The sequence below is a fragment of the Neovison vison genome, chromosome 5 (assembly GCF_020171115.1).
Source record: "Neovison vison isolate M4711 chromosome 5, ASM_NN_V1, whole genome shotgun sequence".
In the NCBI taxonomy this organism is placed as follows: Eukaryota; Metazoa; Chordata; class Mammalia; order Carnivora; family Mustelidae; genus Neogale; species Neogale vison.
In genome coordinates this window covers 10,957,728-11,246,085 of record NC_058095.1, presented here as the reverse complement: position 1 = coordinate 11,246,085, position 288,358 = coordinate 10,957,728, and the positions used below count along the sequence as shown (strand labels likewise).

The 288,358-nt window shown below is 39.7% G+C and overlaps 4 protein-coding genes and 1 long non-coding RNA gene across 13 annotated transcripts; 2 read left to right on the top strand and 3 right to left on the bottom strand.

Annotated features, from left to right (window-relative positions):
• The first annotated feature begins 18,389 nt into the window (after positions 1–18,389).
• On the top strand, positions 18,390–23,663 carry LOC122906048. Its single transcript, XM_044247561.1, is given in 6 exon segments — positions 18,390–19,959; positions 19,961–20,332; positions 20,334–21,229; positions 21,232–22,641; positions 22,683–23,356; positions 23,358–23,663. Coding segments are annotated over 6 exon segments (5,142 nt in total). The 5' UTR covers positions 18,390–18,457; the 3' UTR covers positions 23,646–23,663.
• A 31,428-nt stretch (positions 23,664–55,091) lies between these two features.
• LOC122906046 (ABC-type organic anion transporter ABCA8-like) lies at positions 55,092–123,103 on the bottom strand. 5 transcript variants are annotated; one of them, XM_044247556.1, is made up of 39 exons: positions 122,927–123,102; positions 119,117–119,218; positions 117,816–118,020; positions 113,219–113,383; positions 110,013–110,116; positions 108,624–108,850; positions 106,949–107,090; positions 106,438–106,623; positions 103,887–104,034; positions 101,765–101,933; positions 99,900–99,958; positions 98,854–98,964; positions 97,619–97,794; positions 96,816–96,935; positions 96,435–96,573; positions 95,545–95,635; positions 92,948–93,087; positions 89,119–89,238; positions 85,555–85,753; positions 83,321–83,487; positions 80,285–80,418; positions 79,199–79,336; positions 76,910–77,020; positions 72,092–72,265; positions 71,783–71,896; positions 69,358–69,477; positions 68,324–68,392; positions 67,763–67,854; positions 65,757–65,877; positions 64,779–64,896; positions 63,791–63,882; positions 61,663–61,823; positions 60,947–61,022; positions 60,777–60,871; positions 59,718–59,837; positions 59,340–59,480; positions 57,911–57,990; positions 56,059–56,114; positions 55,092–55,927 (listed from the first exon to the last, which is right to left on the bottom strand). In XM_044247556.1, the coding sequence occupies exons 2-39, from the start codon at positions 119,210–119,212 to the stop codon at positions 55,829–55,831; spliced, it is 4,875 nt and encodes a 1,624-aa protein (XP_044103491.1). In that variant the 5' UTR covers positions 119,213–119,218; positions 122,927–123,102; the 3' UTR covers positions 55,092–55,828. The 5 variants fall into 5 exon arrangements, with proteins under 5 accessions (XP_044103491.1, XP_044103492.1, XP_044103493.1 ...); XM_044247557.1 differs by lacking the exon at positions 122,927–123,102 and adding an exon at positions 118,767–119,017 and having other exon boundaries at positions 119,117–119,205; XM_044247558.1 differs by lacking the exon at positions 117,816–118,020 and having other exon boundaries at positions 122,927–123,103.
• A 48-nt stretch (positions 123,104–123,151) lies between these two features.
• LOC122906047 lies at positions 123,152–128,645 on the top strand. Its single transcript, XR_006384513.1, has 5 exons — positions 123,152–123,289; positions 123,859–123,921; positions 125,903–125,997; positions 126,390–126,558; positions 127,299–128,645. It is a non-coding gene; the product is annotated as an uncharacterized LOC122906047 (long non-coding RNA).
• A 12,970-nt stretch (positions 128,646–141,615) lies between these two features.
• ABCA9 (ATP binding cassette subfamily A member 9) lies at positions 141,616–207,439 on the bottom strand. 4 transcript variants are annotated; one of them, XM_044247552.1, is made up of 40 exons: positions 207,227–207,439; positions 202,461–202,659; positions 202,086–202,187; positions 200,318–200,525; positions 197,958–198,122; positions 197,056–197,159; positions 196,233–196,459; positions 187,219–187,360; positions 186,788–186,973; positions 185,397–185,544; positions 184,824–184,992; positions 183,996–184,057; positions 182,870–182,980; positions 182,272–182,447; positions 181,917–182,036; positions 181,152–181,290; positions 180,402–180,492; positions 177,931–178,070; positions 174,862–174,981; positions 173,470–173,668; positions 171,157–171,323; positions 170,387–170,520; positions 167,790–167,927; positions 164,206–164,313; positions 161,254–161,427; positions 160,753–160,866; positions 157,760–157,879; positions 155,821–155,889; positions 155,282–155,373; positions 153,886–154,006; positions 153,194–153,311; positions 152,415–152,506; positions 149,968–150,128; positions 149,485–149,560; positions 149,318–149,412; positions 148,292–148,411; positions 147,948–148,088; positions 146,997–147,076; positions 143,980–144,035; positions 141,616–143,848 (listed from the first exon to the last, which is right to left on the bottom strand). In XM_044247552.1, exons 3-40 carry the CDS (start codon positions 202,179–202,181, stop codon positions 143,750–143,752), a joined length of 4,878 nt encoding a protein of 1,625 aa, XP_044103487.1. In that variant the 5' UTR covers positions 202,182–202,187; positions 202,461–202,659; positions 207,227–207,439; the 3' UTR covers positions 141,616–143,749. The 4 variants fall into 4 exon arrangements, with proteins under 4 accessions (XP_044103487.1, XP_044103486.1, XP_044103488.1 ...); XM_044247551.1 differs by lacking the exon at positions 202,461–202,659; XM_044247553.1 differs by lacking the exons at positions 155,821–155,889; positions 202,461–202,659.
• A 15,217-nt stretch (positions 207,440–222,656) lies between these two features.
• ABCA6 (ATP binding cassette subfamily A member 6) lies at positions 222,657–281,202 on the bottom strand. 2 transcript variants are annotated; one of them, XM_044247549.1, is made up of 39 exons: positions 281,031–281,202; positions 279,853–279,953; positions 278,125–278,323; positions 276,892–277,053; positions 275,316–275,422; positions 274,516–274,742; positions 270,799–270,940; positions 269,640–269,825; positions 265,388–265,535; positions 263,329–263,491; positions 261,179–261,237; positions 257,637–257,747; positions 257,075–257,250; positions 256,752–256,871; positions 256,373–256,511; positions 255,489–255,579; positions 254,257–254,396; positions 250,909–251,025; positions 249,531–249,711; positions 248,998–249,164; positions 246,442–246,575; positions 244,639–244,776; positions 240,990–241,097; positions 239,971–240,144; positions 239,419–239,532; positions 236,787–236,903; positions 235,063–235,140; positions 233,455–233,546; positions 232,410–232,530; positions 230,767–230,884; positions 229,670–229,761; positions 229,025–229,203; positions 228,485–228,560; positions 228,317–228,411; positions 226,928–227,047; positions 226,593–226,733; positions 225,138–225,217; positions 223,141–223,196; positions 222,657–223,009 (listed from the first exon to the last, which is right to left on the bottom strand). In XM_044247549.1, the coding sequence occupies exons 2-39, from the start codon at positions 279,946–279,948 to the stop codon at positions 222,908–222,910; spliced, it is 4,866 nt and encodes a 1,621-aa protein (XP_044103484.1). In that variant the 5' UTR covers positions 279,949–279,953; positions 281,031–281,202; the 3' UTR covers positions 222,657–222,907. The 2 variants fall into 2 exon arrangements, with proteins under 2 accessions (XP_044103484.1, XP_044103485.1); XM_044247550.1 differs by lacking the exons at positions 274,516–274,742; positions 278,125–278,323; positions 279,853–279,953; positions 281,031–281,202 and having other exon boundaries at positions 276,892–276,980.
• Positions 281,203–288,358: the final 7,156 nt, after the last annotated feature.

Below are 288,358 nucleotides of genomic sequence, written 5' to 3'. Positions count from 1 at the left end.
GCGAGTTCTGAAATGCCTTCCTAAAGATTTCCCTTCGGGAGCTCCTCGGTCGGCTTTCTGCAGGCCTGGCAGGTGTTTGCTACAGGGAAGGAGGAAGGAAGATAAGGAAGGAGTGAGAAAGAGGAGGACGTGTTGGAGAGGCTCGCCCATCTGATGGGGAGAGAATAATGAAAAGAAATCCAGCCTCTGGAAGCGGAGGCCAAAACCTGAGGAGCCCGGCTGTTTGTGAGTGTAGCGAAACGAGGGGTTATGGGCAGAGTCCCGGCTTCAACAGGCAGGCAGCTAAAGGAGAAACAGAGCCGGTGAAGGAGAACGTTCTGTTTGAAAAAACCCACTAATGACCAATCAGCGGATGCATCTTGATATGGACACGTGACCAGGTATCTCTCTCTGTCTCTTCTCCGAACAGAACTACAAACTCACGTTTCCCTGCTTAAAACTCAGAATTACAAACTCACGTTTCCCTGCTTAAAACTCAGAATTACAAACGCAGGTTTCCCTGCTTAAAAAAAAAAAAAAAAAAAGGAGAGATGAGATAGCTAGGTTGATAATGGAGCTCGGGGTTCCCATGCGTCCCCCATAATACCAGGGGACCCCAAACATCTTCATGAGCACTTGATCTGGGAAAATGGTTTGGATCTGCCCTCCCCACCAAAAAAAAGAAAGGAATTTCAAATATGTTTCTTAGCCTTGTCTCTCCTTTTCCACTGGAGCAATAAATGTGCGCAGAAGTCATTTGGTCAATAAGCTTGTCATTGGCTGTATTAGTTTTATTTTTGTTATTTTAAATTTTTTTAAAAAGATTTTACTTATTTATTTGACAGAGAGAGATCACAAGTAGGCAGAGAGGCAGGCAGGGAGAGAGGAGGAAACGGGCTCCCCGCTGAGCAGAGAGCCCGATGAGGGGCTTGATCCCAGGACCCTGAGACCGTGACCTGAGCCAAAGGCAGAGGCTTTAACCCACTGAGCCACCCAGGCGCCCCAGCTATATTAGTTTTAAAGTCAAAGAAGACAAGAGTGAACAATCCATAAAAGAGGAATGAATGTGCCACGCTCCCCAGTGGTAACCTAGGAGATGCTGAAGAGTCACAAACCCGGCAGAGGGCAGAATTTCTCCTTCCCTAAAACATCTATACTATTTCAAACACCTCGGTAAAGCCAAGTAGCTACATCCAAGGAAGTCAAGGAAATCATCTGGGTTCAGGAATGACCACAAACGCCCCCTGGAAGGGAGAAATCATTGATGACTCACTTGGTTATTGCTACAATTGGTTCCTTCAGCTTCCTTGGCCGGAGTTGAGGGTTGCATTAAGGAAGAAATGGGTAGAATGAAAGAATACGGGAGATGGGAGCATGAGAGACCCTAGATGCCCGGAAGGAAGAAGGTTTCATAGTGACAGCTGGGAATTCAGGCTCTCATAAGACCGAGCGACAACCACAATCTCTATTTTGGGTTAAGGATTGTGCTGTCCCGTTCCTGGACCAGAGTTCTCTTACCTTCGGCAGGAGGCCTGCCCCATACTCCATGCCTCAAAGGCTTAGATTTTAAATCTTGAGGAGAATGGATACCTTATTGAAAAGGAACTCTGGCTATCTCAATACTTCAAGCCCAGGAAGTGAGATAGAGCCTTCTGGAACTCTTGAAGAGTCAAAATTCTAGGGGGACGGAGTGGTTTACTTGGCGGAATCTTATCCCATAGCCTCCCCTCAGCTTTTGAATCCCGTTTTTTTGTTTTGTTTTGTTTTGTTTTGTTTTGTTTGTTTGTTTCAGAATCCTAAAAAGAAAAGCAAACAGTGCCTCCACACCCTGCAAATGATGGACATTCAACTCTTCCGAGGTTTTCACCTGAATCACAGCTAGATGAAGACATACTCTAGCAAGGGCATCATCCGTGAGATGAGCACATCTACTCTCTAGAATATTCCTAATTGCACAGGTCCTTGGAGACAGGTGGGAACTCAAAGAGACCGGCAGGAACTTCTTCGGAAAAGTCCAACAGTATCTTCAAGATATACAACAGTATAGGACTTAGTGACAGATGGCAGGACGTCTTCTTGGCAGAGAGTCCAAGATAGGTCTTTGAATTTTATCTTGGTCTCTTGACTTGACCCCCATCCCCGCCCCCATCTCGAATTTCTTACTTTGTCTTGCTTCATGGTGGTAGCAATTTATGATCAGGAATCACCTGTCAGTGTGGGCAGAAGTGACCATGGACGCCCCCTTGACTGTGTATAAATGTTCCCATAGCAGAGCGGAAAAGGACTGGAAAGATCAGGTCTCTCAACCTCACATGAAAAGAAAGTCTGTGTTCATGAAACCAGAAGTGTAGCTCCTTTCTGACCTTCACTGAAAAGAGCACCTCTTGGTCAGATGACCTTCCCTCTAGTAGATGACACACCAGTTTGTGCTTCTCAGTGGGAAAGAGATGAGATCTCCTTTCCCAACAGCATGTGAAAAGTCTCCTTGTAGGGTCATTTAGTACAATTTGTGTGTTTAAAGAAACCCAGAGTAGGTTTTCAGGGCATGGTGTTTATTCTTTTTTTCTTTTCTTTTTTGCTTAAAGTAGCAAAATACAAAGTACCAAGTCCAGAGGAAGCCTCTGTGGGAGATAAAGGTTAAGCGGAAGGGAGAAAGTGACCTAGTTAGGACTTCGTGCTCTCGAGAGGCAAAGCAGATTGCATTTCTCCGGGGAAATTTGCTTAACCTTCAACTGGTTCAGTCAGAGAAACCCATTTGCGAATCCCCAGACAATGATTATGGAACACACTTCATGCGCCCCCACCCACCCAGGAAACACCCAGAAATAAGAAGTACAAAAAGTTTCCATACAAATGTCAATTTCTAGGAAAGGCAGCAAAAAGTAGCACATGATGGAGTTCTTTTTTTACTGTTTTTTACTGTTCACGAGGTTATGAACTGAAGGCTGGAGGGGTCTTTGCAAGCCGCTCCCCAACCCACGTGTTGTCATTCGGCACAGAAGACATAGGGATCCAGTCGTTTTTGGAAGAGTGCCCTCTAGTGCGAGAATTCTCGGCGATTTCCTGGACGCAGAGCGTTCCTATACCCACGTTAGAATCCAGCTCTCTGCCTACCACTGGGTCGATTTGTGTCCTGAATTGTTTATAGGGAAGCTGATTTTGTGGTTGTCATAACGACACGCTATGTCATTTCCTGGAACGTGGAGAGTTGTGCTTTCATGGTCACATAGCAACGGCACAGCGGTCCCGATATTGAGGTCCATCCATCCGGCTTCTAGGAAATCATCATCACCATCAACAAATCCCTCGCATACCTGCTGGTTCTATGACCAAAGTTTCTTATGGTCCGTTCCTGAGGGCTCTGGGCCCTAGATATCTTATTGTATGTTCCTTATATGAGTATTTCTTGGCCCATGAAGGTTGAAAGTTTCGATGCAAAGCGAATTTAATGTTCGAAGTTTTTTAAAATAAAAAATCATCTGTTAAAAAAATTTTCCTTAACCTCCAGATTTCTCGTTCTTCAGGAGCTTATGCACATCGTGAGTCTCTTAAAGGCAGATAGAACACAATTTCTCCAACTCGTTCGATGCAGACACTGTTTTGGCCAACCTCTTCAGGGAAGGATGACGCCCCAAGGAACCAACTCTGGGAAATGCTGAATTACACCAACCAGTACCTTATATGTTCCTGAAAAAACACTTACAAACTGAAGTTTTCATATAAACTTTTTATTCAGCATTATACCGCTATAGTCCAAAGATCTACCTTATGACAAATCATGTACTTACCGAAGCCTACGTATAAATATGTTTTCATATTACACTTTTTTGGAAAGCATCTGTAGTGACATGTTTTGTGGAGAGTAACTCCTTCATACTGCTATTTTCAGAAATATTTGTTTTCCTCAAAAAACCATGCTGTCAGCTTTCTGCCCTAAAAGATGCCGACAGGTGGTCCCATGCCAGCTCTCTGAAAGACACCGTCTTCTGGCATCAGCCGTCAGTGCGCCTTACAAGAAGACCTATTTCAGTTTCAAAAAATGCTCTGACTTCTCTTCTGGTGAAAGCAGCCTATCCCAGGATGCTCATTCGAAGAGCATCCTTCTTCTCTTTGCTCTCTCATCAAGAGGGGCACTGAACAGGGAGTTTGGGGAATATCCCCGGGGTTCAGAGCTGGTTTGAAGGGGCTACTGAGACAAACCCAGGGATGGGAGCCCTTCGTGTTGTGTCTCGGGATGCCAAGTCTTGGGTTTGTCTCCTTAAGGTTCTGGTCTCCCATGAAGCGTAGTGTTGGTGGGTGTAGAGTTGTCTCCCTCCCAGGTGAAGTTGCCTTCCTTCTCTGCCGTGTCACTCTGGGAAGGCTGGAATGGATGATTTAATCTAGATTTTTTTTTTTTAAATCTTCATGAAGAAACTTTGTTTTTCGGGGACACTTTCACCGAGGTTCATTTTTCCCCTTGCCCTCTTTCCACAGACATGGGCTTAGATTAAGGTGCGAGTCCAAGGACATCACTCGATCTTCTGACTTTTGGGCTCAGGGCAGGGGCTCAAATGGAATCCTGGGGGTTTGGATGTAGAAAGGGTTTTGCATAAGGGTTCAGACCCAAAGCTCGTGGTGCTGAAATGATGGAGTTTCTCTAGAACGGCTCACGTGCCTGTATCCTGGGTCAACCTTCAGTCATAATAGTAATCACAATAAAGGGAGGCAGGTGAATATTTTGGTTTCTCAGTGCATAGAAAATTTATGTTCGTACCACACGGTGGCCTACAAAGGGTGCAACAGCATTATCTCTAAAAACACGTACATTTTGATTAAAAGGTGCTCTATTGCCCCCAAAATGCTGACCAGTTATCTGAGCTTGCAGTCAGCTCACCACACATAGGATAGTGGTGAGCAAGTTCAAGATACAGCGAGAATTACCAAGATGTGACACGGAGACGAGAAGTGAGCAAATGCTGTCAGAGAAATGTCACCTATAAATTTGCCCAACACACAGTTGCCACAAACCTTCCATTTGTAAAAAAAAAAAAAAAAATGCAGTATCTGCAAAACGCCATAAACTGAGGTAAAATGAACAAGGTATGCCCGTTAGTAGATAGGGGAATTTCAGATCCTGGATCCCGGTTTTCTCTCTTCATCTTTCCTACCAGAGACACAAAAGTCGTTTTGAGTGCGTTCAGACAACTAAAAACAAATGGCTTATGTATCTGATGACATTGGCAGCGGAGAGCACTTTGGAAAGGTCCCCAACCAATTTCCTTTCGGAGAGGCAGAACCTACCTCTGAGCATAATGGGTAATTATTCTTAAAAATGCACATGGACTTCCAAATAAATAAGCACTAAACTTTTGAAACTGTTTCCCGTGGCTTACTTTGAACGCAGTTCAAGCTGTCACCACCCAGGAGGCCTGGATGAAATTCTAGAGAAGAGAAGAAGCCCTTCCTGGCCAGCCTCCCTGACAGGTTAGGTTTGCTGTTGTGTGAGAAACAGGCAAGGCATCCGCCATGTTGGTTTCCATATTTGACCAGGAGGTGGCACAATTTGACATCTCGCTCAAAACAAGTTTCTCTTTTTTCACAGCGAGGTCAAAGATCCAAAGCAGACCTGGAAGAAGACCAAATACTATCAAAGACCATAATTCATATCTTGCAGATTCTTGCAGTCCCTGGGTGTATTTCTTGGGGAGGACCCCGAGGGTGGGGGGAATAAAACAGGCAATAAGAAATCTCCTGTGTACTTTCTGGGAATTGTAGAGAGGGCGCCCCATGTTCTTTTAGAGAAAGGTACGAAAACAAAGCGCTCTTCAGTTGCCGTCAATAATAAACAGGAGAAAGGAGTGGGAAAAGGACTTCTTGTTCCTTTTCTAGAAAGAAACCGCTTCATGATTCCAGTTCCATGACCTTTCCTATTGCCCTGGAGGAATAGAAACTTCCTGACTTCTATAATTAGACCACTTGACATGTCTTTTTCTCGTTGTATTTAAGAACTGGGAAGGATTTTAGAGAACATTTGGTCCAAGGATTATCCAGCACAGGAATCGATCTCGTGAGTAGACAGTAGACACGTTGTCTCTTTAGAAAGGTCTCAGGGGGAGTGCGAGCTTCACACATCTTTCTGTTCATCCTTGGACCTGCACGTGAGATGTTTGTTTTCCTCGAGCTCCTGATACTCCTAATGCTGCTTATTCAACACTTTTGTCCTTCATGATCCATTCATTAAATGGACTTCCACTTATGTAATCAGTACATGACCGTGGCGTCCCATGCTGGGCACTGAATGAAACAGGTTATGTGTCTTTCCCTCCTAAAGGCTAGAACCAGCCCCTGAGATAGGTACTATTACTTCCCATTTGCAGGTAAAGCAACTGACACTCAAAGATTAGGTAATTTGCCCACAGGGAGCCCAAGTCCAAGGGACCCCAGCTAGCAAGTGTTGATGGTCGTGGCCGGGAGCTTGCTTTGAGCCACCCGCCTAACCCAGAGCTCATACACTGAACTATACTGTTTCCGTGGACCCAAAGCATGTGGACAACCCCATAGGGATCCTATCTTCTCACCCTGTCACCCGAGCATTTTCATCTCAACCCTGATGGGCACATCTGCCTCATAGGGCATCTGGATCCATCTTCAGCATCTCACTCTAATGCCTCTTTGTCTGTCGGGGACTGCCTCCGGCTGGGAAAGTCCCCGCCATTACAAGATGGCGCTTGGCTCACTGCCAGCAAAATACGCTGGAAGTAAACAACAAACGTTCTGGTGAAGCCCGCCTAAAGGAGGACATAGTCATTGGCTGTTTCAAATTTAATCAGCATAGTAACAGGACTCTCATTGGCTCTCCCCATTGCTTGGCCCCTTATTGGTCACCCTGCTCGCTGATTGGTCATGTAAACGTATATAAGTGTGTAGACTTGCGGAAATAAAGAGAGAGATGATACATCTGAACTGGGGCTTCTTGTCGTCCTTGCCGGTCGAGGGCTACATTTGTCCACACGTTAACCCTTCAAATACTTGAGTGCTTTGAACGTATCTCGGCACTCATGCCCTTGATGTTTTTTAAGCCACGCAGACTCAATTTTCTAACTGTTCCCTTAAAGACATGGCGTGTACCTTTTTACTACCCTGTTTGCTCTCTCTGTAGCCAACTCACTTGTCAATGTCTCTCTCTCTCTCTCTCTCTCTTTTTTTTAAATGACCACATGAGAAACCAGTGGGTGTGATTGCTTTCCTTGATGGACATAGCTGTCCTGTCCAGAGTGGGAGGATACGGGTTCAGATGATACTGCTAAAACCAAACCATTTAGCACATGACCCTGGGTAAACCACTTAATCCCCTCGGGATTCTATTTCCTTATTGTAGGTCTCTTTGTCCCTGCTGCAACCTTCTGCAACTTGCCATTTTCTCGTTCTTGGGTTACCTTCCTCCCTGAGAGCCCCACATGGCTGTTTTGCTGGCAAAATAATGGATCAAATGCATGGGAGAAACTATATCTTCTCTTCCTCCTCCAAGGGATCCTGGTGCAAAACCAATGAGAAAATACAAGTCAATGCACTCTTCTAAAAATAAAGCTGATCCCATCACCGGCAGACTCCGTTGTTTACCCTTTAAAAAAAAAAAAGATTTATTATTGCTGCCCAGGGAATACAATCCTCCCTGGGTAGTTGATCCTTACTTTCTTCAGCTGTTCATTCATTCTTTATTTTTTTAAGAGTCTACTATGGGCTCAGAACACAATATTTTAGTTTAGAAGACTCTTGGTAAGCTCAGCAAATTCCTCTTGTCTACTCAAGTTGCACTATTTTCCTCATCTAATCCTGGCACTCTTTCTTTTATTCCATTTAATTCTATCACTTACATGTGTACAGTCTAAGCCCATTACTTTTACTGCATTGTGCAGTGACTGAGTTGGATTTCGACTGCATTCATTAGGCATAAAATCCACTTTTTTTTTTTTATTTGTTTGCTGGAAAAATCATATGGGGAGAATGAGTTGTAGGGGCTGTTTCAAATACAGGAAGGGGCTGATGTGTTTTAATCTATTTCTCCTGAATAAGAAAAAGAAAGCATGGCTTAAAGTGATTTCATTATACTAGGGGAAAATTTTTATCGTGATTAAAAGTTATCAGTCCCTACTGTAACTTGCCCATTTCAGGCTGAATGGAGTCTATAAAAGTAAAGACCTCAAGAGACATTGATAGTGGTGATGATGGTGTATTTTTCTTTTCCATTCAAAGTCTTTCAAAGTAAGTGAAATGCCTTTTTTACTTCCTAATGTTTCCTACGGATGCATTCCATGGAACTTTATGTAATTAGATTCCTTACCAAAGACTTGTCTATTATGTGCCCTTCTGGGAGATTTATCATGTACCCAGAAGAAACCAATATAACTTTGTTTAACCCAATGTGGTCCAATCTCAACTTTAGAATCCTTTGCTCATAGAACATCTGTTTATCATCTTGGGAAATGCATGCATGGAATAATTTGGGACAGATTCAGCTCTACAAGCCAAGAGGTCCCACTCAAACTCTGGTGGTCTCTGCCTGCTAGACAGTCTTCTTCATTCTTAGACATACGCCATTTGCAAAACCTTCCAGCAAACATGAAAGAGTCTGAAGAAGTCTTTCCTTCCTGTAATTTGAGTTTGAAGTGCAAATATCAGATGAGTTCTCAGAATTTTTGATTACCCTAATCCATAAAGGTCAGTATAAGCCCTGACAAGACTCCAAAGTCTTTTGGTGCCTCTAGATATTCCAAGCACATTTCATAGAGTTGTCTTCCAGCCATGGTAGGCTCTTTCCTCTAAGTTTGGCCAACACAGTCAATGAAGTTGCATCTTTGGGGAAAGCCAGGTGAGCAGAGGGAAGTGTTCCTTCCATGCCAGATGTTCTGCTTTGGTCCTCCTGCAGAAGATGGAGCTAGGTGCTACAACCTCCCAAGCCCTGGGACCCAGGGATCTCACTCTATCAAACACCCATGACGTTTTACCTAATGCATGTGGCCCAGAGTCATGCCAAAGGGAGAGTGGACTTGCCCTTACAGTCTGTACCATCTTTGCTATGGAGAATTCTGTTGTTCTACCCTACTTCTCCCTTGATGCATCTCAGTAGTGGGGCTTGTAGTCCTTTTATCTGTCTTACACAAAGAAGACCCTGCCACAGCACCAAGATTTTGAGACTCAGTCTACTTCAGGGATCTCTGCTTCCCAAAGCTTAATCCTTGCCTATTGTGTCATAGTCCCAAGACCACAGCCTCACTATAATCCCTCCAGGATCAGAACCCAAGTTTACCCAGCTGCCAATAAGACAGATTTTCTTCTTCTTGAGCATTTACACACTGGCAGCCCCTGACTCTTCCTGCCCCAAAGCCAGCCGGCAGCCCCCTTGGTCTGAGTATAACCTTGCACTTAACACTTCCCTTGATAGAGAGGTGTTTAATGGGGAATTGTTGGGTCATATGGTAACTCTATGTTAATATTCTGAGGACCCGCTGAACTTTTTTCTAACAGTGCTGAATCCTTTTACATTCTGAACAGGAAGGTCTGAGGGTTCCAATACCTCCACATCATCACCAACACTTGCTGGTTTCTGTCTGTTCACCTTTTTCACTAGAGACATGCTAGTGGGTGTAAAGTGCTGTCTCATTTGGGTTTTGGTTCGTATGTCCCTCACGCCTCAACATAGAGTGTCTTTTTTGTGCCTATTGGCTATTTGTAGATTTTGTTTAGAGAAAGGTCTATTCCAATCTTTGCCCTATTTAAAAATCAGGCATTTTATCTTTTTTGTTGAGTTGTGACGTTTTTGAAATCCATGTTTTGGATACTTGACCTTTGTCATTTTTGACTTGCAAAAATTTTCTCTCTTTCTTTGGGCTATCTTTTCACTCTCTTTATGGTGCCTTTTGACACATAAAAGTTTTAAATTTTGAATCCCAAATTATTAATTTTGTTTTGTGCTTTTTGCATAATATCTAAGAAATCATTGCCTCACCCAGGGTTGCTAAGATTTATACCTAGTGTACTTAATTTTATAGCTTTAGTTCTTGCATTTGGTTTTTGATCTATTTTGAGTTAATTTTTGTATATGGTATGAGGAATAGGTCCACTTTCATCCTTGTGCATGGGAATATCCTAGAACGTACTCTTGTCTTATACTTCTATGTTGGGAAAAGGCCTAGTAAAATCTTTGCTATTATGTACTTTTCAAATCAGGAAACTGACTACTTGATTCCAGCTATGAGCATGTGTGGCTGGAACTGGGATTAGGGGACAGAATCTCATTCTAGCAAACCCCAAGAGACTCTTAAATTTTCTTGCTGGCCTTTCTATGTAGAGTTACTGTATGGACTCAGGAGGCTTGAGATTATGTCCCAGTGAAGGGGACCATTTCCCAGGAAGGAGACATCTTTTAGGCAGATGGAGATTTTGGTGGGGATGGCAGTTGATTAATGGTATTTGGTTCATAGGGATTTTGCAACATTGAGTCCTGGGACTGAAGATAGATAATGTGATGATAGAATCAGTTCATGGCCCAATTTCAGGGAAGACAGTGGGATTTTTTTTCCCCCCTAGGGTCTCTCTCTTTTTTTCTGTACATCATTGGCTCTTAAAAATATGAGACATTACCAGACCCAGAAAAGTGCGAACAATCCATCCCTTTCCACAGAGGAGAGATTAGGAGACTAAAATGAGTGTCATCAAGAATTTTTATTCCTTCTCAGCAATGGGTGAGCTAGTTTTTTTTTTCACACTTGATGAAAAGTCAGGTTCTGTAGAGGTTTCATGGGCATGGGGGGCCCTCATTTTTTTGAATGATCTCTCTATTCTTCAATTTGATTAATACTCAGTGTTCAAAAATTTAATTAAGATCAATAGTTGTGACAAGGGTCCCTCCATCTCTCCCAACAAAAACTTGCCACTGGACCAAATTTAAAATGTAAGGTCGTCTTGAACTTGGGTTCAAGCGAAAAAGTTCCACATAAACAGATCCTTGGACTAGGTTAAGGGATTATTCATATCTCTGAGTTGTTGTGTTTCTTATGAAACAAGCATGAATTGTCCCCTTGGACTAGGTCAAGGGATGATTTGTAGCTCTGAGTTGTGTTTCTTATGAAATAAGCATGAATTGTCCTGGCCCCCATGGAGAGTCTGGAATGGAATTTGTATCGCCCCACAGGGTGATAGGAGTTGGGTTTCTTCATTATGAAGATTGCCCATCTTTGACCAAATGCCAATTCTAAGGATGTAAACTTCCTAGAGAAGGGACCAATTGTTCCCTTCGCATAAATCAAGGCATAAATCCAGCCTTGCACAGGGGACTAGACCATATTACCATCAGACAGTCTCTAAGACACCGATGGTCAGTGTCATGGGAACATTTCTGTGAATGCAATGACTTTAAACACTGGGTAGAAAGGGGATAACAGAATGAGGAGGGAGGATTTTTTTTTTTTCCATGTAAAGCAAAGGAAACCTCTCTTACTCTAAGAATTTGTCTCTTTGGTGGGAAAACTTTTTTCCACTCTATTTATCTCACTCACTTATTTGCTCCTTGCAAGTAGTTTAAGTACAGTAAACATCTGAGTGGAATTGATTCTGATTACATTCCTGGTAGAAAACACAGAATTATAGTCAAGAAACCCCTGCTATGAAATAGCTTTCAGTGTCCATGAATGGCCATGAACTACTCCTCAGATCTGAGGTGATGATGAGGATGATGGTGATGCTTCCGCTAACATTTAATAACTTCTTATCGAGATGCAGATATATGTTTGTAATAGGTTTTCTAGTCATCATCTCACTTAATCATTGTGATTCAGTTATAAGGTGGGTACTCTTACCAACCGTATATTCCAACGTGAGGAGACCAAGGCTGGACAGACACAAGAACTTGATCCAAACTGTGAGTCAGATCCTTCATCTATGAAGGACAAGCTCCCACCCTGCAGCTCAGTGGTGAAGTACAAAGGTCCGTGCTAACAGTCAGGGACAATTTGAGTTCAGTCTTGCATATGGGTTTCAAGATTGTGAAAGCAAAGGATAAGCGACTGGCAGAGTTCATATTCAAAGATGAGAATAAGTTTGAAGCAATACAGACTGGAAATGCGACTACAGTGTCAGATGCAACGAACCACCATATTGTACAGATGGGGCCACTCACTGTGGACTGAGTCAGGACAGACACGTCCATGTGCCTTTCATTATAAACTCCCTATGTCCTGGGAACCCTGTAGCTCTAAAGAGAACCCAATTTATAGAACACTGGCACACGGGTCATGGGACTCGCAAATGCTGCAGAGTGGATACGGAAGAAATGAGAAGAAATATTTTTTGGCTCTTTATCTCTAAGGTCTAAAAATGTATCAGCAGCTGCGTGAAATCAGCCACTGATACCAAACGTCACATTTACCTAAAATGTCCAAGCTACAAGAGCTAAGTGTCCAAACCATTAAATTCCAAGCTTGACGTGGAGATCCTTGTGACAAGATACAAAGAAAATGGACTCAGCTGTAGTTGCTGAGCTGTTTCTTGAGCTGGTCCTCAGATGATAAGTAAGGTATGTCATTTGTTATTTATGATTAATATTTCTGAGACTCAAATGAGAGACATTGAGCAATTCTAAATGTTCTGGGAAGCAAGAGGAAAGCCAACAGTTTTTGACTTTTTTCTATCCTTTCTCCCTTGTTTCGAAACAAATATGTTAATATTATGCCTAGATTCGTAGCAGATGATTGGAGAATGTGAGGCGGGTTGCGGGAAATAGAGTAATATCAGGGAGAAGAGCATTCATGATATGGTCATGCATTGAGGGGCAAAGTGAATGAGAGAACAAGTAATGGAACCCAGCCATACAGAGGGTTTTATAATTCACCAATATATTTTTCATATTTTTCTCACAATGTCAGATGGAGAAAAGGCAGAAAAGCAAGTGGAGTACAGGTCGAAGCAGAGAGAAAGAGACTCAGTAAAACATCTAGTGCTTCATCTACCTGAAACTTGCATACACAGCCGTTGGAACAGAGTCAGGATCCAAGTAAGACTAAGAAGCAAGAAAAATACTTTTCCCATATGCCAACGTAGTAAGTGGCTAATTCCGTATTGTTACTTTCGTGAACATTGTAGACAGAAGGCTTTTGTTGTGAGTAAGTGGCTTGGAGGATTCTGTATCTCCCTTTTATTTGGTGGTTCCATAGATCATGGGACAAATTAATCCTTAGGGTAGATCTTGACACATTTGAATGGAAATCAGAATTTCAGCCATCACCCTCTGCTTTCTTTCCTCTCATCAACCAGAGTTGACAAAATTTTGACAATGTACATGTTATGTCTTCTACATACTGATTCCTGGCCTTGGGGTCCAAGAATTTGTGCTGTAAACATGGGCTATGTATCCTGTTTCCCTTTCTGCCTAGACTTTCCCTACAACAGTCACAACTAGGAAAACATAATACATCAAAGTTATGAAAGACAATGACTCTTTGGATCTAGTGTCATGGTGGTCAGATCACACTTGCTGGAAAACCACCTATTGGTGTCTTTACCAATGTTCACCCAAACTGTAAACGTCAGGTGACTCCTGTAGGTCCCCAGAGCCGTGACTTAGGTAGAGTTAACCACATTCTGCCCAAGACAATATCCTACTGTCTTAATCTCTAGTAATTGACTAATGAATGCTAGATTCCAAGATGACTCAACTGGTATCAAAAGATTGGGATCATTCCCTGCATATTTTCAGACCACAATGCTCTGAAGCTAGAACTCAACCACAAGAAGAAGTTTGGAAAGAACCCAAATACATGGAGACTAAACAGCATCCTTCTAAAGAATGAATGGGTCAACTGGGAAATTAAAGAAGAATTGAAAAAAATAATGGAAACAAATGATAATGAAAATACAACGGTTCAAAATCTGTGGGACACAACAAAGGCAGTCCTGAGAGGAAAATATACAGCGGTACAAGCTTTTCTCAAGAAACAAGAAAGGTCTCAGGTATACAACCTAACCCTACACCTAAAGGAGCTGGAGAAAGAACAAGAAAGAAACCCTAAGCCCAGCAGGAGAAGAGAAATCATAAAGATCGGAGCAGAAATCAATGAAATAGAAACCAAAAAAACAATAGAACAAATCAACCAAACTAGGAGCTGGTTCTTTGAAAGAATTAATAAAATTGATAAACCCCTGGCCAGACTTATCAAAAAGAAAAGAGAAAGGACCCAAATAAATAAAATCATGAATGAAAGAGGAGAGATCACAACTAACACCAAAGAAATACAAACTATTATAAGAACATACTATGAGCAACTCTACACCAACAAATTTGACAATCTGGAAGAAATGGATGCATTCCTAGAAACATATAAACTACCAAAATTGAACCAGGAAGAAATAGAAAGCCTGAACAGACCCATAACCAGTAAGGAGATTGAAACAGTCATTAAAAATCTCCAAACAAACAAAAGCCCAGGGCCAGACGGCTTCCCCGGGGAATTCAACCAAACATTTAAAGAAGAACTAATTCCTATTCTCCTGAAACTGTTCCAAGATGAATTCAAAGCCGGCCTTCAAATTCCAGACCTAGGAAGAAATTTAATTCTGGGTTTATTTCTGGAAGTAAAGCTTCCTTTTGGTAATCTTAACTTATCTCAGGGTTTCTGAGAGTAATGATGGGAGTAGAGAGTGTATCAAAATAGTATTCCTCAATTTAAGAACAAATGATTGGATTAAGAGGTCATTTTTTTAAATCTAAAAGTTTTTAAAAGTAAGGCAAATAAGTAGCTTCCACAACTTTCTTTCCACAGTCAGACATGTTAAAATTTAGAGTGCTTTAAAAAAAATAAAACTTTTCTCCCTCTGAGCATGAAATTTAAGCACATTCATTACTGATTGATTTTTTAGAAGACAAGTATATGTCTGTGCCCAAGGGGATAGAATTTAGTGATTCTGAGACTTCTTCCTCCCTCAAATGGAAATTCTTTTTCTTCTGAGTATTTCTCGAGTGCAATGTGGGTCGTTATAGATTCTTGCTGCAAAATGGGTCAGAGCATCTCAGTGAGAATATGTTTAAAAAAAAAAATGTACCAACCACCATAATAATCCCTGTTCTTGTTCATAGATCACTCAGGTTGACCAGAAAGCCAGATCCTGGGGCACAACCTGACAAGTCATCTGACTTCCAGATGAGATCCTAATGTTAGAAGTTTGCAGTGTTTAACTAAAGAAGAAAGACCCCACCAGTGTGCTTGGAAATGTCTTGGAAGTAAAAATGCTGCTTGGCATTAAAGGAAAGAGGAGGAGGAGGAGGAGGAGAGAGAGGAGGAGGGGGGGAGGAGAAGGAGAAGAATTAAGAGAAGAAGAAAAAAGATTCAAGCGAAAAATGCAGCAGGAAGCAGAAACATGAACAGTTCATTCTCAGGCACTTGTCTTTGGGTAGATTTGGGTCCGGGTCACAGAGCCAGTGGGCTGGCCTTGGGCCATTTGAATGAGAAGTTCCAAGGCTTTGCAAACAAGCCATCAAAGAAGCATGACTCGACGCCCAAGGAATCACTTGAAACCATGAGAGCTGGCGCTTCACCACCAGGAAACTGGCTGTGTTTGCAAGCGGTGCCCGGGCCATCCAAATAGCACAGAACCATAGCCTCCATGGCCACCGGGGAATATTCCATTTAGTACAGGCGGTCACTGCCCCAGGAATGTTCCAGTACATTCCAGTATTCTTTCGTACGGCTTCCAAAATTCAAGCTTCCACGGGTGAAGAACTTTATTCTGTATCATTTTACTATTTAAACTGAGGACTTGTTCTTGGATGTGTGTGGGGGCCCAAAGAGAGCACAAAGGCTAAAGGCCGACAGAAGAGGGAGCACTTGTAACTTGAAAATAACAAAAACGATGGTTTCCCCTTTAAATAGTAGAGTTTTGTTTAATTATTTATTTATTTTTAAAAACATAAAAACAGCTCTTTCTACAGCTGCACACAGCACCAGATGTTCTCTCTGTGAGGTTTGGGCATAGAAAATCCCTGGAGGAGGCCCCACGCTCACGTTTGTTTTCAGAACGCCCACCTACCCTCTCCCTTCCCATATTGTTGATGGGAAAAATCCATTATTCTTACTTCCAGGCCCACTTGGAAGGCTGTGTAATCCCTTTAGTTTTAGAAAAAATAAACACGAGCAAGCCCGGAAGGAGATGTTGGAAAGTAAGAAGCTGGTAAATCCTAAGTCAGGAGAAGAAGCAAAACCGGGAAAGAATCTGGAAAACGAGGTGGAGGAAATGATTGCATTTTGTGTTGACAGTTGGCAGAAGAGTGACTACAACAAAACAGAAACCCTCCCCCCCAACTCTCCCAAACCCTAACTATCCTGCCTTTTGTTTCCGATCTGCAAAACAAGAAGTTTGATGGGCTTTGGCTTTCCATCAAGACAATTTGTTTTCATGCTACAGCTGCAAATGGAAAGGGGAAATAATAAGACAATGAGGAATCCAGGTGTCAGGTCACATGGCTTCACTGTTAGGTCCAGCCACATGCGATCGCCAATACTCAACTTCCTGATCTACTGAACTGGCAATCTCGTACAGTTCGTTGTTTTTTTTTAATGTTTATTTTAAATTCAATTTAGTTAACATATAGTGTATTATTAGTTTCCGGAGTAGGATTTAGTGATTCATTGGTTGCCCAGAACACACAGTGCTCATTCCAATCAAGTGCCCTCCTTTTTTTTTTTTTAAAGATTTTATTTATTTATTTGATAGAGATCACAAGTAGGCAGAGAGGAAGGCGGGGGGGTGGGGTGGGAAGCAGGCTTCCTGCTGAGCAGAGAGCCCCATGCGGGGCTCGATCCCAGGACGCTGGGATCATGACCTGAGCCGAAGGCAGAGGCTTTAATCCACTGAGCCACCCAAGTGCCCCTCAAGTGCCCCCTTAATGCCCATCACCCAGTCACCCCATCCCCCTACTCCTCTCCCCTCCAGCAACCCTATTCATATACTTGTGAGTGAGACGAGATTGGGTATATGGAGTGTGTACTGATGTAGGAAAAGACGATGTTAGGGTTAGAAGCTGACGGTCAAGAAAGAATTCTTGAGACCTCTTTCGTGCAAAATGGTGATTTTATTAAAGCACGGGAATAGGACCCTTGGGCAGAAAGAGTTGCACTGGGGTCATGAGGAGTGGTCTACTATATACTTTCAAGTGGGAGGGTGTTAGGGATAGCATAAGTCTCTAAAGAATTTTGGAAGCAAGGTCTCCAGTACCTTGAAGGGCTAGCTGTTGTTGGGAAAAGGTCATTTATTACTGTCTTTAAAAACTTGAGTTATGAGACCCTTCAGATGATTGGTGAGCCATATGCTTGGGGGATGATTGCCAACATGTATCTTGTGAAAGACCCTTTCCCCAGTTAACTAATTAACTGCTCTTTTGCCTTTCTGTAACCGCTTGGCTTTTAGGGGATGATACTGGTCTCCTGTTTGAACAAGATACCTTCTGCTAATAGTCACGTAGGCAGGAGGCAGGGGGCCGCATAGTCATGTTAGTCACGTAGGCAGGGGGTCGCATAATCACGTTAGTCACGTAGGCAGGGGGGCGCATAGTCACGTAGGCAGGATGCTTCTCTGCTGAGTAATAAGGCCCAACTCCCCCTCCCCACCTTTCTCTTCGCGCGGGGGTCCTCCAAAGCCAATCTACAAACACCGAGTATGCCTTTACATTCAAACCAGCCAATGAGAACCTTGTAACTATGCTTCTGCTTCTGTACGTATGCCTTCGCCTCCCCAAACCCCATAAAAAGGCCCTGAACAAAGGGCTGGCGCGCGAGTCCTCCCAAGGCTTGTTCGCCCGCAGGTATCTGTGTCTACTCAATAAACCTCGTGCTGTTTGCATCTGATCCGTGGCCTCGGCTCAGTCTTTGGGTCCTGGGGTCTCCTCCTGAGGAGAGGTCTGTTTCGGGGTCCTTCAGACCCAGAGGATCTTTCATTTGGGGGCTCGTCCAGGATACGAGACCCCCCACCCAGGGACCACCGACCCACTGTCAGGAGGTAAGCTGGCCAGCACTTTATTCGTTGTGTCTGTGGTTGTGTCTGAACCTGTAACTTGTGAATTTGCGCATGTGTTTGGTTTGGGGTTCGATCGGATCCATTTGTATTTGGCGAGGGCCAGAAGGAGCTGACGGGCTCGGACTTCTCCCTCGCAGCCCTGGAAGACGTTCCAGAGGCGTTTGTAGTCCCGCCGGGCGGGACATTTGGGTCCTTCGGGACATCTGGGCCCCGGTGCAGCGGGGCATCTAGAGCTCGCGTTTGGGGAAGCCCCTTTGGAGCTCAGCCTGTATCAGAGAGATACGTGGCCTTGGTTGGAGAGGGGGAATCTGGACCCCCGGGATCTCCGCTTGAGCTTTTGCTTTCGGTTTTGCGCCGAAACCGCACAGCGCGTTTATTCGTTCTGTGTCTGGGTCTAGTCTTTGTCTCTGTTCTACTAACCTTTCTTGGTCTTGAAATTATGGGACAGACGGTAACCACCCCCTTAAGTCTGACCCTAAGCCATTGGAGCAACGTCCAGGACGGGGCGAACAACCAGTCGATGGAAATAAGAAAAAAGAAATGGGTCACCTTCTGTTCCTCCGAATGGCCCACTTTCAATGTAGGATGGCCACGCGATGGTACCTTTAACCTCGATATTATTTCTCAGGTGGAAGCCAAAGTTTTCAGCCCCGGACCCCATGGACACCCCGATCAGGTGCCCTACATTGTCACCTGGAGGGCTCTGGCTTCAGACCCCCCACTTTGGGTCCAGCCCTTTGTTCCCCTTCCTAAACCATGCTCTTCCCCTATCACCCCCACCGCCCCGCCTCCCCTAGAAGAGCAATTGCCCCATCCCCAACCCACTCCTACTTCCTCTTCTCTTTACCCTGCCCTCACCCCGCTCCAGGACAAGTCCCCAAAACCCCCCAAGCCTGCTCCTGTTTTGCCTCCAGACACTGGGTCCCCTCTTATCGACCTGTTAACAGAAGAACCCCCTCCATACCCGGAGGCTGCAACAGAAGAGCAAGAGCCTGTTTCGCCGGCGTCACCCATTGCGGGGCGACTCAGGGACCGACGTGCGCAGCCACCAAGTCAAGCCTCCCAGGCTTTCCCTTTGAGGGAGGGTCCTAATGGTCGGCCACAGTACTGGCCCTTCACCGCTTCTGACCTCTATAACTGGAAGCAACATAACCCCCCCTTCTCTAAGGACCCCGCTGCCCTGACTAACTTAATTGAATCTATTCTAGTTACCCATCAACCCACTTGGGATGATTGTCAACAGCTGTTACAGACTCTGCTGACCTCGGAGGAAAAACAGAGAGTCCTCCTAGAAGCCCGAAAAAACGTACCGGGTGATGATGGGCAGCCAACCCAGTTGCCCAATGAGATCGACGCAGCTTTTCCCTTAACCCGCCCTAATTGGGACTTTGCCACCCCTGCAGGTAGGGAGCACCTTCGTCTCTATCGCCAGTTGCTCATAGCGGGTCTCCGAGCAGCCGCGAGACGGCCCACTAATTTGGCTCAGGTTAAGCAAGTAATACAGGGGAAGGAAGAGACACCTTCTGCCTTCCTAGAAAGACTTAAGGAGGCTTATAGAATGTACACCCCATATGACCCTGATGATGAAGGGCAAGCAACTAGTGTGTCGATGTCCTTTATCTGGCAGTCTAGCCCTGACATTAGGAGCAAACTACAGAGATTAGAAGGGCTACAGGGGTATACACTTTCTGACTTATTAAAAGAGGCAGAAAAGGTGTTCAATAAGAGAGAAACTCCAGAAGAGAAAGAAGAGAGAATGTGGCTAAGAATGAAAGAGGCACAGGACGAGAGAGACAAGAAGCGGAGCAAGGAATTGACTAAGGTATTGGCCACCGTAGTTACTCAGGGTCAGAACAGAGAGGGAGTCAGACTGGGAGAACGAGAACGAAGAGGGGCCAGACTAGACAAAGACCAGTGTGCCTATTGTAAGGAAAGAGGACACTGCACGAGAGTGTCCCAAAAATCCCAAGAATCTCAGAGGACCCCCAACGCCTAAACCACTGACTTCCCTACTGACGTTAGAAGACTAGGGAGGTCGGGGCCAGGAGCCCCCCCCTGAGCCCAGGATAACTTTGAACGTCGGGGGGCAGCCAGTCACCTTTCTAGTAGACACTGGGGCCCAGCATTCAGTCTTAACCCAGACTCTAGGACCACTCAGCAACCGGACTGCCTGGGTACAAGGAGCAACTGGAGGAAAGAATTATCGATGGACCACAGAACGCAGGGTCCAGTTGGCTACCGGTAAGGTGACTCATTCGATTTTACATGTACCTGATTGTCCCTACCCGTTACTGGGAAGAGACCTTCTAACCAAAGGCCCAAATCCACTTTGACTCGGAAGGGGCGGCGATAACAGGCCCCAACGGGGGACCCTTACAGGTCTTAACCCTCCATTTGGAAGAAGAATATAGACTATATGAACCTGAACGACCCCCAGAGGTCCAAATTGAGGCCTGGCTAAAAGAATTCCCTACGGCCTGGGCGGAAACGGGGGGCATGGGAATGGCTTATCAACAACCCCCCCTCTTAATCCAACTCAAGACAACAGCCACCCCAGTGTCAATAAAGCAATACCCAATATCTCATGAAGCCCGCCAAGGCATAAGGCCCCATATTAAGAGACTTCTCGATCAAGGGATCCTAATTCCCTGCCAGTCACCTTGGAATACACCCCTCTTGCCAGTAAAAAAACCCGGCACAGGAGATTACCGGCCAGTACAGGATCTGAGAGAAGTTAACAAAAGAGTTGAGGACATACATCCCTCCGTGCCCAATCCATATAATCTACTGAGCACTCTACCTCCTTCCCATGAATGGTATACGGTGCTAGATTTGAAAGATGCCTTTTTCTGTTTAAGACTACATCCAGAGAGCCAACCACTCTTCGCCTTTGAGTGGAGGGACCCAGATCTTGGGCTCTCAGGACAGCTAACTTGGACCCGGCTTCCCCAGGGTTTCAAGAACAGTCCCACTCTGTTTGACGAGGCGCTGCACAGAGACTTAGTTGATTTCCGGGTGCAGCATCCCTCCTTGGTACTTCTTCAATATGTCGACGATCTCCTCCTGGCTGCTAACACCGAGGAGAACTGCCTGAATGGCACCAAAGCTCTCTTACAGGTCCTGGGACAGTTAGGGTACCGGGCCTCAACAAAAAAGGCCCAAATATGCCAAAAGCAAGTCACCTACTTGGGATATCAGCTGAGGGAAGGACAGAATGGCTCACTGAGGCACGAAAGCAGGCTATCCTCCGCATTCCCACACCCACCGCCCCACGCCAGCTAAGGGAATTTTTGGGAACCGCTGGATTCTGCCACCTGTGGATCCCTGGGTTTGCGGAAATGGCAGCCCCCTTATACCCCCTCACTAAGCAAGGAGCCCGGTTCCACTGGGGCGAGGAGCAGCAACAGGCCTTTTTCAACATCAAAAAGGCTTTACTAGAATCCCCAGCCCTGGGACTCCCAGACGTGACTAAGGCCTTCGAACTGTTCATAGATGAAAAACAGGGCTATGCCAAGGGAGTACTAACCCAAAGGCTAGGGCCTTGGAAGCGCCCGGTGGCCTACCTGTCAAAGAAGTTAGACCCTGTGGCCGCTGGTTGGCCACCCTGTCTGCGAATGGTGGCTGCCATCGCCATCCTAGTCAAGGATGCGGGCAAGCTAACTTTGGGCCAATCACTGACCATCTTGGCCCCCCATGCGGTTGAAACCTTGGTCAAGCAGCCCCCAGACAGGTGGCTCTCCAATGCTCGCCTGACTCATTATCAGGCCATGCTCCTGGACACTGATCGTGTACAGTTCGGGCCTGTGGTGTCACTCAACCCTGCCACCCTACTCCCCTTACCCGGGGCAATGGAAACACATGATTGTCTCCAGATTCTGGCTGAAGTCCATGGCACCCGAAAGGATCTGACGGACCAGCCCCTCATGGGAGAGGACTACACCTGGTATACAGATGGCAGTAGCTTCCTGCACAATGGCGAGCGAAGAGCGGGAGCTGCAGTGACTAGTGAGACAGAGGTAATCTGGTCCAAGACGCTATCCCCTGGGACTTCAGCTCAGCGGGCGGAACTCATCGCCCTGACCCAGGCTCTGCAGATGGCAGAAGGTAAGAAACTAAACGTTTATACCGACAGCCGCTATGCCTTTGCTACGGCCCACGTGCATGGTGAAATCTATCGGAGGAGAGGGCTTCTCACCTCCGAGGGAAAAGAAATTAAAAATAAACCTGAAATACTGGCTCTGCTCAAAGCTCTGTTCCTGCCCCAAAGGTTGAGCATTATGCATTGCCCGGGCCACCAAAAGGATAATAGCCCGGTGGCAAGAGGAAACCAGCTGGCAGATCAAGCTGCCAAGAACGCTGCCCTGAGGGAGAGAGAGACTGGGCCCATCCTCACCCTGGACGCACGGCCCCCACAAGAAAAAGAACCTATGAAGTACAGTTCTGAGGATCAGGAGTTGCTAAAGAAAATGAGGGCTACTTGGGACCCGAAAGAAGGGGCATGGATCACGAACGGAAAAGTTGTTATGCCCACTTCATATTCTCACCACATAGTTCAGTCTTTGCACTCTCTGACACACCTAAGCAAAAAAAAAAAATGAAAACCCTTCTAGATAATGAAAATCAGTCTTGTGTATTATTAAACCAAGACAAAGCGTTGCGACAAGTAATTAAAAATTGCCTAGTCTGCGCACAGGTAAATGCAAGAAGAACCTATGCTGCCCCTGGAGTGCGCATTCGAGGACACCGCCCTGGCGTTCACTGGGGAATCGACTTCACAGAAGTAAAACCTGGACTCTATGGCTACAGGTATTTGTTAGTCTTTGTGGACACTTTTTCAGGATGGGTAGAAGCCTTCCCCACCAAGCATGAGACTTCGAATGTGGTTACCAAGAAACTACTTGAAGAGATCTTCCCCAGATATGGGATACCCCAGGTATTGGGTACCGACAATGGTCCAGCCTCCGTCTCCCAGGTAAGTCAAAAGGTGGCCAAGTTATTGGGGATTGATTGGAAATTACATTGTGCATATAGACCCCAAAGCTCAGGACAGGTAGAACGGATGAATAGAACAATCAAGGAGACTTTAACTAAATTAACGCTTCCAACTGGCTCTAGGGACTGGGTCCTCCTCCTGCCCCTGGCCCTATATAGGCCTGGGCCCCTAGGGTTGACTCCTTTTGAAATACTATATGGGGCCCCACCCCCTATTGTAAATTTCCTTAATCCTATTGATCCTAATATTTCCTCTTTTGCCGACCGTGCTACTTTACAAGCCCACCTCCAGGCACTCCAGATCGTCCAGAAAGAGGTCTGGAGACCACTGGCTGCGGCTTACCGGGAGCAGCTAAAAAAATCCAACTGTGCCACATCAGTTCCAGATCGGCGACTCTGTCTGGGTCCGCAGGCATCAGGCCAAAAGCCTTGAGCCCCGGTGGAAGGGACCCTACACCGTTCTCCTGACCACCCCGACGGCGCTAAAAGTCGACGGCATCGCGGCTTGGATCCACGCCTCCCATGTGAAACCAGCTCATCTGGGACCAGACGACTCGGCAAAACCCGATCTCAAGGAGGAATGGCGAGTTCAGCACACTCAAAATCCACTAAAGATAAGACTCATGCGATCCTAACATTGACTATTCTTGCTCTGGCTATATTGAGTTCCCAAGGGTCCCCCCACCAGATAAAACAGCTCTCTTGGCAGATCTTGTCGCAAACAGGGGAGGTGGTCTGGGAAACCTCCCAACAACATACCCCCTACACCTGGTGGCCATCCCTCACCCCTGACTTTTGCCAGCTAGCGGCAGGGCTTGATACCTGGGACATCCCAGATAAAAGCCACAACGACTTAAATGTTAGCAACTTACCCTGCCCAACAATGTGCGACTTCGGGTGTGCTTGTCCCAATGCTCACTGTGAATTAGCCCAACATGATTTCTATGTTTGTCCTAAGGACGGCAGGAGTCGGGCCCAGGCCTATAAATGTGGAGGGTATCAAGAATATTTTTGTGCCTCATGGGGTTGCGAAACCACTGGAGATGCCTACTGGAACCCTTCCTCATCATGGGATCTCATAACAGTTAAGCGCGGGTTCAAGAAAACATGGCAACGCCAGGGCAGAAATAAGGCCTTTAGTTCTGCTTGCCCTGCCGGGGACACCGGAGGGCCAATGGCAGCTGGATTATCATTACCTTTAAACATAAGCTTTACTGAACGGGGAAAAAGGTTTTTAGACTGGAGTTCTGGTCGCACTTGGGGTCTGCGGTGGAGTCTAAGTAGTACAGATAGGGGAGTTATCTTCAAAATTAAATTAAAAATTCAAAACCCACGGACCCGCCCGGTGGGTCCTAACTTAGTACTCCCCGACCTGAGGGCGCCCAGCTCTCCCCAGTCGAAAGTCCCCAGACCAGCAGCTAGCAGTACAAAAATTCCCAGGCCAACGGTCAAAGGTACCCTAGTCCCTGCAACTCCCACAGCTGTGCAAACCAGGGAGTCCCCAAAAATACCCGGGACAGGAGATAGGCTCATTAACCTAGTTAGAGGAGTCTATCAGGCTCTTAACTTCTCCAGCCCTGAGAGGGCAAGCAATTGCTTGCTATGTCTTAATCCGAGCCCTCCATACTATGAGGGCATAGCCCTCTCTGCTAATTACACTAACTCTACCGACCCCAGCCCTCTGTGTCTTGCCCAAGATCATAGCCTAACCCTCTCACAAGTTTCAGGAGCAGGACTATGTATAGGCACCCCACCTCACCATGTTCAGAAAACACTTTGCAATTCGACCCATAAAATATGGGCTAGCCCCTATTATTTGATCCCACCCAATGGAACCTATTGGGCGTGTAACACCGGCCTGACCCCTTGTGTGTCTGCTGCAGCCTTGAATCAGACCACTGACTATTGTGTGTTAGTACAACTGTGGCCTCGAATAACCTACCATGCAGATGAACTGGTCCTAAGTTATCATGGATGGAGTGATCTTAGCCGAGTAAAGCGTGAGCCCACCACCCTAATCACCCTAGCTATGTTGTTGGGGGTAGGAGGCATTGCAGCCGGGGTCGGTACTGGAGCAACCGCCCTGATCTGAACAGATCAATATCTACTTTTACACCATGCCATGAACGAAGACCTTAGGGCCCTAGAGCAATCAGTACGAGCCCTCAAGGAGTCCCTATCCTCCCTATCAGAGGTAGTGTTACAAAACAGAAGAGGCTTAGACTTACTATTCCTTAAAGAGGGCGGCCTTTGTGCTGCTCTCAAAGAAGAATGTTGTTTCTTTGCCGACCAAACCGGATTAGTAACAGAAACCCTAGACAAACTAAAAGAAAGACTAGATAAGCCTAAGAGAGACTTTGAATCTCAACAGTCTTGGTATGAAGGAATCTGGAATCGTTCACCCTGGTTTACTTCTTTAATATCCTCCTTAATGGGACCCTTAATACTCTTGGTGTTGATTCTGACTTTCGGGCCGTGCATCATTAACAGATTGACCCAATTTGTAAAAGACAGACTGTCACTTGTCCAGGCCATGGTATTAACCCAATATCATGCCATAGAGCAGCGGGACAATAGTTCCCCATAGAGTAAAAGGTTTTTACTCAGGCTAAAAGAAAAGGGGGGAATGAAAGACCCTTTCCCCAGTTAACTAATTAACTGCTCTTTTGCCTTTCTGTAACCGCTTGGCTTTTAGGGGATGATACTGGTCTCCTGTTTGAACAAGATACCTTCTGCTAATAGTCACGTAGGCAGGAGGCAGGGGGCCGCATAGTCATGTTAGTCACGTAGGCAGGGGGTCGCATAGTCACGTTAGTCACGTAGGCAGGGGGGCGCATAGTCACGTAGGCAGGATGCTTCTCTGCTGAGTAATAAGGCCCAACTCCCCCTCCCCACCTTTCTCTTCGCGCGGGGGGTCCTCCAAAGCCAATCTACAAACACCGAGTATGCCTTTACATTCAAACCAGCCAATGAGAACCTTGTAACTATGCTTCTGCTTCTGTACGTATGCCTTCGCCTCCCCAAACCCCATAAAAAGGCCCTGAACAAAGGGCTGGCGTGCGAGTCCTCCCAAGGCTTGTTCACCCGCAGGTATCTGTGTCTACTCAATAAACCTCGTGCTGTTTGCATCTGATCCGTGGCCTCGGCTCGGTCTTTGGGTCCTGGGGTCTCCTCCTGAGGAGAGGTCCGTTTCGGGGTCCTTCAGACCCAGAGGATCTTTCACTTGGGGGTTTAGAGATAAAGGAACTTTCCAAAGGAATTTTTGTATGTTAAAGTGAAAGGTCCCCCACTAATGGGTCTGTGATTAAAGGAGCGAGACTGATACAAAGTGAAGGTCAAGCAAAGCTTCATTCCACACCAAGCATCAAGAATCAAACCAACCATTCGGGGCCACGCCTCTTTCAGAGAGGGTGACCTCTCTCTGCCTTACAGACTAGCTTTGAAGGGCAAAGGCCATGTGGTTGGGCCTGGCCACACACAGGTGGCCCATGAAATTGTAACACACAGAGAAAGCTGCACAGTTATGCTAGGTCACACACAGGTGTCCAATTGAATTACAATTTACCCTCTAGTAGATATTTGAACTAGCCTATCACCTTGGTCAGAATTGGCAACCAAAACATGGGACCCACACTTCTTGGTAGCTAGGGAGACAGTCTGCGCCCCCACTGATTGGATGTCTCCACCTGGCCTGACCCACCCTTGTATTTGGGCTTTGTTACCTGGGACTGGTTTCCTGGGCTTGCTTTCAAGTAAGTCCCTGAGCGGGGGCAGGGTCAGTTTAAATTTTAAACAACAAAATCACTGTTTAACCCAAGATGGAATCCCTCTGGCTAAATAGGCCTTTACAAAAGTAGCCTTACAGGATCCTGGGGGTGGGGAGGTGGTCAAGCTAGGATTGCCTTGTACTCTTAGCAAAGTAATAACATCAGGGCAGCTGAGTCCCTAGATGAAGGTTACTCTCCCTGTTTCAAGGACTTGTCAATGGGCTGTAGGTAGTAAGGAAGTTTAATAGTTTTTCTTCTGCCTTTGTTTCTCACATCATGTATAGTGGCCACATATGTTACAAAGTGATCTTAACCAGTTTGACTATTACAGTGATTAACTTCCTTCTGGTAACTGTTGTAGTGAAGATGTTGTCATGGTCCCTGCTAGATCTGGCTTGTTTTTGTATAGCCCATGAGCTAAGCTTGATTTTTGTATTTTTAAAGAATTGTAGAGAAAAAAAAGAATATGCAGTGGAGACCATATGTAGCCTGCAAAACCTAGAATATGCAGTGGAGACCATATGTAGCCTGCAAAACCTAAAATATTTACGATCTGGCCCTTTCCAGAAAAAATGTGTGACCAACAGAATCCCCAGGAGCACCTAGTACCCACACTGTTTTTCTTGCCTTATCTGGCTTTTTACTCTTACTGTGATAATCACAACCTAGTATCTATTGAGAACTAATCATGTGTCAAGCACCGTTCGAAAAATGTGTATGTAATCTATGTTAATAAAACACTCTAAGTAGGTTCTATTATTATCTCCGTGTGTACAACTGGGAAGTGCTAGAACTGGGATTTGAGCCCAGGGACCTGACTTTGGCCAGGGTAAGGTGTAGTATGATTTCCTTCTGGTGTGATTTCAGACTTTTTGTCACTTATATTCTGACAAATTCCTGTAGGGGTCAAGGCAAGGGCAGACTGCCCAAGATGGGTCACTTTGGCATAAAATTCAAGTTAAAGGGGGAGACAAACCATGAGAGACTGTGGACTCTGAGAAACAAACTGAGGATGTTAGAGGGGGGTTGGGTGAGCCTGGTGGTGGGTATTAAGGAAGGCACGGATTGCATGGAGCACTGGGTATGGTGCATAAACAATCTGGAGCACTGAAAAAAAAAAAGGAACAAAAAAAGTAATCAAAACCCTAGGAGATGCAGGAAAAGCTCTTTGCTTCCCCCTCAACTGCCAAATTTGCATCAGAAAGGAGAGCTTGTCCCAGGAAGAGAGCTATTAACAGAGACTCCCCTTACCTAAGAAGCTTATCAACATAATAGGGCAAACCTTGTTTTTTCAAACATCTCCTTTCTCCTTCCTGTTAATGGCTTTCCCCCTCATTGTATCCTCAGACCCTAGCCTCTCCTTAGCTCCTAGAAGCTTCTTGTTGCCTCATTGTCTTTGGAACTTCCAGTCTGTGTGGATTCCCCATGGATATGCCCATTACGTCTGATTTTCTCCTGCTAGTCTGTCTCCTGTCTATTTGATTCTAAGTCCAGATAGAAGGACTGTCTCCTGTCTATTTGATTCTAAGTCCAGATAGAAGGACCACAGGGCAGAGGAAAGTCTTCCTCCCGGATAGTATGTATAATGGTTTGTAAAATGGGAGCTGAGGAAGGGAGAGAAATTAAATTTCTAAAGCAAATTAAGTATTTCTTTCATTTGCATCTCAGTTGTTACGCCAAAGTGTTTTACTTAATGTTTAATTCAGCAGTTAAACAAATATTCACCAGGTGATGATTTTTGATAGGTCCCCCAATAATGGGTCCATGATTAAAGGAGCAAGACTGATATAAAGTGAAGGTCAAGCAAAGCTTTATTTTGCGCCAAGCAATCAAGACCCACCGTTTGGGGCCGCACCTTTTACAAGAGAGGGTGACCTTTCTCTGTTTCACAGACTAGCTTTTAGGGGCAAAGGCCATGTGGTTGGGCCTGGCCACACACAGGTGACCAATGAAATTGTAACACACAGAGAAAGCTGCACAGTGATGCTAGATGACCAACTGAATTACAATTTACCCTATAGTAGACATTTGACCTAGCCTATCACCTTGGTCAGAATTGGCACCCAAAAGGCTCCCAAAGGGCAGGGCCCATACTCCTTGGTAGCTAGGGAGACAGTATGCAACCCCCCACTGATCGGATGTCTCCACCTGGCCTGACCCACCCCTGTATCTGGGCTTTGTTACCTGGGGCTGGTTTCCAGGACCTGTTTTTAATTAAGTCCCCTGGGGGAAGGAGGGCAGGGATAGTTTAAAGGTTAAACAACAAGGTAATTGTTTAACCTGGATAGAAGCCTCTGGCTAAATAGGTCCTTACAATTTTTTCTTCGGTCTTTGAGAGCTGTAGGGTGTTCTCACTGCAGAAAAAGGAAAGAATAAAATTAAATAATCAAGAAATCCAGAACCCAGCACAGTGGTTATCTTCTGGGGGTTGGCTCTGACCCCCAGAATATGATAGGTTGTCTTCTATTGTAAGGGCCTATTTGGCCAGAGCGATTTCATCTCGGTTGAATAGCCATTTTGTTGTTTATGCAGTAAAACTTAAACTGACCCTGCCGCAAAGCTTACTTAAAAGCATGTCCAGGAAAACAGTCTCAGGTAACAGAGCCCAAATACAAGGGCAGGTCAGGCCAGGTGGAGACATCTAATCAGTGAGGCATGCATACTCTCTCCCTAGCTACCAAGGAGTGTAGGCCCCACATTTGGGCGCCAATTCTGACCAAGGTGATAGGCTAGTCCAAATATCTACTATAGGGTAAACTGTAATTCAATTGGCCAGGCTCAACCACACGGCCTTTACCCTTTAAAAGTTAGTCTGTAAGGCAGGGAGGGGTCACCCTCTCTATAAGAGGCAGCCTCGAAGGGTCGGTTTGATTCTCGATGCTTGGCATGAAATAAAGCTTTGCTTGACTTTCGCTTTGTATCAGTCTTGTCCCTTTGATTACAGACCCATCACTCATCAATATGCTAGTGATTAATGGTGTACTTAATGCCTTTAGGTAGCACTGACCTGCATTTAGTCTCCTTTTTACGGAACCTGGACTGGCTCGCCCGCGGGATGAACCAAGTAACACTTGGAGATCTTGGAGGATAGGAGGTTTATGTGACACTGATGGGCTCCAAGGAGAGTGATCTCCAAAGGTCTGAAGCACAAGCAAGGGGGTTAATTTATGTACTTCTGCTTCCGTATTCATGGCGTACTTTTGGCGCACACGGCAAGCGGGGCAGGAAGAAAAACATGGAAGGGCCCTGGGGCAGGGACTGGGATGCCTTGATGGCTTGGTTGGCCATCTTAGAACAGATTTTCCTTATCATCATCTTCATGGCTTCCAAAAAAAAAAAAAAGAAAGAAAGAAAGAAAGAAAAAAGAAGTGTGGGATACACCTGAAGAACTACCAGATGAGATCAGAAGGGTTAAGCAATGACGATGGGGAGGCCTCTCCACCTTTTGCTGAAGCCATAGTCAGCCTGTATTGAGACTTTTAGGTAGAAGGAACAACTATGTTCTGAATATGACCACAATTCTCTTTTTTCTCTTAATAGGCTAATGGTTTGAAGGTTTTTGTTTTGTTTTGTTTTTTGGGTTTTTGTTTTGTTTTGTTTTTGTTTTTTTGATGTGTGTCTAGCTTTGTATAGCATCTGGGGTTTTATTCTTTTTTTGTTAAAGATTTTTATTTATTTATTTGAGAGAGACTGAGTGAGAGAGCAGAGTGAGGGTAGGTGCAGGAGCAGAGGGAGAGGAAGCAGATTCCCTGCTGAGCAGGGAGCCACATAGGGGGCTCTATCCCAGGACCTTGGGATCATGACCTGAGCTGAAGGCAGATGTTTAACCAACGGAGCCCCCCAGGAGCTCCATGAGGGTTTTATTCTGGAAAAATGGGAGGTAGAGATCTATGTTTACTTTCTCAACAATTTTTGAAATGAAACTCTGGTTCCAGGCAATTTCTCCGGCACTGTCTGCCAACGATTTTATCTTGTCCACACAAGGAAAAATACTCCTACTTGTGCAGAAATATGTGTGTAAGAGAAAGTTCCCAGTCACACTTCTAGTAATAAAATGAAGAACTTAATTCAGAAGTCTATCATGACTTAGATGTGTGTTAATGGTATCTGAGCTGCTTTGGCTTCATCTTCCTGAATCCACAGCCTAATACATGAGTTGGTTTGGGAAATTTCCTCTGTCTTCCTCCAAATACCGCTGCCACCCCATTCAACCTCCTTGGTTTCTGGGAATTCATGTTATATGTATGGTAAACAAGTTGACTACATCACACATACTTCTTGTGCTCTGTTCCCGTTTTCCTTTCTTCTCTTTTTGTGCTTTAGTTTGAATGTTTACTGATGACTTGTCTATGAGTCCGCTGATTCACTAAGAGAGGTGTTAACACACCTGTCTCTCTCGTCAGACTTTGCAAGGACAGCGTGCGTAGCTGCTAAAATCCGTTAGCAATTCAGTCTGCCCCTGCTGCTTCTCACCAGATTTCTTGAAGGGTCAGTCTGCACGCCCACTGAGGTATACACCAACTATTTTAGGACTATTTATGTGTAGAATTGGGGGCTCACACTTCGTGGTTCCTTCCTCTCCTGGATTAATTTCCAGCCACTTACGGAAGCCATGAATTCTGAACTCCATCCCCTAAATTCAGTACGACTGTTCACTTTCTGCTTAGGCTCTATTCCCAGAATTGGAATGCATTTCCCTTAGGGGGAAAGCTGGATAAATATGGAGCTTGTCTAACCTGCGCCCTTCTTTCAAGAGTCACAGCCTATCCTGCTTTTGTACGCTTTAGCTGTCCTCCACTGCCTTTGAATATCACCACCCTCCCCCCAAATTTCATAATTATTATCACCAAGAAGTTTCCTTTGACAAAACTATCTTGTCATGATCACAACTGGCCTATGTCGATAAGGATTTGTACATTGCACTCAGAGGAGTAAGATAGGACTTTTTTTTTTTTTTTAAATATTTTATTTATTTATTTGACAGAAAGAAATCACAAGTAGACGGAGAGGCGGGCAGAGAGAGAGAGAGGGAAGCAGGCTCCCTGCTGAGCAGAGAGCCCGATGCGGGACTCAATCCCAGGACCCTGAGATCATGACCTGAGCCAAAGGCAGTGGCTTAACCCACTGAGCCACCCAGGCGCCCTAAGATAGGACTTTAAAAGTTGACACAATCCGTGACGACTCAAATCAATAAATGGAATGACAGTATTTTGTGTTGGTACTAGCTTCAGATTTCAGGGTCGATGCCATTTTGAATATGTATGAGAGGCTGGGAAGCACGTGACTTGTGGACTTCTGGTACCTTTGGCAGGAAAGAGCACTAGGAGGCAGCAACCCGTCCCCAGTGCAGAGACTAAGTGCATTTAGAACATATGCTGATGCTTAAAAGTTGCCTCTAAATCTACAGGCATGACACTTTTGCAATCCTTCTCTGTTGGAATGCTTTTCCAGCTGGGGCCTGCCAAAAAGCTTGGGTCAGATTCTTGGAAGAAGGAGACATTTGATGCCACCCAGGTGGCTGGAAGTAGAATGGAAATAGAAAGCAAGTATTTATTCATGCAGCACCACTGAATAGTAGCTTCTAGAAGCATTCTGGAAGTGGGAGTTCATGGATATTTCGAAATCAGACCAAAAGATGGCACCCTTTGAAAATTTAGCTTACAAATGAAAAGAAAAAAAAAAAATACAGAAAGGTGTCCTCGATGTCAATTTCAGAAGTGTAAGGCAGAGAAAAGAACGGCACTGTATTAATGACCTTACAGAACATTTTCATGGTGGTTGGAGGGACTTTTGTTGTTAAACTGTTTTCAGTTTTGAAAAATTGGCAAAGGAATCACATGTATTTTTTTCTGGGAAAGATGGAGACTTTTTACAACGTTCTCGAGAAAGTTGTAAACAAAGCCCTTTTTGTTGACTTACATAACAGGATAGAGTCTGAGGTTTTTTTCTTTTTTTTACTCTTTCTCTCCTAGGTAGTAACAGCTACTGGCTAAAGAGGCGGGAAGTAAAATAAGGTTCTTGACCATGAGATTTTCTGCCCCAACGTTACATGTAGGTGTAGTGAATTGACTTTCTAATACCTAGCATTAAGGTTAACTATTTCTTCCAACCATGAGCCAAGAAGCCCCCGTAGGAATTCAATTAAAATCCTGCTATGGTTAGAAGTTGTAAAGCATGGGAATATTTTTTCCTCTGCATATTTTTTATGATGCTTTCCCCAAAAGGAGTGATGTTACTGTAAGTAGAAGTGGGGTTTAGTTTGTGGGATGGAAGAAGAGGGGAAAAAAAAGTAACTCTAGTTTTTTTAGCTTTTTGTTAGCAAGAAAGTACTATATGGAGTCTTCAAGCTCTGAGCACCTTATGGGAGACGTACAGGGGGAAATTCTCAGAGGCAGACGGGTAGTTGCCAAGAGATAATAATATTGCCTATCTTGCAACTTTTCTTAGGGCTGGTTGTGTTTCCTTAATTCTTAGAGTTGAGGCTTGTGCTACTCAGTTGTTAATTGGTGGAAATACTCTCAGTATTATTTGTTCTCTGTACAGTGTGTGTTCACCACAGAAGACGTTGATACTTTCTATCCCATGTTAAACAACGATCTACTGTTTATTCCATGTGATATTGGAACGTGCCTCTGCCCTCTAGGCAAACTACCCCTGATGTGTCAGACAACAGAAGGTCTTGAATTTGCCTTGTGAGTTTCTGCCTTGGCGTTTTCATTCCATGGACCCCCATGCAACCATTATTCTGCATGTGAATGTGGGTTCCCAGCCAGTGAGGATGTGCCAGGTTGATTTCATTATTACAACACCTTATCCTAGTCTTGCTTTATTCAATCATCTCTTCTGTAACCACCACAACAAAGAGGAAAATTTGGGTGTCGTGCTCCATGGGTCCCATTCAATGTTCGTATCTCTTCGGTAAGAGTTCTAGACAGGGGGGACCTGCAGCACCTGCCAATTAGTGCTAGTAAAATTTCCGATGATGTGCGTTCCCTGCATCTGAGCACCAAGACACAGTCTTAAGCCGCACACATCCTACACAACATATTAAGACTAGAATGGGTTCAAGTCCCAGCAGAGACACTAGGGTGATCCAATGTCCAAACAAGCAGCAACATTAATGAAAGAACAAATATAAATAAAATTCAAAAGAGTAACTTCTGATGCCTTAAGCTGTTGAACTAAAATGGGATTTTTTTTTTTAAGATTTTATTTATCTTTTTGACAGAGAGAGAGGCAGGGAGAGCAGGAACACAAACAGGGGGAGTGGGAGAGGGAGAAGCAGGCTTCCCTCTGAGCAGGGAGTCCAATGTGGGGTTTAATCCCAGGACCCTGGGATCATGACCTGACCCGAAGGTAAGATGCTTAACAACTGAGCCACCCAGGCACCTCAAACTAAAATGGAATCTTATTAAAAGTATGTTTTAGCTTACAGAACTTGATTGGGATTCTTGATTTGTTTTATCATCAAAAACCTGTTTATATTCGCGTTTTGATTCCGTTGGTTTTGAAAGTATTTTGTAGGGGCACCTGCGTGGCTCAGTTATTAAGTGTCTGCCTTCAGCTCGGGTCTTGATCCCGGGGTCCTGGGATTGAGCCCCACACAGGGCTCCCTGATTGGCGGGGAGTCTGCTTCTCCCTCTCCCACTCCTCCTGCTTGTGTTTGCTCTCTCGCTGTGTATCTTTCTGCCAAATAAATAAATAAAATTTTTTTTTTTTAAGTTCTTTGTATGAATGGTATTCTCATCTCAGTTGATAGACAATAGACATTGACCTTTGTAATAAGGCCTAGATAATTTTAGTGACGTTTTAATACTACTAAGCTTCATTTAAGCATTAGAAGGTTTACTGGCTATTACAGGTATGGAGAATAGTTAGGTCTATACATTGATTTTGATGTGTTACATGTTAATTACATGAGGATTGCAAACCCCGATATTTAACCACTACTTCAGTCCACAAACACTGACATACTTTCATTATTCAGGAATTTCAGATCATGCTTGGAAACTCTGAAGCAGTGCTGCATTGGAGGCGAGGGGTAGGGCCTTTCATAATTGTGTTTGAGGTGGGAGGCTCTCTAAGCAAGATTTCGTGATTGGAGGCGAGGGGTAGGGGCTTTCATAATTGTGTTTGAGGTGGGAGGCTCTCTAAGCAAGATTTCGTGATTCTAGATACCACTGGTAGCTGAATGCTCTCTCTGGGTTGGAGGTACACTGGGACTGCAGAGATCTGCAGAGGGAGATAAACAGATAAATTTCTACCTGTTGGCGGTCTCGAAATTCCGTGTCTTCCCCATCTCCTTCCCTCTATCAGCCAGTCCACCTGGAGTTAGGCAGAAACTTGAGGTCCATAAGCTGGAGAAGAGAGTTCCAAGTGTTTACAGTGGAGGGGGCTTATTAATTGAGACAGACTAAATATTATGATAAAGAGACCCAAATCACAATGATTTAATACTCAGGGATTAAAGCTCCTTGCATGTGATGCAGAGCGGTGTCATGGGAGGTCCACAGAAGTCAAGGGTTCAGGGCTACAATTCAGGGGTCCATGGACTTGGAGAGGGGGACACAACGACATCTTTATTTTCATGAATCCCAGCTAAAAATGAACACGATTTCCCCAAATGAATGTGGTTTGTTGTCAGCGAGCAGAGACATTTGCTCATGACCTCCAGTGTGTGTGGTTGAGATAGTGAGTTATCTTATGAAGAGACCAAAACGGTCTCACAGAGTCCTACCTGGCGATCGATCCCCAAAGACCAAGATGAGAAGGAAAAAGCAGGTGAGATAGAAGAGTTCCAAGGGTGAGAGGGGAAGGCACAGCTTGGAGGAATGCGCTGGGCTGTGAGAACGCTTTACAGTTTTTCTAACGTGCCTGGATCCTGGCACACAAGCAGGAAGGGCTTAGAGGTTCTTGTCTGGCTCACGGTGGGACAATTCCAGCATGACCACAAGGTCATTTCATGTCCATATTTCACCACAGGCATCTCGTGCAGACAGGATTGGGCGGGGAATACGTTCTTGTCTTTCCCGTGACTACCAGGTTATGTGCTGAGCCTCTGGTTATTGTCTAATGATTTCAACCTAATGTTGCTCAGATCTCAAAGGAATTCCACCATCCACGTCCCGAGACGGGTACGTAGGTCCACTCTAGAGCGAGAGTGCCTTTCCAGAATCTACCTCAGACTCCCGGGTGAGTTTGCTTCCCACTGGGGGCAGGTCGATGTGCGCACATAGACCTGCCTCCTGCTCTAATTGTCCTGGAGTTGTCTCCTCCCTCTGCCTCCACTTCTCCCTCCTTTCAGCCCCGCTACTCTCTTCTGTTCCTCGCACCTGCCAGGCAGCCTCCCACCCCAGCACCTTGCTCTGCCCTTGTTTCTTCTGCTGGAAGACTTTTATGTACTTGACTACCTCACCCTTCCCAAGTTTTGGCCCAGATCATACCTGATTAAACAGACTCGAACCTCTCTATTTGTGAAAGAGCAAGTTCTCTTGTTTGGCCCTTGATGTGCCCACGATTCTTTTTTTAAAGATTTTATTTATTTATTTGACAGACAGAGATCATAGGTAGGCAGAGAGGCAGGCAGAGAGAGAGGGGGAAAGCAGGCTCCCTGCTGAGCAGGGAGCCCGATGCAGGGCTCAATCCCAGGAGCCTGAGATCATGACCTGAGCTGAAGGCAGAGGCTTAACCCACTGAGCCACCCAGGCGCCCCTGAAGTTCATTCTTTTTGAATATTTACAAGGGTCTGAGTTGTTTCCCACGGCAGAGCAACTGAAGGGGCGGTTCCCAAGTGCCCAGAATCTGCTTGTCATGGAAAACAGAACCTAGGTGTGGGAGCTGCAGGGAACAGTGACTTTCAAGCTTAAACAAGAAGAGTGTGTTTTGGCCCCAGATCCAAAATCAGCACTAGTTTTGAACGGAAACTGAGCTTAGAGATAACGCTATGATATATTAATCTTTTAAAAATTAAGAGATCACCATGCTCTATCCTCTGTGATGTGTGGTCTGTCCAAACAGCAGGGACCCTGGGCCCCACCTGCCCAGGCTGGAATTCTGGCTCTGTTCTTCCAAACCGTGCGTAGTCGCTATTGTGAGGTCCCCCCTCATTCTTCTTCTCTGGGATGGGTTTTCATTTGCTGCCATCTCATAGCCACCCTTTCCTCCTACGAATTGCCATTGGCCATATGGCAGCCACTTCACTGGGTCCATGGCTGGTGTCCATGATGGTGTCCAGCCATCAACAGGCAGGGGCCACTCCCCTCGAATGCACCAAGTCTGGGGCAACTCATTCTCCAGAGGTCCTCATGGAAGAGGCTGGAACTATTCTCCAGTCAATCCCACTCCTTGCTGAATTTTCTCCTCTTCTCTCCCCCTCCTTTTTTTCTTTTTAAAGATTTTTTTATTGATTTATTTTTGCAAGAGAGAGAGAAAGAGTGAGCACATGAGTGGGTGGAGGGGCAGAGGGAGAAGTAGACACTCCCTGGCTCTGTTCTTCCAAACCATGCGTAGCCGCTGTTGTGAGGTCCCCCCTCTCTCACCTCTCCCCCCTGCCTAGCCAAGCAAGGAGCCTTCAGGACTCAATCCCAGGATCCTGGGATCATGATCAGAGCCAGCAGCAGATGCTTAACCGACTGAACCACCCAGGTACCCTGAGAGATAGCTCTTCGTATAAGGCCACCACCAGTCCTATCTGTTATGACCTCATTTAACCTTAATTACATCCTGGAAGGCCCATCTCTAAATACGGTTGCACTGGAGGTGAGAGCTTCCACATACAAATTTGGAGTGAAGGGTAGACACAGTTCAGCCCACAACACAGTCTTTTATAATGCGTACATTTGGATATAAGAGAGACAGCAAGTATCTTTAAAAAATAATACTATATTAATTTTGTTAACTTCTCTTAAACCAAGGTGTAGATCTACCAGTTGTCCTTAGTTTGAAATTTGTCCTATTTTGTACTGAACTGTGTTTATCCTCAAAGAGCATAACTTCAGTTGTTGTTGAGGTTGCTTAAAATTTATAACAGTGAAACTATGTCATTGGCAGAGAGAAGAATGCTTCTCTTTGTATTTGCTAGGGCAGAGGTCTTGGTTTACAAGTTGCAACATCTGTGCAACATCTCCAAATCCCAGGAAATGTGGAAGGATTTGAAATTAAACCATACACAAGTGTGGTTCTGTCGCTTAGCTTTGGAGCATGGGGGAAAAAAAAACTTGAGTGAAAACTTGTTGAGCCGAGTCTCAGTTTACTCATCTTTAAAGGATGGAAGATTACCCTTGTTTATTGTGTGACATTGGTAATCAAGTAATATAAGGATGTTCCTAATGTAATATAAAGTATTTTACCTACAGTTGGTAGGAGTAGGAATCATATTTTGCATATCAAGAGGAACTAAAGAAAGTCTTCTCCTTGTGTTGAATTCTTTCACCTTTTATAAGAATTTTGTCCCTCCCCAAATTCAAATACAGAGGCTCTTCTGTTCCTTGTTAAAGATTTGCCATTCAGAGGATTTAATGATCAAGTTTCTGGGAACCAGGCCAGTAGCCTAGGACAACCCTCTTGTATCATTCTCGCTTTTTCAGTATTCCTCAAAGTTTTAGAAATGAAGAAAGAGATCTTCTTAGGTAATGAATTTAAACCTATTTTTTATTTTTTTTCCAATTTATTTATTTTCAGAAAAACAGTAATCATTATTTTTTCACCACACCCAGTGCTCCATGCAAGCCGTGCCCTCTATAATACCCACCCCCTGGTAGCCCAACCTCCCACCCCCCCGCCACTTCAAACCCCTCAGACTGTTTTTCAGAGTCCATAGTCATATGGTTTCACTTATTTGTGGAGCATAACCAATAGCATGGAGGACAAGGGGCGTTAGAGAGGAGTAGGGAATTTGGGTAAATTGGAAGGGGAGGTGAACCATGAGAGACTAAACCTATTTTTTAAAAATAAAATAAAATATTTCTTCACTGAAGTTGGGTCTCACAGAATCTCAGCTCTATGCTAAATTCCGAGGAATGAGTATCCACAATGAGGAAAAAGACATAGCAAATACCTATCACAGAGCACAGAGTATGAGGGCATAAATGTTTAAATTGTGGCAAAATACACGTAGCATAAAATTTGCCATCTTAACCATTTTTACATATCCAGGTAGGTGACACCCGTGATGCTGTGTAGCCATCCTCCCTTTCCGTCCCCACAACTAACTTTTCATCGGGCAAAACTGAAACTCTGTACCCATTAAACGCTCACCTGCCATTCCTTCTCTGTCTTCTTGAAGCTGAAGGGATTTGCAGCACAGGCAATCTGAGAATGGCTTCTTTCTCGCTTTGTGACCCCGCAACCTTGCCAAACCTCGGTTTTTCTCTTCCATCCTGCTCACCTGCTGGGTTGCTGGGAACTCAAGAAGCGGTAGTAGGTTCTCTCCTGAATCCCAATATTCTTTACACGCAGAGTCTCTAGAAGCAGAAAGGCATATTCAGCTGTGTGCAATATTTGAAATGAACCAGAGTCAAGGTCCTGTCTCATAGCATCTAAACGTCACTGTCAGGCAGGTCACAGCTTACTGAGTATCTGTTCTAGCCCGTCTGATGCAGAGAATTCAGACATGGACAAATGATGGGTCAATTTAATGATTTCTTTTTTTCCAGGATAGTAAATCAATGTTCACAGAAGGTTAATACATTGACCACGACTGTACAACTACTGATGAGCCCTGCCGGGATTAAAACCCAGACTGGCCATCATCAAACTGGTGGTCTCCCCATGACCCTGAGTTGCCTGAGCAGTCACCAGACACTGAGCGAGGGGACAATGGACCTAGAAAACTCAGTCCTTCTCCTAGATTTCCTCACAATTTTATAAAGAAGTCAAATTATAGACAGTTAATGCAAACCCAGGAAGAGAGTAGAACCATCAGATGTTTCAGTGCCTGGTCTCAACAAGTGTGCCACCAGTGAGAATTTAAGGGAAAAAAAATACATTGTGCATTACGCAGAACTGACAAAGCCTTTTATAGGTAGTGAGACATTTGAGCTTGCCTTTGGAGAAAATGTACAATTTGGAGAAAAGGAAGATCAACTAGTTAAGGAAAAGTGAAGGAGCATAAGAGCTCATAATAATTCTGCTGCAATATTAAGGACTGTGTTCTGAGTCTACAACAAAGCTAGAGCAGAACTCCTGGTTCTTATGCTAATGAAGTTTTAATCCAGGTGAGGAAAGAAAAAAGGGTCTTTAAGAAACAATTCAAGACCCCATTACCTCACTGAATATAATTCTTGGACAAAAGAAGTTCATTACTGAGTTGCACCATTCTGAAGGAAAGGCAGTTCTGATCCTAGAACAACCTTCTAAATAAATGTAACTATGGCAATAATAAATCCTCTCCAAGACAGGTGACCCAATTCCCCCCTTTTCCTACCTCCATCCTTCCACCACAGCCACTTGGAAGACATTTCGAGTTTCAAATAAGGAAGGGCTTTGAAAATGTCTCTTTGGTTCTTGAGCTAAAAAGCCCATGTTCTGCATAAGAAAAGGATGGTCAGACCTTGAGTGTGGTCTGAGTTGGGACCTGTGGCAGTATGGGAGCCAGCAAGCTGCCATGCAACAATATGGCGGAATGGAAAGGATCATTTCCAGTGCCCATTTTAATCAGGTTTTGTTTTGTTTTGTTTTTCCATAGTCCTTTTACCTGTATGTCTTCCCAGGGTGGATCCTTCAAGTGAGTTGTGACAGTAGTGACTCCTCAATCAAGCGTCTTCTCCAGTACTATTTCATATTCAACAACATTTGCTCGAGACAAAGACAAAAAAGCCACGTCTACAACCTCAGTTGTGTTACATTCAGGCTGCACATATTTCAAGGAGTTGATGAATGAGGTTCATTACTGAAAAAGATTCACGATTGGCACATTTGGAAGAACATGGAACGGTTAAAGGTAGGTAGGTGGTTAAGTTCAGAGGATGCTGATACCAGGAATGTTGGTCATATGCATTTTAAAAGAAAGAGTAGCAAGCAGCAAATGAAATGCCTTTCTTTAAGGGATGCTCCAATGAGATTTGATCGCATCACCTGAAGGCTCAACTAAGATCTAATTATATTACTACCTTCACACCTTATAATATTGTTCTTATATTCCTTGATAAGAAAATGACCTGATAGGCCGTATTTTCTTGTTTGCAAAGCAAAACTCTCTTAACATTAATTTTGAAGCAAAATGGGATGATTGTTTTCTTCAGCTCCCTGTTTAATGAGAGTGACATAAATTTGGATTTGCAAACTTTCAAATTGCCCAAATCAGCTAGAGATGTGGATTTACTTATCAATTCTCTGCAACACTGTGAAGCAAGATATTAATAAGGAGAACAGACCTCTGATGTTTCCAGCTGATGTCAGTTAGAGATTTTTCAATAGCTGCAGGGAAGTCAACAACTTAATGAGAAACATCATAAATATTTCATCTTCCCGGGGTGGGTGCAACAGTAAATTCCCACATCAGCAGAGAGATGAACAAAATGTTCTCTGATTCGAGCAACAGGAATCATAGCAGAAGCCAGTTCCTTTCTTCCAAAGGGAGTTCAGAATGTTAGGGTTGCCTATCACTTTGGTCAGGCGTCAAAGGCCAAGTAGTTCACTTATTTCTTGTAAGATGGAGACAATATTAAACCACAATTGGCTTCTGAATCCAGCAAGACAGCCAGAGTCTTGTACTCTTCATGTTCCTTCAACTCCCGAGAGAGTGGTTGATCATTCTCCAAATCTCACCCTTAACTGGATCCAAATATATTTTTTAAAGTTTTTATTTATTTATTTGAGAGAGAGAGAGTGAGAGAGAGAGAGAGAGAGGTAGGCTCCCTGCTGAGCAGAGAGTGACATGGGGCTGGAAACCAGGACCTTGGGTTTATGACCTGAGTCCAAGGCAGATGCTTAACCCCCTGAGTAACCCAGGGGACCTTGGATTCAAATTTTACCAGGGGATCTGAACTTTGGATTGAGTTAGTGATAGGTATTTTCTGTGCAACAAAGTAGCAGGTAAGATTGGCTAAGAGATACAAAGGAGAAAGAATGTATTAATAAGAAAGAAAATTAATAAAACTGGTATTTAACTATCTCATAAAAATTGAAGAAACTATATTTTATGGATGCTGGCAGGTAACTTATCAGGCAAAAACTAAAGGTAAAGTTTAAGACAGATCATATCTGATAGTAAAATTATTTTACTTATCTGCCCCAAATGTTTGGGGCACTTTTAAAAAAAGTGATTAATTATTATTATTATTTTTAATGCAAGGCTATGAATCCTCAAACATGTTTGCATAAGTAAAAAATTTTTTAAATGCATTTTTCTTTTAATTTAGGTTGAGAATTCAAAAACTGTATTTAATAAGATAGCATGTAAGAGCTACACTCTCCTTCAATCTTATGGCCTGTGAGGGAAGAAAGATGGTGGAGGGCATAAGGAAGAGGCATCCTTAGAAAACCAGCCATTAAAATTATTTTTTGTCTAATTATAAAGTAGGACGGATTACACTTATTGGGAACTCCAGACTGAGGTAATTCCAATCTATGTTTAAAATATGATTATACAAATGCAGTGATCTGAAGGGGCACGTGCAGCCCAATGTTCACAGCAACAATGTCCCCAAAAGCCAAACTATGGAAAGAGCCTAGATGTCCAGCAACAGATGAATGGATAAAGAAGGCGTGGTATAACACACACACACACACACACACACACACAAACACACTGGAATACTGTGCAGCCATCAAAAACCTGAAATCTTGCCATTAGCAACAACGTCGATGGAACTAGAGGGCATTATGCTAAGCGAAATAAGTCAATCAGAGAAAGACAATTATCATATGATCTCCCTGATAGGAGGAATTTGAGAAACAAGACAGAGGATCAGAGGGGAAGGGAAGGAAAAACGAAACAAGATAAAGCCAGAGAGGGAGACAAACCATAAGAGACTCTTCACTTCAGGAAACAAACTGAAGGCTGCCGGAGGAGAGGAGCGTGAGAGGGAAGGGGTGTCTGGGTGATGGACACTGGGGAGGGTATGGGCTATGGAGAGTGCTGTGAATTGTGTAAGACTGATGATTCCCAGACCTGTACCCCTGAAACAAATAATCCATTCTAGGTTAATAAAAATAAAAATAAAAAAAGAAAGTTTATGCTGGAAGAAAGTAAAAAAAAAAAAAAATGAGATCATTGACATACTAACCAATGTGACTATATTGGATGGAATTGTTATGTCTCATATAAGATGTTTCTGTTTTGTTTTGTTTAGTACAAACAGCTTTCAAATCTATTGCCCCAGTTAACAGAAAATACCCATACTGGTCTTTCTGGATCATGTCTCTCCTGTCTGTCTATCCCATAGATGTTTTGTTTAAATCTTTGCCCTTGTATTAGTTGTGTCGATTAGGAAAGGAAGAATTCCAGCAATGGGGAATTCCCTGGAAATTTGTGTTTCTGGAGTAGAAGGCAGAGGTAGATACATGACAGACAGAGTGAGCCCCAGGGGACGACAAAGCCAGAGATATTTGGAGCAAAGATGGGTAACACACCATGTCGATAAGCCCAGGTCCGGAGGTGATGGGTCCCCAGATGCTCCTTCAGAGAAATCAAGGCTGGAACATCCCTCGCAACCCTCCCCAGAACAAGCCTGATTTTTCTAGAAGGAGAGAATCAAGTCAGGAGGAGAATTAAAGGACAAAGCTTAATGACTTCAGTGGGGAAAAATTTATGTTGAATGTAGCATAAACAACCCGCTCATAAGGAGAACAGATGTGGCTTCATCTAGTAAGTACCAAATGAGGAGAACAGCTTGCCGGCAGATGGGATCAGGACCGGTCTCTCAGAAAGGCAGTGTCGGTCCCAACACATGCCAGCACCTCAGTCTTGTTGGGTCACACACTGACCTCTTCTTTCTGACATTCAGCAGCCTTGAAGCATGACCTGTCCTGCCAAAACGGAGGGTGCTGTGCAGGGTCAGCTTTCCAAAAAATCATCTGCTTTTTGGCTTGGGTTACTCTTGGTATCACCTCCGAGGCTGAGGGCAGAGCACTGTGTCGCTCCCACTTTCTCTTCTAGCCCTCTCTGATCCACGTGTTGGGCAAAGTTTCCTTTTTTTCAATGTGCTTTTGATAGCTTTTAATTTTTTTTCCAGGATTCTTTCAACTTTCCCCGTTTACCAGTTGTTTCTGTTTTTTTTTTTTCTCATACTCCCTATTCATTTGTTTTTGCATCATTTTCATAATCTCAGAGGAGTCTGAGTGGGAGGGAGGGATGTAGTTATTCATCATTTAGATTGAGATAGCAAATAACAAGGACACCAAGCATCAGCCTCGTTCCGTTCTTCCCTCCCCCGACAAAGACTCCCCACCTTCTAGTAGTTTTGAGGAAGAATGGGCATATTGCTCGACATAAAGCCTCGACTGAACAATGGGAGTAGTCAAGGAAAGAAGTGTGAGGCCCCACTGTCCTCCTGTTTAAGCAAAACCTTGAGTCTGTGTGTGTAAGGAATGGGTTCTTCAAGTCATCGCAAGACGGGATATTGAAAACTGGATTTACTCTGCGGCGGTATCAAGAACAACTGGGGCAATAGATTTGAAAGCTGCTTGTACTAAACAAAACAAAACAGAAACATCTTATATGAGACATAACAATTCCATCCAATATAGTCACATTGGTTAGTATGTCAATGATCACATTTTTTTTTTACTTTCTCCCAAACAGGGGCACCTGGGTGGCTCAGAGGGTTAAGCCTCTGCCTTCAGGTCATGATCTCAGGGTCTTGGGATCGAGTCCCACATCGGGTTCTCTTGCTCAGTAGGGAGCCTGCTTCCCCCCCCAACCCCCTGCCTGTCTCTCTGCCTACTTGTGATCTCTTCTGTCATATAAATAAATAAAATATTTAAAAACAAAACAAGCCAAAGGATAAAATGCACTTGGTTTTAATTGATTTTTTTTAAAAGCTATGTTATGTAAGAGCCCCGTGGTTTGTTTTCCTTCCAGCATTTATCAACGATACAAAGGTTCAGATCTGAGCCTCTTTTTCTGATTGTAAAAGGCACAGAATCAGTCGACCCCATTTTTAATGACCCAGTGACAGTTTCTCGGTTAGTTTAAAGCAAAAACAGTATTGCAGAGATTTTCTTTTATTGATTTTATATAACCTAAAGTTTGTGAAATGTTGGATTTCCCTCTTAACCTCGAATAGCTCTCATTTGGCAAACTATCCAAATTGTAGAATATCCCTTGTTGAAGGAAGATCTCAATGTTTGGCTCGAAATGTACAGACATTGCAAATTTGGATTTCAGGAGAGAAGGAGGGTGGGGAAGGCCCCAGAGTATAATTTAAATAGGAAGTTGGAATCCAATAAAATTTTTAGTGATTCTGGAAGGTCTCAACAGTGTCATCACTGTGTCATTAAAGAGTAAATCAGAATTCGAAAAAAGTGGCCATCCACCTTCTCAACATGCAGGAAGCTATTTGAAATCCTGAGGAGGCTTCAAAAGCCATCAACATTGTGGTTTACAAGCACAACAAGGTAGATAGAAGCAGGTCTTCACAGAAGTCTGATTCATGTAGGGAATTATCACTCATTCACTTAGGGATTTATTAATTAATCTAAGGAATCAACCATCACACCATTTTGTCATTCTTTTCTCCACCATACAAAAAACATACCTAAAAGCACTAAACGAGAAAGTTTTCTGAGATGAAGAGCCTCTGTTTAGTGAATTTTGGGGGGTTCAGGATATTTTATTTAGGTATGGAAGAAAATCTCCTAGGAAGTCCAAATATTTAAAGTCTTTAAACTGAAGATAGCTAATACTTGATACGGATCCAGAAGAGTGTGAAGATGCCGGAGTAGCAAGAAACAACAGACCCCAAGAGAAAAAAACAGAACAGGAACGTCCTGTAATAAATCTGATTTTTTTCTGTGTGTCGAGGGATCTTTATCCTCTCCTACTTTCACAGTTGCGGATCTTCTAGAAGTCCTCTTCTGTGAAGCTTTGTCTTTTACGAGGCACATGCTCCTTCCATGATAAGTCTGCCTTTTCCATTCCCTGAAGCATTGCTTGCTCAAAGCCAGCCATTTTTCTCATCCTCATGCACACCTTCTTAAATTTAGTGATCTCTTCTTTTGCACATTACACTGAGAAAAACAGATGAAATTTAAGCCTTGGTGGAAGGCAGGGTTTGGCTGCCCACCATGGATGCCAAGTGGACCCATCTTCCTTCTCAATCCGTCCAGCAAAATGCTCCAGCTAGAGTCTTTGAACCCAGAGGAAATGAGGTAAAGAAGTAAGGGTAGTAGAGTCTTCTGTGGCGGCCATGTGGGGAGTCCAGCAGCAGTGACCTCGAGAATCCAGTAGCTGTGGCCATTGCAGCTGATGTCAAGAGTTTTGCATTGATGGTACTGGTAGTGTGACCTCAAATCAGATGGCTCCTGAGGAGTGACATTAGCTGTGATTTCCCTCTTGCCTAATCTCTGGTTCCTGACCATTTTCCAAGACAAAGTGTTTAGCTTTTCTAGAATTTCTGTGAGCTCCCAGTATCTTTACAAGTATCCCTGTATCTTTTACAGCTGCCAGATTTGATTTCTATTATTTCAACCAAGAGTGTTAGGTAATCTACAGAACAATTCCTTGACTAAAGCTTTGGCTTGTGAGTGGGACCCTTCTTGAGTTTCTGCGGGTGGCACAAAACTAGGAATGTCCTTATCCATGAGTCATTGTAAAGATTAGTTAGCTTCTCTGCAGAAAGATGACAGGGTGTCCATGGAATTCATTACCTTAATTCACGACTTTTTTTTCTATGAACTTCACTCTTTTAGTGCCTTTTAGGCTAAAAGGCATTCAAGAAGGCAGAGTGGTGCACGTCTGCTGACTCATGCTGGAGCCTGACTCCACCCAGGAAATCCTCAGGTGTAGACACTCCTATGCCTTTTCCTTCCCAAGGAGTCCGTTTCCACATCACACACACTCTCACAAAGTCCTTTCTGTCTTGCTCTGCAGGTCTATTGTGTATATTTCATACAGTGCACACCTGTCTCTACCTTATCCACAGCCCCTGCTGGCTAGGTAGTCATGATTTGTAAGGAAGGATCATATCCCTTTTCCCCCAGTTGCTCCAAAGCCACCTGAAAACCAGAATTGTGTGAGAAAAGAGGTAGCAGCGGGTCCCAGGATGGGGAAAGCATGCAGGTAGACCGCTGTTGGCTTTTTAGGGCTCTACCTAGCATCTGTGCACTTTGAAGGTCAGACAACGAACGATTTGAGCAGAAATTCTGCTCCAGGGCATCTGGAGCCTGTGAGGTGTCCTCCTTCTGCTGCCAGAGTTGTGTGTGAGTTAAGGGTTGCATTCAAAGTCCTAGGAAGCTCCCCACTTCCATCAGATTCACGTGTCCGCCAGGCTACCCTGGCCCTCATGGGTGTGCGGACAGTCACCCACACGTGGTGAGTTTATCTTCTCCCCTTCCTGTGGCTTGCTGACTTCAAGAATCTCTCTGTTATGTGGCGCCTGGGTGGCTCAGTGGGTTAAGCCGCTGCCTTCGGCTCAGGTCATGATCTCGGGGTCCTGGGATCAAGTCCCGCATTGGGCTCTCTGCTCAGCAGGGAGCCTGCTTCCCTCTCTCTCTCTCTGCCTGCCTCTCTGTCTACTTGTGATCTCTCTCTGCCAAATAAATAAATAAAAATCTTAAAAAAAAAAATCTCTCTGTTACAATTCTAGCTTCCCAGAGTCCAGCTCCCTTCTTCCAGCAGTAGAATGGTGGGTCCTTGTGGCCAGCTCCAAGCTGAGCTCCGGGCCCCCTCCATTCAAGGGCAATGCTGAAGGCTCTGCTGCCCGAGTGTATGCAGGAAGGATGACAATGTGTCTCACCTGGAGATGTTCAGGTAAGAATGCCACGCAGGTACCACTGTCCTGCCAGGTCCGGGGCACTTTTTTCAGGAGGGAAAGAAAGCATCACAGTTTGTTACCTTCCATCAATCATTTCCAATGGTACCTGCAAATGGTTGTTTCCAACAATTTTGTTCAGTTTTCTGCATGTTTTCTATAAAGGAAAATGATCTGCTCTATGATGCTTTTACTTGGCTTATGAAACCAGACAAATGAATTTCCACATGATGTCAAGTTCTCATATACCAACCAGTGTTTATGCTTTTTGCAGGAAAAAACAAAGTTTTTCTTAATAGAATGTCACCATTATGGACGTATTTTCTTACCTACCTACAAAGGCAGCTTATTTCCCTTTTGATTTGTGGAATGTTCCAGGCTGAGATGGATGGCTCATTCCCCCAGAGGTCTTGTGCAGCTGCAGTATTTCCAAGTATTTCATTTATTGTGAAACTTGGCTGGCCAGATTAGATGAATTCCTTTGAGATACAGCTGCTGCCATTTTTAATGGTGAAAAATTATTCCATTCCCTCTTAAGCCCATCTGCAGACATGGCGTATCATTCTACATGTGCCTAGATTTTTATCCACCCATTTTCTTCTTCCTCCTGTGTGTTTTCTTGATTGTTCTTTTAGTTCTTCTGTTCTGTTACCCTTCTCCTAATAGTTGGATTGTATTTTGTTCAGTGCAAGCTATCTCAATTCTTTCAATCAGTGTGACATGGTATGAATAATAAGTAAAAATAAACGAGATCATTTTCTTCTAAAATTCTTATACATTTAAGAGGTACAGTCACTATATGGACAACTACCGTCTGTGCTTTCTGCATCTAATACTTACAAACATCTCAAGAGCATAAATCACTGACCAGAAACAAGTAAGCCCCTCCATCTATGTTTCTGAGTCTTTTAAAAACAAGTTCCCTTTACTTCCCAAGTTCACTCTCACTGGGTTATTACTGTTATGTGAAATGCAAAACAAAGAAACCATAATCATCTTGCCTAATTTGAGGACCCCTCAACCCATCAGTTCAATCTCCTTGAGCCCTAATGGAGGAGGTAGAGTTCTAATATCCTGTTAGAACACTTCTCAACTTCGGTGGTAGTTCACAAATGGCATTAGAGGCTCTGAGAAAAGAATTGAGGTACTTGGCTTGGTAGCTTCAAAGACCTAAATGCAACATGGACCCACTGGGAAGGGCAGACAGCTTGGATCTCCATTTGCTCAAGGGGCCTGTGACATCACCACTAACTCTACAGTTGCCTGTTATTGCAACTGAAATCTGGGGAAGCAGTATTCCACCAAGCCCTTACAAAAGTCTTGCCCAGAAGTTTAGAGAGTTTAGAGAAGTGTAGAGCATACAGTTGGGTCTTGACCATCAGAGGCAAGTTGCATGGTGGTTTTGAGTGCAGAAACAATGCTAACATGGTTTTATCTTGAATTGGGGTATGTGCACCAATTACTCATTCTCATTAGTCTTAACAGCTTCATAGCTTCACAGACCTTCCCTGGTTCCTTGTATTCAAACCTTGAAAACATTCGTCCTTCCAGAACTACTGTATGCAAAGTCTTCCTTAGTGCACAAAATGGCAGATCAGCTCCCTCCCTCTCTAGTCTGGGGTCCCTTGGCACATCCTTCTGATCCCACAACTCATTTTCCTCCTTCTCTGTGTTCTTTACCAATGTCTTCTTTCTGTCCTACTGGAACTTCTTGAAGGAGCCAGGCTCTTTACCATTCTGAAGCACAGAACACAGGTTCTTCATGACATCCCATTTTTTTGAATAACAGATTTACAGCATAGAGGATCTGAAATCTGTGTTCACATAGAAATAACCATCTCCCTGCTTCTGTTTTGTAAGCCTCTCTGCTCTTTAAAATCCCTCTTCGGAGAAAACAAAGGAAATGGCCATTTATGAAGGGACCCACAGAGTGTCCAACAAGCACAAACTCAATGTATCACTGCTTAGACAGCTGCAGCTAAATGACCAGCTGCTGTGGTTTATGGAATGGCCACACACCATGGCCATGGCCATTATACCAAAAAAATGGGCAAATAATATTGAGTCCCAGGCTCAGGTCTGGAAAAATAAGCCCTGGGAACTTTTTTGGTCTCCCCTTCCCAATCCTCTTCCTGCAATTCTCTAGGCAGCAAAATAATGATCTCATAGTTTATTGGTTTTGGTCTTGTCCAGGTTGGAATGGGCACTAGGTTATTCAGTTTCATGACTCCCTACCACTCCACTTGCTTTTTCTTTCTCCACCTTGATGACTTGCCATATACCTCCTTCATCCCGTAGGACCTCACTTCAAGGACACCTTGAAGTTTTTTCTGCTAAACCTTTATGCTCTCCAGCTGCCAGCAAGAGCCAAGAGGCAATTATACTCCTCTGCTCCCACTGTGGTTTTAGGTAATTATATTTTCCAGGCATTTATCATATTCTATTTTCATTCTGGGTATATTGGAATCATTATGGGGGCTTTGGAACCAGACAAACTTGGGTTCAGATTCCAGCTCTGCCAAGTATGGGATTATAGGTGAGTTACTCCAACTGGCAATCAGTTTTCTTACTGTGAAGTGATAATAATTATCCTTTTAAGATTGTCGTCTGAATGTCTCTGTATAGAGATGATTAATTAACACAAGTCCTCTTCCCTCCGCTTCCTGATAGTGTTTGACTTATTTTGCCATTCCTGTGAGTGTGTTGGTGTTTGACACAGAAGGAGTTCCTAAGTACCTAGTTATTAAAGAAATGAATGAGAAGACCTCTAGGACAGTAGATTACATGTCATGTTATTTTTCATCTTGAAAGAAGCAAACCACCTTTCTCAACTTTGATCTATATTCCTAGCCATTAGTTTTGTGGTTTTCATTGGTAATTTTTTTCTATTTCAATTGAATTTTCAAGTGTTATTGGCAGGGGGTGGGGTCTCAGAAGCTCACAGATTGTAATCAGTCACTGTTGCTCAAATGCCCATTGTCCTTTGGTCCAGCAATGTTCATGTTATTTTCAGCCACATACCTTATGTTGAAGTAAGAACAATCTGTCTCAGATAATTTCCCCCTTAATCTTTCAGATATTCTCCACTTCTCAGGGTACTCACTTGACATTTCTGGAGTGTGTAGTATGTACTGGGATTGGGGGATACAAAGACAAATGAAACATGGCCCTTTCCTTTTGTTGGGGAGGAAAATAAACCATTCCACAACATGCTTCTTTGGCAGAGGGATTATTTTGAACTGCTTATTTTTAAGAAACAGCAGACATAGGAGAAGCTCTGAAAACCAAGTAGAAGTTACCCTTTTGGAAGGGAAATTTACATTTTCAAGGGCAATCTCCCTGTCTCTGTTTTCAGCTGGCACTTGGGGTGTTGGCTTCGACCATTTCGGGAGTTACTCAGTCTTCCTGGGTATCTCTTGCTCTCTCTCTCTCCCCCTCTTGTTTTTTTTTTTTTTTTTTTTTAAATCCACCACTGCACTAAAATAAAATCCAATCTCTCTGTTCAGGCTTACAGACCCTCATAAGATGTGACCTCTGTCCACCACTCTGAGACTCCAGAAACATGGAGTCTTTCTGTTCCTTAAACACATTAAGATTGTGAGCGGGCTTGGGAGAGGCTTACCCCCTTCCCCGAATGGGCCCCTTCGGCCTGTGTATTATTTGGAGCTGAAGGCACTTGAAATGCTGTGGGCACAAGAGAAACTTTTGTCTTCCCTTAACCATGCAGAAGAATCTAAATGGGCAGTGGGCATCTTTGCTAGAATAAGGGTTATAAACAGAAATAACTTTCATCTTAGTGACCCATCTGCCTGGTGGGCCAAACATTTAATTGTGAAACATCTGCTCTTCTTACCACCCTGTGAAGTGTGTTCTTGTCCTTTGAAATCCCAGATCCGTTCCCCTTTCTTCTTAGTTCAGAAGGATGTAAAGACCTCATTTTGCCTGTCTTTGGAATTTCCATGTCTCTGTGGATTCCCTATATGTATGCCTATTAAATTTGATTTTCTTCTGTGACTCTCTCTCATGTCAAGTTGATTCTTAGTCCAGCTAGAAGGACTTTTGAAGGGACATGAATTCTTAGCAGTTGTTCCTACCTCAGGACCTTTGCATCTACTTTTCCCTCTGCCAAAACTTCCTTCCCTCAGACATTCCCATGCTTGGCTCCTGACTGTCCTTAAGGCCTCAGCTCAAATGCCTCCTCTTCTAAACTATCACCCTGACCACCCAATCTAAAGTAGCTCCCAGTTACTCTCGCTCACTATTTGTCCTGCTTTCTTGGAGAGTCTCTTTGCATTTGATACATTAAACTCCAACATCTATTCCACCCTCCTTCCAGGGCACTTTCCAGTATTGTAGAGGCTGGAAATTTCTCCTCTCCTTCATTTCAGGGCAACCCCAACCAGTCCGGGGAGTCAGATTTCAACTCACCAGGATAATAAGAATTCTTGGTATTTTTCATGGTCTGTCCTCATGAGTGCTCTGACTGGTGGAAGCAGAGCAGCATCCGCCTCTCTAGAACCTGACTACAAGCTACCTCTCAATCCCCAAAGTGAGACTTAGATCACTCAGGCTTCCAGGGGTTAAGACCTCAACTCTAGAATCTCTACTTAATTTAGACGTGGTGAATTTTTCTTTTTCTTGGACATGAGGAGCAGGAAGAAAACACGAGTTTTAAATCACCAGAAGATCATAAGGCCATTTTGGAATTTATAGAGTATAGAGTACTAAGCCTCCCCCCTTCAAAATGTTGCATTTCCTCTATGTGACATTATTGGTACTTAATTAGCCCTTCAAGTCTTACACAGCTGTGCATGTTCTTCTTGGATGAAGCAGACAAAGGGTATCTCCTGAGACACTTGGTTCCCACCATCTTAAAGTCATTGCATAATTTTCCTGATGTCTTCAGCATTTGTTATTCAACATAATGTAATACTTGACCTCTCTGGGATCTTGGAAGACAGTGCATTTTTTTTTTTCAATTGTGGGAAAAACTCTTCCCCACAGTTTTACTTCAACATTTTATGAAAGGCTCTGAAAATGGTGTAGATCTGGATAAAAGGAGGGGAAACCAACAAGTGGGCTGGAAAGGAATCAAACACGGAAATCGGAATAAGACAAAGTTGGGGACAGGGGGACATAAGCCATGTCTTCAACATTTGGTTGAAAACTGAAGATATTGGTCCATTAGCTGGAGTATTGTTTCTACCAAGCCAATGAATTCACTTTAATTGAATGTTTCCCTTGAATAGTATTTTGCTGGATCTCTACACAACCAAAGGAAAGACAAAACGAACAAATAAAAAAAAATCAAAGGAAGTCAGAAGGATGTTATAGGCTACCAGTGAGATGAGAAGGAAAGGGATGGGTAGAATAAGATGGACCATAAGAAGCAGAATGATTTGTTTCTTGCTCCTTGTCTTCCATGGTCTGCACATATAATGGGCTGTTCCAGGTTGGGGGTAAAACCCACAGAGCTAGTCTGTGCTTATAGTTTCTGGTTTCCCCACCAGCCACAGAGGTGTCAACATCTGCCACAGGATCACCATCATTTCATGCTTCACCATGCTCTGAGTGGCATGTGAAACAGCAGATGTCCTCTGCAGGTGTGTCAGGTGAAGACAACCCCAGATGTTGGCCCCACACGAAGCCACATGAAGAGGAGAAAGTACAAATCTTAAGTTCTGGTTTGACAAGATTGTCCCTTTCATTGGTCCACAGCGCTGGTGGTCTGTAACGTCAAGGCTGGATGGATCCACAGGTTGAGTGAAAAGCTGCTTAGTCCCGAAATTCCTTCAGGAATTTCTCTCCATCTTTCAAGAAGTCTCTCCCACTGACCTCTCAGATAATAACTTCAAAGAAGAAAACAGAGCTACTTTGTATGATTTCTTTGGGTTGTGAAGTGAAGTCTTCTACAGCTTGTTTGTTTGTTTTGCCTTTCTTTTGGCTTTGTAGAGAGCCAACAAAATAGTATTCAAGGGAAACATTCAATTAAAGTAAATTGATTGACTTGGTAGAAACAACACCCCTGCTAATGGACCAATATCTTTATTTTTCAACCAGGTGTAGGATGTCAAGGAGACATGGCTTATGCCTGAAAATAAGTCTGTTTGGTGTTATTTACAGATACTTGGGCTGGCCCTTCGGAAATGAGGTGAAACAGGTCCATGCTGATGTGTCCTTGAGAACTGAGGGCCTATAGGAGCGAGAGGGAGTCATCAGGGCAGGTGAGAGCTTCTTGGAGTCACTGATGCTGTTTACAGCTGGACAGCAGCTGGTGCTGTTACTGCGTTTGTCGCTTTGGGTTGTCACAGTAACCCTTGGAGGTGGGTACTAGTAGCTCCATGCTGGGGACAGTAAACTAGGTGTGCACGGGTAGTAAATGGTAGACCCCAGACTCTGAACACTGTGTCACCCAGCAACAGTCGCTGAACTGAGTTTTGCTCATGTTTTTGTTCTTAGCTGTATCCCCCAACCACACAGACTCTAAGCCAAGCGGGGGTGATGGCCCAGAGAGAATGAAGAAATGACCCAAGACTTCGATGGAGATATGGGTTTATCCGTGGGAGCTTACGCACTGGGCATCCAGGAGCGGCAGCTGGACAGAGGATCCGCCAGGGGGATCTACTGGCAGCGACGCTGTGGAGCATAGAATCCGCTTCACAGCTGCGCTCCTGTAGCTTCTCCCCTTCTTGCATGGGCAGCGTTCCCAGGAGAGCAAAGCCTGCCATCTGGATAGTCTTCGTTGCAAAGGAGCCCCTCCAGGTTGGCCACCTCCAGAACCCCAGACCTCACTGAACGATGAACAGCATGTTCTTTTGCACACTCTGCTTGATGGGAATCCAGAAGGAAAATGGGATCCCTACCCTCTCAAGGTAGCGACTGAAGGGGCAGTCAGGGTTCGCTTGCACAAACCAGCCTGTGGGCACATACCACACGCCAGCCCAAGATGAGCAAAGGGACCTTGGGAAATGAGCATGGGAGGTGAGCTTTCCAGAACAGAATTTTCTGAACTGCTAAAAATTACTGGAGTCTGAGAGGGTCAGGGATTCCAAAGGGAGGAAAGGACAGGTAAAGTCAGAACTGGGGTGGGAGGGAATCTGCTCAAGGAATCATCTCCACCACTCAGAAAATCTTGTCTACATTTTATGTCTGGTAATCACACCCCGTATTTTTTTGGAAAACAAAAACAAAAACGAAACACAAAAAGGAACACTGTTCCAGGAAATGTCGGTTTGCCACCACCTTTAACTTCCTTAATCATCTGTGGTGTTTTTTTCTTTCTTTACATTTGGCAACATGTTGATGAAAGCCGTGAACTAGCTGTTATATCAGAACTTTTTCAATTTCATTTCAATGAATTTGTGAATAGGGAGGCCACTTTGTAGAAAAAGACATGTGAAAATACTTGAAATGGAAAATGTATTTCAAAACTGCACATATATTTCCCACCAAATTCATCATTTGACTCATTACTATGCGGATCAATATTCTTAGACCAAGTAGAAAATACCCACAAAAGATCAGTCAATAAAAACAGGCAACTCTAAAACCTTGATTTTAAAACACAATGAAAGCGGGACTTTACTGACTCACACAAATTTAAAAAGTACAATAAATTCCTAATGGCAAGTATCAGACTATGTCTATATTATTGATAGTGTTACCAGCAGATATGTTTTCAAATATATTGATATTAGATATTATGGTCAATGATGGCTTAATATTTTTAGCCATAAGAATATACATGGAAATCTATATTAAAAAGTATGATGTTTTTGACATGGTCCTTTAAAGTTCTTACTAAAATATTAGCTTCACTGAGCATCAAACTTGTAGAAGAATAAATGTATGGACTTCTGAGCCTAGGTTAGAAAAAAGTATTTTAAGGTTTTCATAAAAGTGGAATCAGGAAGGCCCGCAGAGACACAGATGCAGTGACTGGGAGGTGGGCTAAGTCACGTACCTCTGTCCACATGATGGCTGCAATTGCCCAGCCCTTGCTCCTACTGTCCACTACAGAAGAACCATGTCAGTGTTTATAACATAATATAATTCTGAAAATATGACATTAATGCTGTAAAAATAGATGTCTTCAAAAACAACCACAGGCTTGAATGGAAACATAGGCTATTTGGAGCTTCAAGGGTCTTCCTGTGGGAGAAGCTTCCACTTCACTGAAGGGTCAAGTTCTTCATCAAAGTCATCCAGCTCCTGCTCCTTCGAGAGCTCCAGGAAAACCTGAGAAGGACAAGAAATGAAGAGAGAGAGAGGTCACACTGCCTTCTGTCGCTCTGAGTGAGTGCAAGGCATATGCACACGGTGTCCCTTTATAGTGCCCAGATGAAACAGAATCACTCACACCGACCCACCTGCTCCAGGGTGGACTGGGAGAGGCTGTATTCCTCCAGGTCGAAGCTCTTTTTAACTGCAGAAGGACAGACAGACATTAGTAGTTCATCTATTTTTATACCCAGATGGACTTAGAAGTAAGCATACCATACAGCAATTTTTAAATATATCTTAAATAAAAAGTTTAGGTAAAAATGTTCCTGTTTTAAGTATGGCAATGCAGTTCGAAATACACCCATGCATTCACGTGGATTTGGGGAGGAAAGTACGTATGCTATGCTCATTTAGCACAGTATCAGAGAGTTCTTTTTTCCTTCTTTCTTTTTTCTTTTTTTAAGATTTTATTTATTCGACACAGAGAGAGGTCACAAGTAGGCAGAGAGGCAGGCAGATAGAGGGGAGGAAGCAGTCTCCCCACTGAGCAGAGAGCCCGACTCGGGGCTCGATTCCAGGACCCTGGGATCATGACCTGGGTCAAAGGAAGAGGCTTAACTCACTGAGCCACCCAGGCGCCCCTGCGTTAGAGATTTCTATTTAAGGAGAAGACAGTGCTAAAACATTTCCTTCCCCGTACATGTGATCCAGTTCTTCTGCACATTCAGGTATGGGGGGGGAGACATTTTGCAAAGGGAAGCCCCAGAAGATTATGGAGAAAGATGTCTGAGGTTTCCTGGGGAGCAGATATCCTTTGTGACCCTCTTGCCATGGTGACCGCTTGCTTTTAACTGAGTTGAAAACCTTTCTCCTTGACCAGAATAGACAGGAAGGGTAGTCACAACCCTGATAGGAGGCCACAGCCTGGATATGTCACCAACAGTACCAGGTCAGGACTGGTCACAGTGCCAATCTAGGGAGTGTTGGCATGATCACATGGTCCAGAAAGTTGGGGTGCTTGCCCCAGAGAATGGCAACAGGGTGTCACTGGGACCGTGAATGCTGTTGGCAGGAGTACAAAGAGTCTTCTAGAACCAGGAGACTTGAATCTCTTCCCCAGGGAAGGTGACAAGCAAGGAGAAAGATCATTGAGTCATGACAATGAAAAGAACATACAGGGAAAGAGTTCTGGCCAGCACAGTTCAGAGAGGCAGAGTTAATGGGCTCAGGTGGCAAGACAAACAGGAAGCCGTGATGACAGACGCAGTGTGGTCAGATGTGAGATGCAACAGACACAGGAAGATTGTTTTAATGACCAGACGGGAGGCCAGTTTCTTCATACACAGCCTAAAGCCATAAAGTAATATTCAAGACCCTCTAAAATTAAATTGTAAATACGCATCATGCATCAATGTTCCCAAAGAAAGTATCCTCTTTGAATGCTTACAGGACTTAATTTTGACTTAGGGTTTCCATATAGATATATGGAAATATATATATACATATATATATAGATAGATAATACAGAAAATATATAGATAATACATATATCTATATAGAAAACCCCCACCAAGCAAAAGTAAAATCATTCCCATTACCCCTCTGCCCATCAACACCCCAACATTGATTTTTGTGCCCCTAAAATTCAACTGGAGATTTTTAACTTTTAAAATTAACACCTTAGAGGTGCCTGGGTGCCTCAGTCAGTTAAGGATCTGACTCTTGAATTCAACTCGGGTCAGGATCTCAGGGTCGTGAGATGGAGCCCCATGTTGGCTCTGTGCTCTGGAGGGCGTCTGCTTAAGATTCTCTCCCTCTCCCTCTGCCCCTCTGCCCAGCCCTCGTTCTCTCTCTCTCTCTCTCTCAAAATAAATAAATAGACAAAATCTTTAAAATGAACACCTGAGCTCACATTCCATTTCTGGCAGGCTGATGGCTTAGTCTATGATCTGGAATTATCCACTTTCTGGGATTTATTTCCAAGTTTACGGCTCTTACCCTTCTCTAACGTGAAGAAAGCTTGTGCTAAAGGTCGTACGTCTTCCACTGGCAGTTTATAGACCATCACAGAGGAGTACCTATGGGGAAAGGACCAGGGCTGAGGCTGATGCCACCCCGTGCAGGGACAGGTCGGCTGCCATCCTGTCTCTGGTCGTTATCCTGGTAAAGAGGAGTCAGTGTGGGGCAGGCACAATGCCCAGGGTGAGGCGGTTCACAAGGAGATCCCAGGGATGGGAGAGGCTCCTGTCCTTGGCTCCTGGGATGGAGAGGGCAGATGCGATGCAGATGAAACATGGACCCTTGCCAAAGTTGTCTGCTACCTTCTCTTTTCAGCTGAACACTCGCTTCTCCAGCTTCATCTTCCACCAGGGACCGAAGCCCTGTCGTTTCTTAAAGTTATTCAGCTAGGTAGTGGTCTAAGTCTTTTCTCCAGAGAATCTTACCTCTCCAAACAGGTCCCATGCTACTCCACCTACTTTCCTAATCTAGGACGATATTGTTGAGTCTCCGATGAGGACTGGAAATCGCCAGGAATTCAGCACCAAATAATGTTCAGCAACAAGTTTTTAAAAATAATTTGTTTCCCAGATTAACAGTTGTCCTTTTATCATTTGAAAAATCAGGAAGATTTCAATTTCATTTCATCAAATACTATTTCCTCCATGTATGGGGTGATCATTCTCATCTGTTCTGCTACTCCCTGTGCCTTTATGACCTATTTCTGTTCAGTCGTGGGCTGTGCACTAAGGTATACTACGGCTTCGATAGTTATACTCCAAGTAGAAATATATTTTCCCATCATATCGTTATGACTTCTTATTACTCTTTTCAGTTTTCTCCCCTAACTCCTACATCATATGTCTTCTACAGTAAATTCTAGATGTTAAAAATGATCCTAAAATTGATCTTTGAGTTTTATTGTTTGATTTTCCTGAGAACTACCCCATGACCAGACTGTGTATAAAATTGGATGTGTTAATAGATTTGAAAGAAAATAATTAGCTTTCTGTCCTACCGATGCTCCTGGTTAGCTTTGTCATGTGATCTAACTTCTCAGTTTCCTATGCTTAAAGATAAGAGCCAATTCCATTTATTAAGGTCCTTGTAGGGTCCAGACTCCCATAATGCTTTTTTTGAAAAAATCTCATCTTTCACTGTTAAAACAGTATCTACCTTGGAAAGTCAGTGAGGATTAAACAAGATAGCATGAGACCAGGCAGCTAGTAGGACCTGGCAGCTAGTAGGACCACAACACATGTTACCCCTGATTTTCCATCAGCTCCCCTCTTTAATTTAGTTTCTGCAGTATCCATATCTTTTAGGTTTCCTTTTGGGCTAAATGTGCACTCTACTGAGGACAAATGCATGAAACCCACAAGGAAAAGTTGACATTAAGCATCAGATCAAACCCAGCATCCATCTTTACCTTTCCTGCCGGGAAGCCCGGGGAAAAACCCTCAGAATTTCCTGATGGAGGCTCTCCCTCTGTTCCAGGGTCTTCACCTTCATCTCCAGCAGGTAATTCTTGCCAAATTTACTCTTCAGGTGTTGGATGGAACCAATACATCTGAAGGTTGAGGAGGATGAGGTTGTCACGGAGAGGGGAAAGAGACGGGGCACACAGTGTTTGAGACTCTTGCCGTGAGGGTTGTCTCTGGGGCATCACTGTTAGACCCAGTACAGACACAGCTGCACTGGGCACAAACTCTTCCCGCCATGCACCTGTGCATGTGGGGTGGGGGAACTTGGGGGGATGGGAGGGTTAGGGGGGAGGAGGCAAGTGTAGGCGGGGATGGTCACCCACCTCAGCTTCCCGGAAACCATGATGGCCACGCGGTCACACACAGCTTCAGCCTCTGCCATGTAGTGGGTCGTCAGGAGGGCGCCCCTCTCTGTGTCTTTAACGGTGGCCCGGATCGCCTGCCTACATCGTCAAAAGACCATTTGCAATTAAGAAAGCCTTCTAATTAATCACAAATGGGTGGAGAAAAGAATTTTTAACCGGCATGCATTGTGAGTAATAAGCAAAAGGAGCTCAAGCAAAGGACGACCTTTGAGAGCGGGCCGGTGGATGAGGAAAGGTGAGCCAGGTGAGGGCCGGTGAAGGGGAGACAAGCACTGGGGAAGCCGTCACAGAACGCGGAGTTTCTCACGAGGTTGTGTTGAGAGAGAAATGCTGAGCAAGAGATTGGTAAGGAGAGGGCTATGCCAAGGAACAGAGAGACAGAATTCAACCACCGAGGTGTCACAACCCAGTAGGAGAAAATACATAGCCCTACCGACAGTGAGTGTGTCTCGGTCCTGCCAATACTTGCTTTTAGTTCAATGGTGAAATATTACCAGGGAGAGGGTTTGGGCTTGTTCTGCCACATATTGTACTATGTACAGTATTAATGATCCTGAGAGGTGGTCTCCCTGCCACTCCCCCATTAAGAAACAGTTTAAGGGTCACTTATGGTTTGTCTCCCTCCCTATCCCATCTTGTTTCATGCTGGGGGGAGGGGGGTTGGGAGAAGGGGGGTAGGGTTATGGACATTGGGGAGGGTATATGCTTTGGGGTAAATTGGAAGGGGAGATGAACCATGAGAGACTATGGACTCTGAAAAACAATCTGAGGGGTTTGAAGTGGCGGGGGGGGGGGCGGGTGGGAGGTTGGGGTACCAGGTGGTGGGTATTATAGAGGGCACAGCTTGCATGGAGCACTGGGTGTGGTGAAAAAATAATGAATACTGTTTTTCTGAAAATAAATAAATTGAAAAAAAAAAAAGGAAACAGTTTAAGGGACCATTTTTACACAAGTAAAACAGTTCACACATTTCCTGCAAGGCGTGGGGACCAGGCATGACTGAGTAGAGCCCCTCACCAAATTTGCTGCTGCCCCTCGGGGTCCATGCCGGTGGAGGGCTCGTCCAGAAGCACCACCAACGGGTTTCCCAGGATGCTCAGCGCGAAGCAGAGCTGCAAGGAGAGGGACACTGAGTCTGGCACCGACCTGGGGTGCGCAGAGTAACGCTGAGCCCCCCCCCCCCTTACCTTCCTCTTTATTCCCTCGGATAAAGCCTTCACAGGCTGCTTCAGCTGGTCCTGCAGCTTGAGCGCATCTGCCAACCTGGAGGAAACACAGCGGAGCTTTACAGCAAGGAAGCTGGCGGGAGGGCGGATCCCGCAGCACAGAGATGAGCTCAGAAATGCAGTTTGGAAAATAGATGCCAGGCAATTAAAAAAAAAAAAAAGGTTTTATTTATTTACTTGAGAGAGAGAGAGAGAGAGAGAGAGAGCATGGGACAGAGGGAGAGGGAGGAGCAGACTGCCCGCTGAGCAGGGAGCCCAATGTGGGGCTGGATCCCAGATCGTGACCACAGAGAAAGGCAGATGCTTAACTGACTGAGCCACCCAGGTGCCCCAATTCCAGGCAATCTTAAACAGGCTGGTCTGATCCCTCCAGATGGATAGCTTTTCCTTTTAAAAGACTCAAAGCTCATTTCATGATTTCTAAATAGTTCTTTGATAAATACTTTATACTTAAATTTTAGGATATTTGATAACTTTCACCAGTGGTTACTATTTTTATATTTACTATGAGAAGAAAATTAACACTCTGAAGTCTGGGAAACCAGTTTCTAGCGGGGAATCTACTCAGTGTGATCTGGGTCAGAATTCAGTCTCCTGTCCTGGACCAGCGGTGAAGCTCCTCACCTCCAACCATCGCCTGCCCCTGTAGGTAGAGAACAGGTGTGACTCCCACCCACCTCTCGATGGTGACTGCTGCATCCACTTTTCTCAGTCCTTTGATGGCAGCAAACACCTCCAGGTGCTCCTTCACAGTCAGATTGGGCCACAGCATGTTCTCCTGGGGACAGTACCCCAGGAAGCCTGGGGAGGCCTCCCCATTGCTGCCTTTTAGTAGCACCTGCACGGAAAAGTTCACTCTCAGTGCCTGCCCTCTGGGTTTGTTTGTCCTGCACTTCTCAGTGGCCTCTTTCTCTTTACAACCCCAGAAAAACTAGAGACTCTTTAAGTCCTCATTGGGCTGAGTAATCTATAATCATTCTTGCTGGAGAGAGGTTGTCAGAGAGTAAACACATGAAAACAAATGTGTGTGCACCCTCTAATCTAAGCTGAAAAATCAACTATCTTGCAAATATGTCTTGCTATCACAGTCAACAGATTATATCCATTTTTTTAAAAAATATTTATTTGTCGGGGGGGGTAGAGAGCGAGCACAGGCAGAGAGAATGGCAGGCAGAGGGAGAAGCAGGCTCCCTGCTGAGCAAGGAGCCCGATGTGGGACTCAATCCCAGGATGCTGGGATCATGACCTGAGCCGAAGGCAGCTGCTTAACCAACTGAGCCACCCAGGCATCCCTATATCCATTTAAAAAAAAAAAAATCACAGTCAGGAAACAAGTCTATGAATTTGTGAACATAATTCCTCACTGTTGAACGCATTCAGTGAGTACATGTTTTCTGAGCACGTAACAAATGTGCTGTTTTGGATGCAATGGGAATGGATTAGCCAGCACCCTTGTTCCTTGTGAGTTTTCATTCTGCTGAGCAAGCTGGACAATAAACAAGTAGGAAATGAGCGGCTGGAATACAGACAGCTCCTAAGTGATGCTGTAAGGGAAGTAGCCAGGATGCTGGGGGCGGGGACTAAGAGGATGCTGGGGGCGGGGACTAGCAGGATGCTGGGGGCGGGGACTAACTAACATCACTAGGTAGGATGATCAGAAAGGGCCCTTCTGCTGAGGGACCACTAGAACGACAGGGCACCTGCCATGGAAAAAGCCCAGATGAAAGGAATTTGGAGCAGAGCAAAGCCCTGTGTTGCAAAGAATCTCCTTCTGTTCTTAGACTCAAGGCAAAGCCGGAGGCCCGGCTCAGCATTGAGGAAGGGATGTGACAATCAGCCCCTTGGGATGAGCCAGGGGTTGCAGATGGTGACTGAATTAGAGCGTGGTCTCCATTGAGCTCAGTTAGGTCTGAGTGAGCCACCAACATCCCTGAGTGTCCCCGTTCACTGTCCTGTGCTCCCATCTTGGCTTCGGAGAGGTTGTGAAGATTTATTTTCCCCTCCCTCTTTGGTGGGATATTTGTCAATCACATTCCTGGAGGTATTTTCCCTTCCAGGCTTGAACACTACTGCATCTCCCCTGGTGTGTTTCCACAGACCTCTGCCTTATATTCTGAGTTCCAGAATCCCTGGACATCCTTTCTGAAGGAGCTCTTCAAGTTGTCTATTTTCTGCCACAGAGTTTGGGGGGGAAATAGGTTCTCTATACCTGATGTTGTTTCTCTCTTTACTAAATCTGAGCTCTTTTCCTGGTGACAATGAATACAATTGCTTAATAAAGGTTTTCTTTAAAAATTTTAATTAACTTATTTTTTAAAATTTTAATTAAATTAATTTTAATTTAAAATTAAAGCATTACCTACTGGGAAATCAATGCCCATTGAAAGTACAAATCCTATAGGTCAACTATACTCCCATTTAAAAAAAAAACAATCAAAACCAAAGATGTAATATGTTATACTGCACTCACTGTTAACACATGGAAACAGATAGTTTGCCAAGAAAAAAAAGTGCAAATCTGTGCGTTTTAAGGCACGATAACTAAAGCTTGTATAGAGTCTGATGTTGATTTCTGATCAGATATCGGACATTCTCTCTAGGCATCTTTGAAGGCATAAATAATTATTCCCAGTGATTAATTTTTCCATGTATGAATATGTTCATTTTGTGAATGTGTTATTCTGCGACTTTAACTACTTCTGTCATCTCATGATTAAATGAGATTTGCTTTTCACAAAGTTTTCCCATCTTACAGGTTTATTCTGAGCACCCCAAGCTAGCACATTCTCCACACAACTCACCCACCTGTCCAGCACTTGGTTTCGTGTCTGCAGTTATCATCTTAATGGATGTGCTTTTACCAGCGCCATTGTGCCCTAATAATCCTAAAACCTCACCTGAAAAAAAAATTGGTTACACTGAATATGAATTGACTTCAATAGTAAAATTAAGAATAAAACATCGTCTGAGGTCTTGCTACGAGGCAGGTGTTGTGCTCTGTGCTTTATATATGGAAATATGGTATCTCATTGACTCGTCAAGACTGGGAGGTTGTTATCATAACCCCTGCGTACATATCCAGGGACAGCTCTCAGAGACGAGGTTAGCTGCCCACGCACGTCACACTGATGGGAATGGGTAAGGCCACTCTTGGAAGCCAGTGTGTCAGACTCTGTCTCCTGTGACCCTAAACACCGTGGGATAATGACACAGAATGAGGTCATCTCACAGCTGCTGGTTAAGCCTTCCAACTGAGCTGGCATAACCCCAGCTCATTCTCTTATGAATCGAACAAAATAGGAATTCAGTCATGCCCGTGAAATAGAAACATCATGGCTTCAGTGGTTTGTTTTAATAGAGTGCTTGCGGTTTCCATGTCAATGTCACTCTGCCCCATCCATGCCCCCAAATTAAAATCTGGTTAATTTTACTTAGAAATGGGTCATGTAGGGGCATCTGGGTGGCTCAGTCGGTTAAGCATCTGCCTTTGGCTCAGGTTATGATCCCAGGGTCCTGGGGTCAAGCTCCACTTTGGGATCATTGTTCGGTGGGAAGCCTGCTTCTCCCTCTGCCTGCTGCTCATCCTGCTTGGGCCCATTCTCTCTCTCTGTCAAATAAATAAATAAATAAAAATTTTTTACAAATAAAAGAAATGGGACCTGTAAAGGGGGCTGCTGATGGTCATGTGCTGCTGGGTCCGTGTGTGAAACTAGGAGGTGATGAATGATTCTCATCAAGACATAAAGCTCATGAGGGCCCCAAGCCAACAGGGGAAGGGCCACGGGGGTCAAACCTTTTCTAACACAGAAAGAGACATTTCTTGTGGCGATTTTCCTCTTCCTCTTGGAAAGGCAAGATTTCCTCTTCCCTGCATACTCTTTGCGGAGGCAGCTGGCGATGATGACCGGTTTCTGTAAGGGATGAGAAAATCCTATCAGACTTTAATTCTCTCCATGAACTTTGAAGCTCTGTCTTCCCACTGGCATGGCCCCTCATGGCACAAGCCATGCCATCACAGAAGACCTTCCACAAGGGGACACATTTCCTAACCATTCTCCAGTCCTGGTCCTCAGTCTTGGAGAGAAGAGATGGTCATTTTCCCCTCCTACCAAGGCAGTCACTCAGAAGCACAGTATTTGGTACAGAACAGGAGGAAAGAGACTTGGAGAGGTACTGAGTCCTGCTCTAAGGACAAGGCAACTGGCTGCCAATTACACTTTGCTGTGCAGCCCATACAGTGCCATTCTCCAAGGAACAGTGCTATGTGTCACTTTGTTCCCGTTCTAAAATTCACAAGTTCTGGGGCGCCTGGCTGGCTCAGTCGGTGAAGCATCTGCCTTCAGCTCAGGATCCTGGGATCGAGCCCCGCCTCAGACTCCCAGCTCAGCAGAGAGTCTGCTTCTCCCTCTCCCTCTGCTCTGCCTCCCCTCCCCCCACCGCCCCCCCACAACTCTTGCCTGTGTGCTCTCTTTCTCTAAATAAATAAAATCTTTGAAAAAGAAAATAAAGTTCTTTCTTGGCTTTTGCAACTTCAGTGGTACTCCACATCTTGGCTTTTATTCCAAGAACGACAAACGGAGGTGACAAGGCCTTTCTTTAATCTGTTTGTTTTGATGTAAACAAGATGATGACTTCCTAAAAGGAACTCATGATCTGTGCTTGTATGGACTGGAGGAACTCAGAATTATTTGAGGATCAGACTCTCAGACCGACTATGTTCACTGACAAACGTTTGTGTTATTTGATATAATGAGGACTTCACAGGTGTTACCTCCTCAAAGTTTGTGGAATTCAAGGCATCTGCCGTTCTCATTCTTTCCATTTGAACATCTTCATCTTCCCCTTCTGGAGCTTCTGGATTTTGACAAACATCGGGGCTTCTTGGAGAAATTCTAGAGTCAAGAGCCACTCATGAATCATTGATAAGACATTTTCATCCTTGTATTAAGAAAGAATACTGCCTTCTTGGGGCACCTGTGTTAGACATACTGCATTCTTGGGGGCATCCTTGTATTAAGAACACTGCATTCTTGGGGGTGGCTCAGTCTGTTAAACATTTGCCTTCGGCTCAGGTCATGATCCCAGGGTCCTGGGGTGGAGCCCCACATTGGGATCCCAGTCAGTGAGGAGTCTGCTTCTCCTTCTCCTTCTGCCCCTTCCCCTGCTTGTACTCTTTCTCTCTCTCTCAATAAATAAATAAAATCTTTAAAAAAAAGATACTGCATTCTGTAAATCTTATGCTTTGAGAAGGTTGGGTAATCAATAAAAGATTATAATCTCCTTTCAGTGAGGTGACTCCTCCTCCCTTCCCGACCTAGTTCCTATCAAGGGCATCGCTATATTTAGTGACCTTTGCTTGCTTCACACACACCTTTTATCCTATTTATCTGTGGAACATTCTTTTTCCATGTTCACTGGGCACTTAGTATCTGTTATCTAACAGAGGATTTTTTTTTGCCTTTTCTTTCCAGAAACTTAATTTGTATCATTTTTCTATTATAATTTTTTGAATTTTTTAATAAACATATAATATATTATTAGACTCAGGGGTACAGGTCTGTGAATTACCAGATTTACACACTTCACAGTACTCACCATAGCACATACCTTCCCCAATGTCCATAACCCCACCACCCTCTCCCTACCCACCTCCCCCTGGCAACCCTTAGCTCATTTTGTGAGATTAAGAGTCACTTCTGGTTTGTCTCCCTCTTGATCCCATCTTGTTTCATTTATTCTTTTCCTATCCTCCCCAAGTCCCCCACGTTGCATCTCCACTTCTTCATATCAGGGAGATCATATGATCGTCATCTTTCTCCGATCTAACAGAAGATTTTCAGAGCATAGTTGAATGATGTGATTTTTCTGGAAACCTTAGCTTTAACACCACTGCTGTGTTGGTATGATTACCTTCCCATGGGGAAAATGAGTCAGAATTTTTGAAGTCAGGATGGTCTCAGAAAATACAAATCAGATGCTTGGTCTCTGTGAAACCTGGCCATTTCTTGGAAATATGTGTCAGATTCACTTTCTCCTCCTCTGGTCCTTCAGACCCATATTCTATTCTCTCTCACCTCAACCTAACCCCCCATACTGATCTTAGATTTCGCCTTGCCCATTCCCCCCATACTGATCTTAGATTTCGCCTTGCCCATTCAACTGCCTGTTAAATCTTTAACTGTTAGTTAAAGATGAATGATAAATAGTTAAAGGTCATCTTGGAAGTTGCCCACTCAACTGTCTCTAATAGGTAAAGATGAAACCAATGAGCGACCCAGAGGGAATAAGATGCTTATGGCCGTATCCTCGCACAGTGCAAAAAAGACAGTCTCAGCTTTTAAGTCCCATAAATACCTGGACCAGTGTGCGACCCACCAGTTGGGCTTCTTACTACACAGGCAAAGATCACAATTATTGCTGTCTTTGGTCCTTTGGTCACTCGTTCTTCCTTCCTGGATTGACAACATTCTTTCAACTGCCAATCTGCTTAAATGGGTTGCTATTTAATAGAAGTAGTGGCATGTAGCTTTTCCCACCCTTCTACTGCACATAGTGTCCAAGCCCTTAATACTCAATGTCTCGGGTCTGTTTCCCCCTGTACTTAAAATCTTCTTTGATTTAGATATTTAGACCTCTGTTTTTGGTATTGGTGCAAAGGGGCTACCTCGGTCTATCCCAGGACTTGGCAGTTCTTTACTGATTGGTTAAGCTCATGCACGAAAAATATTTTAAGTATTAATGATTGAAATAAAAGAAGTAAATTTGATTTCTCCCAACCGAAAGAAGGGATCCTTCTTCATTGATTTCTTTCCAAACTTCCATTCCAGACATCGAAGAATAAAAAGGAAGATGATAAAATGAAGGAAAGGCTGGGAAGAAAGAGAGAGAGAGATCCATGGTCAGGAACACTCAGAGAAAAATTCTTCACATCGGAAGTAAAATAGGAGAAGTCAGACTTCTCAAAAGACACGGTTGAAAAAGCCATTACGGATTTCCAATGATCTATTTGTCAAATTGTGAAACTATCAAATTCATTTTCAATCTTGTTTACAGAACAATGGAAACAAATTTAATTATAGAATGCCATTACTTTATGTCACTTCCTCCAAAACTGGTACAGTGTTTTCAAAAATTGAGAAGCATATTACTTGGTCAGTCAATCTTTGAGAAAAATTTGTTCCATATTTTACAAATACTTTAACTCCATGGTCTATCCATAGGTCTATCTTAATATCCATTGATCTATCTTAATAAAAAATGTTTCACTGTGTGTACAGGAATTAAAAAGATTCAGTAGAGTAAAAACACAAATACTGTTAAAGACAAGAGTGGTCTTACAATTAAGACTATCAGAAATGCCTCTATACTTTCTAATTCTTCTTCAGTCGAGAAATAAAATATGGCCACCTGCAAAAGGAAAAAGAATGGTGAAATTAGGAAGTTTTTTGGTTTCATGAGTTTTTTCTATATGAATGTGAACTGACCCACTGAACAGCTCTGCTAACACGTTGCCTGATTTCACCACAGGTATTGGTAGATGCCCATTCCAAAATGTGCAGTAAGTGGTGGTATTCCTTCCTCCCAAGGTCGGTGAGGCACTGTGCTTTTATTTGAAGCAACAGGATTAGCAATTATGCCTTACCTCGTAAGACAATCTTGGGCATCTCTGTTAGCCTCTTCAAATAATCAGAGAGAAACGGGGTTTCTCCTTGTCCCCCTCATGACCCTGAGATCATGACCTGAGCTGAAGACAGAAGCTCAACCCACTGAGCCACCCAGGTGCCCTTCTTGAGTGCGTCATTAAAGGCCAATGTGGTTCCAACCAATATTTTTACCAGAGCTTCATATAGCTCTGGTATGCTCCTATGCCTGTTGATCCTTTAGATGACCCCTTTCTTTTTTCCTCTCCCTTTCCCTATTGTCACTCATGTACTGTATCTTTGTTCCTCTTGTAAAAGTCTATAATTCTACTTCTCTATCTATATGTTTATAGAAGTTGATAGTTCTCTATCAATCAGTTAGAAAAAAAGGGGAGGGGGATTTTATTCCTATCAAAAGCCTCTCTAGAATCTTGAGATCCCAAAGATTAGTGATATTTCATTTGCCTCCTCCTGAAACTGAGCACCCAGGAGTGTAGAAAGGCTGCTGTATTGCCTACCACCCGTCGCCCTGTCTCCCCACACACGGACCAGGACCAGGTTTTCTAACTGGAACACACCGCCTATCTGGGAGGAATTCAACTGGCATCCATGAGGTAGACATCTTTAAAGGTCATGTATATTCAGCACGGGGAAGGGCCCCAAGGCCGAGCATAGCTTCCACAACTGGTTGAGCATTTCCACGACACTGGGGCAGACGGTGGCATTACCTACCTGATAATATAACAACATACAGCCAATTAACGTGGCGTGTGGTACCAGAAAGGTGATGCAGTACAGGCTGACATGTTCAAAGCTCTCAAACAACAATATAAACACAGAGATGCTGCAGATCTAAAGAAGATACCGACATGCATGTTAACCACTCTGCATTTCCACATATTCTCCAAATTGAGATGGTTCATCCTGAGGATATTCCTAATTTCAACTCCCACCTCAGAAACACAAGGGCAATCAGTGTATCTCCATTGACATGTTCTCTCGGTGACTTAGCTAGATTCCTTTCACCGGGAGCGTCATGAATGAGACGTGATGGGGTAAATCTAGGATCTAATAGATAGCTTACTTTCATTTCAGGAAAGGAAGAAAGTTGGCATTATATTTGTTTTGGAGGTAAAATTAGTAGATAAGCACTAATCCGAGGGAACACAAACGGACATCTCCTGGGAATGAGGTAATGGCGACAGTGAGAGGAGACTTCCATCAGGGACACCAGTGGGGAAACACATGGAACAGCCCGCAGTGGCTTCAGTAGAAGTACTCAAATTCAAAATTCAGGGATAAGAAATAGTTACAGGGATAACAGGAGCTCTCAGACTTTTTCTTCTAAAACACTGCAATGATAAAAGCTTCCTAAAAGTCTTTGTACTTCTTTGTGTAACAAATTACTATTTTTAAGGCATTCAGCATATTCTTCCTAAAAGTATAGTTCTTTCTTTTTAAGATTTATTTATTTATTTGAGAGAGAGAGAGAGAGACAGCGTGGGAGTGGGGTGTGGTGGGAGGGCATAGAGAGAGAGAAAGAGAGAGAGAGAGAGAATCTCAAACACACTCCCCACTGCATGTGGAATCTGATGCGGGGCTCGATCTCATGACCCTGAGATCATGACCCGAGCCGAAGGCAGAAGCTCAACCCACTGAGCCACCCAGGCGCCCCTCTTGAGTGCGTCATTAAAAGCCAATGTGCGACAACATGGATGGAACTAGAGTGTATCATGCTTAGCGAAATAAGTCAAGCGGAGAAAGACAACTATCATATGACCTCCCTGATATGAGGAAGTAGTGATGCAACATGGGGGCTTAAGTGGGTAGGAGAAGAATCCATGAAACAAGATGGGATAGGGAGGGAGACAAACCATAAGTGACTCTTAATCTCACGAAACAAACTGTGGGTTGCTGGGGAGAGGGGGGTTGGGAGAAGGGGGGTAGGGTTATGGACATTGGGGAGGGTATGTGCTTTTGGGTAAATTGGAAGGGGAGGTGAACCATGAGAGACTATGGACTCTGAAAAACAATCTGAGGGGTTTGAAGTGGCGGGGAGGTGGGAGGTTGGGGTACCAGGTGGTGGGTATTATAGAGGGCACGGCTTGCATGGAGCACTGGGTGTGGAGAAAAAACAATGAATACTGTTTTTCTGAAAATAAATAAATTGGGGAAAAAATAAAAAAAATTAAAAAATTGAGAAATAAACACAGACATAAGATGAGTGTAAAAAAAAAAAAATAAGCCAATGTGGTTCCAACCAATATTTTTACCATAACTAGGACCACGCCCATGCTGTACGTTTTCCTGTCCTTATCCATGCCAGATGATTACCAGTTCCCAGGACAAACCTGGACTTTCTCCCCTGAGTTTCTGTTCACACACAGAATCACCAGTTTTCTCTAGCTACTAAAATCTCACTCTTCAGGTTTCAACTCCTCAAGCAAATCTGTGCTCTCATTTTCCTAAGTTAATCTTTCCCGACTCTGGTTGTCATAGAAACAATCCCTGAAAAAGAGATAATCTTTTCCTTCCCACTTTGCTTTAGTAAGTGGCTGTTTACTTCTTTGTTTACCCTCTGAGTTCCCTCTCAGGGTTGAAACTATTTTTTCTGTGTTATTGGTCTTAGTTTGTGACACGTTGTTGGAAGCCAACTAATATTTGTTGAAATGATAATTTACTTTTTGGCCACTGGAATGACAGGAAATTAGAGTAGATACTAGGAGATGACACATATTTTTCCTTTCTAGTTTAGATAAAATAAGTGTTGCTTTTATGGAATTAATTCTAGTAGAGTATAGAGAAGTAGTTTTTAGTTTTAACTATGCTAGCAACCATATTTGTAATCCTCATGGCTTTGTGGAGGTCTTGGGGCTTATTTATTCTCAGTAGAAAGAAGATACAAGAAGATTCCAGGTTTCCTTCTAGCAAATACCTCATGGTTGTAGAAACAATTCAGTGACTTTTAAAAGAGACAATGGTAGAAATTAGGAAGAGGAAAAAGATGCAGATTTTGAAAAGGATCCCATATAAGGAAAACAAAATATTTTAGACTATAATACTAATTTTTCATTCTACTGAGGGCCCATTTTAAAGGAATGGCTCAGAATTGTTTATTTAAATACATAAAATGAATGTTCACAAGAAATACACTTACCATAAAGAAGCAAAAAGACCAAATGCCACTATTTCTTTTCCCCTTGCGAAAAATGAATGAAATCACATATGTCAAGAAGATAAGGGAGGCAGCATAGCCAAAAGAACACAGGATCTGAAATCAACAGGAATGTTTAGTTAAAGACAAATGCAATTTAAGAAAATGTTAGAGTCCAAAAGATTGTCAGAGCACCAGGTTCTACAGTGATTTGATTTGCAAGAATGTAAACATCAAGGCAAAGAGTTTGCCCCTTCAAATGCTTTCATTAAAGCATACAATGATATTTGTTCTATGAAGATGGTCACTTACTTGTATAATCTCACTTATAAGTGTGATCAGAGTGCCGTCGAAGTTTAAGCCGTAGTCTATCAAATACATAAGAAGGAAGCTCAAGGAGTACATTGGAACATCCACCAACGCCTGCCCACACCAGTACGCAGAAGGGAAGAGCCCCGAAATCCACAGCTGGGACTGAACTTTGCTCTGATTAAAACACGGCAAAGACACAAAGTGGTATTTCAACTCAAGGCTTCAGAAAATGTGGTTTATGGAAGGAAATATTCAAACAAAATTTTCATTTTTAATAATTCTGCATCATGCTATAAGCAACTGGACCAAAGGATACGGAGAGTCCCAAACATAAATGATCAGTTTGCTGCTTTGGTTAACAGCATGGATGTTCATCCCACACCCGGTAGAAATAGTGTGAAGGAAGGTCCAAGTGTAATGACAGTAAACTATAGAGAGATGAATGATGTACAGGAACGTAAATCAAATTACATCTCAGTTAGGAGCCTCATTTGGCTAATCAGAGACCATCAGCAAATTAACTATTTTTTAAAAGATTTTATTTGTTTATTTGAAAGACCAAGAGAAAGAAAGTGGTGGAGGGACAGAGGGAGAAGCAGACTCCACTGATCAGGGATCCCAGTGTGGGGCTTGATCCCAGGATCCCGTGATCATGACCTGAACCGAAGGCAAACCCTTAACTGACTGAGCCACCCAGGCTCCCTGAATTTAACTATTTTTAAAAGAAAAAGTATATTCAAAATTGTTTAATTGTTTATCATAATTGTTTAATTTGTGCCAAACCCCATATCACTTGATAAGTAATTTTAAAGTATGGGATTTGTTATGTTTATTCAGAGAATGACAAGGAATACAAAGTACGTGATATTTATTCATGTAATAATATTGATATACATATGCATAAATATTTGGATGGTTAATAAATCTTTGAATGCGTGTTATGCCATAACAACCCCAATGCATCATTTTTAATGCATCTTATATGCATCTTATAATTAAAAGAATAAAGCAATTTTATATTATATAAGAATACATACTATATTATATATTTATGTAGAATATAAAGTATAGCATTTTATACTTATAAACTATATCATCTTTGGGGAGAGACTTGTGCTCACTGTTTGTATATAATAAATATATATAAAATAGTATTACATTCATAAACATTATGTATTTTGTATTCCTTGTCTTTCTCTGAATAAACATCCTAAGTTACATTTTTTAAACTACTTATCAACTACTTAAAAATACTACTTAACTACTTATAAATAGTTAAATTCATTTGCTAGTGGTCTTTGATTAGCTAAATGAGGCTCCTGTCTTACATGTAATCGGACCTAAGGATACTTAATTCAAATTTCCCATCACAGCTCTGTTCAGTTCACACAATGTCTAACAAGGTTCTAATGCCAGACTGATCTGTGGGTGAAGCCATGAGAGGGATGAATTGTGATTTCACGTTCTGACAGAGCACCTGTGTGTCTGGGTCTGCCATCTACAGAGGCAGGAAATATGGAAGGGGGTCCACATTTAAGAATACCATAAATTCAGCTTTGGAGACATGAAGTTTGAGTGTGTGATGCTGCTCCCAGTGGGGACCCTGAGAAGGGAGTTCAGATCACCCTGGAGGGAATGTTAGAAATTAGAGATCTGGGGTGCAGTCAAATCTGTGAGTGATGGGTTAGGTAAAGGGAGTTTGAAGCCCTCAGGTTCAAAGAGCTTACTGAGGAGAAAATGACATGTAGCATGATGAGAGAGATAAGGGTTGGTGTCTGAGGAGTTCCAGAATTTAGAGACAATGGGGAAGAATGAGATGTTCACTAGAGGGAGACAGACAGTGGCAGGGTATTGGAAACATGATGGAATTGTGGCATCACATAGGCCAGAGAAAGAAAGTGTGTGTGTTTCTTATGGGAGACATTTTTTTTTCCTCTTAAAGATCTTACTTATTTATTTGCCAGAGAGAAAGTGAGGGTACTAGCAAGGGGAGTGGCAGGCAGAGAAGGAGAAGCAGGTTCCCCACCAAGCAAGTAGTCTGATGTGGGACTTGATCCCAGGACCTTGGGATCACAACCTGAGCTGAAGACAGACGCTTAACCAGCTGAGCCACCCAGGCGATCCCTGTGGGAGACATTTTAAAATTAGGACTGTGTTAACAGCAGGATGGCTGACAGTTACATCAGGCCAGCAAATAGAATTCCCCAAGATTCCTGGAGGTTCTACACTAGGAAGAGAAGAGGACATTATTCTGATAGCATTCCCTTCCTTTGGACAACAGAATTACTTTGAAGAGGGAGGAAGTTTCAAACAGATAAAGATGGTTAGACAAGGTCATTTTGTGTAGAAGTTACCAAAATGGAACCATTAAAGGATATTCTATTAAGATCTACAAATAAAGCTTATGCGAGTTGGCCTGGGTTGATTAGTCATAAGTTCACCACCCTGCCGCTCAAAATTTGTCTCCACCCAGAACTACTGAATCAAAATCTTCATCCTACAAAGTGCTCCAAATACTTGTAGATACATTGAAAATTCACTGGGATTATTGAAAGAGTACCTGTAAATGAAAATTATAAACAGATTTTCTGTTAAACATTGAAATTTATTTTTTAATCGGAGTCGTCCCATTTTCAAAATACTATTTTCTTTTATTTCAGTTATTTTTTTCATTAACTTTTTTAAAGAAGATTTTACTTTATTTATTTTTTTATTTGACAGACAGAGATCACAAGTAGGCAGAGAGGCAGAGAGGGAGGGGGAAGCAGACTCCCCCTTGAGCAGTGAGCCTGATGTGGGGCTCAATCCCAGTACCCTGGGATCATGACCTGAACTGAAGGCAGAGGCTTTAACCCACTGAGCCACCCAGGCGCCCCTCATTAACTTTTGAAATGTAATTTTGAAAAATATCCCTGTTAAGTATACAGTTGCAAGGGGTTTGACAAATGCATATATCCCTGTACCACACTCATAATCAAGTATAGAGCATTTTCATTCCCTGTCACCCCCAATTTCCCATGCTCCTTTACAGTCAATAGACTTTATCTTGGTCTGTTTTATCAGGTCTGCTTTCTGTCACTATGTATTTATTCTATCTTTCTGAGAATTCCCTATAAATGAAATCATTTAGGATTTACTCTTTTCTGTCTTAATTCCTTCAGTCTAAGTTGAGTCATACCCATGCCGACACATTTTTAGTTGTTCCTTCTTTTGTATTGTTCAGTAGTATTCCATGATGTGGAATCACACATGAAATCACATGACAATATGGCTACATTTATCAGTTCACAGCTTGATAGAAATTGGGATTGTTTCAGATTGTTGGCCATTACGAATAAAGCTACCAAGAATGGTAACGTACCAGTCTGTATGTGGAAAGATGTTTTCTTTTCTCCCAGGTAAATACTTAGGAGAGAAATTCTGGACCATATCATACATGTATTTTGAACTTTACAAGACAGAGCCAAATTGCTTAGCAAAGTGATTGTGCATTTTACATTCTTGCTGACAAAGCGTAAGCATTCGTGTCTCCAAATCCTCACAAACTTGGGATTTTTAGTCATGTTAATGTTATTCATTTTACTTAAATGAGTAGAGGACCTTCATTGGGGCTATTTTCCTGATTACTCTGATATTGGCCCTCTTTTTATGGGAGATTTTCCTTCTGTATATCTTCTTTGGTGAAGTGTTTGTTCAAATTTTTGCCCATCTTTAAAATAGGCTTTTATTACAGAGGCTATATTTTATTAAAATTAGGCTATCTTTCAATTTAGGCTGTCTTCTATTACTAAAAGTTCTTTATATTCTTGACATAATTTTTTTTTAAGATGGCACGCTTCACAGATTTTTGTTACATTGTGTAGGGTCCCTGTTACGCTTCTGCAAATCTTCCCAATCTAATCTCTGTGCTGCCAACACAAGCATGATATAAGGCTTTTGTTAAATATATGAGTGTTGTGAATATTTTTCTCCCGGCAAAGTTTTTTACTTTATTATTGGTGTTTTACAAAAAGTAAGGTTTTAACTTTGATGAGTTTCAAGCTCTCATTTTCTTTGAAGCATATGCTTATTCTGTCTTATTTAGGAAATAACTGCCCACCACAAAACCTATGATTTATTTCAAAATAATTTTGTATATGGCATAAGGTGAGTGTTGAGAGCATTTTTCTTTCCTCATATACCAGTATCAGGTTGTTCTGGTAAAATTTGCTGAATTCCCTGATTTTACTGAAAATCAACTGGTAATACCTAAGTGGTCTATTTCATTTCATATGCCCATATTACTTGCCTAAATAAATACAACACATTCTTCTTTCCTATAACTTTGTAGTAAGCCTTGAAGTCAGAAGCATAACTCACCCAACACTTTTTCTTTTTCAAAGTTATTTTGTCTGTTCTAGGCTCTGTCTATCCATGTAAATTTTAGAAACATTCTCTATCTGTAATCTATTTATTTATTCCTATATTTATAAAGACTTAAAAAATGTTGGACGCCTGGGTGGCTCAGTTGGTTAAGCGACTGCCTTGGGCTCAGGTCATGATCCTAGAGTCCCCGGGGTCGAGTCCCGCATCAGGCTTCCAGCTCCATGGGGAGTCTGCTTCTCCCTCTGACCTTCTCCCTTCTCATGCTCTCTCTCACTGTCTCTCTCTTTCAAATGGATAAATAACATCTTAAAAAAAAAAAACAACATTATATCTTAGGACTTATTGCTGAGTTGGCTGCTCTGTTAAACATGCATAAATAGCCCAAAGGAAAATCCTATAATTATATTACCTTCAGCTTCTATCTGTAAAAAATAATGAAGGTTTCATTATTACCTTATAGTCATCAATGCTGCTCATGGCAATATAAGGAGAACATGAGGATATCAAAATCAACCAGAATATGGTATATAGTTGGAATTCGTATGGAATACTACTCTCTCTGTCCTGAAAATGAAAAGAATACAATGAGCTGAATAACAGATTCAAAATTTGTTCTCTGGAATACATTTTTAAAAATATTAAACTAATGATATACACTCCTGCCTTGGGTCCCTGTGGAGGTTCCCAAACTCTTTCCTTATCCATTTTTTGTTCCAAATTTGAAGCTTAACTGTTGGCTTTCTATCCCAATTCATGGGTAAGGAAAATGACTCAAAGAAGGTGAATGAAATGATAATATGACAGAGTTGGAAGATAAAAAAGGAGTAAGATTTGTCATTTTCTTATGTTATGCATCTCTTACGGTAAACAATAAATAATGATCATTCACATTCCATTTTTAACTCCTATTTAATTATTTCAAATGTGATAGCTTGAGTCAAAAAATCCTATCAGATGTTTTATGGGCACAGTGATGATCAGTATCTGTCTAGGTATACCACGAAATCAGATAAACACTGCTCAAGGGTTCAAAAGGAGAGATAAAGTACAGTACGAGAAGGGGAAGTAAAATCTCCAAGAAAAAGCTTTGACCTTGGCTACACACATTTGTTGCTCCTGTTTGGAGAAATCTTTGAGGACTGAAGATTCACAGGCTCTCCTGAAAGCAGTTTCCATGTTACTTTCATGATCTACCTAGGTGGTGTTTGATTACACAGATTACTGAAAAAAGTTGTAAGCAGAGTCTGGTCCTCTTCAACCTGATCGTGAGAGAAACCCTTGCTAACTATGGGAAGGTGAAATCTGGGCTTATTGACAGGACCTTTTCAGAACACCTTACAGGCTGTGTGGGTTCAGCACTCAGTGGTAAGCCCGTGACTTTGAGCAGGACAGACACAAGGTCTAAAGCTACAGAAGACTATTACTTGAGCAGTGAATAGGTAAATTCAAATAGAACAGGAAATGAGTTGCTGGAGATATCAAAGTTCTGATGTCGGGCTCCTAAATACAAGGTTAATTAAAATGGCTGGTGTCAAACTTCTTATGGCTAAACAGAATGTTTTCCTAGATGGAAGCTCAAGGCACATTGCTCAGTTTGTATCCTCACTCAGAAACCAGAAAACTGATAGGAAGTTAATGAAATGAACTATAGCATAGGTTCTAAAATCAACTAATACTTGATGGAGAATTAGAATTTTTGCTTTAATGATTTTGCTTCTTACACCTTCTTAATGAAAGGGATTTTTATTTTCTGAACACACCATGACTTGACGTATGTTGTAAGAAACTAACTCAAGATTTTGCAGGAGTGTATAAAAATAATGGTGGGTTCATTTTATATACACATGGGTAGCTGGTCCTTAGCCATATATAAAACCCATATATAAAACCCTATAGTGGTATGGAATATAGATAATTTGCTGACCTCTGACATTCATTTATGCATTTAGCAAATAAATTACTTAGTGCTTATCATGTTCCAGACCTTATCTCAGGTACAAAATACTTTGTATGGTCTCTGTGTTCGAAGAACTCTCTAAGAGGAAGAAATATATTTAGGAAATAATAAAAAAGGAATAGTTACAAACTCTAATAGGTATTCTGGTTTCCAAACGTACAAGACTGTATATAATCTAATCACCTGAGCTTCACCCCCCCTGCCCCGCCCCTGCCTCCCCCAGGTATGAAAAAACTGGTTTGGTAGGTCTAGAGTTGGCTCAGATAATGAGTATTTATTACAAGAAATTGGAGTAATTCTAATGTAACCAGTCTGCAGTTATGGCCTGAACTTTGTCCTAAATTTTTTCCTTTTGTAGCATTTCTAAAAGTACTAATAAGACTTCAATTTCTTTTCCTCTCTCTCCCCCCCTCCCCTCTTCCCTCCTTCCTTCCATCTTTTGCTATTTTTGTGCTAGTTTCAGTGCTCCATAAGTTCATTTTTGTCACATTCTCTGAAAAATATTTTGTTAGTTCTGTTTTGCATTTAAAAATTTGAAGCTCTAGGGGAACTTGGCCAGGTTAGTTAGTAGGGCATGTGACTCTTGATCTTGTGGTTGAGAGTTCAAGCCCCACGTTGGGTGTAGAGATTATTTAAAAAATTGAAGCTCTAAAAGTGTATTGATTTTTCAAAACCAGGAGCTAGCATGAATCCAAGTGGTAATTTATTATGCAGTAATAATAGATCACAGCACTTAGAAGAGTGATCTTTACCAGATCCTGATGGAGGAGAGTCAATATACTTACCATTATAAAGGTACTTCTGTCAGTTTGGATATGTGCTGATGGTATAATCATTCCAAGTAGTGCATTACTAATGATATCCATAAGAACTGGGAAGCAATTTAGTCTTTTGGTATTACATGCTAATGAAAAACTGTAATTCTAAAATATAAAAAGAAAGGTTATAAATTATCAAAGATTTTTTTTTTTCTGAAGAGGTCAAAATTCAATTTATTTTCTTTAAGATTTTATTTATTTATTTGACAGACCGTGAGAGAGGGAACACAAGCAGGGGGAGTGGGAGAGGGAGAAACAGACTCCTGCCGAGCAGGGAGCCTGATGCGGGACTTGATCCCAGGACCCTGGAATACCGGCCTGAGCTGAAGGAAGATGCTTAAAAACTGAATCATCCAGGTGCCCCAAAATTCAATATTTTAACAAGAAGATCATGTTTTTAAAATGATGTCAAATAATCAAAGCAAAAAACACACACTGTGTAAGGAAAAAAAATATACATAGGCTGTATCTTATTTTCAAGACACCAGATGTCTGGCTTAAGGCTAGAATCAATTATTACTGTTAAAGAATAAAACAGGGGCACCTGGGTGGCTCAGTGGGTTAAAGCCTCTGCCTTCGGCTCAGGTCATGATCCCAGTGTCCTGGGATCGAGCCCCGCATCGGCCACTCTGCTTAGCAGGGAGACTGTTCTACCTGCACCCCTCCCCCACCGCCTGCCTCTCTGCCTACTTGTGATCTCTGTCTGTCAAATAAATAAATAAATAAATAACATCTTTTAAAAAAAGAATAAAACAGAGGTTTCACAATATATGTATAGTAAAATCGCTGAGAGGAAATCTGAGTTCTTTGGACTCAAATACGCACTTGACAGTGGGTATTATATAGTATTTATTTTGCTAATACAGGTCATTTTTATTGGTAGACAATGACTGAGGTATGAATTATTCATCATATTAATGACTGCCACTCATTAAGTAATAAAAGCTGTATTTGTTTTTCATTTTATTTCCTAAAGGGGAGAACTGAGTACACTGGTATTATATTAGCTTTTATACACCTTTGGGAAACATTATGGAACAGAAACCAGCATACCTCTGTATTACCAGATACAATGATGGCTCCATTATAAGACGGGTCATCCATGCCAGTTTTGGTTCCAGATACATCCACTTCCAAAGCTATGTTCTGATGCTCCACAGAATGTATAAAGTCATCAATGCTTGCCCCTGAGTTGTAGATAGGTATATCACAAAACTTAGAAAATCAATATCAGGTTGTATAGTAAAATTATAATTAATGTCATTATGTGATCCTTACTGTAATATGGTCAGGATATTTTTCCACATCAGAACATACTTGCTACTTTGAATTAAGTCTATTCACTTGTCATGCAATTTACTTTATATTTATTTGCTTCTGATTACTGCTAATGTGAAAGGTGAAAGTCTTTTTTACCACCATATGGCATTTGGAATAGATATTTTCCCCTAGAATATTGCATCAAGTGGCCATAACAATTAAGGTTTTAGTGATACAGATAATCTCCAGTAATTAACCACCAAAATTGCTAAATCTCACTTTACTACTGCTACCTTATTAACTGACTTTCAAAATGTGTCGTGAATTGGGAAGTCAACTTGTTGGACGAAGGCATGGAGAGGTTTGTGGACCTTCCCCTAAAAAGACAACCATAACTTGTGAAAATCACTAAAAATCCAATAAGTTAAAATCTCCTGACTGTCTTAAGGGCATATAGAAAATGAAAAAAGAAAAAAAAACTCCACATTTATTTAAGAAAATCTAATAAATCTAGGTAAGAGCACTAAGAAACTGGCATTTGAGTAAAAAATCTATCCCTTCATTCCCTGTCATTGATTAGTATGACAGGAAGATCCACTCTGATTGGATCTAGTCAAGAACTTGTGCCTAGGATAGAGCTTCCATCTTATGAGTAGGGGATGGATGGAAGAAGAGAAATCCAGACCTCTCACTGCCTGGGATGGAGTTTCTGCAACATGGGACTGGAAGGAATGAGAAAGGTTGGTGGCCAGACCCTCTCAGGAAGATAACTGGATAGCTATTGAAGTTGCATCCCTTCCTCACACCATACAAAAAAATTAACTCAAAATGGATCAGAGACCTACATATAAGAACTAAGAGTATAAAAACCTTAGAAGGAAATAGAGAAGTAAATCTTTGTGATCTTGGGTTAGGTAAAGCTTACTTAGATATGACACCAAAAGCACAATCAAGGGAAAAAAACAAGTTAGATCTCATAAAAATTAAAACATTATGTTTCAATGGACACCAATGAGAAAATGCAAAGGCAATCTACAGGGTGAGGTGAAATATTTGCAAAATTTTTGCCATTGATTCTTATTATTCATGGTACATATATGCTCTAACATCACCACAAACATGGAATTAGTGAATTCTCAATTATTGCTCTGAAGAGAAACACAAGGTTCGGTTCCTGTGAGCTTCTGGTCACAACAGTTTCTTTGATCAATCAATATATCACCATATTTTTATATGTTTTGGTGTATATATTGTTGATTCATTAATGTTGATCTCACAGCCAAGGGCACTATAACTCATGCCTGAACAAAGTTTATTTGACACACATATTTTCTCTGTAAGTTACCTCACAGCCTTCCCTACTTAGGGACACTGGAAAGCACCTCGACCCTATTCTTGGGGGTCATTTTCAACTGCAAAATCATCCAAAAAAGCAAGAAAATGTGAAAAGCATGGCCCTAAATGGACTACAGAAAGGATATTTATGTATAGTGTGAGACCTAAAACAAGGCAGACCATCATCTTGTTTACCTCAGCTAGAAATTGTGCATCAGGCGACTCCAATTTTTCATTTCTGTGGACATATCTGTGACTTACTATGAAAGAGCCATGAGTATTGGTTTTGGTGTCACAAATAAATTTTCCTGACTAGATAAGTTTGCAAATACAGAATCTGTGAATAGTGAGGATCTATTGCATCTAAGAAGAGACATGTATCTAGAATATATAAAGAACACTTAGGATTCAATAAAAAGGACATACAACCCATATTTTAAAAGACATTTCTCCAAAGATAGATATACAATGGTCAATAATGAAAAGATATACATGAAAAGATGCCTAAGGTCACTAGTTACTAGCAAAATGCAAATCTAACCACAAGATACTACTTGATTCACACTAAAAGGGGTATGACCAAAAAAGGAAATAACAAATTTGGATGAAAATGTGTAGAAACTGGAATCTTCACAAACTGCTAGCATAATAATAAATTGGGGTAGTCACTTTAAAAGAGTTTAGCTGTTCCTCAAAAGTTTAAATACTGTCACCATATGACCTCTGGGTTTTATACCCCAAAGAGATGAAAAAAAAAAAAGTATGTTTGTACAAAAACTTGGACTTTTATAGCAGCAATATTCATAATAGCCAGTTATTGGAGGCATATACCCATCAACTGATGAATAATAAATAAAATGTAGCACAGTCCCAGGAAGGAATATTATTCCACAATTAAAAAATTATTTAATTTTTTAAATATTGAAACATGTTTAATATTGAGTAATTCAATATTAAACAAAATGAAACATTTTGTTTAATGTTGAAACATGATACAACATAGATGAACCTTGAAAACATTATGCTACGTGAAAGAGGTCAGTCATAAAAGAACCTACATTGCATAATTCTACTTATATTAAATGTCCAGAGTAGTGGATCCATGGAAACAGAAAGAAAACTTGTGCTTTCTCTGAGCAGGGGACAGAGTGAATAGGAGTGAGCACTCAGTGAGTATGGGAATTCTTTTTTGAGATGAAAATGTCCTAAAATAAGTTGTAACGATGGTCACACAATTCTGTGAAATACATTGAAACCCACTGAATTGTAAGCATTTCATTTTGCGCACAGCCACCAAAAAATTTATTTCTCCTCAGCAAATCCTTTCCTAGTTCCTTTTCCACTGTGGGCTTGTACTCATCACCCTCAAGACTCATGAGTGGTTTTATGCTGAAGAAGCCCAAAGTTCATTTTTCTCTCACACATTTTATGTTTTCTAAGTAATGCTCGTAACAGGGAATGCATTCAGGAATGGAGTACACACCCCATCATTACCTGTTTTATTGATGATCAGTAATTGAGTGAGAGGATCGCGTGGTGGTTGTCCAGGAGCAAGAAAGTATAAATGAGGAGAAAGTTCCCAAGTGTAGCTCATTTCATATATTCTGTTGCGGATAGTCCTCAAAAGAAGAGGGCAAATTCCAACTCCTAGAATCAAGAGCCTACCCAGAAGAAAAGGGCCAGCGTGAATGCACAGTCATTTCTGAACCTTTCAGAACTATCTGAGTGGATGATGATGTGATGAGATCAAGAGATTATGAAAATTAAACATCGAGCTCTCGGATTCATTTCTTGAGTTTCTGCCCCTTTCCCACCTCTGGATTAAAGATGACAAAATGGACACTTATCCTTGGTTCCCTTCTCTTCTTACTCTTAGGTTATGGCTTATCCCACACAGTTTCAAGGGTCAGGTGTCCTTGAACTGTGCCTACAGATTCGTCTTCTCTCCTGAGACTCCAGTTCTTTGCTCTCCCTTCCTGCTAGTTAATCCATCAATGCTCTGGACTCCGTTTTCTTCACAGCTACTCCTCTTCAGATAGTCCCTATTGCTGTTAGTGACAGCAGGATTTCTTTAGTCACTGAGCTCAAATTTTCAGTTATTCTTTATTCTCTTGTAGTCACCATTTCAAGGAAGTTGAAAAAATTTTTTTTTAATTTGAGAGAGAGAGACAGAGAGAGGGCATGAGTCAGGTGGGGAGGAGTACAGGGAGAGAGAGAGAGAATCCCCAAGAAGACTCCCTGCTGAACACAGAGCCCAACACAGGATTTGATCTCTCGACCCTGAGAGCATGACCTGAGCCAAAACCAAGAGTCAGATGTTTTACCAAGTGAGCCACCCAGTTACCCCTCGGTTGAAAGTTTTTATCGTTCCATCCTTATACCTTGCTTCAAAACTTTTCTCTGTCCCTAATTTCTTGTTTTACAATGTTATAGCTTGTTTGAATTCTTGCTAAATGCCCAGCATCTCTCCAGACGTTGTTATACAAGGTTGCCAGATAAATAATAAAGGTTTTTCTTAAATCATGCTATCTCCTTGTCATAGACTCTCAATGAATTCCCATTACTTACTTATTTATGAGTAATTATGGAGACTCTATTATGTGCTAACAAGCCTCCTACCTTTTTGATACTTCATCAAAGTATTCATAGACGAGGTACTGATTGGTAGCCAAAGTGCCACAGACACAAGTGAGCCACTGAGAGGGGATGTGATTCGGAGGAGAGGGGATAGTGGCCAGTGTGCGCACAGGAAGTACGGGGGAATGAGGGACCGCCTGGATGGCTCAGTTAGTTAGGCATCTGTCTTCAGCTCAGGTCATGATCCCAGTGTCCTAGAATTGAGTCCCACATTGGGCTCCTTGCTCAGTGGGGAGCTTGCTTCTCCCTCTGGCTGACACTCCTCCTGCTCATGCTCTGTCACTCAGATATATAAATATCTAAATATTTATCTAAATAAATATCTAAATTTATTTATATATAAATAAATAAATAAATAAATAGAAATTTTTTTAAAAAAAGGAAGTATGGGGGGTGCTAGGGTGTGGCTCAGTGGGTTAAAGCCTCTGCCTTCAGCTCAGGCCATTAACCTAGAGTCCTGGGATCGAGCCCCACATCAGGCTCTCTGCTCAGCAGAAGCCTGCTTCCCCATCTCTCTCTGCCTGCCTCTCTGCCCACTTGTTATCTCTGTCTGTCAAATAAATAAATAAAATCTTTAAAAAAAAGAAAGGATGTATGGAGAGTGAACTAGCAACACGTAGGAGAGCTGGTGGGAAGTCATGACATTTAGGTAAGACCAAGTGGAACCCAGTGGGAGCGTCAGGACATCCAAGGAAGTGTCAGGAGCATTGCTGTACAATACTCAAAATAAGGCATGGGCATATGGATATGTTGGGGAGGGGGCAGGGTGTAAATCCGATTCTCATTGTTTCAGTCACCTACCCAGTGGAAAATTTGTAAGAGATGGAATAACACAGGAAAACTACATTACTTGAACTTTTTCCTGAAAATTCACCCCCAAAACGTTACAAATCTCCCCTGCTAGACTGCCAATAGATAACCACTAAAACCATTAACCAAACTGGGGTATTATTCTTTATCCAGTTTTGTAGGTGCATATATTTATTTTAATTTTTTCATTATCTTCTCTTGATTTTACATCTCAGATTTGTTTTTTAATGTATTGACTGGAAAAAAGAAAGAAAAACCACCTGTGGCCCTCTGACACTCACAGAGATAAGAGAGCTTTCTTTTCATGCTTTAAGTTCAAGAAGCGAACCCGTGCAATCATGCAGATTTGCTGTTTCCAGAGAGCTAGGCTCCCTATGGTCTTTGTCGTCTCATTGAATGAACTGAGAACTTGTTCCATCTCAACAAGCCTCTCTGTGTCTCCAGTTCTTTCTGCCTGTGCTTCTCCCGACGTGGCCATATCTCCAAAATACAAAAAAAAAAGCAATTCACAAAATCCCATTTCAGATGGACCTTCTGGAGCTTCCTGGAGGATATGTTTTAGCAATGATATCACAATCTTCTGTGAAACTGTAGTGTTATGTGGAGCTATTGGCTGCTGCTATGAGCTAGAAACATCAATGAAGTTTCATGTCTTGAACAAAAGGAGTAGAAAGGGGATCTTATATTATATGGATACAGACAGTGCATTAAAGAGGTTATGACAAATATGCATGATCACATCATGCCCCCCAGGCATCCCAGACACTGTCACTTCTCTTCCCAAGAGAATAATACCTGCTATTTTTAACCCATGAGATAAATGAAAGCACAAAGAAAGCAAAATAATAATAAAAATTTTCATAAAGGGAAGAGCCATCCCTAGAGGAGATGATACATGTGGGTGTTTTCATGTTAGGGGCATGGTAGAAGAAGGAAAGAACAACTTCAGACTTGATTGAGGAGAGAGCATTAAACAAACTCTTCTGGTCATATGTGGCCTGGTACCCAAGTCACAAACTGAGTTCACACCTTTTACCAATTCTTTCCCATGACAATTTCACCAAATACTTGGGAACAAAGGCAGAAGATTGTAAAGAAAAGCTAAGAAAGATACATATCAGGTCCATCGAGTCTTGGGCAAGATATCATCAAGGTACATGCGGCTTTCCTTTGTAAAGGAAATCGAGTAGGGGCTGGCTACCAGACAAATGAGTGGAGAAAGACAGACTAAAAGAGACTAGATCTTGGCTGGATGCAGGCATTGACAGACTAATTTAGAGTATGGGGTGGTGAGGAGGAGTGATCTCCCAAGACATGGTGAGTCATGGTCAAGACTGGAGAGTCAGGTTACCTCCCAGGAGTAGAAAAACTGAAACTCCCCCAAAATCCAAATAAACAAAAAAATGATAGTAAGCTGAAAATCAGGGAGATATCTGCTATTGTTGAGAAATTGGGCAGTGGGCTTGTATCCCATAGAGAGAGCTCCAGGATTTTGCCTGTGCTGGAATATGATTTTAATGTCAATAACAGTATCTTGGAAATCCACACATATTTGTACATTGAACGACACATTTAGAAATCACCAAGTATTACAATCAAATAGAGTGTATAACAAAAAGTGTAAACTTATTTAAAATAACCAACTGGGAATTTTTGAGTTGAAATATGTAATAAACGATTTTAAAAATTGACTGAAAAAATTAAAGCTCTTCAACAGATGAATGGATAAAAAAAGATGTGGTTCATATATACAATGGGATATTACTCAGCCTTCAGAAAGAATGAGTATCTACCATTTACATCAACATGGATGGAACTGGAGGGGATTATGCTAAGCCAAATAAGTCAAGCAGAGAAATAATTATATGGTTTCATTCATATATGAACTATAAGGAATGGCACAGAGAACCATAGGCAAAGGGACAGAAAATTGAAGGGGGAGAAATTGGAGAGGGAGATGAACCGTGAGAGACTATGGACTCTGGGAAACAAACTGAAGGTTTCAGAGGGGAAGAGAGGTGGGGGGAGGGAGTCACTGGGTGATGGGCACTAAGGAGGGCACATTTTGTGATGAACACTGGGTGTTACATGCAACTAGTGAATCATTGAACACTACATCAAAAACTAATGATGTACTCTACAGTGGCTAACTTAACATAATAAAAAAAAAAGTGAAAAAAAAATAAAAACTCAACAAATACCTCCTGGTGGAAGAAAGAAATCAGTGAACATGACAAAAGATAAATTGAGATTATTAAGTTTGAAGAACATAAGTTAAAAAGAATGAAAATAAAATGAAGTCCCAGACAAATGTGAGACATTATCAAGCATATTAACATACACTACCACGTACATTAATGGAAGTTCCAGAAAGAGAGTTGAGAGAGAAAGAGTCAGAAAGTATAGTTGAAAATTAATGGCTAAAAACTTCTCACATTTGATGAAAAACACAAACCACACATACAAAAAGCTCACCAAACTCCCAGCAGGATAAATGCAAGGAGATCAACAACTAAAGATATCAGGGTCAAGCTGTCAGACGCCAAGGACAAAAACAGAATCTGGAGAGCAGCAGGAGAAAAACAACGCATCATACACAAGAGATTTTCAATAAGATCTAAAGCTGACTTCTCATCAGAAATCAGGGAGGTCTAACAGACACAATGAAAAAGTGCCCCACATCACTCAGCATCAGGGAAATACAAATCAAAACCACAATGAGATACTACCACACACTAGTCAGAATGGCTAAAATCAACAAGTCAGGAAACAACAGATGTTGGTGAGGATGTGGAGAAAGGGGAACCCTCCTACACTGTCTGTGGAAATGCAAGCAGGTGCAGCCACTCGGGAAAACAGAATGGAGGTTCCTCAAAAACCTGAAAAATAGAGCTACCCTACAACCCAGCAATTGCACTACCGGGTATATACCCTAAAGATAAAAATGTAGTAATCCAAAGGGGCACATGCACCTGAATGTTTATAGCATCAATGTCCACAGTAGCCAAACTATGGAAAGAACCTAGATGTCAATAAACAGATGAATGGATAAAGAAGATGTGATACACACACACACACACACACACACACACACACACACTGGAATACTATGCAGCCATCAAAAGAAATGATATCTTGCCATTTGCAACAATGTGGATGGAACTAGAGGGTATTAAGCTGAGTGAATAAGTCCATCAGAGAAAGACAATTATCATATGGTATCACTGATATGAGGAGTTTGAGAGGCAGGGCGGGGTGTTGTGGGGGCTACGGAAGGAAAAAATGAAACAAGATGGGATGGGGAGGGAGACAAACCATAAGAGACTCTTAATCTCACAAAACAAGCTGAGGGTTTCTGGAGGGTGGGAGGAGTAGGGATAGGGTAGCTGGTTTATGGACATTGGGGAGGGTATGTGCTATGGTCAGTGCTGTGAAATATGTAATCCTGGTGATTCATAGACCTTTACTCCTGGGGCAAATAATACATTATATGTTAATAAAAAAATTAAATTAAATTAAATTAAATAATAATAATAAAAAAAAGAAACTGGGGAGACCAGCAGGCAATGAAAGGACGTATTCAGAACGCTGGAAGAGAGAGACTGAAAATCAATGTTTTGTCTGAAATTGCTCTTGGGAAGCAGGATGAAGGCAGTGAGCCCTGTTTAGAAGAAAATAAGTCACCTCTAATAACAAGGCAATACTGGAAGGAAAGGTAACAGAAGTCTCAGGGATGCATTTTGGCTTTACTCATCCCCGTCCAGGAAAGGACTTGTGTCTTATGGAAATCTATACTGCATTGTTATAAATTGTGTTATGTGATCACTCGCATGCAGTTTGCATACCCGATTCATCAATAGCTGATTTCCCTTCCAGTTTCAGGAACACTTCATTCAAGGTTGTCATGGAAACACCATAATTCTCAATTCCCAGGTCAGGACGTCTATCCAGGTCATTGTAAAGTGCTGCAGAACACAGACAATAGAAAATCAAAACAACAAAGATCACAAGTGAGCTGAGGACCACTTTTCAAACTAAAAAGCACAAATATATGAAAAGTATGAAGTCATACTTGTGATAGGTCAGACATTTTAAACTCACATTTCCTAATAAGGAACCTTGTTCTTCAAATTCCCTACATTATTTGTAATTGTATATTGTGTTATAGCCCATATACTAATTAACCCAAGTTAACTGAAGACTCTAACTTCCATCTGTGTGTGTGTGTGTGTGTGTTTAAAGATTTTATTTATTTATTTGACAGACAGAGATCACAAGTAGGCAGAGAGGCAGGCAGAGAGAGAAAGAGAGAGGAGGAAGCAGGGTCCCCACTGCGCAGAGAGCCCGATGCGGAACTCGATCCCAGGACCCTGGGATCATGACCTGAGTCGAAGGCAGTGGCTTTAACCCACTGAGCCACTCAGGCATCCCAAAGAACCATTTGTGTTTTAACCGGCCGAAGGGAAAGAACTAATTTTTTTGAGAATTAGTTGGATGGTGCAGGAGATTTTTTCAGTTCCAAAAATCTCTATTAAAGGAAGGACACAAATTATAAATCATATTTTTTAATTTTCCACAGCTTTTGACTGTGGAAGAGAAAGTTCACAAGACCTCACAGAGAAACACAGCTGATATAGGGCATCTTGGAATGGAAGGGAAGGGGCAATCAGTCTCCCACATGCAATTCTGTATCTACTCATTCCTCAGTTTGATCACCAAAAATACTTTGGATATTCTTACAACAATAAATAATGTCCCTGCCTACATAGATCGGAATAATAACAGCTAATTCAACAAAGCTTGAATAAAAAACTAATTTTAAATCTTAATTTGATTACACATGTCCTGAGAATTCCACCTGCAACTTCTTGTTGGGCAAAAGGATCAATTAAAGACTTTCCATCCTGGTGAGAGCAGCATAGACAGAAAAGCAGAAAAGAAGCAAGATTCAAAATGCTAGTGAACATTATGTGTCATTCTCCATTCCACCTAAAATCTTACAAGCCTCCTCTAAATTAGAACTAGTATGAGAACAGATTAATTAGGGTTCAATTAACATTTTCCCTATGGCTCTAAGGAATGCTTGTGCTGTCACCATAAAATGGACATTTGAATGATTTTGTGGGGTAATTTATGTGTCTGTTAACCACACTTATGGCCCAGCTAATTGCTTCAACCACCCAGTGCAGTCCTCCTTGTGCTCCATGACCAGGGAGTAAATCTTCTGAATAACATACATAATAAGTCAACTTTTTCTTTCTTTTTTAATTAAACTTTTTTAGGAGATTATTTTATTTTATTTTATTTTTAGAAAGAGAGAGAGAGAGTTCAAGCAGGGGGAAGGGCAGAGGGAGAGAGCGAGAGAATCCCAAGCAGACCCCCCCATCCAGCCCAGAGCCCAACATGGGTCTTGATCTCGTGACCTTGAGATCATGACCCGAGCCAAAATCAAGAGTTGGATGCTTACCCAACTACCACCCAGGTGTCCCTTGAGATAATTTTAGATTCACATGTAGTTATAAAAAATAATAGAGAGATCTATACACTTCACTCAGTTTCCCCCAATGGTAATATCTTAAAAAGCCACTGTAGGATATCACACCCATGCTACTGATATTAAAACAATCAAGATACAGAACATTTCCATCACCACAAAGATCATGCTACTCATAGACAGCATACCCATCACTCCTGATCCCATCTTCTCCCAACCTATGACTGCTATTAATCTGCCCTTCATTTCTAGAATTCTGTTATTTCAAGAATGTTATATAAATTGAGCCCTACAGTATACAATATTTTAGAATTGACTATTTCCACTGAGAATAGTTCCCTGACTATTCCTCAAGGTTGTTGCATATGGCAATCAGTAGCCTGTTCCTTTTTATTGTTGAGTGGTATTACATGTCATGAATGTACCACAATTTAACTATTTACTTGTTAAAGGGCATCTGGGTCCTTTCAGCTGTTGTCTACTCCAAATAAATCTGCTACAAACATTCATGTACCAGTTTTTGTGTGAATTTGTTTTCATCTCTCTAGGATAAATATCCAGTAGTGAAATGATTTGGCTGTTTGGGAGTTGAGGGTTTAGTGTTTCAAAAGAATGGCAAACTTTTCCCAGGGTAGCTGTGCCATTTTCCACTGCCATCATCAAGGTAGGAGTGATCCATTTTGTCCACATCTTAGCCAGCATTGGATATGATCACTGTGTAAAAAAAAAAGTTTTTAGCCATTCTGCTAAGTATGTAATGCAATCTCATAATGGTTTTAATTTGCAGTTCCCTGCTGACATATGATACTGGACACCTTTTCATGTGTGTCTGCCACCTGCACATCTTCAGTGAACTGTCTGTTCTTATCTTTTGCTCATTTTCCAGTTGGGTTGTCTGTTTTTTACAGTTGAGTTTTCAGAGTTCTCTATGTGTTCAGATACCAGTCTTCTGTGAGATACATACTTTGTGAATACTTTCTCCCAGTCTATAGCTCATTCTATCATCTCCTTAGCAGGATCTTTCACAAAGCAATTTTTAAATTTTGATGGAGGAAAACTTAAATATTTTTTTCCTTTCATAAACTGTGAATTTGGTGTCCAGTCTAAAAACTCTGCCTAGTAGTAGAACCTGCAGATTTTCTCTTATTCATTTAAAAAAAAATTATGGTTTTGCATTTTATATGTAAGTCCATGATTTATATTATGTTAATTTCTATATGAGGTGGGAGATTTAGATAAAGGCTTACCTTTATGCCTGTGGATCTACTTATTCCATTTGTTGGAAAGGTCATCCTTCATCTATTGAATTGCTTTTCTTCCTTTGTCAAAAATCAGTGAGGCATATCTGTGTAGGTTTATTTCTGGGTTCTCAGGTCTGTTCTATCTTTGTGTTGATCATTCTGCCAATAGCACATTATCCTGATTACTCTAGTTTACATAATGCTATAACTCACTCCCTTGACTCTTCACAGAGGGCCTGACCAAAAGCACAGCTTCCTGCTTCAAAAGAGTTGATGGGGGTGCTCAGAATCTCTGACAAGTCTGATCGCTAAAGTCTTCTCCTGCAGAAAGCCAGTCTCTAAAGACTGCAAGAGGTGTCTGCTTTATCTAGTGCCTAGGCATCAACAGAGTGTCAAGGAAAATGAAAAAGTGAAAGATGTTCCCAAGAAGGAAACAAGGTAAACTTGCAGAAGCAAACCCTCATAAAATGAAGCGACACAATCTGCCTGACAAAGAATTCAAAATAGCTCACACACACACACACACACACACACAAAGGTCATAAAAAAATCTTTTATGCATTGGCCTAAAAACCCCAACGTCATCACAATAGTCTTATGAAGAGAAGAATCACATTTGTAATGTGATGGTTTGTAATGGTTAAACTAAAGGTTTTCAACCATTTGTATTTATTCACATATATGAACACTAGAATATTTTGCTATGTACTACAAAGGGAATGAAAGACTTAAAAAGCTCCCTAAAATACCCAGACATTGTAATGCAACTATTAGAATATAATATTTCCCACGGTAGATAAAATCATTCACTTACTGTATTATTCTTTGCATCATGTTTCAAATAGCTGAACACATTGTGAGCTCTCAATATATAAGAATTATCATTATTTCTATGAATATTATTTATGTATCTCATTTCGTGGTGTTCTTGTACATTACCTGGAAATCTATTTGTTCTTTCTAAGGGGAACGTGTAGACAAGTTTTCCTTCACTTTCTGCTGATAATTTGGCATCAGGGATGTGTTGCTTAATAAGTGATGTTATATTCTCCTGAACATGCATTTCATTCAACTGCAAACTGGTATTTGAAAAAAAAAAAAAGAATCTATGTTATTTGACATAGTCTCCAGTGGCATGACAAAAATTACTAGCTTCTGGCAGATCAAAAAAAAATCAATTAAAATCTAATGCAAGAGTTAAGCCACTTAAACATGAAAAGAGGGGATAAAAAAATCAGATCATATAAATGTAATGGGAGAAAACAGAGGGAGCTAATCAGAACTATTGGTTAGGCATTCAGGTTCTAATGTCCAGACAAGATTGATAACCACTCAAGTCCTTAAAAGGTGAATAGTGTCAGAGTACAGATATCAAGGACACAAACAGCACTATATAAAATGGAATTTTTCAAAGGAGCTCAAGTTGGCTTAATAAGATTATTGTATTGGTCAAGAAGAAGGGATTTTTGACAGGCAAAGACATAAAACAGTTTCAGTTATTCAATTTACTTTTTCATACAGATTTATTAAGTTATTAGTCTGTGATAAAAATATCCCTAAACGCTAGGATGAGGGTACAATGGTGAATAAGAGAACACTGCCCTGTTCTTATGTAGTTCACTGTCCAGTGGGGAGACAGGGAGAAAAAAAATAAACAAACATAAAGAAATGATTAACAATAATGGTAAGTGCTGTGAAGGAAATGGGTTATAGATAGAAATTAATTGTGGATAAATGTGAGTATAGGTTGTTGAGACCACTAATTTTGCTTCTTTTGTATGCTAACCTCAGAACTATGACTAAGAAAAAATACACAGAAAACCAGTCTATCCACTTAAAAATACCGTGGATAACTCCCCAGTATAGGAGAACAAATAAAAATGTATTAATCAAGTTTATAAAGTATGCAATGGACAATATATTAGTAGTGGCTTGGCTTCTAACTTTGGTTTTACAATTTGAAATGTGTTACTTAACTTATCTGGGTAATTTGCTCATTAGCAAAAATTAACAGCTAAGGTTGTCCTAAGAACTGAATAATAGTGATGTTTGCACTTAGCAAGTCCTTTAAAAATGCCTATTTTATTTGATCAATTGCTCATATTGAAATTATGCTATTTATGCAAGTATTAAGAATATCTGAGCATACATGCTATTTTTAGAAGCTGTGAAACCCACTGAGGGAATAAAGCAAAAACCAAAAAAAGAATAGTTGTTCTCCACGAGGTTGCTGCCCCCTTTAACTGCATGAGCAGTTCACGCATCCTCTCTCGAAGAGTGTATGGCTTGGAAATGGAGGTCAGCCAACTTTTTCTGAAAATGACTATGTCATAAATATATTTTTTTATTTTTTATTGTTTTATTTTTCAGTAGAGATCTACTGGCTTTACACAACACTGCTGTTGCAAGCAACATCTAAATACATGGGTATGGCTGTGTTCCAATCAAACATTATTTACAGCAACAGGAAGTGGGCTGGATTTTGTCCATGGATCATAGTTGGCTGACCCTGATTTAGAAGAAGAAAGAAGGCAATTACACGAAGTATTGTCCAGGAGCCCATGAAGAGATTGTGAATTGGGCAGAGAGCCTAAGGAGCGTTTTTTATTTTGAGGACACATCTTGTTGCCATGCTAATGTGCTGACTCATGCCCTCTCTCTGTCTCTCTCTCTCAAATTAAAAAAAAATTTTTTCAACTTCCTTGAAATGGTGACTACAAGAGAATAAAGAATAACTGAAAATTTGAGCTCAGTGACTAAAGAAATCCTGCTGTCACTAACAGCAATAGGGACTATCTGAAGAGGAGTAGCTGTGAAGAAAACGGAGTCCAGAGCATTGATGGATTAACTAGCAGGAAGGGAGAGCAAAGAACTGGAGTCTCAGGAGAGAAGACAAATCTCCCATTAGCTGGGAGGAGAAGGAGAAGGAGGGAACCTACTTAAAAAATGATGTTAACAGATGGGGGAGAGAGGGTAGAGGTGTATGAAACAATGTGTCAGTTGTGAAAGTTCCAAAATACAAACCTTCCTTAACAAACAATGTGTTGTAGATATGTTTTCTACCACATTTATCTCAAATTTTTTTGTTGTTATCTTCTATTTTCTTTTATTTCCCTTTTTTTTTTTTTTTTTGAGAGAGAGAGAGAGAGAGGAAAGAGTGCACACACATGTGTTTGGGGAGTGGAGGGTGGCTGGAGGGGCAGAGGGAAAGGGAGGGAGAATCTTAAGGAGGATCCATGCTCTCACAACCCTGAGATCATGACCTGAGTGGTAATCAAGAGATGGACCTTAACCACCTGAGCCACCTAGGCGGGCACCCCAAGTTCTCTTATCTTTTCAATCTCTAACATCTGCCCATCAGTCTCTCATATACACACAGCAATTCCATATATGTGCATAAGTATCTCCACATATGGATATGTAAACATCTCTGTGCAACAAATCAACAGTTTCTTGTGTGCTCTCATGTACTGGGTCAAGCATTGTGTCTCCTCTAGCTCATTAATCATTTTCCCAGCCTCTTGACATGGTCCGACCTTAAGTGATATCCAATGCCCCATTTCTTCTTGAGGAACAGAGAAGAACCTGCACACTTCAGCTTCCCTTTGGAGAGAAACACTTTCCTATCTGAAATGGAAGAAGCAAAGAAGAAAGTTTGTTAGGAAGTTGTCCATTCTTTCCCAAGAAAAAGACAGGTAATCATGATCCAGCTGGAATTCAGGAGCTTCTGCATCTTTAAATCCAGCGCTTAATAAAGACTCATTGGAACAGGTACCCTTTAATCTTATTTGTGTATTTCAGGCTATTGTTTTGTCATCCATCCAGCTGGGGAGGTTATGCACATATGTCTTCTAATACAGACTACCATTATATTATTTATTTTAATTGACCAAACACCAAGATCATTTGAATATTTCAAGTTGATTCACCTTAATTTTGTGTAAGGGGATTAATGTAGTAGAATATAGATTCTCACTTCACAAGAATTGACTTTCCTGGCAGATCATGTCCTGGTGTAATCAAAAGATACGAAATTTGGGGAGACACATGGAAAGGGTTGGGAGTGACTCTTTGGTCCCAGTTCTTGTCATTGCCAGTGATCCAGATTGCCAGGTAAGGTTAGATGACCACATCATCATCATTATTATTATTATTATTTTATTTGAGAGATCATAAATAGGCAGAGAGGGAGGCAGAGACAGAGAGGGAAGCAGGCTCCCTGCTGAGCAGAGAGCCTGATGCAGCGCTCCATCCCAGGCTTGATCCCAGGACCCAGGGATCATGACCTGAGCCAAAGGCAGAGGTTTTAACCCACTGAGCCACCCAGGCGCCCCTAGATGACCACATTATTAAATACAATTGCTGAGAATACCAATCCAGTCTCCTAGAGACCTCATCAGGACACTTGAGGGGAGTCAACAGTTACCAGCCAGGATGTCAGCCTCGTCCATGAACTGGGTACTGAAGAGAATCACACGGTCTGCTTTCCGCTCCTTCAGGAGATTCCAAACATTGTGCCTTGAAAAGGGATCCAATCCAGCAGTTGGTTCATCCAACAGGAAAACCTACCAAGGATGGATGTATATAAAGGGCATTTCCAGGAAAGTACAGTTCTTCCAGAAAACATGCAGAAACTGTATTGCTTATATATTTAAAAGGATATTATAGTTAGGACCTGGTTATTATATTTAATGTTCTATCACAACTATTTCATCACAGATGTCCTTTGCAAATAAAAGATTTGAACTACTACTAGAAGTTTCATTTTTAAAAATTTGCTTTCATCTCTAAATTTAGTCTGACTTACCTGAGGATCTCCTAAAGTGGCAGTTGCAAAGCTGAGTTTTCTTTTCTGCCCACCACTTAAGTTTTGAGCCAGGACGTCTTGAATATTTTTCATCTCCAATTCCAGCAAGACTCTTTGTATCTAGCCAAATGACAACATTTATGTCACAAACCAAGATTTCTTTTCTTTTCTTTTTTTTTTAAAGATTTTATTTACTTATCTGACAGAGACACACACAGAGAGAGAGAGAGAAAGAGCACACAGCAGCAAGAGCAGGACAGTCATGCTCTCTACCAAGAAGGGAGCCCGATGCGTAGCCAGGACCCTGAGCCAAAGGCAGAGGCTTAACTGACTAAGCCACCCAAGCACCCTTTCCTTTCCCTTTCTTTTCCCTTTCCTTCTCCCTCCCCCCGCCACCCCTTCCTTTTCCTCTTAAATTTGGAAATATAAGGCTATGAAGTGTAATGATTAAAAACCTGGCTGGATTTGGAAACCACACCACGTTAACTAGCTGTGTAATCTAGCAAGTAAGTTGCTTTTGAACTTCAGCTTTCACATGTATAAAATGGGGATGATAATAGTACCTATTTCATAAAGTTGCTATAAGGAGTAAGTCAATCATTATATTTGAAATTAAGGATAATGCTTGACACATTATAAATCATACATAAATGTTAGCTGTTATCTAAGTTAAACTTTTTTTTTTGGTCCAACATTTAGACATGATCTGCACAAATATAATTTAATGAAAGCTTAAAGAATTCCATGCAAGTAGAGTCAACAATCTCATTTGAACCAGTACATTAGTTCTAACTATTTAGTACCTCTTTGTCGACTTCATGTGACTGAATGCCTTTTATTTTAGCAAAGAGTCTGAGATTTTCTTTCACAGTGAGGAAGTCAAACTGAACATTGGACTGTGGACAAATTCCAGTAAGCTTGATGATATTCTCTAGGTCACTCATTTCTGAAAGCTTATTATTATAAATGGTGACTGAACCTATAACAAAAGTTAAAAGCTAGTATTAGGGTAATGCTTGAATTAAGATTTTCTAGACAGACTTAACTTAAAAGAATACTAAGAATACAGTGATGGTTAACAGAGGGGAGGAGTCTGGGAGGATGGGGGAAATAGGTGACAGGGCTTAAGGAGTGTTCCTGTGATGAGCACTGGGTGTTGTATGAAGTGTTGAGTCACTATAGTATGCACCTGAACCTAATACTGCACTGTATGCTAACTAACAAGAATTGAAATAAACACTTACAAAAAGATCTTTCTAGTTAGAGAATCACTATAAGAAATTACACAAACTGTAATTTATTAATTACATTTTAGACACATGATTTTCTCTTCAAGGTTTTTATAATTCAGTCATTATGAGCTTCTCTTATAGTTGTGTGGTATACTGGAAAGAAAAAAAAAAGTCCCATCTTCAGATTTTCCCATCAAGGTGTCATCCATTTATCTATCCCTTCCTAGGTTTGGTTATGTAACAAACAGAATCATAGCAAATGGGACGCAAGCAGAGGCTATGAAACTGCCTCTGCGCTGAGATGAGCCTTCTCTTTTCTTCTGGGATCATGGACCCCTGGGTGAAGAATCCCAACCAGATTCTCAGAAGATGAAAGTCCATGTAAGCAGAGAGGAGCAGCAGTCCTAACTGAAGCCCTGTATACGTGAGTGAGGACACACCGAAACATTCAGCACCAGCCAATGAAGTCCAGAGAGAAACACTGCCAGTCAACTCACAGAATCATGAGAAACAATAAAACATTTTTTTATATTAAGCTAGTTAATTTGGAGGATGCTTGTTATGCAGCAAAAGCTAACAGGTAGAAGTTCAAATGTCAAATAGTAACTAATGACCATGACAATGGTTCTCATAAACAACTCAAATTTCATATATACCAATTAAATATCACATACCTCTATCGATGAATATTATAAGTTAACTTCCACTTTTCCATTGTTATCTGTGTTTGTAATTGATAATCAGAAGGACTTTATATTAACATCAGATTTATATGTTGACCTGATTTTGGGAAAATAAAGTCTTACCTTTGGTGGGAACAGATAGCCCACTAAGAATATTTAACAGTGTTGATTTTCCAGCTCCACTGTGACCAAGTATTGCAGTGATTTGACCTTCATATATGTCAAATACCAAATCTAGGAAGAAAAAGAGAGGGGAAAAAGGTGGGAGAGAGAAAGGAAGGGAAAATAGTAGGGAGACAGGAAGAAAAACAAAATCACAAATAAAACTGTATTATGGAGCTAATGGACTGCCTTTTTATATCATTGAATGGCCTTGTTCTCTAAATATGAATACAATGGGTTGTTAAATTCAAAATAAAATGTGCTTTTATCAGTTCATATGTCTATCCTGTTTTGAAATTTTGAAATTATGTGGTTTCTCAGCAGGTTACATATCTAATACTCCCAGGTTTATTGACATTGCCTGGAATATGGTAGGATGGATGTTACTATTTATGGACTAAATAACAGATTAATGGTAACAAACAAAACAAACTAAACAAACAAAAAAACAAAAAAATCCTTTGAAATAAATTTCTCTTTTTGCACAAAAGAAAAATATACAATATCTACAACAGCTTTGAAATGACAGAAGAAAAATTTGAATTTGTAGAAACCACCCCACCCCCCAAAATCCCAAGACTACCTCACTATTACACATCTTTCAAGTACATCAAAATCTAAAACATAATCATTTTTTCCTAACTTTAATTCCATCAAAACATGTGTTAGAAGGGAAATTTTACCATGTGGCTCAAATAACTCATTTCAAATCTGAAATGCCACCAGTAGCTGCTCACCAAGAGCAAAAAATATAGAATTAGGGGTGCCTGGGTGGCTCAATGGGTTAAAGCCTCTGCTTTCAGCTCAGGTCATGGTCCCAGGGTCCTGGGATCGAGCCCCACATTGGGCTCTCTGCTCAGCAGGAACCTGCTTCTCTTTCTACATGCCTCTCTGCCTACTTGTGATCTCTCTCTGTCAAAAAAAAAAAAAATCTTAAAAAAATATATAGAATTAAAATCACAAATCAGTATCAATATAATAACTAAATCTTCTTTTTCCCCCCTTACCTTTCAAAGCTTCTATTTTATCAGGCTTTCCTTTATATTCTTTTGTAACATTTCTGATTCTGAAAAAAAAAAGATAATTCAAGGTATGAAAGTTTTATTCAGTTTGTAATTCTAGGTTTGGTTGACAGGATTGAATAAATCTTATCCTCAGGGCATAGGAAGATCTGGGATTTCACTCTCACGAAGCCATGGTTGTGTGAGAGAATCAGCTAGAATATTACTTCCCAGTCCTGGTTGCACACTAACATCACCTGAGGAGTTTTGTAAATTAACCTATGCTTAGATCCCATCACCAGATCTTCTGATTCCAAAGATTAGGGTATAGCCTGGCATTAGTATTGAGGACAAGGATCTTCTCTAAATTGCAAAGCCAAGGAAGCTAGACCAACAGGTAACATAGCATCTGAAACTGAAAGGTTCATCATGAACTACTGTGTCAGGTTGGAGGTATCTTGGGTTATCTTGAGTCAAGGTCTCCAGAAGTAGGTTAAAGGGTACAAGGCTGGAGTAAGGAAGAGAGGCAAAGATGGTAACAGTGACAGCATGGGTTTTCCATCTTACCTAATTGAGCTTATACTATCTATACCATTTAGTAGCTATTACTTTAATCAATGTACATATCCCAGGTAAGTTTCAGCTTTTGAACCTGAAACTTTGGGGTATTTTAGGGTTGTGTTGAAGGACAAGTGAAATCTTTTATCTTCCATGCATAGTGCTTGGTACATGATAAATATTCAATAGACATAAAATGGTACCAGTTAGATTAAGTTGATTATGATAACAGAAAGGAACAGAATTAACATACGCCTGGTGCTATTGTAGATCTGGAATCCTAGGCACTTAATTGGTTTTATTCTATCAGGTAGATATGTAATCCATAAACTAAATCAAATTTATGTTTCTTATATTATCGTCTACTATTCATCAAAGGATTCAGGCTCCATTCATATCGGATTATTTGATTAGATTCTTTACTCTATTTTAATCCCATTTACTATCACTCCATAGCACTTATGGTTGGGTGAGATGCTAAAGAGATAGAAGAAATACAAAAGAAAGACAGAAACACTAAATAAAGCCATTTCTTTGCTTTCTCTCCACTGTTACACTGAAAGTTAAACCTAGCTTAGGTCACAGGACAAATGTAAGGATGGAGGAACAGGTTAAAATAAAATATGGAACAGGCTGAAATAAAAACTGACACAGGCTTTAGAAGCTTTGTAGGGTAGGGTAACCTGAGACCATTCGCAGCGGGCTGACAGTTGGGGAGTCATTGATGGGCAAAGAAGATGTGAAAAGCCTAGGATCTTGAGGACTTTCTTCCTATTTTCTTATCTGGAAAGAAAAGTTGCCTGCCTCCAACGAAATGTACATCTGGGAACCAGGATGTGCATGACACTCTAAGGCACATCTTCCTTAATTCCCTTTGTGTCTGTCTCCAGATCCTTTCTCCCTTCCTCTCTCCTACTCTTGGCAATCAATAGAAGAAAGAGAAAAAAACTGCAAGAAAAAAGTAGGGAGTATGATAAAGGAGGAGAGGCAAAGTGTGAATAAATGAGACCAGGTAAAGAAATGAGAGAAGCCAAGGATGGAGAAGAGAGACAGCAGATAAAAGATTGAGAATCCAGGCAACATTTTCTTTGGATTATCTTTGTTTGGTGAAATCTAAGTTTGCATTTAATGTAAATATCAATGATATGAGATAAAACAGGTTAAAGGAATTTTTCTCTAAACATGATGTGGGAATTGATGAAGGTAGTGTGGAGGGGGTTAGGTGGAAGCTGTCCTTAGGGCACAAAAGAGAACTGTGCTGGCCTCAGGGGTTGTTAGCTTCTCAGTCTTTGGTCTGCTCTCCATCTGCATACCTGATAGCTTCTTTTCCATGGAATTCTGGAGACACTGGTTCAAAGGAGTCATTAGATGAAGGATCAGAGTCAATTTCACCTTCAAGAACCACACGATCAGCTTTTTGCTGCCGTGACCAAAAGGAAGACTTCAGGAAAAAGAAGGGGGGATACCCATGTCCATATTCATCTACATGAACAGGAGACAAATACTGGGTCAATCACCAGTTTAAAAGAAAGAGTCACCCTAATAAAGAGAGCAAAGTCACCCCTTTGCCCAGACACCCGAATGCATCATCAACACAGGAAATGCACACGTTTTCCTTGATAAGTGTAGTCTGCATAAGGAAAAAAAAAATCACTAAGATGTCTCTGTTATAACAATTGTGCCTACAGGAAGAAAGGCAACTGGAATTTTAAAATATCCAAGAGGGATTTTAAATGTTAAGACTTTCCTTGACCCCGAGAAAGCCAACTATTGGAATATAAATGCAACACTTGCCACACATGCCAAATGCTATCTAGGAGTCCAGCTGTCATGTCACCCGCAAAGGGAGAACAAATTGAGAAGTCAAGAATTTGTATCCAGTGGTGACATTGGATACAAATATCCCAAGAGGAAACAGAACAGGATGTAATGAAAATGAGGGATACACTGTAAGAAAGGAGAGAAAGGGGTAAAATAATTTATCGAAATTTAACAGAGAGGAATGTTTTTCAAAAGCTCCTTTGTATTTATGTTTTATCCCATCCCCAAATAATAACTTCCCCCTGAAGCAAATTTACTCTACATGACCCCCTTTCTGGAAATTAATCCACAATGTATTTGCATTTAATTGGCATTTCTATTTCCCCACAAGTGGAGAGACATTATGACGCCAAAAAAAAAAATTACATTTCGCTAATATTCTGCAACGACCTCCAGTGTAATAATGATGCGTTTCAAACTTATGTGTACTTTTCCCATGTTTAGTCATTCCTTCATGCAGTATTGATCAAACACTCTCTAAACACCTGCCAATTGGTATGTTATTAGTTAGGACTTAATCTCTTTCCCTTCATGAGGAAATCTAGTGAATGAAACCATAGAGCTTGACTGGGTCCTTTCTACCACCAGATTCACCATTGCATGGTTCTGTTATTTTAGTCAGTTAATCTTCCTTTCTTCATTCATACTGCTTATCTTTCACAGAATTTTGAACATCACCTTGTTAGAAGTCAGGCTTAATGAATGGATGGTACAAATAATTCCAAATATATCACAAATGTTCTAGCCAAAATTGTAGATCCTGACATCTATTATTCTGGACTTTTCGGAAAGGCAGAGACAGTGACTGTTCTTAAGGGATTATCTGAAAACAACAACATGATCGATTCACTGTTTCTAGACATTTCTCGGCACCTTTGCCCTCACTCTTTCTCGTCTGATCTTTTGACCAAGTGTTGAGTCGTTGACTTATAAAGAAAAATGCTCAATGTGTTTATTTCATTAGTAATTTCCATAATTTTTACAGCTTGATTGAAGTATGACTAACAAATCAAAACTGTATATATGGAAGTTGTATAATGTGATGGTCTAATACAGGCATTTGCTGTGAAATATTACCACCATCCAGCTAATTAATGTATCATCACCTCACATGGTTATCATTTTTCTGTGTGTGCGGTGAAAACACCTGAAATCTATTATAGAAGTAAAAATATATGACCTATTGACTTTCCTAGTGTGGAACTCTGGGAGACTTTTAAAAATGTACATACCCTCATCCCACCACTGACAAAATGAATCATAATCTCAGGGTTGATGGAACCACTGAGCAAAATAGGCAAAAGCAACCGTAAATTTCCATGACTGAGTACCAAGGAAGTTGCATTTAGGAAATAGCTTTCTAAGCATCACTTTAAAAAAGAAACAAACTGCATTTAGAACACAGTGAAGTTCAAAGATCAGTGACCCAAAAAACAAAATTCAAGCTGTAGTTCTGAGCAGTCAAGTAACAAGAAATAAAGAACTAATGTGGCCATTGGCAATGACCTTGTTCATTGCCTTTGATGCACAAAGGAATTTTCAAAATATAAATAACACATGTGTTAGATGTGTCTTTAGGAAATGATAATCAGTTTTAATCATAACTGTACTTACTTGGCAAAATTTTCTCGAAATAAATCGTCAGTGCCATATAGAAGAGAAGATCAAAAGCCAACATGAAATTTGTTGCTATTATCAGATTTGAATAGTCCGATGGATTAGGAAATGTGTTAGAATTCAAATCATAGTCGAAGCGCAGAAGCTGAAAATTAAGAAGTTATTAATGAAAGGATATCAGGTTTGTGATAAATGGTTAACAATTGGGTTTAGCATAAACATGTAAGAGCTACTTTTTGCCTCCTATGAGGAACACAAAGTTGAGTGAAACTGCCTTCTTTACAATTCTCAAATCTTGTGGAAGGTGTGTAACCCAACTATAATGAAATTAAGTAATTGCTGTGGTTAAATTATGTTCCAAATGAAACTGGAGCATTAGGACTATTACAGGATTTTTGTTGCCTTCATGCCCACGGTTCTTGGTCACGCCACTTCACAGAATAAAGAGGTAGACCAGATGAAAAGTGGTGGGCAGCAAGGCAAAGTTTATTGAGTGAGCGTACAATGTTCCCGGAGAGGGAAGGGGCCTGAGAGAGTTGCCATTTTTGTGTTCAAGTCTAGGGTTTTTCTGAGGTTTTCGCAGATGTATCTTGAGCATCCTGAGTGTGGGTCCCTGTTCATTGGTCTCTAAGTTGTGCCAGTGAGGGCTTTGATCATGTACCTGTCTACCTATTGTGTTAACCACATGTTCATGGTCTTTTGGGCTGACATTTGGACATGAATTGCCTCAACTTGCGGTAGTGACCCCACATTTTATGGTTAATTGTTTTGTTTCAGGATGTTGCAAAAGTCACTTCTGCAGAGGCTGCCAGACGGGATGCCATTGGGGTCTTCTGCAGTCCATAAAACAGGATGCTAGTGTGGTTTCATCTTAGCTGTCCTGGCTTTCTGTTTTCTTGTTGGGGACCCTGGCCTGACCACCTAAGTGTTCACTGAACTCCTAATAGGAGGAGGCAGGGAAGTATAGGAGATTACATTTGAGCTTAACCTTAGATAAATTTTTACCAAATAAGATACAGGACAGGACAAAGGTGTGGTCCTCCTTGAAAATGGCTTCATGAGAAAGAACTCATGCTCTTAGAAAAACAAAACAAAACTGGTGTGTTTAAGGAAAACCTATGGGAAAAGTGGGGTATAATGCTCAAGTTAATGGGCCTTTTATAATGAATAATCCTTTCACTAAGAACCAAATAACAGATATGTATGCAAGGACCAACATTGCCATTTAATTGGAGGGACAGCAAAGTGAGTTCAGTGTGAGAATGAGATAAACAGAAATGACATTCGATGAGCAGAAATATAATTTGCTCATCAATTATTATGGTTTTAAATTTTATTTTTAAGGATTTAAAATAAATTTATTTATTTAACAGAGAGAGAGAGAGAGATCACAAGTAGGCAGAGCAGCAGGCAGAGAGAGAGTGGGAAGCAGGCTCCCTGCTGTGCAGAGAGCCAGATGCAGGGCTCAATCCCAGGACCTTGGGATCAGGACCCGAGCTGAAGGCAGAGGCTTTAACCCACTGAGCCACTCAGGCACACCTATGGTTTTAAGCTTTGATTTTCTTTTCTTTTATACAGTGGTCTATACATTCACTTGTTGTTCAGTTATAAAGTCAAAATAAGAGCTAGAATAATTAGAATTCAATCTGCAATATCAAATCCGTATTTAATCAGTAGCCAAAGAAAATGCTTTAGATCATCTCTGAAGAATGATATGCTGACCTTCTATTTTTTTTTTTTCACTCACCAAATGGCTTATTTTGCTGAGTTCAGTATGCCCAAGGCTTTTAAAAGTTCATCTTTGAGAATCATCTGGGTGGCTCTGTTGGTTAAGCCACTGACTCTTGGGTTTTGGCTCAGGTCATGATCTCAGGGTCCTGGGATTAAGCCCCACATTGAACTCTGCACTTAGCACAGAGCCCACTTGGAATTCTTTCTCCCTATCCTTCTGTCCCTCTCCCTTACTCGCTCTCTCTCAAATAAATAAATAATTTTTTTTTAAGTTTATCTTTGGGGCACCTGGGGGGCTCAGCTGGTTAAGTGACTGCCTTCGGCTCAGGTCATGATCCTAGAGTCCCAGGATCAAGTCCAACATTGGGCTCCCTGCTTAGCAGGGAGTCTGCTTCTCCCTCTGACCATCTTCCCTCTCTTGCTCTCTCTTTCTCTCTTAATAAATAAAATCTTTTTAAAAAAATATTTTATTTATTTATTTGACAGAGAGAGAGATCACAAGTAGGCAGAGAGGCAGGCGGGGGTAGGGGGTGGGAAGCAGGCTCCGTGCTGAGCAGAGAGCCCGATGCAGGGCTTGATCTCAGGACCCTGAGATCATGACCCAAGCTGAAAGCAGAGGCCCAAACCGCTGAGCCACCCAGGCGCCCAAAGCAAGTAAATAAAATCTTTTTAAAAAGTTCATCTTTACAATGTAACAGTAGTCTGCACTGAGGCTTTGAATCTGACAACGCTAATCATAGAAAAGACTATAAACAACAGGATTCCAGACAGGAAAAATGTTTCTGAAATGCCATCAAACAGTTGGGCTGTTTCTCACCTGAGCCATTCCAAGCGTGAAGGCAAAGGGGCTAAGAAAGCTTAAAATCCACTCCAAGGACGTAGGAAGCTGTCTGTACAATGCTGTAAATCCCAAACTTCCCCAAATGACCGTGAGAAGGAACACGACCAGACCAGTGAGAAAAGATTTCTTTACCAAGACGCTCATTAGAAAAGTCAATGCTATCTAAAATGAGAGAAGATCCAGTTGGATTATAGTTCCCTAAGGATTATATTTAGCATAACACAATAAGGAATTGTATATACAAAATTAGAGTTACATTTTTTGTCTATAATACAAAACTGTGCTCTATAAATTGCACTAGAAGTTGGCATTACAAAACATTACAAATCTTAAAAAAAAACACACTACAAATCAAATACATGGATGTTCTCAGGCAAACAGTGGATAGTGAAGAAAAGGGAGATGGGGAATAATTACCTGCTTAGAAACCAACGCTTGATCCTTAGGGTAAGAGTTGGATGGAAAACAACTTAATTCACCAACTCACCAAAGACAATCCATAGAGGAAGAAGAGGGTAAAGATTGCCGTGAAGCCAGTCAGAATGATAAACTGGACAGATTTTATAATGAGTGCCAAGGAAAGTGCCATAATGAAGATGAAAACACCATAGAGCAGACCCCAGGAGAGCCTAGGACAGAAACAAGATGTTATTTTAGAATTTCATGTTCCACTGAAAGGAGGATCTAGAATGGATTCTAACAGTATTCATTGATGCATTCATTCTTTTAGCAGATACTTACTGAGTTTCAGGATATGTAAATATAAGGTAATTGTTGTGGGAAAAACTCCTTAGAAATTAGGGATATTTTTTGTCCTAAAATTAATTACAGAAAAATACACACACATACATGTACACACACGCACACACACACACACACACACACACACATCACTGTGAGGAAAGGGAGAAAACAGTCTTCTAATCTATTTGATTTTGGTTCAAACATGTTTTTCTGCTGCATTCATACTCTGTGACCTTGAGCTAACTCTGTAATGCCTCATCTTTTTTTTTTTTTTTAAATTGTTCTTGACACTGGGAATAATACCACAGTATTGGCTCAATAAAGTTATGTCCAAGTGGGACATAGTCCAAGTACATCATGACTCAGTGAATCTCAGTCAGGTCTTTTCTCCTCTTTGGGGCCTCTCTAGGGGTGAGGAGCTTCATGGATTTCCTCAGAGATATAGGATAGTTCACCCTCCTTTGTTTAATTCTCTTATCATGTTGATGAACATTCTTTAAAGGGTATAATGAAATAATGAAAACAAAACACCAGCAAAACAACAGCCTACATGTACGGCAATTACTCTGCACTGGAAAGTGTTTTCATGAACTTAGCAAATATGAAATCATTCTGTTTTCACAAAGACTTTATGCAGAAGCATCATTATTTTCTTCATTTTCTAGACAAAGAACCTACTGAACAAAGATTTGAAGTACCTATGATTTTAAGTGCAGGCATTCTGGCTCTAGAGCTGTTAGAGTTCACGGCTCTGCCATATATCCCTCCAATATTAATTCAATAAGCAGTTCAATATTGACTTACACCATTTTCTTCCAGACTGCAAATTTACTGCCATTTGCATATTCCATGTGGCTTTCTAGCCTCTGTGTTATTTTACTTCCTTTTCACTACGAACACCACCTCCATGTTTTTAAGTCATTCTCAAGTTCTCTCTCACACAGGACCTTGTCCATGCTTGGAATTACACAGCTTCTGGCATTTTAAATTCAAATTACCCAGCCCCTATTCACAAGCCTGTTCTGCCAGCTAGTCCCTTCAAACCTTTAGTTTCAAAAGAGCTCCTTGTCTTTGACCTTTCTTTTCTCCTTTCAGTCTAATGCTGGCTTGAATTCTATTTCCAATCAGCTTTGACACCCAAATCTACCATTTCTACCACACTCTTACCAGTAGACTCAATGGCCAACCCTCATTATCCCTACCTCACAACCACTAACCAAACCCAAACGTGCTATTCTTTCTTCAGTCTGAGAAGCACACTAACTCACAGCCTTAACTTGGCAAGTGTTACATCAATGACAATTTGTCTCAGTCATAGGGAAGAGTTAGAAAATGATTAGGTTTGAATACTGATGCTCTGAAGAGGCCCACTATTCCTAAATCCCTACATTTATTTATTTGTGCTATGCTTTACTCACCAGAAGGCAGAATCCCGAAGACCCATCATCCTCATCAAGCCCTTCATCTTTTTCCTCTCTCTTGTAACATTAAGAGATGCATAATAAGTGAATGAGGAAAAGGAAATAATGCAGAAGAAAATGAAGAAATCAGCTTCAATGCCCCCCTGACTGACGAAGGGATGTATCTTCATATTTTTTCCAGTAACGGACATCAATTCCTCCATCACTGAATGGTTTGTTGCAGTCTGAGGAAATACATTAATAAACAAAATTTGTATATTCATGGATGGCATGCTCTGTTTTCTTTCAGCCGTCTGTTTTCCTCTGAACACAAAACTGTTAAGTCTGGATCTGATGCTCGTCTAAATTTTCACTTCTGTGTTCCACCACTGGACCACTGACTCCAGGCATTCTGAGCTTCTCACAGTTCTCAAAATTTTATCACCTCCCTGCCTAAACCTGCCTTCTAATGTGCCTGACATACATTAATGACCTTATATACTTGGCAACTCTTACCTCAAGCCTCATTTAAATTTAAATTTAAATTTAAGTGATGTAAATTAGGAATTCTCCCATGGCATTTTAGGCTGAGAAGTTAAGCCTGTTTACTTACAGACACTTTATACGCCCCTGCTACTCTACTTTTCCCTTTCCAATAACTTTTTTTTAAAGTTTTTATTTAAATTCTAGTTAGTTAACATGTGGTGTAATGTGGTTTCAGGAGTAGAATTTAGTGATTCATCACTTACATACAACGCCAATGCTCATCACAACAAGTGTCCTCCTTAATCCCCAACACCCATTTATCCCTCCCCTACCTCTCCTCCAGCAACCCTTAGTTTGTTCTCTATAGTTGAGTCTCTTATGGTTTGCCTTCCTCTTTTTTTTCATCCCTTACGTTCATCCATTTTGTTTCTTAAATTCCACATATGAATGAAATCGTATGTTATTTGTTTTTCTCTGGCTGACTTATTTTGCTTAACATAATACATTTTCGCTCCATCTAGGTCATTCCAAATGACAAGGTTTCATTCTTTTTGATGGCTGAGTAATAGTCCATTATATATCTATATCTATATCTATGTCTCTCTATATATCTATATCTATATATAAATATCACAACTTCCTTAAACATTCATCAGTTGATAGACATTTTGGCTCTAAAATGTTCCTACTATATGCCTGGCATCCTGACAAGGCTAAATTCTTGGGAGAGAAAACTTTTCTTTTATTTATGTCTGTAGCCCCCATGACATATAAAAACTTAAATAAACTTTGTTCTAAAGAAACCAGTGATTAAGTAAAAGAACAAACCTACCATTTATATTTAATTTCATGAACATTTTGAGGCCTCTAATAGCATTAATCTGGATGCAACATCAGTTAGCACGGAACATTTGTACTCACTTCTATGATAGCTGCATTGATAGCAGCTTGAAGAGCCACAAAACCTCTCGTCCAGTATTCTGAAACTTCGCAGCTAACATTTTCATTCGTTTCAGAACAATGAGCTTTAAGAGAAAAAATAAACCCATAGATATCATTATGGATTATTTCAGTCCTTATTATAGGAAACAGCGGACTTTATGATGGTTGCACATTATAAATGTTGTTATTTTGACTGAAGTCCTATGAAAGCATAAACCGGAGTAATGATTCTCAAAGTACGGCAGACAGAGCACATATAGAGGATGTTCTGCATTAAATTAGAATATACTATGCTCTCTCACACTACCTTCCCTGATTCTTCATCCATCAAAAATTTTGTAGAGTTCTTCTCTTCTATGATTTTGTATTGTCAAAATAATCTTTTTATATTTTTCAAAGATTAGTAGGTGTCATATGGATTGAGAAGCATATGGATTGAGAACTAGAATTTTGCCTAACATTACATACAACACAGGCAATAATGAACAGCTGGGAGTTCAGAGGAGATAACTTACTATGTTTAAATCATGTCAATCAGAACATTTTTTTTTTAAAGATTTTATTTATTTATTTGACAGAGAGAGATTACAAGTAGGCAGAGAGGCAGGCAGAGAGAGAGAGAGAGGAGGAAGCAGGCTCCCTGCAGAGCAGAGAGCCCGATGCGGGACTCGATCCCAGGACCCTGAGATCATGACCTGAGCCGAAGGCAGCGGCTTAACCCACTGAGCCACCCAGGCGCCCAATCAGAACATTTTTTGAAGGAAAAAACATCTTACCGAAAATAAGAAAAAAGTCTACCAGTCTAGTGAATATTAAATTGCATTAAAGAGATGGTGATATTTAATGTGAAAAATTAAAATTGAGTATTGGAATTAAATGCATGTTTCATTAACATTTTAAATATTTAAAAATCATTGGAAATCATTCAGGCCTACAAACAAAGATATAATCAACACATATGTACCCATGGCCAAATTTTATAAATGAAGAAATCATTACAAATCCAATTGGAATCCTCTGTATATTGTCTATGATCTTACTGTTTTTCCTAGCAGCAAGCTCCTAAGAGGCTAACTGCTTTCCTGAACTTTGTGTTTATATATGCCATTAAGCTTCTATAATGTATCCCCAAACCACACATGTAATTTTAAATTGTTAAACTTTTTATCATCTATCTTATTACAGTCATCATTCTCCATTTTGCTTCATTTGTTCTATAGTATGATTTTGAAATTTATATAAATGGCCCTATTTTTTCTTCTTTTTATGATTGTGTAGAACCACATTGCAGGAATACAATTCAATATATTTATCTGTACTCACACTGATAATAATTTGTTTAATTTCTTTTTTCTTTTTGCTGTTAAAAAAAAAGCCACTGCTATGAAAGTCCTTATATATGTTTTCTCATGAATATGGGTGTATCAGTCGATAGACAATAATATGCCTAGTAACAAGCGATCTTCCAGATATTAATGTCTTATTGCAGCAATAGTTTACTTCTCACTCACGCTACAGAGTCAGCAAAGGTCTTTGCAAGGAGGGGAGTGAGGTCCTCTGTTTCACATCTAAGGGTCCCAAGGTGATAGTTTCCATCTGGCTTGCAGAAGTAGGTGAGGAAAGGGTATAGAGAACTCACATCTGCTTTTCAACGCCTTGAATCTAGGTATCTAATTATAGCTTCAGAGCAATTATTCCCTGTCCTCAGAAGGAGAGGAGAATAGGCAGCAAATTTTTAACACAGGCATGAGACTTTCACTAATAAAATTTCCATGATGCTGGGTTACAGATTATGATATCTTCAACTTAAAAATAAAATTTCTCCATATTGGGTTTTCTTTGCTATGTATCCTTGTCAATACTTTGTATTGTTCTATTTACTGTTTTTGGCCATATATAAAATGATATCACATGTGGTTTTAAAATGCACTTCCTTGATTACTAATGCAGGTCCAACTGTTTATTCTTGGTCTGTGTTTCTCCTTCTATGAGGCTCCTATTTATATCTTTCACTTTTCTCCTATTTCTATGCTTTTTTCTCTTATTTATTTTATTTTTTCTTATTTATATATTCTGGTATTGACCTTTTGTTAGTTTTGCTTATATAAATATTCCATCACAAGTTTTGCCTTAACTTTTCATTATCTCTCTGATGTCTTTTGATAAAGACAATTCCTTAATTTTGATCTAGTTAGATTTAACAAACTTTTCTTTTAGAGTTTCCTTATTTTTTGTTGTTTAAGAATTCTATTCTATCCCATAGTTACAAACATATTCTCCTATATTGACTTCTAGAAAGGATTTTTCTACAGGATTTTCCCCCTACTGAGTTCTGTACCTGGAATTGGTTGTTTAGTATGAGATAATTTCACTTTCTTCTATATGGACAGATGATTTTCCCAGCACCAGTCACAGTATCTCCTCAGTCATATGTTAACTTTCAAATTTGTGTGAGAGCTTTCTAGGTTTTTTCCTATTTCATTGCTCTATCTGTGTTTTACTATGGTAATAGCATATTGTCTTAATTAGTTATAATTTCATTCTTTTTAAAAACCATCTTGGCATTTTTTCTTGTCTATGCATTCCCTGAGTATATAGTCTCTGCAAGTTCCGAATTAATCAGAAATTTTCATCTCATATAAACCCAAGATCTTCTCACCTGTTCTTATGTAGCTAAAACCCAAATCTCTTGGTTAGTGAGATTGGAAAAAATCATACAACATTAATAATAATAATCAATCACTCTGGATTTGGTGCCCTCTTCATTTTGGGTCCTCAAAAATAAGCTTACTCAGACATCTGAAGAGAATCTTCTTCTATTTTATCCATAAACCAATTTACTCTTCTTTAGCAATAATATATTACAACCACATATTCCATTTAATATATATGTATATGTACACATGCATATATGGAAATGTGTGTATGTATGTATCCATCTATGAAACCATATGTAACAACCATCTAATACAGCATGTTAATAAAACCAAATCCCAATGTACATTTCTTAGTGCTCGCTTCGGCAGCACATATACCAATGTACATTTCTTAAATGTGTCGGTTATCCTGTTGACATCACATTGCAGATAGGGATTTTTAAATCTGTTGTATTAACATCCATTCTTATGTACAATTTATGCCATAATTGTGGTGGAGAGCATTGGAGTTACATAGCTGGAACTTACCTTCATGGTCCCTGTGTTCCTTCTTTGTTGGAATTCTGTATCCCAGCAAGAATTTCAAATGATATGAGAATGTATTAGTAAAGATGACTTGTATAACTTCATCAGGATTATCTGACATTAATTCTTTAAGATTTTCTTCTTCAGACAGCCCCAAAACTTTTGCATCTGTCATTACAAGAAGGGAATATATTTGTTAGTAAATTACTAGGAGACCAACTTCAGGATGTCATGATAAATTATTTTTATTAGAGTTCTTTTTTTTTTTTTAAAGATTTTATTTATCTACCCAACAGAGAGAAAGATCACTAGTAGGCAGAGAGGCAGGTAGAGAGAGAGGAGGAAGCAGAAAGCCCAATGCAGGGCTCGATCCCAGCACCCTGAGATCATGACCTGAGCCGAAGGCAGAGGCTTAACCCACTGAGCCACCCAGATGCCCCACTAGAGTTCTTTTTTTTTTTTTTTAATTTCTTTTCAGCATAACAGAATTCATTGTTTCTGCACCACACCCAGTGCTCCATACAATGCGTGCCCTCCATAGTACCCACCACCAGGCTCCCCCAACCTTCCACCCACCGTCCCTTCAAAACCCTCAGGTTGTTTTTCAGAGGCCATAGTCTCTCATGGTTCATCTCTCCCTCCAATTTCCCCCAACTCCCTTCTCCTCTCCATCTCCCCATGTCCTCCATTTTATTTGTTATGCTCCACAAATAAGTGAAGCCATATGATAATTGACTCTCTCTGCTTGACTTATTTCACTCAGCATAATCTCTTCCAGTCCCGTTCATGTTGCTACAAAAGTTGGGTATTCGTCCTTTCTGATGGAGGCATAATACTCCATAGTGTATATGGACCACATTTTCCTTATCCATTCGTCCACTGAAGGGCCTCTTGGTTCTTTCCACAGTTTGGCGACTGTGGCCATTGCTGCTATAAACATTGGGATACAGGTGGCCCTTCTTTTCATTACATCTGTATCTTTGGTGTATATACCCAGTAGTACAATTGCAGGGTCATAGGGAAGCTCTATTTTTAATTTCTTGAGGAATCTCCACACTGTTCTCCAAAGTGGCTGCACCAACTTGCATTCCCACCAACAGTGTAAGAGGGTTCCCTTTTCTCCACATCCTCTCCAACACACGTTGTTTCCTGTCTTGCTATTTTTGGCCATTCTAACTGGTGTAAGGTGGTATCTCAATGTGGTTTTAATTTGAATCTCCCTGATGATGAACATTTTTTTCCACTAGATCTCTTTATAGAAATAAAACACAATCAAATACCAACTTTGAGTAGGTCAGGGAGAAAAAAGTTTGGAAAAAGACATAGCTCTTCAGAAGAACTACATGAAGATTAGTTATTTTCTTTTCTTTTCTTTTTAAAAAGATTTTTATTTATTTAGATCGCAAGTAGGCAGAGAGACAGGCAGAGAGAGAGAGGAGGAAGCAGGCTCCCCACTGAGCAGACAGCCCGATGCAGGGCTCAATCCCAGGACCCTGGGATCATGACCTGAGCTGAAGGCAGAGGCTTTAACCAACTGAGCCACCCAGGTGCCCCTTATTTTATTTTCATTTGTAGTTCTTGAACCAATTTTAATCACATATAATATCATTCCATACCAATTAAACTATTCACAGGAGAATTAATATTACAATAAATCTACAATGTTGGCAAAAAAATGATCATGAATGGTTGATGATTGTGTTTAAATCACAATTAGGCTTTGGTCCATAGCAGATGAAAATAATTATAAAAATTCATTTTCCTTTAGCAATCCTGGCAGTAGGGTAAGTACACTTAAAAAAAAAAAAAGAAAAAATTTAAAAAATATGTCCATTGAATATACTTATATCACTAAAATAATCCCTCTTTCAGCAGATATTGTGTACAATGCATTACAAATATCTCATTTAGTTTCAAAGAATGAGAAGGAAAGCAAAGAAAGGCGTGGATTGGGGTGGGAGTGTTGAAGACGCATGTGGAGGAAAAAGGAGAAAAAGTTCTATTTTGATAGAACTATTTTTTTTTTCCTGGAACCTCATCCTTAAATCCATGTGATCTTGAGTAAGTCATATAGGCTTTATCACTCAATTTCCATTATAAAATAAACAATAATATCTATATTAGTAGCACAGAATATTACTACAAAGTACAGAAAATATAATACTGAATAATATTCTATTACTACAGAATAAAGTCTATAAAATCTAGGTCATGAGAACATTAAAGAATATCATAATTGCAATTACATTATTTATTAAACAAAGATAACAATGCATTCATTGTAAGGATAAACTTAATGTAAAGACTTTGTACACAGTAGGCATTTAATGAATATTTGTTAGCCCAGTTGCATGGGACCTTGAACCAGGATATTGCTGAGAGGCACAAAGTTATGGCATTGTGAGCCCCCCTGCCCCAGGAGGACATCTGTGAGCCAGAGGATGAGGGAAAACACACCTTGAGCTAAACAGGGAGACCAGACCTTAAGTGGACAATGCAGATCAGAATACCATCTTGAATCAGAAGGGGAGTCAGTGTTTGTAGGAAAGACACACAGTGCAGGCATTAAAACTCAGGTGGAGGCAAGGGGGTGGTGGTTAGTGAGGCATGATGGGGAAGTAACTTTGGATGTAAACCATTCATCCACCTGTCCTGGCAGTGTGAAGTGAAGCATGGACAGGAAAGAAAAGTCCAACATAATTTGGGAACTGTGGCCATCAAGACTCCTAATAGTGGAAGACTAAATGCAGATTACACAGAGGTGGACTTCTGGTTACTGAATACAGGTAGGGGGTCAGGATCCAGGCACAAAATTAATGGTTACATAAACTGTAGTAGAATCATGAACATAGGAGAACAAAGAGGAGAGACTTTATAGAGATTGGACGGAGAAAGACCTAAAAGTTCCCCTTACAGTAATACCCATGGTGAGGAATTATGGTGTTTAAAATTGTTACTGAGTAATTCCTAAGTCACTTTATGTATGTATGTAGGTAGATAGGTAGGTAGGTAGGTAGGTAGGTATTTATTGAGTGTTGGGAGGGGCAAAGCAGGCTCCATGCTTAGTACAGAGCCCAATGCAGGGCTCAAGCCCATGGTCCTGAGATCATAACCTGAGCCAAAACCAAAAGTCAGACACTTAACTAACTGACTGAGCCACCTAGGTGCTCCCAAGTCACATTTTTATGTTCTTTTTTAAATCGACATATAATTCATATAACATAAAATTCATCCTTTTAAACTGTACAGTTTCATGATTTCTAGTCTATCCACAAAGTTCTGCAAGCTCGAAATTGTTTCTAAATTATAACTCAACTCACATTTATGGGCCAATCACTATAGATTTCCCTTTGAGGTATTCATTTATATTTGCAAAGAAGAATTGTTTTTATTTGCCTGACATGCACTCCTCCTTCTAGTAAACACTCTAAAATTCATTTGGGATACTGACACTCTTCCACTCACATACCATGTGGTTTGGATATGGTCTGCAACATGACTAGGAACCCAACCAATGGCAGTGATAATACTGTATTCTTCTATTCAGTGAGATTTGTTCTTGGTGGACCAAGACCAATACTCATCCAAAGTAGACCATCATTCCAATGGGTCTAATTTCTGAAAAAATTTTGAACAGTTTGGAAAGGTCTGTACACTTTTCAATGGAGTTGTTTGTGGTAGGGTTTACATATGGAGATTCTGCAGACTAAGTCTACTTCTATTTGGGGAGAGTCAATAAGAAAATGAGTCTAGCACACAATACTACAGACCCGACAATTGGAGACATATTTCTTCCTCTATTGTTGACCCATCTCTATCCATACTCATTTCCTTAAAGTTAGACAAAAAATGCACCCCCTTTCTTTGAGACAAGTTGAATTGGGATTCTCTCATTCTCAACTGAAGTATTCACAAAAAATATAGTACTATTGATCTTATTTTGAGTATGGCGATAATGTGGCTCAGAGAAGTTGATGACTTGAAAAATGCACTATGGACCCAGTCACAGAAGTATTTTTAGTCAAATTGTTCTTGGACTCTAATACTAGTTCTCTTGTCTATTCACCAGGCTGTTTTTCCTGATTTCAGAAAATTATTCTTCAGGAAAGCGACCTTGACAGTCATAATGCTCTTCTTATTTTTCATTGATAAGTATCTTAAAGATGAAGGGTAGAAATTTGAAACACAGAATGCTCATCAATAGAATCTTCAAATTAGTAAGACATTTTTTTGGTAGTAAAAACCTGGAGATAAAATTTCCATAATCAAATTCAAGAAAAGACTCCCTGTTTTTGTCTCTAATAATAAGCAAATGCTAGAGTGACAATCTTTCTCTAGTAATAATGCTTCCACAGCCAAAGGTCAACCATTAGACACTCCTGCTTTTCAAAATCTGCCAAACTCTATATTCCATGCTTCCCCAAACCATACGCAAGATCAAGATTTTTTTGTTGAGAGACTGTACCCAATTTCATGTAATCTATAAATTTTGGCAATTACCACAGTTTATCAACTGAAATACAAATTAAATGCATGCATCTGTAGTCAGATGAACCAAAAATTGACATCAGAAATTCCTCTTGGTTGCTAGAAAACTCACCTTTCATGAAGGAAGCTAAAGCTACTTTATTCATTATCTGTTGGGTTGTATTGGTGACAGGTGTGTATATAAGAGAAAATGTAGAATCTTTAAATGAGTCTACCCGTCCCAGGTCCATGGCAGGCAGTGAAGAAAAATCACTAAATTCATGACTAGTAGGATATACAGACAAGCAAAGTAGGAGGAGCAATGGGGTCAACCATTCCTATACAATCCAAGAGAAAGAATAAAGAAAATTGTGATTTTGTATTAGTTATCCACAATCATTTGGTCATACAGTTTATCTTGTACATTTTTCCTGCTTTCAATATATGCCACATTATGAACCCCTGAAAATATGCACAGTGCAAAATTCAGCAGTCTGAGTAATTCCAATGAGCTCTTAAAAGGATTGTATTGATCACAGCACCAGTCTAAAGCATGCACGGACCATGAAAGGATGAGAGGCAACAGTGGGAAGCTATTACAAAGTATTACCAGTTGGTATGACCTACTCATCCAGTTTCTGGTTCTACTGAGAGCTTAGTGTTACATGAGACCGTTCCAAGGCACTGCTAACTTAGTAGTAATATACTGGCTACATGCCAAGATCCTGGTATTAGAAACTCAGCACAATTCAGGCAACTGGAGAAATACTGTCTTTTTAGTTATTATTGGTCATCTGCAAACTTCCAATAAGACATCACTTTATTTCTAAATGGATGATGATAGAAGAAATTCACAATTAGATATATATCAAAGTTGTGATTTAGTTAGAAATGCTACTAATTTATATCTATCTGATTTTTGGAAGAGATCAAAGCTCAACCAGGATTTTTGTTATATGGTAAAAATGATAGGAGGCAATGCACATTTTCTTCTTGGCACTAATGACATCTCCAAGTTTTCTGCTCTTTTGAAGAGACTGATTTATTTTTTAAAAAAGAGAAAGTGATTCAAAAGAGAACATACCACTTCCCTACTTCAGTGTCTTGATTAACCATGCCTTCAGGATCTTAGTATCTAAACCTGACTGTCCATGAGTAGAAACATTAGCAAACATGTGATCACTGACTTTTAAAACATTTATTGGATTTTCTATTGCTGGGTAGAATCAGTGCCTTTAGACCTCGACTTGGAGTCTATGTCAACCGATATGTCTGCGGACAGGTTGAGGTTTGAGGAACAACTCCTTCTCTCATAAGAAAGTTTTCTGCTTCGGTCTGGTTTTTGGAAGGAGAGATAAACAAAGTATAGTTACTTCCCAGGGAATATATATTTCTACATTGTAAATAAGAAGCAACAGTGATACTGAATCATACCATAAAGGACTCTGTTTTCAGTCTCCATTTTTTCAGAAGATTCTTGTATAATAATGCCCAAGTCTGTTGACACACACTTATCTCTCTCTTCATCATTTTTCTCTGTTTAATAAGAAAGAAAAAAGGAGAAGATAACATTAATGTGACATCTTCATGAGAAGATATACCCTGCAAACAGGAAAGGGCCAACCTGATCATTGCAATCTGTGAGCTCCAAAGTTAGCTTGTTATGACTCCCCTGGTTTTCTTTTCTTCCCACGTCCAAACTCTTTATTCTCTTATTTTTTTGGTCAGTGATCAATGTATTGCCTCAAAATTCATTCTTTGCAGACTGCTCTCTGAAAATGTATCTGGGTTTTTTAAACAGTTTTCTTTGCCAGCTGGCATGATGGAAAGCTTTGTCAGTAGGGAGGACCGAATAGACATTGCAGGAAGAAGAGGTTCTCCCCTTTGGTCTCAGAGTGGTTCATTTTTCCTATTCCTAAAGACATCCCCCCCCAAACCCGCTCTGACTAAATGATTTTCTCCAATGCAAAATGCTGGGATGGTGAAAGTTTCCCTGTGTGTTTTCAATAGCTTTTTTTTTTTCCCAATTTATTTTTTCACCACACCCAGTGCTCCATGCAAGCCGTGCCCTCTATAATACCCACCACCTGGTACCCCAACCTCCAACCAAGATCAGGAATGTGACAGCTCTAGAGTTTTCCCCCCAGAGTTTTGTTGCCTTTAGAATCCCTGTTGCAAAGCCAGTGCCTTCCTTGTGCCCATGGCTAGACTGTCAGTGGGTTGCAATACCACCTACCCAAACACACCTTAGCTGACACAACATGACCTTGCATGAAGTAAAAAACAATTGCCATCTACCACCATGGCTGGGTGCGGAACCTCCCTGTCCCTAAGCAAAGGTGAGTTGCTGCTGAGATTTGCTTGGGAAGAAGCCAGCAATGACAAAGCAGAGAGAGGCTGTCACTCAGGGATGGGAGGAGCAGCTCTCACTTATCCAAGACTTCCCAACAGCTACAAGGATAGATTGTACGGCAGGCCACAACACAAGTCTTAGCAAACTGAGATTATACTAAGTTATCTTTTCTGATCATGAGGATAGGAAACTAGAAATCAGCAACAAAGAAAAGCTGAAAGAACATTGAATCAGTGATCAAACACCTCTCAACAAAGAAAAGCCCAGGACCAGATGGCTTCTCTGGTGAATTCTACTAAACATTTTAAAAAAGAATGAAAGATGCCTGGGTGGCTCAGTCAATTAAGCCTCTGCCTTTGGCTCAGGTCATGAATGAACCCAGAGTCCTGGGATCTAGCCCCACATCAGGGTGCCTGCTCAGACTCAGGGAAGTCTGTTTCTCCTTCTCCCTCTGCCCCTACCAACTACCCCCTCTTCATGTTCTCTTGCTCTCTCTCTCAAATAAATACATAAAATCTTTTTTAAAAAATAAAAAATAGATTTTTTTAATGTGCATGTGATTAAGAAAGTGTGGTCCATAAACAATGAATCTTGGAACACTGAAAAAATAAAATAAAATTTTAAAAAATAAAATATGGAGTTCTTCTGTATATAAAAAAAGAAAAAAAAAACAGAGAGTTTCACAATTTATTTTTAGAAATCCAAGCTGATAGATGCTATATTTTTAAGAAGTGAATTTAGTCATGTATAAATTTTCATTTTGGATGATCTTTCACTATGTTTTATTCTCACTTGAAGCCTACTTTTTTTAAAAAAGTAATTTTTTATATTTTTAATTTCTTTTCAGTGTACCAGAATTCATTGTTTATGCACCACACCCAATGCTCCATGCAATCTGTGCCCTCCATAATACCCACCACCAGGCTCACCCAACCTTCCACCCCCGCCCCTTCAAAAGCCTCAGATTGATTTTTAGAGTCCACAGTCTCTCATGGTTTTATTCTGCTTCTAGTTTTATTCATACTACCTTCTTTTGAAATTTATCAAGTTTCCCTCCATGTTTTCTTCCTGTCCCAAAGATAGGACAGATATTTATAAAAGCTACTCCTTTGATGATTTCTCTTTTTTAAAATATTTTATTTTTATTTATTTGACAGAGAGAGATCACAAGTAGGCAGAGAGGCAGGCAGAGAGAGAGAGAGAGGAGGAAGCAGGTTCCCTGCTGAGCAGAGAGCCCGATGTGGGACTCGATCCCAGGACCCTGAGATCACAACCTGAGCCGAAGGCAGCAGCTTAACCCACTGAGCCACCCAGGCGCCCCCCTTTGATGATTACTCTTAATTTAGGGGCTTTCCTGGAAAAATATCTTTCTTCTTGTAGTGTCCTCATCTGTCATTGGCCTCGCATGAGCACACCAGAGATGTGACTTGGGTGGATGAGTCAGGACTTCGGAGCACAGAGCTGGCTCTTAAGTCCTGAATTTGAGGCAAGTGTTCTCCTCCTCCCCCATATCTGTAATGTTGGCCTGGGATAGGAAACCACATGGTTGCCATGAACTTTCCCCATCGTGATGAGGAAGAGACGTGCCCTCGCCTGAAGCTGTCATCCCATTCATGCCTCAGGAGGACCCTGAGGGCTCTGCTACTATCTAGAGATAATGCTCAAGGAAGATGTCCAGAAGCCAGTTCTGATGGGAGCCACATGAGCCAAGACAACCTCAGAGAGCACTTCCGCTGGGAAAGATCAGACATGTCTGCTGAGGAGGCTGAGAGGCACGTGTAGGGGGAAGCAGGTTCTGTGAAGAGGTTAGAAAGTCCAGGCAACGGCAGTTGGTGAAAGGAAGATAGTTCCCAGAGGGCAACCCCCCCCCCCAAAAAGGCATTAGGTTAGGTATCCAGGGATATGGGATTGACGATCCCTATAGGCTGTTCCTAGTGCAGCGACTTCCGTGGGACATTTTTAAGGGGACTGTGCAGAACTGGCAGGAGAATCAGCTGGCCAAAGACCAAAGAGGTGATCTCTCTGTAGAATCTGCTCCAGCCCAATATAGCACAGAAACTTCAGTCTGGCTCCAGTCCCTTTGATTTTCCGTCGGAAATTAGTAATTATTTCCCCCCATCTCATAGATGTTCTGTAGTTTATCAAAAGACTAACAACAACCTGATCTTGCTATCATGTAGTAGACAGTTCCAAGTTGTGAGGGCTCTGAGTTTTCTCCTCCTAGACGGTTGTTAGATTCAGAGCAAAATGCTTGAACTCTCTGTTTACAGAAATAAAGTGCATTTGAAATAGTATTGTGATAAGGAAACATGGCATTTTTCAATTCTGATTCAGGACACTCTGTGCATAGAGTAAAAAATCCCGGATAGCATCTAATGTTTCCCAAATTCTCAGAGCCTAAGAATGAGAGCCAGAGACAAGACAAATATTTCTGTAAATGCTTCTGGTAAACAGTCTCTGAGTCATAGAACAGTTTATCCAAAATACCCTCACATTATTGTGCAATAAAAGTAAATAACTATCACTTTGAAAACAACTCAGGTTTACAAATCAATTCCCAAGATACTCAGTTCTTCCCCAATTCAGCAAATTTTGGCCTATTTCCACACTCAGTTTCTGGTTAAAGATCATTTAGCAGTTGCATACTGTTTCATAAAACACTATATTCTAACTCTGTGCTTTCACTTACATCATATTAAACACTCAGTATTCAAAAACATCAAAACAGTCCATTAGTTTTCAAAATGATTTTCCCATAGAGGGTCAGCATTCAGTTCCTAAAGGCCTATTTCTAATTTTGCAAGAGGAAAAAAAAAAAAAAAAAAAAAAAAGCAAAGAAGAAAAACGCCCAAACGCAAATCAGAACAGGGAAAAAATAACAGTGAACTTACTTTTGAGACCTTTGAAGCCAAGACTGGAGAAGCACAGTTTATCCACTGATCTCCTTATTCAGAAGAAAACAATTCACATTTTCCCCCTGGTTTCTACCACATCTCTAGACTCTGCTTGAACTGTTTGCCTTTTGTGAAAATTTCCTGCAAGGGCTGGCTTCAGAAATAACAGCCTGTGCTCTGGGAGCCCTGCCAAACACTGCATTCACGTGATCCCTCTTGAACTGCTGATGTCATTTGCATTCGGCCAGTTCCTGCAGAGCCCAGTGACATTTACACTTGGTGGCCTGGCATATCATATTATAAGGATCAATCTTACCAGGGAGAACCAGGATTCCTAAGCTTTTGTCTATTCTGTCCCAGGTAACTGTTGGCTAACATCAGCATTTGAAGCAGCGCCTTGAAAGAGAAAGTAAACCGTTGGATCCGAGAAAAGCTCCTCCCTACACAGAGCTCTCCCCAGCCTGAAGGACATCGCCACTTGGATAATCAGGGTTTTCATTTCTGTTTTTCATTTTTACTCAGCTCAGAATATGCCTCATCTCCTGCATGACTTCGTCTTTGACCCATGAATTACTGAAACGTGGGTTAATTTCCAAGCCTCTGGAGATGCTCTTGTTATCTTTTGGTTGTTGATTTCTAGTTTAATTGTAGGATGGTCAAAAAATTTATTTTGTGGGTCAGATTTGTTAGGGCTTGTTTTATGGACCCAGGATATGCTCTGTCTTGGTGAATATTCCGCACGCTCGTGAGGAGATGTGCGTTCAGCTGTTGAGTGTGTGGAGTGTTACATAGATACCCGTTACATCTAGTTGGTTGATGGTGTTCGGTTTTTCTATATTTTTGCTGGTTTTCTGTTTAGAGGAGTGTTACTGAGAGAGGAGTGTTGAAGGTTTCAACAAAAATTATGGCTTTTTCTGTTTCCCTTCCAGATCTCACTACTTGTCCAATCCACTCTGATGTTGCGGTGTTAGGTACATACGTAGTCGGAACCGGTATGTCTTCTTGGTGAATTGGCCTTTTTGTCATTATGTAATGATGCCCATCTCTATTCCTGGCGACTTTCTATGCTCTGAAGTTTACTTTGTCTGATTTTAATATAACCATTCCCATTTCCTTTTGATTGCTTCCCATCTTCTTATTTTCAATTATCCATATCATTCTCTATGAAGTGAGCTTCTTTTACACAGCCTACAGTGAGGTTATTTTTGTACATTTCTTTGTTTACTTTTTTTTTTCTTTTAAAAAAATTTTTTTTAGATTTTATTTATTTATTTGACAGACAGAGATCACCAGTAGGCAGAGAGGCAGGCAGAGAGAGAGGAGGGGGAAGCAGGCTCCGTGCTGAGCAGAGAGCCTGACGTGGGGATCGATCCCAGGACCCCAGGATCATGACCTGAGCCGAAGGCAGAGGCTTTTTTTTTTTTTTTTTTAGCATAACAGTATTCATTATTCATTATTTTTTCACCACACCCAGTGCTCCATGCAAGCCGTGCCCTCTATAATACCCATCATCTGGTACCCCAACCTCCCACCCCCCCACCACTTCAAACCCCAGATTGTTTTTCAGAGTCCATAGTATCTCATGGTTCACCTCCCCTTCCAATTTCCCCCAACTCCCTTCTCCTCTCTAACTCCCCATATCCTCCATGCTATTTGTTATGCTCCACAAATAAGTGAAACCGTATGATAATTGACTCTCTCTGCTTGACTTATTTCACCCAGCATAATCTCTTCCAGTCCCGTTCATGTTGCTACAAAAGTTGGGTATTCATCCTTTCTGATGGAGGCATAATACTCCATAGTGTATATGGACCACATCTTCCTTATCCATTCGTCCGTTGAAGGGCATCTTGGTTCTTTCCACAGTTTGGCGACCGTGACCATTGTTGCTATAAACATTGGGGTACAGATGGCCCTTCTTTTCACGACGTTTGTAACCTTGGGGTAAATACCAGGAGTGCAATTGCAGGGTCATAGGGAAGTTCTTTTTTTAATTTCTTGAGGAATCTCCACACTGTTCTCCAAAGAGGCTGCACCAACTTGCATTCCCACCAACAGTGTAACCCTTTTCTCCACATCCTCTCCAACACATGTTGTTTCCTGTCTTATTAATTTTGGCCATTCTAACTGGTGTAAGGTGGTATCTTAATGTGGTTTTAATTTGAATCTCCCTGATGGCTAGTGATGATGAACATTTTTTCACGTGTCTGATAGCCATTTGTATGTCTTCATTGGAGAAGGCAAAGGCTTTAACCCACTGAGCCACCCAGGTGCCCCGCCTTTTTTTTTCTTTTTTTTGGCAGAGTGAGAGAGCACAAGCAGGGCGGACAGTGGGAAGACAGTGAGAAGCAGAGTCCCTGATGAGCAGGGAGCCCGATGCAGGGCTCAATCCCTGGACCCTGGGATCATGACCTGAGCCGAAGGCAGACGCCTAACCATCTGAGCCACCCAGGCACCCCTGTTTGTTTAAATCCAATCTGATTACACATGTCTTTTTCACTGGTGTGTGTAGACCAGTTACATTTAACCTAAACTGATATTTCAGGATTCAGGTCTGCCATGTTGTTATGTGTTTTCTCTGCTTTTCATTCTTCTGTTTCTCATTTCCTGCCTTCTTTTGTCTTATCTGAAAGTTTTAAGCATTCCAATTAACCCACTGTGATATTAGACCATATATATTTGTGTAATAATTTTAGCGATTGCTCTAAGGATTACAAGATACACACTTAATGTTACACAGTCTACTTAGAAGCATGTTGGGTCCTGAGCTTGTTGGGTAAGAAGTCTCACATAATGGGGAAGGGAAAGTGGGCACTTCAGTTCAATTCCCTCAACCCACCCCGAGCCAAGAAACTAAATCAAGAACAATACTGCATCTTAAGGAGGGGAAAATTAGAGATAATTAATGACATACAGAACACAAGGAAGTGTATCTACCACATCTTCATTGATTTACCAGTCTTATCCTTCCAGAAACCAGATGGATCCTGAAGAGCAACCAGATCACTGGAAGCTTCAACAGGCAGCGACAGCTGCTTTGTCAGACATGGTATCTGTGCCTGGAACAGGTCTGTGATATTCCGCTAGTGATTCGTTTCTATTTCTGATTAGAAAAGAGTTCATATTCCAGTAAGCTACACAGTAATAGTCCTTGGCAGTTTTGCCTCAGGGTTATGTTAATTGCCTCTGTTAGAGTCTAAGAGATCTAGAGTGTCTCCCAGAACATCATATTGATACACCAATAACATCATGCTGATCTATCAGGATGAGGAGAGATGACTAGGCACCACTGGTGATATGGGGAAGACAAAAATGCTCCCGAGAGTAGGAGACAAATCCTCTGAGGATGAGGTCCCCAGGACATCATTGAAGGCGTTCTGGGTCCAGTGGTCAGGGGTGCTCAGCGTATCTCCTCCAAAGTAAAAGACGAATTGCCACATCTTTCATCCTCTACCAACAGAAGACCAGTACCGATATGGTTTTGTGGACTCCAGAGGCACCACATTCATCATCTAGCAATACCGTGGAACACTTCCACAGGGAAGGCTGACATCTTTGAGTGAGGCCTGCAGTAGGAATGGACTCCGCAAACACTTGCCACTTCTGTCCTGTGATCTACAGGCCCTAAGGTAAAGGAGAGGTCAACAGTGGGAAAGTTCTGTTAAAATGAGAATGTTTTGTTCTGTGGACTTCTTGTCCTTAGAGAACAGATCAGAGACTCACTAGTCTGTGACCTCTCTACCAGTGAAGATTTTAGGAATTAATGGAAATCACTTTGTGTCTCAAGGTCATACACTGATGAATGTGCATTCTGCTTCCATAGAAAATTTGCATAAAGGGTTTTGAGGTTTACAAAACTTCCACCTGAGGTTTCTCAAGTGAGTAAATAAGACTAAGGACACTAGACTCAGTAAGATTACCGGCTTTAGGGCTTTATTCTCAACCACGTAGCTAGAAAGAAGCCAGTGTCATTTCAGATGACATGGGATTCAAAATTCCAAATTAGATGTTTAATCTACATTAGCAAATAGATTGTTGAGGGCTATATTCAAACCATTCACCATGTATGGTTTTTTGGGGGGTTTTTGTTTTGTTTTGTCTTTACTTTTATCATAAACCTAAAGGTGTTCCAGGAGATAACTGGAATTAGTATTTAGTTTTTATATTTAGCACATAGGATAACCATCAAGTTAAGATCCAACAGTGACCTAAATGAGACCTGCATGTTTTAAAAGTTGAACCCTGTGCATTTGTCAGTTTGATCTATTATCAAAGATAACTATCTATTATCTAACTACCCTCCCTCTCTTTCTGCCCCCACCCGCCCATCTATCTCTATCCATCTACCTGCCTATCTTTGTTATGACAGGGCGATCTTCTCAGTGTCATCAATGACTTTATCCCAGCCCTTGCCCTTCTTTGAGCATGAGCATGTCAAATAAATACATAAAATCTTTGAAAAAAAATTTTTTTTAAAACCGTAACATGAGTTCCACAACAGTTGATACCAAATAATTGGTATAATCATTCAGCATTAGGGCATCATATTGAAGCTACAAAAATATCCTCCTACAAAACCACAGAGGCGTAACAAGAACTGTAAGGTATTTGGGCTTTACGGGTCTTTCTGCGGGAGCTTCCACTTCATCAAGGAATCCATTTTCTCATCAAAATCAGCCAAATCCTACTCCCTGCAGAGCTCTGGGACTGCTGTCCTCCTCCAGATGGAATTTCTAACTCCAAAACGATGGAACTATTGTGAAGAGTGCATACATTTTTCACCCTAAAGTAATGTAACATTATGTGTCAATTCAATTTCAATTAAAAAAAAAAAAGTACATACATCTTTGTATCCAGATGATCTGAAAAAGCAACAAAGTATCAGTGTTAAGGAACAAGATAAAGTAACAAAATTTCATGGACCAAGTCTGTCACAAAATTAAAATACATAATACATTTGCTTCTGTTTGAGAAAACAAAAATGCTTAGATAAGGCATCTGGACTTAAAGGTTCCTTCCTGCATGTGAGCCAGTGTTTTAACATTCAGCACAGTAGCAGGAAATGGTGGGTGGAAGGAACGTTTGAAAAAGGAAGCATCAGAAGATTATAGAGCTGGATATCTATGGTTTTTTAGAGCAGATATCCTTCCGTGTTTCTTTCCAGAAACCTCTGCAGCTGGCCCGTAATTGGGTTGAATGCCCTTGCTGTTGACCAAAGGGAAGGGAAGTGAGAACCCAAAGAAGAGCCCAGCAGATTGAAAATACACCACCAACAGTGGTGGGTCCATCCTGGCCACAGTGCCAATTGGAGGACAGTGACCAATAACCATGTCTCTGAGACAGTCGAGATGCTTAGCTTAATCAAAGAATGGATAGAAGATGTGTTCCTGTGACCACAGTTGCTCTGAAAAGCAGTTAGAAGTCTTCCAGAACCACATAAAACTACATGACTGCCTTGGACAAGGTGATAAGCAAAAAAAGATATCACTGAGCAATAACAAGGAAAATAGTAGAACCAGGAAATTCTGACTAGCAAAGCCCATGAGCTAGCATAGAAAGAAAAACAAAAAAACTACAAGACTGATCTGGAGGGAATGCTCAAGGTTGCTCAGTTGTAAAGTGCAACCAACCAAAGGAGAATGTGTGATTGGCATCTAGATGAGTGGCCTGTTTCTTAATCCATGGTATAAACCAATAAAAGAATATCGATTACAAAGGGATGTATCCTATATTTTGTGCTTGATGTGTGTGTCTCTACGCTCCACAAAAGTCTCCTTTTGATGAATACACATAACTGGGAATGCAGTTAATTAGGTTTTATCTTATCTTGTATCAACATACATGCAAAATGGCAAAACAAACAGAGCAAGAGATGAAACCATCCCCACAACAATACACATGACTATAAACAGAATACCATGGTGTCTTGGTTGCATGTTCTCGAATTTCATGTTGAGGTTTTTACATTTTCCATATGATGGTCAAATTCAATGGATCACATACATGGATTATTTTAATGTTTGAAATTATCTGCTCTTCGGAGTCTCATTTCAATCTTCTATCGATGGGTTAAATGTAGCCTGTTCTCCCCAGGAAATGGATAGACCACTGGGGAAGAACCCCTGGGAGACTAGGGGGAGGCTGGCCTCTGGGTTGCCAGGCTACCACCTATAACAAGTGCAAATCTGTGGAAAACTTCTTTCTAGTCTTTACATGGTAAATATGAATGACTCCGCTTGCTATGGTCACAAAGTCTAGAGTGAATTCATGGTAAAGAAAACGTTCTGGATCACTAGAAGGATTTAGGGGGCAAAAGGTAAATCCAGTCAGTTTAGCATCTCAGGGTCCTTGGAAGGAAGCAGGTAGCACTAAACCAACTTCCTTTTTGACATCCCTTACCTTACTTTCTAAGGTGCATACTGGCAACCTGGACATCACTAATCCAACTAACAGCTCAATGTCCTGATGATACCTACAGTTTCCTAAAAGTTCCAAGTATATGGAAATCTAGGTCTATTCTCTCTACCCTCCATCTTTGCCAGATCAAGCCATATTCCTAAGCACGGGGGCAACATGAATGATTTTCTGATTAGAAGACTGAAAATATTTAATAATTCAGCATGAAATTCTGTTCAGAAATGTTCAGTATTCCTAATCTGTTATTTAGATTAATAGACCACGTTTGAAAATCAGAAAGCATTATATTCCCTTTCATAAGATTCGATTCCATGTTTCTGTGGGGCAAGAAACCTCACTGACAATGCTCCTCTATGGCACCTTCATGATATTCTCGTATTAATGAGCTGTACCTTAATTGAGTTATAATGTTGCTTTCATATTACTGTGGTAGATGTGAAGCTCTTTCATCAAATCCTCCATTCAAGGAAGAAATCGCTGCCTAGCTCTGGGGTGCAGGATTGGTAGACTGCTGCCAGCTGTCTGTTCCTTCTGGATCCACCTTCCCTGTAGGAGTCCATCTGGCAGGTCACATTCTTCCCGGGGCCACTTATATCCAGTGACTGAATGAAGCTGGGATACAAAACCCAGCTGTTCCAACCTGATTTGGACAACTTTGCAGGCAGGATTCATCTGGAGCCCTCAGCCAGGTTGCCCGAGGTTTTCTTGCTCTGATATCACAATTCCATGTCCCTTTTTCTCCCTTTCTCTTTCTTTTAAAAGACACGAATCGTGGGGTGTCTGGCTGGCTCAGTGGGTTAAAGCCTCTGCCTTCAGCTCAGGTCATGATCTCAGGGTCCTGGGATCGGGCTCTTTGCTCAGCAGGGAGACTGCTTCCCTCTCTCTCTGTCTGCCTCTCTGCCTACTTGTGATCTCTCTCTCTGCCAAATAAATAAATAAAATCTTTAAAAAAAAAAGACATGAATCCCTAATTGATTATCTTGCACTCAAAATGCCAATTTAGTGTCGTCCACTAGAGAATCAAACATTTAAAATCTGAAATGGTCTCAGAAAGTGGGCAAGGAGATGAGATTTTGACACTGGATGGCTCACTTCCTCGCTGGAAATGGAAACCCCCCTTATTTAGGTAGTCTGGTGGTAGGAGAATGGAGACCCAGGCTTGGGGAGGTGGTGGACCAAGAGTTCAAAATTTCACGGTTGGAGAATGAGGAAATGGACTGGTGGAAAGGGATGCACTAGCACATACAAACCTCTAAGGCATTTGAGACCATGGTCTCAACAAGTAAATACAAGAGTGAAGATATTTGATGGCTACTGCTAAACACCATTAGCTCACTGTAGCTGAGACCCAATAATAGATAACTGGAAACCACATGTGCAAACCGCAAGGATGCTTCAATTGCACACAAAAGCCCATGCTGGCAATAAAGTTCCCTCTGCTCTCACATACAGAGAAGTTTCCTCCTTTTTTTTTCTTTTCTTTTTTTTCTTTTCTTTTCTTTTTTCCTTTTCTCTTTCTTTCTTTTTTTTTGAGAAGTTTCCTTATTTGTAAAGCACACAAAAGACAGTATGATCTCCATGGACAATTTCAGGTCTGTACTTTATGATTATACTCTACGGGCTAAAATGCACTATTAACCCTCAGGTGAGGAGTAGTATTTAGTCAGGCTACCAAAATAAGGTGTGCTATCTCACCACAATCACATGGTAACATTTTAGTTATTTTTCTGGCTGTGATATTGAAAGGGGAACCCTCTACATCTGTTCTGTGGAGTACCTTCTGCTGGCCAGATGACTCCTCTATCACTTCCACATTCTTTGCTCCAGTTAAAATTTCAGAGCTCTCATTAACCAGTATATGCCACAATTTACTGTCTTTGATTCTTTCTTTTCTCATGCATAAATGATTTACAGATGATTGAACCACACAGTTCTGAGCCCTGTGCCCTTTTGCAAATATTCACAGACCCATGAACTTCCAGCAGAAGTTTGCTGACGCTTCTGATTTTAGACAAGAGATAGCAGGTTGGGTCAATTCACTGTTTCTACTTCAACTCTACAAAAAGCCAGGTTCATTTCTCAGTAGAAACCATGCAAGTCAATAGCCAATGGAGGCACATTGTTGGAGTGGAGCAAAAAAATTAATCTGCTTAGATTTCTAATGAAGTAAGAATATCCACCAAAAAGGAAGACAGAATAAATACTTCTCAGAAAAACAAAAAATAGCAGATAGAACTGGGCACATGGCAAAAAACAAAAAACAAAAAACAAAAAACAAAAAAAAAGGAAAAAGAAAAAAGAAAAAAAGATACATAATGTCAGCTCCAGAGAAGCCACTGGAAGTAAATAAGAAAGAAAGGAAGCTAATAGGACAATAGTATACATAGAATACTAAAAGTATCAAATCAGTTTTTTAAAAAATAAATGAATATTTTTTAAAGATTATTTATTTATTTATTTGACAGAGAGAGATCATAAGTAGGCAGAGAGGCAGAGAGGAGGAAGCAGGGTCCTTTCTGAACAGAGAGCCCGATGTGGGACTCGATCCCAGGACCCTGAGATCATGACCCGAGCTGAAGGCAGAGGCCCAACCCACTGTGCCACCCAGGTGTCTCCAAATCAGTTTTTTTAAAAAAAGGAATAGTGACAAAAAGAAAGAGTAAACAGATGGGAAATAAAAAATATCATGATAGCTTTAATCCAACAGATTTCAACGACACTAAATACAAATGATTAAAACACTCCAATTAGAAGAGAGATTTCCAGACTTAACATTAAAAGTATGGCATAAGGGGTGCCTGGGTGGCTCAGTGGGTTAAAGCCTCTGCCTTCAGCTCAGGTCATGATCCCAGGGTCCTGGGATCAAGCCCTGCATCAGGCTCTCTGTTCAGTGGGGATCCTGCTTCCTCCTCTCTCTGCCTACCTCTCTGTCTGTCAAATAAATAAACGAGAAAAAAGGGGCATAAATATATGCTATCAACAAAAAATGAAAGCCCACTTTAAATTGAAAGACTCAAAGATGAGAACTGAAAACTAAATGGGGACTAAAACTTAAAAAACAAAAAAACTGAAACTAAAAAACTAAAATGGGAAAGCTACCCTGTGGACTTATTACAGGAAAACTGGAGTGGTTCCATTAATATGATACATATTGGACTTCAGGACAATAATTATTGCAGCCATGGAAGACTATTTCCGAATAATAGGGGGTTAATTCATTAAAATACATGAAAAACCTAAATGTACAGAGTCCTAAGAGCAGAGCTTGAAAACTCAGGAATGAAAAAATAGAACTTCTACCAGGCTTACTTGTTTAATGAAAATGAGCATAAAAAAGAAAAAAAAAAAAAAAAAAAGAAAAAACAGAACTGAAAAGGCCAATTAAAAGTCCCCAGTTATTGGTGGAGATTTCAATATCTATATCTGAGTAGCTGATAAATTAGCTTAAAAAGTCAGTAAGTATACAGGAAATTTGAACAACACAATCAAGCTACTTGAACTAATTAGCCTCTACTAAACATTCTAGGCAAAAAAAACAAAGAAAATAAAATAGATTAAAAAAAAAATGTGGAGTGCCAGGGTGGCTCAGTAGGTTAAGCATCTGCCTTCAGCGCAGATCATGATCTCCTGGTCCTAGGATCGAGCCCCACATCTAGCTCCCTGCTTAGTGGAGAGTCAGCTTCTCCCTCTCCCTCTTCCAGTCCTAACCCCCAGCCCCTGCCCCACCCATACTCACTCTCTCTCTCAAATAAATAAATAAAACCTTAAAATTTTTTTTTAAAAATGCACATGGAATATTCAGCATGATAGACCTATATTACTCACAAAACAAATCTCAATAGATTTAAAAAACTGAAAATATTTTAAAAGTGTGCTTGACCAAAAGGGAATTAATTTTAAATTAATCGTAGTAATATATCTGGAGACTTCCCAAACAGTTGGAAATTAAACAACATACTTAAAATATTTCAAAGAATATATTAAAAGCAGAAACAAAATATTTTGAAGTAATAAAATGCCACATATCAAAATTCCTGAGAAGCAGCTAACACAGCACTTCGAGGACAATTTTGGTTATATGTGCTGGTATAAGAAAAAAGAAAAATCTAGAATTAACCTGGAGGCTATAATAAATAGTGAAGGAAAATAATAGAGAAATTCAATGAAACTAGAAGCAGGGTCTTTGGAAGGAACTGATAATATTGATAACTGCTAGCTAACCTAATCATAAAACAAACCCATAAATTGTCAGCTGCAGGAATGAAAGAAGATTGGCAAAAAATACATTGGGTAATTGGTAAGAAATCCTATGTAGCAATACTGATATTAAGCTAAATATAACTCAAAGAAAAAAAATTAAACATGACCTTCAATTTATAATAACTATGATATTTATTCACCAAAAGCCCAGCAACCAATTGTATAAAACAATTACAATTGTATAAAAAATTATATATTGTATAAATTGTATAAAAATTATTATATATTGTATATATATACATCTCTATGTATATATACACAATTTATACAATATATAAGTATATAAAAATTATATAATTATATAAAAATTATATATTGTATAAATTGTATAAAAATTATTATATATTATATGTATACATCTCTATGTATATATATACAAAAATTATTATATATTATATATATACATCTCTATGTATATATATACAATTTATACAATATATAATTTTTATACAATATATATACATACATACTGCATATATATATACTGCATATATATGTATATATATAGTATAAAAGTTATGTATTGTATAGATTGTATAAAATTGTATTAAAAAACTACAAAGAGATGCTAGGGAGACACAAAGAGCAGCATCACAACAAGGGACTACTTTAGGGATGCCTGGGTGGCTCTGTCAGTTAAGCATCTGCTTTCAGCTCTGGTAATGATCCCAAGGTTCTGGGATCAAGTCCCACATTGGGTTCCTGGCTCAGTGGGGAGCCCGCTTCTCCCTCTGCCTGCTGCTCCCCCTGCTTGTGCTCTTTCTCTCTCTCTCTTTCTCCAACAAATAAATAAATGAAATCTTTAAAAACAAAACCAAACCAAACAGTGGACTACTTTAACACACCAGCTTTAGCATGAGACAGAGGAACCGGACAAAACACAGTGAGAATCCAGAAGATCTGAACAACATACTCAACAAAGGTACTACATAGAGATACAGATACACACAAAACTACATTTATATCTAAGTATCATTCTAGCTAGCTATTTTAAACTTCACAACAATGAGGTACTATGTGTATAGCTGGGTCTCTGTGTGTGCCTGTGTATTCTGCATGTGTGCAAATATTCTTGCAACTTCTTTTTTTAAAGATTTTATTCATTTATTTGAGAGAGAGAGAGTGTGAGAAAGAGAAAGCACAAGCCAGAGGAGAAAGGCAGAGGGAAAAGCAGGCTTCCTGATGTGGGGCTCAATCCCAGGACCCCAGGATCATGACCTGAGCCGAAGGCAGACCCTGAACCATCTGGGCCACTCAGACGCCCCCTCTTGCCACTTTTCTGAAGCCTAAATGTATCACTGATTCATACATCAATATAAATAACTTGACACCTTGACCACAGGGAACCTGCCTTCCTCTCCTGTGCACGGACCCTGTCAGAAATACTGACTGTATATCAGGTCACAAAATCAATCACTAAGTTCCACAGAAAATAGAAATATTATAAACAATATTTTGAGAAAACGATGTAGTAAGGTTAAGAGTTAGTAGTAGAACCTCAAAGGCGGTCTATCTGAAAACTGCACAACTTTCTACTAAACATCTCTTGAGTGGAAAGAGACACAAAATGGGAAGTTCCTGATTTTATAACAGGTAATGTTTGTAAGATGTAAGACGCTATAGGTTAGAATCCGTGGCATATATTTAGGTAAGTGATTGACGAAACTTTCGCAGCCTTAAATAGCGTTGGCCCACACCCTCAGGAGGTATCTGATGAAATCTGAAACTTGCCCCCTCCAATCCCCCACCCCATCCTGCACCTGCCAGCAAGGCCAGTAAGGCAGAGGGCCAGGAGACACAGAAGACATAGGCAGGCCACTCCATAGCAGGTGGCCAGTATAAAAGCAAGGGGACAGACTTACTTAGGAAACTTGTCTTGCACGCGGCCAGAAAAGGAGATCTCCACACGGGCAGCCAGAATCTTAATTGTTTACACAAAGGCCTTAACAAGGTCAGTCGTGTATACCCTCCATAGGGTCTCAACAGCACGTTGCTCTCTGAGGTCTGAGGCCTTCAAAATGGCTCTGGCGTGGGCGAGGCAGGTGGGTCACACATTCCAGGGACAGGGGAGGAGCAAGCAGCCTGGGATTGCTGGGGCCTGCCCTAGGGGCTTGGGGCAGTCCTGTCCTCCTCGTAACCTCCTCCAACATATACTCCCATTGGAAAGAAGAAAATAAAAGAAAGATTCAATTTCCAACAAAGAAAGCTAGTAAAACCACAACAAAATAAACTAGAAAGAAAGCCAAAGCAAAAAGACAGGGGGAAAAAAAGTGAAGATTAATAAGTGGTGAACAGAAAACCATAGATCTAACTAATTAACCAAAACTTTTTAATAAATGAACATTTAAAAATATGTAAACCGCTGGCTAACTTAATTATTTGGGGGCCCCAAAGGAAATATAGATTAAAATGAAATATTCTCTAGGGGCTCCCGGGTGGCTCAGTCAGTGAAGCGACTGCCTTTGGCTCAGGTCATGATCCCAGGGCCTGAAATCCAGGCCCACCACCAGCTTCCCACTCAGGAGGCATCTGCTTCTCTCTCTCCCTCTCCACTCCTTCCTGCTTATGCTCTCGCTCACGCGTGCTCTCTCTCTCTCAAACAAATAAGTAAAAAATCTTTAAAAAACAAAATATTTTCAAAAATTGAATAATAATATGTACAGATATATATACATACATACATACATACATGCGTTTTTTCACAGATGTATGGAAATTATGTAACGCAATTCTAAGTAAGAAATGGGACCCAGGAAAGATGACACAACGATATTTTTAAAAATATATCAAAATGAAAAATTAGAAAATGTGATTTCTTAATGATAAGAAAATACAATGTATTAACCTCAGATTATATCTAAAGTAATGATTAGAAGTCAATTGATAGCTCTAAAGGCGATTATTAGAAAAGAGGTTGAACATCAATGACCAAAGATTCCGTCTTAAGAAACTAGAAAAAGAATAGCAAATTTAACCCAAAAGAGAAATCTAGTTGCCCCAAAGAGAAAGACCAACACAGCCAGAATTTGATTCTTGAAAAATAGTGATAAAAAATTGTTAATCTACTAGGAGGGCTGAGTAAGAAAATAGAGAACAAATTACTTGTATCAGTAATGAAAAAGAAATCTTCTTTATAAATCCCACTACTATCCAAAAGTAATGAGGGTATTATAAACTACTGTATCTTAATAAATTTGAAAATTCAGATTAAATGAGAAATTCTTAAAAATGCAACCTACAAAAAGTAACACAAAAAGCAATAAAAAAAATCTGTATCTTTGGGGTAAATAATATATAATTCCATATCAATTTAAGTCATTGAATTCATCACCACAAACCTTTTCTGGGAGGGAAGGAGGGAAATATCCAGGTCTAGATGGAAAATGTTTCTAAATATTTAAGGAAGAACTGGTATGCTCTTACAGAAACGTTTCAAAAAATAAAAGGAATACATATGTCAAGACTTACCTTACTGCTAGACTGGATGGACTCATGTTATCTCCAGGGACGTTGGAAGTTGGCTATTGACTCTTGGACCTCTTGGACAAGAGAAGACTAGAAGGGCCAGCTAGTAATTTGCTTAAAATGTGAATTGCCCTTGCCAGCACCTGGGACTATCCTGTCTTCATCGTATGGAGATGTTGAGATGATAGTTTACATCTAATCTAACCAATTACACAGCTTGGTTTGGATAAATCACTTTATCCATTTATAGGGGATATATCCATTTATAGGGGATAAACATGTTCCTATAGACTTTCACCTGGGCTTTCCTGAAGCCAATATTCCTTACACGTATTTTGGTGACTGATAATTGAAATACAAAGAGTAACTGTGTGACTGAAAAAGGATGGTGAAGATTTACTTCTGGAATTCTCTCAGGCCCCAGATATTTTCCCTGCCCTCTGTTTCCCCTCTTGTACCTTACAGAAATACATCCAAAGAGTCTTGTGCATTCTTTCAATTATCTGCCTCTACATTTATGGAATTGTCAATGTGTACAAGATTTTTAACAATATCCTTGGCGCCAAAATTTTAATAATGGCTGTAGCTTTGTTTGGGAGAGAGACAAATGGGAATAGGTTGTTGAAGGAGAAGGTGTTCTAGAACCACCTGGGTTTCGTGGCCATCCCTTGGGTGAAGTTGCAAAATTATCGTAGTCATGAACACCAGGAAAAGCTTATCTGGGGTTTTGGGGTTGGTATATCTATGACCAAAGATGAGTGAAAAGTACATTGTCAAAGAAATTCAAGCCAAGGTCAGCCAAGAAAAGGATTCCTTGGCTGCTTTGGGATCTTTCACCAAGAATGAAAGTAGCTAAGAAACAGCCCGAGACCACTGGAACTGCTGAATTATGGCTGCTGATTCAGTCTGTAAGGGAGGGACATATCATCATAAAGGAGTTTGGGGAAAACTGTTTTCCCTGTCCAACCAATGACCACCAATAAGATGATATAGGTAGCAATGGGGGAGAATCAAGACTACCTAAACATGGGGAGATGGCAAAGGGTCAGGCTGCTTTGTGAGCAAGCTTATGGAGCTCCCTTCCTCTTGACCATCCATCCATTGAAGTGAATTTTACACACGAATATCAAAGAACACTTTTTCTTGCACCAGATACGCCCAAGTGGAAGGGAATGCTCAGTCTTACTCATACCATCAGGTGACACCAGCAAGGAATAGAGAGAGGGATGTCATCCTGCTTCCTGTAGCTCCAAGTGAGTGGAAAGTCTATGCACGCTTTGTACACTGATAGGCCACGGATGATATAAAATCACTCACAGTGACCCATCTGCTCTAGGCAGGGTGGCAAGAGGCTGTACTCCCCTGGTTGAATTTCTATTTAACTGCAGAAGGACGGTCATGTATTAGGAGTTCATCTATTTTCAGTCTGGATGGTTTACAACATCATGTTAGGGTACAAACAGAATATACAGGCAAATCTGAAGTGGAGAGTTGGACAGAGCCCTTCTTAGAGCTAATGCACAAATGTGTTTGCTTAGGCTCAGGTGGAAAAGAGAATGTGTTATGTTTGCATGTTGTCTACCTTATGAGACCTCTATTTAAGGGAGGAGAGGTCCTGAGAAGTTTTCCTTCCCTGAACATGAGCCAGTGCCTTATTAGAGTCAACAAAACAACAGTAAGCTGTGGGAAGAAGAAATATGTGGAAAGGGCAAACTTCAGGAAGTTAGAGGAAAAACAGTTCTGGTTGTCTAAGCAACAGATAGCCTCTTGGGTTTTTTGTTTTGTTTTGTTTTTTCTAAAAGTCATTACAACTCACCCCTAAAAGAGTTGAAAATCCTTCTGGTTCAATAAAATAGTCTGGGAGGCACAGTTAGGATCCTGATGGGAGCTTAGTGGATTGGAAATGTGCCACCACATGTCCCAGACCAATAGCAGCCACCGTACTGATCTGGAGCACACTGTGAATGACCACATGGGTCAGAAGTTTGGGATACTCAGGTGGGAGAAAAGAAAGAAGCATCACAGTGACCACAGATGGCTATCAACAGAGGGGAGAAGAATGTCTCTCTTCTTTCTAGATGAGATGATGTCCAAATCATCAGTTGCCTCATAAAGCCAGTTAGATCTTCAAATCTTCAAATTGACTTTATCCTGGTATTTTAGATTGCATATTATTCATCTCATCTACCTACCTGTCCTGCACTTGGTTGTGTGTCTCCCATTAATATCCTAATGGATTTGCTTCTACTGCTTCTGTTATGTCCTAACAACCCTAAAAGCTCACATGGAAAAAAATATATATATAAATGATAATAGAATGATTATCAGAAGTCTCAGTATGTGACTGGCGCAACTGGTTAAGAATCTGACTCTTGATTTTGGTTCAGGTCATGGTTTGGGTCATGAGATTGAGCCCCACGTCGGGCTCCACACTCTGTGTGGGATCTGCTTGAGATTCTCTCTGTCCTTCTCCCTCTCCCCCTCCCCCCCATTCACATGCTCTCTCTATCTCAAAAATAATTCATCTCTCTTGTTCCCATAAATACATATTAATACAAATGCAATCTAACAGATTCTCCATAATGTTTAGTCATGTTAATACACTGATAAGTACCAATCTTCAGAAACTGATTTATCTAACACAATTTAAGGGTATTTTGTTGATTCTATCTAACACAATTTAAGGGGTATTTTGTTGATTCTCTGGAGTTATTTTGTTGATACTACATTGATTTGGGGAAATTCTCAGATTCTCTTTTCCTTGTGATGAAAACATAATCCTCACTTTGTTTGAAAATACTGTAGTGTTAAAAAAGAAAACTTACCAGAATTTTGAGTTGGGAGGCTTCTGAGCCTCTTGACAATCAATGTAAGGATTATGTTTAGAATAACGCAGACCCTTAATGTATGTGAGAAAATGTCTAGGGGAAGGACCTAGAAGAGAAATTGTAGATTTGCTGGGTATGAATGTGTGTGTGTGTGTGTGTGTGTCCACATCCCCAATGTTCTCTCTTTTCCCACCTGAACTATGAGAACTTATTTTCTTATATCCACTGCAGTGCTGAGTATTGCCATTCTCTCTGCCCATCTGATATGAGTATACAGTATTTCGTTGCTCTCTGAGGCTCTCTTCCCTTGCTTTCCAAAGAAGTCAAGTATCTTCTCAGTCAACTTTCTTACTTTGTGAATTCTCCTTTTGTATCATCTGCCCACCTTCCTATTTGACTTTTAAAACTAACATATTTTGGTGGCACCTGGGTGGCTCAGTCAGTTAAGCTTCTGTCTTTGGCTCAGGTCATGATCTCAGTGTCCTGGGATCGAGTCCTGCATTGGGCTCCCTGCTTCTCCCTCTCCCTTTGCCTGCTACTCCCTCCACTTGTGTCCTCTCTTTCTCGAATGAATAAATACAATCTTTAAAAATAAATAAGGAAATAAAATGAATGTATTTTTAGGAGATCTTTATTCTGGATAATCTGTTTTCTTTTTTGTTTCAGACAACTTCTTTACACATTTTACAGCTCTTCAACTTTCTTAATCTTAATTTTGTTTATTATCTCTTTTGTCATACTGAAGTTTTAATTTGGTTGTGATTGAACATTATAATTTTTACTCTATGATTGTGTGTCTCTGTGTGTTCTTTCTTAGGAACACTTTCCTTTCTGGAAGTCAAAATATATTCTTCTATATTTCCTTCCAACCATTCTGTAGTTTCATTTGTCACATTTTCTCTTGAATCCACTTGCATATTTGTGTGTGTGTGTGTGTGTGTGTGTGTGTGGCACAAGGTGGGAATCTATCTTTTTCTTTTATATTTATCAAGCTGTCACAACACCATTTACTTAAGTTCTTTCCTTCTTCATGGATTTTTTTTTCTGTTTCCCTCTCATTTTCATGCTTTCTATTCGTATTATGAATTCCTTTGTATATTCCTTCCACACTTTTTTTTTTTTTTGACGATTTATTTATTTTGGGGGGGAGAGCATGTGAGTGGGGGGAAGGGCAGAGGGAGAAGGAGAGAGAGAATCTCAAGCAGACTCCACACAGAGTGTGGAACCTGATGTGGGACTCAATCTCATGACCCTGAGACCATGACCTGAACCAAAATCAAGAGTCAGATTCTTAACCAACTGAGCCAGTCACATACTGAGACTTCTAATAATCTTTCTATTCTCATTAATATATATTTTTTCCAGGCGCCTGGAAAAAAACCTGCCTCATTTAGCTTTCAATGCTCTTTGCCACACTTGCTTTTTCAGAGGTCCCACTGCTTTGGGACCCAACAGTTTGCTTGGTTCTTCATTTTCCCTCACGGAGATCATTCACAGACCCTCGTGCAACACGTTCCTGAGGCTTGTGCTCCCTTTAAAGAGTTCAAGGAGACATAAACTTCAAACAGAAGTTATTCCAGCACCTGCAAATTCTAAAATGTATTATTGGCCATTTTTATTGCAAGTTTTCAGATTTCTTCAAAATGAACACTTTTTCTAGTTTAGTCCAGAGAATTTAACACAACATGCCAATACCCCCAAAGGAACAAGACCCACTGTCTTTGATTCATTTTTTACTTTGCTCCAAGATCATAAAATTACCAAGCAGTCAATTTAAGGACGTATAATTTGATTTAGACAATATCTGGAGACGTTTTTGATTGTCACACTCACGTGGCGATTGCTACTGTCACCTCGTGGGTACAGATCAGAATTGCCATTGAATATTCTACAATACACAGGATAGCCTCTCCTTTCTCCCTCCCCCAACAAAGAATTATCTGGCACAAAACATTAACAGTGCCGTTGTTGAGAAAAGCACAGCTAGGATGAAAAAAATAAATCCACTCTCATTAAGATTACTTATTCATAATCACTGTGATGTTTTCATTTAATAATCCCTTGGAATAATTTATTCTTACTTTCAACTTCAAATACTCCAAACATTCACTCAGTATAACTTTGTATATCTCAGGTCATCCCTTCTTGGATTTTCACAATACAAAGAAGGGTAGACTCACCCAGAGGCATCCTGTCTTGGGTTGGAAGTTACTGTTGTTTGCCTATACTTGGATGCCACACCACACAGGATGGTGTGGCACAAGTGGGTTGAAAGTGAAGGAAGGGTCATGCTTGTAGAGTAGATTCAGGCAGGGACTGGGAACAGGCTGCTTAGAATAGTCTTTGGAAGTTCCATCAAGAAATACTCCAGGGTTTTGTCCCCACCCATTTCCTGGCATGATCTGAGTCAATGTAACATTGACTGTCTGTTGTAACAAACAACCCCACTGTCTCCTTAACCTCAGCAGCTCAAAACCACAGTGTTTTGTAGGGGTTTCATTTTTTTGGTTTTCTGTTGCACTCTGCATAGCTGTGTGTTTCATGACTCGGTCCTGCATGGTCCTGGAGCTCTGCAGACAACTCATCTCCAAATGGTGACTCCCAGGCCAGGTGTCAGAAAACTTGGTTTCTGGTGATGTCTCTCTTCCTGGCTTGTGGGTAGCCAGCTCGCTGTGTCCTCATGGGATCTTTACCGTGAGTGCACAGAGATAGGGGATCTCGTTCCCTTTTTGTAAAGATACCAGTGCTATTGGATTAAGGCCCCAATCTTCTGACCTCACTGAACTTCTGACTCCTTAAAGGCCCTATCTCCAAAAACAACCACACTGGACTTCAGGGCTTTAACCTATGAATTTTGGGAGAACACAATTCAGTCCATAAGAGCTAACAACAACAACAGTAGCAAGAACATCAACAAAAAACTTACATAAATAAGAATATACAAGTATATTGCACAGATTTTAAGGTGTTTAGAGGGTCACCAGTTAAAGAAGTCTTAAGACACATAAACATGAGAAATTAAGATCTGCTATACCTTTACATCATAAGAAAACCTATCAAATCATAAATATGCTTCAAAATTGTGAGATACATCATTTTTAAACTTCCATCAACTTGATTATTCAAATTCTTACTGAAACTACTTATTTTAACAGGTTTTCAAATTCCTTGATAGTCCCAACAGACAGAACATAGACTGTACAATATAAAATGTGAAAAATGACAGAAAAGGAAAATCCATGTGTTATGAATAAGCTTAAAAAAAAAAAAAGAACCAAACAAACTCTGAATTACAGAAAGCAAATACTTGCTGGGATGAGCGGTGCATGTTTATGAAAGTGCTGTGTCATTGTATTATACAGCTGAAGTTAATATTACACTTATGTTAACTAATTGTAATTTAAATAAAAACTTTAAAAAAAAAAGCAAATACCATGTTATTCCGCATTCACTGGCTCTCTCCCCGCTAAATCAAGATTAGGTCTTTGTCTTTACTTCATTCAAAAGGATAAGAAAATATTCAATATTTTGATGTTCAAACAAAGAAAATAAAGCAATCTCTGTATCATCTTGAGAAACCCAAACATTTTGCAACAAATGCATTTTTAATTTACTTCCCTCTGACATGTGGGGTTTAGTCGTTGGCACAGAGGCCCTCATGGTCAGTTTCAAGACTGTTCTCACTGACTTTTCTCCTTAGTCCTGATAGACGTCATGTTATTGAGAAAAATGGTGACATGAATTCCAAAAGCATTTTGTATCCTATCTGAGATAAGATATATTAATGATATAAAATATTATATTTAAAAAGAGGCATAAGATTTTTTTAAAAAATAGGGTATTTGGGACTTCAAGGGTCTTCCTGTGGGAGGAGCTTCCACTTCACCGAAGAGTCAAGTTCTTCATCAAAGTCATCCAGCTCCTGCTCCTTGGAGAGCTCCAGGAAAACCTGAGATGGACAAGAAATGAAGAGAGAGAGAGGTCACACTGCCTTCTGTTGCTCTGAGTGAGTGCAAGGCGTATGCACACGGTGTCCCTTTATAGTGCATGGATGAAACAGAGTCACTCACACTGACCCACCTGCTCCAGGGTGGACTGGGAGAGGCTGTACTCCTCCAGGTTGAAGTTCTGTTTAACTGCAGAAGGACGGACAGACATTAGGAGTTCATCTATTTTTAATTTGGAGAGTTTTACCAAGTTATGCACAAAATCTACATATCAATAGATTTTAAATATGCAAGGTAAGGTAATAAATACTCTTGGACTAGATCGGTCTGAGATACGTGCTTGCTTAGGCAGCACATATGCTAAATATGGAAAGGCAAATTCACCCTGTGGTCTTGTAACAGGATGGAAATACTCTCATTATCTTAGAGTTTGGGCAGGGGCACTCCAGACTGGGAACCAAGGTGTGAGGTCCCAGACCACCTATACAGGCTGAGTGGAGAGACGTTCCCTCTGCTCTAGAATGCTACCATACCTCGATATCTGCCTTCAACCTCTCTACTCTGCTCTTTGCTCCACTGGCTGACTTAAGAGGTTCTTTCTGGTGGTTTCCACCAGTGGTAGCTCATGAGAAGGGAGAGAGGAGAGAGAGAGGGGAGGTCAAAGCCTTTATTCCTTCACTCCCTCCTCAACTTTGCCCCTTGACCGAAAGTCACTGCTTCTCACAAGATCACAAATTCTATATGATTCTACTCCTGGGTTCTAGCCACCGCTTCCTTTCTTAGTCCCTTTGGACCTGAGAACATCAACACTTCTGCTATGTCTAGCCCGGGGTCATCACACAGTGCCTTGTCCCTTGGCAAATGGTCCCTGCCTAAACCAAAAGTTGCCTAATTATCCTAGTTTGACCATCTGTTAACAGTGTGGACTGTGAATAAGATCCCCAAACATGCAGATGCATAAGATGAAAAAAATAATGAACTGAGAGGTGAGACTAGAAAGCAAAGGTTTCTTGTGGACAGTTGTCACATTGTTGTGGCATTTCCTTTCTCCTCTCAGTGGACAGAGGATGTGGTGGGATTGGCCTGCAACCTGGGAACATGGGATTGGGTCCTTGCCTCAAGTCTGGGAACATGTCAACAATTGTTCACAGTGATGGCCCTGTACTTTCAGAGTTTAGAGAGGCCAAGCCTCTGCATCCAATGGGAGGTCCTCTAAGAGATCTCTTGGAAAGGGAAAGGAATTCCCAGAAATGGCCCTGGGGCTGCAAGACACCAAGAGACCAGGAGGAGAAGGCATCTCCCACCTCAGAGTAGAAGCTTTCGTCAGAGATTCCAGATAGGAGGGGAGAGGGAATCTTCAAGGAACTCCTCTCTGCACAGAAGGCCCTCATGCCATAGCCCAGTTCTAATGAGCAAGTCAAGCTTTGCTGTCATACTATCTCTTCTTCCCTCCCCTTTCACTCCGCACCAAAGAGGCTCAAAACATCAGCAGATGAGCAGAGGAGGGAATAAGATAAGAAGGAGAGAAAGCCAACCCACCCATCTCCCTACTTTGAAGTCTCCAAGTATTAGGCAATGTTGACCTGGAGTGGGCTCATGAGGGTGGAGTTCTGTTGCAGTTTGCAATACCCCAAAGTGATCTGATGCTATGGGAGAATGAGCCAATGTACCAGGACACAGGAATTGTCATGGGGCATGTACTACGGGTCCTACCTCATTCAGCTGTGCTTCAGCTGAGAAGATAACTGTATCTCACCTAACATCTGGAGGGCAAAAAAAATGCTAACTTACATTTCCACCACACAGTGGGGTAGAAAACTGTGATAAAAAGTTAGGGTTTCCCCCCCGCCATCTCCTAAGCAGAACTTTAGTTTTAGCAAATGAAACACAGCAGAAGGAATCTGAGGTGGGAGGGAACAAGTTTAAAAGCAGAAACGTTAGAAGGCTCTGAAGAAAGGACTCCCTGTACTCTAGAGACACAGCCCTTTCTGGAATATCTCCCTCCCTGCTCCTAATCGGTCATAAAACACTTCATGTTGATCTGAATCGGTTGTGGGAATCCTTCCCATGGGAATGATGCAAAATTGGTCATTAGGCCAGGATGGTGAAAATGGTACAAAATTGGTCACTAGGCTAGAATGACAACCGTGGAAAATGGTTACATGGACCCTAGAGCACAGGTGACCAGCAGGAGGAGAAAGTATAAAAGAAAAACCATCTGAGCAATCGTAACCTTGTATCAAGGAGAAACACTTCTCTAAGAACTAGAATGTCTGGGGCTTCTAGTATATGTGCTGCCGAAGCGAGCACTGTCTGGGGCTTCTAAAGACTGACAGGTGACAAGTAAGAAAGCACAGATCAAGAAGAGGGGGAGAGGGCACCTGGGTGGCTCAGCTGGTGGAGGGTTGGACTCTTGATTTCAGCCTATGTCTTGATCTCAGGGCCCTAAGTTCAACTCCTATGTTGGGCTCCACTCTGGGTGTGGAGCCTACTTAAAAAAAAAAAAAATAGAGATAGGGATGGGGGATTCAGCTTTTTATCAGATTTCATACACTGGTGTGATAGGCAAAATCAGAGCTTTGTATACTGATACATCAATGCAGTATACAAAGATCAAAATCCAAGAGTCTAGAGAAGAGTTATGGGTTAGCCCACCTCAACAGACACGGACCGCCTAATCAACATTAGACACTATCAAAGAGTACATACAGACAAAAACAAATGCCTTTTTTTTTTTTTAAATGAATCTGTGGACACTCCAGCTCCAAATGCCAAAGATCTCTTCCTTCTAGAGTCTCATTCAGTTAGGTCCCAACTTCTCAGCCTTGGCACTAATGACATTCTGGTCTGATCCTTCTTTGCTGTGGGAGGGAGCTGACCTGTGTACACTGTGGGATGTTTAGCATCATCCCTGGCCTTGACCCACGAGATACCAGTTGAACTCCCCAACTTCAACCCCACTTGTGACAACCAAAGATAGCCACGGACACTACCAAATCACTCATGGTTGAGAACCATGGATTAAAAGTCTTAATAATTTATTTCTGGTGTAACAGCGTAATTTCATGCCCATGTACCTCTTACACTGGTTTTATGCAAGATTTGAATTTCTCAGTTTCCTGGAGTCCTACCTTCAACCGTCACTCTTACCTATCTCTAATTTGAAGAAAGCTTGCGATAAAGGACACACGTCCTTGACGGGCAACTTATAGACCATCAGGGAGGAGTACCTGTGAAGAAAGGAGAGGGAGACTGAGCCCCACCTTACAAGAAGACAACCCTGGACGGGTGCATGTCTAAAACGCAGCAGCGATGTCACCAGCAATTTGTTTCAAAGTACGAGTCTACAGACCCATGGACACAGTGGTCGTGGGAATGTTCTTTAATCAACAAGAAGTCACTTGACTCAAGCAGAAGCAAGAGGGGGCTCTCACAGCAAGGCTCCCTTTTACTCTCAGGAGGAATGGGAGACAGAGGAGACGAGCAGTACCCCAAGAAGGGAAGAGGCAGGATTACTTATCATCCTTCTTCCTTTGTGAGAAGAGAATAGCATTTAAGTACAAAGAACTAAAATCAGCTCTTGGCTCCACTGCTAGGATTTGGCATGACTGAAACGACCTCAAGTGCCATTACAAATAATAATAATAATAATAATGCTAAGAACCACTGCTCACTGAGCTTTTACTGATGCCTGGCACTGGGTCTCGGCTTTAGACAAGTAGTCACATTTAATGGGGGATGTTTTTACCCTCTAGAAAGGATCCGGATGACCCAGGTGCATGCATGCCTTAGGACCTGGCACATGATAGAGCCACCAGGAATCTGAATTCCCTTACAACAATCAGTTCCCAATCAGTACTATGCTCTCTTATTTCCCTCCTGCGGCAGGAAATTCCCTTAGAATTGGGCCTTTCTTTAATAATTCATCAATAAATAAAATCACAATTAATTAATTAGAAGTAGTCTCTAATGAATGAATTCAATCACAATTATCGTAAAGTTAACAACAACAGCAACAAAAGAATGATCAAGTAAAGCTTTTATTTCTCTTCGCCATAATAGGAAAACAAAAAGATGAAACAAGCCAACACCTGTCCTTACCTTTCCTGCCGAGCAGCCTGGGGGAAAAGTCTCAGAATTTCACTGTGGAGGGGTTCCACCTGGGCGGGGTTCTTCACCTTCAACTCGAGCAGATAATCTTTCCCAAATTTGCTTTTCAGGTGTTGTATGGAACCAATACACCTGGAGGTAGGACGAGGATGAAGTCAAGGAAAAGAAGGAGAAGACAGAGGGATTGCCGTCGACTCTCAGCCCCAGGAGGCCAGGGCCGTGCCGAGCGGGAGTAGCTAGTCACCCCAGCCCCTGCCAGTGATAACCCCGTGCAATGCAACGTCTTTGCTCAGGGCTCTCTGGGGGGCCAAGGGTGGGTTCGAATGGGCACCCACCTCAGCCTTCCAGACACCATGATGGCCACGCGGTCACACACGGCCTCAGCCTCTGCCATGTAGTGGGTGGTCAAGAGGGCGCCCCTCTCTGTGTTCCTAAAGGTGGCCCGGATTGCCTGCCTAAAGGGAGGTCAGGGGCAATGTTAGCTGCTGGGAATGCTCAAGATAAGATGAGAAGACTTTGAAACACCTTTCACAGGCACAGAGGAAACAACTAGTGAATTTGACTTAGACAAAGAAATGATTTTTGGAGGGAGAACGTCATGTAAATACCCAGACTATTGGGTAGAGTATCTAATTCAGAACATGCCTGGCGCTGAAGGTAGAAGATGATATTGCGTAAGAGTTCATTTAGGAAAATGCTGAGTTCCAAGAATATGTTTGAGAGAGCAGTGGGGAGAAAGAAAATGAGGAACACTTATTTAAAAGCATGATAAAAAATCACATTAAGCCCTAAAGTACAAAACAGCAGATTTCTGTATAGTCCTAAGAATTTGAGATTTTTTTTCCTCGTAAGAACTGTGTATCAGGTGATGCTGTAGAAATTGAAACTGGGGGCGCCTGGGTGGCTCAGTGGGTTAAGCCTCTGCCTTCGGCTCAGGTCGTGATCTCAGGGTCCTGGGATCGAGCCCCGCATCGGGCTCTCTGCTCAGCAGGGAGCCTGCTCCCCCCACGCCCCAACTGCCTCTCTGCCTACTTGTGATCTCTGTCTGTCAAATAAATAAAGTCTTTAAAAAAAAAAAAGAAATTGAAACTGAATAATAGATTGACGTTGTTGAGTATAAAAATGGGCCATGCATATCCCAAAGATCTATCATGAAAACAAGATTCTTAAGAGGATTATGGTGTTAGAATTATCCCTTTCTTCCTAATAAAAATTGACTGTGATGGGGCCTCAGAGTTTTCCCCCCTGAATATTGCATTTCCTGATAATGGGTTGTCTTCTGCCTTATAAACCACAATTTTGAAGATCAGTTGTTATAGGGCTCACAAGTTCCCTTGGGATGACTCATGACGTCCCCTCACCACATTTGGAGCTGCCCCTCGGGGTCCATGCCGGTGGAGGGCTCATCCAGAAGCACCACCGACGGGTTTCCCAGGATGCTCAGCGCGAAGCAGAGCTGCAATGAGAGGGACAGTGAGTCTGGCACCGACCTGGGGTGCGCAGAGTAACGCTGAGCCCCCCCCCTTACCTTCCTCTTTATTCCCTCGGATAGAGCCTTCACAGGCTGCTTCAGCTGGTCCTGCAGCTTGAGCGCATCCGCCAACCTGGAGGAAACACAGCGGGTCCATCCACATTAACCCCACACTAAGGGGAATGTGTGTGGGGGATGGGCAAATCAGAACAAACAGTACATTAGAGATGTTTTTAAAAAGAGTATCCTGAATGATCATACAACTGAAACCACCTAGGATGCCTTAGGAGCTTTTTATAGTGGTCAAGTTCATATTTTTCAATGACTAATATGGACTAATATTCCATATTAAGAATAATCAATAAAATTGTTCTCTCTAGTTTTAACATGTGAAAATACAACATCACTGGCTTCTTGATAGCTAAGTCTTCTCCCACTGGTGCGGCGTCATCAGTTAGAATCTCCCTTTCTTAATTCTCTGTGAACGTCATTCCTATCATATTCCCCCAGTGGAGAACGTGTGTGTCTCCCGCCATGTACCGTGTGATGCTGACTGTGGCATCCCCTTTCTCCATCCCTTTGATGGCAGCGAAGACCTCCAGATGTTCCCTCACTGACAGGCTGGGCCAGAGCACGTTCTCCTGAGGACAGTATCCCAGGAACCCGAGGGAATCCCCCTCACTGCTCCCTTTCAAAATCACCTGCACAGAAAGTTCATTTTTGCATTCAGTCCAAAATTGTGTATACATGTGTATGGGCACATGAGTGCAAAATTCAGTGATGTCCTCATCTTACACGCATGGCTGCCAAGAGTGCAAATGTAAATCAGTGATCACTTAGCTGTAGGAGAAAGATGGTAAAAAGCAAAACAAAACAAAACATAAACCTCAATAAATCAAAAGGAAGCTATTCCACATTGTCATATACCTCTATAGGGTTTGTTTCCAAGTCCATTACCCTGGTTGGCTTCAGGTTGTCTTACTGGGTTTTCGATGTTTGACTTCCCTCGCTGATCTCAACGTTCAAAGGAGTAGACACTCATTGAAGGTTCTATCTCCCTAATGTTAAATGAGCTATAATTATAGGGTCTGTTGGACAAGTTTATTGTGAGCATTAAAAATGGCAGCGCTTCTCAATCAGGGGCAATCTTCCTCCCAGAGGACATTTGGTAATGTCTGGAGATGTTTGTGGTTGGTACATTGGTTGCTGCTGGGATCACACGGCGAGAGGCCAGGCATGCCACATGGGACGGTCCTCCACACATGCAAAAAACAGCTACCCCAAAATGTTACCAGCACCAAGCTTAAGACATCCTGAACTAAGTTAATAAATGAAAGGTCCTTGGCACTAGTCCGGCACATAAAACCAATAAATACTAATAAATAGCATTTATTATTTTTATGAGCCAATCACAGTGCTTTACGATAATATAAATAAGTGATGTGTACCAGTGCTTACTATGTGCTAGGATCTAAGCAGTTTGTGTGTTTTGAATTACTTTATCCTTGGAAAAACCCTATATGACTCAAGTATCACTTTTAGAAACAGAATTCGAGTTTAGAAACTTGCAGAAGGTCACACAAGGTAAATCTGGGGGTTAAAGCTGGACTCTGCCTTCAGAATCCAAGCCCTTGACCTCAACGCTATGCTGTCTTTTCCAAATACAGTGGAGAAAAGAACTAGTTAATGTGGGCTCACAGAGCGTTCACTCTAAAGAGAGAAATGGAAAATAAAAGCAACTAGATCCATATGGGGATGAATTATAGCCCTTGCTTAATGCTTTCGTGGCAATAAATGAGATAAAGAATAAAAAAGGAGGATCCAAGGTTGCCATGAGTAGAATCAGGGAAAGTCCTTTTGGGGAGATTCTTTGGGGAGGTAAATTTCAAAGTGACAAGAAGGAGGTAACTAAGTGCAAAGCTGAAGGAGAAACACTGTAGCCAATGGAAGGTGCTACAGAAGGACAATGACCAAAGGCCAAAGTCAGCAAGAAGTGAGCAGAGCCCAGATCTCACAGGGCCTTTTTTTGGCCATGCTAAAGGTTTTGGATCAATTCTAACTGAAGGATGATAAGCAGGAGAGTGACATGATCTCAGTGGCATCTTTTATGGGCCGTTCTGTCTGCTATGTGAGGAGAGACAATTTGGAAACCTCTGTTGCAATTCACACTGCTAGAAAATCTCTCTTCATGGCCACTCCCTCTGCCCTCAACCTTCCGTCAAATGTTAGCAGCAGCTCCTCCTCAGTGTTGTGGTCCCTGAGGACGTCTGTCCATCATTTTATCCCACTTGGTCAGGACGTACCACCAAGCACCATTCACATACCATTCTAGTTTTTTTTTTTTAAAGATTTTATTTATTTATTTGACAGAGATCATAAGTAGACGAGAGGCAGGCAGAGAAAGAGAGAGAGAGAGAGGGAAGCAGGCTCCCTGCTGAGCAGAGAGCCCGATACAGGACTCGATCCCAGGACCCTGAGATCATGACCTGAGCCAAAGGCAGTGGCTCAACCCACTGAACCACCCAGGCGCCCCACCATTCTGGTTTTTGATTGGGAATTTAGACAATCTTCCCCCCCCCCCCCAATTTCTGATCTCTCTTTTCTGAATAAATCCCAGATCTTAGCAATTTAATTCAACAAATTCTCAGGATCCATAAGTCAAAAAATAAAAAGTAAAAAACCCCAAAGATCCCTGACCAGAATAAAGCAGAATAAAGCTAGTATTCAGCTTTACCAAAACATTTCCTTTTAATGTCACTACTTTTCATCCAATGGAACATATGGTGTCAGTAACAACGGCGTGCTTTTCGGCACCTGCTCGTTTTGGAATCAAGGTGAGTTTTTAACTCATCCTCTCATTCTATGCATAACTCAATGGATTCATCAGAAAGGATCATTTGTGTATTTTTGAGACTATCATCAACGTTCACAGGTTAGAGCTTGTTCAAGGCAGCATTAAGGACCCTATTTCCGTGTGGGTTACTGACCTGTCCTGCGGTTGGATTTGTATCCCCAGTTATCATCTTAATAGTTGTACTTTTGCCAGCTCCATTGTGTCCTAAGAGTCCTATAACTTCACCTGAAAGAAACAGGTATGCTTAGAATTATAACGTCAAATAATTACAATAAACATAGAGGCAAATACTCCTGGAGGGCTCGCGATGTGTCAGGCTCTCTGTCGAGTGCACCGATGTATTAACTCATCTGTTCTTCACACACACACACGCACAAAAAGGTGTTGTTACTGGCTTCATTCTATAGGCAAAGAAACTGAGGGGTAAGGAGGATACGTAACGTACCCATCGTCCCACAGCCACTAAGATGCTGGAACGGAAACAAATTTTGATCTCAAGTCTGTCGCATTTAATGGACACTTCCCCAAAATGGGTTCTTTAGAACAGAGACTGCACTGCTGTGCCCCAGTGAGTTCCTCCCGGGTGCATTCCTGTTGTGAAATTAACGATACTCCTTCGAAAGCTACAGCATCCTTCTTAATAGAAAGACTGCCTTCTTTTTTTTTTCAGTTGTTCTTTTTTTTGTTTGTTTGCCTGTTTCAACAGAACAGACAGAACTGTCTTCTCAGACCAAGAGAAAACATTGTTATCATAACCGAAGCTTTTAAGCAGGAGGGTTCTGCACGTGGGTAACAGGCTGCCTTTCGTGATTATCAACAGATGGCCCCCGATTCAGATACTATTATTCCCTCCCAAAGACCTCGTCTCAGGAGGTCAAGAGAGCTTTAAACATTAAATCTAGTGTCTCCAACCTTTTTTAACACAGAAAGAGACATTTCTTATGGCCACTTTTTTCTTCCTCTTGGCGAAGCAGTCTTTCCTCTTGCCTGTATATTCCTTCCGCAGACAGCTAGCAATGATGACGGGTTTCTGTAGAGACGAGAAAATAACAGTGGGGCTTTATTCTTACCTTGAAATGAGTGAGTGCTCCACATTCCCTACAACCACATTTTTCCCTGTACAGAATCATGACTCAGACAAGTTCCTTCCCCAGAAACTGCCATGTTCGAGTGAACTCTCCCAATCTATATTCCTGCAGGGAAATAACATTTGTATCGTATTGTGTGATCTATGCTTGACCTTTCTCAGAAAACAGGAACAGAGACATCCACCAAATAGGACTGTTCAGACACACACTCACACACGCACACATACATACACCTCAGATAGACTCTCTCATCTTGCAATAAGCTTTCCTCAGTCCATGAAACTCACAAAGTCTTACTTCCTTAGGTTTTGTAATGTGTAGCTTTTCCTACCCAAACTACAACCCTGAAAAAGGAATTAACAAGTCTGTGCCTGTGGGTATGGGTGTGTATTCCCTGGTTCCCCTATCTCTGGGGACATTGCATATTCAGCAAAGTCAAAGAATGAGCTCTGTAAGGACAGAAGAACTGCAAAGTGTTTTTCAAAATATTCCGATGAACGTTGTTCATCGTTCTACCTCCTCAAAGTCTGCAATGGTCCTAGCGTTTGTAGTTCTCCTTCTTTCTATCTGAACATCTTCCTCCTCTCCTTCGGGTTCTTCTGGGTTTGGGAAAATGCCACTGCTTCTTGGGGAAATTCTAAAATCAAAACAGTGTGAGAATAATTGGTCTCCAGTTGAAAAACTTGCAGCAAAATAATGAGCTTGCTGTAGACTGCTCTTAATTATGTGAATACATTCACTCTGAGAACAATATAACCCCCATTTTTCGGCTCTGCACCATCTGCCTTGCAAAGAGCCTGGTTTCCATCAACAAGTCAAATGATGCTACTCTTGCTTTTTCCCTAGTTTTACTTTTCTTCGTCTGTTGTGACTTCTTTAAAAAATAAATAAAACAGGACACACTCTCTGGCAAACGATTTTGGGGCACAGTTGTGTGAGAAAGGCATCTAGGAACCGTAATTTTGGCACAGGTATTTTGGAATTCTGAAGACTTTGAGAGAACTGTGGATTGAAACATTTGGAATTCGAGAGGCATCCCAGAAAAATCCAGAACACGTAATCGTGAGTAAGTGAGCACTGTCACTTCTTAGAGATATGTTTCAGAATCACTCCTTCTGGACTGCTATCCAACCAGTTCTTTCCTTCCTCACCCCTACCACTGATTACTGCTGAAGCTCATCTCCCTCCTTCATGCCATCGCAAATGGCTGATGTCTGCCGATTTCCTAAAATACGGCTGTCACCTTGTCATGCTCCTGCCCTACTACCTACTTTACACTTGAACTGGATTCATATTTTTTGAGTTGGATGAGGTTTCCAAAACATAGCTGTCTTGATTTCCCATTATGTAATTTGGTTTTGTAATGTGTAGCTTTTCTTACCCAAACTACAACCCTGAAAAAGGAATTCCCATTATGTAATTTGCAAAGTCTTCCCTATGCTTCTATACTCCAAAATCCTCCAAAATTTAGCTTTAATTTAATTTTTCATTATCTTCCAGTACAAACCTTTAAGTTCTTTCCAGCTGTCTTCTCAAATCTACAGGAAGGTGGCATTTATATCAACTTCTGCTTTTTTCTACCTTCCTGGACTGGCTACACTTACCAATTGTTTATCTATATTTACCCATTATTTGAAAGATTTTATCTTTCATATATAACTTTCTTTTAGTATGTCAGTGAAATTATGGTATTCCTTAATTTTTCAGTGTCTCATGTTTGTTAAAGTGGCTTCCCTCTCTAGATTGTAAGCTCATTAAAGTATCATGAATTAGAATAATTTTGTACACCACACAATTCCTAAAAAAACAATCCTGTGCAGTAATTTTTACTTAATTAGCTTAAGCATATTAAAATATTTTTAAACAATGAATATTAAAATAAAACATGAAATCATATTTGAATTTTCTCTACCTGAACACGGGATCTTTTCTCATTGATTTCTTTCTAAAGTTCACTTCCAGACACCGGAGAACAAAAACGAAAATGCAAAAATGAAGGTAAGGCTAAGGGGAGAAAAAAACAATCAGTGTTAGAAATCACCATAAAAAACAAAAAGTTCAATACTGGGAATTTATTTAAGGAGTTTGTATATAAAGAGTTGATCTGTACAAAGACAGATCTGATAACATTTTGACAAATTTGAAAGACAATCTTTTAATGTCCAGTGAAATCTCAGAGCTAGCTCTTCAGAGAAGCCACAACAGACAAGACAGTAGTAAGTTGGTCCCAGGACTAATCACACCATTGAGAGTTTGAGCTCTAAACTCCATGTCAAATGATTGTTATAAAAATAACGGTCGAAATTTTAAAGTGTGTATGTGTGTGTGTGTTGCTTTAGATGCCTAAAATACTGTGTTTTCAAGTGCCGAAGTTAAACTTTTTAACTTAATGCTAAGCAAACAAATGTGTCTCCCTCATGCAAGAACATCTACATGGAAGTGTATTCTTACTATTAGCAGTGCCAAGAACACGATTTGATGTTCTGAAGCCCCTAAGTAATCCACGGAGTCAGGAGAAATCTGTAAAATGAGGAAAGGTAAGTTTAGATGAACCTTTATCTGTTCTCGAATCTCATCTCACATTAGACGCACTAATGTCCTTTAAATGACCTTGCCAGTGTTCTCTCTCGTGTGTCAGGTAAAAGTCTACTTCCGACCTTGTTATGTGTCTTCTTGGCTTGCAGGGTCACTCAGTGACCTCTTCCCCTGCACTGGACTAGAGGCTCAGAAGCTCTTAGAGCACTGGGAGTTGGCAGGATTTGCCTTGCTAGGAAAAACCCTGGGTGGTCCTGGAAGGATCCATTGAAGCCATAGGCAAGATTTATCTTAAGACAAACCCTTTCCTCTAACTTTTACCTGCCTTTCTTCCTAAATCTGTGCTCCTTCCCTAAGAACCATTACATAGCTCATCCCTTGCCCCATCCACTCTTAAGAATGACCATGACAATGACTCATGCTACAGACAAAGCTCTTCACCTACAGTTCTGCATGGTTTTCATTAGATTTACAACATATGCGTAATACACATCATGTCCATGCACAACATGGAAATGCTTGACTCTCATCAGATTCATGATACATTTTGAAACGTCCCCCGACTTCTTAGTAAATAAAGACTAAAGAGCCAATTTTGCTTCTTGAACTTCATTTCCCAGGACATTTTTTCTGAGCAATGGTGAGCTGACTTAGTAAATCTCTATCATAGCCATCCATCTCTATCACAGCCATCTAGAAAAGATGATTGTGTTCTTCTCCTTGAATGGTTTGTCAGGACCCTGGTATTATTTCAAATGATCTTATTCTCCTACGTGACTTGGTCACCTGCTTCTGAACACTGTACTACACCCAAAATCAACTTTAAGCTCCCTGATCTTTGCCATATCTACCATATTTTATTTTTTCAGCTTTGTCGCTCTGCTCTCCTTACTCCATAATTTGGAGTTTGTGACCCTCCAACCCATCAACCCCACCACGGTCTCACTGTCCATAAACCCCCTCATTTCCTTAACATCATCATTCCGCTTAGAATCCATGGTCTGTTGCTACAATCCCTCCTTATATGGAACCACTGCTCCGTTACCCTTTTCTTTGTCAGACTCCCTTGGCAAAACACTAACCCTGATTGAATGTAACTCCACCTGCCCTGAACGGTTTCTGGGAAGGAGACTCTGATAAGAAAAACTATCAGCTTTGCTGACTGCACTTGGAAATTAGGGCAAGGGATCTTTTAGCACTGCCTGTCAATTCTTCTGACCTACTTTCTGAAATAATTGTTCCCATCCTTTCCTCTATCCTCAACATCCCAACACCCCTGTTCACCTCACTCTAAGTTAAAAATGTCATCTCTTTCCATAAGAAAGTAGGATCACTCAGAAGAGAAATCATGCATCTTACTACCATCCAAGCCACTAAACTATTTGCCTCTGGCTATGGTTTTGATAAAGAGATAGAATGCTTCTGCTATGATGGAAAGCAACCTCTCTGCTTGGGCACTATACCACATATATATTTTTTTTCCCTCAGGCTATTCAAGGAGTCAGACATCCTGCTGGCTACTTGGCATTTCCCACTGTATGCCCATTAAGAAACTTAAAGCCAGAATGTCCAAAATTAACAGAAAAAGCACAGCTCATTAGCCTCCCAGTAGGGTCATTTGTTCCCAGGAGAGAGGGTTATCATGAGAACTATAAAATTCCACCACTGCAAAGATGCCTGAACCAAGGCAGAGCTTCTTATTAAATAACGTGACTCCTGCTTTTGGTAAAAGAATGATCTTTCCAACAGAGACTTTGAATTTTGTAGATAAGGACTCCACCAGCATTTTTACAGTATTCTAGGCTACCAGTGGCCACACACTTCATGACCCAAGGACAGGCATGAAATTACTTACCTCAGAGAAAATGAACAGAGAACCAATCAGTGAGAAAGGTGGTATTAATATAGTGCAGAGAAATAACCCTAGAAATCCGTATTCATTTATATCTGTAGCAACTATTGTGAAGATGGTGATCTAAAAGGAAAAAAAAAAAAAAACAAGTGCAGCTTAATTTCATGAATGTGTAAAAAAATCTGAATTTTAGGATGTTTTCCAAGAGGGTGGGAATTCATCTTGTAAATGTTCTTATTTTCAGCTTTCCCTCACAAGACAGTATTACCACCATTTTTTTTTCTTTGCAGCACAAGATTGTGTCAGAATTCTGTATTTGACTGATTATGATATTTTTAAGACACAACAGGGCTCTCAAATTCAAAGTGCTTGCAAATCATTTGGAGTTCTTGCTGAAATTCAGATCTGACAGGAGGAATCTTTTTCACACATTGCTTAGTTTTTTCCTTTTGTTTCATTTCACAGGAGATCACAGGCATCTGTTTGGATTTAAACATATCAGTATTCATTTTCACAGCTGCATAGTATTTCTTTGAAAGGATGTGCAAGAATTCAACAATTTTGCCTTCAGAAAACATGTTGTTCCAATTTCCCTGCTCCTATAAATAATGGTCTACCTAAATCCTTATCTATTGGCACTCTGTATCTTTATTTTTTAAAGATTTATTTATTTTGTTTTAGAGAGAAAGACGGAGTGTGAGCACAAGTGGGAGGGGCAGAGGGAGAGGGAGAGAGAATCCTCAAGCAGACTCACACTGAGCATAGAGCCAGACACGGGGTTCGATCTCATAGCCCTGAGGTCATGACCTGAGCTGAAGCCTAGAGTCTGGTGCCTCACTGACTGTGGCCTCCCAGTGGCTCCAACACTCTTCGTATTTTAGGAAAGACTCTGAGAAGTGTAAATGCAGGTTAAGATTTATGTGGATTCACATTGTCAACAGTTACTAACAGATTATTTTTCAAAAAGATGGTGACAGTCTATGCTCTTACAAACAGGGGTGGGTGTGTGTGTTAGACCTCCTCACGCACACTGGGTGCTTTAATTAATTACTGTAGGTGTCCTTGTTTTATTGCTGATATTAGGTGACTAGCTGCGTAAGTTTACTATGTCCTATAATATTTGTCATTGGTTTTTAGTAATTTGTCCTTCCTGTGATTATACTTTTTACTGGACATTTTTAAAGGAATGGTATGGTGTTTTCTTAACTGATGGAGTTTTCCTCTGTTAGTTTGATAGCTCCTAATAGTGGATCATCACTGTAATCTGAAATAAATCATACTGAACTAGTCTTCTTTTAATTTACTTCTGCTTTGTCATCTTTTTATTTAGAGAACTGTCTTTGATTTTCCAAATTAATTTATCAATGATTTTCTTTTTTACTCTCTCTTTCTTAGGATTTGTACTGAAGTTATGTTCACTTTATAAAAGGAAATATTATACTTTGTGAATTATATATATATCTTAACTATATATAAATATTTATATATTATATGTAAATATATATTTTTATATATATTTATGATTCCCAAAGTTATTCAACTTTATGCATGTTTAACAGAATTCAGTGTTCCCTACCATTGGTTTTATAACATTTTAAATTTTCTTAAATTATTTTTATTTATTTATTATTTAATTTAATTTTTTTTCAGTGTTCCATCATTCATAGTTCATGCAACACACCCAGTGCTCCATGCAATACATGCGCTCCTTAATACCCACGACCAGGTTTACCCAACCCCCCCACCCCTCTCCCCTCCAAAACCCTCAGTTTGTTTCTCAGAGTCCAAAGTCTCTCATGGTTTGTCTCCCCCTCCAATTAGTTTAATCCTTAAATGGTTCTCCTTCCCCCCACCCTGGTTTTGAGATATAATTGACATATTCCACTGCGTAAGTTTAAAATGTACAATGTGATCATTTGATACACATATACACTGCGAAACAATTACCAAAATAATGTTAGCTAACACACCCCTATCCTTACATAGTTACCTTTTTTGTTGTTGTAACAATGAGAACACTTAAGATCTACTCTCTTAGCAACTTGCAAGTGTATAATACAGTATTGTTAACTATCATCATCACGCTGTACATTAGATCCCAACAACTTCTTCGTCTAATAACTTAAAGTTTATATCCATTGACCAACATCTCCCCATTTCCCTCACCCACAGCCTCTGGTAATCAGCATTCCTTTCTGTTTTGATAAGGATGATGTTTTAGATTCCTCACGTACATGAGATCACACAGTATTTGTCTTTTTCTGTCTGATTTATTTCACTTAGCCTAATATCCTCAAGGTTAATCCTACAAGGGGCAGCAGTTCCTTCTTTTTATGGCTGAATAATACCCCATTGTATGTATATACTACATTTTATCTATTCATCTGTCAGTGGACAATTAGGTTGTTTCCAATAAACATGGGGAGCACACATCTCTAAGAGATAATGATTTCATTTCCTTCAGATAGATACCCAGAGGTACATACCTGGATCATACAGTAATTCTATTTTTTTTAATTTTTGAGGAACCTCCATATTTTTTGCATAGTGGTTGCACCACTTTACAATCCCAGTAACAGTGTAAAGTATTCCCTCTTCTCCACATCCTTGAGAGCATTCCTTATCTTTTGTGTTTTTCTTGATAGCCTAACAGGTGTGAGGTGATATCTCATTGGGGTTTTGATCTGCCTTTCCCTGATGATGAGTCATTGAGCTTGTTTTCACCTACCTGTTACTATTATTATTATTATTATTATGCTATTGAGTTATACAATTTCCTTACATATTTTAGATACTAACCCTTTTCCAGATACATGGTTTATAAATATTTTCACCATTTCATAGGCTTCCCGGTCATTTTATTGATTGCTTTGCTCTGAAGAAGCTTTTCAGTTTGACACTGTCCTTCTTGTGGATTGTGCCTTTAAAATACATATTCTTAAAATTATTTAAAAATGATTTAAAAATCAAATAATATGTACTATGTGCATACTTACAATTAAGAAGAAAAATGACCAAATACCACTATTTTTTCTCCTATTGCGAAAAATGAATGAAATCACGTATGTCAAGAAAACCAGAGATGAGACATATCCAATACTACACAAGATCTGAAAATAGAAATATTAAGGTTGGATAAGGTAAAACCAAACCTATGAAAGCATTCATACCGAAACCTCAACTTTCCAAACTATGCTATAGCAAAGGTAATTTGAAATTCTTTAGTTTAAGATTAATAATGTCATCGCAGGAGCGCCTGGGTGGCTCAGTGGGTTAAAGCCTCTGCCTTTGGCTCAGGTTGTCATCCCAGGGTTCTGGGATCGAGCCCCACATCAGGCTGTCGCTCAACAGGGAGCCTGCTTCGCCCCTCTCTCTTTCTGCCTGCCTCTCTGTCTACTTGTGATCTTTGTCAAATAAATAAATAAAATCTTTAAAAAAAAGTCATTGCATTCATGAAATATAGTCTAATAAACTATCACATAATTTTTGCCACTTACCTGAACTAACAGGTTTTGAATTATATATATAATCTCATCTGGGCTAAAAACGTAATCCATTATTTGCATCAGAAGGAGGATCAAGAAGTAGAGGGGAATATCCACCAGCGCCTGGCCAAACCAGTAAGCAGAAGGGTAGAGGCCTGAAATCCATAGCTGGGAGTAAGCTTTTCTCTGGGAAAGAAAAGGAAGAATCACCAAAAGTGCTGAGTAGTTGAGGCTTGAGAAACTGCAAATATGTGGTCACATAATCATTCATTTTTGTGTGTGTGTCCCTTTCATGTATTATATTGACACAGTTACTGGCCACACTCCTCCTTTCCAGAAGATCAATGGTGCTCCAAATTGCATGGTGACCTCATTGTCCAAAGGAGAAATGCACCAACAAAACCAGCCCACATTCTGTCACGGAACAACTGGACATTGCCTCATTAAGATGCCTGTTCTTTTCTTTGCAAAGCTACTCTTCCTTTGGACACTAATGGAGACTTGTAAATTGTACAAAGATTCCAGAGATGTAGGTCTACAAATTCCCTGTAAGATTCTTCAAATTTGTGCTGGGTATAAACAGTCCTTTTATAATTGGCATTTTATTTTAGGTCTAAGAAATGATCTTCTAACAAGTCAATTTTATTACTATCTTTTTAGGTTGGCATAAGATGTCTGTTAAAACTAATAAGATAAAAATAAGACACTTACTGTTTTGAAGTAAAGCACATTTTTCATTATTATGTATAAAAACTAGTAAGTAGATTTTGATATTGTGACCCGCTCTAAGTTATATGTTGCAGTGATTGTCTTAACACAAGGCTTAAAATATTACTTGAACTTTAACAGACGCACAAAAGCAATGAAAATTTTAAATCGTAAACTGAGTCATATAAAGACATTCTTTAGGAAAAAAGTTAGAATGGAGATAAATATTCTGGAAAAGGAAGTGTACCTGGAAAAAAATCAGGAAAGAGAATGATCGCTAGGATGCATTAGAGAGCTGGACTTTTTCTGTTCATTAATATGTTCAATATATGTTTACTGAGCACACCATGTGCTTTGTGTTGGTCATGGGGCTCTGGTGGAGGTCAAGTTGCAGTGGCCAAAAGAGATAAAGGTGATATGCAAATAGGCGTAGTGATAGCTACATAATTAAAATTGTGAAAACTAAAATTTAAGAAGTAAAAGTAGAAGTGTTAAGATAAGGGTCATAGGAGAGGTGAATTGTAATTAGGGGGTCTGTCAGAGAAGGGGGCCTGAGTGAGGGTCTAAGTGGTGAGTAGGAGTTGCACAGGTGACGGGGAACACAGCAGGCAGAGAGCATAGGAGAGAAGATCCGTAGTGGGTACAGTTGGCCCTCTCAAGAAAATGGAAAGAACCCAATTGGTTGGGCATAGTTATTGAGGTGATAGTGGCATCATATCAAAGTGGAGAGAGACATCTGGGTCTAGTTCATGCACTGTTTTTCAGGCTACAGAAAAGATTTCATTCTTGCCGCTTGGTTTGCCAAGAAACCAATGGAGAGACTTAGATGAGTCATCAACATGGTCAGATGTGTGTGTGTTTAAGTACTTGTTCTGTCTCAGTGGGTGGAGAATGGGTAAGGAGAAGACTAATGAGGAGCCATAGGAAGCATGTAAGGAGGCTGATGTGCTCGTCCAGGAGAGAGATGATGGTGGCTTTGACCAGGGTGTTGTGGGAGAGATGGGGGAACGTGGGAAGATTTTAGATAGATCAGAAAGAAATTCCTTGACTTCATTATTAGCGGGCCATGGAGGCTAAGGAGAAAAAGGTATTAATATCATGGAGTTGCCAATTACATTTGGATTTTAGATAAATAAAAAAAATTTAGTACAAATATGTTCCAATTGAATAAAGCTAAAATGCATCTTGAAAGGGGCTGTCTTTTTCAACAAGAAGCCAAAATTCTGGGATGAATTGGTTAGGACTGTTTCACTGAGTAACTCCACCACCACCTCAAAGCGAAAACCATCGCCAAGAGAAGCATTGTGATAATGTCAGAGGGTCATGGCTACCAATCAAAATCTCAGCGATAAACCAGATGAAAGCTGCCATTCCCTGTTAGCTGATGATACCTCCTCCATGGTCCTTTCCGAGGTCTCACTGCTGTTTAAGAAGAATAGCATTTTCTTCATATATGCCAACCTTTTATTAAAATGTGGGAAGAGGGGTGCCTGGGTGGCTCAGTGGGTTAAAGCCTCTGCCTTCAGCTCAGGTAATGATCCTGGGGTCCTGGGATAGAGCCCTGCATCAGGCTCTCTGCTCTGCAGGGAGCCTGCTTCCTCCTCTCTCTCTGCCTGCCTCTCTGCCTACTTGTGATCTCTGTCAAATTAAATAAAATCTTGAAGATGCCCTTCAACAGATGAATGGGTAAGGAAGATGTGGTCCATATATACTATGGAGTATATATATATATGCCTCCATCAGAAAGGATGAATACCCAACTTTTGTAGCAGCATGGATGGGACTGGAAGAGATTATGCTGAATGAAATAAGTCAGAGAGAGTCAATTATCTTATGGTTTCACTTATTTGTGGAGCATAACAAATAGCATGGAGGACAAGGGGAGATGGAGAGGAGAAGGGAGTTGGGGGAAATTGGAAGGGGAGGTGAACCATGAGAGACTATGGACTCTGAAAAACAATCTGAGGGTTTTGAAGGGGCAAGGGGTGAGAGGCTGGGGGAATCAGGTGGTGAGTATTAGAGAGGGCACGGATTGCATGGAGCACTGGGTGTGGTGCAAAAACAATGAATACTGTTACACTCAAAAGAAATAAAAAATTTAAATAAATAAATAAAATAATAAAATGCAGGATGACGCATTGTTTCAAGCATGCAAATTTAGAGTGTCCCCCCCTTCCATATACATATACAGTCATAGAGCAGAGAAGGGGTCTCTGAGTAATAAGAACATGCAAGAACTTTGTTAAATCTCCTTACTTTATAGTCACCGACGCTGCTCATTGCAATGTATGGAGTGAAACAGGCTGCCACCGGGATCCAGAAGAAGGAGTTGCTCAGGTACCCATGCTCATAAGACATGTGCTCCTGAAATCATGCAGAACACGTGAGCTGCTGGCAATTGCACACACAGTTCTTTTGTGCTTAATCTTAACTAAGTCATTCAAATAGGTGAATTGGTGCTATGAAGAAAGTGGGACAGCCCCCACCTCACCCTAAATCTCTGTAGCTTCCCAACAGCATGCAAGAGGCACTCAATAGTTCTCACAGTTCTTTCTGAAGAGGCACAGAGGTTAAGGCAGGGGTGGAAGAAGTTGTTAACTGCCTGCGTGATGGCCACATCAAGCAATGCACAAGGGAAAGGGGAGAGCTTGACAGTGAGTAACTCTCCATAGCAATCAAAGGGAAATTCTGCTCAGCATCATCAAGTTCATCTTCATCTACACAAGAAACTGAGGTCAAAGCTAAACACTACCCAAGACAATCACACTGGTCACCTAGGCTGTGGTGGCCATGTACATAACTAGAGAAAGCAGGATGTCTCTAGAGCACCATTTCTTCCTGTCTTAATCTCTCCATCTTTCCTCTCTGCTTCCAGCCCCAGCAGTGGAGAAAAAAAGGGATGGGGAGTCCAGAGCAAGGTCACTCTCTCCTTTCCACTCCAAGATGTTAGACTAGAGAAGAGGGAAAAGGGAAAAGCCCACCACTGCCCACCCACCCACTTCACCCCCGCTGTAAGGCCACAAACTGACCCTGCAGTGTTTGAACTGGATAGGAAATTGAAGTTTTGGACAGCACTGGAATAATTCTTAATAACAATGAGTGTCCAGGGAGCTGTAGAGGATGCCTACAGTGTCACTTCAAGATGGCGAAGGGAGATTCAAGATGGCGCCATGATGGAGATGCACGCCCTCCCCCCACTGAGAAGATTCTGACTCCGGATATGAGCAGGCCTGGTAAGCTACATTTTAAATAAGAACTGCTTCTAGTTCAATTTCAGCCCATCTGTTGATCTAGTCAAAGCTGAACCTTCTTTAATGGAAACCCAGTGTACTCCCAAGAAAAAGAACACAAACAACAATAGTGATAATGAGAGCAATTTATTGAGTGCCTGTGGTTTCCTATGCTTATGTGCCGTCCTGCTCATCTTTAATTCACTCAGCTGCACCTTGTGCTCATATTGCCTTATTTACATCACAAGAAAACTTTGTGATGATGTTTTCATCTGTATTTTTTTTTTCTTGTGGATTGTTGAACCAAGGGCTATAGAAGGTCAAGTTGTTGAGATAGCCACTTGTCTGGTCTTTCAGACTCTGGCTGTTTCAGCAAGGTCCCATTACCTACTGCCACAGGTGGTGACAGATCTAAGAAGCTGTCAGTTCTTTTTCCCCAACTATTTGTCTTTTCTACTCTTCCACTGACCCCAAGTCATCCAATCCAGGTTATAATGTTACATAATCATCGCTAGATAATGTGTCTATATATATGTGTGTGTGTGTGTGTGTATCAACCCTTAAATGTAAACAACATGTGTGTAAAACATAACACTTATTCAAGAACAAGTTCACAAGTTATTTCTGCATTTCAAGTGTCTTCTTGAAAACTTAAAGTTCAGGATAAGTGAGATAATATCATATTGACTTCAGGTGCACCTGGGTGATACAGTCAGTTAAGCATCTGACTCTTTTTTTTTTTTGCGGACAAAACCTTTTATTAGTTTATTTACAGGCCTTATCAGTGCTCCTGGTAGTATCATTAAAAGACCATTTTACCTAACTTAGAAAATGTCCATCTTTTCAACTGTAGTCATTTCCTATTGCCTATGGCTGCTATAGTATGCATTTCACTCAGCATTGTTTGCCTACCAGGTTGTCCTCTGCTTTTTGCCTTAATTCCAAGTTGCCTGATGAATTCCCCTTTCATTAAGAAAAAAGCCTACTCAGAGAACTAAGTTCAAATGGTCAAGATTCAGTTTGTTTATCAAATGCACCAGTGCTGAGATTTGCCAGCTATCTAGTGCCAAAAATTAGATGGTTATCACCCAAATACTATTAATTTATCTATTACTCTATGCTAGTATAAAATCACCACAGTAATCTTTAAAGATCTTTTTTCATCCTGTTCATTACTTCCAACTATCATTCAATATTCTGTTTTTGAAATGACACTTGGAAAAACCTCCAAAATAACTTCAAACTAAAAAAAAGCTTACCCTACACTCCAGTCCAAAGCCGTGGACAAGAAGGCAGCTGGAGCTGGCAAGGTCACCAAGTCTGCCCAGAAAGCTCAGAAGGCTAAATGAATATTATCCCCAATACCTGCCACCCCAGTCTTCTTTTTTTTTTTTTAAAGATTTTATTTATTTATTTGACAGACAGAGATCACAAGCAGGCAGAGAGGCAGGCAGAGAGGGGGGGGGGAAGCAGGCTCCCTGCTGAGCAGAGAGCCCGATGTGGGGCTCGATCCCAGGACCCTGGGATCATGACCCGAGCCCAAGGCAGAGGCCCCAACACACTGAGCCACCCAGGCGCCCCCTACCACCCCAGTCTTAATCAATGGTGGAAGAACGGTCTCAGAACTGTTTGTGTCAACTGGCCATTTAAGTTTAATAGTAAAAGACTGGTTAATGATAACAATGCATTGTAAAACCTTCAGAAGGAAAGGAGAATGTGTTGTGGACCATTTGTTTTTGTGTGTGTGTGTCGCAGTGTTAAGTTATTAGTTTTTAAAATCAGTACTTTTTAATGGAAACAACTTGACCAAAAATCTGTCACAGAATTTTGAGACCCATTAAAACAAAAGTTTAATGAGAAATCTGTGTTTTCTTTTGGTCAACACTGTAACCTTGTACTATTAAGTAAAAGGGTAAGTTGCACAGATCCTGCTTCTAATGTTATAATACGCTGAAACTGAAATTTCGGGTAACATTTTTTTCTTGGGTGAGATCTTGGAGTTTTCACTTTGTCTAAGGGAAGGAAATGGTTAAGTACATAGTAAAAAGCTACGGGGGAAAAGGTCATTTAGTGCAACACAATTTACATAGGCAAAGAATGACCACAAGACAGTCTGTACTATAAACAGGTTAAATTCTCTAATACCAAAGTTAATGTATTGCATATAAACTTTTATCACTAGGGAGTAAACTTGATTCATTGTCACATTTTAATTTCCCACTTACTAGAATGTTTAATGTCCCATTTATAAATATTGTAAAGTAGTTTAAAGTACCTAAAACAGGCATTTGGTGACATTCTTAATGGTAGAGTTAATTTTTCCTCTAGATTTTAGAAGAAAGTCTAGAAGTTTTCTACGGTCATGTAAGAACTAGAAATCCACTTAAAATAGGAATTTTCATCTTTAGAAGAGCAAGTTTGGGGTAAAGAGGGAACTGGAGATTAAATTAAGCCCAGTTTGAAGAAGCATCTGACTCTTAAATTGGCTCAGGTCATGATCTCAGTTGTGGGATGGAACCCTGCATGAGCCCAAGCTGGGCATGGAACCTGCTTAAGATTCTCTCTAACCCTCTCCCTTTGCCCCTCCCCCCTCTGAAAAATTATACTTACTTCGAAATATGTGCTTCTATCAGTCTGAATGCGTTCTGAAGAATTAAAAATTCCAAGTAGCCCATTGCTGATGATATCCATGAGGACAGGAAAGCAATTCAGCCTTTTGGTATTACATGCTATTGAGAATCTGTGATCCTAAAATATAATAAATGTGCATTCTAAGCCCTCAGGAAGCAAATACAAAATTTAATGAAAGAATATGGTAGAAAATCATTCGAATTTTTGACAAATCAGGAAGGCTAAAGCATTGAATGTGACTAATATCACCATCACTCATACTACTTGATTAATTCCCGATATACAGCAAGGAATTCAGTATTTTGCTCTTGACTGACCATAGCAGCGGACAGGTGGCTCTTTCTGCCTAAATGGTCACAAAATGAAATGCCTCAGATGACTTTTAGCAGCAATACCATAAAACTCCACAAAGCAATGTCTCTGTATCATGGCTGTAGGCTTCCTTTCAAAATGCGATACATGCATTTTATAAATTAAGAATGTGTGGATACTTAGAAGCAGAGAGCAGGCGGCTACTGTAATGAAAGCATGGGTTTCATAAATACTGAGCTTGCAGTAGCAATGCTGCATGTAAAAATCTCCTTTGAGGGGCACCAGGGTGGCTCAGTGGGTTAAGCCTCTGCCTTTAGCTCAGGTCATGATCTCAGGATCCTGAGATCAAGCCCCGCATTGGGCTCTCTGCTGAGCAGGGAGCCTGCTTCCTCCTCTCTTTCTGCCTGCCTCTCTGCCAACTTGTGATCTCTCTCTCTGTCAAATAAATAAATAAAAATCTTTTTAAAATAATCTCCTTTAAAATGGCATTTTAAAATCATTTCATAGTATATGTAAGTCAAGTCATTATGCTGTACATCTTAAACTTATACAGTGATGTATGTCAATTGTATCTTAATAAAGCTGGGGGGAAACATACAGTAAAAAAGTTACCTCTCTCTATATATACATATACACACATATATCATAAATGATATATAGATACATATGTATACCGTGATTACTTCTTGCCCAAATAAAAAGAATAAAAGTTATTATTTTTCCAATCACAAAACATCACATGGATTGTAGCTAATCTAATTACTTAAAGCAATGCTTATTGATCTTAAGAATGCCATTTTTTAACAACCATTTTTCTGAGCACACCAGAAACTAACCTGTTCACAACATATCAAGGACGAGTTTGATCAAAAGTAATTTCTAATTTTATTATGGGCACAGAAATTACTTCTGAAAATTAACTCTGATAAGTTGCAAATGGTCAAGCTTTGGAACACTTACCTACAGTGGTTTACACATATAACACTTTTTTTTTTAAGATTTTATTTATTTATTTGACAGAGATCACAAGTAGGCAGAGAGGCAGGCGGGGGAGTGGGGGAACAGGCTCCCTGCTCAGCAGAGAGCCCAAGGTGGGGCTCAATCTCAGAACCCTGGGATCATGACCTGAGCCAAAGGCAGAGGCTTTAACCCACTGAGCCACCCAGACACCCCACTGTCTTGCCATCTTTTTTCATTTGTCTACCACAGGGATCTCTCCGCATACCCCCACGGGGCCTAGGTAGATCACATACATGGGTGAAGCAGCATGGCATTAGACCAAGTAGGCAAGTCCAGGTCTAAAGCAAGTTTAGTCCAGCTCTAAACTGGGCAACTGTTTCTCAATTCCAGAATCAGCACATGGAAGGAATTTTTAAGAGAAGCAGAAAGTAAATTTTCAGTAGAAATACACCAATCTTAAATATTGCTAAATAAGACATTCCTTCTCAAACTTTGGTGAGCATAGGAATCTGCAGATTTTATTCAAGTGCGGTTACTCAGTAGGTCTGGAGTAGGAGCGGAGAGTCTTCATTTCTTTTCTTTCTTTCTTTTTCTTTTTTCAACATCTGGCATGTAATTGTAATTAATTGATTAATTGATTTTATTGTTACTATGTTCAATTAGCCAACATATCATACATCATTAGTTTTTGATGTAGTGTTCAACGATTCACTAGTTGAGAATCTGCATATCTAACAAACTCTTAGGGGATCCACTGTTGATTCATGAACTGCAAGTTGTAGGAAACAGAAAGTTTTTAATATCAAATAGCTGAATATAAATATTTATCTAAAGATTTGACCCATTTGTGTAGAGTTTAGCAGTCAAGACATGAACCTTTTTCCCCATGAGAAATATACAAAAATCTACTGTAAAAAAATTAAGAACTTTTTTTTTTTGGGTAGTGGAGCTCAAGTTCATAATAGATATTAATCAGACTTATTCTTTGATGATTTATCAGAGTCATTTGAGTTAAAATCCAGTTGAGAATAAGATTTAAATTCATTATTAGAATGGAACAGAATTGATAATAAGGTTTAAATTCATTGTTAGTAATAGTGCAAATAATTTAATAAGGAATAAAATCAAATGACATTTAATTCTATCTTGTTATAATGGAGGCTATGGGCAAATATTTACACTCACAAATGAGAGATATCCCATCTGTTTGGGTTAAACTGACCTTTTATGTCTGTTGTTAAGTATTACTCAAATGGCCCTTGTACCCCATCATTGGTAAGATGCAAAATCAGAGCCCAGCATACCTCGCCATCACCTGACACAGTGATAGCACCGTTGTACGATGTCTCGTTTGGGCCACTTCTGGTTCCAAAGGCATCCACTTCCAAAGCTATGTTCTGTTGCCTCAGTGAATGTATAAAGTTATCAATACTTGACCCTACCATGAAGGTAAAATCAAAAGAAGCAAGGGAAGTAAAACAACAGATAAGTAATAAGAAAAAAAAAAAAAAACACCTAAACTAAACTAAGTGATATCACCCAAAGCATACCATAATAAAGATTGTCTAAGAATTTCCTTAGAAAGGCAGCATTGATACTGTGATAGGAAATCTGATATCAAAGACAGGACAAGATGACTTGCCCTAGAGCCTCACCACTTGCATATAATTTTTGTTAATGTAAAAATACTATTTTAACATTAACATTATAATCCTTAAAGATATTAATCTTCTATTTTCTTAGAAATGTGGAACAGATTTTTTTGCAGCCCTCAAGAAGGCATAGAACTTTTAAAAATGTTGTGGAAAGACCTCAATGATCACTCAATGATTTATCTTACTAAATCCCCTTTTGTTGCTCGGTGCAATCAACTTCAGGATTTAAGTGACCTTGCAGGATGTGTTTCTAAAATAAACTCCCCAACCTTGAATTTTTCATTTTTTAAATTAATTTCCTATTTGGCCTCATAGGTGTTCTAAAACATGCAGAATTTTTTTCTGCCCCCTCATGGTTTATGTTGTCTGGGGAATCTCTCAAGAACAAAGCTGGAAAATTACATTTGCTTCATGTTTACCTGTTTTATTGATGACCAGTAAGTGGGTCAGAGGAGCTTGAGGCGGTTGTCCCGGTGAGAGGAAGTACATATCAGGAGTCAGTCCCCAAGAATAACTTTTTTGATATAACTCATAGAATAGATGCTCTAAAAGCTGAGGGCAAAAGCTGATGCCAAGAAGTAATAATCTACATGGAGGAAAATGTAAAAGAAAAAAAAATTAGTCTATAGCAATGTTTATAGATTTTTAAGTTTGAGTAGATAGTGGATATTAAAATAGAAATAAATTCTAAACACTAGGCAAATATAGGAATCATGCTTCTCCCCACCCCCACCCCTGTTTCTTTTTTCCTAAATGAAATGGTTCCTCTGTATCTATGCTTGGTCTTTCTATCTCTCTAATGGCTCTCCCCCACTCCCCCGCCCTGTCCATTTTGGACATGTCACTCAAGCTCATGAGGTTGGCTGGCTCAAATCTCTCTCCAATTCCCACTTCTTTCCTCTGTTTCCATCTTGCATTTCTTCCTTTTTCTAGACCACTGCACACTGGCATACCACCAACACCCAGACGTACTACATTCAGGCGTTTCCCCTCCTGTTTCCAATTTGTATAAATTACAACATTTTCTCATTTATTCAAGTTCCAAGGGCCATTTCCCACTAATCTGTCTCCTTTAAGTCCCTTTTCCGAATAGCTGAAAATTTCTATCATATCATCATTACTAGGTGCCTAAAAACCTTTTCTCTTCCACTTTCTAAGTTAGGACCTTAATTATCTCCCTCCTGACCTCTTTCAATATTGTCCTCAATGACTGTTTTCTTGGTCTCTAGAGTCTACTATTTCCAAGCCATTTTTTGCACTGTTGCCCAATTAAGTGCAATTGGCAATCTGTTTGTTTTTTTTTGTTTGTTTGTTTTAGAAAGAGAGTGAGAGGGAGCAAAAGTGAGGGGAAGGACAGAAGAGAGAGAGAAATCCCCAAGCAGACTCCCTTCTGAGGGCAGTGTCTAACACAGGGCTGAATCTCATGACCTTGAGATCATGACCTGAGCTGAAATCCGGAGTCAGATGCCCAGCGGGCTGAGCCACCCAGAGCAATCTGTGCTAATTATGTCAATCATCTTTTCAAATAAAAAATAAATTTTCAAGACAAACCATAAGTGACTCTTAATCTCACGAAACAAACTGTGGGTTGCTAGAGGGAGGGGGGTTGGGAGAAGGGGGGTAGGGTTATGAACATTGGGGAGGGTATGTGCTTTTGGGTAAATTGGAAGGGGAGGTGAACCATGAGAGACTATGGACTCTGAAAAACAATCTGAGGGGTTTGAAGTGGTGGGGGGGTGGGAGGTTGGGGTACCAGGTGGTGGATATTATAGAGGGCATGGCTTGCATGGAGCACTGGGTGTGGTGAAAAAATAATGAATACTGTTTTTCTGAAAATAAATAAATTGGAAAAAAAATAAATTTTCAATACTTCCTTTCTGGTCACAATGCCCAAACTCTTCAACTGTATGAAATACATTATCATAATTATTTTTTAGGGGCACCTGGGTGCCTCAGAGGGTTAAGCCTCTGCCTTTGGCTCAGGTCATGATCTCAGGGTCCTGAGATCGAGCCCCACATCAGGCTCCCTGGTTAACTGTTAACATTTTCCTACACCAGACTCTATTTCTCACACACACACAAAATCACAAGATGATTTTTCTGATGCCCATATTGTAACCTAATCTTTTGCATACTGAATGTTCTGGTTGACAATATTGTCTAATTTTATGTTATGGTTTTTAGTATACTTTGAATCGCCTTCATGAGCCAAATCTCATGTCTGATTTATATTGGTAAGTGTTACAGATATTTAACATAGAATGTTAGGCAGAAGTGCTAGCAAGTATTTTTTAATGAATGAGTCCTGGCTGGAGATCAGGGTTTTTGCAAGGAGGTATTGTTTCATGAAGGACCCGAAGCTATAGGGAAATGTGTGAACCATGAAGCAGGTTCCCGAGGATGGATACAGGCTCAGATACGGCCTGGCACAGAGCTGTGTGGGCAAAAAGGAAGTTCTGGGGATGGGACCCAAGTGCTAACTTCCATGCTTCAGAAAAATGATTTCAACCCTTGGATAAGAGCAGATTCTGTGTGGAATTAAAAGAAAAAGCCCAAGCTTTACCAGGTTTAGTTATATACCCACCCAAGCAATTAGAAATTATTTTCTGTGTTAAAAAAAAAAATGACCATATGCAATTGCTGTGCTTTATCTCGGAGGTGTGTTTGTTTTTTCCCCTTGCACTTATTTCGAGAGCACTGACCCAACGTATCTGAAACACCTGGGTACTCACATGGTCAACAGGGTTTTTTTTTCATTCTTTAACTTGAGGAAGCGAACTTTTGCTACTGCAGAGAGCTGTTGTCTCCAGAGAGCCATGCCCCGGGTGGATTTCTTTGTTTCCTTAAAGGAAGACAAAACTTGTTCCAGCTCAACAAGGCTTCCTGTGTCTTTTGTCCTATTACTTTGTAACTCTCCCCAAATTTCATCATCTATAAAACATAAAATCGATAATTTATAAGGTGTCATTTTAGATGTGTATTACTTAGATTTCTCGATGACCGTCTTTCCACCAAGTGGTGTTGGTGAAGAGAATTTTGGGCAAGGAGATGCTAATAAATGAATTCGTGGCATTACGAGAATAACCACTAAAGTAAAGGAAACAAAGCAAAAAAAAAAAAAAAAGCATAATACAAGAAGAAAAACTAATGACATAATAAAAGAAATCTTGTTTTTTCTTTTTAAAAAGGTTTGGTGAAAAAATAATGAATAATGTTTTTCTGAAAATAAATAAATTAAAAAAATAAAAATAAAAAATAAAAAGGTTTGGGTCTATAGCCTCAAGGACTTAATTCATTCTAGGAAAGTCAATGAAAAGAAACCCATATTTAGCTTAGAAAAATATACTCATTGCAAAAGATAAACTATTAGTATTTCTGACTAAGGTAGAAAAGCCAGTATATATAGAACCCTTCCTATCCCCTTAAAATTGGCATATTTTAAGGATATAAGGATATAAAATTGGTAGAGACAATATTTTTTTATGTAGCCATTTCTTGAAGACAAGAAAAAGGTTACTTCTTTTGGAAGACATGCCTAGAGAAACTGATCAGCTCTAGACTTTTAGAAAGCTCTAATATATGTATACTAAAAGTTAAGCATAACCACAAGTACATAACTTCAACAGTGGGAAAAAGAGAGAAAGAGGTATTTTTTAAAACCCACTCAACCAATAAAAAAAATACTCAAAAACAATACTGACAGCAAATCTTCTCATAACAACAATGGAATCCTGAAGACATTGAGACAATATCCTCAAAATGTTACAAGAAAGGTTAATTATCAACATACAATTCTAATTTCCTTCTCTCTATAGCACTTACATATTTATTGTCTACTCCATGAGGACCTAATCTTGTGCACTGCCATATCCCACACCCTTAGTAAAATGCATACTACAAAATAAGGAATTTAAGAGGGGGGAACCAGCATTGGGAGAAAAGGGAAGAAAGAGACAGAAATACATCTCTTCTCTGCTCTAAGAATTCCCAACCAGAATCAGAATCAGAATCAGAGCACCTCCCAAAACATACAACCTCATCTATATTTTCAAGATAGAATATTCTACAGAAAGGTAAAATTGAAGTTTCTTCTTCTTCTTTTTCTTCTTGTTTTTTTTTTTTACCTGATTCATCAATAGCTGATTTTCCTTCTAATTTCAAGAACACTTCATTCAAAGTTGTCATGGAAACGCCATAATTCTCAATGCCTTGGTTAGAGCATCTATCAAGGTCCCTGTAAAGATCTAAAAGTAGTCACAGAAATGCATTAGAAGAATATAATTTGTAATGATATTAAGTAGCTACATTTTTCAATAATAGATAACATGTATGATAGCCCAAAAGCATTCATAAGAAACAAAGCTATGATATAGACTTTCCCTTATTTCTAAAATAACCTATACAGTGTGCTTCCATGTCTTGAGTATAAAATTGTAATCATCTATGTTTCATTCTTGGAAAGCTACATATGCTGAGTTCATTAAGAAATATTGTGTTTTATTTATTCTGTTTAAAAAAATTAATTCTGGGGACGCCTGAGTGGCTTAGTTGGTTAAGCCACTGCCTTCGGCTCAGGTCATGATCCCAGGATCCTGGGATCGAGTCCTGCATTGGGCTCCTCGCTCAGCAGAGAACCTGCTTCTCTCGCTGCCTCTGCCTGTCACTATGCCTGCTTGTGTGTACTCTCTCTCTCTCTCTGACAAATAAATAAATAAAATCTTAAAAAAAACCTAACCTGTTTGATAATGGGGAATGTAATAAATGAACTGAATGCTGTGGTCTCCCGTAAATCCCCATAAATCTGTATATTGAAACGCTACCTCTGGTGTGATAGTATTAGAAGGTGGGGGCTTTGGGAGATAATTAGGATTAGATGAGGTCCTTAGAGTGGAGGGATTAATACCTTTGAAAGAGTCACAAGAAATATGGCTTCCTCTCCCTGCTCCCTGCCATATGGGAAGACCAGGAGAAGTCTGCACTCTGCAACTCCAAAGGGGTATCTCATGAGAACCCAAAGGTGCTGGAACCCAGATCTTGGACTGTCCAGCATAAGGAACCATCAAAAAATCAATGTCTACTGTTTGTAAGACCCCCAGTCTACAGTACATGCTATAGCACCTATGAATGACTAAGGTAGGAAATATTAAATTCTAAAACCCCATTCACTCAGGAATATAAGAATGTAAGAATGCTCTTAGGAATAACTTGTAGGCAATAGACTACAAATGCAAAAGAACTAATGTTCATAGAAATAATTAGGTGCTTCACAATCTTCCCTATTTTAGAGAAATATATATGTTAAAGGAAAGAACCAAGTATGTATGTAACTTTGCATTTACTCTCTCTTTTCCAGCTTCTGACCATGGTGTGAAGATTACACAAGAGCCTTCAAAGAAGGTAGGACTTGAGAGACAAAACATAAGATACTCTTAACGTTAGGAGACACACTGAGGATTCCTGGGGGGTTGGGGGGATGGGGTAACTGGGTGATGGGCATTAAGGAGGACAAGTGATGTAATGAACACTGGGTGTTATATAAGAATGATGAATCTACTGAACTCTACTTCTGAAACTAATAATACACTATATGGTAACTAATTGAATTTAAATAAAAAATAAAAGAGACATCATGCTGCAAAAAATTTTTTTAAAAAGAAGGTATGTCTTTATAAGGATTAGTAGGCCACTTTGAGGGTTGTTTTTATTTTTTGTTTTCTTAAAGATACTGGGCATACTTTGGGGGCAGTTCAGGAAAATCTGAAGTAGAATAAAGGATGAACTAATTCAAATATTGGGAGAAATTAAAGGTATCTATCTTAAAGGTGTGTTAGATAAATAAAAATACAGAAGTAGTCATGATTTCTAATGAGTTCTAAGTGTTGGTTCTTTTTCAGTCTTTTTTTAAATTGTGCATTCCCCTCTGAAATGCATTTAACAAATAACCATTTAACACTTTGCTTTGTGGGTTTCATAAAGATTTCTGTTTCCATACGTATATGTATATCAAAGACATGGTACACACATCTAGGACTACAGTTGCTTCACTGATTCTAAGATAAATACATTTCATCATCTTTTACCATATTTGAAATGAGCATGTATCCCAAATGTTGGTATGTCATTGTAAAGAAACAGCACCATTTCTTTCTATTTCACATCTTACAGCTGAGGCTATCTTAGACTTGAAGAAATACTATAACTTCTATGTCAGTTATGATTCTAGGTGCTGTGCTTATTTTTAATATTTTAATAATATATTTAAATATATTAAATCATTTAATCCTCATGAAAATCCTATAAAGTTAGTACTATCATTATCCCTTTGTTACAAATAGGGAAACTAAAGTACAGAAAAGTAATATAATTTGTCCAGGATAATGGAGCTCATAACCGCCTTGCTGGGCTTGGAACCTACCCAATCTGGCTCTATTATCCCAGCTTTCAATGATGCTACTGTCTAGTGCTGTATTTCCTTATGAACCATGATTATGGCAGGTTTATTCATTCAAGCAGACTGCCACGGAGCCATTAGCAACCATTAAAAGCTGGCAAATTCCTTGAACTCAAAGCAAACACATTTTATGGTCATACTTTTTTTTTTTTTTAAATGCCATCTACCCCAAAACTCTTGGCAAATGAAAGCATATTGAGAGATGAGCTAGAAAAGTGGATGGCACTGAGGCTCCAGGCTTCTGTATTTGCAGCAAAATTGTAAGTTTAGAAGTTTGGCAATGTATGGTTTGATTGTAATTACTATTCGGTTACTTGGATTATAATATTATGTCATGGTGTTTATAATAAAACCATGTACCTGTGCTGGTGTACCATCCCCTCAACTCCCATTTAATACTGCATGCTGTTTTCACAGGCCCCTCCTTGCCCAGAGCAGGCTCTCTCATTCATTCCTGAAACAAATGTTCCAAATATTCCTAATTTTAGCTTGCTGTGGTCCTATACCTCTTAACTGTCTAGGTTGCCACTTGAAGCATATTTGGTATCTTTTGCCTGAGTTTACTCATAAGTGATTTGGGGGTAATATCAGGAGCTAATACTAGCAGTAACTCTGGGGAACATCAAAGGATTACACTGCCATGCACTTAGCAAGCATAAAGATGTCAGCCATCATTCTTAAGGGAACTGTTATTGTTAATAACATTGTTACAAATCATTCTGTGGTCTCTATGTTCTGTTACCTGGAAATTTGTTTGTCCTCTCCAAAGGCAAAATATATACAAGCTTTTCTTCACTCTGTGCCCTTAATTTGGCATCAGGGACGTGTTGTTTAACAAGTGATGTTATACTGTCTGGATCACACATTTCATTCAGATGCAAACTGACATTTAAAAAGAGCATGTTAAAGCTATTTATTACCCAACACCATCTCTACAAACAATTGTAGTAGGTTTGTTACTTCATTAATATTTATGAGATTTTATATATATATATATAAAACACACACACACACACACACACACACACACACATATATATAGTAAATAGTCCAAATATAGTCCAAACTATATAATCTAGAGGCACCAATGTAAGGGGTAATAATTCAAGTATTATTATTTGGAGGGAAGAGATATTCAGCTAGATGTTGGCTGGAGTGAGGTGGAGGAAATGCCTGATTTTCTCTCCAGCTATCCAAAAGCTCAGCTTCAATTTCCCTTTTGCAATAAAGTATGGGTTTTACAAAAACTAAGACTTGAACATGGTGAACACAGACCCAGGATTAACTTGATAGAGTCATTAAGATCATGTTTCTAATGTCCCACTGATCCATGTTCCTGAACTTAGGTTTAGTTAGCCTTCCAGCATCAATTTTCCATCAAAATTCTAATCAATGTTCTAATACTCAGCTCTCAAAGAATTTCAAAAGACAGAATAAAATAAAGTATGCAGGTGATCACACAGAGCCTTGCACCAAGTAAACCCTCCGTATATGTTAGCTAATTTTATCATTTTTTGGCCCCAAATTTATTCAACTCAAAGATGACCTGTGTTCTTAGTGAAAACATGCAAAGTTCTTCATGAAATCATTGGATTTTAGAAGCATCATTATTAGTCATATCCATTGAAATTTATTGAGGCTATCAAATAATGAAGATATCTCTTTGATCACACAACTTAAAAAAATCAATTTTAGATAAAACTATTCTGTGTTTACAAGGCCCCATGTAATACATGATCCTGGATCCCAAACAGAAAGAATGCAGAACCTTCAGTAGAGGAGCTTGGAACATAGCAGTAATATAAAGCAGCATATTTTGGAAGAAGTGAGAAAGAGGGAAGTTTAAGTCAGTTAAGCACTTGGCACCTTGTCAAATATTCATTCATTCAAAATTTTTAGCCTTAACTGCAATGTGGGTACATTACCACTATTATATAAATTAAATTACTGAGGATCAAAGACAGGTTAATTAATTTGCCTGAAGTAACAATTCAAAATAGTGCTTCCCAGGTTCCAGAAAAGAGGATACTTATTGGAGAAAATATTCAGAAAAGACCTTTAAGGATGGACAAGATTTGAACTTGGTTAAAATGGGTTGGAGAAGGACATGTCAAACAGATGTCCTACCTTCAGCAGAGAGAAGAAAAATAATCATGGAACATACTTAGAAAACAGTGAGTGGGGGTGGGAGGTTGGGGTACCAGGTGGTGGGTATTATAGAGGGCACAGCTTGCATGGAGCACTGGGTGTGGTGAAAAAATAATGAACACTGTTTTTCTGAAAATAAATAAATTGGAAAAAAAATACAAAAAAAAAAAAAGAAAAGAAAACAGTGAGTGGTTCATTTTAGTTGGAAGGTATTGATTCGATTAGATTGTACCAAGTAATCATGATGGAGTGATAGATTTGATCAGATTAAACCCTCCGTACATAATGTAGGGTATACTTTTAACTTCTGAGGATAAAGTGACTTAAGTTATTTTTTAAGAAATACTAATATTTTAGCAGAAATTATAGGGAGAGATTCATATCACACCTGTAATCTTGGCCCAAAGATTCTACCACTTTAAATAATGTGAGATTGGGTCTATTACTAAAACTCCCTGACATGTCAGAGGCCAACAGTACCATCTTCTTACAGTTATTTGAAGGGTTAAATAAATTATATGAGTATTCCACATGTAAATATCCTAGCAAGAACCTAGAGCATAGCCAACATGGGATAAGTGATAGACATTACTTAATAACATAACAACAGTAATAATAATAATGATTAATAATGATATTCATTATTATCAGGAAGAGAAAGCGATCGAAAGAATGAGGGGGACTATGAAATGAGGGAGAACAGAGAGACTTGACATTGTCGTGATGAACAAAAAGGAGGCGTTGGAAAAATGATGAGAGAGGGTGGGAATGTCACTACATTTCTCGTTGCCAACAATGTGTTGTGAAACTATTTTCCAAAAATGTTGTTTAAACTTAGTTTAAACTAAACTAAAGGCATGTAGTCTCCATGTGTACAATCCCACCTGCCCTTGATATTAGCTAAGAAAGAGAGCAGTGTGGTGTCATTCTAACATAGCACTCTTGAAAAGATCTTAATAATTTTGTAGCCTACATACTAATACTGGACATATTAATGATCAATAACATACTGAGATCTCCTGTCTGCAACATGTTCTAACATGTCTACAACAATACAGGTTGTACCTTAAATGGTAGCCAATGCCCCATTTCTTCTTCAGGAATAGAGAAGAGCCTGCACACTTCAGTCTCCCATTGGATATAAACACCTTCCTGTCTAAGCAGAAAAGAAAAACAATGCATTGTATGACGAGGTTATTCTCTCATTGTTTATAAAAGAACAAATCCATTAATAATATATTTTAGGAGCATGATCCACTACAATATTTGCATTCTAATTCTGGTCATATATAAGCCAATTTCCTCATTGTCCAATAACTAAAATGTTATGTTAGTTTATTCTCTAGTATGTTGAGAAAAATTATCATATAGTGGAAGGATCTGTTTCAAGCCAACTGACTTTCCTAATGAATAAAACATATATATTTGAAGAGTATGCTATATATTTACAACCAATGAGCTCTTTGCAATAAGATCAGAATACATTTGTGCGACAATGTACATGGAGATGTGGACATTCAAATGAATGAAAGCAAGAATCTCCTGTACACACACACACACACACACACACTCACACATACACAGTAGCTGTGTTGGAACTTATCTACACATATTTCACCCACGTCCTTAATTTCTCCACTGAGATACAAGAGAAAACCAAGAACCACCATGAAAGGACATGGATGGAACTTGAAGGCTTTAGGCTAAGTGAGATAAATCAGAGAAAGCAAAAGACAAATACTGTATAATCTCACTTATATGTGGAATCTAAAAAAAAAAAGAAAGAAAGAAAAAGAAAAAAAAAAAGAAAATCACCAGCCAGGATGTCAGCCTCATCCATGAACTGAGTACTGAAGAGAATGACTCTATTGGATTTCCTCTCTTTTAGGAGGTTCCATACATGGTGCCTTGAAAGAGGATCTGACCCAGCAGTTGGTTCATCCAACAGCAAAACCTGCACAGTAGGGAAACATAAAATCATTTTCCCCTTTCAGGTCAGTTTTTTTTTTCTTTTAAAGCAATATGGAACTAGAGGGTATTATGCTAAGCAAAATAAGTCAATCAGAGAAAGACAATTATCATATGATCTCTGATATAAGGAATTTGAGAGGCAGGGCGGGGGTTTTGGGAGAAAGGGAAGGAAAAATGAAACAAAATGGGACCAGGGAGTCAGACAAACCCTAAGAGATTCCTACTCTCAGGAAACAAACTGAGGGTTACTGGGGTTGCTGGGGGTGAGGGGGAGAGATAGGGTGGCTGGGTTATGGACATTGGGGAGGGTATGTGCTATGGTAAGTGCTGTGAAATGTGAGTGCTGATGATTCACAGACCTGTACCCTTGGGGCAAATACCTATATGTTGATTTAAAAAAAAAAAAAACAAACTCAATTCTTGGCAAAAAGAAAAATAATAAAAAAGAAAAAAATATATATGTGTAAAAGTGATTGAGAGAAATATCTTACTATTTAATTTTTCATTTGAACAGTTCTTTTACATTCACCATTTGCAAATTCAGTCTGATGGAATACAATAGTTCCATAGTCCTCAATCTCATTCACCAGTAATTTTGGCTTGACTTACCTGAGGATCTCCTAAAACGGCAATCCCAAAAGTTAGTTTCCTTTTTTGTCCACCGCTTAAATTTTGAGCAAGAATATCTTGAATATTTTCCATCTCCAAGTCCCTTAAAACTTGTTGTATCTAACCAGAAAGAAAGAAAGAAAGAAAGAAAGAAAGAAAGAAAGAAAGAAAAGGATGTTTAGTCCAAAACCCAGCATGTTTGCTTTTAAAGACACAGTCGTTTTGCTGTTCATTGCCAAGGGCTTTTTTGCCCTTTTGATGATGAACCGTGTAGCAATAACACAAATAAATTTAGAATTTTCTAGATAAACAATTTCATGTTCATGGCTGTGTGGCACCTAATAGGTTCCTCTACCTCTTGTTCCACTTCACGTGGCTGAATCCCTTTTATTTTAGCGAAAAGCCTCAGATTTTCTTTCACAGTGAGGAAGCCAAATTGCACGTTGGATTGTGGACAGACTCCAGTGAGCTTGCTGATGCTTTCCAAGTCAGCCATTTTTGAAAGGGTGTGGTTATAGATGGTGACCGAACCTAGAAGCAGAAGGTTAACAGTCAGCATCAGGATAACCCGCCATGCTTCATTTATGATATTTTAAAGGAAAAAAACAATGTGTGTCCAACACTAGAGTCTTTTAAACATACTGTACCTTTATGGAGTACACTTTTGACTAAAAATGTAATGCTCACAATTCATCCGAACCAGCTAGAGTGCCCATTCATAAATCTATTGATCTTGAAATACTGAAACCACAAAGACTTTTCTAAATGAGTAGAACATACATCTATTAAAAGAAAACCTTGGAGAAACTTGAAAGACTTGTCTCTGAAATACCTGGTGTGACTAGCAGTTAATGAAACTACTAACTATTGACATGAACCAACAAAACTAATTAACGAATAAAATGCACAGTTAATTTACGGGCTCATGTTCTTGCCTGTAATTATCTTCTCACCTGACGTTGGGAGGGACAGTCCACTGAGCATGTTCAACAGGGTGGTTTTCCCAGCTCCACTGTGACCAAGGAGGGCAGTGATCTGGCCTTCGTATATGTCAAATACCAGACCTGGTGTTATTTCCCAAAAAACCCCAAAAAACAAAAACAAAAACAAAATCCCATTCAGAGCTTACATATTAACTTTACATTTGCCCCCCAAATTTTTTTTAAGATTTTATTTTTTTATTTAGAGTGAGACCACAGCAGGGGGAGGGGCAGAAGGAGAAGAAGAGAGAAAATCTCAAGTAGACCCGTGCAGTGTGTGGTGCCGGATGTGAGGCTCGATCTCACGACCCTGAGCTGAAGAGCTGAGCCGCAATCAAGAGTCTGATGCTTCACCAACTGAGCCATGCAGGTGCCCCCACATTCTCCAAAGTTTTTATAATTTCTTATAACATGTGTATATTTGGTTAGCAATATTCAAAATAAAATCCATCCCCAAATCCTTATTTTTAAAATCGCATCTTCCTCATGAGACACACTTTATGTGCATTATGATGATATATTATCATGTGATTAACAATTTTTAGGATGAGGGCAGTTTTGTCATTAAAAATGGGCTGACAAAAAAAAACAAAAAAAAATGGGCTGACTATAATAAAGATCATTTATTAGGATTAGGGAGTGTGAACATAAAGAACTTCATGATGCAGGAGCACCTGGGTGGCTCAGTGGGTTAAGCCTCTGCCTTCAGCTCAGGTCATGATCTCAGGGTCCTGGGATCGAGCCCCGCATTGGGCTCTCTGCTCAGCAGGGAGCCTTCTTCCCTCCCTCTCTCTGCCTCTCTGCCTGCTTGTGATCTCTCTTTCTGTGTTAAATAAATAAATGAAATCTTAAAAAAAAAAAAAAAAGAACTTCATGATGCAGTCATACAACTTTCAAACCCATAAGTTATCCACGGCACACCCTGACTTTCTAAAATTGTTCTCTGGTTTTACGTATACTCAGGAGGAAACACAGTGTGCTCACATGAAGGAGAGTTGTGGTCTGGAATATCTGTTCTTTATCTCCATGAAGACAGTACAACAGTGAGGCATAGTCACCAAATCGAACAATCATATTAAATATGATGTTAGTTCATTACCTTTCAAGGCTTCTACTTTTTCACGTTTTCCTTTTCTATATTCTTTCTTAAGATTTCTTATTCTGAAAAAGGGAGGAAAATGTGTTAAGGACATTGTGGAAGTAGAAATTGAGAATTGAGAAATCAAGTCTTTGGGGTTGTGAGAAAATTCCAGCGGCTCTTTCCCTCACGTGACCCGTGGTGACAGGAACTTTCCTCAGGAGACAATGGCAAGTTGAATGAGGAACAAATGTTAAGCAAAGACCCAGGGAAGTTAGGGATTTCTAGGAGCTTGGAAATAAAGAAAGCAGCACTGAATAAAACACATCCATATCTCAAATGGAAGATATGTGTGGCATGAGTACCCTAACTTACATTTTCTTCCCATCTCTCTGGATGCTTGTCTCCCCTTTTCTGCATCACCTGCCTCCCCCTTCTCCCCTTCTCCATTAGGAGGCAAAGAGGAGAGAGACAGAGGAAATTAGAGAGAAAAGATGAAGAATAACAAGGGATACGATGACAGTGTCTTTCCTAAAGAAAACAGTCACAGAAAGGGAGCACAGAATCAAGAAGAGGCAAAAAAGAAAATGAGAGAAATGGGAATATGAAGATTATTTATTCCTGATATTTGTTGTTCTGCAATAAGACACTTGTAAATATAAATGCTGACAATGTGGGAAAACAGAGTGCTTTTAACAATAATTGTGGCCTTTTGTGAGTGGAACGGCCTGGATATAGGTGGGTACAAAGAGGCACCCAGGAGATCTTTGTCACATCTGTGTTTTGCCAGATAGACCTTGGGTCCCTGGCCTGTTCTCCGTTTGCACCTTCATGTGATTTATTTATTACCTGATGGCTTCTTTCCCATGGAATTCTGGAGACACCGGTTCAAAAGAGTCATTGGATGAAGAATTTGAATCTATTTCATTCTCAAGGGCCACATGATCAGCCCTTTGGTGTTGAAACCAAAAAGAGGAATTCAGGAAAAACCAAGGAGAATGTCGATGTCCATATTCAGCTATATGAACAGGAGGCAATTGAGCATTGGATCAGTCACTTCTTTAAGGATTATTGATCACAGAATAGCTTGTCAAGGCAGCTGCTTTGGGAAGCATTTAGACACCCTTAAGATTCAGTACCAAGCACTAGCTTTCTTCATCTAGCACTAATATAAGCACTAATAGTATAATTATCCTTCATCTCTTGCAAATGTCTCTTTAAAAAGAAACAATTTAAAATATTGTGGTAGAATGAGATCTTAGAAAGCAATTCTATAAAATGAAATGCAGAATACCATTGGGCTTATTTTAGAAATTTTGAAAAAAAAAGCTTGATAATTTATATTTGGTATGTTGTAGACAGTTATTTTAAAGAAATGCACCAAATGAAATTGCACTGAAACACAATTAGGTTACTACTTACTGGGCAAAATTTTGTCAAAATATAATGTCAAAGCCAAATACAGAAGACCATCAAAAACCAACATGAAAAGAGTAGCTATTATTAGGTATGGGTTGTCAGAAGAATCCAAATGGATGTTAGAATTCACATCATAGTCCAAATGTATAAGCTGGAAAAAAGATACATACACTGAATTTTAGAAGGATAAACGGAGTATAAAGAATTATTATTGTCTTATTTCTGCTGAACACTGAGATTGAAAAAAATAAAACACGGTTCCTGTCTTCACAGAGCTCTAATCTATTGGAAGACATGACACTGAATCCATATAACTACAAATCAATTTGGGAAGTTAGTGGAGGTAGGTACTGAAGGATTAGAGACCCATTAGCAGAAGTGGGCAAATACTCTGGGAAGTGAAAACTCAAAGGAGGGACTGCCTAAGGATTTCATCCAGTGTGGGATGGGGGCAAAGGGGATGTGCTAGAAAGGGGACACTAGTTGAAAGTAAAAACATGAAAGGCTGGAAATACTTCAATGGCTGGACAGAAGACACAATACTAATTTCTTATTATAATAAGAAATTGTACATGGTACATTGTAATGCAAACTATAGTGCGTTACAATGAGATTATATGTAATGTAATCTTTCATGTAGCATTTTATGGCTATGATGTCACACCTAGAATTAAGTTTTCCAAGAAGACTTGGAAAAGTTTCAGTTTCATGTACAATTGGCCAATTAAAAATAAAAATTTATTTCTATTGAATTCCTGGTTTTCAAGTACTTGTGATAGTATTAAGGGTCATGTTCCCTGTGCATTACATAAGTTAAATGTTCGTTGGGAAAAACAATTGAAAGTAAAAGCAGAACCACGTCAATAATGGAGTATCAACCTATCTTTTTTTTTTCTAATTTATTTTTTATTTGTTTTCAGCATAACAGTATTCATTATTTTTGCACCACACCCAGTGCTCCATGTAATCTGTGCCCTCTCTATGACTTAAAGCCAGTTATGCTGGGAGATAAAAATAAACCCCTCCCCAATACCTTAGATGTGTATCTTTACAAAAGTGGATAGGAATTTTGATGCTTAGAATTGAAGCGGTGGAGGGTGGGAGGTTGGGGGAACCAGGTGGTGGGTATTAGAGAGGGCATGGATTGCATGGAGCACTGGGTGTGATGCAAAAATAATGAATACTGTTTTGCTGAAAATAAATTTTAAAAAATCTCCCCCCCAAAATAAATAAAATAAAATACTGATACAAAAAAAATGAAGGGTATTTTTTTTAATAAATAAAGCAATCGTATGTAAAACAAAACAAAACAAAAAAAGAACATAGAGGATGAATTCCTCAGAGAGAACTTTTTAATGTTCTGTAAAACATGAAATAGTTATATTCACTCTTACCTGGGCCATTCCAGCAGTGAAAGCAAAAGGGCTAAGAAGACATAAGGTCCATTCCAAAAATGCAGGAAGATGTCTGTACAATGCAGTGAATCCCAGACTCCCCCAAAAGACAGTAAGGAGAAAGACAACCAACCCAGTAAGGAAAGGTTTCTTTATCAACACGCTCATCAGGAAAGCTAAAGTTATCTGAGAGGAGAGAAAAACTTCAGGTAGTATATAAATCTCTGAGAATCATCAGTAGCATAATAAAAAAATTTCATAATACAAAAATATATAACATCCATTCCTCTCCCCCTGCCCCCAGATACTGGTCTCATGCAAATATTCTTATACAACAAACAGAAACAGAAGAGGCATGACTAGAATCAGTGAGAAATGACTGGCAGGCTTTCTCTGAGAGAGAGAGAAAGATATTAAATTCACCAACTCACCAAAGACAGGCCATAGAGGAGAAAGAGGGTGAAGACCACCATGAAGCCAGTTAGGACCACAACTTGGGCAGATTTTGTAATAAGAGCCATCAAAGTAGCCACAATAAAGATGAAGCCAGCATACATCAAACCCCAGGAGAGCCTAGCACAGAAACTAAGCATCAGTTCAGAGAGCTGGCACTTTAATAATTTTATTTATGCATTTACTCTGCAAATGACTTGGGAAGCTTACCCTCTATTTAAAAAAAAAAGGGAATATAATAGCTAAGAAATTAGAAAACTTCTCTGTCCCCAAAGTTCATATGCTACTGGGGGAGGTAGACAATAAACAAGTAAACAGGTAAAATAGGTAACTAATTGCAAAATAAGACAGAAATAGGCAGAGTCATGTAATGAGGATAATTGGGAATAGTTTTCTGGGAAGACATCAACAACCTATATATCCATTCGGGACTACGTCTTTCAGTAGAGTATAAATACTATGGAGGAAAATCATGATGAAGCAGGGATCAGCAAACATTTTCTCTGCTGAGCCAGACAGTAAATCTTTTAGGCACTTTGGACCATATGGTCTCTTGCAACTACTGAAGTCTGCCTTTGCAGTCACAGGAAACATGCAAATGACTGGAATCCATTCCAATAAAAAATTTATTTATAAACACTGACATTTGAATTTCATATAAATTTTTGTGTGCCATAAAATATTATTGTTCTTTTGATTTTTTAGGTATTTTCATAAAAGCCATTCCTAGCTTGCCAACTGTCCAAATAGCTTGCCAACCCCTTATAGAGATGATTAGATGTAGATTAGGTATAGATCAGATACACAGGTAGGCATTGCAACACAGAGATACAGAAAGATGGATACGAAGATATGTTTTTCTTGCTATCATTGCCACAAAAAACAGGAATAAAGTTTTTTTTTTTTATAGGGGAAAGATAACAAGCTTTCTAATCATACAGATGTAGGTTCAGGCTTTCTGTGCTACATTGTAATGGTATGGTTTGAGAGGTAGCTACAGGATCTCTCTAAATTTCCTTAATGTCTACTGAAAAATAAGATAATTAAATGAAATGTTGTATGTTATGTGTTTAATGTGGTAACTGGTTTATAATGAGACCATGATGAACACTTAGCTTTCTTTTCCCCAAAGTATAAAATGCCATCACGTTTTAGGAAATCTTGCCTAATTGTAATGATACCCTTTGCTCAATCACATCTGTTCATCTGAAATTGTTCATCTCTCTGAGTCCTATAAACTTCTTAATTTCACTCATAAGCAGTATCAATAGAATGTCACAGCCTTTTCTTATGGAGGAAAAGTCCTGATTTTTTTTTTTTAACCTTCCTTCATTGGATTTATTTGGTTTCCTCTCTTCTTTTTATCATGTTGTTTACTTTTCTCTGACTCTCTGTAAATTTCTTATTTTATTTATTTTTTTCTTTTTTAAAAGATTTTAATTATTTATTTGACAGATCACAAGTAGGCAGAGAGAGAAGAGGAGAAGCAGGCTCCCTGCCAAGTAGAGAGCCCAATGCAGGGTTTGATCCCAGGACCCTGTGATCATGACCTGAACTGAAGGCAGAGGCTCAACCCCCTGAGCCACCCGGGCGCCCCTAGATTTCTTTTTAAAAATGTATAGTGAGCAAATTTTTCTTCAGAATTGAGTTCCAGAATTTTAATACAAAAGAGACACCAGAAAAAACTCCCATTCTAGACCAAACCAGCAATCCATTTTCTTCACTTTTGCACTGAGTTAATGGAACATTTCTGAAGGAAAAAAAAATAAATTGGTTTAAATTGGCAGTATTAAATATGTGGGGTCTTCCTACTCAACTGAACTGTGCCTAATGTTCTTCTTTTAAATTAAAAAAAATTTAAATTTAAATTCAATTAATTAAGATATAATGTGTTACTAGTTTGAGAGACAGAGGCCAGTTATTCAACAGTCTTATATAACACCCAGTGCTCATTATATCATGTGCCTTCCTTAATGCCCATCACCCACTTACCCCATCCCTCCATCCCCTCCTCTCCAGCAACCCTCAGTTTATTTCCTATGACCAAGAGTCTTTTATGATTTGTTGCCTTCTGTGATTTCATCTTATTTTACTTTTTCCCCTCTTCTCTTTTGATCCTGTTTTGTTTCTTAAATTCCACATATGAGTAAGAATGTATGATCATTGTCTTTCTCTGTTTGACTTATTTCACTTAGCAAAATAGTCTCTAGTTCCATCCACATCATTGCAAGTGGCAAGATTTCAAATTTTTGATGACTGAGTAGTATTCCATTATATATATACCACATATTCCTTAGTCATTCATCTGTCGATAGACATCTGGGCTCTTTCTATAGTTTGGGTCCTATGGACATTGCTGCTATAAACATTAGGGTGCAGGTGTCCCTTTGGATCACTACGTTTGTATCTTTGGGGTAAATACTCAATAGTGCCATTGCTGGGTCATAGGGTAGCTCTATTTTCAACTTTTTGAGGAACCTCTCTACTGTTTTCCAGAGAGGCTGCACAAGCTTGCATTCCCACCAATAGCGCAGGAGGGTTCCCCTTTCCCCACATCCTCACCAGCATCTGTTGTTTCCTGACTTGTTAATATTAGCCATTCTGACTGGTGTAAGGTGGTATCTCATTGTGGTTTTGATTTATATTTCCCTGATGCCGAGTGATATTGAGCATTTATTCATGAGTCTGTGGGCCACTTGTATGTCCTCTTGGGAGAAACGTCTCTTCATATCTTATGCCTATTTCTTGATTGGATTATCTGTTCTTTGGGTGTTGAGTTTGATAAGTTCTTCATAGATTTTGGATATTAGCCCTTTATCTTTTTTTTTTAAGATTTTATTTATTTTATTTGACAGACAGAGATCACAGGTAGGCAGAGAGGCAGGCAGAGAGAGAGAGAGGAAGAAGCAGGCTCCCTGCTGAGCAGAGAGCCTGATGCAGGGCTCGATCCCAGGACCCTGACATCATGACCTGAGCTGGAGGCAGAGGCTTTAACCCACTGAGCCACCCAGGCACCCTAGCCCTTTATCTAATAAGACATTGCAAATATCTTCTCCCATTCTGTTGTTGACTACTTCCTTTGCTGTGCAAAAGCTTTTTATCTTGATGAAGTCCCAATAGTTCATTTTTGCCTTTGTTTCCTTTGCCTTTAGAGATGTGTCCAGCAAGAGGTTGCTGCAGCTGAGGTCACAGAGGTTGCTGCCTGTGTTCTCCTCTATGATTTTGATGGATTCCTTTCTCACATTTAGGTCTTTCACCCATTTTGGGTCTATTTTTGTGAATGATGTAAGAAAATGATCCACTTTCATACTTCTGCATGTGGCTGTCTAATTTTCCCAACACCATTTGTTGAAGAGATTGTCTTTTTTCCATTAGATATCCTTTACTATTTTGTTGAAGATCAGTTGACCAGAGTTGAGGATCCATTTCTGGGTTCTCTGTTCTGTTCCATTGATCTATGTGTCCATTTTTATGCCAGTACCATACTGTCTTGATGATTACAGCTTTGTCATAGAGCTTGAAGTCTGGGGTTGTGATGCTACCAGGCTTGATTTTCCTTTTCAACATTCCTTTGGCTATTTTGGGTCTTTTCTGATTCTATACAAATTTTAGGATTATTTATTCAAGCTCTGCCAAAATTTGATGTTGTTTTGATTGCATTGAATGTATAGATGCTCTAAGTAGCATAGGTATTTTAACAATATTTGTTCTTCCAATTCATGAGCATGGAACATTTTTCCATTTCTTTGTGTCTTCTTCAGTTTCTTTTCTGAGTGTTCTATAGGTTTCTGAGTATAGATCCTTTGCCTCTTTGGTTAGGTTTATCCCCAGTTATCTTATGGTTTTGGGTGTGATTGTAAATTGGATTGACTACTTAATTTCTCTTTCTTCTGTCTTGTTGGTATGTAGAAATGCAACTGATTTCTGTGCATTGATTTTATATCCTGCCACTTTGCTGAATTCCTGTGTGAGTTCTAGCAATTTTGGGGTGGAGTCTTTTGGGTTTTCCACATAAAGTATCATGTCATCTGTGAAGAGTGAAAGTCTGACTTGTTTGCCATTTTGGATGCCTTTTATTTCCGTTGTCTGATTGCTGAGGCTAGCCCTTATAGTACTATGTTGAAAACAGTCGTGATAGTGGACATCCCTGCTATGTTCCTGACCTTGGAGAAAAGCTCTCAGTTTTTCCTCACTGAAAGTAATATTTGCTGTGGGTGTTTCATATATGGCTTTTATGATACATTCCCTTTATGCCTATACTAAGAAGGTTTTAAACAAGAAATGATGCTGAATTTCATCAAATGCTTTTTCTGCACCTATTGAGAAGGTCATAAGGTTCTTGTCCTCTCTTTTATTAATATAGTGTATCACATTGATTTGTTTGTGGACATTGAACCACCCTTGCAGCCTAGGAATAAATCCCATTTGGTTGTGATGAATAATCCTTTTAATGTATTGTTGGATCCTATTGGCTAATATTTGGTGAGAATTTTTGAATCCATGTTCATCAGAGATATTGGCCTGTAATTCTCCTTTTTGGGGGTCTTTGTCAGGTTTTGGGATCAATATAATGCTGGCTTTCGTAGTAAGAGTTTAGAAGTTTTCCTTCCATTTCTATTTCTTAAAACTGCTTCAGAAGAATAAGTATTAATTTTTCTTTAAAAGTTTAGTAGAATTCTGCTGGGAAGCCACCTGGCCCTGGACTCTTTTGTTGGGAGATTTTTGATTACTGCTTCAATTTCCTTGCCAGTTATGGATCTGTTCAGGTTTTCTATTTCCTCCTGTTTCAGTTTTGGTAGTTTGTATATTTCTAAGAATGCACCCATTTTTTCCAGATTGCATAATTTGTTGGCATACACTTGCTTGTGATATGTTCTTATAATTGTTTGTATTTCTTTGATGTTGGCTTTGATCTCTCTTCTTTCATTCATTATTTTATTTGAATCTTTTTTTTTTGGTAAGTCTGGCCATCGGCTTATCAGTGTTATTAAAGTCTTATTAATTCTTTCAAAGAATCAGCTCCAAGTTATACTGTTATACTCCAGTTATACTGTTCTCTTGATTTATAGTTCATTGATTTCTGCTCTAATCCTTTTTTTTTTTTTTTTCCTTTTTTTGAGAGAGCGAGAGAGCAAGCATGAGCAGGGGAGATGTAGAGGGAGAGAAAAAGGGAGAAACAGACTCTACTGAGCAGGGATCCTGATATGGGGTTAGATCCCAGGACCCTGGAATCATGACCTGAGCCAAAGGCAGATGCTTAATTGACAGAGCCACTCAGGTGTCCCACTTCTACCCTAATCTTTATTAATTATCTTCTGCTAGGTTTAGGGTTTATTTGCTGTTCTTTCTCACTCCTTTAGATGTAAGGTTAAGTTGTGTATTTGAGACCTTTCTTGTTTTTTGATAAAGCCTTGTATTCCTACATACTTTCCTCTTATGACTGACTTTGCTGCATCCCAAAGATTTTGAACTATTGTGTTTTCATTTTCATTTGTGTCCATGATTTTTTAAAATTCTTTAAAAAGAATTTAATTATTTTAAAAAGAATTTAAAAGAATTTAATTTAATTTCCTGGTTGACCTATTCATTCTTTAGAAGGATGCTCTTCAGCTTCCATGAATTTGAGTTCTTTCGAAATTTCCTCTTGTGATTGAGTTACAGTTTCAAAGCATTGTGGTCCAAAAACAAGCAGGGAATGATCCTAATCTTTTAGTACTAATTAAGAGCTGATTTGTACAGCTGGTATGTGATCTATTCTGGAGGATGGTCCATGTGCACTTGAGAAGAATGTGAATTCTGTAGCTTTAGAATGGAATGCTCCTAATATATCTGTGAAGTCCATCTGGTCCAGTGTGTCATTCAAAACTCTTGTTTCCTTGTTGATCTTCTGCTTAGATGATCTGTCCATTGCAGTGAGGGAAATGCTAAAGTCCTCTATCACTTTTGTATTATTATTGATGTGTTTCTTTAATTTTGTTATTAATTGCTTTATATAATTGGCTGTTCCCATATTAGGGACATAAATATTTACAATTTGTTAGAACTTCTTGTTGGATAGAACCTTCAATATTGATATAGTATCCTTCCTTATCTCTTATTACAGTCTTTGGTTTAAAATCTAATTTGTCTGATATAAGGTTTGCCACCCCAGCTTTCTTTTGGTGTCCATTAGCATGATAAATGGTTTTCCATCCCTTTACTCTCAATCTGGAAGTATCTTCAGGTCTGAAATGAATCTCTTGCAGACAGCATATCGATGGGTTTTGCTTTTTTATCCAATCTGATACCCTGTGTCTTTTGATTGGGATGTTTAGCCTATTTACATTTAGACCAATTAATGAAAGATATAAATTTAATGTCATTATATTACCTGTAAAGTCACAATTTCTATATACTTTCTCTGTTCCTTTCTGGTCTATGTTACTTTTGGCCCCTCTCTTCTCCGAAAGAATCCCTTTTAATATTTAATTAATCCCTTTTAATATTTCTTACAGGACTGATTTAGTGTTCAAAATTCTTTTAGTTTGTTTGTCCTGAACGCTTTTTATCTTTTCTATTTTGAATGATATTCTAACTTGATAAACTACTCTTGGCTGCATATTTCTCCCATTTAGCACTCTGATTATATGATGCCACTCCTTTCTGGCTTGCCAGGTCTCTGTGGATAAGTCCGCTGATTGGTTAATATTTCTACCCTTGTAGGTTAAGGACCTCTTTTCTTGAGCTGCTTTCAGGATTTTCTCTCTGTCTCTGCGATTTGCAAGTTTCACCATTATATATTAGGGTTTGACATATTTAACTGATTGTTGAGTGGGTTTTTCTGTGCCTCCTGGACTTGAATGCCTGATTCCTTCCCAGGATTAAGGAAGCTCTCTTCTTTAATTTGCTCCAATATGCCTCCTGTCCCCCTTTTCTGAGATCCCAATTATTCTAATATTATTTTGCTTTATGGTATCACTTATCTCTCAAATTCTCCCCTTGTGATCTAGTAGTAGTTGATCTCTCTTTTTCCTCAACTTCCTTTTTCTCCACCATATTGTCTTTTATATCACCAATTCTCTATTCTGCCTCATTTATCCTAGCAGTTAGAGCTTCCATTTTTTTTTAAAAAAAGATTTTATTTATTTATTTGTCAGAGAGAGAGAGAGCACAGGCAGACAGAGTGGCAGACAGAAGCAAAGGGTGAAGCAGGCTCACTGCTGAGCAAGGAGCCTGATGTGGGACTCGATCCCAGGATGCTGGGATCATGACCTGAGCCAAAGGCAGCCACTTAACCAACTGAGCCACCCAGGCGTCCCAGAGCTTCCATTTTTTATTGCATCTCATTAATAGCCTTTTTTATTTTGGTTTGATTAGATTTTTAGTTCTTTTATTTCTTCAGACAGGGATTCTCTAGTGCCTTCTGTGCTTTTTTTTAAAAGCCCAGCTAGTATCTTTATAATTATTATTTTGAACTCTATTTCTGACATCTTACTTATGTCCATACTGATTAGGTCTCTGGCAGTCAGTACTGCCTCTTGGTTTTTTGTTTGTTTGTTCGTTTTTTTGTTTGTTTGTTTTGTTTTGTGTTTTGAGGTGAGTTTTTCCATCTTGTCATTCTGTCTTGCAGAAAGTGGTCACTTTTCTATTTGTAGTTTTGCAACAATTCTTTCCTTAGATCTCCAGCTGAGTTTGCAAGTGTTCAGAATGGTTTGAAAGCTATTCTAGCCGAATTCCTGATACCACACGAAATTAAGATCTCCTACTCTTCTGCCATCCTGGACTCCCCTAACATCCTTTTAAAAACTACATTTCATATGTCCAGAACTATTCTGTAGATTCTACAAATCTTGTTTACCAGTGAGAATAACATCAGTGTGTAAAGAAACCAAATTCAAACTATGACTTTTTCAGTATAGAACTCATACTTTTACTATTCTATATATCAAATACATCCCTTGACTAAATTCATTAAGTTTTTCTTGTTGCTAGTTGCAGATTCACTCCTTGGTTTCTTTTTGTTGTTGTTCACTCATTCGTTCTTTCTTTCTAGATTTTATTTATTTATTTGACAGAGAGAGAGAGAGAGAGAGAGCACAAGCAGGGGGAGCAGGAGAGAGAGAGGTAGGTTCCTGGCTGAGTAGGGAGACTGATGTGGGGCTCAATCCCAGGACCTTGGGATCATGTCCTGAGCTGAAGGCAGACACTTAACCTACTGAGCCACCCAGGCATTCATCACTCCTTGGTTTCTTAAACTTACATCTACTGTCCTCTCAGACTATGACCATTTCCAAATTTCTATCAACTGTCATCTAATATTGAATGCTTAATTTTTGCTGAGCTCAATGCTAAGCACTTTAAATACATTCCCTTCTTTAATACTCATAGTCAGTGAGAGATAGATGCCATTACAATGTTTTACAGAAAAGGAAACAGAGTTTTAAGAAATTAAGTAGGTTGTTTGGGGTGGTAATGTTCAGATGGAGAAGACCCATGGCTTCCTATCTCCCAGGCTTGTGTTCTAATCACACTGTTAGTCCTCCACTAAGGAAGTTCTGTGCTGAAAGAGCATAACAGGCTTTTTTTTTTTTTTTTTTTTTTTACTTTTCCCATCAGTGTCATCAGAGTGATGATTCCCTCAATTCAAGGGCGTATTAACCACCTTATCTCATGAAATATCTGAAATGTGTATTTCATTGAACAATAGAAATCTCCTGTTCTTAACATATTTGGGTGTACTCATGTCTAGCAATTAGTGACTGAGAGTCATCATTTTTATTTCTTAATGACTTGGGTATCAGTAGACACCTCTGGGATCAGGCTTCCTTTAATTTAAAGAGGTTTGAAAAGCTTTATTTACCATGCTTAATTGAATCTATTCCATTCATTTACAATGTACTTCTTTAGGAAAGAATCAAGTTTAAATATCATACATCATAGACTTAGGGAGTCCAACCAGCTAGCTTGTTGTGTTTATCTATGTTGCATGGTAGATTGTGGCCATGTAACTTACCAGAAGGATGATTCTCGAAGGCCCATCATCATCATCAATGACTTAATGTATTGTCTTTCTTGTGTAACATTGACTGATACATAGTAAATGAATGTGGAAAAAGAAATAATGCAGAAGAATATGAAAAAATCAGTTGCAACTCCTGCTTGGGCAACAAAAGGTAATATCTTCATGTTTATACCAGTGACTGACATCAGCTCTTCCATCACTGAATGATTTGTTGTGATCTAAGGGAAGGTATCAAGGAACACATTGTTATCATCACACCAGTTCTAACCTCATGTATTTTCTCTCAGTTATAACAAATTATGTGCACTCCACACTTAAATATATATGTTTATATAAATCTATATAACCCCATTGTAGTTCCTGAAACACTTCAAGTTCTGGCTGACTCCTTAGACCTTTCTTATTTACCATCTTCCCTGCACAAAATTTTACTCGTGCTTGAAGGTGCAACTGAAATGTCACTTCCGTTTGTCATCTTCCCTGATATTTCTCATTAGAGTATGTTCTGCTTCATTGTTTGCCTTGCACAGCATGTGTAATTCCATGATAGAACCTAAACTTTTAATGTGACTTCATGTCCATATATTTGTCCCCTCAATATCCAGGATCCCTGGAGAAAAGTACCTGTGTTCTACTGATTTCTTGATCCTCAGTGCTTAGCATAATGGCTTACCTATAGCAGTTGTTCTCTGTATTGTGCCAAATAAATTCAGTGACTCAATTAAGTAAATGCTAAGGTAGGGCAATTCATTATAGCATCATGCATCAAAGTGCAATATACAATGCAGTTACTTTTCTTTAACTCAATACTCACTTCTATAATAGCAGCATTAATGGCAGCTTGAAAAGCTATAAAACCTTTCTCCCAGAACATGGAACCTTCACATGTGATTTTTTCATCCATTACTTGACAATGAGCTATAGTAAAAGAAGAACACAACATTTATGATGGGATGGGATGATCTTGGTTATAGGAAAAATCAAAACTTCAAATGTTCCAAAAGACACTACAAACCCACAATAATACAGTGTATGGTAGGACTTCTCCAGTGAGTTTGGAAGAACATACCTAAGAAGAATACACCAGAATTGTTTTATTAATGTTTTTAAGACCAGTTATCAATAATTTGCATTCAATCTTATCATTCTCTCAGTTAGCCAAGAATTTTTTTTTGAGCTTTGCTCTTCTGTTGTTTTTGCCATGAAAGCACTACATTTTTAAATTTTTTTCATTTTTTAAAAAGATTTTATTTATTTATTTGATAGAGATAGAGATCACAAGTAGGCAGAGAGACAGGCAGAGAGAGATGGGGAAGCAGGCTCCTAGCTGAGCAGAGAGCCCGATGTGGGGCTCAATCCCAGGACCCTGAGATCATGACCTGAGCTGAAGGCAGAGGCTTTAACCACTGAACCACCCAGGCATCCCAGCATTACATTTTTTTTAAATGTCTGAGAATCAATGAGCAAGAATCTTTCCTTCAGGTTATATTTAGAGGTAGCATAGGAATAATAGCAAATATTATTTCTTAATAAAACAATATACTTAAGAACACAGGCTTTATTTAAATAAGAATAAATCGCATTTATATTCAGAAATTAAGAGAACATCCAGCATATGGTTGTGTAGGCTTCAGAGATCGCATGTGTCTTCTAGGGGCTAATGACATAATAGCAAAAAAAAACAAAAACCAAAAATCCTTCTAGTAGGAAAATTACCTGAATGGTCTTTGTGTTCATTCATCTTGGGGATTCTCCCACTCCAGACAAACTTCAGATGATATGAGAATGTATTATTAAAGATGACTTTTACTGCATCTATAGAGTAGTTTAAATCCAAATCATCCATGCTTTTCTCATCTGGCCACCCCATGATTCTTCTTCCTGGAATGTGAAAGAAAGAAGTAGCTAATAAGGAAGATTTTTATGTGGTCCAATGACAGCAGACCATATTCAATTATGTTACAGTTATTTAATGTTAAACCTCTTTATTCACTAAAGGCAGGGCTGATCCTAATTAAGAGATCCATACTGTGGCAGAGTGTCTAAAATTCTGGATAAAATCAGAGTTATGGAGCAATCACTTTTATCACAAATAGAACATGTCTTTCCAAATAAACTTTTAAACCAATGATTTAAAGCATTGAATTTGGGATAATATCAATACCACTATTACACCAGCAATGCCCCTAGCAATACACAGCAATACACAGACCTATCCAAAGTTGAAATACATCATATAATTATAAGATGTATTTACACATGACCATGGTGTCAATGTGGCCAAACCTCTGAAGACAACATAAAATCATTAAGTTTAGAGAATGTTTTCTCAAGATAGCATCTCAAGATACCTAAAAGATACAACAGAATTAATAACTGCTACTGACCAAATCCAGGCTACTTAGCCCTTGTAATTCTCTGCAGCCTGGATTCTGATGGATGCGTACTTCCAGTGCAATATGATATGCTTCTAATTCTCTGCATCTCCTGCAATCTGGCAGCTGCATCCAGAGGCTGAATCAGACTCTGGTCAAATCCCTTTGGTGATTAGAGGTGGTGGTATGTTCTTTCATCAGAGTGTCAGGATTTCTGATAATCTGGTATTTAGAGATATTATTAGCATCCATGGATACTCAGTGCCTAGTTCCATTAATTCAATGGGAGTTTTAAAATGGTGATATTATATTGCCATCATTTGTTTTTTATGTTTTAGTGGAAACATTTATAAAATAGTACTTTCCAGCATCTGTTTGATTATCCACTAATATAGTTCATATAGGATAAATACTGGGTATCTTCTCTTCATATATAAATTTTCATAAGAAGAACTGATTCTGTACCATATTCTAAAAGCATTTTTTTTCTTTTAATACGTGGTGGAAGCCTGGATTTTATGTATACATTGGATGAGTTTCATATCATGACACCTACTATTCTTATTGAAGCTCAAAGTATGTCAACTAGACCAGTGGGAGTCTCCTGAAATTGAGTCCCTTTTTTTTAAAATTTATTTTTTATTTTCAGCATAACAGTATTCATTATTTTTGCACCACACCCAGTGCTCCATGCAATCTGTGCCCTCTATACTACCCACCACCTGGTACCCCGACCTCCCACCCCCACCCCTTCAAAACCCTCAGATTGTTTTTCAGAGTCCATAGTCTCTCATGGTTCAGAACCTGTTCATTATCACTGGCTTCCTAGCAATCTGGAATGACAATATTTGAGAGAGAGACTGCATGTGCTCGATCATGGGGGGAGGGGCAGAGGGAACGAAAGTCTCAAGCAGACTCTGTGGTGAGCACAGAGCCTGATGTGGGCTCAACCTCATGATTCAGATCCTGAGATCATGATCTGAACCCAAACCAAGAGTCTGACACTCAACCCACTGCACCACCCTGGTGCCCTGACAATATTCTTTACCCTGTAAATTTCCTGTCCCAGACCTCTGCATCTCCTTTCCTCCAGGACTGAGATTCCTGGGTTTGCAAGACAGAGGGGTGGGAGAAAGAGACTATGTCATAATTACCTATTTGGTATATCCCACTTTCCATATGTAACAGCTTTGGGATAACTGCCTAATACTACCCTACCAGGATAGTGGCTGAAAATTGTTTCAGTTGTTCACAGATTGGCCTAGTCTGCTTTGCAAGGGGTACTGGTTTCCTCCCAGGGGGCTCTTTCCAGCTCCATCAGATACCCCACTGCTCCCCTTTGCTCTCCCAACACCCCAGAGAGATGCCATGCAGGCTTGGTGGCTGTTGGTGATTCCCCCCCCACCAGTTATATTGTGGGGTTTGGAGAAACACCCTACTATCTAGTTTTGTTGGTAGCTACTGCTGACTTCTTGGTTTTACTGTCTAATTTCCCTCTCAGTTTTTTATGTATTTGAAGAGAATTAAAAACTATGCTCTAGTGCTGTCCAACATTTCCAAAATCTTCTCACTAACATACATTTGAATAATACCAGACTGCCTCATTTTGATACGGATGATAATGAGGATAATACAAAATCCCAAAATAAATGCGTATGTTTTGCAAATCAGGAAAACGTCAAGAACTGCTAGAGAACATACCTTTCATGAATGGGGCTGAAGCCACTTTTTCCATGATCTCCTGGGTTGTTTTAGATTCAGGGGCAAATGCAATCACATAATTAGAGTCATTAAAGTTATCTACACGTCCCAGATTCATTGCAGGCAATTGAGGAAAGTCATTAACTTGATGTAAATTGGAGGAAAGTCGGTATGCAAACAATACTAGAAGAAACGAGAAAAACCATTCCTACACAGCAATGAGAGAAAAATGAAACCAATCAAGAGCTGCTCATCCACAAAGAAATCATCCATAAGAACTTCAAACGTGTAGTTTTGTTATGTAGCATGGACCATTTTTTCCTCTCTCCCAGTTTCCAAGTGTTTCCATTTTCTTTTGCCCTTTGATTAGCATATTTTGAAATACATGCATTGTCCATCAAAAGAGAGCTGTAGCACTGATTCCAATTATAATTGAGAGTCTAAGTTTATCATGTGAGCGTTAGAGGCTAGATTGCTTCAGGAATGACTCAGTAGTTTACAGTCCTGCTGACACCTGCGTGTCGATGGATAGAGAAGTGTTAGGTGTCATGAAATTGGTTTCCAGCTCTCAAAAACAGAAGCGAGGTCCTATTTTTATTGGCTGATGCTGTACACGTGAAAGAAGACTGCCCCAAAACACTGCTCATAAAAAGAATTTTTAAGAAGTCTTTGTCGTTGTGACAACATTCTGAAATTGGAAATGCAACAGAATGCATTTAAATTCTGGTGTTAAGAAAAGACCCTATTACATACTTTTGATTTTAAACACAAGGACTTTAAAATATCTTGTTTACCATCTGATCTTATTTTAGTATGTGTGTTGTTCTCTATCTAGATAGATCAATTGACAGTTGTGATGCTTATATTAAAAACAGTTAAAAAGTTGGAAGTAACACATCTCTATAGCATAGAATTCAACTTTTATAATTATACTTTATAATCTTTACTCCTTGCTTGATTTTTGTATGCTTTATTTGTTGTAAATCCAAGCATTCAATATATATTTGTTGAAAGAACACACACACACACACACACACACAATGTTCATAAGATACAATGTTAATACCCAACCCCTTGAACTATGGGCATTTTATAAGTGATTTTAACTTTTTAAATATATTTTTCTCAATTTACTTAATGTTCTACACAAAGTACATCTGATCATTCTTATCAGAAGAAAACAGTACTGTCTTAATAGAAGCAAAAGTTCAAAATGTCATTTTCTTCTTCTGTTTGTTTATATTTCCATTACTTCTTTCAAATTGACACTGTTTGTATCCTTAGTACAAATGTGTAGAAGGGCTACAATTTGTCTTTTGAATCTTTTTTTGTTTGTTTGTTTTAATTTTGGTTTACTTGCTGGATTAATTCTGGATTAAATTTGTGTCTTTCTTTGACTTTGACCCTGAACATTTGTAACTATACCTTCATGAATTTCAAAGGAGTTCATATGTTAAGAATTACTATTTCTGCAATACAAAGATATGGATTTATTTTTCAGGGAATTTCTGAATATTGATTATTTAAAGAATGTCTCTAGTCAGACAAATAATAATAATATACTTAAAGGACTCTCATTTGAAGTAATAGCAAAGTCCAGAATTTGAAAAAAACTTCCAGCCTGTTAGTTAACAATAGAATATATATGAAACATTAAATAATGAATAAATAAATAAATATTTATTTATTAAAAATAAATATTTGCAGTGCCCCCTCCAAAAACATTTTTCTTTCCTAAATATGAGACGATGTAGACTCTGAACCATACCAACAAGGTCTCTCTCTTCATCCTCCATTTCTTCAGAAAGTTCTTGCGGAGGAGAGCCCATGTTTGCTGACCCACACTTAAGTGCCTCTTGATCATTCTGACCTGTTTATTTTAAAATAAAGAAGTAAAGGAAGTAAATGTGATGGTCTGAAATAGGAAGCATTGTGCAATCGAACCAAAAAGAAACATCATAACAGCTGTTTCCAATTCCATGTGTAGGAAAGGGAGCCAGAAGGCTAAAAACATACAAAAGAAAGCACAAGTTAAGTAACAAATCAATTAGTTGAATCCTCATAATAAATCTTGGATAGATCCTACTATTATCCCCATTTAAAAGATGAGGGATATGAGGCACACAGAGGTTAAGAGACTCACCAAAGAGCTAATGGTGGCAGAACCAGAGATTTAACTTAGATGACCAAGTTCTAGAGACCTCATTCTTAACCACTGTGCCAATGTTGTTGTTGAAATTTGTCTAAGGATTGTGTGGATCAATCTAGCATCCAGAGGAGCTCAAGGAGGGATCCAGTTAGACTACTTGGTCCATGCAGTCATTATGAGGAACCCCAAAATGCTAGAACATAAGGAAAGATTGATTACTCTCAAGAGGCAGAGAAAATATATGATCTTTCCAAAGAAAACTTTATTATAATAAACAGAAGAAAAGTTTTCGAATCTTCCATTTAATGACTACAATAAAATTCAAGAAGAAAGAAAAAATGAAAAGCAAATTACATACCTAAAAATCCCACTGAAGTCAGTAAAGAACATAAGATCTATGCAACAGAGAAAAATTTTGTAATCTTGCCAGATTTTCAATGAAAGTTAAAACTCATTTAAAAACATGATTAAAAATACATGAAGTAGAAAAAAAAAAGTAAGATCAAAAGTAAAGTATTTGGTAAAGAGATACCCCAAAAGAAGAAAAAAACAGGAGAAAAATATATTGAAGAAAGTACCTTGTAAAAACCCAATGGAAATTAATTTTTCAAGGTAGTGGGAAGACGCATATTTCCTAAAAAGGCTTGCCAAGTACCAAATACAATGACAAAAAAAGAATGGTATTTTTAAAATTAAAGGACGGAGGGAAAAGTTAGAATTAAGTTGCAAGGGTAGAGGTGGGGTTGCTCAGGAAGGAATGAGTAAACAGTTTATAATGGAACAAAAATCAGCCTGATATCTTCAAACTGGAAGTGAAAAAGTGATTTGCCCAATTTCCTTTGAAAAATCTACCCAAAGGGACAAATACAAAGAATTGCCTAAGAAGGCACAAGAAGAAATATATATTTGCAATAAAACTAGAATATGATTTAACCCCAAAACCACAGATACTCCCCCACAAAATGTCAGCCAAATTATTAAATGTTGCCTCAAATTAAGAAATACGCACAAAAAAGTTTTCCGACTCTCCTGTCCAAAATAGGCATATTAATTGAAGATTGAGAAAATTAATTGAATCTAAAATTATGATGAAATCCCTGAAAACCACACAATAGTCTCTCACTTGAAATGACCTGTAGGGCTAAAGGCCATAGCAGAAGGATGGCGTCTAGTTCCACCGTACGGAGTATCAAGGAGGTGATGAGAATCTGCTTGAATACAATATTGTTGTTCTGTTCAAGTCCACAGCTGAGATATAGAAGAATGTAGAACATCTATACGCCAATGGTAAGAAACAACAATAACCCAACAAAATTAAAACCACATTTCCCACGACACAAACAAAAAGCAATAGATGCAAGGAGACATTGATGAACTGAATTCTCAAGAAAGACAAGTCCATAATGGGTGTAAAGAGAACTACCCTTGCAGCTTCCATACCTGGGCAAGCACCTCATCTAGATGTGGGCAGAAAGAAAAGGTGCATCCACTGGAAAGGGTATTTGCAAAGATGTGGAGGGAAAATATCAAACCTTAGGGGATGTGTGAGTGGGAGGTAAGAAGTAGAATGGAAAAGAGTCTAATATGCCAAGAATAAAAAGAGCTGAACCAATTTTTTCTTCACCTTACAGCCATGTTGGATTTTCTCAAAAAAAAAAAAAAAAGTGAAAGAGGTAAAATAGAACTTTTGAAGTTCTGTGCCTTCTCAAGCTGTCTAGATTCTGAGAACTTGCCAGAGTTGGACCCAGTGGTGTGAAGGTGCTCTTTGTTGGAAAAATATGGGCAGAAAAATATAGTTATAGAAAAGAGCACCTAAAATAATGTTCAGATTCACGATGTCTGTTACTCCTGCATGCATATGAGATGATAGGTGGGAAGTTCTGTGCCTTCTCAAGCTGTCTAGATTCTGAGAACTTGCCAGAGTTGGACCCAGTGGTGTGAAGGTGCTCTTTGTTGGAAAAATATGGGCAGAAAAATATAGTTATAGAAAAGAGCACCTAAAATAATGTTCAGATTCACGATGTCTGTTACTCCTGCATGCATATGAGATGATAGGTGGGAGGTAGAAATAGGGAGAAAGAGTGAGCAAACAATGAACACATGAATCAGATAAATTTGTATTTGGAGTTCCTTGAACAAAACCTCACTCTAATAGTATATCACTGGAGGCAATTGAGGCCTGATGATTTGCAGACCCCCATGGTGTTCTGCTGTTGTCAGTGGAAGAGTCATCCATTGCCTCCTATTTATGGATTCAACGTTGGCCTTGGGGATAATCCATGTAAGGGCTTAAGCTCACAGGGGGAGAGTGCTGCCCTTTAGGCTTACACACAAGTCTACCAATCAGCCAGACTGTCAGTTTCCAATAAGTAGGCCAAGTCATCAGCAGAAGACATTATGTATAGAGAACCTATATAACAACAACAGTTCAGGACATAGCTGTTTTATATGTCTTATAGCCATTAAATGGTCTCTTTCAAACCTAGTGAAGGCAGCCGATTTCAGATATAACCCTCAGTCTGGGAGTGGTAGCATGATGTAATTATTTATATGGTCATCTTAGTGCAGTCCAAGAATTACTAGTGTATCTTCCAGAATGAGTTCCATAATTGAATTGCAAGAAATCTATCTCAATATTTTCCCATCAGGAAGAATAACAAAACTACCCTGAGACTTATAAAACACAAATACCCATGAGTTATCCTAGTTGATAAAGAAAACATAAGGTGTAATCTTAGTTAACAGAACCCAACCTTGTAGGAGGGGAATTGATCCAGGAAGTGTTCCAAGCATAATGGCTTGAGCTTTAGTGCAAAGCTTGGAGCACAAGTCAATTGGTCAATAAGACTTGGGTTTTGGGGGTCATGGTGTCCTTCTTTGGTGCCATATTGAAGAGAGATGGAAACCATAGAATTGCTATTGTGTCTTCCACCATATTACTAATAAGGTTGTTTCTGGCTACTACCTTCATGGCCTAATGCTGAGTTTACCCATGGGGCCAGAGCAAAGCCATGAATATGGTGCTTCCTACTGGTATTCAGGAGGTGGCTCAAATGGGAAGGTCACCTACTCAAGGCAGAGAATATTGTGCATCTGCCATTTCAGTCTGAGAGGTAAGGAATAATTGAAGAGGAATAAGGCAGGCAGAAGAATGGTCCCGTTCTAATCCTGGAACTTGTGAATATATCACATTACATGATGTATTAAGAATTACGGAAGCAGATGGGAGTAAGGTTGCTCATCAACTAAGTCAGGGAGATTGTCCTGGATTATCTAGGGGAACCCAATTTAATCACAAGGGTCCTGAAAAGTGGAAAAGAGAAGTAAAAAAGATAGTGCAGATGCTGTTAAAAGGACTCAAGCCATTGCTGGCTTTGAAGATGGAGGAAGGCGGGCAGGAGCTGAGGAACGCCAGCAGTCTCTGCAAACCATAGAAGGCAAGAAAACAGAATTCTCCCTCACATCCTCCGAAACCAATGCAGCCCTGCCAGCACGTTGACTTTCATCCAGTGAGACTCACATCACACTTCTCACATCCCCAACAGTAAGATGATAAATCTGCTTTGTTTTCAGCCATAAAGTTCAAGGTCCTCTGTTTCAGCCGCAACAGAAAATTAACACAAGGAGCACAAAAGAAAGCGTGAAGACAGAGAATAAGACAAGGACGAGGGCTTTAGGGCGTAGAGTTGCCTTTGCAAGGTGCCCCCTTGTAGAACAAAAAGTGTCCAGAAATGAACAAAGGTTCATTGCTGAGTTCCTGATGTTGGTGTTAACAGAGCAGACTGTGATGGTCTGGAGACCCCAACTCAAACAAAACTGCAACATTACCAATTAAGAAATCAGTGCCCTAGTAAACCATGGTATCTGAGGGGGTTAAATACATTGCTCTCCTTTCTTCCTGTGGAGAAATGCGTGTGCCAGAAAGAATTACTAATGACAACAGAATTAATATGATCAGTCACAATTATGGTTATTTACTTCTGTTTGTTAGGACTGATTTTTTTTTTCCCCCCACTACACATCCGGATGTAAATCCAGGGGTGGGGTGGGGCGGGCGGGATTTACTATTCACCAGAGGAGCACAAAACATCTAACCATCCTAAATTGCTCTGAATAGTAAGTCGTGTGATCTAGAAATAATAACGTGGCTATAAAAAGCCAGTCACACCCCGCCTGATAGATTTCCTCATATTCAGAGAATAAACACATTGCACAACAAGTTACATCAAAGACGTAGTATGACGAACAAGGTCAATAAAAATATTGTCCTACATTTTCTTGATGAAAATATTCTCAAGCCAGTTAAAACAGTTCAAAACTCAGAAAATCATGTGCCCCCCTCCTACCCTCCTGCTCCCTACCCCCAGTGCTTACAAATCCTCTGGCAGTAAAAGTAAAAACAAACAAAAAAGAATAAGTAATTCTAACCACTTGGGAAACAGCCCATCATCATACTTGCAAAGAGGCAACATAAAGTTATATTCCTTTCAATTCGCCCAATACCCTTTTAGATAATATATGCTATGCTTTAGTCATGGGGTGAAAATGGAAAAAAAAAAAAAACACAACACTTAGTTCAACTAAAGTTTTTCTTTTTTTTTAGCTGTACAATATAAAATACTCAGATGATTTGGAGAATCAAAACAACTAATAATTTACTGCATTTACTAGTTCCCATCCAAATGTTTGACATTCCCTATTTGAAGTCATAAGTTATGGTTTTATATGCAAAACAGCCACAATTTTAGAGATTAACTTACTCTCAGGAAAGCTGGAGCAAGAATCTAGAAATAGTTCGTCCACAGGTCTCTGCATGTCCTGGAGAAGAATTCACATTCCTTTTGGATCATTACTACAACATGCTTTTAATTTCATGTTTATTGCGAATAGTTCCGTTTTAGAATGATTTCCGAAAAGGATTATGGTCCTCATTCAGCCGGGCTGCCAGAAAACTCCACGCTCACATCACATGGTGGTTTCTTCCCTGTTTTTCGTTTCTTTGTATCCCGGCCAGCAACTCAGCAGGGAGTTTGTAGCTGCAGATGGCTGGCTGGACTTAGCAAAACATTACGAGCTATCAAACCAAAGAGAATCTAGTCTTTCTCAATTAGCTTTTGCATACACTGTCCTAATGGGAGAGTTGGCCCTGGGACAGTGTTTTAAAACAACATAAGTAAAGAGACAGTTCAGAGAAAAGCAGGGCAGAGAGAGGTTAAAAAAGAAAGAAAGAAAGAAAGAAAGAAAGAAAGAAAGAAAGAAAGAAAGAAAGGAAGGAAGGAAGGAAGGAAGGAAGGAAGAAAGAAAGAAAGAGAGAAAGAAAAGATTTTTTTTCAAAAAATGATAGTATAAATACAAAACCAGGTCAGAAAAGTACTCAAAACCCTCCCCTTGAGTTCTTAAAACCTAGGTATAGAAATATGGCAATGAAGCCATGTAATTTTTTTCAGGGTAAAACCATGAACTCTGTCTGCGTTTATCTGCATTTCAGTTACATCCCATCCAAGCTCACTGTGCATCACTCTTGGAGTGCAAAGCAGGAGTATCTTTTGAGCAACATTGTGTAAAGTCACCAAGATCTACGGGCTTGTTCTTTCTGTAACAAATCCCAGCAAACAAACCACTTTCTCTATAACCAGCTGCTGGGTTTGAATATGTCCACTTTTCCATATTTTTCAAGACACATTTGTAACAGGTAAGAGTTGCCACTCTCTCTCCTTTGAGCATTTCATGTAAGTCGAAGACAAGGCAATTGTAAAACTTCTTGTAATTCCTGGAGTTTGGTTTGGGCTGAAGAAGACACATGAGAAAGGGCCGCTCTCTCTCTGCTTGCCCTAGGTAAGTCTGCTCCCTGCTTCTGCGCTGTGATTGCTTTCTGAATATGTAACCGAAGGGGCAACAATGTGTTGTGCGTGCAATTCTTAAACGGACCGGACTCGTCTGTGTCAGATGGTCTACGATCATCCCCTGAAATCTTCCTCACCTACTTCCCACTTCTCAATGTTTATTCAATCCTGTGTGCTCTTTTGCTAATTATGAGTTCAGGAATTGTTCAGCAAGCAAAACAAAGGCAGATCAAACTCATTAACGCCTGAGGCTCAAAAAAACCACAAAAAACTCCTGAGCGTTTCTGCATATCTGCTGTCTTCTGCGGAAGATACAAAATTATCCCATGTAATAACATCACCAGCATTTTGTAAACAGAGAATATAATTGAGAAAAGGCTTTTCAGTAAGTTTTTTCCTGGCAGAATTTTGTATGCCTTCTGATGCTAGTTGGCTTCTAGACTCTATTCTCTTTTTCTTTTCTTTTCTCTTCTTTTCTTTTCTTTCTTAATTGAAGTAGAGTTGACACATTGACACATGACTTTGCATTAATTTCAGGTGTTCAAACTGCTGATTCAACAAGTTCGTGTGTTATGCTGTCCTCACTCTAAGTGCAGCTAACATCTGTCCATACAGAGCTATTATAATATCACTGACTGTATTCCCTATGCTTTCCCTTTCATCCGCTTGACTTATTCATTCCACAGCTGGAAGCATGTACCTCCCACTGCCCTTCGGACGCCATCCTTTTCCTTCAAAATGTGGGCTGCTTCCTTCTTGTGTGCTCCTTTGTAATCTCTGTACCACTGTAACAGAGCAAGGGCACTCTCGTTAATCCTCTTTTCAGCATTTCCTCGAGGAAGCCATACATCTTCACCCTTCTAAGTAAGTTTCAGAATCTGCTTGGCAACTTAAAAAAAAAAAAATTATCCTGTTGGGATTTAAAAGACAGCTGAACACTGATTTTATGCAGAAGATAATTCCTAAGCAACGACATACGGCACTTAGGATGTGCAGGATACACTTAAATATCAGCACAATTAATCTACATAATACTCTTATCCGCTCGGTGCTATTAAAATCACCCCCATTTTATGGGATGAGATAAATGAGGCCCAGAGAGTTTAAAAGACTTGTCCAAACTCACAGAGCTGGTGACTAGCAGATCCTGGTACTCAGACCAACTTCCGTCTGTAGCTTAAATAACATACTATGGTGGCTCATTTGTGTGTGTCTCTGTTCACTCCATGATTTTCACTTTAGATACATACATTTTACAATTCCCCTTGCTTTTTGCTTCATATGTTTTGCAACAATATTCCCCAGGGCCGATACGTTACAGATTTCATGTGCTGTGAAACAGTCCTTTGAATTCTTTCCCTGCTTATTGTACAGGGTACTTAGCTTTGTGGACCTGTGTGCAGCCCTCAACGCTGTGTCCAAAAGCAGGGCAAAAAACCCAATTTGCAGAGAAAGAAGAGTGGAACCCCCCCAGCAGCTTGAGAGAGAGAGAGAGAGAGTGAAGAAGAGAGAGAGAGAGAGAGAGAGAGACTGAGAACATCTGCTCTTTTCCAAGAACTTTGCTGTTCTTGCTTTTTGTCCTTCCTCAGACCCAGCTGTGTGGCTAAGTTGGGTTTTGGCAAATATTCTCCAAAAATTTCTCTCTATATTTTTTTTTACATATAACAAACAAATTCTATTTGGTCCGTTTTGTCCTTGCTCTCTTGCTCTTTGTGCTTTCCTGTGGTTTCCCCAACTCTCTACACTGGTCATGTTTTTTTCTCTGTTCCTTTTTTGTTCAGATTCCCCTTGTCCTTTTCTCTTCTCCTGTGGAAAGCCCGTGGGTGAGAACTTTCTAGTCTTTCATTTCACTAGTGATCATTCTCACATGTTGACAAACATATTTGAATCTGCCTTATTCTGACAAGGGAAAAAGATCAGCCTCAGTATCTTTCCCCGTGACCTGCTATTTCTGTGTCCATATCCCACCCTATATGGAACAAGTCTGCCGGCATATTTGACCTTGAAGCTTGAACTCGACTCTTTACTAGCAATTGCAATGCTGGGCAAGTAAGATACAAAGGGTAGGATACTATGCAACAGGGTCTTTTAGGATTTGAAAAATTGGGGGGTAAGATTAAAGGAAACAACACATATGAAGTATTTAGCCCAATACCAAGCAGTGAGTAGGCACTAAATAAATGGTAGTGATTACACTTTCCACAGCCTTGGCATAGCTTGAAAATCATAGATTTGTTTTTAATTAAAATGTAATTAGCATACAGTATAATATTAGTTTCAGGTGTACATTCTAATGATTCAATGATTCTATCTATCACTCAGTGCTCATCACAGCAAATATACTTTTAATCCCCTTTGTTTCTTTCACCCATCCCACATACCCACCTGGAAATTATAGCTATTTTTTAAAAATTGCTAATCTGAAAAAATATATACTATCACCTTGATGACTTAACATACATTTCTTAGGTTACTTGTAGTTTCAAGCATATTTTAATGTAATTTCTAGTCCTTTGTAAACTGACCAAGAGATCTGCCTTTCTTCTCTGCCTATATTTCTGTTTACACTGTCATTCTGGATTTTTTATGTTTTCGTTTCTGACCACGACTGAAAATATCTTCAATTATTTATTTAAAAAATTCTGTTACTACCTTCTTACATCTAGTTTTGCTGATAAGCATGCTTATCTGACTCTGATTCTCATTAATTTAAAGTCTTTCATAGTTCTTGCTAGGTTATTTCAGGATCTTCTCCTTAGTCGCAGATGTATGAAATTTCATGAAAATGTGCCGAGGTTTTGGTTTTTGGTTTTGGGTTTTGGGTTTTGCATGGCATTCTATGGCCAATGGCAATCAAAGAACTTGTGTTTTTTGGGTTTTTTTTGTTTTGTTTTGGACTTTCGGGAAATTACCAGCTAATGTTTTATTCCAATATTGCTTCCCTTTTAGGCTTTCTATTCTTCTTTCCTGTAAATTTATTAGGTATTTGACATAAGTGCCTCTTATTCTCACAAAACAAACTGAGGGTTGCTGGGGAGAGGGGGTTCAGGAGAGGGGGTGAGGTTATGGACATTGGGGAGGGTATGTGCTATGGTGAGTGTTGTGAAATGTGTAAACCTGGCGATTCACAGACCTGTACCCCGGGGGATAAAAATACATTATATGTTTATAAGAAATTTAAAAAATTTAATAAAAAAATAAATTTATTAGGTATTTGAGATCGATTGCCTTTGTCTTACTTCTTTCCTATCTTCTCTCTTAAAACTGACAAGTAATCCGTTTCACACCACATAAATCTCTCCAACATACAATATTTGTTATGTCACTCCCATTGCTGCCCTCACAGGGTCCTGGCTTCTTTGCAAAAGTGCACAAGACTTTTATCTTCTGCTCACGGCTCCTCTCCAGCCTGCCTCTGCCTTAACCCTTCCTCCAACTCCAGGCGTACCTAAACATGACTTTTTGAATGATTATACTTTATTTTTCTTTTTCTTTGAGAGAGAGAGAGAGAGAGAGAGAGCAAGCATGCAAGCAGCGGGGAGGGGCAGAGGAAAAGGGAGAGAGACTCTTAATCAGGCTCCACACCCAACATGGAGCCCAGGGCAAGCCTCAATCTCACCACCTTGAGATCAGGACTTGAACTGAAACCAAGAGTTGGACGCTTAACCAACTGCACCACCCTAGCACCCTTCAGTTTTTTTTTTTTTTTAAACCAATGCATCATATTCTCATTTATCTCTGTTTGCTCTCCTGGATTTAATCCCTCCTCTGAACTGGCCTTCCCATAATGACCTTCTAAATGATCATTGGGAGACCTAGTAGGTGTAAGGAGTAATTGGTGACTATCCTTCTAATTCTTACTTGTCCTTCAGGTCTTGGGTTTTTGTTTTGTTTTGGACTTTCAGGAAATTACCAACTAATGTTTTATTCTAATATTGCTTCCCTTTTAGGCTTTCTATTCTTCTTTCCTGTAAATTTATTGGGTATTTGACATAAGTGCCTCTTATTCTCACAAAACAAACAGGATTGCTGGGGAGAGGGGGGTCGGGAGAGGGGGTGGGGTTATGGACATTGGGGAGGGTATGTGCTATGGTGAGTGTCTGACTTGTCCTAGAGGAGCTTTCCCGGCCCTCCTAACCTGTGGGTGGGAGGCTCCTCACAGGTACTCCCATGGCACTGTGTACTGCTACGGTAGTATGTACCTCACCATACCTTAAATTAATCATACTCACGTCCTTCCCACCGTAGACGATAAACATCTGAGGAGTACCACGGGATCTTCACTACGGTTCCTATCACAGAGCCTTGGGCATGAAGGTTGTTCAGTGCCTATATTTTGGGCTTTAGATGTACCGTGCTGATGTGAGATAGGGAGGCAAAAAACAAAAACAAAGAAAATGTGAGGTATTTTTTCTAGAAGCCTGGTTATGAAAGAGAGGCCATTGGTTGGGTGGTTGCCAAAATGAGTTGCTTGGGTCGACGGTAGGTTTTTGTTTTTGTTTAAAGATGATGTTGAGAAGGGAAAAGGAAGCAAGGAAATGCCAAAAATCCAGGAGAAATCAAGTAACGAATGGAGCGTTGCTTTTCCTTGGTGGGAAGAGGAAAAGAAGGGACTGGGTCAGAACCGGAGGAGAGGAGAGTATTTCGCAGGAGAAGGAAGAGTTTCTTTGTCCCAAGGAAAAAAAACAAGGAAGCGAAAGAGAGGGCTGAGTGAATGATTACATACAACAACGCGAAGTAAAGAATTCACTACATGAGAGTTAAGACTTTTTTTCTGCGAAGTGGAAAGCAAATTCTAAGAACCCACCAGCAGATGTGCTTGGCAACCGAGGATGCAGTTAGAAGTCTTGAAATGGAAGAATACAAGTTTTCCTTAGACATGTTAGTAATTTCCGAATCATGCAGAGGTTGGTAGGACTCCTGCAAACAGAAGGAAAATCTGTGAAGTGTGCTCTGTATAAGATATTTTCCAAAGTTATCACTGATGAAAATCATTTGTGGATCAATAAAAGAATCAATGGCTCCTGAAATCGGTAAGTCATGAATTAGTGAAAGCCTGGAAAATGCTTAAAATGAGCAAGAAAGAAAAAACGTAGTTACCAAACAACATGAGTTACTCAGACTTAGGACACAGCATCAGCACTAATAGCTCAGTGACAAAAACAGCAATATGGAAAGTGAATGTACCATTGAATTTTGTGACATTTTTGCTAATTCATTCTTTTTTTTAAACTTTTTTTTTTTTTTTTTTTTTGTCAGAGAGAGTGAGCACAGGCAAACAGAGAGTGGCAGGCAGAGGCAGAGGGTGAAGCAGGCTTCCTGCTGAGCAAGGAGCCCGATGTGGGACTTGATCCCAGGACGCTGGGATCATGACCTGAGCCAAGGGCAGCCCCTTAACCAACTGAGCCACCCAGGCGTCCCTGCTATTTCATTCTTTTTACAAAAGGTAACTTGCCTAAAGTATAATTCAATATGACTTAATCTTTTTATTTATATTCACCAATTTTGAGTTTATAAAGTCACTGGGTCTGTACAAGTTTCTCCCTTCTTTTTATTTTACATAAGCTTGTTAAGCCTGGGTCTTTTTGAACGTTTTCACCGATTATAAGTACATCATTACAAGCTATACTTAGATTTGCAGAGGCTGCACACAGATCATTGGGTTTGAAAGAACTAAGCAATACTGACCTTGAATTTCTCCTTGGCTTTTGTTGACAGTGAGGGACTATCTCCCGGCACTATGTGAAAAGGAGGATGTGAGCAATGGTAGATAGATGCCAATCTCAGGACAGCAGACTTGAATGGAACCTGGGGGGTCTCTCTTATCAATTAGGAAATCCAAGCCTCGGTCCACAATGTTTTTACATATTTGATTAAATCCATATATCCAGGATCTTGCAGGAGCTTTTTTTCCTTCATAGAAATTATTTACTATTATATAAGAAACTCAGATGCTCAGCCTTTTTGTAAAAGATTGTCTATGAAAACAAAATTAATTTGTCAAACAAAATCGAAGACTGGAGCGCCGGGGTGGCTCAGTGGGTTAAGCTGCTGCCTTCGGCTCAGGTCATGATCTCAGGGTCCTGGGATCAAGTCCCACATCGGGCTCCTTGCTCAGCAGGAAGCCTGCTTCTCCCTCTGCCTCTGCCTGCCAGAGAATCGGGCTCAGTGGGGAGCCTTCTTCCGTTTCTCTCTCTCTCTGCCTGCCTCTCTGCCTACTTGTGATCTTTCTCTGTCAAATAAATAAATAAAATCGTTTTTTAAAAAAATCAAATAAAAATCTATTCTATTTCTGAAAAATACTGCTTACAATGTTACAATTATTACTCTTCTAAGCCCACCCTTAGAGTACTTTTGCAAGTTTCCTGGTTTGCTTAGTGTAAAACTTAAAAAGCTGGAGGAAATGCTGGGCCAGTTACCTTTTAATGGATCATTTGCACCAAAATAGCACATGGTGTAATTTTAAGAGACAATCACAAGATTTCTACCAGTTGCTGGACTATGCTATTGTATTTGTTCCCTCAACAAAGACATAAAATGGATGAATAGAATACAACAAAAATTCAAATCAAATTCAAACAAAACGAATATCCACATGCCAGAAATCAAACTGGGGGGGGGGGAGCTAAAACAAGATTGTGATTTTAAGTCAGTTAAGTTTTAGGTGGTAAAACTTTTATGCAAAAGTCTTTTTTATGGTAGCCACTAACCCCAGGCAAGTATTCAAATTTAAATGTTAAGATTTAAACCGATAAGATTTAAAATTAAGTTCCCTTACCTCTGACAGTCATCTTTCCTAGACCCATCTAATATTGAGGCTTCAGAGCAAACCACAGACTTGAGATCTGGAATCACAGGAGTCCAAAGGCATTGGGAAGCCTATCACTTTCTTTTTTAAAAAAAGATTTTATTTATTTAACAGACAGAGATCACAAGTAGACAGAGAGGCAGGCAGAGAGAGACAGGGAGGCAGGCTCCCTGCTGAGCAGAGAGCCTGATGCAGGGCTGGATCCCAGGACCCTGGGATCATGACCTGAGCAGAAGGCACAGGCTTTAACCCACTGAGCCACCCAGGTGCCCTGAGACCTATCACTTTTTATCATTCAGATGTGTCATGCTTTTATTTAGGTCCCCACTCAAATATGGCTTTCTTTCAAGGAACTAGCAATATTCCCAGGAGTATGCATTCCCCCATCCAAATAAAGCAACCAAATGCTGAGCTTCTTATTCGGTCCTGGGAGTAGGGAAAAACAGTCACTCGAGGAATATCCCAGGGGGCTCCTGCCCAGGCCATTCCTAATGATGTTATCATTAGGGCAGTTCCTTGGACTTTGCTGGATTCATTAACTAGTCTTGATTGGGTCTACAAGTCACCACAGCCCTCAAATCCATCCCAAGCCTTCTCTTCGTTTCCAATAGTACCATGTCATCAATGTGGTGTATTATTACCTTGGAGACCTGTATCAGGTCCAAATTCTTTCTGACCGAATTATGACAGTAAGCTGTGAGTTTAGATGACCTGTGACCACACAGGAACTGTGAACTGAAAACCTTCCATGTGAAAGTGGTTTACGGTTGGGTCTCTTCTGGGACTGAGATACAGAAGAAAGTGTTTGGGGAAAGAAAAAAAAAAAATCACTGGGTCTCTGTTGTCTTTTGTGGGTGGTTGAAACAGTGTCTGAAACTGCTGATGTATTCAATGATGAGGCATTACTTAAGCCTCAGTGGTCTGCTGTTACTCTCCATGAGCCATAAGACTTTTGCACAGACCATACAGGGCCGTCCTACAGAGAAGTCATTGCCACCAGCACCCCAGCTTCTAATGTGTCATTAACTAAAGAGGTAATCTCTCTGCCCACCGGGTTTTCTGCATTTTTTTAAAAATATTTTTATTTATTTATTTGACAGAGAGAGATCACAAATAGGCAGAGAGGCAGGCAGAGAGAGAGAGGAGGAAGCAGGCTCCCCGCCGAGCAGGGAGCCCGATGCGGGACTCGATCCCAGGACCCTGAGATCATGACCCGAGCCGAAGGCAGTGGCCCAACCCACTGAGCCATTCTGCATTGTTTTAAATTAACGGCCTGTGTAGGCTTGAGAAATTCTAGTGGTCCCCATCCGTGTCCAATTAAGGCTGGCCAGAGGGCGGACTGTCATGTCTTCTATTTACAATATTAGGTAGGGGAAGTAATTGCTAGTCTGATATCCACCCAATTAATACAGTCAGGTCAAAGAAAACCAACCGCCTCACATAAAGTTTACTCAAAAATCCTAATTTTCATCTAAACTTTCACCTTAATCCTATCAACATTTTGATCTTCATTTCTTCCATGACCTAAATTAAGCCACCATTAAGATATCACCAACAGGGACGCCTGGGTGGCTCAGTTGGTTGGACGACTGCCTTCGGCTCAGGGCGTGATCCTGGAGTCCCGGGATCGAGTCCCACATCAGGCTCCCAGCTCCATGGGGAGTCTGCTTCGCTCTCTGACCTTCTCCTCGCTAGTGCTCTCTCTCACTGTCTCTCTCTCTCTCAACTAAATAAATAAAATCTTTAAAAAAAAAAAAAAAAAAAGATATCACCAACAGGTTTCAAATCCCAGTGCATTGACTCCTGGGTTAAGGAGTCCCCCCAAAAGTTTCTCCTCCTCTCCATCCTCTCCCTGGACAATTTATCCACACTTGTGCCTACGGCATGGGGTCCCTACCAGGCTGTGCCAGAAGACCCTGGCCTCTCCCTCAACATTTACTTTGATTAATCTGCTTAATCTATACCTCAGGCAATTCTAGGTGGTGTTTCTCACCAAAGGTTTCATAACCTTTCTCCTCTAGCTTTTTAAATTCCTCCAAAGTGGGGTAAGTGGAGAGAACCTGCTTGGAGCCTTCTGTTGTCGGGGGACCCACGGGAAGTCTCACTGGTCCATACACACTTCCATAATGTTGCATCAGTACCTTTGTTTCAACACCATCCGTGTCTACCACATTCATCCCTTTTTCAATAACTGTCTAAAGATGTCCTCTCTGCTGGGTGGAGTCCCTTGATGCCTTTCTGTCTCCACCATTTTCTTTCTCTCTCTCTCTTTTTTTTAAGATTTTATTTATTTATTTGACAGACAGATATCACAAGTAGGCAGAGAGGCAGGCAGAGAGAGAGGGGAAGGAGGCTCCCCACTGAGCAGAGAGCAGGGCTCAGTCCCGGGACCCTGGGATCATGACCTGAGCTGAAGTCAGAGGCTTAACCCACTGAGCCACCCAGGCGGCCGCCATTTCCTTTTTCATTACTTTGGTGACCTCAGTATCGGGAGATCCAAATGGGGAAACTAAGACAGCAACTCTGATAAAACTTCCCAGACTGTTGAGTTTTGCAAGAGTGATGCCACACAAGTTACCCACGTAACAGGGGCCCCTTTAATCACAGCATTTACCACAGCCTGGTAATGGGCATATTCAGTGGGGGAATATCCTAGCTCCTGTGACTTGCCTGCAAAGCGTATCAGCTCCTTCATCTGAAGTGCTCCACTTGGCAATTACAGGAGGACATGGGCAGTCCTCCTTCTCAGGTGAGCACACCCTTAAGGTGGCTTTATCCAGCTCAGCAGGAATCCCTCAGGAATAACGTTCTGTGTGTCTAAATCACATATAACCATCTGTGATCGTTCTTTAGTGGGATGCGGATCCAGCTGCAACCCCGAAAGGCTCTTCCACTCTGAAACATTCAAAACCAAAGACATAGACCCCAGATTAGTTACTCTCTTAGTCCATTTTGGTAGAGATCCCTCAGGAAGCTGATAGTTCAGTCCACAAAATGAGACATCTCCCTCACGCTCTACCCCCTGGTTTTAGTAGTTTGTGGGTTGGTTGGTTTTGGTTTTGTTCTCCATCCACCACACTGACTATTTCTTTGGTGATCAAAGGGTGATTAGAGGTACCTTCCTGACATAATTTTTCCCTTTCTGAGCAGCTTTGAGGCTGGTGGCCAAAGCTCAGATTGGCCCAAGTTTGAACTTGTTCCCGCATCAAGGTCCAACTCAGAACTCTCTCTTATTTTAGCCATTCCGGATAACAATGACCGAGAGGTTATACATTTAGCATGCTTATCATTTTGCATTTCCTGACATATCCAAAGAGCCAGCTCCTCAGGAGCTGGGTCTACTCTCATCTTTAATTCCACTGGTAACTTCTACTCTTAGTAACTGATCAAAGAGCAGCTGCATTTTTATACTATGAGGGACTAGGTAGCCATTCAGGGACCAAGAGCGCCTCATCTCGGCAACCCAGCCCTCCATTCTTTCTGTTCCCAAACCATGTGTTTCCATGAGCCAGAACTGTTCTAGCAAATTCCACTTCATTGACACCAAATGTCTGGGAAATACTGTTTTTGTCCTTTGTGTTTTCCTTTGTTCTCATACTTCTGGCCACCAAATGTGGTGGGTTTTTTTCCCCCATACCAAACAATTCTCCAAAACCATCTCGGTGTCCTACAATTTGTTTAGTTCTGACACTATCTGTCTGGAGTTAGCGTCAGATCCCACCAGTTACTCACCCTGTCTCATAACACTGACCCAGCTTCAGATGCCAATCACGAAGCCCCATGTCATCTCCTTTACTTCTGACCTTCCAGCTATAAGTGGGGCTCCCATGACCTCATCTTTGGGTTCAACAATTTGTAAGAACAGCTTACCTCCTAGGGAACAGTTACCACCTCAAGGGAACCCTTACTTATGTTGACTTGTTCCTAATATAAACAATATGATAAAGGATTCAGATGAACAGCTAAATGAAGAGATACATACGATAAGGTCTGGAAGGGTTCCAAGCATAGAGCCCCAGTCACCCTGGAACTGGGATGCACCCACCACCTTCCTAGCACATTGATGTGTTCACCAGCTTTGTCACTCTCTGAACCCAGTACTTTTGGAATTTTTTGGAGGTTTCATCAGATAGGCATGACTGACTCTCAGCTCAATTTACAATGCTTCTCCCACCTCTGGAGAATGAGGATGGGGTGAAAGTACCAAGCTTTCAATCATGGCTTGGTTTTTCTGGTGGCCAGTGCTGATCCTGGAGCCCACCAGCATCACCTCATTAGAACAAAAGTTACTTCCATCACCCAAGAGACCCTTAGTGTCTTAGGAGCTCTGTATTAAGAACTGGAGTCCAAAACCAAATATTAGAAGGACCTGGAAGCAGAGATCATTTTATGCATTTTACGCAAATGAATAAAAAGAATTGCAGCCAGGACCAGCTTACGTGGAGCAGAAACCAGCAGAGCCGTAAACTAGGAACAAACAACTTAAATGATAATTCTGATGATTTGCTGGAGCCTGAGTGAGAAGGACGAGGTAAGAGTAGGACATTCTTGGGGTCAATAATGTTAGAGGGGCCAGAAGCAGATGTGTGTAACTGGAGGAGGGCAGAAGTTATACGCCTGGAGGGCTACATCTACTGTCTGAGATCTGGAACTAAAACAAGGACAGGAGGGACGAGATCCTCTGACCTCTCTCTTCTACCTTTGCATCTATTGTTGCTTTTGGAAAGGGTATAGTAGGAAAATAATGAACAAAACCAGCACAGGACCTGTCTACAACAGAGTTCGAGATGATACAACTATTTTTTCTTTTGAAAAAATCCTTTCTTTAGTTTTATTCTCATCTCCTTCCCTTTTCATACCTCTTTATCTTCTCTTGAATATATTCCTAATAGAAACCCAAGTTTTCAAAAGCACCCATATTATGATGGATTTAGCAAATCATGTCTAACTTAATCTTCTAAAATAGTTATACATCTCATATTGGTTATTCAGTACTTTGTAAACATAATTCTACAACAGTTAAGAAAATTAGTAACTTATAATGAATATAGGCAAAGATTTCATCATCTTACTATGTAAAATGGTTATATATATTGTGATCTCATACATTTGAGCAAGACAGGAGAATTTATTGCTTGAATTTTAGAAATAATCTAAACCCAACTCTTATTATGATAGGAATTTGCTTTTACAGGGCACTAAAGTATCCTGAATAAATAGTAAGCTATTGATTATTTATCATAATGTTCTAGATATAATTATGATATGTAATATATGCAGGTAAAACATTTAATTATGTGAGAAATGGGTAAGAAAAAGATTAAAACACAAAAGATTAAACACAAATGTACAAAAAATACAAATAATTAACACAAAATAAAATACAAACATATAGCACTGGAACTTCACCATAAGTGTGAAAGTAAATTAAAATAGTTAAGAAATTATATATACTGTAATGATTTCACTTATGTAAAAGAGTATACTAAAGAAAAAAGAAACTTTTTTTTTTTTTGGTATGGAGGAAGTGTGGTGATCTTTTATTCAATTGTATTCAATTTTTGTGTTTTTCTCCATTATACAAAAATCCCTCAATGAGCATATAAAAACACATGATGTACATACATAAGAAAGAAGTGATTTTAAAAATGGCAGTAAATACAGTTAACCCTTGAATCACATGGATTTAACTGTACAGGTTCACTTACATATGGTTTTTTACTGTACAGTACAATAAATGTATTTTTTCCTTATGATTTTCTTAATAACATTATCTTTTCTCTGGCTGACTTATTATAAGAATATGGCATATAATGCATATAACATGCAAACTGCGTTAATTGATGATTTATGTTTTTGGGAAGGCTTCTGGTCAACAGTAGGTTATTTTTTTTCCAATTTATTTATTTTCAGAAAAACAGTATTCATTATTTTTTCACCACATCCAGTGCTCCATGCAAGCCGTGCCCTCTATAATACCCACCACCTGGTACCCCAACCTCCCACCCCCCCCCGCCACTTCAAACCCCTCAGATTGTTTTTCAGAGTCCACAGTCTCCCATGGTTCACCTCCCCTTCCAATTTACCCAAAAGCACATACCCTCCCCATGTCCATAACCCTACCCCCCTTCTCCCAACCCCCCTCCCCCCAGCAACCCACAGTTTGTTTCGTGAGATTAAGAGTCACTTATGGTTTGTCTCCCTCCCTATCCCATCTTGTTTCATGGATTCTTCTCCTACCCACTTAAGCCCCCATGTTGCATCACCACTTCCTCATATCAGGGAGATCATATGATAGTTGTCTTTCTCCGCTTGACTTATTTCACTAAGCATGATACTCTCTAGTTCCATCCATGTTGTCGCAAATGGCAAGATTTTGTTTCTTTTTATGGCTGCATAGTATTCCATTGTGTATATATACCACATCTTCTTGATCCATTCATTTGTTGATGGACATCTAGGTTCTTTCCATAGTTTGGCTATTGTGGACATTGCTGCTATAAACATTCGGGTGCACGTGCCCCTTTGGATCACTACGTTTGTATCTTTAGGGTAAATACCCAGTAGTGCAATTGCTGGGTCATAGGACAGTTCTATTTTCAACATTTTGAGGAACCTCCATGCTGTTTTCCAGAGTGGTTGCACCAGCTTGCACTCCCACCAACAGTGTAGGAGGGTTCCCCTTTCTCCGCATCCTTGCCAGCATCTGTCATTTCCTGACTTGTTGATTTTAGCCATTCTGACTGGTGTGAGGTGATATCTCATTGTGGTTTTGATTTGTATTTCCCTGATGCCGAGTGATGTGGAGCACTTTTTCATGTGTCTGTTGGCCATCTGGATATCTTCTTTGCAGAAACGTCTGTTCATGTCCTCTGCCCATTTCTTGATTGGATTATTTTTTCTTTGGGTGTTGAGTTTGTTAAGTTCTTCATAGATTTTGGACACTAGTCCTTTATCTGATATGTCATTTGCAAATATCTTCTCCCATTCTGTCAGTCAACAGTAGATTATTAGTGGTTAAGTTTGGCGGGGGGGGGACTTGAAAGTTATACTCAGATTTCTGACTACACAGAGGGTTCGGTACCCTTAACCCCTGTGTTGTGCAAAGGTCAACTGTACACAGAAAACTACTGATGAGTTGGTGAGGGAAATCAGCACTCGCCTCCCCCAATCATGAAGTAGCATTCAAAATCTTAGAAAACTGGACGAATGTTGCTGTGACGTCCCTCCTTTCCACAAGGTATGTTTGAATGCTTATCCGATGCACGGGCTCGTTCAGGGGTGAGTCCAATGCACTCCTCGCTCTGAATTTCAAAACAGTTTCTGAAAAGACTTCAGAGGAAGACTCTAAGGTTTTACTTGTGTTTCAAAGCAACCTCATAAACCCGAGCTTCCCAAATGCATGCTGCAATCCTATAGCTTCTGGCTGTTGAACAGATCCCTCATATGGCTCTGCTAGGGAATTTCTTAGTAAGTGTCATTTTTCAAAGTGATACGCCATGTTTGAAGTTATACTTCAAAAAATTCCCAAGTTTGTGGTTTTATTTCCACGATACCTGCTACCTGGTCTTCAGGTAAAATTTATTAATACTTTATATTGCCTTTATCACAGATTTTCTATCATTCCTAAATTTAAGGGGAGGAATAATTCTGACATGTATTCATTTGTTAACCAAATGTACAAAATATACCCTGATGTTGATGTTAATGATTTTTAAAATTATACATACTGCCAATTATTACATAGAACATAAGCTTATATGACACAAAGTATTAACAGGCTTGAGCTTTTAAAAGTCATCTGCAGGAGAGAGGAGTTCCAATCTCATGGTTGTATCCATTTCTTCTTCAAAATTTCCCAGCTCTTGCTCCTTCGAAAGCTCTAAGAATACCTAAATAGGAGACAACGCAGAAAGAAAAGGAATGAACAAGTTGGATATTGTCTTAAAATAAATAGAATATATGCATAATTACTTTCATGTGAAATTTATAGGAATGATACAAACCATAAAAGATGACCCACCTTTTCCAGTGTGCACTGAGAGAGGCTGTACTCTTCCAGGTTAAAGTTATGTTTCACTGGGGGAGAAAAAAAGATTACTAGTAGATGCTTACCAGATGTTTATTACCAAGAATTTTTTCAAAGTTATACAAAATAAAAATACACACAATTAGTATAAATAGACTATAAAGCTGAATAAATAAATGCTTGGAGAAAGAAGGGAGATGTCAAAAGTCATAGAGTTAATATAAATACAAATTGAATTAACTCTGATGTGAGAATTTTCTCATATTACATTTTGATACATTTTATTACATAGTATGTGTGTCCTGGAAAACAGAAGATCCTTGAGGAATTACATAATTGATTGACACATTCTTACACACAGGGAAGATTTCAATCCCATTCCTTTCCCTATGAAAGGACCCAATGCTTCTGTGTAACTGGCTTCAGCCAGTTTATCTGCTGTACCCAGCTGGAAGCTGGGCGTCCCTGCCAGGAAACCAGATGTACATATTCACATATTCACAATTCTCCACTCATACACTGAGATCTTCTCTGTGTGTCCAGGCTTGGTACCAGGGACAGAGTTGCAGTGAAAACAAAACCTTGCCTTTGTGTATAAACCCCTGCATTCTAGTGGCAGGAATATGGGCATTAAATAAATGAGGACTTAAATTTAAAATAAAGGAAATGATGATTGCTACTACACAGGAAAAATAAATCAAGCAGAGGAAACAGGAAGTACCAGGCACTCGTTTTTAACAGGATGGCTGGGGTGGGCCATAGTTAGAAGGTAAGAATTGAGCAGAAACTTGAAGAGAGAGAACAAGCTGGATATTTGGAAGCAGTAGAATTTCAAGAAGAAGGATCAGCGAGTGCCAAGTCCTAAGGCAGGAGTATGCATGTCTGGTTGCCTTTAGGAGGAGCTAGAAGTCAGGGTGTCTGGACTGGAGGGAGTAAACTGGCGATTCATATTCTCTCAAACACAGTGAACCTGGCACAAGTCTAAACACTCTGTAAATGAATTCATTTAATTTTCCTAATGACCCTGCTCAAGTGGGCACTGATATTACCCCCTACTCAGAGACAGATCACCTAGATGTGCAGGGTATCGATAGCTTTACCCAGTGCCTCCCAGCCGGTAGAGAGGCAGACACCGAACTTGCAGCTCCTCACCACTAGGCTGCGTTAGAAATTACTCCAGGACAGTCTGCTGCTGGGACTTCCCCAGCTGGAAGCAGAACAATGATGATGGAGAGAGAACGTCCACAATTTCGAATGGCAAGAGGGGTCATGCACGATGGAGGGGACGGGCTTAGTGGGAAGGCAGAATGCTCAGCCCAGACGCAGAGACGTGGATGCATGGGTGGAAGGTTTTCTGTGGCTTTTATTTTATTAGTGAAATACAAAGCAAGGGCATCAACCGAGGGAGAAAAGCAAGAAGGAGATGGGTGTGCGAGGAATAATTTCGGATACTTGGTGTGAATGGGTTGTGCATACACAGACAATGCAGCACCCACTAAGGGACTTTGTCAGGTTAACGTTATGAATTCATAGTAAACCCAGCCAAGCTTAGTTGTGTGTTTTCTGTAGCTTCAATCCCTGCCACAGGGATTAACCTCTTTCCAGAGAACTGGATTAACCACAGTTGGAGTTAAATCTCACTATTACCTACCATTAGAATTCTTAAAACCATTAAGCATTTGCACATTTTTTAAATGGATTACAAAATTACCTACCATGAAATTATCACCTGACGCTGAACTGATTCTTCAAAAGTTTTCTTTTACAATGGTAACTCTTTTTTTTTTTTTAAAGATTTTATTTACTTATTTGACAGATGGAGATTACAAGTAGGCAGAGAGGCAGGCGGGGTGGGGGGGAGAAGCAGACTCCTCGCTGAGCAGAGAGCCCGATGCGGGGCTCGATCCCAGGACCCTGAGATCATGACCCGAGCCGAAGGCAGAGTTTTAACCCACTGAGCCACCCAGGCACCCCACAATGGTAACTCTTACCTGCCTCTAATTTGCGGAAGGTCTGAGATAGAGGGTAGACATCCGCCAGAGGTAGTTTATAGACCAAGAAGGAGAAGTACCTGGGGATATGAAAATGTCATATCTGACCTTGAGTTTCAAGGGGGGAGAAAATGGCCATCAAAATAAATGCTGATATTAACATCAATTTCCTTTGATGAAAATAAAAGTAATACAAATACATATACAGCTTACATGAAAAGGGAGTAAAACAACCAATGTAAAATTCTTAAAATGTCTTTGGTGGCTGGCTGTTGGAGATAATTCTTCTAGAAATAAACCAGCATAATTGCATTTATGCTCAGTGTATGCAAACCTTTTGTTGTGGTGGTTGAATGTAGACCATCTGGACTATCCCCTTTGCTTAACTTAAATTAGTTGGCAATTAATTCATTCACTTAATATTTCATCCTTGTGACCAGAAAGCTAAGGAAAGGGAAATGTGGGGTTAAGAGAGAAGGACCTGATGGGACGCGTTCAAAAGGTTTTAACTATAAACTTCCCCAACCTGTGAGGAAAGGAGGAGCCCGAGGGGGTCTGTGGCCTCTTGTTTCCATGTGCCACTTTCAGCTGATGACCTCATGCCCATTCTCAGCTCATTCCCTCTTAGTGTGATGCCCTCAGGAGGCCCTAGAGCTGCCCAGACCTCCAGGGTTGGCCCTCTTCAGCCCAGCACCTGCTTTTTCAGGCTTGCCACTCATGGTCTTCCCACTTACTTCGTGACACCAAGAGTGCAGTAGCAGGACTGAGTTGCTTTCCCTGGCATAGTCTCTGATAATTCCATTATATTTACGCTGTGCTAAAATGGAAATGCCACTTGCTTCTCTGGTGTGCTTACGCCTATAAGGAATTCCAAATTCTGTTCTAGTTCTACCTCCTTGCCCCCCGCTCCCCCAACACACAGACATACACAAACACACACACATATAGACACACACACACACACATTTCTATTCTCCATTTTGAGGCACAAAAACTCATTACAGGGAGGTTATTTGAGTATCTCGATGGTTGTTTGTTTCCAAGAGGGGAATTCACCTTAAATAGTTACATCTTTTAGATTATAAATATTTACATGTTTTAAATATTTTCAGGGAGGTCTGTGGAGGGTGCCGTGGGTCCAAATCAGGTCCCATGAAGGGTTCTGGGCATGAGAAGTTCCTAAATTTTTCTACATCCTCCTCTGAGCTGGAGACCAGCCTTGGATGGCTGAGGGGGCCCATGTAAGGTGTCCCCAAACTTTCCTTGGGACAAGAGGACACAGCTTCCTGGGTGGGTCCCAAATCTCTTCCAGTCTGGAGGAGTCAGCAAATCAGTTTTTGAGGTCCCTAACTTTTATTATGAAGTCAAATCACTCTGAAGTCCTCACAGAGCAGAAAAGAAACCACTGAGTGGGTAAAGTGGGTAAAACCAACACATTTCTCCATAGTCCTTCACCTTTCCTGTGGTGCAACCTGTGGGAAAAGCTTCAGAATCTCCGTGTGAACACAGGTGACTTGGGCAGCTTCCTTCACTCTCAGTTCTAGGATGTAATCCTTGCCGAGCTTGTCTTTTAGGTGTTGGATGGAGCCGATGCACCTACGGGCAAGAAGGAAAACATATCGGAAAAAATACTGTCCCTTACGTTTTTTACCTTCTTCAATTTCAAATGTAGGGGAAAGGGCATTGCTGAGAAACTGATGGGAAGAACTCCAGGTGTTCCCAGCGATCTTTCCTTTTCCATGGGGAATTTCATTTTGAGGGTCAAGCACAGCCTCCAGAAAGACACCCACCTCAGCCTTCCAGACACCATTATAGCGATGCGGTCACATATGGCCTCAGCTTCGGCCAGGTAATGGGTGGCCAGGAGCGCTCCTTTCTCTGTGTTTTTAATGGATGCCTGGATCACCTGCCTGAAAGGACCCCAAAAATATCATTGTTAAAAAAGAGGATAGACAAAAAAGAAATGGAGGAGAAATTGTATAGATAAAACAAATCATATTTCTAATTAAAAAACCAGAAATTTAAATACTGATTAGGTTTTTTGATAACATAAATGATAAAGAGAAGTGTTTAATATTTTTAGGCAGGCTAGTGGTATTCTGGTTAAGTTTTTAAAAAAGAGATCTTTATATCTTTTGAATAAATTAATTAATATATTTATAAATAAAGGAAAGGCTGCCTAATATTTGCTTCAAACTGTTAGGAGTGGAGAAAAGGAAGTGGGTAGAAGTATAATGAAAAAAGGTAGGCCTTATATGGGTGACTATTGAAATAGGTCATGGGTATATCAGGTTCATAAATGATTCTCTTTACATTTGTATAAAATTTCCACAATGAAATTCTTTAAAGAGATAGGGAAACTATTGGACAGTCACAAATATGAAATTAGATTGGATGATTTTATTAATCCAAATGGTACATCCTAGAAAGGAAAGTAAAAATAATTTAAAAAACTAAGAAAAACTGGATAAGCAAATTTGACAGATTTGGTAAAGGGGGAAAGAAAAGGAAACGGAGAAAGTATATAAGTTAATAACCTCTAAAAAAAGAAACAGTTACATATACCTCAATAATTTAAAAAATTTAACTCCAAATTACAAGACCTAAAATTCCAACAAAATACTTAAGGTTTTTTTTTTAACATTAATACCACATAAATATGATACAAAAGAGAATCTATTTATGACATATTTATTTTCCTAATGATATGGATTATCTCCACTAAATTAGAAATCAGTGGATTTAGATTTTTCCAAGATCAGGGTTTTATTTAGTCTAGAAAAAATTTTTTTAAAGTAAGCTAAACACCCAACATGGGGCCTGAACTCACAACCTTCAGATCAAGAGTTGCTTGCTCTACCGATTAAGCCGGCTGGGTGCCCCCATCTAAGCTCAGTTTAAAAACACAAGTTTGGGGGCGCCTGGGTGGCTCAGTGGGTTAAAGCCTCTGCCTTCGGCTCAGGTCATGATCCCAGGGTCCTGGGATCCAGCCCCACATCGGGCTCTCTGCTCAGCGGGGAGCCTGCTTCCTCCTCTCTCTCTCTCTGCCTGCCTCTCTGCCTACTTGTGATCTCTGTCTGCCAAATAAATAAATAAAATCTAAAAAAAAAATAATAAAATTAAAAAAAAAATAAAAACACAAGTTTGACATGAGGTTTACACTCGTGTATTATGCTTACCACATTTGCTGCTGCCCTGCTGGGTCCATGCCTGTTGAGGGTTCATCTAGGAGCAGGACAGGTGAATTTCCCAGGATGCTCAGCACAAAACACAACTGAAAGGCAGAGAAGCACCTTATTTGCTGCCATCCCATCAGCCTTCAGAATACCATCCCGCATCCCACATACCTTTCTGGCGGCTCCTGCCGTTAATTTCTGCACCTGAACATCTAGCTGTCCGTGCAGTTTGAAAGTATCCACCAATCTATTGGAAAACAGGAGAATATCCATTCAAAAGAGGATCTTTGGAAACTGTAATTCCGCAGAAGATTACAACAGCATTGAAAGGAAGCTAGGCACTACTACTCGGAAACTCATGATCCTAGAGAGAAAGAGTTTGTTTTGGAATAGGAAAGATTTTTCATCTCATAAAGAATTTTAAAGAATAGCTAGAATTTTGAATTTGGAACTGAAGTAGATGATTATTTGTGGTTATTCATTCATTGAACACTATCAATTATTTTATGCGATTTTTTTTTTCTTAAGATCCCTCAATCGAGGATGCTGGAAACACCTCCTGTCCCTCCATCCCTGCCCTACTGCTGATTGATACTCTCGGACAAGGTGCAGACATCATTTCTACTCTCCATTCTTCATCAGTGAGTTCACCATCAGTGGAACAAGCTTTCCTGGCTCTGGACACAAAAGAATCCCGTGACTGCTCTTTACCGTGAAATGGCAATTGTGGCGTCCCCTTTCCTCAGCCCTTTGATGGCGGCAAAGATCTCCAGATGCTCCCTCACTGTCAGGCTGGGCCAGAGCACGTTCTCCTGAGGACAGTATCCCAGGAAGCTGACTGTGTTGTCTCCCTGATGATCCCAAACCAAACCACATCCTTTCAGTTCTACCTAAGAAAGTAAACTGGTTTTAGAAACACATGTAGCCTTTTCTCCAATCACACTCAAGAAACTGACATGTAGCTAATAAATACCTAAATTTTTTGAGCATCAAAGAAATATATCAATGAAATCTTATGGTATTTATCTTACTCTGTCTGACTTATTTCACTTAGCATTATACCCTTTATAATCTACATTGTTGCAAGTGATAGAAATATTGAAATCATTATATTGTACACCTAAAAGTAATATAACACTGTATGCTAATTGTACTTCAGTAAGAAAATGTTTAATTAGAAAGATAAATAACTACATAAAAATTAAAAAGTTAAAACAATACACATTATAGAAATTCACACATTTATTATGGAAAACTATTTAAATTATTAAAAGTAGAGTCTTATAAAGATATAACCTACATTTATCATGAAATGTCTATTTTGGGAATGAAAATCATTGTGTCATTTCTTACTACCTCTCCAGCTGTTGGTTTCGTGATCCCAGAAATCATTCTAATAGATGAGCTTTTACCAGCACCGTTAGGTCCTAGCAATCCCAAAATTTCACCTGAAAGAGAATCACTGATTATCAGTCTTGAAAGTGAATTATCATAAACCTGTTTATTCAAACCTTTTGAGATATGTACACGCTCCAGTACTGTTTTGAGATTTTTAACATGTATGTAATTCAGGTTACCAAACCATGTTCTCTAATTCCTATAATTAGAAGAAATATTAGTGAAAAGCTTATGGATCTGATGTCAATAAGTCTTTTGTTTTCCACATTACATTTTCAGTGAAAAAATGAGCCAGATTCTTTTTGTTAGTAGATGGCTAATGTGCTAAGTACATGTTTAAGTGATTCCTAAACTTGGGAAGTCAGGGACATTTTCTCCATCCCTAATTCCCCCACCTGTGTCTAAGCCACCACCATCTTTCATCTGAACTAATATAAATTTAGCCTCTCGTCTGCCACCCAGATTTACAAACAATAGCCAACGTGTTCATTTTTTTCAAAACTTAAGGGGTAATAAAAAGCTAGCTAAAAACCCTCCAGTGGCATTCCACCGATTTGCTATAAAAATCTAAAGCCTTCACCGTATTTCACAAAGTGGGACCCAATCTGGCCCTGCTCCCCTCTCAGACTTCCTCCCTTGCATCTGTACCTGTGTCCACTGCCTCTTCATGCCTCGAACATTCCAAAGGCAGCCCCAGCTCTGAGTTCCTGCCCTCACTCTTCTCTCTGCCCGAACCCTAAGTGAACGCAACCCCAAGTCACACAAGTGAATGCTCCACACAGAACTTGCTTCTGTGATAATCGACACTTCTCTTGATAAGCTGTTTTTGGTTTTCAACCCTCTCGGGATGTAAAAATCTATGAAAACAGGGACTTTCTTAATTCCTTCACGATTCTATTCCAGAACCCAAAGGTCCCTAGCATGCTCAAGAAATACATGTTGAATGAATGAACGCTTGCATGTACCCTCTAGCAAGTACAATGGTACTTATACCAGAGATGTTCAGTGGGCATTTCTGAAATAATGGTGAATCAGGTTAAGTGATTCTTCCAAACCTTTTTTAACACAGAAGGAGATATTTCTTGCTGCTATTTTCTTCCTCCTCTTGGAGAAGCAGCTTTTCTTCTGACCTGCGTACTCTTTGTGCAGACAGCTGGCAATTATGACAGGTTTCTGGAATAGAGGACAGTGTGCTTTTTCCTCTTAACCTTCAGAGACTTTACGTTCCTATGTTCTCATTATTGCAAATTTTCTTACTCTACGTCATAAAACAAAATCTATTTTATTTTCATTTTTTAAATGTTTAAAAAAAGATATATGCATTGATTTTGAGACAGAAAGAAAGCACAGCCTAGAGGGGCAGAGGGAGAGGGGGAGAGAGAATCTGGAGCAGACTCCCCACTGAGCATGGAGCCCTACACAGGACTTGATCCCACGACCCTAAGATCATGACCTGAGCCAAATCAAGAGTCAGAGGCTTAAAGGACTGAGCCACCCAGGTGCCCCCAAACGGAGTATATGTTAAACTGACAGTAATCTATATTGCTTGTTTCAAATGTAACCTGCGTTCACTGATGCCAACAATATCTCTAAATCTCTTAAATCTATCTTCTAAAATAAAACAATATAGGGGAGCCAGGGTGGCTCAGTCGGTCACGTGTCTGCCTTTGGCTCAGGTCACGATTGCAGGGTCCTGGGATGGAGCCCCGCGTCAGGCTTCCTGCTCAGCGGGGAGTCTGTTTCCGCCTTCTGCCTCTGGCCAGACACCCTGCTCATGCTTAGTCACTCTCTCTTTCTCTTGCAAATAAATAAGTAAATAAAATATTTTTTTAAAATAAAACAGTATAGCTTCAGGGAAACTGGCTCATTTGCCTTCCCAGGAGAGTCTAGGCTCATGGACACATCACAACATCTAAGTCAGACAAAAGAATAACCCTTCAAATCCTAATCCCTATTCAGCATTTTATAATAAATCTCACACAAATTCTCCAACTCATGAAATTTTTTGCTTTTGAAATTACGGCTCTAGTTATCAAAGCCTATTTTCCTCTAAAGAACAAATAAAACCATTATGTTCCGTGTGCTCCTTTGAGCTTCTGGGATACTCTTAAGAAGCACCTACATATTTAAGAACAATGATAATACACCAAGCTCCCAACTTTTGAAATGGAAACCAGCATATGGTTTTCTCTCTTCTTGACAGTTCTTGAATGTAGGTCCATTAACATCCACTCTGTCACTTGTTTTTCTTTCTTTCTTTCTTTTTTTTTTTTTTAAGAATTTTTTATTCATGGGGCACCTGGGTGGCTCAGTGGGTTAAAGCCTCTGCCTTCGGCTTAGGTCATGATCTCAGGGTCCTGGGATCGAGTCCCACATCGGGCTCTCTGCTCAGTGGGGATCCTGCTTCCCCATCTCTCTCTGCCTGCCTCTCTGCCTACTTGTGATATCTGTCTGTCAAATAAGTAAATAAAATCTTTTTAAAAAGCATTTTTTATTCATTTATTAGAGAGAGAGAGAGAGAGAGAGAGAAAACAAGCGTGGGGGGGGAGGAGCAGAGGGAGAGGGAGAAGCAGATTCCCTGCTGAGCAGGGAACCCCGTATGGGGCTCAATCCCAGGACCCTGGGACCATAACCTGCCCCGAAGTCAGACAGCCAACCAGCTGAACCCCCCAGGCGCCCCTGTCACTTGCTTTTCTACCTCGCCTGCCTGCGAAGTGGTCAGGGCAGTTGCTGCTCTTTGCCGTTCTGCTTTAACATCGTCATCCTCATCGACAGGTTCTTCGGGATTAGGTCGAGCACCTCTACTATGGGGGGAAATTCTGTAGAGAAATGAAACGTAGGACATAGGGTTTTCTCGTTAGTCAGGACGTCCCTCAAATCAGCTTCTCTGTGGTTTGCCATCCTTTCTCTCAATGCGCTGGTGACGGTCATGGCCCTGTGAAGACTGCTTCTGCTTTAACCGAGAATTCCCATCCCGGTTGCCAGAATCCCCTTCTCATTGCTGTCATTCTTCCAGTTAGAATCTTTGACCCTTGCCCATGTGCTGGCAACAACTGCTGCTTCTTTAAAAATCAGGTCACCTACCTTGTCTCTGTTGACTCTGAGCCCATCTGAGTCGCATGGACATTTGTCCTCAGCATCTTTCCCTGTTCACCTTTCTTGGAGCCCCTGCACAATGTCCATCTTTTTCTTTTCTTTTCTTTTCTTTTAAGAATTTATTTATTTGACAGAGAGTGAGAGAAAGAGAGAGAGCACAAGCAAGGGAAGGAGAAGAGGGAGAAGGGGAAGCAGGCTCCCTGTTTAGCAGGGACCCCAAGGCGGGACTCGATCCCAGGACCCTGAGACCATGACCTGAGCTGAAGGCAGAGGCTTAACCCACTGAGCCACCCAGGAGCCCCTGTACAATGGCCATCTTATGGAACACTCTGACCTACAGTAGGCTGCTCAGCCACTTCCATCCCATCTCCTCTTTTCAAGGACGCGTGATCATCTCAGATGAAAAAATGGCATATCTGAGTACTCATCAAATTTCTGAGGAACTGAAAACCTCCCGCTGGTTAGTGGCAGATCTCTGGCTGAAAGTCCTATTACCAGGCAATCAGCCAGGAATCCATGGACATCGTGAAAACCGGCTTCCTGCTTATGTTGCAAATATCAGTCCACATTAACAGGTCAGTAGTGCGGCCCACTATGGAGGAACGTTAAAGTATGATATTAAGCTCGAATTTAAGTTTTATCCCAACCTGAAAACGGGATCCTTTCGCATTATTTTCTTTCCACATTTTGTCTCCATGCATCTTAGGATAAAAACAAATAACAAAGCCTGCAAGTAAGGCTAGGAACAAAGAAAAAACAGTTATCTATAGGCACAAATTCACAAATATTCCTTAAACATCTGAATTAAATTGGTGCCCTTTGTCTTCAGGTAAAATATATATGAGAACCATTTTTACAAATCAGGGGGAAAATCCAGCTTGGTGGCACCTGCCTCTTTTCTTCTCACAATCCACATCCTGTCTGTCAACCAATTCTATCTGCTCTACCTTCAAAATTACCCAGAACCCAACTTCTCGCCCCTGCCTGTGCTGCTTCCGCCCAGGTCCAGGCTATCATAATTTCCCATTACAATAGTGTAACACCTTGTTACCTGGCCTCCTTCCTCTCCTCCCTGTGCCCCAAACATCTGTTTTCAACCCAGTCACTAGAAGTACTCTTTTTATCATATGGTTTCACTTATTTGTGGAGCATAACAAATAGCATGGAGGACATGGGGAGTTAGAGTGGAGAGGGGAGTTGGGATAAATTGGAAGGGGAGATGAACCATGAGAGACTATGGACTCTGAAAAACAATCTGAGGGTTTTGAAGGGACAGGGGGTGGGAGGTCGGGTACCAGGCGGTGGGTATTATAGAGGGCACGGATTGCATGGAGCACTGGGTGTGGTGCAAAAATAATGAATAGTGTTATGCTGAAAATAAAAAATGAATTAAAAAAAAAAGAAGTACTCTTAAAAAAGTAAGTCTGATCATATTGCATTGCTTAAAACCCTCCAGTGATTCTCGGTTACTCAAAGAAAATTTAAAAAGTCTTTATAGTGACCTAGACTGCTCTGTGCAGCCCCTTCCGTCCACCCTGTCCTTCATCCTGTGACTCCTATGACCTTCTCTTGTGCTACTCTCCCCTTGGGCATTTGGCCACAATCACCCTGGCCTCCTGGCTGACCCTGGAACAAGCCAGCATCACCTGTGCCTTCCTACTAGAATGTTCTTTCCTAGGCTATCCCTGGAGGTTGCCCCCCTTGTCCCCCTCATATCTTTGCTTCTCAATCAGGCTTTTCCTGACTGACCATCTGACACCATATATATTATCTGTCTCCTTCCACCACGGTATAAATGAGAGCAGGCACTTCTGTCCATATTTGCTCCTCTGCCTAGAAAAGCAGTGACACCTTGTCAGTGTCGGCTGAAATACACCAATATAATCATTTTCCCCTTTCATTTTTATTATACAACGTTGCCCTTTTTAATCTCTAATTCAAAGGATTTCAGTGACGTTGCACTTGTATTTCTTACAAGGTCTCTCAAATTTGGAGATGGCAACAAACAAATGTGAAAAATTAATCTGACATTACATTCTGGACCTACACAGTCCACACAGGCACATAAAAATAACTCGTGATTTGGAATCATGTCTGAAGGGTCTTATTCTGAGTCTTATTCTGAGACTATATTAAAAACATATTCAAAGTTGGCACACATTAGACAAACCAAATGGTTATGATACCCAACACTAACTAACCCCCTCCAAAAAAAAAAAAAAAAAAAGGGTGAAGAGGTAGAAAGTCTGTCTTACTATTAGGCATACTAGAAGATCAACTCCACTCGGGTCATATTTGTGGTCTGGGTATTTTCGTTGGTGTTCATAAGCTCTCTGCAAAGACAAAAAGAAAAACACCTGAACGCAAGTTCATCCCTTCATGATTTGCATTTCAATAATATGGAATTCCACATATTGCATTTTTCCTTCATTAAGCATGATTCCCCCCTGTGGGCACTGGTGACAAGCAATTCCCTGCAGAAAAGAAAGTAGACGCCCACTCAACACTATCTCTCAGTGAACAGGTAACTATGTCTGTTCCTCTTTTCCGATTTTTTTCTTTAATGTTTAGGTTTAGGGTTTGCCTCAAGTCTACTGAAAGCATAACAGAGAGAGGAACCTGCATTGTGAAAAGTTAACAGGGGATGACCGTGTTTGTCCTAAATGTCCCTCAAGAGCCTTTTCTGAGCCCCTTCCTACCCCGGTGGTGACTTGCCCATGAAAATAATTAGTCCCATAATGTTATTCTTTCTTCATCGATCAGTGCCTTCAGAAAGTAACTCATTCCTCCTAAACAATGTACGACAGATCTAGGTTAATGTAGCTCGCTTCGTAGGTCTGCTTACATCTTAGGAAGAAAATGCTTTAAGCAAAGGAATGAATTTCTAATTGAGAATTCTAAGTGTTGCTCAATTAATGGAAAAGTGATTTTTTATGATTGGAAATTCAGAAGTTTTATTCTCTCTCTCTCTCTTTTTTTTTTTTTAAATTATGTTATGAAAAGTGTTTTTATAGACAAAAGTCTTTCCCAGGATCCCAAGAACACAAGCGATGAGGGCAGCTTTCTCTACTTTTGCTGAAGTTTCATCCAGAATGGTGTAGGGCTCTAAAGGGTATGTTCCTGACTGGGCTCTTGGGGTCATCCCATTGTACACTTCTTTCCGGTTAAGTCAAGGCTTCTTTAATGCCTCCTGGTCTCTCTTCCTTCAATGTCTTTGCTTCTGTCCACAGAACATGCTTACCTTCTGCCCTACTCTCTTGCTAATTAATTCTAACTCATTCTTCAGAATTCTGTTTAAGCATTGCTTCCCCAGGAAGAATTCTCTGACTCTCTAGATTGTGTCAGCAGTGCTATGTATCCTGTGCTTGCCACTTTACCCTTCTTCTTTGATCCTTTAAGCCCTTTGCATTGACTTGTTTGAGGTCTGTCTTCATCTCCACCAAGCTCTCTGAAAGGAGGGATGTGCTGTCTTGTTCATTAGGTGTCCCCAAGGACCAGCACAGTGCCTAATACAGAATACTGTTTAATATATATTTTTGAATAAATAAATGGTATTGTATATGATTTTATCCTTGCAGTGGATAATGAATACCCATTAAACGAGCCAACATTTTTTCAGTCTGCCATTCGTTTTGAATAGCATTTGACAATGCTTGTGTTTTGCAATAGAGCATATGGCAAAGCTTTTTAAACAGCTTTATTGAGGTTAATTTTTTATGCTATCAAATTCATTCATTTTAAGTAGACAATTCCAGGATTTTTAGTAAATTTACAGAGTTGGGAGAGCATCACCACAATTCAACTTAATAACATTTCCATCACCCCAAAGAGATACCTCACAAGCATTTGTGGCCAATCCCCATTCCCACTCCAACCCCAGGAAACCACTAGCCTGCATTCTGTCTTTATAGATTTGGGGTGAAGCACTTTAAAAATCTGCATGTTCAAAGTTAATGACACTGTTGGGAATATTTCTTACCTTTGTCAGAAAAGCTAGAAATCCACCCATGGTAGTTGAGGGAATAAATACCATGCTAGAAATCAAGGTAGGCAAGTTGAAATGAAGCAGCACAATGTCAAACATAATGATTGAGGTCTACAAGGCAAGTTAAAATACATTGCAAGTCAGACATATGCAGTCCATTGATAGTAGGGAAAATATTTAAGATGTAAGTGTTCTCATATACATCAGAATTTTCTCGCATACAGATTCACCCCTTTCAGAGGGAGAAAGGGAGAGAGGGGTTTTGTTAATGAGAATAAATGAGATCTTCAGCTACCCAACAGAAAAACTTTCAATAAGAATCCAGAGATTAAGGTGAATGCTAAAGTAACCAGGTAGACTATAAAAATCTGGAGATTAAGGTGAATGCTAAAGTAACCAGGTAGGCTTTCTGAAAGTGCATTAAGAATCATCTAAGACAATAAGATAAAAGAGAAATAAACTTTTTATTACTAAGGTAACAATATTGTGAATGTATAAAAGCCATATTGGATGGAAAGCTAAACAGGTAGTTGTATTAAAAAGTCCATGCTGCCTCCCACCTAGACTAAAGCTTTCTAAATGTCCTCTCTGGTTCATGTCTTCCCCTTTCCAAACAAATAATTTTAACGAGAGTGTGCATTTTGATTGCAATGGACTTGTTTTCTGTTAAAATACTGGTAAATGTGGGATGGGGGATAAAGATACTTTTTCACTGTTCTAAGGATGAGTTTATCAGTCAACAAGTGTGTGTTGAGCACTGTATTGAACTTTTGCTGGATCTTATTACTGTATGAATTACAATAAAAACATGAAGAATTGTAACTACTAAATTCACTGAATATTAAACGAACACCAGGCATTAAGAATCTAGCATGTTGGGGCGCCTGGGTGGCTCAGTCATTAAGCATCTGCCTTCAGCTCATGTCATGATCCCAGGGTCCTGGGATCGAGCTCTGCATCGGACTCCCTGCTCAGTGGGAAGCCTGCTTCTCCATCTCCCACTCCCCCTGCTTGTGTTCCCTCTCTTTCGCTGTGTCTCTCTCTGTCAAATAAATAAATAAAATCTTAAAAAAAAAAAAAGAATTTAGCATGCTCTGCTTGCTTTAATCCTCACAACAACTCCATAATGTGGTCATTCTTACTATACCTTCCTTATATATGTGAAATTCAGGGTTCAGAGAAAGAAATAACATCCTCACACCACACAGTTAGTGAGTGACAAAGCTGAAATTCAAAACCCTATGTGGGTATAATTCCTAAGTCTTTAGGTCAGAAAACTATACTGTTTTGTGGGACTGTTATGTAGGGGAATATTGTGTGACTACTAAGTGAACTTACAGTAATCTACAAATAAACTTACAGTTTGGGGGGAACATAATCTACAAATAAAAAGCAATTGTGAATAAAATCCAATAACTTGCAATCAAGTATTCAGTCAGAGCACAATAAACATTTTAGATGGCAAATCCAAAAAACCTTTCTCATTTTGCAACCACCACGATCTCTCTGCCAAGGTGTCACGTGATTATTCAAGTTGACATTATTTTTCTCCTCTTGGTTTTCATGACATCACATGTATCTAGTTTTTTCTCCCAGTTCCTTATTTTTGATAACTACAAGTCTCTTGGTCTACTTAGCTAACAGCTCTTACTCTACTAAGCTTCCAAGTTACTTCTTTTGTGAGTTGTTTTTTCCTCTTTTCTCGTTCACTAGAACAAGAGGGGACTGCAAACCACATCAGAGGAAACATAGTATCGCTCACGGTACTAAGAAGATGCACTATTATCCCTTCACCATGGGCTGAAAGGCCCTTCCTTACTAGACAGGGGCCTAAGATACCTATGAAGGGCCACATCTTGCGGGCCAGGAGAGTCCAGCAAATTAACAGTCCAAACAAATTAACAGCTGAGTGTGGCTTCACTCAGTAATGAGGAGACCTTGCCTATACTTTCCTTCCAAATATATCGAAGATCACAAAAGAACAATTGCACATACCATCATCTGATACATTTTAATATAGGCTCTGTGAGTCCTAAGACTAGCATAGTTTAAATTTATACAAATTGCATAATTAAAGCTCAATTACCACATTACACATCCTCAACATCTATTTTAAATGAAATTATAAGTTCTTCGTATCAGGCATAAAATTATTGCACACTGGTTGAGGTCTCCGTGAAGATGTATGATTCAGCCCCCTCAAATCAAGATGTTGATCAACATAAACTTTAAAACAGTATTGCTAGCCATCCTACTACCTCATATTTTTTGACATCAGGAATGAACATAAGGTCTGAGACTTCAGTTTTATTCTTGAGTCATCCGTGATTTTTATGTGGCCTTAAACATGTACTCAACTTTTTTCCCCTCTATAAAATGAGGGGAATTATACCAGATGATGTTGCATATATTTTTTTCAAATCTGACATCAAATATTCCATAAACATGTAGCTTTTCAGTGGTATAAAAGTGCAATAGACAAGGACAGTGAAAGAAAAAGGGAAAATAATTAGAAATTGTAAATGTGTATTATACTATAATATTTCTCAAGGCAAAGATGATTATTTTTATGTTCCCCTGAAAGTTACTCTATCTCTCTGTTTATGTGTGTGAATATGTAACTTACGATATAGAAGCAAAACGACCAAAGGCCACTATTTTTTTTCCACTTGCGAAACATAAATGATATCGCATATGTCAAGAAGACAAGTGATGCTGCATAACCGAGTCCAAATACAACCTGAAAATAATACAAATAATACCCAAGTTAAACACTGAAGTAGTAACAGAAGGAAACATTAAATTACACATATTTTTAAATATCTTCCTTCAGGGGTACCTGGCTGGCTCTCGCGGTAAAGTGTCTGACTTTGGCTCAGGTCCTGCTCTTGGGACCCTGGGATGGAGCCTTGCATTGGGCTTCCTGATCAGCAGGGAGCCTGCTTCTCCCTCTCCCTCTGCCCCTTCCCTCTACTCGTGCTTTCTCTCTCTCTCTCTCTCAAAAAAATAAATAAAAATCTTTTAAAAAAATTATTATGCATGCACTTTGAATTTTTTTGTTTTAGTTTAACTAATGACAAAATAAAAATGAAAATGTCTTCCTTATAGAAAATACCAAATGTTATAATTTATCATGGAATTACTTTATAAGAGATTGTCTATATAATGTGTTACTTACCAGACTGAACACAATTCGACTTGTGATATAAATATCTGTTATGTTGGCTATGTAAAAAATTAAAAACATCAAAAGGAGAAGGAAAACGAAGAAGCTGATATCCACCAGTGCCTGCCCGCACCAGTAGGCAGAAGGGTAGAGGCCTGAAATCCATAGCTGGGACTTAGCTCTCTTCTGATGAGAAAACACAAGATATACACAGATTCAGTTGAAATCCAAATTCGAAACAAACACATTGAGAGAGATTTTAAGATAAATAAAATAAATAAATAAATAATAAAATAAAATAAAATAAAAGTTTAAATCTTCTAACAATTTAATGATGTATATACTATTTGGAATTCGAGGTCTAAACAGCAATTCCATAAGGAAGGTCACTGTGAAAATGAATATTGTTTTATTTTATAAGTTTGATTCCCAGCACCACTTTAACTCATGCATAATGAGCAGAAAAGCAGATCTCATAATAATCAAAGCATAAACTTCCTTCAAAAGAGATATTATTCTGCGAACTGAAGGACAATAAATTATCCATTATCCAAATATGTTATGAAGGTTGCTGGTTCAGAATAATGAAGGATGACCTCTCTAAATCTGATTTAATGGTTTTACCTTGAATAACAGACATGACCAAATGCAAGTATAACCAAAAAGGTTATTTGCCACAGTAGAAAGGGGATTTAAGTCTTAAGTCTTGTCCTCAATTTAAATATCAATGATTTCTTCCCTTTCACTGGGAAATAATGTCATCAAAAGTTGTGTAATAGTCCCCTTTACAAGTATAGATTAATTTGAGTCCCTGTAAAATTACTGCATGTTTCCTGCAATTTCGAAGTAAAAAATATTTTGTGTTCTTAGAAGTAAAATTTCTGACATGACAGAAATAATGCTTAACTACATTATCTAAATCAGACATATGCTTATATGTTTTTCTTACAGGAAAACATTTTGAACACATAGCATTTAAATCACAATTACTGGAGTCCCTGAAGTTTCTCATTTTTTTCCCCTTCTCTTACTTTGTAATCACTGACACTGCTCATGGAGATATAAGGTGAAATGCTGCACACAACCCAAAACAAGAACATAGAACCTTCTGGCAGTCCTGTCCAGTAGATCAAAATGTCCTGCAAATATAAAAGGTATTTTAAACTTGTGACTATTTTTTAAAATGAAACAAATAGTAATGTGCTCTATCACATTGATTGATCAGAGGATGTCAAGCAACCCTTGTAGCCCAGGAATAAATCCCATGGGATCCCTGGGGAATAATCCCTCTAAGGCTCTCTTAGCTATATTGGTGAGAATTTTTGCATCCATGTTCATCAGGAATATTGACCAGTAATTCTTCTTTTTGGTGGGGTTTTTGTCTGGTTTTTGTGGATCAAGGTAATGCTGGTCTCCTAGAAGGAGTCTGGAAGTTTTCCTTCCATTTATATTTTTTGAAACAGTCTCAGAAGAATAGGTATTAATTCTTCTTATAACAGACATGTGAAAAAATGCTCAACATCACTCGGCATCAGGGAAATACAAATCAAAACCACAGTGAGATACCACCTCATACCAGTCAGCATGGCTAAAATTAACAACTGAGGCAACGACAGATGTTGGAGAGGATGTGGAGAAAGGGGAACCCTCTTACGTTCTTGGTGGGAACGCAAGCTGGTACAGCCACTCCGGAAAATAGTGTGGAAGTTCCTCAAAAAGTTAAAAATAGAGCTGTCCTATGACCCAGCAATTGCACTACTAGGTATTTATCCAAAATATACGCATATAGTGATCTGAAAAGGTACACGCACCCCAGTGTTTACAATAGCCATGTCTACAACAGCCAAACTATGGAAAGAGCCCAGATGTCCATCAACAGATGAATGGATAAACAGGATGTGGTAGATATATATGTATGTGTATGTATGTGTGTGTGTGTGTATTTGTATACATATGTGTATACACACACAAACACACACACACGCGCGCACACACACACAGAGGAATATTACACAGCCATCAAAAAGAATGAAATCTTGCCATGTGCAATGACGTGGATGAAACTAGAGAGTATTACATTAAGTGAAATAAGCTAGTCAGAGAAAGAAAAATACTATATGATTTTACTTATATGTGGAATTTAAGAAACAAAATAGACGAGCATAGGAAAGGTGGAGGAAAAATAAATAAGAGAAAAAGAGAGAGGGAGTCAAATTGTAAGAGACACTTAACTAAAGGAAACAAACTGAAGGTTGCTAGAGGGAAGGTGAGTGGAGAGATGGGTAACTGGGTGATGGGCAGTAAGGAGGGCACTGGATGCAATGAGCACTGGGTGTCATATGCAACTGATGAATCATTAAATTCTACCTCTGAAACTAATAAAGCACATCATAAAATGTGCTTTTTGAAATACTGAAAAATAAAAATAAAAATGCATGCCTTAATTCAGTAACATCTATGCATGAATGTGGGAGGGGAAATGATTTCTGATCATTTAACATGAGGCTTTAACTCCTAGCAAAAAAAAAAAAAAAGAGTAAAGTGTAACTCAGGACCCACTTCAGGGTGTACATGGAAGAGAACTGAAATCAGAGTTTCAAAGATATCTTCTCACCCATGTCCCTAGCAGCACTATTTATAATAGACAAGAGGTGGAAGCAATCCAAATGTCCACCAACAGATAAAGGGATAAACAAAACATGGTATATACGTACAGTGGAATATAATTCAGCCTTTAAAAGGAAGGAAAGCTTGTCAAGTGTTAACAGCAAGGATGAATTTCAAGGACATTATTCAAAAACCAAATACAATATGATTGCCCTTATAGGAGGTATCCAAAGTAGTTAATAGAAACAGAAAGTAGGATGATGATTGCAGGGGCTGGGCAAAGGGGACAATGGGACGTTCTTGTGTAACTGGTACAAGGTTTTAGTTTTACAAGATAAGAACATTTTAGAGATCTGTTTCACAGTAATTGAACATGTCTGACATTACTAATTGCACACTTAAAAATGGTCAAGATGGAGAATTTTATGTCATGTGTTTCTGCCACCATGCAAAAAGTAATAATTTGGGACTTATGATCCTGGAGAAACAGATCATTCAGGCCTGAGTAACAGCAGGTCTTTCTGAGCTGACATAGCGATGGATATGTGAAGCCATCAGCAGCGGGTCGAATGTGCGCGGAAGGAACCCAGAGCTAAAAAGAAAACTTGATGCCCCACAGCCTGTGGGCAAGGAGAGCAACTTTGAATCACCATCCCCAAATCAGCATCTGCCTGAGGTTGGGCCCCTGCTTTGGTATAGGACTGCTTGTACCTAATCACAGTCCAGCAGTGCCATAGCCTGTCTCAAAATAATTCTACAGCTCTCAAGCTTTACTTAAGACTTTAGAGGCTCCAAGGATCAATTCGAGTGTTTCATCAGGGACGAAAATCCATTACTGTCTTCATAAAAATGGCTGAGAGAAGAAGAGTGTGTGCTTCTGGGGATGCCTACGAGAGTAGCCAGGATCAAACTTTATCTGATCCTCAATAAACAAGTAATGATATGAGGACACTAAAAGACCAAGAGGGGATACCATCTATGCCTTTCTACTGCTGGTTGGTTCTACCTTCTGGAGAGTTCCCTTCAGAGCTCTCCCCCCTACCCCGACCCTAGCACTGTCCCAGCTCGCACGGTCAGTGGTGGCTTCAACTCATAGGTGCCTGTGTCCATCGCTGGCCGTTCACGTATTACTGTCCACCTGCTCATGCACGTACCCCCAGCACCATGAATGCAGTGAAGCCAAAACTGAATTCAACCCCTTTGTCACAAAATGGGTTTCCTTTTCCGATGGCTCCATTTCTAATCCTATGTATTGTTCTTCCAATCTTCTGGTTTGAAACCGTTTGGGTCACCTTCAAGAGATCCCTCTTGAGTCTCAGGGTCTAACCAGAAAAGCACTACTACCTTCAGGCCTTCAAATAGAGAGAAAATACTCGTGCCAGGTTGTGGAAAGATTGGAGAAGCCAATGAAGATGAAGCAAGGAGACCGTCCCGTCCGCACTGGGGTGAGGGAGGTGGTGCAAAGGGAGGAAGCACGGTGACTGGAGCCCAGGCTGCAGTGTGTTCCTGCTCTCCTGGCTCCCACTCCTGCTTCCCGTCACCTAAACCCAGGCTGTAGCCAGCTGACAAAACCCCGAAGATGCAGCTCGTGTGCGTCAGACACCCCCACAATGCACACAACTACAGGCAGCTGAAGGAAGTAATCAGAAGGCATATAGCTGAGAACTGGCAAATTCTACTATCCATTTAGTCAATGAATGGTCCACCAACAAATTAGATTAGATTTACAAGTCTATAGCTGTTTTACAAGTATTCCTGATTTCCAATTCAGTTTACATGCCCCCCCCCAACCTCACTCACACGCTGTCCAATACACATCCACCATCAAGGGTGTATCTTTCCAGAAGCTTCTCTAGAAGACAATGACATCATATTGAAAAGTATTCCCCCCCATGAGCACTTGATAATACCAACGGGGGAAAAATCATATTCTGTTAGATATAATGTTTCAAATGTCAGGACAAAAGGTTTTTAGGATTAGCGACCAATGGTGAATATTTAAAAGCTAAAGAGGGAAAACACAGGGTGCTGGCCATATTCTTAATCGTTCAGAGTGAGAAATCCAGTACTTACAAAAGGATACGGGCTTCTCTCGATTCGAATATTTTGTGTGCAATTAAACATTCGAAGTAACCCATTGCTAATAATATTCACAAGAATAGGAAAACAGTGCAGTCTCAAAGTATTGCAGGCAACTGAAAATCTGTAATCCTTTGAATAAAATAAAAACAAATAAAATGAGGTTAATTCCGTCATTAAAGAACAAAGAAAAAGTTTTTATATTAAAATCTCAGTAGTGCCCCATTCTGTGTGACCATCCTTAAGTTCAGTGACCTTGCTGAGCTTCTGCTTCCTTATCTGTGAAAGGAGATAATTAATTGGTTGGAGAGCCAGCAATATGGATTTTTCTTAGTATGACTAATTTTAGATCGTTTTGTCCTCTTGCTGTTGAGGAAATTTCAAATAACGGAATAAAAAGGTAGCCCTGATAAGGAGACACAGTCAGCTTACAGCGAGTAAGCAAAGGAACTCTGATTTCCTGGATAGGAGATAAGCAGAGTGTGCATAAAATACTCATGGTTACACTGCCAGTGATCCATTTTTATGCTAAGATAATATGTACACTCTTCATGTTTATGAAAATGTTTATGCATGTATCAAGAGGCTCAGTAGTGTTTATATATTCTATGGGTTCATGTAGTAAATACGTTAGATAAAAAACAAGGCAATGGTTAAGCAACGCAGTTTCCTACAGTTGGCACAAAGGGATTACTTTTTTTTTTAAACAATGCTACGTTAGTTTCTGACCTACAACAGAGTAAGACTGCGGTTTTTCTGGTGTCCTTAGTTTAGATGGAACAGAATTCAGTGATGTATCTTTTAAGACTCTTGTTTTGGTTTTTATTTTCCTTATAGCAAGAAATAATGAGGTAGCTTCCTTTAACGTTGGCTTCCTGCTTTTCACTAGCTTTTAAGTAAGACTCAGAGTTGTACTCACAATTAAGATGTATTTTTCAACAGACTTGTACCTGGAATAATCTCTGGCCCTTGGACTCTTTTACTCAAATTGAAACATGTTAACAGGAGACTGAGGACACTTTTCTCTCAGAGATTTCTCCTGACTTTTATAGTACTTAATGTATCTTCTCCATACAGTTGACCCTTGAACAACGTGGTTTGGAGCTACGTTGTTCGCTTATACGTGAATCTTTTCTGATAAACACAATACAGTAGTGTAAATGCGTTTCTCTTCCTAATGTTTTTAATAACATTGTTTTTTCTCTAGCTTACCTTATTGCAAGAATACAGTATACAATATGTATAACACACAAAGTATGTGTTAATCAATTGCTTACGTTATTGGTAAGGCTTTCAGTCAATAGTAGGCTCTTAGCAGGTAAGTTTTTAGGGACTTAAAAGTTATATGTGGATTGTCAACTGTGCAGGGGTTCAGCACCTCAACCCCTGTGTTGTTTAAAGGTCAACTGTATACCAAAATGTCTTTTGAGTAGTTAGCCATTGAGGAAAATTCTTTAAATTCATGGTTGGTACTTATCAGGTCTAATATTTTATTGAATCTGAATAATGCAATTACACTTAGCTCCTCTCAAGTGTAAAAATCATCTCATCTCAAAGTTAAGATTGAAAATGTTTTATAAAAGCTTATTTAAACTTCACAGCTTATTCGATAATGACCCCAAATATTCTAAATTCAATTGCTATACACTAGCTAGGTTGACTGCCATTTAAAAACAGTTAAATGGAGCACTGGGTGTGGTGAAAAAAATAATGAATACTGTTTTTCTGAAAATAAATAAATTGGAAAAAAAAATAAAAACAGTTAAAAATGAAAGCAAAACCAAGATGCAAAGATACCTTTTGTTTGCCAGAAACTATGATAGCTCCATTGTACGACAGGTCATCAGTGCCATTTCTGTTAGCAAAATCATCTACTTCCAGAAGTATGTTTTGATGCTTCACCGACTGTATAAAATCGTCAATATTTGATCCTACCATGAAATCAATAACAGAAGGCCATAAAAAGCAAGAAGATATATGTCAAAATTTTAAAATAAACCACATACACAATTTGAAGTCAATATTTATAGAATATTATATGAAGGCATGTGTCTTTGGGCATCACAATAATAATATTGACTCATTCTACCATCTTTTATTTATCAAACACTAAGCTGTGATGAATTAGTTTTATGATTCTGTTTAGTGCAGTTACCATGTGACTATTAAAACAAAATAATTCTAGGGGTGCCTGGGTGGCTCAGTCAGTTAAGTATCTGCCTTCGGCTCAGGTCATGATCCCAGGGTCCTGGAATAAAGCTCCACGTCTGGCTTTCTGCTCAGTGGGGAGCCCGCTTCTCCTTTTCCCTCTCCTGCAGTTCCCCCTGCTTGTGCACTCTCTCTCTCTTTGACCAATAAATAAATAAAATATTTAAAACTGAACAAATAAATAAATAAATCTTTAGGAAAAAAATATTTTACATACATATTTATTACCCAAGTGTATATATATATATTTTTTAGTAAAAAAAGAAATATATGTAGTAAGAAATGAAAAGAAATATATATTTAATAAGATATATGAATATATGAAGTATAAACACAGTAAGAAATGAAATGAAATATATATATTTAGCAAGAAATGAAATATATATAGTAAGAAATGAAAAGAGTGCCACTATTAGACCAAAGTTTTTGATATGCCCCTAAAGGAGAAAGCAGGTGATTGTTTGACAGAGAAATAAGAGCTAAGAAAACCCACAGCCTAGAGCACACAAGAGCTAACAACGACAAAGTTAAAACCAATGTCCAAGAAATGTAAACTCAGAGTGGACAAATTCAGGGGGCAAAGTGGGCTCCGAAGCCACAGCCATGCTCATTAACTGGTTAACCACGCCTGAAACAAAGTGACTGCTGTTCTTTCCCCGTGGTCCACATGGAACAGGCAACAGGGGCCATTGTCCCCAGCACACAGATCCCCAGATTTACTTTTTAAGAGATACTACTTGAGGAAAAGAGCAGGGCAAGATCTAGAGTATCCTCGACAGTTACAAGGACAGGATGGAATGAGAAAAGAAAAAAAGAGGACTCTCATTTTTTGGTCATTTGGACTTTGAAATGGAATTCATACTGGGGACATTCAGAAGGGGTTCTGGGATCCTAAGACAGGACCATGCCCCAGATGAATCAGCATTCCTACCGGGTGGGAAAGGAACATATACATAGGAAATAAGCTTTCTGTGCATCCACACTCCATCTCCACAGTCACCTAAGGTAGGAAACCTTCATGGTTACCCACATTCCCTTAGGCAAACAGGGATTCCCTGATTTAAAGATGAACATCTTACCAAGAATCATCATACTTGGAGAAAAGAGGAACAAGACGGCAGAGAAGCCCCAAACTTAAATCCCAAAATACTTCACAACTGAGTACAGGGAAGAAAAATAAGTAAGTTAATCCAAGCATATTGTTCTTCGAGTAACTGGAAAGGAAAACATATACACGAGACGATGATAGATTGAAAAATAAAAATGAACAGGCTGACAATGACAGGCTGAAAATTTCTAGATCTTAGAAATAAGATACATAATATGCAAAAATTTCCATTTTAAGGTAGCAGAGTGAATAAAACTTACTTTCTAAAACCCAAATAGAAAAGAATGAGAGCAAAAATTAAAAGACCACCTTGTATAAAGAGGAGAATCCATCACCCTGAGTCATAGGTGTATATGAATATTTAATGGCTGTATATATGACTATGTATATATTACATGTATATGTATATGTATATATATATGAATATATACATGTATTTTATATCTTAAACAGAAACAAGTACTTCTTCAAAGTTAAAGAGTTAGACAAAACCAATTACCCCTAATTTAGGTTAACAAGAGCATGGGTACCAAATTGTCTTAAGGAATCTTCCTAGGTCCTGTTGGAGGGGCATAAGGTATAAAAAATTTTTCTTTATATGTCAATCATATAACATTTGTGTATAATATTATTTATAATATCTATTATTATTATTATTATAGCTATTATTTGTGTGTAATATTTATGGAACAGTTTAGGCTGCTGTAACAAGGAGATCTCAAATAGAGTGGTTCGGTCAATCAATGTACAAGTTTCCTTCTCTCTCACATAATAGCTTAGGGAGGTGAGGTAGATAGGAAAATCTGCTTTAACCAGGTTATATAGAAACCACACTCCTTCTCTCTTGTCCCACCGTCTCCGTCATCTCCAAAATCAGAACTATACACCATACCTCCCCTATTTTCCTTAAATATTTTCTATTAATATTTTCTATGAATGAAGCCTAAATACATTATTTTCTTGTCTTATGATTTGCTTTCTTTCCCCTCTACATAAAAATAACGTATTTCTGGATTATAATTTTGTTTTCTCTTCACCTGTGTTATTGATGATCAACAGGCTGGTACGGGGATCTTCTGGAGGTTGTCCAGGAGAGAGGAAATACAGTTCAGATTTAAATTCCCAATCACTCTTTGGAATTAATAGGGCATAAATTATCTTTTCCACGATCAAAGGGAACATTGCAATCCCAAATACCAAGAGTCTACCAATAAAGAGAAAATAACCACATTAATTTGTAGCAATTTTATTGATCATCAGACTTTACACAGTCTATGCCGGCCATGATTATAGGTGCTGCAATTCTGAAAGTCAGGCCTTCGCACCCCACACAGTACCCAAGGCAAGGCTATATAAACATCGGGCGATCAAACCATGAAAACTAAGCAGCCCTGTTGAGAAAGCTAATTAAATCCTACCACGCAAGCATTCCTACTGTTAGTAAAATGAAATGTTGTATTTATCCATGTCCTGGCAAGAATGTTGGGTAGTATGTTCTAGTTTTAAATTCTCTTCTGGTTGAACCCTCCCTTGAAACTCACTAACGAAAGTACAGTCCTCTAATACTCACAGAATCAAAAGGTCTTTCTTCCCACGCTTTAACTTTAAGAAACGGAGCCGTGCTATTGCAAGGATCTGCATTTTCCAGAGGCCCATGTCACTCGCAGCCTTTTGCATTTCAGGGAAAGAAGAGCAAGCTGGCTCTATTTCGTGTAGGTCTTCTGTGCCTCTTATTTCTGCTTGTTCAAAATCTACACACACATGCACACATGTTATTAATGCCATCCTTGGACATCACAGTTTTCTCTTTCTCATAACACTAGAAGTTGTTTTACGATGGTTACAAAGCAAACAATGTAAGAAACAAATTAAATTTATAATCTCCACATTCAATAAACTCAATGATACAACTAAATTCATACCCAAAGAAGAATTCAGTGAAAGGTGACCTTGTTATGCCTAGCCTTTGAAAAGGCATAAAAGGTTCCATATGTAACAATATTCTGAGGGATTTCAAGAAATATTCTCCATAGAAATAATCAATCATTGATGCCTGAATGTCAGCTATTAAGCTGTCGATAATTTCAAAATGTGGGTGAACGATTACCAGCTCTAAAGTCACCAGACCTGTACCTGATTCCCAAATACATGACTTGTAAGTGGCATGATTTAGGACCAATCACTTAACCTAAGTGTCTAGTTTCCTCCTGCATAGAATGGTGCCAATGCCTTTTGTTGGAAAGATTATTGGAGAAAGGTAATACACTATATCCACACATTGATCAAAGTTTCTGGGTAGAGGTTCTGTAAATGACTGTCCTTCTTATTTTTTTATATATTTTTTTTTAAGATTTATTTATTTATTTGACAGACAGAGATCACAAGTAGGCAGGGAGGCAGGCAGAGAGAGAGGAGGAAGTGCAGGGCTTGATCTCAGGACCCTGGGATCATGACCCGAGCCAAAGGCAGAGGCTTTAACCCACTGAGCCACCCAGGTGCCCCGATTGTCCTTCTTATTATTACAATCCATTAAAATACACAGGAGATGATCCTAGCATTTTCTCTATTGTGACCTTCGTGAAATTTTCTACATGAACAAGCTAGGAGTAATTTTTATAAGAAATATCTGCTCAGACTTCATGACCTTGATTGAGAGCCTTTCACATCCTCAGAATATCCAAGGAGCAGTGAGCGTCTGGGGAATAGGAGAAAACTGCTGAACTAGGAAGCAAAGAGTCTGCAAGGACAAATTTGTTATATCCCAAAAAGGGATCAGTGTTCAGTCCTAGTAATGATGTTAGGAAACAATACAACCTTTCCCAACATTAGTCAGATTTGGAATTATTCACACTCCTTAGTGTAAATCATGTGTAAAGAATTAGAAGATACCCAAATTAATTCATGATTATTTGGAAATTGATTTTCTGTTAGTCAAACAATGCATTTACCTTGTCCAATAGTTGATTTTCCTTCCAGTTTCATGAAGACGTCATTCAGAGTTGACATGGAAATGTCATAACTCATCACACCCTGGCCAGAACACTTATCCAGCTCACTGAAAAGGTCTAAGGCAACAGACCAGAAGAGATATATTTTTAAATATCATACTGATAACAAAACCCAGTAAATTAACATTTATTTAAAAGGTAATCCAGAATATTGTTCAGGAATTACATGTCTTTGGAGTATCACAGTAAGCAAAAGCAAAATTTTAATAGAATGTTCTTCTTCTCTGAATTGAATATGTCAGAACTTTCCTCTCTACCCTCAAACCATCTATACTCTATTTTATATCCCCAACACATGAACTTCCAGAACACTTACTTCTTACTTCTTCTCACCTCCGCACAAATCAATGTTAATTTCTACCTGTATTTTGGGTTTTGGTTCTGTATGGGTGGATGACTTAGAGCTGCTCCCACCAAAGTGTACCTCTTTGACTTGCGTTCTGAATCCTGTTCCATTCAGGTACCTCAAGGACCTCCTAAATTAATCTCTCCTGCCCTTCTCTGGCCTGTGTCATCAATTTCTCCTACATGTACCAGGCCATCCCAAACAGCAGGAAAAATGCTCTAGAAGTTAACCCAGTAAACAAACACAAGTAACAAAAAAAGCAAAACCCCAGTCCCCCTTCCCCACTGGGCCCCCTGCTACACACATGCACCCATGGCCCAAGGATTTGTCAACTTCATCCCCTTCAACTGGTCACATCCTATTCAACTGAACCCCCACGAATCTAAATGCTATCTCTATCCCTCCACAGAATCTGTTCTTCTCAAGGTCATCAACGATTCCACATCCTAAATTCAACGGACAAGAGCTTTCTAAAAATTCTTTTAGCTCTCTCTCTCTCTTTTTCTCCCTCTCTCATTCAAGGACATTCAAAACTGCTGACTCCTTCGTCCTTCTACAAACATTGTCTCTCTTGAATGAATAAAAACATACATATTCTTTTGTTTTTCTTTCAAGTTCATGGGGGCGGGGAGCTCTTGATTTCCACCATTCTCTTACTCATCCTCTACTTTCTCCTGAGGGCTCAGTCCTGGCTCACCTTCTCTTTCCATACATTCAAATCCAATCACTTTGCATGAAATCCATCTGTATGCTAAGATTCCCAAATCCAACCCTCACTTTGAGTATTCTCTGATTTCCAATATCCTATAACCAACTGTATCTTTAACCACTTAACATCTCCACTTTGAAGTCTAAAAGCATCTCAAAGCAAACGTTTCTAAAACAGAACACTAATTCCTCTTTCTCCATCCTACCCAACTGTCTCTCTCATCATTTTATAACAAATGACACCATCTTCCACCTGGTGACTTGAGCCAAGATTCTAGAAGTCCCTCTGGATTTTTCATCCATCTTTCAGTGGGTGCCATGGTCGCACAATGATCTCATTTTTCACCTGTAAGTCTGAAATGGTCCTATGGCTGGTCTCCCAGCATCTACTCTTCTTCTTCTATATCTAGAGTGCACTTTTATAGCCAGAAAATGAAAATGTGAGTCACATCACATCAATCCCCATTTAATGACTTTCAGTGGTTTCTCAGTGCATTTAAGATAACATTGAACACCACACAGTGGCCTCTACAGCTGTATGCTCGAACCTCTATCTACTCCTACAACCTTACCCATTCCCACTTGCCAGTCTCCTCCTGCACTCGCTACACTCCAGACATCTCTTCCCCTCCCTCTGGTTGGAATGTTTTTGATCATTTTCTTCTTTCGTACTTCTGGCACTCTATATAAACCCATAGCCTGACATTGGTTTTCTCTCTAAACCATGTGACCTTGATAAACAAGGATTATACATTCTGTATAATGTATGCATTATACAACACATATAATGTATGCATTATACAATCGTAATATACCTTGGCTTATTGTGCATGTCCACTTCTCCCCACCCAACAGAATGTAACCTCGGTGAGGGCAGGGACTCAGATGTCTTATTTAATTCCATATCACTAGTGTCTCAAGCATTGAGTTTTACATAATAGGTTCCCAATAAACATTGATTATTACCCTCTATTTCTGATAGGATGTAAGAATGCCACTGGACATGCAGAGGCCTAGGGTCAGCATAAAGAGACTGCCATAGACCAAAACATTAACACCAGGAATTCTGGTGGGACATGTTCTTATAGTGGTATCAACATATAGCTCATTATTTTCCTTCCCCAAATGAAAAAAGAAGCCTAGTTGTATCTCATTGGATAAAATAACACGGTATAGCCTATGGATTTGAGAACACCATCTTGCAGCTCCTGAAGGGCACAGAGAGCTGCCTTATTTGGGGGTCAGACTTAATCTGAATCCCTAAGTAGTTGCTTAATAAGATTGAATCATCCAAATGAACCTCTTTTAAATCAGGGCTGCAGAGAGTTAAACCTTTAATAAACTCAATGTTCAGATAAAAAAGAACATTTTTATAACAAAAAGACAGATCTATTTCCTCATTTGTGAGACACGGAAGACTATAGCACCTACCTCATAGAGTGGTTGTAAGACTAAATGAACTGATGTATAGGAAACTATTAGGAACAGTGCCTGACTCATGGCAAACATGGTACAAAGAGTTAGCTGTTATTAGAATTACTTATCAAACAAATCCTAGGTTGGGTCTGCTACTCAGCAGACTGGGAACCTATGGTGAATACTTTTGTAGAATAAATAAACTATGTGGTTTTTTTTTTCTGCAAAATATATACGCAATTAAATTAAAATATAAAAGGGAACCTTATAGCAGACACCTTGTGCTCCACACCCATCCCTTCCATACTCCTACATACACAGTAAATCTGCTTATTAAGCCCTGCCTGAAGGCATTTCGTTCTGGGCTGTGCAGTATGCCAAGCTTGTGTTGAGCACAAGCCATGTGGGTTAGAAAATTAATGCTCCTGAGAGCATCTCTTAACCAAGGAAGGGTGGAGAGTGTCCAATAAATACCCCAGCTTTCTCATCGCTCTTGTGACATAACTCTGAGCCCCTTGCTCACGTACTCACTTATTTACTTCAATGGTATTACATCTCAATTTCGTACTGCAACCATCCCCTCGATAATGCAAACTCCCGTAGCCTCTTTCGCTTCTCACTCTCATGTCCCCATTCCCTCCTGGTGTTTCTAGGTGTCAGTTACCCAAAAAAGGTGCGCTAAAGTCCTCATTTCAAGTTCTGCTTTTTAAAGAACCCAACCTAAGACAAAATCCAAATCCATTAAGTAATGAAAGCTGTAATAATGAGGTGAACGCTTGCTCCCAAATTTCATGCCATTGTAATTGTATTTCAGTTACCTGGAAATTTATTTGTCCTTTCCATGGGCAAAGTATACACAAGCTTTTCTTTGTTTTCTGTTTTTAATTTAGCATCAGGGATGTAATGATTAATGAAGGATGTTATTTTTTCTGGATCACATACTTCATTTCTGTACAAACTAATATTTAAAAGAAAAGATCATTGATTTATATTTTCTCTACTGCTATTACAAAAGCAGGCTTGTACTGCATACCTAACCTTTGAGTACTACTTTTACCTGCCTTTAGGGAACAAACAAAATGAGTAAAAAGCAACAACAACAGAAGTAATAATAATAATACCATCAGTTCCAAAAATCTTATGATCTATACAGAGGAGTTTGCATAAATTCAGAACAGCTACAAATATACAAACACATGCATGCTGGAAGGGAGACTGTCTTTCAAATAGGGAGATAAATAGAGCAAGGCAAGAACATTAGACAGAAGAAATTGCTTAGGGAAAGTAATCACACCAGATTGTACAGATATCAGGAACTAGTGACTAATAGGGAAGTTTGGCCTACATGCACGTTTTGTTTGGCCATAGGGTTTTTGGTTTGGGTTTTTTAAAGTACTTTTCACCTGCACACACTTTCTTATTAGCTACAGTGCTCTTAACTCTCTCCCACTTTTGATACTAGCCTCTGAAATTATTTGATTTTGTGCCCAATGCAAGAATGAAAATATGTTACAGGACTGTATGGATCAGCTGAGGGAGACGGACAGTTGGAAGAAGAGAGAGACTGAGGATGCACAGAGCAGGTACTTGGAAAAGTGGTCCATGAAGTAGCCTTGCTGGGATCTGTGAGCCTAGACTTAGAACTTGGACATTCTGCTTGTCATTAGCATTACAAAGATACAAGAAGGCAGGAAAAACATCTGGGAAACCCTAGCCAAGAGTCTGGCAAAGATGAAGCATAAAGTCAACTGTCCCTCATAATTGTCTGACTTTTTGAAATTCCAGTATTGAAAACATAGGGTGCCTGGGTGGCTCAGTTGGCTAAGCATCTGCCTTCTGCTCAGGTTGTGATCCTGGGGTCCTGGGATTGAGCCCTACATCCAGCTCCCTGATCAGCAAGAGCATGCTTCTACCTCTTCCCCTGCCCCTCGCCAGCACCCACTTACGCAATTTCTCTCCCTCTCTTTCAAATAAACAAATAAAATCTTTTAAAAAAAGAAAGCATATATATGTACATATGCACACACACTCACATCCCCAAAGTCTTTACCTTAAGTGATATCCAAGACCCCATCTTCTCTTCAAAAAGACAGAAGTCCCTGCACACTTCAGTCTCCCATTGGACATGATCACTTTTCTATCTGATTAAAAGGAAGCAAGAAAGAAAAGTTGATGGTAGTCATTTCTTCACTCTCTAGAAAATATAGGTGAGGAGCCAATGCTCAGATTTCTAAAAGAGAAGTGCTCTATAGAAAATAAATGTATCTAGGCGTGCCTGGATGGCTCAGGGGGTTAAAGCCTCTGCCTTCAGCTCAGATCATGATCTCAGAGTCCTGAAATCGAGCCCTGCATTGGGCTCTCTGCTCAGTGGGGAGCCTGCTTCCCCTCCTCTCTCTGTCTGCCTCTCTGCCTACTTGTGATCTCTGTCTGTCAAATAAATAAATAAAATCTTTAAAAAAAAAAAAGGAAAAAAAAGAAAATAAATGTACCTAACATACATTAAAAATTTTGAAACACACATTAAAACTGATGCATTTAAAATAAGCTTATGAGTTCCAGTCTATTTCTGTGCCCTCCAAAATTTCTTGAAAAAAACAAAACAAAACAAAACACAGAAATTACATTGTCACATCTTCCACTCCATATTCTAAAGAATAAGTGATTATTTTTCAACCGTATACTGATTTCAATGCTTAAATTAATTGAAAGCTAAAAAAAAAAAACCCTACAGTTTTTTATTAATGGTCATAATGTAGCATAATGTAGCAAATTCCTCACAGCCAGTGAGGAATTCTAGAGGGGGATTAAACTTGCCATTCCCCAGACTGTTTTGAAATGGAAGACACATGAAAGTCATGGGAGTGCAGTGCTTATTTTAGAAATACACATTTCCCAATTTCTTTATTACAAAACTAAGATAAAACCAATCATTACCAGCCAGGATGTCAGCTTCATCCATGAGATTGGTACTCAAGAGGATTACACGGCCTGCTTTGTGTTCCTTGAGGAAGCTCCACACTCGATGCCTTGAAAAGGGATCCAACCCAGCAGTTGGTTCGTCTAATAGCAAAATCTACAGAAAATGATAATGTATAAAATATAGCTCTCCCACATTGACTCTTCCCACAGGGCAGCATGGATAACAAATGGTAACTATCCAGCCATTTAGGTCCGATATACTTATATCCGTAGTTTTACAGCGGATTCTCTCTTGATGCATTGAAATGAAATCTCTACCACGTTTCGGGTTAAAAGAAGAACTTGACCTTTTACTAAGCACTCTGTATTCCAAGGCATGCAGAATCTCACTTACTTGAGGATCTCCTAAAATGGCAATCCCAAAAGTCAGCTTTCTTTTCTGTCCTTCACTTAAATGTTTAGCAAGGTTATCCTGAATGTTTTGTATGTTCAATTCTAACAAAATTCTTTGTACCTACGCGAGAAAATACACAAAACTTAAAATCCAAGGCGATTCATACGATACAATTTTAACTATGTTACACCAGGTAGTTACTCTAGGACCTCACTGACAAAGCTGTATTCATAACAGGGCAGGTAAATCACGAAGGCAAATTCTGATTAGGTCATGATTTAACTTGGCAAATTTAGCTTGTTAATCTAAGCATGAGCATTTACCTCTTGTTCTACCTCCTGTGGCTGAATCCCTTTTATTTTAGCAAAGAGCCTGAGGTTTTCCTTCACAGTGAGTATGTCGAAATGAACATTGAATTGAGGACAAACACCAGTTATCTTTCTGATTTCCTCCAAGTCTTGCATTTCAGAGAGATTTTTATTATAGATGGTAACTGATCCTAAAAATAGAAGTTGAAAATAATTTAACATGGGCAAGATAATACATTTTATTAACACTTAAAGATCTTATTCAGGAAAATATTGGCATATATTCACAAAAATCTAAAATAATGACTTCACAATTTATTAACAACTATGAATAAATCTTAACATATCTACATTCAGGGTAGCATATATTTTCTCTGGAATATCACATAGCAATGGGATAAGGCTAATGATTTTTATAAAAATTTGTGAAATATAAAGTACAGTCAAAATCCTATAGTCTGGTAAACAATGTTAGATAAAGAAACATTATTTTTTCTTAAGCACTTTCACCTTAAAATAAGAAAGGCAACACATGACCTCTAGACATCTCGCCTTTGAGAAATTTCTTTTTGCTCACCTTCTGTTGGAACAGACAACCCATTAAGGATATTTAGCAATGAAGATTTGCCAGCTCCGCTATGACCCAGAATTGCTGTGATTTGACCTTCATATATGTCAAAGAACAAGTCTGTTTTTAAAATAAAATATTAGCATCATAAATAAGAGGGCATTAGAAAGAGCTGTTTCCAAAAGCAGAACAAAAAATTTATTTAGCTGTGTATTCTCAAACTTAAAACATATAATATCCAATATTTTGCCGGCTGCTAAAATAATAGTTATTGTAGAATATTTCCGAAATAATTATAACCACTTATGAAGATAAACTTAACTATAATTCCAAGTATTAACACTGTAACACACTTACTTCCACTGTATACAGGTGTGCATATATGAACATGTAAATAAACATTTTTATCATACTCTATTTTTTCCTAGCTTACATTTTCTTTTTTTTCTTTTTTTTTAAAAAGATATTTTATTTATTTATTTGACAGACAGAGATCACCAGTAGGCAGAGAGGCAGGCAGAGAGGGAGGGGGAAGCAGGCTTCCTGCTGAGCAGAGAGTCGGATGGAGGGCTTGATCTTAGGACCCTGAGATCATGACCTGAGCTGAAGGCAGAAGCTTTAACCCACTGAGCCACCCAGGCGCCCCTCCTAGCTTACATTTTCAAATGTTAAATGATGAACATTTTTCATGGCATTAACTATCTCTTAAAATATATTCACCAAAAATACATATTTTCACCTGTTATAAATGTTCTATTCTTCTATAAACATTATGCCTTTACAGGTCAGTAGAAAAAAATTGTTTGTCTAAGAATCCCTTATTATTTTTTGTTTTGTTTACCATCAAGTGAAAACCAAACTCTGTTATGAAAAGTTGTTGGATGAAATTCTTAAGAATTTTATAATACATTATATCTGAGATATCAGGTTCCTTCAATTAAATTATGTGACCTACTTTCAAACATTATTGAAATTAATTAACAACTGGGATGAATTCCAGTTCATCCATTTTCTAACTGGATGACCTTGGATAAACTAAACACTGCAAAGTTCACTTTACTCAGCTATTAAAGTGCTGGTAATAATAATTACATTTAAAGAGAAAATTTTTCCTATTGTAATCTAATCCATTAAAAGTCTCACTTATAATTTGACTAAAAGATTCTTTAAAAATTAAGAAAAATAAGCTCAAATAATTATGAAAAGTTAAAGAATAGCAAGATATTACTCTTGACTACATGGTATTAAAATGTGTCTGAGAAGGGGGAGCCTGGATGGCTCAATTGGTTGGACATCTGCCTTTGGCTGAGGTCATGATCTTACCGACCTGGGATCAAGCCTGGAGTTGGGCTCCCTGCTCAGTGGGGAGTCTGCTTCTCCCCTTCCCTCTGACCCCCTTCTCACTTACTCATTCTTTCTCTCTCTGTATCTCTCTCTCGAATATATAAAATCTTTAAAAAAATTTTGGAGAACTATTATAATTAAAATAACATGTTAGTAATACAGTAACCAGTGGAATAAACATCATAATTAAAATAATGTTACTACTCCAGAATACACTGACTGATGGAAGGCAAAAGAAGCCCAAGACAGAGCAAAGTAAACATAAAAAATAAAGATAAATGATATAGTCTTTGAAAAAAAAAATCACTTATCATAGTTGCCAGAACACACTAAGTACTCAATAAACTTAAAGTGTTTGTTGGTATTATTATTGTCATTATTTTTAATTATTGCTATTCCCACAAGTATATAAATTTTTGTAAGCTTGAAGGAAAATGATTTGAAATATGAATAAAGAGGTTAAAAATATAGTCCTTTTGAGTAATCTGATCTTAGAGATTTATATTCAGAAATTACGATATTTCCAAAGATTGAACAAGAAGGCTCATTATAGAATTTTTTATGATAATGAATAACTGGAAACAAGCCAAATTGTGTACATGACTATAAGTCAATCAAGGTAGTCATACAACAGAATCCGGTCAGCGGTTGAAAGATAGGCTGTAGGTAAGGACTTCAAAGTGTGTTCCCAAAGGTGTTCCAAAGCTGCTACAGGAACTAGCTGCATGAGGAGAAGGTGGGGAGAGTACAGCTCCCCCCTTACTTCCCAAAGAGCAAATGTAACTGGTGATTTCATATGGTTTTCCATGCACTGCTATTCATTGGTTTTCTTTTTTTTTTTAAGATTTTATTTATTTATTTGACAGACAGAGATCACAAGCAGGCAGAGAGGCAGGCAGAGAGAGAGGAGGAAGCAGGCTCCCAGCTGAGCAGGGAGACTGATGCAGGGCTTGATCCCAGGACCCTGAGATCATGACCTGAGCCGAAGGCAGAGGCTTAACCCACTGAGCCACCCAGGTGCCCCCATTGGTTTTCACTTTAAAAATTTTTTGGGGGACGCCTGGGTGGCTCAGTTGGTTGGACGACTGCCTCCGGCTCAGGGCGTGATCCTAGAGTCCCGGGATCGAGTCCCACATCAGGCTCCCAGCTCCATGGGGAGTCTGCTTTGCTCTCTGACCTTCTCCTCGCTCATTCTCTCTCTCACTGTCTCTCTCTCTCAAATAAATAAATAAAAATCTTTGGAAAAAAAAATTTTTTTTGGAAGATGTCTAGATGTAAAAAGTAGTTCATGGTTATTGATGAGTACAGAAGTAGTGCATCATGTACTCTGGAAATTGAAATGACAAATTTAAAGAATACTGCAATATATCCTTGGCTAAAATTAAAGAAAGAAACCACAGATCTAGATGGCATTGGAGGGGACAAACCTGAGATGAGAATCAATTTGCTGACAAGGGTACAGGAAACTCTCAAAGTGAGAAATGATCTCAGAGGACTATATAAGGTCTGAGTTAAGGGGCACTCTCTTCCAGAAAGTAAATGTGCGGTACATGCATCAGATGGAGAACTCTCAACCTTAGGGGAGTTCCATAGCTCTTCTTTTGTAACTTTTAAGGCTTCCATCTCTTGTAAAATTCAATTACATTCTCCCTAAAAACTATTATTAATAAAAGCAAGCTGTCCTCTATGAAATGTAGCCACTAACTTGGAGGCTTACTTAAATGTTTACTATAGAAAACTTTATTTGTTAGAATTTACTATCAGATACATTGGCTGATTCAAAATTATAACTTTGTTTCCCCTGGGGATAGTGACTTTAGAAATATAATTCACAGTCTATGGTGTTACTCATCTCTTCTAGTTAATCTCACCAGTACATAAAATATAGATTCCCTGGGTGGTATAAAAAATTATCAATTTTAAGGCTAAACATTCTTTCCTCTTAGTGCAAATAAAACACAATATGGTTTTTAGCAAACTCATCTTCAAAAACAAAGTGAAGTCACACTTTTCATTGCGTCACCCCATTCTTGGAAATTGATAGATGCATGAAACATCTAGAAGGATTTATAGCCAGATCTCAATCATTAATCTCCAAGGGGCAGGGTTAGATTGTTTGGATTGTTTTCTTTTTCTGTTTTCACATGGAACTTCCTCCATTTTTTGTAATAAAGAAGTCAATGAAACAATGAAATGTTTGTCTTTACCTTTCAATGCTTCCATTTTCCCAGACTTGCAGGTATATTCTTTTTTAACATTTCTGATTCTGAAACGACAGAAGTGGTGTTTACTCAGCTAACACAGAAATAAGTAGGGATCAGGAACAACCCCAGTTAAAGTGACAGATAGATACATCAACATCTTTATGTGAAATAAGGGATGGCATATCCAGTCTACTCAGAAAGACAAAGATTATTTTTGATTAATTGTTTCCCCTCAGAGAGAAAATAAAAGAGTCTCTTTGAAATGTTTGATTAAATGATTAGTGTTTTGCTTAGAAAAGGAGAACATTTTGGAATTATTCTTACTTTCTTCCTCTAGCCTTAGAATATTTGATATGTTTTACTCTGTGCAAGATCAGTTCATTTATCAGTATTCTTTAACTATCCCCTCCCACGCTCTCCCATTCCTCCAAACTTGCTCATTAATCAGACCCTCTGTCACCTGCATTTTCTATAGTTCCCTCTCTGATAGCTTCTCTTTGGCTTATAACTCTGCTTTGGATACAATCAGATTTCGCTCCTCCCCTTATTGTAAAACATTTTACAAAATAGGACAAAATAAATTTGCCACATCTACCTTCTCACTTCTCACTTTTTCCTCAGTCACTGGCTTCTGAGTCCATTACTGTAGTGAGGCAACATTGCAACAAAGACTTTTTTTTCTACCCTTACTTATGGAATAATGAGTTGCTATTGGTGACACTGTCCTTGTTCAAAGTGTCTACATTCAAGTTACCTACATTCAAGTTCACATTGAACTTACTGGTTTCCTTCCTACCTTCTATCTTTCTAAAGGTCTCTTCTTCTTCTTCTTCTTCTCCTTCTTCTTCTTCTTCTTCTTGTTATTTTCAATTAGCCAGCATATAGTACAGCATAAGTTTTTGTCATAGTGTTCAATGATTCATTAGTTGCATAAAACACCCAGTGCTCCTCCCAACACATCCTTCTCTGTTTCCTTGGAAGGTCCTCTTCATTTGCCAAATACATCATCTTGGTCTTCCACAGGGTTCTCCATATACATTCTGGTCTTCTCAACTCTAGATCCTCTTGAGGAGTTATCTTACTGATTCTTGTGGTTTTAATACCAACCTGAAGTTGACCCTATCCTTTTCCCTGAGCATTAGGCTCCCACATCTAAAGCTGAACATCTGAACATCACATGCATGTGTTCTCTAAATGAGTGATTACCAAACTTGAATGCATATTAGAATCCCAAAGGAAACTAATGCAGGGCAAGGCAGGAACCAGGTTTGACAGATGAGAAATGGCATGACTACATAAGATCAGTGCATCTTCAAATTCAGGGGGAAACAGAATTGAGCCACCCTTTTCTCTGAGCATGGATCAAAATGAAGGTAAGGAAATTTATTCAACCAGGATGCTGGCAGTGGTAGGGGATGGGAAACCAAAGAGTAAGGAAATACGAAAGAGAAAGACTTAAAAGGTGTTGAATCTGACAGGGTGTTATCTCTGCCTTCCTTTGAACAGGGAGACACCCATTAAATGGGGGTTTTAGGCTTTATTTTAATAAAGAAACTTCCATTAGAACCACCAGTTGTTTTTGGATTTCAGAGAGGAAGATAGCCGATAGCCATTTGTTTGGGGCAGACATCCTGCCTGTGTTCTGGGAATATTGCATGAATGAGCTAAAGTTACAGGAGTGGATAATTGTGCAAACAAATGTCCCCAGAGAAGGAAAAATTGGAAGGGGGCTAATAGGTGAGAGGGAACCAGTTGTGAATAAAAGATAGATATTTTTACATAGGCAAAATAATGATCCTGGGTAGAATTCTTCATTAGTTCCTCTATACTGACAGATGTGTCTAGCTAACAGTTGGCTGGGAAAGAGGAAGTTCTCATTGTTATAAAGGGGAGAGCACCTGTGGAAAGGAGAATCAACACAGAAATAAGGAGGAAGACAAAACGGAGGGTGATGTCTTAACATTATAGGGAGCGAAGCAAAAATAATTTTTCTTTTAGGAGCAATCAGGAGACATTGGTGGTCACATGGAAGAGTTCAAAGTAACATGCACAAAGGCAAGTTTGTTCTTCAATATTTTGCCCAGGCTCAGCCAGTTGCTCTTGGTCAATAATTCATTTGCCTTACACCCATATGTGGCTGTACGTGTGATTACCTGATAGCTTCTTTTCCTTGGAATTCTGGAGCTACCGGTTCAAAACAGTCCTGAGACGGAGGCTCAGACTCTATTTCTTTCTCAATGACATTATTAGTCCTCTGGTGTTGGAAACAAGATGAGTTCAGGAAAAATAATGGAGAATAATGGCGCTCATCCCCATCTAATCAGTCAAAAGGCAATAAAACATTGGATCAGTCACATTAGAACAATGAGTAAAGAAGACTCATTCAGAACCGTACAGAGTATCTGACTTTTAAGCATCATAGAGAAAGTCTTTTCTTCCTTACTTCCTATTACTGAAAAGAAAACTTGTCGTGAAGCGAACAACGAAAATTCAAAGGAAATAACATGTTACCACAAAAGTTAAACAGTATAATAGAACTTTCAAGAAAGTATATATAAGCCAAAGTTCTGAAAAAATGTAATAAAAAGGTATTTAGAATGAGTGAAACCAAATATTTGGGGGGAGAGTCCTTACACAGCACATAAAAACAACTAAAACATGTTTGTGAACTTAAATCACTTTGACCACAGAGGTGTATGGTTGGGTCTTGATTTGGGCTCAGCTCATGATCTCAGGGTGGTGATATCCAGTCCCTCATCAGCCTCTGCCCTGAGCATGAAGACTGCTTAAGATTTTATCTTGACTGTTGCCCTTCCCCTCACTCATGGTGTTTTCTCTCAAAGGACAAAAAAGAAAAAAGAAAAAGAAAAGAAATCACAAAGCGTTAGAGACTGTGGATTCTGAGAAGCAAACTGAGGGTTTTGGAGGGGAGAAGAGTTGGGGGCTTGGGTGAGCCTGGTGGTGGGTATTAAGGAGGGCACGCATTACATGGAGCACTGGGTGTGGTGCATAAACAATGAATCTTGGAACAATGAAAAAAATCAAATTAAATTTTAAAAATTAAAAAAAAATCACTTGATCACAACAATAGGGTTGAATATCATACTGAAATTCCCATGGTATGTGAGTGCAAAGTACAGGGAGAAATTGTATCTGTTCAGGATAAATATATTTGCATTTTCCAAATTTGAAACAATGAAGTGGGGTTCGTCACTAAGGACTTTACCAGAAGTCACAGAAAGATAAGGATATATAAAATAATTGCATAGAAACATAGAAGACAGCTTTAACTACAAAGTGGAAAGAACATAAAAAATAAGATAAATAAAATTTACAAGGAAAAACGGCATTCTGAGTCTAGCATGTGTAAAGAAATTCTGGACTTGGGAAATTTTTGTTTGTGAGATAGAGAAAATTTAACTGAGTAATGTAGTTTTGTAAATATGAACAACATATAAAAAAAGTTTCAGAATAATGCTGAAAACGTTCTAATTTTTATGTTGTTATTTCCTTAAAGGATGGACATCTCCCCTTCTGAAATGGTCCTCCCAAGGAGAATCATTAAGAACCTGATTATTTCACATCTGAGGCCCTTCCTAGCTATTTAGTTTACAATCGGCCCCACGTTCTTGTCAGAACTATTTTTTTTTAAAGATTTATTAATTTATTAGAGAGAGCACAGGAGGGGGCAAGAACAGAGGAAGAGAATCTTAAGCAGACTCCCCACTGAGCAGGGAGCCTGACACCGGGCTGGATCCCACAACTCTGAGATCAAGACCTGAACTGAAACCAAGAGTCAGACACGCAACTGACTGAGCCACCCAAGTGCCCAAGAACTATTTAGTAAGAAACACTTTCACTGCACAATGGCTCTACATTAGCCAAAGCCATGTTAAGAACTAATTTATTTCAGCCTGTTCTAAAAAAGCCTTAAATATCTTTCTTTAAAAACATGTTCTGGGATTCTTGAAAAAAAATTTAACATTATTTAATTACTGTATATTTGTAATGTATATTATTAAAACCAGAAGAATAATTGTTTTTACATTTAAATTCAAACCATTAAAACTCTGAAGGAGAAATTAAGAACTCATTCAGCTTGTGATGGAAAAAATTTGTTATTATTTCTTAATATACATTTATATAACCTTCAATAAAAATATATGGTGTGATCAGTATGTGCAGAGGTCAGAGAAAAACACCTTTACTTACAGGGTAAGATTTTGTCAAAGTATAATGCCAGTGCCAAGTAGAAAAGTGCATCAAAAGCCAAAACGGAAAAAGTTGCGATCATTACATATGAGTCTCCTGAAGGGTCAGGAAAAATTATACCATCCATAGTATTATCCAAGTAGATAATCTAAAATTTGGACAAAAATAGTAATAATAAGTATTTAAGATAAATATATAATATAATATAATATAATATAATAATTTGGCATAGCAGCAATATAATATAATAATTTGGCATAGCAATAAAATTATCATTTTATTAAGTAGCTTTTTTGAGAAGCCCTTATAATGAAGTTATTGGTAACTATTTCTATATGACAGCAATCCAAGGATTATTAGAATGAAGTACCAACTTAATACCAACTTAAAAAATGCAATATTCTAAGAATAGGAATATTTTTTAAAGACTTTATTTATTTATTACAGAGAGAGAGCACAAGCAGGAGGAAGGGAACGCAGAGGGAGAAGTAGACTCCCCACTGAGGAGGGAGCCCAACACAAGGCTTGATCCCAGGACCCTGGGGATCATGACCTGAGCTGAAGACAGATACTTAAGGGACTGAGCAACCCAGGTGCCACTAAGAATAGGAATTTAAATTAAATTAAATGATAATCATAAAGTCATTGCAATATTGCAAAATATCTATGCAGCAAAAAATAGTCATTTTAGAAAGAATATGAAGAGTTATTTGAAGCATCTTAGTAGGATAATGATAAGAAAACTTCTTTTTCTAGTTATTACTGCAAATAAAGGTATGTTTGTAATTCTGTCATGTAATCATAGGCATTGCACTCTAGGTATTATTCTAAGGCTTTTTGTAATACCTCATTTAATCCTCGTCATAACCCCCTGGGGGAAATCTTATTATTTTTATGTGCATTTTACATATGGTGGAAGTGAAGCAAATAGAAATTGAGTAGCTTAAACAACGAAAGTCAAAATTACATAGTAAGGAGCAGCAAAGGTGAACTCAGAACAAAGGAAGTCCAGCTCTCAAGCTTAGTTCCTTGCACTAGACAATATACAACCCTATTTATGTTAAAATTTTTTTTTTAAGATTTTATTTATTTATTTGACAGAGAGAGATCACAAGTAGACAGAGAGGCAGACAGAGAGAGAGGAGGAAGCAGGCTCCCCGCCGAGCAGAGAGCCCGATGTGGGACTCGATCCCAGGACTCTGAGATCATGACCCAAGCCGAAGGCAGCGGCTTAACCCACTGAGCCACCCAGGCGCCCCCCTATTTATGTTAAAATCTTAACATTCAATGACAAATTTGAGTTTATTCTGGGAACACAAGTCTGGGTTGGAATTTTAAGATCAATCTATGTAATTCAACATAAAACAGATTGAAGGAGACACTAATGTGGCTAATCATTGAACATGCACAAAAATCATTTGACACAATTTAGGATCTACTTATAATGAAGAAAGTCTCTTCACAAACTAAGAAAATAAGCAATCTTCTTTAACCTGGTAAAACAGATGTACAAAGACCAACATCAAAAATCATGCTTATTATGAAATGTTAAAAGCGTTTCCTTTGCTTTCATTTCTATTCAACATTGCACTAAAGGTCCCAGTCTCCACAATAAGACCAAAAAAAAAGTAATTGGCTTAAGAACTGCAAAAAGGAAAAAACTATCATTATTTGTAGACATCATGACTATATGTAAGAAAATCCCAAAATAAAGCTCAGAAAAATACTAGTTTTAATAAAAGAATATAGCAAGAATACTGGATACAGTGATTTCTGGTTGCATCTCTACATTAACAACAAACATTTAAAAATAATAATTTAAACACATACTATTTATAGTGGCATCAAAAGTATCAGAAGCTTTGGAATATTTAAAAAATGTATAAGGCTCAATACTTAAAATTAAAACAATTACTAAGTGAAGATGAATGTGAAGCTATCTTATGTTCGTGATCAAAAAGAAGTGTCAGGGTGCCAGGGTGACCCAGTCAGTTAAATGCCCAGCTCTTGATTTCAGCTCAGGTCATGATCTCAGTCATGGGATCCACTCCTGAGATCCAGTCCATGCTCAGTGGGGAGTCTGCATGAGATTCTCTCTCTCTCCCTGTGCCCCTCCCTGCTGCAAATGCTCCCTTCCTTTCTCTCTCACGTTCTCTCTTTCTCTTAAATAAAAAACTAAATTTCTTTAAAAAGTGTCAATTTCCCTCAAATTGATTGAAAAATTCAACTGTACCAAAATGTCAACAGCTTTATGCACACATACATAGGTGCGTGTATAACTTGGTAAGTTAATTCTAAAATTTACATCATTCAAAGAACGTAGAATAGAAAAGACTCTCTTGGAAAAGAAAATCAAGTGGTAAAATTATTACTACCAGATATCAAGACAGATCAGTAAAAGCAATTAAGACAATGTGGCAACAGAGCAAGGACAGACAGGTCAATACATGATTGGTTGAGCTGTGACAAAGGAAATACTGCAATCCATTCAGGGAAAGGATGTCTTTTCAATAAATGAAACAGAAGAAATTGGATATTCATGTAGAAAAATTAATATTCTTTCTACCTATAGATACACAAAAGTTATTTTGAAATAGATTTTGTATCTGAATATAAAGGCCCAATCAACTGAGTTTTCATATAAAAATGGGGGAATATCTTTATAATTTTGGGGAATGCAATGATTTCTTAAAGGTACAAAAGCACTCTACAGAGAAGAAAACTTGACAAACCGGACTTTATCAAAATTAAGAAACTTGTTCATTAAAACACATTAAAAGAGTAAAAATGTCAGCAATGAGTAACAGAAAGATGTTTCATATGCAGTATATTTAAGAAATTCCTACAAAGTAATTTGGAAAAGATTAAAAAAATGTTAGGTAAAAAATGAGGGGAAAAGGGAACTTGGATGCCTTAGCTGGTGAAGTATCTGCTTTTGGTTCAGGTTTCCATCCCTGCATCCTGGGGTTGAGCTCAGCAGGGAGTCTGCTTCTCTCTCTGCCCCTCCCCTCCATGTTCTTACTCTTGCTCTTTCTCTCAAGTGAATAAATACAAAATCTTTTTTTAATGGGGGCAAGACCTGGATAGGCACTTTATAAAAGAGAAAACCCCCCCAAATACCTCTACACATAGGAAAGAGAATTAAATTTCATTAAAAAAATCAGGAAAATGCAAATTAATACCACACAGTTTATTCCCGCAGATCTACCAGAAAGGCTAAAATTTGGACAACTGACAATACCAAATGCCAGTAAACATGTGTAACTCTGAACTCTTGGTGCAAAAGTAAATTGATGCAATCACTTTGGAAAACTATTTGGCAGTAGCTATGATGATTAAGATACCCATATCCTAAGTCTGCTATTCAACTCCTACATAGATACCAAAGAGAACGGAATGCCCATATTCACTAGGAAACATGCGTAGGAATTTTTTTTTGCAGAACGAATATTAGTCAAAAACTGGAAAATATTTTTGTTCATCAATAAGAAAATTGATAGCACAGTCACACAGCTGAATAGTACATGACACTCTATTACAGCACCACTCCAACTGTGGGTAAGATCTGAAAACACAACGTGGAATGGGAAAAAAGCCGGATTTAAAAAAAAAAAAAAAGAAAAAGAAAAAAAAAACAACACAAAACACTTCATGGAGTAGTAGCACTTATATAAAGTTGAAAAAAGGCAACACTAAAAAATGACACTCAAAACACACATTAGGCGATAAATGAAAAGGCAAGAAGTGATGATCACAACACTTTTATCTTTAAGAGGAAGGAGTGTTTGGAGACTTGACATTGTGGCATCCTTCTACTTCTTGATCTGGTTCATGATTATTTTGATACACTTAATAATTATTTGTTAAGCTCTTGATAGTCCTGAAAACTTCTCAGATTTTAGGTTTCAAACAGAGGTTTACACAACAATTTTTAATAAACTAGAGAATGCCTTTGTTTTGTAAAGTACAAGGAAAGGGAAACAGTTGCATATGAAATATAAGAGGAGAATACTTCAAAATGAAAATACACCCAAGACGTGAAAATCTGTCTTAGTCAAGATGTTTTAATCAAGTTTCCTTGTATGATGATGATTTTTTCAATACTGCAATGATAACATTTTCAAATCTAGCTTTAAGGGGAAAAACTGTTTAGAATAAATGCTCTTATTTTGAAAATGTTTGACTGTGAAGAGTCATGAAATAGCAAATTCTTTTGAAATTTCAGTAATAAACGAATTAACTATGTTCTTACCTTGCTCATTCCAGCTGTGAAGGCAAAGGGGCTACAAAAACTCAAAATCCACTCCAGAGAAGAAGGAAGTTGTCTATAATACACAGTGAATCCCACACCCCCACAAAAGATATTGAGGAGAAACATAACCAAATTGGTGAGGAGAGTTTTCTTTAACAACACGCTCATCAGGAACGTTAGAGCAATCTGAAAGAGAGAGGAGATAATCTGGTTGTTCAACAGATTTAGTTCACCGAGAATTGGCAGCACAAAAAAACCTGGATCTTTACATCATAAGTATTTATCAGTGAGACAGTGATGAAAATATTTATGTATAACAATGATCAGCTCTTGCCCCTACACTTTTGTAAAGAGAATCCTTTTTTGCACTTCCTCAGCTACTGGGCTTTTGTTGTTAAAGAAAGGGCAGGGGAAAAGCTCTCTGAGAGTTGGGGAAAGAATAGAAACGCAGACCTGGAAATATTGAGAGAACCTACATTAATGCATTAACAAAGAGCATCTAGGTACCATCTGCAGAATGTAGAGGCTCCTGTTGGAGAAGGAAGAGGCCTGACATGGGGAGTGAGGACAAGGGGGAGTGTCAGAGGGAGATACTGTGAAAGCTACCACATTACAGAGAACTTTGGGGAAAGGAGATGGGTCCACCGCTCAAGGGCATCCTCACTAAAATATTCTAGAAAAGCCTTCGAGTTGGGACGCCTGGGTGGCTTAGTTGGTTAAGCTGCTGCTTAGTTGGTTAAGCAGCTCCGGTCATGATCCCAGGGTTCTGGGGTTGAGTCCTGCATTGGGCTCCTTGCTCAGCGGGGAGTCTGCTTCTCTCTCTGCCTCTGCCTGCTTGTGCTCTCTCTCTTTCTCTCTGATAAATAATAAATAAATAAATAAATAAATATTTAAAAAAAAAGAAAGAAAAGCCTTAGAGTCAAAATATTTTCAGAATCAGAATTTTTTTTTGATGCATCATACATTAATTCAGACCTTTATGCAAAAGAGAGGTCCAATCTTATTTACATCATTTTCTCACACTCATAGACTTTCTGAAGCAAACACACACACACTAGACATGAAGGAAATAACTGTAGTAACCTCCAGAGAAATTAATTTTTGCTACAGATAGCTAGAATCTAAAGCAGAGAATGTGGTAATACATGTATGAACTTACCAAAGATAAGCCATATAAGAAAAAGAGTGTAAATATCACCATGAAGCCCGTCATGACTATAATTTGGGTAGATGTTATAATAACTGTAATCATTATGGAAATGATGAAGATGAAGGTAGCATAGATTAAGCCACAGGAGAGCCTAAAAAAAAAGACAAAAAGTTATTTCAATGATTTCAACTTCATTATGAAATATTTGAAACATACGAAAATATCTAAAGAACAGCACAATATTTACCCTTCTACTTGCCACCTAGATTAGTAACTACAGTATTACTAATCAACCACATTGGCATGGCTGTACTGCTACCTACTGGCTAGGCATCAGCTCTGTGCTCACATATTGTATAAATAGGATGAATGCTACATAAATTGTAGCATTTTGTATGTGTCCTTCTGCTGCTTGCCTTTAATAACGTTATACATTGCTGTGTGATATTTCATTGTCTGAATATATCCCAAAGTTTTCCTCATCATAGACATTCAGGTTGTTTCCAATTTTTATTTCTGGTACATGGTTGCTAAAAACACGCTTGCACTTGGGAAAGAAGAACAAAATAAGGTGAAAATTGAGAGGGAGGCACACCAGAAGAGGCGCTGAACTCTAGGAAACAAACTGAGGGTTTGTTAAGGAGGGCACTGGTTGGAATGAGTCCTGGATGTTATATGCCACTGATGAAGCACTAAATTCTGCCTCTGACATTAATTTAAAAAAAAAAAAAAGAAAGAAAGAAAGAAAAGAAAAGAAAAAAGAACATCTTTGTATGTGTCTTTTTTGGAAAAAGCACAAAAATTTCTCTAAGGTGTAATGGCTGAATTGAAGAGAGTAAGCTTTTGTGTGTTTGGTGCTATCACATATTACTGAGATATTCTAATTGTAGACATGGAAGGAAATATAACAGCTACTGATAAATCCAGGAACCATGGAAGCATTGGGGGCAGATGATAATTTGAGCATTTTTGAGCATTTTTGAGGATCTCAGCTAGCGGGACCTCCACTCTCCCTAATAGTAGAAAATTGAAATTTTATAACTCCATAAAGCCCATCCTATTATTGCTATTCTTATTTATGATTTCTTTCTTAAACTGATATATAATGGTATGCCCTTCAGTGTTCACACTGCTTTGGTTTAGATGTGCTGGTGTTCACATGTTTATGAGGTAGTTATTAACAGTCTTGGATCTAACAAGCCTGCAGGGTGTTTGAGTCCAAGCCTCTCATTTTCCAGATAAGTAAACTGTAGTTCCTATTGTACTTAATGGGCCTTTTCAAGGTCAACAAAGTATATCAATAACAAAATTAATATTTGTTGCAGCCCTTCCTAGTTCACAGCTCCTTCCTCTACATAAAATTGCCTAACTAAATGAGAATTCAACAGCTGAAAAAAATAGCGAGACTATTAAAACCAGGAACTTGCATCAACATGTCCCAGTACAACAGGTTTAATTACTGCTTATTCAACTTCTTTTTAAAGGTCATGTCATTACAATGATTCAGCCTTTGTTAGAAACATCAGCATTTTTGGAAAGCATATGGTATTCTGCAGAATCCACTTCCTGAGTACAGAAAGGAACTACTATAGGTAGGAATTGAAAATCTATGGAGTAGGAGAATTAACACATGAAGGAACTTAAAACATTACCTAGAAAAGGGAACTCACTGTAGAGAGTGGGGTGGGGAGAGATGTTAATAAAGCAATAAAAACCTTTATGATAAAAACACCATAATTCAGACATCACATAAAGTAATTTAACAAAGTAACTCAGAAATTCTCATGCATTTCACATTTATTACATTACTTTAAAAAAGGCTGTCATAAAATTTATTTCCAATAGATACCCTATACTTAATAAATACATTTCAGATTTTTTCCCTCTTGGTTTTAAGGATGTATAAATCCATTTTGCTAAGTTTAGATTACATGCATAGGAGGAAGTATTTATCCTGAGAATGAACCCACATCTAAATATCCAATACCTTTGTGATTTTAATCTAGAGTTGACCTGTGCCTACCTATTCTCAGGAGACTGCAAGGATGCTGCCCCATAGGATATTCACTGGACTGAAAAATAGTCCTCTTTACACAGATTCCCCCCCCCCCAGGTTTTTCCTCCTAACAGACTCCATTCATTCCTTTGCATTTGCCAAAGTCCCACTGCAAACCAATTTTCTCCTTCTTTTTCGTTTCAGAAAATGTTTCCTCTTTTTTCTACTTCATGATTATGGTATAACAGAATCAAAGCTCCCTCCTTTAACCAAATATACTTTATAGAAAATTATAAAATTTCCTAGACTGTAATTTTATTTCAGAGAACATGTGGCTTGCAAATAGTTCCTTATCCATTCCAGATAGTCGACTCCACATTCATAAGCACTAATTTTCTTTCTTTCTTTTCTTTTAAAGATTTTATTGATTTATTTGACAGAGATCACAAGTAGGCAGAGAGGCAGGCAGAGAGAAAGGAAGGGAAGCAGGCTCCCTGCTAAGCAGAGAGCTCAGTGTGGGACTTGATCCCAGGACCCTGGGATCATGACCTGAACCCAAAGCAGAGGCTTTAACCCACTGAGCCACCCAGGTGCCCCACAAACACAAATTTTCTTGATATGGGTACTATACAAAGAAATATCGTCTAGGATTCAATGTTGAAAATGTTAAGCTTCTTTGGGGGTAAAATAAACAGATTATTTTTCATTTTTTTCCTTTCCTAGACAACATGGATTTTGTAACTGATTGCATTGCAGAATTCTCTGCTTTGGCCTCTTGGAAGCTTAGAGCACACATGATCTGCATTTTTACCTGCTAGTCTTACCTACTTATCATTTTGTTAGGTCCTTGTTTCTACTCCTCAATTATTTGTTTTTATTATAATACAAATACATGTAGACAGATAGATATATACATAAATATACATATGTTTAAATATATTTAAAAATAATTGAAATCATGTGTGAATGAAACAAGATACAAATATAACAATAGGAAGCAAATGTTCTTATTAAGCTGTTCTTGTATGCCATCCTAAGTGCTGTATGTGTTGGCCACATTTTCAACATATGGCATTTAAGTGCGGCAAAAAATACATCCCTCATGGGGCACCTGGGTGTCTCAGTGGGTTAAACCCTCTGCCTTCGGCTTGGGGGCGTGGGTCATAATCCCAGGGTCCTGGGATTGAGCCCGGCATGGGGCTTTCTGCCCAGCAGGGAGCCTGCTTCCCCCCACCCCTGCTCTCTGCCTGCCTCCCTGCCTACTTGTGATCTGTCAAATAAATAAATAAAATCTTAAAAAATATATATATCCCTCATAACCAAACCTCTGAATATAAGCTAGCCATTACAGGATCATACTTTTTCAACGTGAGGAGGTGTGGAGAAATCAAATGATAACTGTGGGCAGACCAAGCAGGAGAGTTGCAATCCAGGCAGCTGGGTTGGAGTCCCAGCTCTGGAACACATCTTCCATTTGATATTGAGCAACTCTTTTACCCTCTTTGAACTTCCTGGAACCTCGATCATAGCATTAGCATAACAGACTTATGGCGTGGAAAAGTGCTCAGCAAATCAAAATGGCTATTTTGCATAACAAAATTTTAAAAGGAGTAAATCAAAAAATCAGAACAAAAGAAAAAATAGCCAGTGTGTCAAGCTTAACAGTAATGTTGTGAAATAATAACACATTTCTACTGCTTCCAAATTTCTGATTATTCATTTGCACTCACCAGAAGGCTGATTTTTGCAGACCCATTATTTTCATAAAATCCTTGTACTTTTTTCTCTCTTTTGTAACATTGAGTGATACAAAATATATAAACGGGGAGAAGTAAAGCAGGCAGTAGAAAATGAACAGCTCCTTTTGAAGAACGTCTTTATACATAAAAGGTAAAGTCTTCATATTTACAGCAGTAATTGTCATCAACTCTTCCACCACCGAGTGATTTGTGGTGATCTACAGTAGGGTTTAAACAAGCAAAATCGTTATTTAAAAAATAGAAACTGGTGAAATCCGAGGAAGCTAAGGAGATTATAGCAATATCAATTTCCCGATTTTAATATTATTCTGTGGTTTTGCAAGATATAACAGGAGACACTGTGTGAAGGGTACAGGGACCTCCCTGCACATTGTTTCTGCAATTTCTTGTCATTCTGGAACTACTTGAAAATTTAAAGTTAAAAACAAAAACAATGTGTTCCTTTGCCTAAATCCAATTTCAGCATTTGTTTTTTGTTTTGTTTTGTTTAAAGATTTTATTTATTTATTTGAGAGAGAGAGAGTGAGAGCGTGAGAAGGGAGAAGGTCGGAGGCAGAAGCAGACTCCCCACGGAGCTGGGAACCCGATGCGGGACTGGATTCCAGGACTCCAGGATCATGACCTGAGTCGAAGGCAACCGCTTAACCAACTGAGCCACCCAGGTGCCTCAATTTCATTATATAAACATGAAAACCTGAGTACATGTCATCTTTCATCACAACCTGGATGCCTATGGAATTAGCTTACATTAACTTCAGAACTTTCGTTACCTGTATAAGAGCAGCATTAATTGCAGCTTGTACAGCCACAAATCCACTACTCCAGTATTTGGACAGAGAACAGGAATGATCTTCATCATCCAGATTCCAGCAATGAGCTACAAGCCCAAAGAAGAGCACAACCAACATTATCAGGTGAAAGCAATTCGAGAATAGAAAACAAGAGTCCAAGAGAAATCAGTCTAAAGGAGGCTCCACCAGTCAGAACTTACAGCCACATAGAAAAAAAAAAAGAGGAGCAAATGAAAATTCTTACGGAGGCAACTTTATTCACGGAGACCATAGCTTCCATAGAAAGTCTTAGAAAATAAAAAGGCGATGAAAGCAAACACTCTGCTCCAACCATGCTAGATTCCTTGCTCTGTCTCAAAATGCTAAATGCACCCTAATGCTAAACCTGTTTTGCTCATAGGTTCTCCCTACAGATGGATCCATGGCTCACTCTTTCCCTCTACCCTTATCTCTTCTCAGAAGCAAATTCAGCACAGAGGTCTTTCCTGGCTACCTAAGTAACAACATCTAAAAGAGCATTCAGGCTCTGTCTTCTAAGCCTGCTCTATTTTACTTGGTGGTTGTATCAGCCCCTGGCAGAGGGCATTGTTTTTGCCCCACCCCCTGTCCCTCCCTGGAACGATTCATGCAAGCAGGCTCTATGTTTCAGTCACTTCCATCCTCAGGGCCAGAACAGTGCAGGACACATAGTAGACACCCAGTGAATGAATGGAAAACAACCAACTCTATTAGCCATATCAATTCTGCTTCCTAAAAGGTTCTCCCAGCCATTCCCTCTCCTCAGCTGCCTCCACTCTGGTCCAAGCCACCATTGGCTCCCTGGTATGTTTCCTTGCCTTCTCCCTGACCCTCTGCAATCCATTCTCTGGGCTCTACCCAGAGAGCTCCCTTAAGCCTGGGAGTCTTATCACTTCTCTGCCCTGATTAAAGAACCTCCACAGCCCTCCATCACCCTCGCTTTGCAGGACATCACAACATCTAGGCCTGGGGTAACTTCAGCCCCATTCCTGTTCGTGCTCTCTGTTCAGCTAAACAGCTCTTCTTCCAAATATACTAACAGATGCCTGTTGTCACCCCAACCCTTGACACCAGCACTTCCTCTCTCTGAAATACACTGCCTTTAGCACCCTTCCCCCATGTGCTATTCCTTCTCATTAGTTGCAACCTCACTTTGCCAGGCAGGACTTCTCTAATCCCACAGCCTGTGAGGAACATCTGGTCTAAGTCTCCTGCCCTCAGCACCTTTTTCTTGCACTTGTCATTACTGTTCAGTGCCTGCCTTTCCCGCGAACCTGAACTTCAGCTGAGGCTAGGACCTCTCCGTCTTCATCACTCTCTGTAACTTTCACCTATGCATTCACTTCACATTAGATGATTCAATAATGTTTTAAGAGTCATCTTCTAGTGGGAAGATAGGACTGACCTTGGAATAAGTTTAGCAATAAAATGTGCTTTCTCTATTTTCTTATGTTCTCTCAAAAACATCTCTGTTGCCCATCCTGACCGATCCCTTATGTTAAAAACATGAAAAGTGCCATTTTATATGGAAAGTCACCTGCGAAAAGATCTTCCTTCAAAAATGGAATGTAATATCCCTGAAAAAATTTTAACTTATACGAGAAAGTGTCATTGAAGATAATTCCCGCGATGCCTGTGATATTGTCTAGAAGTATTTTATCCATGGATTTTAGGTTCGGTACTCCAATGATCGTTCTTTCTGTGAATGACAAGGTGAAAATAGACATGAAGGGCTATACAGAGTTTCACCACAATGGGATGGGATATCCAACTGTGTCATCAAATATTTTTCACTGGAATTAAACTAAAATCATTTTCTATTTAAATTAAACTGATCCCAAAAGACGAGCAGGGTTTGTTTTTGGTTTTTTTGGTGTTTTTTTGTTTGTTTGTTTTGGGTTTTTTTTAGTGTTTTAGATTCTAGAATCAGGAGACATGCATGAGAATTTAGTGTTTTCTTTTAATAATGGCAAGTATTACGGCAAGTTTCAGGTCTATATAAATATGACAGTAGGGTAAGTATGTGGTGGAGAATTGGGTTACAAAAATAGAGGTAACTGGAGAAGTTATTATACAGTCAAGGGATTTCAGATGTCAGATTTCCTGAAGCACAGACACCTCATCTGAGCTTTGCCTTGTGAGGAAACTAAGACCGCATGCACAGTGACCCTAACAGCCAGCAATGTTACCTGTTAGGAATCAAGGATTAGAGAGTAGACAACCAAACTGCACCCACTTGCCCATGAGTGAAATACACATTTACCATAGTTATCTCAGTTACATAGTGACTTCATTTAGAATGAAAGTCTTTAAAGATGTTTACAAAGTATACCAAATGTGAACAGGATATCTTGAGATTATCCATCTTTACTGTTGATGGTTCTGAAATTACTGTTTAATAACCATGACTTCATTTCTTTTACTTAGATGTTTTTTCCTGAGTTATCAATCTTAATCACTGATTTTCCATGTTAAGAACATCTGCACTCACAAATGATGTGTTCTCCTAGACACTATGCTACAAATCTGAAATTATAAATTTATTGTTTTAGGTAAATTCCAATAGAAATGTAGAACTCCCTAAACTGGAGTCCCATTAAGCTGAAAGGGTTTACAAGGCTACTTGTTATGAGAGAAAGAAAAAGCTAATCATGATACCTAAATAATTTACATAATAGATCACTGTAAGTTCAAATTAATCACAGTTACCTTGTATTAAAAAAGATGTAAAATAATGTTAGTAATTCTTTATTGCCATTAGTACACCTACCTTTCAAAAGTGCAAATGCTGTTTTATTCATTATCTCCTGGGTTAGTTCAGAGACAGGTGTGTATACAATAGCTACAGAGTTATTAACATGATCTGCCCTTCCCAGATCTTGAGGAGGCAATTCAGGAAAATACATATTTTCTCTGACATGTGAAAATAGTCCCATGTACAGCCCTAGAAGTATTGGGAGTGCCCATTCCTATAACAGGGGGAAAAAGAATGAATTCAGATTATATTTCCTTAAAAACTCAGTCAATACCAAAGAACTACTGAAGCCAAATTCCAATTTGCCACTTCGTTCTCTGCTTTTCAGAGCAAAGGGAACCCAACAAAAGATGCATATTGAGATCATTGCCATGTATATTATTGTCCAACACTAGAACTAAAATTTGCCTTAAATCATGAACTACCGCAGACGTTATCACAGAAACTAACAGAGTGACTAAAAGGATGGCAATTCTTAGGCATGGGCATCTGACTTTACAGTCTATAAGACACAGACTATCCCAGACAGAATTCATGGTGGCAAATAGCAACATTTTTGTAAGTTGTCACATTCTTGTATTGGAAATCAAAGAACATGAAAAGAAACTGAGTGAAAGAGACTGCCTAGTAGCTCACCAATATCGGCAATCTCTTCCTGCTTAGCACAATGCTAGACAGCATTCCCAGCCTCTGGAAATTAAGCAGGACCAAGTGATTGAGTTCTAGCCAATGGAATGTGGGCAGAAATGCTATGCACCCCTTCAAGGCCTGACTCAAGGAACCATGCACAACCTTCTATATTCTATCTCAGTCCCTGCACTTCCTGATTTTTTTTTTTTTAAGATTTATGTATTTATTTTAGAGAGAAAGTGTAGGGGTGGGGAGGGACTGACTAATGGAGAGTAGGGGAGAGGGAGAGTAAGAAAGAGAGAGGGAGAGACCCTTAAGCAGGGTCTCCACCGAGCGCAGAGCCCACTAGAGGCTCAATCCTATGACCCTGAGATCAGGACCTGAACTGAAATCAAGAGCCGGACATTCAAACGACTGAGCCACCCAGATCCCCCCATACTTCCTGGCCACCTGACTGGATGCAGAGTATCCAGGGCAGGTCTCTAAGGTCTGGGGAGATGGCAGTGTCCTTGGATGAAGAAGGCTGGGTCCCTGAATGGTTGTGTGGAGGAGACTCCTTCACCTAGCAGACCTACTTCAGTTTCACTGCCAACCTTATTTAGACTATGAGCAGAGGGAAAAATAAATTTTTGCTGAGCTAAGCCCCTGAGATCTGGGGTTATTACCTGTAGAAAGCCTACCTACCTAATATGAACTGACCATCAGTGGTGTTACTTGGTCATAATTCTTGGAAATAATCTCTGTGTATAAAATCCATGGCTTTGAAAATAAGTCCCCCAAATTAAAATTTGTCGGACTGTCAGCCATCCTTTTCATTATTTCCTTACTCTAACTTTATTACATATGGTCGCAGCTTTAATAGTTGCTATAATTCACCATACAATTAAATTTTCACTTATTTTTTTTAAAAAGTGAGTAATATTTTTAGTTTTTGTAATTCTTCATTATGTTTCATGGACTGCTATGAGTCTCTTGGTTCAACACATACAATAGGAGGCAACCTTAAAAACAATAAATCCAGTCTGCTACTTAAAATATAAAATAAGAGCATTATTTGACAGTAAAATACAAGAATGATGTGAGCTGCAGAAAGAGGCAGACTTTCAAACATACCAATAAACTCTCTCTTTTCATTCTCCATTTCTGAAGAAAATTCTTGTACAGAAGTGCTTGAGTTTGCTGATACACACTTTTCTGTTTCATATGCATTTAGCCTATCATTTAAAAACAAGGAAAAGGTAAACAAGGTAGAACACAAACTAGACAAATAAATGTAATAAGAAAAACCTTGGAGAGTGGGGAAGAAAAGAAAACTCTTGATCATATTTTGGGGGAAAACATTCCCTACCTTTAAGAACAACAAAAAAATGTATTAAAAATATTATTTTAGTATCACATGATTGCAAAATTTTACTCATAGTAAGCTATTTGGGAGAGTGCGTAATGGTGGGGAGATAGTGGCCAGTCTCACAATTTTTACAGAAATACAGAGTGCAACAATGGAAAATATATCATTAGATTTTAAAACCTGTAAGATTCTTCACATTTTCTTACCTTTTATAACAGAAATTCAACTATATGAATAGAGTAATTGAATCATATCTCATCTGATTAATAATAAATTTTTGTTCTCTGTATTTAAATAGAAATGCCAGAGCCAACCAAATTAATCAACATTCTGATTAATTAAATTCATTTGAATAATTATGTCCATTAGATGTAACCTCAATGAACTGCTCTCCTATAGTACTACCTTCCAGATTAAACTGAACAGCTTTAGTCTCAACTAGCTGAATCCAGACTCAAACTAGCTGAAACTTGATTGTGAGACACCAAAAAACCCAACTCATACCAATTTTCTGAATTCAGAAGGACCTAAATAACTGAGGAAAAATGGCCAAGTAAGAAGAAAGCAAGAAAGAAAGAAAGAAGAAAGACAGGCATCACATGGAAAGTAATTTTGCCCAAATGTTTGCAAATAAGCCAACAGAGATTATTTTTTTCAGTTTTTCCAATCTCAGAATTAAATTATTTTAGATTTGCATAACGAAATATTCAGACAATTCTTCCCCAGATAGTACAGAAGCAAATTTTACTATTTTCCTATATTCTGCTGTTGTATCTACACAATTAAAGTCGGTGGGGAATAAAGAGAAAAACGTTATCATTAGATCTTACATTGAAGAATATAATGCATATGAGTGTTTGGAAACCTCTGAAAAATAGACTGATTTCTAGCAGTGTCCCCCCCACATATTTGGCATAGCACAACAAAATGGAGCTTTACTTACTGTCAGAAAAATTAGGAAAGTACTCTGGAAACACTGTCAACGCACAGTTCTCTTTTTGTGTACAGGAACAATTAAAATTTCCTTATTGCTACTTCTTCATTTATTCCTTAGATGGGTGTCTTACCCAGGCTGCTTTCTGAAAGGGGGTGTAGTCAGACCAAGCTGCACATGATGAACTTGTTTTGTTTTCTGCCTTTTTTTCCCTAAGCCAATTATTTGCAGGGAAATGATGGTTCAGTGGTTGGTTGGGAATAAAAAAAAAAAAAAAAAAGCCCTGTGTTTGTGCACTTGGCCTTTCAACTTCAGGGATAAGGGGTAAAATGGTAAACAAGGAAAATGGAACGCTATAGCCTGTTGGACATGATGAGACCAAGATGGGAAAAGAGCAATAAACAAGTAAAAACAATCACTAACCAAACAAAGTAGTTAAATGTGTATGAGAAATCTTTAGATTTTTTTTTTTTTTTTTTTTTTTGCTGCTAATGCCTAAACACAACTGCCAATGATGTATTTGACTAATTGGTACTGAATGGGCAGAATGTGCTGAAGCTGATTTTTCTCCCCCTAATAAAGCTAAGCAACCCACAGTCCACTTCGGAGAAACACTTAATTTGGACAAATGAATAATTATGAACAAATTCCTTTCTCTCTTCTGCTCATAGTGGATGCAGGATTTCAGAAGGCATATGAACAAAATAAAAAAGTAAGACTGCCAAGGACTAAAAAATATATAAAAAGATTCAGGTCAATTTTTTATGCATGAAGACTGGGGAAAAAATAAAATTTGTTCAATGCCATCGTATAGTCTATCTCTCTCTGTAAAGAATTGCAAACTTTTCTTGACCTGCCAAAGTAAATGGCAAAACAGGAAGCCAAAGTCCATGAATTGGGAAATCTCAAATATTTGACATGGCTCCCAAACCACAGATGTTAATAATCATAAAGCTGACAGTTGTTCTAGAAAAAAAAAGAGGATAGTTTTTTTTTAAATTAAGCCATGGAATTATATATGTATATTTCTCTCCTCGGTAATTAGTTCTATTTTTAAAAAGTGTCAACAGTGAACTGTTACATGTCTTTTGCATGAAAAATTGGCAAAAACAAAGGTAATAAAGATGTCCTAAAGGTAATAAAGATGTCCTAAAAGTCCTGAGGTCAAAAACACTGTTAAAATTTTGTATTAATAATAGGTCAATGACCTAAACAAAAATTTTGTTCCTTTTAAATCACCTGGAATATAGTTTAGATTTTTATTAATTTTGTTGTTGTTTTAGATCCTATGTACTTTATTTGAGAAATCTATTTTAGGAATTTTCATTTGGCTTACAATTGCATTAAAATGCACAAATGCAATATCAGTAATTATTTAGATATTTTATTAGTTTTACTTCTTATCATTGTTTCTTATATATGCCTTTTGTTCCTCTTTCTTGACTTATTTACTCTGACTTGTTTTTACTTGGAAGGTCATTTTTCTTTATTTAAGCCTGAAGATTTCCCCATAAACAGTAACATAATAAAATGAAGTTTCCAAACTCTGGCTAGAAGTACATTGAAATGGTGAGTAAAATATATCAAAAAGAAAAAGAGAGAGAGAGAAAAGGAAAAAAAAAGGAGTTTAAATATTAAACCAAATACTTTCTTTAAATTTTTAAAATTTTCATTTATTTAACACAGAGAGAGAGATCACAAGTAGGCAGAGAGGTAGACAGAGGGAGAGAGGGAAGCAGACTCCCTCCTCAGCAGAAAGCATGACGTGGGGCTCGATCCCAGGACCCTTGAGATCATGACCTGAGCCGAAGGCAGAGGCCCAACCCACTGAGCCACCCATGCACCCCCTATTTAACCAGATCTTAAAAAGAAATAAGAAAAGGGTAAAGAAAAGAAACCAAGAAACAATGGAAGAAATAAAGAGAAAGGAAGGAATATCCTCAGGTATTAAAAATGAAAAGAGGAATTAAAGCCAGAACTATGAATGGTTATGTCAGCAATCCAGCTGTTCAAAGATGTGTTTCAATAACTCTATGACCTAGACTTGATGGATTATGAAGCTGAATTTCATATCTCTACATGAATCCAGAAAATTGACAGGACTGCTCTGTGCTAGGAATAGAAACTAGTAAAACTACTGACTTCCCCAAGGAAGAGGAAGGATGTATATTTTTTACCCAATCTCTGGGTTAAAAAATATATATCCTCCATAGTAATGAAAAGCATCAGCATATATAGAACATGCCAGATATAGGACATAGGAAAAGGATCTTAATTTCTTCTCCCTGCATAGTAACACATCTAGAAACACAGCAAATATCATAGGAGTTAGTTGCAATCTGGAGCCAAACTTGGGTTTGAATTCTAGCTCTGCCATGTACCAGCTGTGTGACTTTGCACAATCTATTTAAAACCCCCCACTTTAAAATGGAGATTATAACTGTGTATGTAGGTATGTATGGCTACTGTGGAGATTAAATCCATTAATATAAATAAAGTTCATAAAACAATGCCTGGAAAATCATCAAAACTCAAAAAATGTAACTTGCTGCTGATAATCCTACTCCTCCTATTTTTCCTCCTCCTTCCCCTTTTCCTCCTCCTTCTCTTACTATTAGTATTAATCTGGAGCCCCTCTTATTATTACTATTAATCTGGAGGCCCACAGAGAAGATGAAAACAATTCTACAGAGATATGTCCAGGATTCAGGGCACAAGGCAACAGTGTTAAAGAAATATTCCTTCCAGCAGCTAAACTCATAAAGAAAAGTGCACCAAGGAATGGGGCACCTGGGTGACTCAGTTAAGCATCTGCCTTCAGCTCAGGTCCTGATCCCAGGGTCCTGGGATTGAGGCCCCTGTTGGTCTCCCTGCTCAGGGAGTCAGCTTCTCCTTCTCCCCCTCCCCCTACTTGTGCTGTCTTGTACTCTCACTCTCTCAAATAAATAAAATCTTTAAAAAAAAAATGTCCATCATGAAAGAGAATCAACAGGTGAACAAAATGAGACTATTAGTACTAAAGAAGCAATATAAATTACATAGGAATAATAAATAATAAAACAGGAAGAAATGACAAGGAAGACTAATAAGGAAATAACTCGTTAGAATTTACAGATATTTAAAGGGACTAAAAATAGTTAAGATTAAGAATTCAATGGATAAGTTTTGTAGCAGGTTAGGCACAGCTGAGGAGAAAATCAATAAACCAGAAATGTAACTGAAGAAACTATATAAGATTTAGTGTAAAGACAGGACAGGATAGAAAAATATTAAAGACAAATTAAAAGACATGAAAGACAGAATGATGTTTCCAGCACATATCTTCTAGGCATTTTATAACAAGGAAAGTAAAGGGAATAAATAAGAGGAATTTTCAAAAACAAGTTGGATGAAAAATTTCCAGAGTTGAATATATGAGCCCTCAGATTTAAAAAAAAAAAAAAGAAGAAGAAGAAGAAGAAGAAAAGAAAAGAAAAGAAAAAAATTCCAACAACTAACTTTTTTTGTGGTGAGTTTTCAAAACATGATCAAGAAGAAGAGTGGAGAGAGGGAAATACTAGAAAAACAATAAAACAGAAAATACGAGTTATAAACTAAGGTTTAACAGCTAACCAAATGTTGTCATAAATAATCAAATAATGTCAAAGTGCTGAGACAAAATAGTCAACTTCAAATTCTATACTCAGTTACATATGCATGAAATACAGATCTCCTCAGAGAGAATTTACCTCCTATGCAACATGACTAAAAGAAAACTAAAAGATATACTTCAATTAAAAATCATTTTTAGGGACACCTGCGCGACTCAGTTGGTTGGGCATCTGCCTTTGACTCAGGTCATGATCCCAGAGTCCTGGGATTGAGTCACACACTGGGCTCCTTGCTAGGGGAGGAGTCCATGTCTCCCTCTCATTCTCCCTCTGTGCTCTCTCTATCTCTCTAAAATGAATAAATAAAATCTTCTAAAAAATTTTTGTTTTAAAAATACCAAGAGTTGAGTCTCAGAAGTGTTTGACAAATAAGTTCCCAGTACTAATTATTTATTTGACTGTAAACAATATTTTGTGGGAGAGGATGCATAACCTCCCACCAGCCTATACAGTTTTTCAGTCTCTGCTAATGAAATCTCAGAGGTATCTATGATTTTTTAAAGATTTATTTATTTATTTGAGAGAGAGAGAAAGAGAGAGCATGCGCATGAGTGGGTGTGGGTGAGGGACACAGGGAGAGGGAGAGAATCCAACTAGACTCTGCACTGAGCATGGCACCCATCCCAGGGCTTGATCTCTCACAACTCTGAGATCATGACCTGAGCCACAACCAAGATTCAGACGATTAACCAACTGAGCCACCCAGACACCCTGAGGTGTCTATGATTTTGCAGAGTTTTCATTGCTAGTGAAGAACAGAGACAAAAAAAAAGAAAAGAAAAGAGAAAAGAGAAGAACAGAGAGTTGGCATGGGATCAGAGAATACTAGGGATTTTTGCACGCAGGCTACACCATTGTTTTCCTCAGAGTATGCTGTGGGGGGGTCCAAAGTTATTGGAATTACTGTCCTTCTCAACTCTCAGTCACTAGAAATCCTTCCATTTCACTTAAAAAGCTGTCCTTATGAGCTATAATTTTAAAGATAATGCAGACGGAGACAGGTATTTGACAGTGTATGTTCATGAACAGGGGAACAGGGTGACAATAGGATGACGTACACAGGTGTGAATACTGGCCTTATATAGGAATGCTGTTCATTCACACTAATAGGAAGAATGTTACAGTATATGGGTATACGGAAACCTGGCTGGTTGCTCAGACTGTGAAAGGTTGTGAAAACACTCTTCTAATTGCTTCCGTTTTCACAGTCGAGTGGGAAGCAAGGTCTTTGGCTGAGAGTGAAAGAGGAGAGAGAGATGTTAGAGTCTGAGAAGCAGAAAGATGTGGTTAAGCAATTTAATCATCCAATCCGGTGACAGAGTGAGTGGACAAGGGGAATGCAGTGCAGTTGCCCGGCAGAACCAAGGCTCCACTTGAACACAGACAGTGGCCCTTCATTTAAAGTGAGACTAGTTATTTTGTTCATGTGTATTTTCTATCAATGTTCATCTCTTAAAACAGGTTTAACCAAGATTGAGGTTTTGTCAGAAAATTATGATGAAAGGTGAGAGGGTCAGGCATTGATGGTGTATATATGGGAGAAGCTATTGGCAAAGGTCAGCTTTTCTCTTGAAAGGTTGTGGACTCCTAAGTGGAAATAGTAGATGCCTCTTCTTTCTTGCCAACTTTATTTGGACCATTGGTTTGCAGAGTTTACTTTCAAGTACCTGGCAGAGAGCTGATTCACTGTGTCCGGAAAGGTTGTGGATTTGGGAAGGTTTGGCTATCTAGGACTAGATCAAAGTTTTATTGAGGGAAAACAAAGTATGTGTTCATAAATCATTTTCTAGATAAAAATTTTCAAGTAAACTAAAACTTAGGAATTTTGGCAGCATACTAGAACTACAAGTTTCCTGGAATTTTAGCTACAGCAGTACATCTAGCTTTCTATTTCTTCTCCTTTTGCATGTTTTCCTCTTTTAAGTTTCTGTAGGTTCCTTATCTGCTTCACAAAGAACATGTACAAATACCCATTTTGTGGTCAGAGTAACTAGGATCCACTCTTGGGATTAGACCAACATTACTCTAGAACAAAACCTCAGTACCAAGAGATTGCCTCTGTATAGAGGTCTGTCAGTTGCCAGCCACTCTGTTCTTGCTCAGACCTCTGGGACGGATCTCAAATGATCCCTGCCTGGGTCTGGTACTGTTCCCATCTTGTTTGTCGTAATTGCTAGTCTGGAGGCCCATGATGTAGGTGCAGCTGCTAGTGGCCCACTCCGTGAGCTGCCAAAGAGATATAGCTGTCCTTGGGAAGCCGTCCTGAATGGGATTAAAATAAAATTCTAAATAGTATTTTAAGGCCTTCCCTGTTTCTGAAATTAGCTGTGTTTTTTTCTCTAGAAAACTTTGCTGACCATCCTACTAAGTAAGGTTCAGTCGTTCTGTAGACCAATTCTTCTCATCTGGCTGACGAGCTTTTTCATTAAGGGCACATGACATAGGGGGTCTAGAATGTGCAGCACAGAAGCTGGTTGTTGGTGGACTCTCTGGGCAAACTGATTTGGTCAACATTACCTTATTTTGTAGTGTCCCTAATGTACTAGATTATCATCACAGTGACAGTGTTAACCAGGTCACAGGGCCTACTCAGACACCTTTTTTTTCCCCTCTGTTATAGGGATAAAACTGCCCCCAAAATGGTGCATACCATTTTTTTTTCAATACCAGGGTCCCCACGTGCAGAGAAGAAACATAGCTAAATTTTTATAATCCAAGCACTCATTTTCTATGCCCACTACCACTAGCAACCTGCTCACGTATATTTTTTTCATCTCAAGATGCTTTTAGTACAAACTGGTTTATACTGAAAGCATTGCACGTAAGTCCTACGCTAATGTCAGATGGGAAAGTAGAATAATCCAATGAGTAAACTGTCTCCAATTCCAAATTCTAGAAGTCTGCCTCTAGACTGAAATGCCATTGATGGAATTTAGACACTAATGACCTTTAATTTCAAAAGGTCTCAGTATCCTTGACCTTATTTTCTTCACCTTTCAATACTACATCTGTGGATACCGTAGGGGGTCTGCAGCATGGTCTACTAAACACAAAAACTAGATATGAACATTTTTTTAGTTGTATTATGTACCTAGCACAGAGAACTATATGGTAGGTGGCTAAATATTTGCTAAAATAAAGTAAAATTTTAAATATATACATTTTTATCACAAAATGTTTCATTTTTAGAAGAAACAAGAAAAAGAAAATTAAAAGCTAAAGAGATTATTTATGTAAAGAAATTGTAGGAATAGCCTCTCAACCTAAACCCTATTGTTGGCCCATTCAAAAACTCACAAGGGCCGTAGGTTATAACCTAACAGGTCAAACCTCCCCCTCAGATCTTTGATAGCCTCTGGAAATGTTGTAGAATATTCAGTATCACAGAGAACCTCAAGTCAACTTTCAAAGCTGTGGACTCGTTTATGTCAGTTCCCACTATATAATAATAGCCTTTGGTATTTTTTGTTTCTTCATCAATGAATCTGTGCTAGAACTCTGGCCACAGAAATCATGGATCTTTGGCTGATATAGAATGTTATGTTTACTAATAATTGCCTTGTTGATTTCTTTCATGACATCATTAATTTAACAATAGGTTGAGGGAGATTTCATACACACAGGGGTACTGCTGAACTCATCAGGAGTTATAAATGGCATTTCTTTAACATTCCTTTTGATGAGGGA

What these genes read in the sequence shown, in the direction of transcription:
- LOC122906046 (XM_044247556.1), bottom strand. Translation starts at nt 119,212, where the DNA reads ATGATGAAGAGAGAGATAAGTGTGTGTCAACAGACTTGGGCATTATTA. An exon ending in GCAGCAGTCACCATCGAGAG is followed by an intron (nt 61,023 to 61,662) that starts GTGGGTGGGAGT and finishes TGTTTCCTCCAG; the next exon opens with GTTGGCAGATGCGCTCAAGC. An exon ending in ATGGTTTCCGGGAAGCTGAG is followed by an intron (nt 59,481 to 59,717) that starts GTGGGTGACCAT and finishes CTCAACCTTCAG; the next exon opens with ATGTATTGGTTCCATCCAAC.
- ABCA9 (XM_044247552.1), bottom strand. Translation starts at nt 202,181, where the DNA reads ATGATCAAGAGGCACTTAAGTGTGGGTCAGCAAACATGGGCTCTCCTC. An exon ending in CTCTGTTCATTTTCTCTGAG is followed by an intron (nt 155,890 to 157,759) that starts GTAAGTAATTTC and finishes CTCATTTTACAG; the next exon opens with ATTTCTCCTGACTCCGTGGA. An exon ending in TTTCTTCAAATTAGAGATAG is followed by an intron (nt 144,036 to 146,996) that starts GTAAGAGTGACG and finishes GTCCTTCTGCAG; the next exon opens with TTAAACAGAACTTCAACCTG.
- ABCA6 (XM_044247549.1), bottom strand. Translation starts at nt 279,948, where the DNA reads ATGCATATGAAACAGAAAAGTGTGTATCAGCAAACTCAAGCACTTCTG. An exon ending in CTGCAAAAATCAGCCTTCTG is followed by an intron (nt 270,941 to 274,515) that starts GTGAGTGCAAAT and finishes CTTTTTTTTTAG; the next exon opens with GCTCTCCTGTGGCTTAATCT. An exon ending in CGAAAGGATCCCGTTTTCAG is followed by an intron (nt 232,531 to 233,454) that starts GTTGGGATAAAA and finishes ATTTCTCTACAG; the next exon opens with AATTTCCCCCCATAGTAGAG.